This window comes from Chlorocebus sabaeus, chromosome 20, assembly GCF_047675955.1.
Source record: "Chlorocebus sabaeus isolate Y175 chromosome 20, mChlSab1.0.hap1, whole genome shotgun sequence".
Classification (NCBI taxonomy): Eukaryota; Metazoa; Chordata; class Mammalia; order Primates; family Cercopithecidae; genus Chlorocebus; species Chlorocebus sabaeus.
In genome coordinates this window covers 120,894,924-121,143,751 of record NC_132923.1, presented here as the reverse complement: position 1 = coordinate 121,143,751, position 248,828 = coordinate 120,894,924, and the positions used below count along the sequence as shown (strand labels likewise).

At 48.0% G+C, this 248,828-nt stretch overlaps 6 protein-coding genes and 1 non-coding gene across 21 annotated transcripts; 4 read left to right on the top strand and 3 right to left on the bottom strand.

Annotated features, from left to right (window-relative positions):
* Positions 1 to 46,021: 46,021 nt before the first annotated feature.
* SPEN (spen family transcriptional repressor) lies at positions 46,022 to 144,863 on the top strand. 3 transcript variants are annotated; one of them, XM_007980411.3, is made up of 15 exons: positions 46,022 to 46,438; positions 76,489 to 76,809; positions 79,877 to 80,353; positions 113,790 to 113,950; positions 115,394 to 115,594; positions 120,434 to 120,585; positions 123,517 to 123,642; positions 123,991 to 124,104; positions 125,457 to 125,570; positions 126,865 to 126,965; positions 132,456 to 140,622; positions 141,536 to 142,045; positions 142,212 to 142,406; positions 143,109 to 143,267; positions 143,706 to 144,863. In XM_007980411.3, exons 1-15 carry the CDS (start codon positions 46,356 to 46,358, stop codon positions 143,835 to 143,837), a joined length of 11,013 nt encoding a protein of 3,670 aa, XP_007978602.3. In that variant the 5' UTR covers positions 46,022 to 46,355; the 3' UTR covers positions 143,838 to 144,863. The 3 variants fall into 3 exon arrangements, with proteins under 3 accessions (XP_007978602.3, XP_007978606.3, XP_007978605.3); XM_007980415.3 differs by lacking the exon at positions 79,877 to 80,353 and having other exon boundaries at positions 46,039 to 46,438; XM_007980414.3 differs by lacking the exons at positions 46,022 to 46,438; positions 76,489 to 76,809 and adding an exon at positions 77,628 to 78,069.
* On the top strand, positions 115,190 to 115,290 carry LOC119619527 (small nucleolar RNA U13). The gene has a single exon (XR_005235992.1). It is a non-coding gene; the product is annotated as a small nucleolar RNA U13 (small nucleolar RNA).
* Positions 144,864 to 146,243: 1,380 nt separating the features above from the next.
* On the bottom strand, positions 146,244 to 181,019 carry ZBTB17 (zinc finger and BTB domain containing 17). Of its 6 annotated transcripts, none has more exons than XM_007980405.3 (16): positions 180,901 to 181,019; positions 177,984 to 178,070; positions 152,722 to 152,928; positions 151,374 to 151,562; positions 150,590 to 150,730; positions 150,151 to 150,276; positions 149,322 to 149,587; positions 149,082 to 149,224; positions 148,685 to 148,985; positions 148,193 to 148,280; positions 147,984 to 148,100; positions 147,784 to 147,904; positions 147,449 to 147,579; positions 146,907 to 147,116; positions 146,709 to 146,819; positions 146,244 to 146,630 (listed from the first exon to the last, which is right to left on the bottom strand). In XM_007980405.3, the coding sequence occupies exons 3-16, from the start codon at positions 152,924 to 152,926 to the stop codon at positions 146,347 to 146,349; spliced, it is 2,433 nt and encodes an 810-aa protein (XP_007978596.1). In that variant the 5' UTR covers positions 152,927 to 152,928; positions 177,984 to 178,070; positions 180,901 to 181,019; the 3' UTR covers positions 146,244 to 146,346. The 6 variants fall into 6 exon arrangements, with proteins under 6 accessions (XP_007978596.1, XP_007978599.1, XP_072863915.1 ...); XM_007980408.3 differs by having other exon boundaries at positions 146,709 to 146,798; XM_073007814.1 differs by lacking the exons at positions 177,984 to 178,070; positions 180,901 to 181,019 and adding an exon at positions 174,858 to 174,880.
* Positions 181,020 to 209,358: 28,339 nt separating this feature from the next.
* Positions 209,359 to 212,519, top strand: SRARP (steroid receptor associated and regulated protein). The gene is made up of 2 exons (XM_007980401.3): positions 209,359 to 209,571; positions 211,410 to 212,519. The coding sequence occupies exons 1-2, from the start codon at positions 209,490 to 209,492 to the stop codon at positions 211,835 to 211,837; spliced, it is 510 nt and encodes a 169-aa protein (XP_007978592.2). The 5' UTR covers positions 209,359 to 209,489; the 3' UTR covers positions 211,838 to 212,519.
* Positions 212,520 to 220,259: 7,740 nt separating this feature from the next.
* Positions 220,260 to 224,376, bottom strand: HSPB7 (heat shock protein family B (small) member 7). 3 transcript variants are annotated; one of them, XM_007980398.3, is made up of 3 exons: positions 224,066 to 224,376; positions 223,374 to 223,522; positions 220,260 to 222,070 (listed from the first exon to the last, which is right to left on the bottom strand). In XM_007980398.3, exons 1-3 carry the CDS (start codon positions 224,262 to 224,264, stop codon positions 221,891 to 221,893), a joined length of 528 nt encoding a protein of 175 aa, XP_007978589.1. In that variant the 5' UTR covers positions 224,265 to 224,376; the 3' UTR covers positions 220,260 to 221,890. The 3 variants fall into 3 exon arrangements, with proteins under 3 accessions (XP_007978589.1, XP_007978591.1, XP_007978590.1); XM_007980400.3 differs by having other exon boundaries at positions 223,374 to 223,507; positions 224,066 to 224,370; XM_007980399.3 differs by having other exon boundaries at positions 223,374 to 223,519; positions 224,066 to 224,361.
* A 34-nt stretch (positions 224,377 to 224,410) lies between these two features.
* On the top strand, positions 224,411 to 240,623 carry CLCNKA (chloride voltage-gated channel Ka). Of its 6 annotated transcripts, XM_073007808.1 has the most exons (22): positions 228,261 to 228,361; positions 228,469 to 228,647; positions 228,979 to 229,085; positions 230,003 to 230,131; positions 230,955 to 231,083; positions 232,315 to 232,454; positions 232,754 to 232,831; positions 232,915 to 232,993; positions 233,530 to 233,655; positions 234,025 to 234,109; positions 234,223 to 234,324; positions 234,940 to 235,024; positions 235,302 to 235,475; positions 235,902 to 235,971; positions 236,125 to 236,244; positions 236,650 to 236,863; positions 237,894 to 238,027; positions 238,385 to 238,473; positions 238,984 to 239,091; positions 239,754 to 239,840; positions 240,188 to 240,275; positions 240,378 to 240,623. In XM_073007808.1, exons 3-21 carry the CDS (start codon positions 228,986 to 228,988, stop codon positions 240,233 to 240,235), a joined length of 2,097 nt encoding a protein of 698 aa, XP_072863909.1. In that variant the 5' UTR covers positions 228,261 to 228,361; positions 228,469 to 228,647; positions 228,979 to 228,985; the 3' UTR covers positions 240,236 to 240,275; positions 240,378 to 240,623. The 6 variants fall into 6 exon arrangements, 5 of the variants coding, with proteins under 5 accessions (XP_072863912.1, XP_072863909.1, XP_072863910.1 ...); XM_073007811.1 differs by lacking the exon at positions 228,261 to 228,361 and adding an exon at positions 224,411 to 227,815 and having other exon boundaries at positions 236,134 to 236,244; positions 240,188 to 240,595; XR_012089776.1 differs by having other exon boundaries at positions 238,959 to 239,091; positions 240,188 to 240,623.
* LOC103225974 (protein FAM131C) lies at positions 240,619 to 246,554 on the bottom strand. Its single transcript, XM_073007812.1, has 5 exons — positions 246,493 to 246,554; positions 246,107 to 246,200; positions 243,188 to 243,370; positions 242,812 to 242,922; positions 240,619 to 242,030 (listed from the first exon to the last, which is right to left on the bottom strand). Exons 1-5 carry the CDS (start codon positions 246,517 to 246,519, stop codon positions 241,750 to 241,752), a joined length of 696 nt encoding a protein of 231 aa, XP_072863913.1. The 5' UTR covers positions 246,520 to 246,554; the 3' UTR covers positions 240,619 to 241,749.
* Between the last annotated feature and the right edge of the window lie 2,274 nt (positions 246,555 to 248,828).

Genomic DNA, 248,828 nt, shown 5'->3' with positions numbered 1-248,828 from the left:
CCTCAGCCTCCCGAGTGACTGGGACTACAGGCGCCCGCCACCAAGCCCGGCTAATTTTTTTTTTTTTTTTGTATTTTTAGTAGAGACGGGGTTTCACTGTGTTAGCCAGGATGGTTTCGATCTCCTGACCTCGTGATCCACCCACCTCGGCTTCCCAAAGTGCTGAGATTACAGGCTGAGCCACCGGGCCCGGCCTAATTTTTGTACTTTTAGTAGAGATGGGGTTTCACTATGTTGGCCAGGCTGTCTTGAACTCCTGACCTCAGGTGACCTGCCCGCCTCTCCTCCCCAAAGTGTGGGGATTACAGGCATGAGCCACTGAGCATGGGCCCTATTAACTTGTCTGTCACCTGTCATTTCCCTCTTGTCTTTCATTACTACTTGCTTGTTGTCTATCATCTGTCCCCTCCACTGCAGTGAAAATCCTTTGAAGGCAAGGACACTGCTGGGTCCCTAGCTTTTGAGCACACATTTAAGGGCTAACTAAATACTTGTTGGATGAATGAACCTCAACATTTTGAGGTAGTAGGTAAAAAAGCAAGTGACAGAATGGTATGCAGATTTTTTTATTTTTTATTTTATTTATTTATTTTTTTTTAGGAGTCTTGCTCTGTCATCCAGGCTGGAGTACAGTGGTGTGATCTCGGCTCGCTGCAACTTCCACCTCCCAGGTTCAAGTGATTCTCCTGCCTCAGCCTCCCGAGTAGCCAGGATTACAGGCGTGTGCCACCATGCCTGGCTAATTTTTGTATTTTTAGTAGAGATGGAGTTTTGCCATGTTGGCCAGGTTGGTCTCAAACTCCCAACCTCAAATGATCTGCCCACCTTGGCCTCCCAAATTGCTGGGATTACAGGCATGAGCCACTGCACCCAGCCCCATTTTTGTTTTAAAAAAAGTTTGAGGCCAGGTGTGGTGGCTCACACCACTAGTTCTTTGGGAGAACTGCTTGAGGCCAGGAGTTCGAGACCAGCCTAAGGAACACAGCGAGGTCCTGATTGAAAAAGTTTTTTTTCTTAATTAGAAAGGGCCAGGTGCAGTGGCAGCAGCTACCATTTTTTAGTATGTACATGCATTTGCTTTGTTTTGTTATGCACAGTGCCTGGTCATAATATACTTTTTAAAGAATAATGCCAGTGTGGATTGCTTCAGATCAGTAGTTTAACACCAGCCTGGGCAACATGGTGAAACCCTGTCTCTACAAAAAATACAAAAAGTTAGCTGAGTACAGGCGTGGTAGCTCACACCTGTAATCCTAGCACTTTGGGAGACCGAGGCAGGTGGATCACCTGAGGTCAAGAGTTTGAGACCAGCCTGACCAACATGGAGAAACCCCATCTCTACTTAAAAAAAATACAAAATTAGCTGGGCGTGGTGGTGCATGCCTATAATCCCAGCTACTTGGGAGGCTGACACAGGAGAATCGCTTGAACCTGGGAGGCGGAGGTTTTGGTGAGCCAAGATCGCACCATTACACACTCCAGCCTAGGCAACAAGCGCAAAACTCTGTCTCAAAAAAAAAAAAGAAAAAAAAGCTCCTCACATGATGCTCCTGCAGCCAGAGTTGAGAGCATCTTTTTTTTTTTTTTTTTTTTTTTTTTTTTACCCCGAGATGGAGTCTCTCTCTGTAGCCCAAGCTGGAGTGCAGTGGCGTGATCTCGGCTCACTGCAAGTTCCACCTCCCCGGTTCACGCCATTCTCCTGCCTCAGTCTCCCAAACAGCTGGGACTACAGGCACCTGTGACCACGCCCGGCTAATTTTTTGTATTTTTACTAGAGACAGGGTTTCACCGTGTTAGCCAGGATGGTCTTGATCTCCTGACCTCGTGATCCGCCGGCCTCAGTCTCCCAAAGTGCTGAGATTACAGGCATGAACCACCGTGCCCAGCCTGAGATTCTCTGTTTTAAGATGGCTTTTGATTTGTTTTGATGGAGCTAATGTATCAATTTTTTTTCTTTATGGTCTTTTTTATTTATTTATTTTTTGAGGCGGGGTCTCATTCTGTCACCCAGGTTGGAGTGCAGTGGTGAGATTTCTGCTCAAAAGATCTTCCCAGGATCAATTGATCCTCCCACCTCACCCTCCTGGGTAGCTGGGATCACAGGCACATGCCACCGTACCCAGTTAATTTTTTGTATTTCTGGTAGAGACAGGGTTTCATGTTACTCAGGCGATCCTCCTGCCTTAGACTCCCAAAGTGTTGGGATTACACGCATGAGCCATCAAGTCCGGCCTGCGTTTCCTTTTATCTTAAGAAACTTCTCTTCAGCTGGGCGCGGTGGCTCACGCCTGTAATCCCAGCACTTTGGGAGGTTGAGGCGGGAGGATCACCTGAGGTTAGGAGTTGGAGACCAACCTGGCCAACACGGTGAAACCCCGTCTCTACTAAAAATACAAAAATTAGCCGGGCAAAGTGAAGGGTGCTTGTAGTCTCAGCTACTCGGGAGGCTGAGGCAGGAGAATCTCTTGAACCCAGGAGGCAGAGGTTGCAGTGAGCCAAGAAGGCACCACTGCACTCCAGCCTGGGTGACAGAGCAAGACTCCATCTCAAAAAAAAAAAAAAAAAAGGAAACTTCTCTCGTCTGTGGCTCGTACCTGTAATCCCAACACTTTGAGAGGCTAAGGCAGGAGGATCATCAGAGCCCAGGAGTTTGAGACCAGCCTGGGCAACACAGCAAGACTTCATCTCAGAAAAAATTAAAAATAAATAAGTACATTGTTTAAAAAAAGAAAAAATTTTTTGAGACAGAGTCTTGCTGTGTCACCCAGGCTGGAGTGCAGTGGCACAATCTCAGCTCACTGCAACCTCTGCCTCCTGGTGTCAAGGGATTCTCCTGCCTCAGTCTCCCAAGTAGCTGTGATTACAGGTGTGTACCACCATGCCCGGCTAATTTTTGTATTTTTAGTAGAGATGGGGTTTCACCATGTTGGTCAGGTTGGTCTCAAACTCTTGACCACAGGCGCTCCGCCACTGAAAGTGCTGAGATTACAGTGTGAGCCACCATTCCCGGCCAGAAACTTCTCTTTATCCTGAGCTCTTAACAATCATCTCCTATAATTTCCGGAAAATATTAAAGTGTCACTTTCACTTGGGTGAGGTGGCTCACACCTGTAGCACCAGCACTTTGGGAGGCTGATGAGGGCGGATCGCTTGAATCCAGAAGTTCAAGATCAGGCTGGGCAACATGGTGAAACTGCATCTCTACCAAAAATACAAAAATTAGTCAGGTATGGTGGTGGGCCCCTGTAGTCCCAGCTACTCGGGAGGCTGATGTAGGAAAATAGCTTGAGCCTGGGAGGCACAGATTACAGTGAGCAGAGATCATGTCACTGTACTCCAGTCTGGGTAACAGAGAGAGACCCTGTCTTAAAATAAAAAATAAAGTGTTGCTTTCATATTTAATATCCTGACTTTTTTTTTTTTTTTTTTTTTTTGAGCCAGAGTCTTGTTCTGTTGCCAGGCTGGCGTGCAATGGCGTGATCTCGGCTCACTGCAACCTCTGCCTCCCAGGTTCAAGTGATTCTCCTGTCTCAGCCTCCCGAGTAGCTAGAACTACAGGTGCGTGCTGCCACAGAGACAGGGTTTCACCACGTTGGCCAGGATGGTCTTGATCTCTTGACCTCTTGATCCACCCGCCTCAGCCTCCCAAAGTGCTGGGATTACAGGCGTGAGCCATCACGGCCAGCTATCTTGACTTTTTTTTTCTGTGTAGTAAGATCAGATCCAAGTTCATTTCTTTCCAAAAGGATTACAGATTATCCCACCACTGTTTGCTCACTCGTTCATCCTTTGCCCCAGTCAGCAAAGTCATGTGTGTAGTGCCTCAAGTTTCCGTACTGGTGTAGATCTGCAGTGGGGCTGCTTTTCCTGTCCTATTGGCCAGGCTTACCTTTCTGTAATTAATACTTCGTTTGTTTTTTGAGACACAGTCTTGCTCTGTCATCCTGGCTGGAGTTGAGTGGCATGTTCTCAGCTCACTGCAACCTCCACCTCCCAGGCTTAAGAGATTCTCGTGCCTCACCCTTTCGAGTACCTGAGACTACAGGCATGCACCACCATGCCCAGCTAATTTTTTATATTTTTAGTAGATACGGGGTTTCACCATATTGACCAGGCTAGTCTCAAACTCCTAAGCTCAGGCAATCTGCCCGCCTTGGCCTCCCAAAGTGCTAGGATTATAGGCGTGAGCCACTGCACCTGGCCACTTTTCTGTAATTAATACTTATAGTTTGTGTAATACATTTTATTTTTCCGTGGAAAACACACACGCACGCACACTACTCTCAAGAAAAACTCTGAGGCTCATTCACCCAGATTTGTGATTGTTACTGGTGTTAAAATGATGTCACCTGGAGGCTTTTTAAAAAAAATTTACCAGGGCTCACACTTAATGCAAAAGGAAGAAAGTTATCTCAGGTGAGACAGCCACGGAGTGGGAGGGTGCGGAAGGAGGCCAACGTCATCAACAAGAGCCCCTGCAAACATGCCGCCCAGGAGGTAAGACCTGTTTGGCATGTAGGCCAGTCCTAGTCCACAGGTAAACATTCCACGCACTGGGGCAGAGGGGACTTGATGATTTATTTACTTCTTTATTGGATTGAGGAGGGTGGTGAGGGAAGAATGGGAAGTATTTGGTTTGCCCCTGCCATTTATCCTAGGATTCCTGGCATCTGAGGAATCTGCATCCGTACTGATTTGTTGACCCTGATTCTTTCTTTCTGTTTTTGTTTTGTTTTGTTTTGTTTCAGACAGATTCTCACTCTATTGCCCAGACTGGAGTGCAGTGGCATGATCTCAGCTCACTGCAACCTCCGCCTCCTGGATTCAAGCGATTCTCCTACCTTAGCCTCCCGAGTAGCTAGAATTACAGGCATGCACCCCCATGCTTGGCTAATTTTTGTAATTTTAGTAAAGACGGGGTTTTGCCATGTCCAGGCTGGTCTGGAATTCCTGACTTCAAGTGATCTGCATGCCTTGGCCTCCCAAAGTGCTGGGATTATAGGCGTGAGCCACCGCACCCGCTGACCCTGATTCTTTCTCGAGGGCCAAATTCGGCCTTTGTACAACAGAGGGAACTGTTTGCAAAACAGAGGGGTTTTTAAATTTTATTTATTTATTTTTGAGACAAGGTCTTGCTGTGTCACACAGGCTGGACTGCAATGGCACAATCATGGCTCAGGTGATCCTACCACTTCGGCCTCCCGAGTAGCTGGGACTACGGGCATATATCACCATACCTGGCTAATTTAAACACTATTATTATTATTTTTTTAGCAACGGGGATCTCACTATGTTGTCCAGGCTGGTCTCAAACTCCTGGGATCAAGTGAACCTCCTATTTCAGCCTCTCAAAGTGCTGGGATTACAGTCATGAGCCACCACACCCGGCTTGGTTTTCAGACACGTGACTGTTTAGTGAAAACAGAGCACTAGGCTTTTTGAAGCTAAATGTCCTGGGTTTGAGTGCTAGCTCTGCCAACCTTAACGACTTAGTTTAAATCTCAGTTTCCTCCCTAATGTGAGGATAATACTGCCTACATCAAAGAGTTCTAACAAGCTGAAGTATTGGAAAGGGCTTTGTTAGCTGCAAAGCTCCTGCCAGATGTTCTTCATAGCCTTTACTAAGAGGAGGAAAAAGAGAGATTTAAGTTTTGTAATTTGCTTGCCCTAAATAACAATGGGCAAGAGCTAAATCACAAGGCATAAGTGGCAGGCTGGACACAAGTTTGTTGGAAACATTCCCCAACATTTTTAGCCAAAAAGTTGTTCAGTTCTCTGTGTTCTCCCTCTTCTGCAACCTACACCCAGCCAAGGGGCTGACTCAGTCTTAAGGGAGAAGTAGCATGAATTCAACAACATTGCATTCAGCATCCTCTATCCCTGCACTGAGCCTCTATTCTGTAGGTAAGGAAAACCCCAGAATGACAGGTCTTCAAGAGACGAAATCAGAAGTTGTCAGAGGCTGGGTGTGGTGGCTAACACCTGTAATCCCACACTCTGGGAGGCCGAGGCAGGTGGGTCATTTGAGCTCGGGAGTTCAAGACCAGCCTGGGCAACATGGTGAAACCCTGTCTCTATGAAAAATACAAAAATTAGCTAGGTGTGGTGGTATGCACCTGTAGTCTCAGCTACTCAGGAGGCTGAGGAGGTGGAGAAGATCGCTTGAATAAGGGAGGCGGAGTTTGCAGTGAGCCACGAATGCGTCACTGCACTCCAGCCTGGGTGACATAACAAGACCCTGTTTCAAAAGAAAAAAAAAGTTGTCAGAGATTCATAAAGGGGATTCAGACATTAGGTGAGAAGTTTGAATGAGATAAACACTAAAATCTCTTTGAACTCCAAAGTTCTATACAAAAGAGTTCCTCTCAAAGTGTATCATCTAGTTGGGGAGATAAAACCTGAATAGGAGGCCAGGCAGGGTGGCTCACGCTTGTAATCCTAGCACTTTGGGAGGCCGAGGCGGGCGGATCACTTGAGGTCAGGAGTTCAAAGCCAGCTTGGCTGTCATGGTGAAACCCCATCTCTACTAAAAATACAAAAAAGGCTGGGTGCACAGTGGCTCACACCTGTAATCCCAGCACTTTGGGAGGCCGAGGCAGTGGATCACGAGGTCAGGAGATCGAGACCATCCTGGCTAACACGGTGAAACCCCGTCTCGACTAAAAAATAGAAAAAATTAGCCAGGCGTGATGGCGGACGCCTGTAGTCCCAGCTACTGGGGAGGCTGAGACAGGAGAATGGTGTGAACCCGGGAGGCAGAGCTTGCAGTGAGCCGAGATCGCGCCACCGCACTCCAGCATGGGCGACAGAGAGAGACTCCATCTCAAAAAAAAAAAAAAAAAAAAAAAAAAGATAGCTGAGCATGGTGGTACATGCCTGTAATCCCTGCTACTCAGGAGGCTGAGGCAGGAGACTCGCTTGAACCCAGGAGGCAGAGGTTGCAGTGAGCCAAGATCGTGCCACTGCACTCCAGCCTGGGTGACAGAGTGAGACTCTATCTCAGGAAAAAAAAAAAAAAAATCTGAACAGGCCGGGTGCGGTGGCGCATGCCTGTAATCCCAGCACTTTGGGAGGCCAAGGCGGGCGGATCACAAGGTCAGAAGATCAAGACCATCCTGGCTAACACAGTGAAACCCCGTCTCCAAGAAAAATACAAAAAATTAGCCAGGCGTGGTGGCAGGCGCCTATAGTGCCAGTTACTCGGGAGGCTGAGGCAGGAGAATGGCGTAGACCTGGGAGGCGGAGCTTGCAGTGAGCCGAGATCATGCCACTGCACTCCAGCCTGGGAGACAGAACCAGATTCCGTCTGGAAAAAAAAAAAAAAAAAACCTGAATAACATGAACATGTGTAGAAAAAAGGCCAACATGAGTGCCAGTGAAGAAAGTGCTCCTTCATATAGGACCTTGGAGACCAGTGGGGGCTAGAGGGGCACACATTCTGCAAGGTGAATCTGGAGGTAGAGCTGGAATTCCAGGGGTATAGAATTGGGAAGAGGAAAGGGAAGAGAAAGTACGTTCATGGGAAGTGCTAATGGACAATGTTAGCCAGGGCTAGAAGTTCAACCCAACAATTCACTGTGTGTCTCTGAGGTAGATGCAAAGCTAAGTCAAGACTTCAGTCCTCGGGAAGTTCTGACATATATCTTGGACATGTCAGTCAAGTGACTTCCTCTTGAAGCTGAAACTGGCCACAGGGCTGGGGTGACCTTTGTTCCAGCACAGCTCCCCACTGGAGTAAGGTGATCTCTGACCCAAGGACAGTCCCTCAGCATCCTGACTAGGGTGGGCTTCATGACTCCTTCCTCCTATGCTCCTCCAGCTCTACACAAAGTCCGCTTTTATCTGAACCACTTAGACTACTTTCTGTTTTCCTAACTGTTCTAATTGAGCAGCCAACAAATTGATAATTTTATTATTTATTTTTTTCAGACAGGGTCTTGCTCTACCACCCAGGTTGGAGTACACAGGTGCAATCACAGCTTACTGCAGCTTTGACCTCCTAAACTCAGGCGATCCTCCTCCCTCAGTCTCCTGAGTAGCTAGGACCACAGGTGCACACCACAATGCCCAGTTAATTTTATTATCTGTAGAGACAGGGGTTCCCTACGTTGCCCATGCTGGTCTTGAACTCCTGGGCTCAAGCGATCCTCCTGCCTTGGCCTCTCAAAGTGCTAGGATTACAGGCATAAGCCACTGCACCTGGGTCATAATTGTAAAAATGTTGTATAGTGATAGAAGTAGTCATAGGGTATCCAGAAGCAGCTCTGGCCATACCTAAGGCATGAACACTCATTGGGGCAAGCCAGTGTGGTCTGGCTGGAGGAGGGATGCTCTTGGGAGGTGACTAAGCTGAGAGTGGAGAAGCTGGGGAGATTAATTGTACTGAGTGTCTACTGCCAGATATTCTGGAGCTTTTATCCCAGTGGGAGATGCAGACAAAAACAGGTAAACAAGAGAATGCAGATAGAAATAAGAAAAATAAGGCAAGGGAAAGAATGGAGGGGAGGGACACGTGAAATGAGATGTAAGTGATATCAAGGAGTCTTCCGTGTGCAGAACGTGAGCATGGACCTTACAGGCAGAGGAAACAGCATAGATAAAGTCCTGAGGTGAGCGTAAGCATTGTATATTTGAATAACCATTGCAAGGAACAATGACTATTTTTCCATTAGATGAGATGTGTGGGTTTCTCCCACCTAGGCACTTCCATGGAGCTGACTAGAGAACAGATATGGCTTTTTTTTTTTTTTTTTTTTTTTTTTTTTGAGACAGAGTCTCGCTCTGTTGCCTAGGCTGGAATGCAATGGTGCAATCTCGACTCACTGCAACCTCCACTTCCCAGGTTCAAGTGATTCTCCTGTCTCAGCCTCTTGAGTAGCTGGGATTATAGGCGTGCACCACCAACCCGGCTAATTTTTGTATTTTTTCAGTAGAGATGGGGTTTCACCATGTTGATCAGGCTGGTCTCGAACTCCTGACCTCAGGTGATCTACCTGGCTCAGCCTCCCAAAGTGCTGGGATTACAGGCATGAGCCACCGCGCCTGGCCACAGATATGGCTTTTATAAGTCAGCCTATGTGACTTCGGACAACTGAAGTTGGAAGGCTTCAGTCAGCTGTCACTAAAGGAAGGGTGGGTCCTTGGTCTGCAACTGCCAATTAAAGACATTATAGGGTAACAGTGACAGCAACATTGCAACTGAAAGGGACAAGCAAAGCTTGCTAGTCAGTGTGAGCCTAGAGGTGGCTTAGAAGACAAAGGCGTCTCACATTATCCTCCCACTCACAGACACACACCTTAGTTTTGTAAGGTGTGCAGGATAGTTTTCATCTTCGTATTGCACCTGTGGAAACTGAAGTGAAATGACTTATTCAAGCCATATAGTAAGCAACCAGCTAGGCTAAGACCCAGTTTCCTCATCCCCAATCAACTGCTCTTCCCTTTATTTATTTATTTATTTATTTATTTATTTATTTATTTATTTTTGAGACGAAATCTCGCTCTGTCACCCAGGTTGGAGTGCAGTGGCACGATCTCGGCTCACTGCAAGTTCCACCTCCTGGGTCGACGCCATTCTCCTGCCTCAGCCTCCCGGGTAGACAGGCGCCCGCCACCATGCCCGGCTAATTTTTTTTGTATTTTTAGTAGAGACAGGGTTTCACCATGTTAGCCAGGATGGTCTCGATCTCCTGACCTCGTGATCCACCCGCCTCGGCCTCCCAAAGTGCTGGGATTACAGGCGTGAGCCACTGTGCCCGGACTATTTATTTATTTATTTAGAGACAGAGTCTCACTCTGTTGCCCAAGCTGGAGTACAATTCGAGGCTGCAATGAGCTATGATGGTGCCACTGCACTCCAGCCTAGGTGACACTCTACCCTGGGCAACAGATCGAGAACTCATCTCTTACTAAAACAAAAAAGAAAAAATAGTAGAAAAAAAGTATGTTTCTGCCTTAACTCCATTCCACTCAAAATCTATGCCCAACTGGTCCTATTTTCTTTCTTTCTTTCTTTCTTTTTTTTTTTTTTTTTTTTTTTGAGACAGCGTCTTCTCTGTCACCCAGGCTGGAGTACAGTGGCACAATCTCGGCTCACTGCAAACTGCCTCCTGGGCTCAAGTGATGCTCCCAACTCAGCCATCCAAGTAGCGGGGACTACACCACCACAACCAGTGGGCGCATTCTTGGCTCACTGCAACCTCTTGCTCTTGGGTTCAAGCGATACTCCTGCCAGCTAATTTTTGTATTTTTTTATAGGCGTGATCCACCGCACCTGGCCTGAGACTCCATCTCTACAAAAAAAAAAAAAAAAAAAAAAAAAAATTAGCCAGGCATGGAGTGGCGCACCTTCTCAGGAGGATGAGGTAGGAGGATAGCTTGAGACCAGGAGTTCAAGGCTGCGATGAACTATGGTGGTGTCACTGCACTCCCAGCCTGGGTGACAGAGTAAAATCTTGTCTCCAGAAATAAATAAATAAAAATAAAATCTCATAAGATTATATTCGAGCCGGGCGCAGTGGCTCACGCCTGTAATCCCAGCACTTTGGGAGGCCGAGGCGGGTGGATCACCTGAGTTCAGGAGTTTGAGACCAGCGTGACCAACATGGAGAAACCCCATCTCTACTAAAAATACAAAATTTGCTGGGCCTGGTGGCACATGCCTATAATCCCAGCTACTAGGGAGGCTGAGGCAGGAGAATTGCTTGAACCTAGGAGGCGGAGGTTGCGGTGAGCCGAGATCGTGCCACTGCACTCCAGCCTGGGCAACAAGAGTGAAACTCTGCCTCAAAAAAAAAAAAAAAAAAAAAAAAAAAAAAAGATTATATTCGAAGTAGGCCAGTCCCGGTGGCTCACACCAGTAATCCCAGCACTTTGGGAGGTTGAGGCGGGCAGATCACGAAGTCAGGAGATCAAGACCATCCTGGTTAACACAGTGAAATCCTGTCCCTACTAAAAATACAAAAAATTAGGTGGGCGTGGTGACTGCACCTGTAGTCCCAGCTGCTCAGGAGGCTGAAGCAGGAGAATTGCTTGAATCCGGGAGGAAGAGGTTGCAGTGAGCTGAGATTGCACCACTGCACTTCAGCCTGGGCAACAGAGCGAGACACCATCTAAAAAAAAAAAAAAAAGATAAAGAAATTATATTGGAAGTACTGCCTGAAACTATTCAGTCCAGAAGTCAGAAACTTTGGGCCTGAGCCAAATCTAGCATACTGCCTGTTTTCCTGATGTCCTGGGAACTAAGAATGGCTTTTATATCTTTTAAAAGGCCAAAAAAAAAAAAAAAAAAAAAAAAAAGATCGGCACAGTGGCTCACACCTGTAATCCCAACACTTTGGGAGTTCTAAGTGGGCGAATCACCTGAGGTCAGGAGTTCAAGACCAGCCTGATCTACATGATGAAACCCCATCTCTACCAAAAATACAAAAATTACCCAGGTATAGTGGCATGTGCCTGTAATCTTGGCTACTAGGGAGGCTGAGGCAGGAGAATCGCCTGAACCCGGGAGGCAGAGGTTGCAGTGAGCCGAGATCATGCCACTGTACTCTAGCCTGGGCAACAGAGTGACTCGGTCTCAAAAAAAATAAAAAATAAAAATAAAAATAATGTTGTGATTATCGTGAATAATTTGATTATGACGTGTGAAATTGTATGAAACTCAAAAATCAGTGTCCACAAAAAAAAGTTTTATTGGAATAATTTTTTAAAATTTTTCGGAGACAGAGTCTTGTTCTGTTTCCCAGGCTGGAGTGCAGTGGCGCAATCTCGGCTCACTGCTGCCTCCGCCTCCCAGGTCAAGTGATTCTCCTGCCTCAGCCTCCTGAGTAGCTGGGATTACAGGTTCCTGCCGCCATGCCCAGCTGATTTTTGTATTTTTAGTAGAGATGGGGTTTCACCATCTTGGCCAGGCTGGTCTTGAACTCCTGACCTCATGATCCACCCACCTCAGCCTCCCAAAGTGCTGGGATTACAGGTGTGAGCTACCACGCTCGGCTTTTTTTTTTTTTTTTTTTTGAGACAAGAATCTCACATTGTCACCCAGGCTGGAGTGCAATGGTGCGACCTTGGCTCACTGCAACCTCCACCTCCGAGGTTCATGTGCTTCTCCTGCCTCAGTCTCCTCAGTAGCTGTGATTACAGGTGCACATTACCATATCCAGCTTTTTTTTTTTTTTTTTTTTTTTAGTAGAGATGGGATTTCACTATGTTGGCCAGACTGGTCTCGAACACCTGACCTCGTGATCTGCCCGCCTCGGCCTCCCAAAGTGCTGAGATTACAGGGGTGAGCCACTGTGCTTGGCCTTTTTTTATTTTTTAAGACAGAGTCTCACTCTGTTTCCTAGGCTGGAGTGCAGTGGTGCGATCTCGGCTCACCGCAACCTCCACCTCCCAGGTTCAAGCGATTCTCCTGCTTCAGCCTCCCAAGTAGCTGGGATTACAGACGTGTGCCCCCACGCCTGGCTAATTTTTGTATTTTTAGTAGAGATAGGGTTTCACCATGTTGGTCAGGCTGGTCTTGAATTCCTGACCTCAGATGAGCCACTGGCCTCAGCCTCTCAAAATGGCAATAAAACTTTTTCTCATTTGTTTTTATATATATATATATTTTATGTCTGCACTGCACTGCAGCCTGGGCAACACAGCGAGGCTCCATCTCAAAATAAATAAAAAATAAAAAATAAAATAAAATAAAATAAAAAAGCTTGCTGGCCCCTGGGCTGGACCAGTAGCTCCCCTTCCATTGATGGGAAATTTGAAGCACAGAGAAAATGACTGGCCTAAGATCACACAGAGAGTCAATGGCAGAAATAACTCTGGCTCCCTGTTAGTGCTCTTTTCACTTCGTTACCATATAAAAGCGGATAAACAAAGGTTTCTCAGCTTCTCATGGCAATGACTACTTGGTCCTTTTATATGCCTCATCTCTGCTCATTCTCACCCTTGTCTAACCTAGATTCTAGCATGGGCAGCTGCATCTGTAACCTCGAGAGGGCAGCACTCATTAAAATGACTCCAAAATACAATCTCTTATCTGAGAACCAAAAATATAGTGAATATATCATCCTGTCCTAAACGAAAAACAAAAAAAAAAATGCATTAGAAAGTGTCTCAACTGCTTCTGATGATGATATATATGCATTCATACCAGTGTAAATGTAAGAGGTTTTCCTTTTTTTTTTTTTTGACAAATTGTCAATAAAGGTGAATTCAAGCACAAACAATCCCCACATTTAGCTAGACTGGAAAGCACTGAGGCCACATCAGTGGCAAAAGCAAGACAGGCATTTGAGAGAACCACCCAGAGAAACTTTTTTTTTTTTTTTTTTTGAGACAGTCTCGCTCTGTCGCCAAGTTGGAGTGCAGTGGCTCAATCTCTGCGCACTGCAACAAACCTCTGCCTCCCAGGTTCAAGCGATTCCCCTGCCTCAGCCTCCCAAGTAGCTGGGACTACAGATGCACGCCACCACGCCTGGCTAATTTTTTGTATTTTAGTAGAGACGGGTTTCACCATGTTGGCCAGGATGATCTCAATCTCCTGACCTTGTAATCTGCCTGCCTTGGCCTCCCAAAAGTGCTGGGATTACAGCCATTAAGCCACCGTGCCCGGCCCCCAGAGACACTTTTAAGTGTTTTCTGAGCACTGGGGGAACATGAAGAGGGAGAAAATTAGATCTCAGAGAGCCCAAGGGACAGTTTTAAGTAGACTCGTGACCCAGGATTGTCCTTTTCTGAGTAGACTAAAGAAGAGTTCCATCTCTTTATTCTGGGATGTCCACTCATAAAATGGGGCTAGTAGGGCTTGTAGGCAATGAGGTACTTATGAAGTACAATTAATGTATGCAAAGGGCTTTGAGATCCTTCAGATTAAAAAGTGTCCTGTGCAAGTGCAAGATGGACTGGTGTTGCTGTGAGGGCAGATATATTTTGTGGGTGTCACCACTGTTGTTGAACGAGGCAGTAGGGGAAAAAGTACGTTAAGATTATGTGGCACAATTGGCCGGGCGCGGTGGCTCACGCCTGTAACCCCAGCACTTTGGGAGGCCGAGGTGGGCGGATCACAAGGTCAGGAGATCAAGACCATCCTGGCTAACACGGTGAAACCCCGTCTCCACTAAAAATACAAAAAAAAAAAAAAAATTAGCCGGGCGTGGTGGCTGGCGGGCACCTGTAGTCACAGCTACTTGGGAGGCTGAGACAGGAGAATGGCAGGAACCCAGCGGGCGGAGCTTGCAGTGAGCCGAGATCTGGCCACTGCACTCCAGCCTGGGAGACAGAGCGAGACTCCGCCTCCAAAAAAAAAGATTATGTGGCACAGTCCTTCAACGTGACCCAGAACTGGGCGATAGGAAACTTGTACAGACTATCACATCAGATGGAGAGAAACATCACTGAGAATGCATAGATCCCCGGAGGCAGAATGGTTAGCTTCATGATGCACAGTTATGCCTAGAAAAATCTGGTGGGGCTATTTAGGAAAACAGATATGGTATTTCTGGCTTTACAAGGAAGGGGACCAAGTCACATTACTCAGCAAATATCTTTCCTTAGTCTGAACTTGGCTTCTAAGATTTTCTAAGAACTGAGCATTTGTTTTCTTTCTTTCTTTTTTTTTTGAGATGAAGTTTCGCTCTTTTTGTCCAGGCTGGAGTGCAATGACGTGATCTCGACTCACTGCAATCTCTGGCTCCCGGGTTCAAGCGATTCTCCTGCCCCAGGCACCCGAGTAGCTGGGATTACAGGCGCCCGCCACCACACCCAGCTAATCTTTTTAAAAATACATTTAGTAGAGACAGGGTTTCACCATGTTGGCCAGGCTGGTCTTGAACTTATGACCTCAGGTGATCCACCTGCCTTGGCCTCCCAGAGTGCTGAGATTACAAGTGTGAGCCACCATGCCTGGCCTGAGCATTTTTTTTCTAAATAATCTTGAAAGGCCTGGTGCTGTGTTAATAGCAGGTACTAGGCTAGTAGCGTAATTAAACATCCCCATATTGCAACACTTACACATATGGGAATCCCAATGAGTTCCTAATGTATAATTCCTAAATTTAATCCTAAATTGTTCCACTGAATCCTCTGATATGACCTTGACTAATTATGTAATATCTTAATCTCCAGTGGTATTGAAAAATGTGAGAATGATGGCATGAGTTGATTCATTTCTCCTTGCAGATATTCTATCAGGACCAATGATAAGGGCTTCTATAAATAAAACCTCAGCAGACAGGAAACTGCCTTCAAACTTCAGCAATCAAGAATATTACTTACTTTAGCCCCTGGAATGCATGAGAAAATGGAAATGCACTGAATTAGATTTTTACAAAATTTTTATCAGCTAGAACTTTGGTCCAGATCACTCCTATAATATTCAGGAAGACCATACAGATTTATCATGAAAATGAATAGTGCAGTTTACTTGGGGTATGATTAGTTAGGAAGGAATTAAGAAATCCTTAGCAGAAATATCCATACATTTAAAACTTAATTCTGGCCGGGCGCAGTGGCTCAAGCCTGTAATCCCAGCACTTTGGGAGGCCGAGACGGGTGGATCACGAGGTCAGGAGATCGAGACCATCCTGGATAACACAGTGAAACCCCGTCTCTACTAAAAAATACAAAAAACTAGCCGGGCGAGGTGGCGGGCGCCTGTAGTCCCAGCTACTGGGGAGGCTGAGGCAGGAGAATGGCATGAACCCGGGAGGCGGAGCTTGCAGTGAGCCGAGATCCGGTCACTGCACTCCAGCCCGGGCGACAGAGCAAGACTCCGCCTCAAAAAAAAAAAAAAATAAATAAAAAATAAAAAATAAAAAAATAAAACTTAATTCTGGCCAGGCGCAGTGGCTCATGCCTGTAACCCCAGGACTCTGGCAGGCTAAGGTGAGTAGATCACCAGAGGTCAGGAGTTCAAGAACAGCCTGGCCAACATACTGAAACCCGACTCTACCAAAAATACAAAAAAATTAGCCAGGCGTGGTGGCATGTGCCTGTAGTCCCAGCTACTCAAGGGGCTGAAGTGGTAGAATAGCTTGAACCTGGGAGGCGGAGGCTGTAATGAGCTGAGATCATGCCACTGCATTCCAGCCTGGGCAACAGAGCAAGACTCTGTCTCAAAAAAAACAACTTAATTCTGTTACACAGAAAGTTACAACTCTAATGCTGCATTTGCTTTGGAAATTATAATCTACCAAGAAGAAAAAAAGAAAAGAAAAAAAAGAGGGCTGGGTGAGTGCAGTGGCTCTGACCTCAGCACTTTGGGAGGCCAAGGTGGGTGGATCGCTTGAGCCCAGTAGTTTAAGACCAGTGTGGGCAACAGGGCAAAACCCCATCTCTACAAAAAGTACAAAAATTAGCACAGCAGGGTGGTGTGTGCCTCTAGTCCCAGCTGCTTAGGAGGCTGAGTGGGGAAGATGGCTTGAGCTCAGGAGGTGGAGAGGTTGCAGTGAGCTATGATCACACCACTGCACTCCAGCCTGGGTGAGAGAGTGAGATCCTGTCTTAAAAGAAAGGATAAAAGCAAAAAGAGATAATATAACACTCACATGTCCAGCATTACAAATGTAATTTGGGATTTAATTTACAACATAAAGCTAATCGACTTCACAGCTTGGTATGCTGTCTTTTTTGAACTCCTGGTCTCAAGCGATTCTCCTACTTTGGTCTCCTAAAGTGCTGGGGTGACAGGCATGAGCCACTGATCCTGGCCTTTTTAGTATGCTTTTGACAGTTCTATAGGGCCAGGTACAGTGGCTCACGCCTGTAATCCCAGCACTTTGGGAGGCCGAGAGGGGAGGATCATTTGAGGTCAGGAGTTTAAGACCAGCCTGGCCGGGCGCGGTGGCTCAAGCCTGTAATCCCAGCACTTTGGGAGGCCGAGACGGGTGGATCATGAGGTCAGGAGATCGAGATCATCCTGGCTAACATGGTGAAACCCCGTCTCTACTAAGAAATACAAAAAATTAGCCAGGCGCAGTGGCGGGCGCCTATAGTCCCAGCTACTCAGGAGGCTGAGGCCAGAGAATGGCGTGAACCCGGGAGGTGGAGCTTGCAGTGAGCTGAGATCTGGCCCCTGCACTCCAGCCTGGGAGACAGAGCGAGACTCCGTCTCAAAAAAAAAAAAAGACCAGCCTGACCGAAATGGTGAAACCCTGTCTCTACTAAAAAAAAAAAAAAAAAAAAATGAGCCGGGCGTGGTGGCACATGCCTGTAATCCCAACTACTCAGGAGGGCGAGGCACGAGAATCGCTTAAATCCAGGAGGTGGAGGTTGCAGTGAGCTGAGATCGCGTCACTGTGCTCCAGCCTGGGTGACGGAGTGAGATCCTGCCTCAAAAAACAAACAAAAAAACAAAACAGACAGTTCTGTAATACTATATGGTTTTATAGGGCAAAACTATTTTGTAAAATGTTATACTCCATCCATGAATTTCAAAGCAGTTGACAGCATCATTAGAGTCTTGGTGTATCCCTCTATGCTTTAAAAAAAATCCATGTAAGAAGTAAAAAAAAGCCGGGCATGGAGGCTCATGCCTGTAATCCCAGCACTTTGGGAGGCCAAGGTGGGTGGATCATGAGGTCAGGAGTTTGAGACCAGCCTGGCCAAGATAGTGAAACCCCGCCTCTACTAAAAATACAAAACATTAGCTGGGCGTGGTGGGGGGGGCACCTGTAATCCCAGCTACTTGGGAGGCTGAGGAAGGAGAATCGCTTGAATCCGGGAGGTGGAGGTTGCAGTGAGCCGAGATCACGCCACTGCACTCTAGCCCAGGCGACAGTGCGAGACTCCGTCTCAAAAAAAAAAAAAAAGAAGAAGTAAAAAAACTCAGTAGACTTTATTCTCATACTAACATACACAGTTTAAATAGTTTAAATAGTATTTCTCAGATTATAAAGCACTTTTACATCTATTATCTGATTTGATTGAATCTTCAAAACAACCCTGTGGGGTAGATGTGTTGTATATACTTAATAGATTTAATACACTTCTAAAATTAACCCAATGAATATTTATCGAGCAACTACTGTTTGCCAGGCACTAGTCTAGAAGATGACCACTCAGTCAAAAAGAAAACACACCAAGACCCCGCCAAAAATGTTTATGTAACTTGCCCAAGAACACAGAAAGTGAATCCAATCATTTTGACTGGTGTGCTCTATCATTTTTCCTATCTTAATATGGAAAAGTGAAGCATCATTTTTGTTTTTTTTGAGATGGAGTCTCGCTCTGTCGCCCAGGCTGGACTGCAAAGGTGTGATCTCGGTTCACTGCAACCTCCAACTCCAAGGTTCAAGCGATTCTCCTTCCTCAGCCTCCTGAGTAGCTGAGACTACAGGCATGCGCCACCACACCCTGCTAATTTTTGTATTTTTGTATTTTTAGTAGAGACGGGGTTTCACCATGTTGGTTAGGCTGGTCTTGAACTCCTGACCTCAGGTGATCCACCTGCCTTGGCCTCCCAAAGTGCTAGGATTACAGGCATGAACCACAGTGCCCAGCCAGCATAGATAATTATCTTGACTCTTGTCTCTTGGTAAATTAGTGGCATTTCTTGCATGGACTTGCTCAATCACATTTGCTTGCCAGCATCTGCCCCCATACATTCCATCTTCCAGTCCTCTACTAGCTGAACTATCAAAAGCCAGTTCCTTTGCTTATGCAGCCCTTCCCTCCTATTTCAGGGCTCAGGTCATGCTGTCAATTCTTTCCACTCTCCAACCCACATCAATTCCCTACTCCCCGACTGGGTAACACAGTGAGACCCTGTCTCTACAAAAAATTTAAAAATTAGCCAGGGGTGGCCACGCGCAGTGGCTCATGTCTATAATTCCAGCACTTTGGGAGGCCGAGGCAGGTGGATCACCTGAGATCGGGAGTTTGAGACCAGCCTGATCAACATGGAGAAACCCCGTCTCTACTAAAAATACAAAATTAGCTGGGCATGGTGGTGCATGCCTGTAATCCCAGCTACTTGGGAGGCTGAGACAGGAGAATCACTTGAACCCAGGAGGCAGAGGTTGCTGTGAGCCAAGATCGTGTCATTGCACTCCAGCGTGGGCAACAGTGCAAGACTCCATCTCAAAAAAAAAAAAAAAAAAAAAAAAATAGCTGGGGGTGGTGGCATGCTCTTGTATTCCCAGATACCTGGGAGGCTGAGGCAGAGAGAGGAGGATCTCTTGTGCCCAAGAGTTAAAAGCTGCAGTGAGCCATGATCACATCACTGCTGGGTGACAAAGCAAGACCCTGTCTGAAAAAATAAAAAAAACCCTGAAAACATCCAGCATATTTGTATACAGGGTTTCAATATCCCCAGTATAATGGATACTGTACTTACTTTTTTTAAATCTTCTTTTGAAAGGAGAGAGAAATCTTTCTTAAGGCCAGACACAGTGACTTATGCCTGTAATCCCAGCACTTTGGGAGGATGAGGTGGGTGGATCACTTGAGGCCAGGAATTCGAGACCAGTCTGGCCAACATGGCGAAAACATGTCTCTACTAAAAATACAAAAATTAGCCAGGCATCCTGGCATGTGCCTGTAGTCCCAGCTACTCAGGAGACTGAGGCAGGAGAATCACTTGAAACCAAGAGGCACCAGGCATGGTGGCTCATGCCTGTAATTCCAGCATTTTGGAAGGCGGAGGCAGGCAGATCAGGAGGTCAAGAGATTGAGACCATCCTGGACAACATGCTGAAACCCGTCTCTACTGAAATACAAAAATTAGCTGGGCGTAGTGGTGCGTGCCTGTAGCCCTAGCTACTGGGGAGGCTGAGGCAGGAGAGTCACTTGAACCCAGGAGGCGGAGGTTGCAGTGAGCCGAGATTGCGCCACTGCACTCCAACCTGGTGACAGAGGGAGACTCCATCTCAACAACAACAACAACAACAAAAAGAAACCAGGAGGCAGAGGTTGAAGTGAGCTGAGATTGTGTCACTGCACTCCAGACTGAGCAACAGAGCGAGACTCCATTTCAAAAAAAAAACCCAAACCTTTCTTAAAATTTAACACTCTCAGCCGGGCGCGGTGGCTCACGCCTGTAATCCCAGCACTTTGGGAGGCTGAGGCACGCGGATCATGAGGTCAGGAGATCAAGACCATCCTGCCTAACACGATGAAACCCTATCTCTACTAAAAATACAAAAAAATTAGCTGGGCGTGGTGGTGGACGCCTGTAGTCCCAGCTACTCGGGAGGCTGAGGCAGGAGAATGGTGTGAACCCAGGAGGTGGAGGTTGCAGCGAGCTGAGATTGTGCCACTGCACTCCAGCCTGGGCGACAGAGCAAGACTCCGTCTCAAAAAAAAAAAAACATCAACACTCTCCAGGAAGTTGAATTTTCATGACATATACTCTACACATAACTAATGCACTAATACCATCAGAAACACATCTCAACTGCTTTCTTAAAGAAATGATCTTTTCCTCAGCTGTATTTTAAGTTCCACATCAGTGATTCTTAGGAGAAGTGAGAAAAGTCCCACGAAGTAGATAATTCAAAGGATGTATCAGAATCCCTCAAAATCCTGATATTCCATTTTAGAAGACAACTTTCCTCAATGCCCCCAAGTTTTTTTTTTTTTTTTTTTTTTGAGACGGAGTCTCACTCTGTCCCCCAGGCTGGAGTGCAGTGGTATGATCTTAGCTCACTGCAACATCTGCCTCCCAATGCTTCCAAATTGAATCCAATCCCTAAATCTCTACCAGTATAAATCAGTGTAAATGACAGAAGTATAGTGTGTGCTATGACAAAAGAAAAACAGGTGAAGACCTTATTCTACTTAAGCTGGAGAGCAACATTTCATAAATAATTAGAAAATGTACACTTAACCATATACTACATCTAGGCTTCATCCAAACTGACAAACTGACAAATAAAAAAAAAAAAATTGTGGGCTGGGCACGGTGGCTCACGCCAGTAATTCCAGCACTTTAGGAGGCCAAGGCGGGCGGATCACCTGAGGTCAGGAGTTCCAGACCAGCCTGACCAACATGGTGAAACCCCGCCTCTACCAAAAATACAAAAATTAGCTGGGTGTGGTGGCACATGCTTGTAGTCCAAGCTACTTGGGAGGCTGAGGCAGGAGAATGGCTTGAACCCTAGAGGTGGAGGCTGCAGTGAGCCAAGATCATACCATCACCCTCTGGCCTGTGCGACAGAATGACAAGATTCCATCTCAAAAAAAAAAAAAACCCAAAATTGTTGGCTGGGTGCAGTGGCTCATGTCTGTAATCCCAGCACTTTGGGAGGCTGAGCCGGGGGGGATCACATGAGGTCAGGAGTTTGAGACCAGCCTGACCAACATGGAGAAACCCTATCTCTACTAAAAATATAAAATTAGCCCGGCGTGGTGGCGCATGCCTGTAATCCCAGCTACTCAGGAAGCTGAGGCAGGAGAAATGCTTGAATGCTGGAGGTGGAGGTTTCGGTGAGCTGAGATCCCGCCATTGGACTCCTGCCTGGTCAACAAGAGTGAAACTCCATCTCAAAAAAAAAAAAAAGTTTCAATAGCTACTAGGCATAAATGTTTCAGAATAAAATATACATGATACTTTATATCTGTATTTAATCACATGCTCCAATAAAGAACGATAAAGTAATACATTGAAAATACAAATTGGCCAAGTGCAGTGGCTCACGCCTGTAATCCTAGCACTCTGGGAGGCCTAGGTGAGTGGATCATCTGATCTCAAAAGTTGGAGACCAGCCTGGGCAACATGGCGAAGTCCCATCTCTATCAAAAATATGAAATATTAGCTGGGTATAGTGGCATCCACCTGTAGTCCCAGCTACTCAGCAGGCTGAGATGGATAATTAAAAAAAGCAAATACAAATTTTGACTTTTTTTTTTTTTTGGCAGTTTCGCTCTTGTCACCCAAGCTGGCGTGCAACAGTGCGGTCTCTGCTCATTGCAACCCCCGTCTCCTGGGCTCAAGCAATTCTCTGGCCTCAGCCTCCAGAGCAGCTGGGATTACAGGTATGTGCCACCATGCCCAGCACATTTTTGGGATTTTAGTAGAGACGGGGTTTCACGATGTTGGCCAGGCTGGTCTCGAACTCCTGACCTCAGATGATCCACCCGCCTTGGCCTCCCAAAGTGCTGGGATCAAGACTCCATCTCAAAAAAAAAAAAAAAAAAAATTCAAATTCTGAAGGTGGAGCTTGACCTCAGAGTGATATATCTGTTTTCCTTTCTTTTTGTTTTGTTTTTTTCGGAGACAGAGTCTCGCTCTGTCACTCGCGCTCTGTCACCCAGGCTAGAGTGCAGTGGAACGATCTCAGCTCACTGCAACCTCTACCTCCTGGGTTCAAGCGATTCTCCTGTCTTAGCCCTCTGAGTAGCTGGGATTACAGGCATGAGCCACCACCCCCAACTAATTTTGTATTTTTAGTAGAGATGGGGTTTCCCCATGTTGGTCAGGCTGGTTTTGAACTCCAGACCTCAGGTGATCTGCCCACCTCGGTCTCCCAAAGTGCTAGGATTACAGGCGTGAGCCACTGCGCCCAACCTTAATATTTGTATTTTTATTAGAGACGGGGTTTCACCGGGTTGGCCAAGCTAGTCTTGAACTCCTGACCTCAGGCAATCCATCCATCTCGGCCTCCCAAAGTGCTGGGATTACAGGTGTGAGCCACCATGCCCGGCCCATGTTTTCAAATTAAGCACGTAGACTATTTATTTATTTCACTGTTGTTCACTGGGATGTGGTGGAACTAGAGCAGGGTCCAATATAGGGGAAGAAAGTCTTTTAAAAAGAAAATTACGGCTGGGCGAGGTGGCTCACGCCTGTAATCCCAGCACTTTGGGAGGCCAAGGCAGGCGAGTCATGAGGTCAGGAGTTTGAGATCAGCCTGGACAACATGGTGAAACCCTGTCTCTACTAAAAATACAACAATTAGGGAGGTGTGGTGGTACATGCCTGTAATCCCAGCTGCTCAGGAGGCTGAGGCAGGGGAATCACTTGAACCCGGGAGGCAGAGGTTGCAGTGAGCAGAGATCAGGCCATTGCACTCCACCCTGGGTGACAGAGTGTGTGACTCTGTCTCAAAAAAAAAAAAAAAAAAGTAAAGAAAAATATAGCTGGGCACAGTGGCTCACGCCTGTAATCCCAGTACTTTGGGAGATGGAGGCGGGAAGATCTCTGAGTTGGAGTTCTCCCGGCCAAGAAATAATTTATTATTCACGTCATCATGGAGCAGATAGGAGGGTAGAAGGAGACCATATCCTGGGAGTGTAACAATTCCTCCAGAAGCCCTAAGGTTTTGAGTTCCCACTTGTGGCACTGACCCAGGAACTTTCTAAAACAGAAGGTACTTTCCAACATCACAGTCTCTGGCATCTTCCCCTCTAAGCCTCACTGTCAGACTTTTCCAAAGGTCATACTTATTATTTTTTTTTCTTCAATTCATTCCAATCAAACTTTTGCCTCCTACTCCACCCAGACAACTCCTGTCAAGGTCACGAATGACTTACACTTGCTCATACAATACTCCATTTTCATGCCTCAACTTAATCTCTCAGCAGCATTTCAGGGTTGACCATTCCCTCCACTTTTTTTTTTTTTTTTTTTGAGACCGAGGCTCACTCTGTCATCCAGGCTGGAGTGAAGTGGCGCGATCTCGGCTCACTGCAACCTCCGTCTCCCAGGTTCAAGCAATTCTCCTGCCTCAGCCTCTCGAGTAGAGCCACTATTCCTGTGCGCCACCATTCCGGGCTAATTTTTGTGTTTTTACTAGAAATGGGGTTTCACTATGTTAGCCAGGCTGGTCTCGAACTCCTGACCTCGTGATCCACCAGCCTCGGCCTCCCAAAGTGCTGGGATTACAGGCATTAACCACCGAGCCCCACCCAAGCCCAGCTAATTTTTTTTTTTTGAAACAGAATTTTGCTCTTGTTGCACAGCCTGGAATGCAATGGCGCAATCTCAGCTCACTGCAACCTCCGCCTCCAGGGTTCAAGTGATTCTCCTGCCTCAGCCTCTCAAGTAGCTGGGATTACAAGTATGCGCCACCACACCCAGCTAATTTTTTTTTTTTTTTTTTTTTTTTTTTTGAGACGGAGTCTCCCTCTGTCGCTCAGGCTGGAGTGCAGTGGCCAGATCTCAGCTCACTGCAAGTTCCACCTCCCGGGTTTACGCCATTCTCCTGCCTCAGCCTCCCGAGTAGCTGGGACTACAGGCGCCCGCCACCTCGCCCGGCTAGTTTTTTGTGTTTTTTTTAGTAGAGACGGGGTTTCACCGTGTTAGCCAGTATGGTCTCAATCTCCTGACCTCGTGATCCGCCCATCTCGGCCTCCCAAAGTGCTGGGATTACAGGCTTGAGCCACCCGCCCGGCCTCACACCCAGCTAATTTTGTATTTCCAGTAGAGAGGGGTTTCTCCATGTTGTTCAGGCTGGTCTTAAATTCCCAACCTCAGGCGATCCGCCCACCTTGGCCTCCAAAAGTGCTGGGATTACAGGCATGAGCCATCACACCCGGCCAATTTTTGTATTTTTTTAGTAGAGTTAGGGTTTCACCATGTTGGCCAGCTGGTCTTGAACTCCTGACCTCAAGTGATCTGCCTGCCTCGGCCTCCCACAGTGCTGGGACTACAGGTGTGAGCCACCCTGCTAGGCCACCTACTCCATTTTCTTGACTTCCTGGACACCACCCTTTCCTGGTTATCCTCCAACCTAACTGGTTGTTCCTTCTCATCCTGCTTTGCAAACCTTCTTCTCAGACCTTTTAACAGTGGAGTGCCTCAGGGCTTCCTTGATCCTATTTCCTTCTATATTTACATTGGTGATCTCATCCAGTTTGAGGTTTTTAAATGCTACCTGTAGGATAACTCTCTCACACACAAATACACATAATATACAAAAAGGGCATATATAAAAATATACATCTCCAGAGCTTCCTCCTAAATCAAGACCCACATGTCCAATAGCCCACCAGCATCTCCATATGATATCTAATAAACACCTCAAATTGATCATGCCCAAACTGAACTTCTGATCTTCTCCTGCAGAACTGCTCTATCCAGTCCTCCTTCATTACAACTCTTTTAGTTGCCCAGGTCAAAAAATGTTTTGGCTCATCCTTGACTCTTCTTTTTATCAATCCCAGGTTCAATCTACCAGAAAGTCTGCTTGGATTTACTGTTAAAATATATCCAGGGCCTTGTGGCTCCCACCTGTAATCCCAGCACTTTGGGAGTTCAGGAATTCAAGACCTGCTTGACCAACATGGTGAAACCCCGTCTCTACAAAAAAATACAAAAATTAGCTGGGTGTGGTGGCGCATGCCTGTAATCACAGCTACTCAGGAGGCTGAGACAGGAGAATCGCTTGAACCTGGGAGGCGGAGGTTGCAGTGAGCCAAGATCGCACCACTGCACTCCAGGCTGGGTGACAGAGGGAGACTCGATCTCAAAAACAAAAAATTAGCCAGGCAGTAGTAGCACATGCCAGCTGTCCCAGCTACTCAGCAGGCTGAAGCAGGAGAATCGCTTGAGCCTGGGAGGCAGAGGTTGCGGTGAGCTGAGATTGCACTACTGCACTCCAGTCTCAGTGACACAGACCCTGTTACAAAAAAAAAAAAAAAAAAAAGGCCAGGCGCAGTGACTCTCGCCTGTAATCCCTGCACTTTGGGAGGCTGAGGTGGGCAGATCACCTGAGGTCAGGAGTTCGAGACCAGCCTGGCTAATATGGTGAAACCCCATCTCTACTAAAAATACAAAAATTAGCTGGGCGTGGTGGCGGGTGCCTGTAGTCCCAGCTACTCGGGAGTCTGGGGCAGAATAGCTTGAACCCGGGAGGCAGAAGTTGCAGTGAGCGGAGATCATGATACTGCACTCCAGCCTGGGCGACAGAGTGAGACTCTGTCTCAAACAAAACAAAACAAAACACAACACAAAAATTAGCCCAGTGTGGTGGCATGTGCCTGTAACCCCAGTTCCCCAGGAGGCTGAGGCAGGAGAATTGCTGGAACCCGGGAGGGAGAGGCTGCAGTGAGCTGAGATCACACCACTGCATTCCACCTTGGGTGACAGAGCAAGACTCCATTTGAAGGAAACAATCAATCTCTCTCTCTCTCTCCAGGATACATTTTGGTCATTAAAGCCACCTTCACTTGGATTATTGATATGGCCAATTCATTCAGCTCCTGCTTCTACCCTGGGCCTTTTTTTTTTTTTTTTTTTTTTTAAGACAGACTCTTGCTCTGTTGCCCAGGCTAGAGTGCAGTGGTGCAATCTTAGCTCACTGCAAGCTCCGCCTCCAGGGTTCACCCATTCTCCCCAATCAGCCTCCGGAGTAGCTGGGACTACAGGCCCCCTCCACCACGCCTGGGTAATTTTATTTTTGTACTTTTAGTAGAGATGGGGCTTCACCGTGTTAGCCAGGATGGTCTTGATCTCCTGACCTCGTGATCTGCCTGCCTTGGCCTCCCAAAGTGTTGGGATTACAGGCGTGAGCCACTGCGCCCAGCCCAGGGCCTCTTATTTTCAATACTTTGGGCAATCCTTCTAAAACCTGTCATATCATTAAAAACCATAAAAACCTATTACAGTTTACTAGGTTCTATAGATCTGCCCCACACACTCCTCTGACTCTTTGACATTCATCCTATAGCCCCGTCTTGACCATTCTATTTTTCTTGAGATAGGGTCTTACTGTCACCCAGGCTGGAGTGCAGTGGCTCAATCAAGGCTCACTGCAGCCTCGAATCACTTTCCAGGCTCAAGCAATTCTCCCACCCAAGTAGCTGGGACCACAGGTACACGCCACCACACCTGGGTAACTTTTAAACATTTTTTGTAGAGACAGGGTTTCACCATGCTGCTCAGGTTGGAGTGCAGTGATGCAATCATAGCTCACTGTAACCTCAAACTCCCAGGCACAAGCAATCCTCCTGCTTCAGCATCCCAAGTAGCTGGGACTAAAGGCCCACACCACCACGCCCAGGTAATTGTAACATTTTGAAGAGACTAGTCTCCCTATGTTGCACAGGTTGACCTGGAACTCTTGGCCTCAAGCAGTCTTCTCACCTCTGCCTCCCAAAGTGCTGGGATCACAGGCATGAGCCATGAGCCACCACGCCCAGCTATGACCATTCTATTTCAACCCTACTGATTTCCTTCCTCTATTTCATATGTGCCAGTCACGCTTGCTCCTCCCTGAAGGTCTTTTCATTTACGATTCCCTCTGCAGTCTCTTCTCTAGATATCCACAATTTGCTCCCTTAGCGCCTGCAAATCTTCATTCATAAATTATCTCTTTGTTGGGGCACCATGTCACACCCCTGTAATCCTAGCACTCTGGGGAGCTGAAGCGGGAAGATCACTTGAGCCAAAGAGTTAGAGGCTGCAGTGAACTAGGATTACACCACTGCATTTCAGTTGGGGTAATAGCGAGACCCCCTTCTCTACAAAAGTACAAATAAAAGTAAAACCATCTCTTTCTTGAGGCCCATCCTAACCACCTCATTTAAAATTGCAAGACTTGCTTCATCTCTATTATTCTTCACTGTATTTTCACTGTAACACTTGCCACTTCTATTATTTAATTTCCTTATTGTCTGACTCCCTTCTCCTCCACCAGGGTAAGCTCCATGAGAACAGGGATCTTTGCTTTGTTTTTATTCAGTGATGTACCTAAACACCTGGGATAAGCTCTGGCACATTGATGCTCAAAAATTGTTAAACAAGTAAATTAAAATCCTGACTTTTCAGAATCTTTTTGATATATTGTCTAACTAGGCCACTTATACCATGATGACAACATGATAAATCTACAGGTTTCATATAATCTGCACACTTGTCAGGTCAGAATTTTGCTTTGGGGATGACCATTTTGTACTCTGGCAGGACAAACAAACGTTAGGTGTCCCCGGAGCATCGTTTGCTTCTATAGATGTGTTTCTATTTTTCTTCTTCTTTTTTTTTGAGATGAAGTCCCACTTTGTCGCTCAGGCTGGAGTACAGTGGCATGATCTTGGTTCACTGCAACCTCCGTCCTCCCTGGTTCAAGCGATTCTCCTGCCTCAGCCTCCCGAGTAGCTGGGACTATAGGCGTGTGCCAGCACACCTAATTTTTATGTTTTTTAGTAGAGACAGGGTTTCACCATGTTGGTCACATGGGTCTGGATCTCCTGACTTCGTGATCTGCCTGTCTCGGCCTCCCAAAGCGCTGGGATTACAGTTGTGAGCCACCGTGCCCGGCCATGTTTTTCTTTTTCTAAGAAACATACTGTTGCTGCAAGGATTTGTTCTTTGAACTCCAATACTTCTGAAGTACAGGGAAGCATTTTATAACCAACTTTCTGAATGTTTTGCCTCAAAGGAGAAAAAATTATTACACTATGTGGGAGTGCTAACTGCTGCCAAAAATATTTTGAAGGACTTCCCGTATTACTAAAGTCTCTAAAGAGCTTAATTTATCTTTACCAGGAACAAGTTATTGCTGTTTTAAATCCTCTCCTATTCCAGAATTTGCCATAAGAAGCTGTTCTTTCCTTGAACAATGGATCAAAAAAAAAAAAAAACAACAACAACAAATCCAAAGGTATGGGCAAAAGAGGCCTAGCCCACACCATTTACCTTTTTTTTTTTTCTTGGAGACAGAGTCTCACTGTGTCATCCAGGCTGGAGTGCAGTGGCGTGATCTTGGCTCACTGCAAGCTCCGGCTCCCAGGTTCACGCCATTCTCCTGCCTCAGCCTCCCAAGTAGCTGGGACTATAGGCGCCCGCCACCACACCCGGCTAATCTTTAGTATTTTTAGTAGAGACGGGGTTTCACCATGTTAGCCAGAATGGTCTCTATCTCCTGACCTTGTGATCCACCTGCCTTGGCCTCCCAAAGTGCTGGGATTACAGGCGTTGAGCCACCATGCCCGGCCCAGCCCACACCATTTCTATTCTGCATTGACTGTCTTAAGAATCTGGGTGTAATCAAAGTTTTGGTTAACATCTACCATCTTTTAGGGAACACAAATGTGGTACAAATTAATTCAGACACCTCAGTTTTAGAGTAAGAAAGAAAAACTACATGAACAATGAATTGGCAATTCTGGAATTCACTAGTCCGGATCTAGCTTGACAAACACAAATGAGATCCAGGACTACATAAACAAAGGCCTTTTCACCTCTGGGGTAGATCATGAGATTGCCGTGACTGAAAATCTGTTTATTTGAACATGCTTCTCTGTATACTTAAAGTTCACTAGTTTCAACAGTGTTTGGGGTTTTTCGGTTTAGGAAGCTAGTCTTGAGGTCGATATGAGGATGGGGGAGGTTAGCCCTGGATTTCTGTTCAACTGTTTTGCAAATGTACACCATTGGTCATAAGGGAGATGTCAACATTGCAAACACCACCCATTTTGTTTAAGAAAATACAAATCAACACCATTTTTCTGTACAACAAAAGGTTGTGTTTTCTGTGTTAAATGTAATGGTTAAAGGTATAAAGTATGTGTTTTTTTTGTTTGTTTTTTGAGAGAGTCTCGCTCTGTAGCCCAGGCTGGAGAGCAGTGGCATGATCTCGGCTCACTGCAAGCTCCGCCTCCCGGGTTCACGCCATTCTCCTGCCTCAGCCTCCTGAGCAGCTGGTACCACAGGCGCCCGCCACCACGCCAAGCCACTGTGCCCGGCCTAAAGTATGTGTTTTATAAAAATAAAAAAATGAACCCCAGGAATTAGGACTGCTTAAACAGATCCTTCTAGTCTGTTCAAGTGCTGGGCAATTATTCTTCGACCCTAAACTGCCCAGCTAATTAGAGCTATAATAATTTGCTTATCAGGCTACTGTAACAGATTCCAAATTTCCAATAAAACTAATAGCTTTATACTATTTCATTTTCGTTGTGCAGACAAAAAAGAAAAAAAATAACTATAGCATTAACAACAACAACAAAAAGTTCTGTAAGCTCTCACCACCAAAAGGAAGGACAGGCCAGGCGCGGTGCCTCACGCCTGTAATCTCAACACTTTGAGAGGATCTCTTGAGCCTAGACGCTCAAGACCAGCCGGGGCAACATGGTGACACCCCTTCTCTACAGAAAGTTAAAAATTAGCCGGGCGCGGTGGCTTATGTCTGTAATCCCAGCACTTTGGGAGGTCAAGGCGGACGGATCACTAGGTCAGGAGACTGAGACCATCCTGGCCAACATGGTGAAACCCCCTCTCTACTGAAAATACAAAAATTCGCCTGGCGTGGTGAGGCGTGCCTGTAATCCCAGGTACTCCGGAGGCTGAGGCAGGAGAATTGCTTGAAATGGGGAGGCGGAAGTTACAGTGAGCCTAGATCGTGCCACTGCACTCCAGCCTAGGGGCAGAGACTCCTTCTCAAAAAAACAAAAAACAAAAAACAAAAAAACCCAGCATGGTGGTTCGCATCTATTGTCTCAGCTATTCAGGAGGCTGAGGTAGGAGGATAACCTGAGCCCAGGGAGGTCGAGGCTGCAGTGAGCTGTGATTTCGCCATTCCACAAGACAGAGTGAGACCTTGTCTCAAAAAAAAAAAAAAAGAAAAAAAAAAAGAAAAAGACAGTTGATGTCAAAAGACACAGTATAAAAATTTAAAGCTCTATGCAGTGCTTTTGGTCATCATGAAACTAAATTATTTGGAATCCAAAAGCCTCTTCTCAGATGCTTATTTCATCTGGAAGCCACCAAATCCTGATCGATTCCGTCAACAACAGATGTTTTTTTACCTTTTCATGCCATCATTATAAGCTTTACCTCCTACTGCTGAAACAAATAACTTCCTATAATTACACATAGTAATAAAATAAAAAAACTATGGCAGCTGAGATGCCAATAGATTTGAGCCAAAAAGGGCTGGCTCTTTTATGAACTCACGCTGTGGTGAAGAAAAACAAACTTAAAACAACACACACACACACACAAAAACCTTGCAAAAAAGCAAACGGGGAAGACAAATTTAGCAGCAGTTCTCTTGCATTTCCTGGCTTTGTTGATTTCGACCCACAACGTTAGCAATAAAACACCAAGACTCACATTTAAATATTTCTTTTGAAATCAGAAAAACAATAGCTCTTTCAGGATTTGAAATGACGCTTGAAAGCACACAATAGATTCTATTGGGTCAATGTATTATTTACATACGCATCTGAGACTTCAAAAAGAAGTTAAATGGGAGATGTTCTCAACAGGCAGAAATAAGATATTCCAATCTATTGTTCAAGTTTATGGCTCAGATATAAATAATGGGCTATAAACCCGTATCTAGAAAACAGTTGCGCAGTGCGTGCTTCATGGCCAGCCAATGAAAAGCAACGTCTCATTCTACTCCGTCTTCCAGCACGTCAAAAGACATCCCACCCTTTTTTTTTTTCTTCCAAAGAAGCCAACCTCTGGCGACACCGGGTTTTAGCACCTTTGTGAGGCCTCCCGGCAGCACAGGAAGCTCTAAGGGGCACGCTCTGCAGTTGAGCTATTTGCAGAACGCCATGATCGCTCAAAGCCCAGCACGCGCACGGGTCTGCTACTGGCACCAGCACAAGGCTTTACACAGCCACTTCCCACGGCTGAGTTCTAGGCATCCCCACTTTAAAACGTTTTCCTGCAAGGGTGGGGTGAGAAATCTCACTTTCGAAGGGCTTGCAGGGCGGAAGAGTCCGCCTTGCGGACGCCCCGGCCGCGCTTCAAGGTTCACACGCCGCATGGCCACTCGAGCGCAGCCCGGTTTCGAGGCAGTTAGCGGTCGAGACTGGGGCCTCAAGCCAAGAAGGAAAGAACAAAGGGGCCGCGTTCGCCTGCCGCCCCGGGGGAAGGCCCGGGCGCGCCCGCCGTTCCGCCCATACCCCGCCCCTCGGCCGCGCGAAATGGCGGCGACCGCACCACAAAATGGCAGTCGCTCGGCCGCGGAGAGGCACCTGCTAGATGCCGTGGCTTCCTCCCCCAGCCCGGCCCCGCGAGCGCCAACGTCGTTCTACCCGCCCAGGCGCCCCGGTCTTCCCACGCCGCCCCGCCCAGGGCGCCCGGCGTCACCTGCGACCGCGTCCGGGGCCGCCAACAACGCGGCGCCTTTGTGCGGGCGCACGCTACCTTTACTCGGCCACACGGGCCCTTCTCGGTGGCTTTCCTTAAAAGGGGAAACGGCTGGAAGCGACGGAACACCGCTGCCCAGGGCGCCCCTCAGACTCGGGGTTACTACGGTTTCCCCACACTCGCAGCGTTAGCGTCAGGCCACCAAAGTGAAGACGGGCGGGGAAGGGACCACAGAGCCCGAGAGGAGGGAAAACCTAGAAAAATTTAGTGAAAGACGCCCCCAACCCAATGCTTCGGCGGCCACGTTGAGTCCTAACGTACTGAGCCCACTCGAGGGGGCCCGTGCGCGGAGGCGGCTCCAAAGGGTGGGTTTCGGCTTTCTTTCCACCTCGCAAACGTCCAGTGGGCGCTCTACGCTTCTCATGGCTACCCCCTGCCCTCTCCCCATGCTGAGGAATCTCGGGGGCTAAGCAGTGGCAGAGGGAGGAGCGGCTGCCGCGGTCCCTATGCTTTTTCCCAGGCGTGAGGGTCTCAGTGGACTTGGGCTCTGGGCCGTGGCTCGAAGGTTGGAGGTGTGGCGGTGTGCTTGGGGTTTTTCGTTTTCTTTCAAACGCTTGCTTCCTTGCGCTCCCCACCCCGCAGCGTCCCTTTGGCTCCGTCTTTCCAGAAACTTCTCACAGAAACTCGGCAAAAAGCCTCCGACTTCGCTACCGCTTTCCTCTCCGCGCATGCGCGAGACGCCGGGCGGAAAGCCCGGGGCGCGCCGGAGTGTGAGAGTGGTGCGTGAGCGCGCGCGCGCTCGCCGTGCGGGGGCGGTTCTCTCTCACAAAGAAGGGAAAGGGTTCCCCCTCCCCCAACATTCCGTCCCCGCGCAAGCGCGTCGGAGCCACTTCCTTGGCCTTTGAGGGAAGCGGGAGGGGTCGTCCCAAAGCGCGCTAGTCGTGGTTCCGCGCGCCTGCGCCCGGGGTCGTTGTCACCGAGTCTTTGATGTGAAGTGCGTCTGAACAGCTCGCTTGTTCCCGACCCACTTTTTCCTCAAGGCCCATTCGCGGCAACTAGCGTTATCGATTCTGTACTCCGAGTTTCCGGAAGATTAGTCTCCCCTTTGCGCCCCGGGAATGAGGCTGCCTTCCACTCCTGCCTGCGCCATGTTTGGAACGGCTCTTGAGTGGAGCCGTGTGGAGTGTGGTGGAGTCTTCTCGAAAGGGGAAAACAGTCTTGACCCAAGGCCTGGGTGGTGCCCCGGCCGGCTTACATTAGGCACTGCGTGGAATGTTTGCTCACTAAACCCAAAGAAAGGTGTCTTTTTTTTTTTCTTTCTTTTTTTTGACACGGAGTCTCACTCTTGTTACCCAGGCTGGAGTGCAGTGGTGCAGTCTCGGCTCGCTGCAACCTCCGCCTCTCGGGTTCAAGCTATTCTCTTGCCTCACCCTCCCATGTTGCTGGGACTACAGGCGGCGGCCAATAGGCTCGGGTAATTTTTGTATGTTTAGTAGAGACGGGGTTTCACCATGTTGGTCAGGCTTGTCTCGATCTCCTGACCTCAGTTGATCCGCCCACCTTGGCCTCCCAAAGTGCTGGGATTACAGGCTTGAGCCACCCCGCCCGGCTTTCCTCCCACCCGGCTCCCCGCCGGGAGTTGGGTTCTCGCTGTGTTGCCCAGGCTGCTTGGAACTCCTGACGTCAAGAGATCCTTCCGCCTGGGCCTGCCAAAGTGCTGAGATTACAGGTGTGAGCCGCCATGCCCGGCGTTTTTTTAAAAGAATAATTAAAATGGTCTTAAAAGGTGTCATTTTCATTGGAACGGGGTGGGGCTCCTAGTGCCCGCCACAGTCCTCCGCTCAGGCCGGCGGGGCGGGCCCTGGGCTCAGGCTAGGTGCGTGGGTGCAGAGGGCCTAGGCCGCAGCTGCTTCTCCCTCTGCCGAATTGAGCTGGGCGGTGGTAACCATAGTGACCGCACTTGCTCTTCGTTCAGTGCCTCCCCTCCCTCTTGTCCTTTAGGAGTGTGGTGGAAATTATTGCCGGGATTTTGGGTTCTTCAAAATACAAAAAGCCAAACCAAAACGAAAAAAACCCTCTTGTGTAATCAACTTCCCCTGTGTGCAAAGTTCGGGGAACCCGGGCGGCTTGCCTCTGCCTCGCGCCTGCGCGCTCTCCTTGCCAGGCTGCCCGGTCAAGGACCCTCGCGTCCCTGCTAGCATAGCCACTTCCCTAGGTGTATTGTCTTGTGACGCACCCCCAAGTCCCTGTAGGTGCAAGGCTTTAAAAAAGAGAGCTTGTTCGAGAAGAAAGCACATCGGGGGCTCTTAGAGGCCAGCGTGGACGCCACAATCGGGGGGCGAGCCGCGCGGCGACCCTACGGCTCTCGTGAGGTGCTGACTCGGGGCGGGTGCGCGTGCACCACTGACTGCGCCAGCCCGGGGTCGGGCAGAGGCAGTGCGCTGGGCGGAGCCGCTCCGTAGCCCCTAACAAAGGGCGAGCTCATTGCCCGGTGGGAACTGTGAGTTGGTGCCAGAGTCCTATGAACTCAGTATGTGAAACGTGTCTAGAGAGTGTTGAAGTACCAGCAAGCAATAGAATTCTGACAAGGCTGTAATTTGAGGCTTGGAAATGACCAGGTTAAGTGTCTCTTGAATTCGTAGAATTTCTGTTATAGATTCTATCTTAACATAATTTATGCTTAATAGAGTCTTTAAAATTGGCATTCCTACGGTAATTATACTACTGACTACTAAATAAGAGGAAGAAAATGTGTAGTGTGTATGTTTTATAATTTGAAATAGGCATCATATCAAAGTTCTTTTGTGCTGTATAATAGGATCCTGGAGATGGATTGATTTATTTATTTAGAGACAGAGTCTCTCTGTGTCGCCTAGGCTGGAGTACAGTGGCACGAACAGAACTCACTGCAGCCTCGACCTCCTGGGCTCAAGGGATTCACCCACCTGCAGGCGCACCACCACACCTGGCTAATTTTTAAATTTTTTGTAGAGACAGGGGTCTTGCCTTGTTGTCCAAGTTGGTCTGGAACTCCTGGGCTCAAGTGATCCTCCCACATCAGCCTCCCAAAATGTTGGGGTTACAGGCGTGACCCACCGGTTCGGGCCTGTTTGAATTATTTACTTCAAACTACAGCCAGGTGTCTGAGAGGAGCAGCAGGGGAGCCTCAAACAAATCTGCTGAAAATTTCCATCCATATGTAATAAGCTACTAAACACGATTTATTTGGTATTGTTTTTGAGATTTCATCAAATGCAGTTTGATAGCCTTCTCTGAATTAATCAGAAATTTTGGCCGGTTGTGGTGGTTCACGCCTGTAATCCCAGCACTTTGGGAGGCTGAGGCAGGGGATCACTTGAGATCAGGAGTTTGAGACCAGCCTGGCCAACAAGGTGAAATCCCGTCTCTGCTAAAAATACAAAAATTAGCCGGGCATGGTGACCGGCGCCTGTAATCCCAGCTACTGGGGAGGCTGAGGCACGAGAATGGGTTGAACCCAGGACGGGGAGGTTGCAGGGAGGTTGCAGGGAGCCGAGATTGTGAAGCTACACTCCAGACAGGGCGACGGGGAGACTCCGTCAAAAAAAGAAAACAGAAGTCTTGATTTGCGTTATTTACATTCTGCTTGTGTCTTGATGTTGTAGAAGTTACAATCTCCTAGACCTGGGTGTTTTGGCTAATGTGATGATCACTTATGGTGAAACAGTTAAGCTTTTTGATAATGATTACCAGTAGGGTCTTAAAAGGTTGAATGAGGGCCTGAGGGCCTGGCACCATGGCATTCGCCTGTAGTCCAGTGGTTGGAGCGGGAGGATCCCTTGAGCCCAGGAGTTTGACGTTGCAGTGAGCAATGATCCTACCCCTGCACTCTAGAGGGAATGACAGAACGATAACCTCTTAAAAAAACGTTAAATAAAATCTCTGAATTGACATAGAGAGTAATAACATTTTGTTCATGTGGGATTTGTTAATATAATAAATATGTTAATTTATGCAGTCAACTATCAACATTTCAGGGGAACGCTCAACTAAAGTGACCCAGATGCTAACTTCCAAAAGTTATTTATTTTATTTTTTATTTTTTTGAGACGCAATTTTGCTTTTCTTGCCTAGGCTAGAGTACAACGGGGTGATTTCGGCTCACTGCAACCTCCGCCTCTGAGGTTCAAGCAATTCTTCTGCCTCAGCCTACTGAGTAGCTGGGATTATAAGCATGCACCACTGGGCCTGGCTAATTTTGTATTTTTAGTAGAGATGGAGTTTCTCCATATTGGTCAGGCGGGTCTCGAACTCCCTACCTCAGGTGATCCACCTGCCTCGGCCTCCCAAAGTGATGGGATTACAGGCGTGGGCCACCAGGGTGGCCCAAGTCATTTTATTATAACGTTTTTGTTTCAGATTATAAAAGCAATACCTGACAGGGCTTGGTGGCTCACTTCTATAATCCCAGCACTTTGGGAGGCTGAGGCTGGAGGATCACTTGAGACCAGGAGTTTCAGACCACCCTGGGCAATATGGTCAGACACTGTCTCTTTTAAAAAAGATAAAAACTTAGGGTGCTGTGCCCACTGGCTCATGCCTGTAATCCTGGCACTTTGGGAGGCTGAGACGGGTGGATCACGAGGTCAGGAAATCAAGACCATCCTGGCCAACATGACGAAACCCCATCTCTACTAAAAATACAAAAATTAGCTGGGTGTGGTGGTGTGCCCCTGTAGTCCCAGCTACTCAGGAGGCTAAGGCAGGAGAATCCCTTGACCCCAGGAGGCGGAGATTGCAGTGAGCCAAGATTGTGCCACTGCACTCCAGTCTGGGTGACAGAGTGAGACATGGTCTCAAAAAAAAAAACCAAAAAAAAGCCAGGTGTGGTGGCATGGGCCTGTGGTCCCAGCTACTCAGGAGGCTAAGGCTAGAGGATTGCTTAAGCCCAGGAAGTTGAGGCTGCAGTAAGAGGTGATCACACCACTGCACTCCAGCCTGGGAAATAGAGCAACCCTATGTCAAAGAATAATAAAATACGGTAGGCGGGGCGCGGTGGCTCAAGCCTGTAATCCCAGCACTTTGGGACGCCGAGACGGGCGGATCACGAGGTTAGGAGATCGAGACCATCCTGGCTAACACAGTGAAACCCCGTCTCTACTAAAAAAATACAAAAAAACTAGCTGGGCGAGGTGGTTGGCGCCTGTAGTCCCAGCTACTTGGGAGGCTGAGGCAGGAGAATGGCGTGAACCCGGGAGGCGGAGCTTGCAGTGAGCTGAGATCCGGCCACTGCACTCCAGCCTGGGCGACAGAGCAAGACTCTGTCTCAAAATAAATAAATAAATAAATAAATAAAAATAAAATAAAATACGGTAAAAGTAATACCAGTTAACCAAAGAAAAATTTAGAAAATATAGAGGAGGCCGGACGCGGTGGCTCACGCCTGTAATCCCAGCACTTTGGGAGGCCAAGGCGGGCAGATCACGAGGTCAGGAGATAGAGACTATCCTGGGTAACACGGTGAAACCCCCGTCTCTACTAAAAATATAAAAAATCAGCTGGGCGTGGTGGTGGGCGCCTGTAGTCCCAGCTACTGGGGAGGCTGAGGCAAGAGAATGGCGTGAACCCAGGAGGCGGAGCTTGCAGTGAGCCGAGATCACGCCACTGTACTCCAGCCTGGGTGACAGAGCAAGACTCTGTCTCAAAAAAAAAAAAAAAAGAAAATATAGAGGAATACATTTTTTTTTTTTTTGACAGAGTCTTGCTCTTTTGCCCAGGCTGGAGTGCAGTAGCTCGAGCTCGTCTCACTGGAGCCATTGCCTCCCAGGTTCAAGTGATTCTCCTGCCTCAGCCTCCCGAGTAGCTGGGACTACAGGCATTCGCCACCAAGCCCGGCTAATTTTTTGTATTTTAAGTAGAGATGGGGTTTCACCGTTAGCCAGGATGGTCTTGATCTCCTGACCTCATGATCCGCTCATCTCGTGATCCGCCCAGCAGCCTGGGCAATATGGAGAAGCCACTACAAAAAACCTCGTGATCCGCCCAGCAGCCTGGGCAATATGGAGAAGCCACTACAAAAAAATACCAACAACAATTAACTGGGCCTGGTGGTGTGTGCCTGTAGACTCTGCTACTAAATGGGAGAATGGCCTGATCCTGGGAGGTGGAGGTTGCCGTGAGCTAAGATTGCACCACTGTACTCCACCTGGGCAATAGAGGGAGACCCTGTCTCAAAAACAACAAAAAAGAACTAGAGGACTAGCTAGCTAATACTGTTCACTTTTTTGGAGTTCTGATAATTTATTTACGTATTTATTTAGAGATGGAGTTTCGCTCTTGTTGCCCAGGCTGGAGTGCAATGGCACGATCTCGGCTCACTGCAACCTCCTCCTCCCCTGCCTCCTGGGTTCAGGCAATTCTCCTGCCTCAGCCTTCCAAGTAGCTGGGATTACAGGCATGCACCACCACACCCAGCTAATTTTGAATTTTAAGTAGAGGCGAGGTTTCTCCGTGTCGGTCAGGCTCGTCTCAAACTCCTGACCTCAGGTGATCCGCCCACCATGGCCTCCCAAAGTGCTGGGATTCCAGGCATGAGCCACTGCGTCTGGCGGAGTTCTGATAACTTATTGATAGTTTCACCACAGTGACCTTACTGTACCAACGTAAGTCTGTTAATAGACTGGTCTATCTCCATTTGAGCCTCAGAAATAGCAAGATGTTAGGCTGGGCGCTGTGGCTCACACCTGTAATCCCAGCACTTTGGGAGGCCAAGGTGGGTGGATCACCAGAGGTCAGGAGTTCGAGACCATCCTGACCAATATGGTGAAACCCCATCTCTACTAAAAATACAAAAAAATTAGCTGGGCATGGTGGCGTGCCCCGGTAGTCCCAGCTACTTCGGAGGCTGAGATCAGAGAATTGCTAGAATCCAGGAGGCGGAGGTTGCAATGAGCCGAGATTGCACCACTGCACTCCAGCCTAGGGGACACAGCGAGAGTCCATCTCAAAAAAAAAAAAAAAAAAAAAAAGCAAGGTGTCAAACACCCTTGGATAATATTACAGTGGTGGTGTGTTTTATTTTCTGTTATTTTGGGGAAAAAACTTGGCTCTAATAGTAAGGGTTTGTTGGTATTGTCAAATTCTCATGTGGTTGGGGCTTTGTTCATTTTATAGCTAGCTAATATAATTTTATTTTATTGTATTTACTTATTTTTTGAGACGCAGTCTCACTCTGTCGCCCAGACTAGAATGCAGTGGCATGATCTTGGCTCACTGCAACCTCCCCCTCCCGGCTTCAAGCAATTGTCTGTCTCAGCCTCCCGAGTAGCTGGGATTACAAGTGCCTGCTACCACACCTGGCTAATTTTTTTGTATGTTTAGTAGAGAGCGGGTTTCACCATCTTGGCCAAGCTGATCTTGAACTCCTGACCTCGTGATCCACCCACCTGGACCTCCCAAAGTGCTGGGATTACAGACATGAGTCACCGCGCCTGGCCAGTTAATATAATTTTATATGATGCCTTTAAGAAGAAATGTGCAGGTGGATCTCCTGAGGTCAGGAGTTCCAGACCAGCCTAGCCAACATGGTGAAATCCTGTCTGTACTAAAACTACAAAAATTAGCTGGGCATGGTGGTGTGCACCTTAGTCCCACCCACTAGGGAGTCGGAGGTGGGAGCATCAGGTGAACCTGGGAGGTGGAGGTTGCAGTGAGCTGAGATGGCACCATTGTACTCCAGCCTGGGCGACAGAGCAAGACTCCGTCTCAAAAGAAACAAAGAAGAAATACTTTTTATATATATTTTTATATATATGTTTTTTATATTTTGGGCTGGGTGCAGTGGCTCACATTTGTAATTCCAGCACTTTGGAAGGCCTAGGCAGGTGGATCACTTGAGGTCAGTGTTTCAGGATCAGCCTGGCCAACATGGGGAAACCCCATCTCTACTAAAAACACAAAAATTAGCCAGGCGTGGTAGCAGACACCTGTAGTCCCAGCTACTCAGGAGACTGAAACACAAGAATCTCTTGAACCTGGAAGGTGGAGGGTGAAGTGAGCTGAGATCGTGCCACTGCACTCCAGCCTGGGCAACACAGTAAGACTGTCTCAAAATAAAAAAAGAAATGCGCATATATATATATATATATAATTATTATTTTTTTTCTTCTTCTTTTTTTTTTTTGAGACGGAGTCTCGCTCTGTCACCCAGGCTGGAGTGCAGTGGCGCAATCTCGGCTCACTGCAACCTCTGCCTCCTGGGTTCACGCCATTCTCCTGCCTCAGCCTTCCGAGTAGCTGGGACTATAGGTGCTCGCCACTATGCCCGGCTAATTTTTTTTGTATTTTTTAGTAGAGACAGGGTTTCACTGTGTTAGCCAGGATGGTCTCGATCTCCTGACCTTGTAATCCGCCCGCCTCGGCCTCCCAAAGTGCTGGGATTACAGGCGTGAGCCACCATGTCCGGCCTTCTTCTTCTTTTTTTTTTTTTTTTTTGAGACAGAGTCTTGCTCTGTCGCACAGGCTGGAGTGCAGTGGCACGAGCTAGGCTCACTGCAACCTCCGCCTCCCGGGTTCAAGCGATTCTCCTGCCTCAGCCTCCTGAGTAGCTGGGACTACAGGCGCATACCACCATGTCCGGCTATTTTTTTGTATTTTTAGTAGAGATGGGTTTTCACAGTGTTAACCAGGATGGTCTGGATTTCTTGACCTTGTGATCGGCCTCCCAAAGTGCTGGGATTACAGGCGTGAGCCACTGGGCCTGGCCAAAATGCTTATATTTTAAGTGCATGTTTTCTCCTGAAACAGCTGAATTTTTTTTTCTTTTTCTTTTTTTGGAGACAGAGTTTTGCTCTTGTTGCCCAGCCTGGAGTGCAATGGCGTCATCTCGGCTTACCGCAACCTCCGCCTCCTGGGTTCAAGCTATTCTCCTTCCTGCCTCAGCCTCCTGAGTAGCTGGGGTTACAGGCATGCACCACCACCCCCGGCTAATTTTTGTATTTTTAGGAGAGACAGGGTTTCTCCATTTTGGTCAGGCTGGTCTTGAACTCCTGACCTCAGGTGATCCGCCCACCTCGGCCTCCCAAAGTGCTGGGATTACAGGTGTGAACCACTGCGCCTGGCCGAAACAGCTTAATTTTAATAGCTTGGGACCTGATTTGTAACCAAATTCTTGTTAAAATCTGATAACTATCGTGTCCTCCTGTTTAAATGGAGATATTATTTTACTACTCTACTGGCTGGGTTAGCATTCAAAGCCTGAGTTTGAGGCTCAGACGCTTTTTCCATCTGAGCTTTCATTACGCATGACTGAACTCTTTGAGCATGTCTAGCATGCTAAATACAGCAGCTCCTCACAGTGTGAAAAATAAAACCTGATTAAAAACAAATCTATTTTAATTCCGCTTTGCAAATGGCTCTGCTTTAATGTCAGCTTTCTGAATTATCTTTAATAATCAAATGAGGAAATTCGCTTCACCATCCATTTATCATAGATAAATCACAACTTACTTTTTGATCTTTTTCAATGAGCATCAATTATTGTTAAATTAAGAAAATCATCAGAGAATAACAGAGTGGGTTGCCTTTCTATTGAAAACATAACAAAGATACATGCTTTAACGAAGTTCTGCCCCTGTAAAGCTTTGTAACAGGAATACCAATGGAGAAAAGCTTTTCTGGTGTTTTTTGATGCATTGTCAGCAAAAATGAAAAGCACTGAGAAAATCAAAAACTTGATTTGGGGCTGAGCAAAGGGCATGTACTTACCAGTTTTGTTATTAAGAGCTTTTTTTTTTTTGAGACGCTGTCTGGCTCTGTCGCCCAGGCTGGAGTGCAGTGGCTGGATCTCAGCTCACTGCAAGCTCCGCCTCCCGGGTTTACGCCATTCTCCTGCCTCAGCCTCCCCGAGTAGCTGGGACTACAGGCGCCCGCCACCTCGCCTGGCTGGTTTTTTGTATTTTTTAGTAGAGACAGGGTTTTACAGTGTTAGCCAGGATGGTCTCCATCTCCTGACCTTATGATCTGCCCGTCTTGGCCTCCCAAAGTGCTGGCATTACAGGCTTGAGCCACCGCGCCCGGCCCCATTAAGAGCTTTTGCAATAGAAAAAGTCAACCAAAACAAAACAAAAAAGCAAGAAACTTCATACTTGACATGCAATCACTGTATCTTGATTTGACTACAGTACCTGGCTATAATGATGAAATATTTTTTTTTTTTTTTTTGAGACTGAGTCTCACTCTATCTCTAGGCTGAAGTGCAGTAGCATGATCTTGGCTCACTGTAACCTCTGCCTTCCAGGTTCAAGCGATTGTCCTGCCTTGGCCTCCTGAGTAACTGGGATTACAGGCGAGTACCACCACGCCACACTAATTTTTGTATTTTTAGTAGAGGCCGGGTTTCACCATGTTGACCAGGCTGGTCTTGATCCCCTGGTCTTAGGTGATCCACCCGCCTCGGCCTCCCAAAGTGCATGAGCCATTGTGCCCAGTCTGATAATGTGTTTTTTCAAAAATGCTTTTTTAGGCTGGGCACGGTGGTTCATGCCGTAATCATGCCTGTAATCCCAGCACTTTGGGAGGCCGAGGCGGGCGGATCACGAGGTCAGGAGATCAAAACCATCCTGGCTAACATGGTGAAACCCCATCTGTACTAAAAATAAAATAAAAATTTAGCCAGGCGTGGTGGTGGGTGCCTGTAGTCCCAGCTACTTGGGAGGCTGAGGCAGGAGAATGGCATGAACCCAGGAGGCGGAGCTTGCAGTGAACTGAGATGGTGCCACTGCACTCCAGCTTGGGTGACAGAGCAAGACTCTGTCTCAAAAAAAAAAAAAAAAAAAAAACTTTTTCAGTTTCGCTCTTGTTGCTCAGGCTGGAGTGAGATGGCTTGGTCTCAGCTCACTGCAACCTCCGCCTCCCGGGGTCAAGCGATTCTCCTGCCTCAGCCTCCCAAGTAGCTGGGATTACAGGCACGTGCCACCACGCCCGGCTAATTTTTTATTTTATTTTTATTAGAGATGGGGTTTTACCATGTTGGCTAGGCTGGTCTGGAACTCCTGACCTCAGGTGATCCGTCCATCTCAGTCTCCCAAAATGCTGGGATTACAGGTGTGAGCCACCTCACCTGGCTTTTTTTTTTTTTTAAATCATGATTTTAAGAGAAGCCTGCATTCATGGTGAGATATGCCCTTTATTTCTCTAATTGCAAGACACTTTCCTGAATCCTCTTGTCAGTTGCACCTTTTAATACAATTGAGGTGACACTGTTCTTCATGGTGACTGTGTTCTTTATGGTAACACTGGTCTTTCCCAAGTTTTAGGTAATTCAGGGTCTATCAGATTTTAAATGAGTAATTTACATCAGATTTTAAAATGTGCTTCAAACTTGGGTGCTTGTATTCAAATTCATGCTTTATAGAAAAATGCGTATCAGTTCAACACTTGACTAACTGCAGCCACATTCACACTACTGAATAGTTCATGAGTTTAGGTCGTAGGGTGCTAGCCTGACTTTCCTCATGTGATAATTGTGACACAGAAATGGCCAGATGTAAATAGTCAATTTTACTTTTTTTTTTCTTTTTTTAAGAGAGGGGTTTCTCCTGTGTAGCTGAGGCTGGAGTGTTGGGGCTTTTCTTTTTTTTTTTTGAGACGGAGTCTTGCTGTGTCACCCAGGCTGGAGTGCAGTGGCTGGATCTCAGCTCACTGCAAGCTCCTCCTCTCGGGTTCACACCATTCTCCTGCCTCAGCCTCCCGAGTAGCTGGGACTACAGGCACCCGCCACTTCGCCCGGCTAGTTTTTTGTATGTTTAGTAGAGACGGGGTTTCACCGTGTTAGCCAGGATGGTCTCGATCTCCTGACCTCATGATCTGCCCATCTCGGCCTCCCAAAGTGCTGGGATTACAGGCTTGAGCCACCGCGCCCAGCCAAAAAAAAAAAAAAAAAAAAAAAAGGGGGGCTTTTCAAGGCACTATCATAGTGCACTAGAGTTTGGAACTCCTGGACTCGGTGATGCTTCTGCCTTAGCCTCTCTAGTAGCTGAGACTACAAAGAAACAATTTAGTTATGCATAGGTGACCTGAGATATTAGTGCCATTGTTTATGGTGACAATATTTTCGAATTCAAATAGTGTCATTTGTAAGTTGGTTTGTATTTAAGGAGACAATCCATGAGACCAAGTATTTAAAATTGGCCGGGTTGGTGGCTCATGCCTGTAATACCAGCACTTTGGAAGGCTGAGGGGGGTAGATCATGAGGTCAACAGATCGAGACCATCCTGGACAGCATGGTGAAACCCCGCCTCTACTAAAAGTAAAAAAATTACCTGGGCATGATGGTTCGTGCCTGTGGTCCCAGCTACTCGGGAGGCTGAGGCAGGAGAATTGCTTGAACCTGGGAGGTGGAGGTTGCAGTGAGCCGAGATGGTACCACTTCACTCCAGCCTGGTGACAGAGCAAGACTGCATCTCAAAAAAAAAAAAAAAAAAAAAAAAAAAAATCTAGCTTGCACCTGAAGCAGCACACCTCTGGTATTTCTGTGGATATTTATTATAAACAATTTTATTTTTCTCTCAATATAGTTGCATTAATTTTATGGGTTTTCCTTTAATTTCTGTAAATTGGCCTTTATGTAAAAGTTCAACTGGCCGGGCATGGTGGCTCACGCCTGTAATCCCAGCACTTTGGGAGGCCAAGGTGGGTGGATCACCTGAAGTCAGGATTTCGAGACTAGCCTGGCCAACATGGTGAAGCCCCGTCTTTACTACAAGTACAAAAAACTAGCCTGGCGTGGTGGTGCGCGCTTGTAATTCCAACTACTCGGAAGGCTGGGACAGGAGAATCGCTTGAATCCGGGAGGCGGAGGTTGCAGCGAGCTGAGAGTGCCATTGCACTCCAGCTTGGGTAACAAGAGTTAAAGTCCATCTCAAAAAAAGAAGAAAAAAGAAAGTTCAACTGCAGGTTTCAAAAGCTCTTGGGCCTGGAAAGGCCAGAGGTCTAATTCCTTTATCTGTTTGAATATTAAATTATGGTAAACCCTCTGAGGAGAACAATATTGGATTCCTGTCTCATTTTCGTTTTATTCCTTGTATACCATAGCGATCAGCAAGGATATCTTGCAAACGGTTTCGCAAGATCCTATATAAAAAAGTTGCTTAGGCCGGGTGCAGTGGCTCACGCCTGTAATCCCAGCATTTTGGGAGGCTGAGGCGGGCGGATCACCTGAGGTCAGGAGTTCAAAACCAGTCTGGCCTACATGGTGAAACCCTGTTTCTAATAAAAATACAAAAATTAGCCAGTTGTGTTTGCGGGTGCCTGTAAACCCAGCTACTCGGGAGGCTGAGGCAGGAGAATAGCTTGAGCCTGGGAGGCGGAGGTTGCAGTGAGCCGAGACCGTGCCACTGCACTCCAGCAGCCTGGGCAACAAAGCAAGACTCCGTATTAAAAAAAAAAAAAAAAAAAAAGTTGCTTCATGTTACAAGCCAGTGACTCTTGGATGGGATGCGTTTCCGAAGCCGTCGCTGTTCAGCAGGGCAGTGAAAAGGGCACCCTTTTAATGATCGCTTTCCCAAGCAGGCAGGGATCCAAGTGCCCGGAAACGCCGGGAGCTGGCCGCCGGGTGAGCGGAGGACGAAGGGGTCTGGCTTCTAGGGGACAGGCCTTGGCAGCCGCTTTGACGCGTAGCCCTGTGGAAACCAATTGCATTTCTCTTAATATCTTCCACCAGGCCAGGGCCTGGGGTTACCGCTGGAGGAGCTAAAGACCGCCCCTGCCTCCCCAGCCGCCCCTTGCCCGGCGCGGGAACCCGACGTAGAGCCCGCCAGGCGGCGGGACTCCACTAGCAGCTGCGCGCCTGCGCATGGGGCCGAGGGCGCGAGCGTTTCTTCCCCGCCAGGCGTTCCTCACTTCGTCGCCCGGCCGGCGCGCCTGCGCGCCAGCTGGGAGGAACTCAGCGTCTCCGCCAAGGCGGGCGGGAGGACGCGCGCGCGCCCGCGGCGAGGGGGAGGCGGTGCGGCGGCGGGAGGCGGGCCGCGCGCGCCGGTGGGAAGCGTCCGGCTGCCACAGCGCCAGCTCCGTCGTAGTCGCTGCCGCCTGTGTCCCGCTCGCCCCTCCTCCCGCTCCCCCGCCCGCCGCTGCCCGGGCGCATGCGCCGCCGGAGCGCGAGGGTCGGCTTCGGGTGTGTGGTGGCGGCAGAGCGGAGCTGCGAGGCCCGAGAGTCAGAACCTGGGGGAGAGGGATGGTCTCTGCACGAGGGGGAGCCGGAGGAGCCGCCGCCGCTGCCGACGCCACCGCCGCAGCCGCCGCCGCCGCCGCCCCGGCACCCGCCTCCCGGCGCTGACGGTCTCGTACGAAGCCGGCGAGGGGGAGCCAGCAGCGGTGGTCGCCGGCACGCCGCCCAGCATGGTCCGGGAAACCAGGCACCTCTGGGTGGGCAACTTACCCGAGAACGTGCGGGAAGAGAAGATCATCGAGCATTTCAAACGGTGAGTGACACGAGGCCCGCGGCTGCGCTTGCTCCTCGGGCGCCGCTTCTCGGCCCGGCCCGTTGCCGGCCCCTCCCGGAGCGCGGAGCTGGTGAGGAGGACCCCGGCCCGGACCCACGGGCTGTGGGGACCTGGTCAGCGGCTCGACCCGCGTCGCGGCGTTGGGCCTCGGGTGTCTGCGGTGCGGGCGGTCGAGCCGCGCCGCCTTCCAAGAGCCCACGGGGCCCCGGCGGCCGCGTCCCTGGCGAGGGAGGTGGCCGAGGCTCGGCCTCCACGCAGCCGGCGCCCCGGGGCTGCCCTCGCGTCGGCCAGGGAGCCGGTGGGAGCTGCGCTGGGCGGCGGGGTCGCGTCCTTGCGCGCTATGCCCGGCCCGGAGCAGCCGGGACCCGAGCCCGCCCGACAGCCCGGTCCGGCGCCGCCACTCCGAGCCGCTCTGCGGGCGCTCGGCAATGTCTGACTTCGGGAGGGTTCCGTGCGAAGGGAAAGGCGGTGCGAAAACAGAAGTCGCAGTAGGTACTGTGGGCGCGTCACGGACCCGGAGAGACCACCTAGGACCTCTTCGGAGGATTTGCACCCTTGAAACTCACTGGGAATGGCAAACGTTTCTCGTTTTTGCGAGGCTGAGTGGAGAGTGGTGTGAAATAAGTTGGTGCGCCCGCTTGGGCTCCTTCGTCCCCGGTGGAGGAGACCGCGGACTCTGACAGGAGGTTGCCCGCCCCGGCGTCCGTAGCTTCGGGTCGCACTCCCCGGCCGCCCTAAGACCCTGGTGCCCCCCACCCCTGAATTCCCGAATCAAACGGTAAAACATTCCAAACCTTTTACGATGAGAAGATGTAGCTTAAAAAAAAAAAACAACAGAAAACCTCCCCTGAATATTTTTGTGAATTATAAGAATAAATGTTGTCCTTGATACATCTTATTGAGTAGTATGTAGCGCGTTTTCTTTGTGAAATGCTTGTGTACCGTAACGGATAGGCCTCCGCATAAAACACTGATTAAAATGACGATTGGCTTGTACTTGGTGCAAATTCAGAGGGACCGTAGCAAATCTGTGATTGTATTCGAAAATGACAGTTTATTCCGATATTTAAGACCCTGGAAGGTTTCAAGTTTGGCTTTTAATTTCCCCTACTATGTAGTGAGTGAAGGAAATTATGGAGCGTCCTCATTAATGAGTCACCATGGGAAAAATAGATTGCGTCGCTCGCCTTGAGCCGCTTGGATAAGGAAATGGAAGCAGCGGCGGCGGAGCCTCCTGTCTTTTAAATGGAGGATCATTGATTGTGTTGGTGGTTGCTGTTACTGGAGCATTAAACCCTCGCCGCTGGAGCGCGCGTCTGCGCGTGTCCGCGTGTGAAAAGGAGCCGGGAATCGTGGGGCCATTCATAACCTGCTGGAGCTGTCCTCCGCAGGCCGGGGGGAGGTGCGCGCTTCCAGGGACTCTCCCGGTGTTTACTACGTCGTGCCTGAGAAACCAGGCGGGGGCGGGGGGAGGCAGGGAGCAAAAATTCACCTCTGTGCCCTAGGATGAAGGGGAGACCACAGGCTGGATTGGGAAGCAGATGGGAACTTTCTCTTCCTGGCGCTGCTCCACCCCTTACCCGCCTCCCACCTCCTGCCTTCTCCCCCAGTATCGTCAGTGTTTTGATGGAAAAATCATTTAGGTGCAGATTATTGGAGTGGAAAAACCACTTAGATGTGCTCACTTTAATCCCCTGCGGACTTTCTCTGTAGTTCTCTGCCTGGGAAATTCGTATGCACCGATGTGCAAGCACGTGCATTGCAGCATTCGCTCGCTCCTCAGTGTTATGTGCCCAGACGTGTCATTTCTCATTATGCAGATTCCAGAGACATTGCATGCCTATGGTGGGGAGTTTGGCCCCTCTGCAAGATTAGGGGGCAGAGAAGAAGGAAGAAATCGTCCCAGGCAGCTTTGGAAGGGTTCTTAGTGGACGGTGCTGCGGTCTGGCTTGTGTGAATGACTTTCTAAAATGGCGGCCAGGACCCACTTTATGTGGGAATCAGCAGAGCCGATCTCAGAATGCACAGAGGGAGGAGGGGGCGGAGGATTCGAGCTGCCTTGGAAAGCGGCAGTCTGGAAGAACATTACTGTATTAAAAACGGCTTAGCTGGCACTTTGCTCACGACTGCATTCAAAGGAGTATCTTACCTATTGCAGAGTAAAAGCAGATGCTACTGATAAAAGCAGATTATTTTAAAACTAAGCAGATCATGTGTCCCTGGAATTCTTTTATTTTAAAGGTCTTTTTTTTTTTCATTTTTAAACAAATCTATTTAGTTCTTTAAATAGACAGTACATTTTTATGGGTTCAAAGCACGTGAAAGGTATACAGAGAAAAATCTCCACCTCTGACCCTGGGATTCCCAGTTCCCACACATCCTCCCCTCATCCCCCAACATCCAGGTAATGTCTATTTCTGGTTTCTTGTTTATCTTTCTGCATGTACAAGAAATGTTCCTGCTGATCCAGTCGTGGAGCTAAATGGACCTTGTTTGGAGGAACTCAAGGCTTTTTATCCCTATTGTGGGATATATTTTGTAAAATGTGTGATTGCTACTGAGAGTAAAAATGAAATCTGAATAAGTGAAAAGAATAAAAAGGTAGTTGTACCAGAATGATGTCTCTGCAAGAAAATGAAATAGTATTCACTTCCGGTGTCTTGTAGAAATCAGAATGAGAAAAACCATGCAATACCTATATTAAAACTGAACTTTAAGTGCCTACTGTTACCCTTTTCCCCAGCTGATTACATTAATAACCGTTTTACAGGATTAAGAGGTGTACACTGGGAATACATTATGTAAAACGTTTTCAAGATGAATGTTCTCTTAACAGTGATTAGGCTTTTGTAGTAAGTGTTTGGATTTTACAAAAAGATTAAACCAAACAGCTTTGGGGACAGCTTAGAGACGTTTTAACAGAAAAAAGAGGTCAGTCAATTCTTTAAAAAATTTTTTATTTTTAAATTTACATTCTGATTAGTTGTTTTGTTTGTTTTTAAATGAACGGTAGATTGAGAGGAGGATGGTGATTTGGCTCCCCCCCCCCCCAGTGCCAAAGAAAGACCAAATCCTTAAAACATAATCAGAACGTTTACAAAAATTGGCTTTTCTTTTCTTGCAATAATAATAAATCTGTTGTTATTTTTACAGTTTTCAGTTTGCTGATTTAAAAAAATTAAATGAGAACTATTTCTGAATCGGGTTTTAGTTAACAAAGATTCATTACAGGGGCACAATAGAGAAAGCCCTTTCCTTTGTACGTTAGCTGGGTTGAAGGGGGAAGGGAGGAGTTATACAACAATTGATTCCTGTCTTTTAGTTATGAGATGGAGAGGTGTGTGCAAAGGCGACTCCTTGAATTGGAATGAGCAAATGAATAAAACCCTTAAAATATTTAAAATCTTTATCTTTTCAGATTTTAAGTATGTTGCGAATTTATGATTTTCCCATCCATCTCCAGTTTCAGAGACTAGGTTAAAGATTATGCAGAGGTGAAGTGAGGTAGCCCCTCCTGTAAAAATACTGTTTTAGAGGCTGGGCGCGGTGGCTCACGCCTGTTATCCCAGCACTTTGGGAGGCCGAGGTGGGCGAATCATGGAAGTCGAGAGTTCAAGACCAGTCTGGTGAACATGGAAAACTCCGTCTCTACTAAAATACAAAAAATTAGCCCGGCATGGTAGTGTGCGCCTGTAGTCCTGGCTACTTCGGTGGCTGAGGCAGGGGAATCGCTTGAACCTGGGAGATGGAGGTTTCAGTGAGCTGAGATTGTGCCACTGCACTCTAACCTGGGTGATAGCGCAAGACTCCGTCTTGGGGGTTGGGGAGCGGAGAATGAGACCCATTTAAAAATGTAAATTTTTTTTTTTTTTTTTTTTTTTGAGACGGAGTCTTGCTCTGTAGCCCGGGCTGGAGTGCAGTGGCCGGATCTCAGCTCACTGCAAGCTCCGCCTCCCGGGTTCCCGCCATTCTCCTGCCTCAGCCTCCGGAGTAGCTGGGACTACAGGCGTCCGCCACCTCGCCCGGCTAGTTTTTTGTATTTTTTTTTTTCTAGTAGAGACGGGGTTTCACCGTGTTAGCCAGGATGGTCTCGATCTCCTGACCTCGTGATCCACCCGTCTCGGCCTCCCTAAGTGCTGGGATTACAGGCTTGAGCCACCGCGCCCGGCCTAAAAATGTAATTTGTTTTTGCTGATTTTAAATGTTTGATCACAGTGGCTTTCCTGAGTTAAATAGATGGAATAGTTACTACATTTTATGTATATTCAGATATCGTTACCTCTGGGACACAATATAAAATATTGAATTTCCTTGTCCTGATTACTAGGGATATTTTTAGGCTTAAACACATTTGACTCACTGTAACCTGTATCATTGTTACATCCCTTCTTCATTTGAGACCAGAAGGTTTCTATGAAACCACTTCTTGTCTATGGCCATACCACCCATACCACCCCCATCCCGTCTGTGAAACCACCTCTGGTTTTGAATATTCTGATTTTCAGTATCTATTTTCATGATAGGCTTTTGCACATTTTAAAAATGAAACAAAAAATTCAGTTATCTTGAAGCAACATTAAAAGTTACACAGAATAATTATATAAAGCAATACAGAATAATACAGAAAAATTATACAGATTATACAAAATAATAAAAAATAGCAAAATGGATTTTATTTTCCAAAAGGAATGCCCCTGGCAGATTGGAGGAAAATACAGGGCTCAGTGCCAGGAAGAATGATAGTGTTTCGCTTGTGTAGAGGGCACCTTTTTCTAACTACCTTTGTTGTAGACTCGTGATTGCTGGGATTGTATTGTGTGGTATGCTTATGAAGAGGTTTCAGGCTTGATTTATGGGACATTTTAAATCCTGTGAACGCTAATCCTTTGGGAAAATTTATGTAGGAGGTTTTTCCAAATAGTCTTTCAAGTTTCCCTTTCCCCCTAGTTTGAAGTTTTACTGAAATTAAAAAAAAATTTAAACTATTCCATGAGAACTAGCATATCCAATTGGAGACTATATATTTCTTTGCTTTTATTAATTGACTGACTGACTGACTGAGATAGAGTCACCCAAGATGGATCATGGCTCAGTGCAGCCTTGACCTCCCAGGCTCAAGCGATCCTCCCACCTCAGCCTCCAAAGTAGCTAGGACCACAGGCATGTGCCACCACACCTGACTAATACTTTGTAGGGATGGAAGGTCTCCCTATGTTGCCCAGCCCTGGTCTTGAACTCCTGGGCTCAAGTGATCCTCCCACCTTGACCTCCCAGAGTGCTGGGTAAATTACAGGCATGAGCCAGCTTGTCCAGCCTTTGCTTTTATTTTTATTTTCATTATTTTTTTATTTTTATTTTTTTCATTTTTTTGAGCTAGAATCTTGCTCTGTCGCCCAGGCTGGAGTTCAATGGCATGGTCTCAGCTCACTGCAACCTCTGCTCTCCCAGTTCAAGTGATTCTCCTGCCTTAGCTTCTCGAGTAGCTGAGATTACAGGTGCTTGCCACCACACCCGGCTAATTTTTGTATTTTTAGTAGAGACGGGGTTTTACTATGTTGGCCAGACTGTTCTCACTCCTGATCTCGTGATTTGCCCTCCTTGGCCTTCCAAAGTGCTGGTATTTCAAGCATGAGCCACTGCGCCTGGGCTAATTTTTGTGTTTTTATTAGAGTCGGGGTTTCACCATGTTGGCCAGGCTGGTCTCGACCTCCTGACCTCAAGTGATCTGCCTGCCTCTGCCTCCCAAAGTGCTGGGATTACAGGTGCGAACCACCATGCCCGGCCTGCTTGCTTTTATTTTTAAAACATTTTTAGTGTTAGTTTGAGCTGTAGTTAACCGTCCACAGTATTTAGAGTAAATAATGTAGGCTGAAAATACCTTGGTGTATATATTCATTAAATTGGGCTCCTGAATTGTGTTATTGGATGATTTGAAATAAGTGCTGTTCAGCCCGTTGAAACACATATATTAGCTTGCTGAACAAGGAGACTAAATAGAGTATGTTTATCTGTAGTTAAATCTTTACTATTTGATTTAAAATTTTTTTAAACTTATTATTTTTATGTGCCTTACAGCTACACATATTTTGAATGAAAATAGTGTACCTCTCTGTGGAAACCAATTAGAATGTTAATCATTTTATTATAAACCATGTAATTTTTGTGTGATATCTTGCTGGTTTTTAGTGTGTGGAAATATGCTTTTCAGTGAGTGAAGATTTTTTTGATACAATTTTAAAGTATCTCAATATTCAGATTGTTCTCCCTACATGTATCCCTGTCTGCCAAGTTGAAGATTATAAGCATCTAAAAAAACCATAGTGGAATGGCTCTGTAAAATCCTAACTTAAATTTAGTGAATTCTTGGATTTAATTATGATTTCATTTTGAGTATAGAAATGAAATGAACTCTAGCATATTTAAAGATTTGTATTATATAGTTTAAGGAACTGCTCCAATCCTTAGAATTAAGGAATATTTGTGGGAAAATTCAAATGAGAAACACTATTTCTTATCCTGTGTCCCTGGTGCTAGATTTTTAGTCCAGCCTTAAATGCACGGGTTGTATGTGGGTGTCTTTGTATTACGTGCTCTTTGGGTCACTAGGGAACATTTCCAAATGATATGAAGATTTTTCTAATTATACATTGTATTGACTTTGTTATATTCCCATTACGTTACACATAGCATATGTACTTTTACATATAATACATTCATAGTTTCTTTGATTCTTAAAACTGTTTGACTAAAAGTGATTTTTTTTTACACATATTTTTTCCTTTGATTTAAAAACTGGGGCTTATGAACTCAAAAAACATTTTGTAGTTTACAAAACTACATTTGACATGTAGCGATTTGTCTTTTACCAATCAAATTGGTGGGTAGTAGAAGTATTTTGTCTGAACCATTAATTTTTTAAAATTATGCTGTTTGCAGCCGGGCATGGTGGCTCCTGCCTGTAATCCCAGCGCTTTGGGAGGCTGAGGTGGGTGGATCACGAGGTCAGGAGTTCAAGACCAGCCTGACCAACATGGTGAAACCCTGTCTCTACTAAAAATACAAAAAATTAGCCTGGCATAGTGGCGAGCGCCTATAATCCCAGCTACTTGGGAGGCCGAGGCAGGAGAATTGCTTGAACCCAGGAGGTGGAGGTTGCGGTGAGCTGAGAGCATGCCATTGCACTCCAGCCTGGGTGACAGAGCAAGACTCTGTTTCAAGAAAAAAACAAAAAACATACATATATATATATATATATATATATATGTATTTGCTGTTTGCAGTGAAGGCTCATTTGCATTCAAGATTATTTAAAAGTCTCCTTGGATTAAAAGATAAAAGAACAATTTATTTATTATATGAAAAGGATGTTAGAATCTTTTTTTTTTTTTTTTTTTGAGATAGAGTCTCTCTCTGTTGCCCAGGCTGGAGTGCAGTGGCGCGATCTTGGCTCACTGCAAGCTCCACCTCCTGGGTTCACGCCATTCTCCTGCGTCAGCCTCCCGAGTAGCTGGGATTACAGGCACCCGCCATCATGCCCGGCTAATTTTTTTGTATTTTTAGTAGAGACGAGGTTTTACCATGTTAGCCAGGATGGTCTCGATCTCCTGACCTCATGATCCACCCGCCTCGGCCTCCCAAAGTGCTGGGATTACAGGTGTGAGCCACTGCGCCCGGCCGGATGTTAGAATCTTTAATGAAGACCACATCGATCAGAATTCAGGAGGAAGTACTAAACTTGGATGGGAAAATGCATCTTTATTTTTAGTAACTTTTTACTGGGATCTAATATTTCCTTCAACTATAATATAGGGAAAACTAATAGGTAGTAGTTGTGATTTTCGTCACCAATACAAATCATATGTATTTTCATATTTTGTATTACAGTTTTTGCAAATACTTCATTATAGTCGTCACAACTTGGAAATTACAGTAGCTGTTAGACCTGCTGCCAGATACTTTTTTTTTTCTTTGAGACAGAGTCTTGCTGTGTTGCCCAGGCTGGAGTGCTGTGGCATGATCTTGGCTCACTGCAGTCTCTGCCTCCCAGCCTTTTTGAGACGGAGTCTCGTTCTGTTGCCCAGGCTGAAGTGCAGTGGCGTGATCTCAGCTCACTGCAACCTCCACCTCCCGAGTTCAAGTGATCCTTCTACCTCAGCCTACCGAATAGCTGGGACTACAGGCCTACGCCACCACACCCAGCTAATTTTTGTAATTTTAGTAGAGATGGGGTTTCACCATGTTAGCCAGGCTGGTCTTGAACTCCTGACCTCAAGCGACTGCCCACCTCAGCTTCCCAAAGTGTTGGTATTACAGGCATGAGCCACCATGCCTGGCCCCTATTTTTTTTTTTTTTTTTCCATAAAAATTTTTTTTTCTACTAGGTTGGAGTGTAATGGCATAATTATGGTTCACTGCAGCCTCGACCTCCTGGGCTCAAGGTATCCTTTCACCTTAGCCTTCTCAGTATCTGGGACTATAGGCATGAGCCATAATGTCCAGCTAATTAAAAAAATTTGTTCTAGAGACAAGATCCGGTGGCTCACACCTGTAATCCCAGCACTTTGGGAGGCCAAGGTGGGTGGATCATGAGATCAGGAGATCAGGCCAACATAGTGAAATCCTGTGTCTACTAAAAATACAAAAATTAGCTGAGAGGCCAGGCGCAGTGGCTCATGCTTGTAATCCCAGCACTTTGGGAGGCCGAGGCGGGCGGATCACGAGGTCAGGAGATCGAGACCACAGTGAAACCACGTCTTTACTAAAAATACAAAAAATTAGCTGGGCGCGGTGGCAGGCATCTGTAGTCCCAGCTGCTTGGGAGGCTGAGGCAGGAGAATGGCGTGAACCCAGGAGGCGGAGCTTGCAGTGAGCCAAGATCGTGCCACTGCACTCCAGCCTGGGCGACAGAGCAAGACTCCGTCTCAAAAAAAAAAAAAAAAAAAAAAAAAAGTAGCTGGGCGTGGTGGCACGTGCCTGTAATCCCAGCTACGTGGGAGGCTGAAGCAGGAGAATCACTTGAACCTGGGAGTTGGAGGTTGCAGTGAGCCAAGATCGCGCCACTGTACTCCAGCCTGGCGACAGAGCAAGACTCTGTCTCAAAAAAAAGAGACAAGGTTTCACTATGTTGCCTAGACTGTTCTTGAACTCCTGGGTTCAAGTGATCCTCCTACCTTGTCCTACCAAAGTGCTGTGATTACAGGCATGAGTCATTGGGCCCAGCCAAAAAAAAAAAAAAAAAGTTCGGGATGAGACTAGAACTCCCACATCCCCGTCTCCCAAATTCCCCAGTTAACATTTTGTCACGTTTGCTCCATTACCCTCTGTTGTCTTTATGGTATGATGTCCTTCCACTCTAAATTCTCTAGTGTGTACCTCCCTGAAACAAGGACACTTTCCTGTATTGCCACCCTGTAGTCCTCCGAGTTAGGAAATCAGAATTGATACAACACTACCACCCAAACCATAGCTTAGGTATATAGTAGGCTCTACCATCGAGGTTTGCGTAAGTACGCCCTATGTTGTTTTCACAATGATGAAGTCACCTAAAGATGCATTTCTCAGAATGTATCCCTGTTCTTAAGTGATGCATGACTATATTTGGATGATCAGTTGAATTTTAAAAGAGCTTGGCCAGGTGCAGTGGCTCTCGCCTGTATTCCAGCACTTTGGAAGGCTGAGGCAGGTGGATCACTTGAGTTTAGGAGTTCCAGACCAGCCTGGGCAACATGGTGAAACCCAGGCTTTAAAAAAAAAAGGGCCGGTCATGGTGGTGTAGTAGTCCCAGCTGTTCAGGAGGCTGAGGTGGGAGGATCACTTGGGCCCATGAGGCAGAGGCTACAGTGAGCCGATATTATGCTGCTGTGCTCTTCCCTGGGCAATAGAGCAAAACCCTGTTTGAAAAAACAAACAAACAAAAAACTTAATGTTTCAAAATAGTGTATAGCTATTATATGTGACATTGGTGTATCAGTTACTTTGAAATGAATCCTTCTGCTAACCAGCTATGTTCTTCAATCAAACATATCTCTCCTTAATTAGTATTTGTGAAGTTTCAAATAGTTTTAAATTATATTGCAGTCAGTTTTCTTTTTTAGTTTTTTTTTTTTTTTTTTAAATTAAGAGATGGAGTCTGACAATGTCACCTGGGCTGCAGTGCAGTGGCTATACACAGGTGAGATCATAGCTCACTGCAGCCTCCCAACTTTTGGCTTCAAGCAATACTTCCACCTCAACCTCCCAAGTATATAGGATTACAGGTATGTGCCACTGCACTCTATTTATAGTTCTTTTTTTTTTTTGAGACAGGGTCTGTCTCTGTCACCGAGGCTGGAGTACAGTGGTGTGATCATGGCTTACTGCAGCCTTTACCTTCTGAGATGATCCGCCCATCTCAGCCTCCCAAGTAGCTGGGACTACAGGTGCACGCTACAATGCTCAACTAATGTTTGTATTTTTGGTAGGGATGAGATTTCACTATGTTGCCCAGGCTGATCTCAAACTTCTGAACTCAAGCAATGTACTTGGGATTATGAGTGTGCACCACAGTTAATTTTGAAAAAAATGACTGTGTGCTCTGTTATACTCTGTTATACTAATCTGTGCTTTATAAAGGTATAAGATATGCACTCTTTTTTCTTTTTTGGTCTCTTCTACCTCTATTTTTCTTAAGTAGTAACCCTTTTCCACAGTGGTTTTTTTTTTTTTTTTTTTGGACACAGGTATTCCCTTTCAGCCTGTTTGCTTTGTCATTCTAAAAGTAGATACAGAAAAGGAACTTTCATCACAGCTTTGTGTCTCAAAGAGTTGTGACATTTTATTTACTGTATATTGAATTGATTTGAAATTTGTTTTAAAAATGATTTTTAAGAGGACTCTTCCTAAAAATACTTCTTATTTCTGGAGAAAGCTTTTTGTTCTAGAGATACTATAATTCAGAAGATTAAAATGTTGACGTGACTGGAGAGGCTCAGGTATTTAATAAGTGTAAAGAATGATCAGTTAACATCTTTATTTTGTTGTTTTTTGAAGCAGAGTCTCGCTCTGTCCCCCAGGCTGGAGTGCAGTGGCGCGATCTTGGCTCACTGCAAGCGCCTCCTGGGTTCACTCCATTCTCCTGCCTCAGCCTCCTGAGTAGCTGGGACTACAGGCGCCCGCCAACACACTCGGCTAATTTTTTGTATCTTTAGTAGAGATGTGGTTTCACCATGTTAGCCAGGATGGTCTTGATCTCCTGACCTCATGATCCGCCAGCCTCAGCCTCCCAAAGTGCTGGGATTACAGGCGTGAGCCACTATGCCCGGCCTAGTTAACATCTTAAGGCATAGACTTCAGTGACTGTTTTTCTTTTTAAGACAGTCTTGTTCTGTTACCCAGGTTGGAGTGGAGTGGTATAATCCCAGCTCACTGCAGCCTTAACCTCCCAGGCTCATCAAATGACCCTCTCATCTCAGCCACCCAAGTAGCTTCAGCTAATTTTTTTTTTTGTAGAAATAAGGTCCCACTGTATTGCCCAGGATGGTCTCAAACTCCTGGGCTCAGGAGATCCTCCTGCCTCAGCCTCCCAAAGTGCTGGGATTACAAGTGTGACCATTACAGGTGTGTAAGTCCGGCCATTAGCGCCTTTTTTTTTTTTTTTTTTTTGGGATGGAGTCTTGCTCTGTCTCCAGGCTGGAGTGCGGTAGCAGGATCTCGGCTTACTGCAACCTCCACCTCCCGGGTTCAAGCGATTCCTCTGCCTCTTCCTCCTGAGTAGCTGGGACTACAGGCACTTACCACCACACCTGGCTAATTCTTTTGTATTTTAGTAGAAACGGGGTTTCACCATGTTGGCTAGGATGGTCTTGATCACCTGACCTTGTCATCTGCCTGCCTTGGCCTCCCAAAGTGCGAGGATTACAGGAGTGAGCCACCGCACCCGGACTTTTTTTTCTTTTTTTTTGAGACAGAGTCTTACTCTGTGGGCCAGGCTGGAGAGCAGTGGCATGATCTTGGCTCACTGCAACCTCTGCCTCCTGGTTCAATTGATTCTGCCACCTCAGCCTCCCAAGTAGCTTGAACTACAGTTGTGTGCCACCATGTCCAGCTAATTAAAAAAAAAATTTTTTTTTTGGTAGAGATGGGATTTCATCACATTGGTCAGGCTGAGTGATTTTTTTTTTTTTTTTTTTTTTTTTTGAGACGGAGTCTCGCTCTGTCACCCAGGCTGGAGTGCAGTGGCCGGATCTCAGCTCACTGCAAGCTCCGCCTCCCGGGTTTACGCCATTCTCCTGCCTCAGCCTCCCGAGTAGCTGGGACTACAGGCGCCCGCCATCTCGCCCGGCTAGTTTTTTGTATTTTTTTAGTAGAGACGGGGTTTCACTGGGTTAGCCAGGATGGTCTCGATCTCCTGACCTCGTGATCCGCCCGTCTCGGCCTCCCAAAGTGCTGGGATTACAGGCTTGAGCCACCGCGCCCGGCCTTTTTTTTTTTTTTTTGAGATGGCGTCTCACTCTGTCACCCAGGCTGGAGTGCAATGGTGTGGTCTTGGCTCACTGCATTCCACTTCCCGGGTTCAAGCGATTCTCCCACCTCAGCCTCCCAAGTAGCTGGGACTACAGGCACGTGCCACCACACCTGGCTAATTTTTGTATTTTTAGTAGAGACACGGTTTCAGTATGTTGGCCAGGCTGGTCTCAAACTCCTGACCTCATGATCCGCCTGCATCGGCCTCCCAAAGTGCTGGGATTACAGGCGTGAGCCAGTGCGCCTGGCCCAAATACTTTTTTATGGAGTAAGGATAAAAGTCACTAGTTAAGTCAAATATTAGAAATATTTGTATATTTCCCAAAGTTTTAAAAAATTATTATTGTACTAAAAAGTAAGTCATAAGGATAGAAGCTGATTTCCTTCTCAGCAGTTATACTGTAAATAACAGTATTAGTAAGCACCTTTTCAGAGTCCTTTCCATTCCCAGCAATTTTCTTGTAATTTTCCACTTCCAGAGTGCTGAAATTATAAGAGTGGGCTGGGCGCTGTGGCTCACGCCTGTAATCCTAGCACTCTGGGAAGCTGAGGTGGGTGGATCACAAGATCAGGAGTTCGAGACCAGCCTGGTCAATATGGTGAAACCCCGTCTCTACTAAAAATACGAAAAAATTAGCTGGGCGTGGTGGCACATGCCTGTAATCCCAGCTACTCAGGAGGCTGAGGCAGGAGAATCGTTTGAATCTGGGAGGTTGAGGTTTCAGTGAGCTGAGATCATGCTACTTCGCTCTAGCCCGGGTGATAGAGCGAGACTCCGTCTCAAAAAATAAAAACAACAACAACCAAAAACATTACAGGAGTTAGCCACAATTCCTGGCCTTTCGAGGGACCCTTAATGTAGATTTTTGCTAATTTATGATTTAGTCTCTTGGCTTCTGCTAACTTCAGCTTTGTGTTTTGTGGCCTTCCCATTTGTATCAGCTTACCTTGCACCTTTTTTCTTAATCTAAATGCTTTGTTTACTGTCATTACTTTAAGAAATATTTTATGTTGATTATTAGCAGTTCTATTTACAATTATACTTCAGTTCTTCCTAGAAAAGTACTATGTAAATCAGATAGATTTATGAAAGCTACTCATTAATTATTGTGAGAATAGTGCCTGAATGTTAGCTTGATGGTCATCATGACCATTAAGGAATATTTATATTCCTGCACGTTACTTTTTGATTTTTGCAGTATAGACTCCTGTCTGGTTCTCTGGGAAAGAAGCACATTGTGAGTTTTTTCCAAGATTGTCTGAAATATTCAGGCTTTTTATTTGCTCTAAGACCAGTAGAATCTAAAGATTACAGAAACTTTGGAACTTTTCTCCTCATAATTTGACAATCTTTTGAGAGGTTTGTCAGTTGAACACCATCCCTTTGTGAAAAGTTAATTTTACTTAATAAATAATTTCTCATTAGATTGAAGTAAAATATAATGTGAGTATGTATGTGCATAAATAGTTTTTTTGGGCAAAGTGCGGTAGCTCATGCCTGTAATCCCAGCACTTTTCCCATTCTCGATGGGGAATAAAAGGTAGTTGGGCATGGTGGTATGTACGTATAATCCAGCTACTTGGAAGGCTTAGGTGGGCAGATCACTTGAGCCTGGGAGGTTGAGGCTGCAGTGAGCCAAGATTGTGCCATTGGACTCCAGCCTGGGTGACAGTGACTCTGTCTCAAAAAAACAAAACAAAATAACGCACACGCACACACACACAGACACATATAATTTTTTTCCTCACTGGAGTAATGAAGCCTGCAGTAGTTCTGAAGAATGTCTACATTCAGAGCTTTACTGAAAACAGATGCCTTTTCCCGGAAGTTGTAATTATCAAGTTTTCTATGTTCAGGGATCTAAGCACTCACCCTGGATTCAGGAAACAGATAGGGATATAGTTTTATTGGTTGAATTAAGCTTATGCTTTTTCTTAAAATTTTCTTAGCCTTTCTAATTAGAACCAATAAATAGTTTCTAATATAAAAAAGTAATCTGGCCGGGTGCAGTGGCTCATACCTGTAATCCCAGCACTTTGGGAAACCGAGACTAGAGGATTGCTTGAGCTCAGTAATTGGAGACCAGCCTGGGCAACATATTGAGACCTCATCTCTATGGAAAACAAAAAAAATTAGCTGGGTGTGGTGGTGTCTGCCTGCAGTCCCAGCTGCTTAGGAGGCTGAGATAGGAGGATTGCCTCAGCCTGGGAGATTGAGGCTGCAGTGAGCCAAGATTGCATCACTGCACTCCAGCCTGGGCAACAGAGCAAAACCTTGTCTCAGAACAAAACAAACAATAAAACTAATCTATTATGTTTTCAGCAACACTATTCACAATAGCCAAAAGGTGAATGCATCTCTAATGTCAATGACGAATGAATAGATAAACAGAATGCATTTATCAGATGTGTAATAAACAGAATTCATACAGTGGAGTATTCAGCCTTAGAAAAGGAAGTTTTGACACATGCTACAACATTTGAAGACGCCACATAAGTGAAATAAGCCAGTTACAAAAGAAGGAAAAATGGGCTGTATGATATACATATGTGAGGTAACTAGCTGCAGTAGTCAGCTCCATAAAGACAGCAAGTAGAATAGTGGTTGCTGTTTTTTTTTTTTTTTTGAAACAGAGTCTCACTCTGTGGCCTAGGCTGGAATGCAGTGGCAGTGGCTCCATCTCACTGCAACCTCCTCCTCCTGGGTTCAAGTGATTCTCGTGTCTCAGCCTCCCAAGCAGCTGTGACTACAAGTACTTGCCACGCCTGGCTAATTTTTTGTACTTTTAGTAGAGATGGAGGTTTCGCTATGTTGGCGAGGCTGTTCTCAAAATCCTAGCCTCAAGTGATCTGCCCACCTTACCTTCCCAAAGTATTGGGATTATAGGCGTGAGCCTTTGTGCCTGGCTGCTTTTTTTCTTTTTTTCTTTTTTTAAATACTGTAAGCAGTGTTGTAGTAAGCAATTTTGTACACTTGCAGACAAGTGCAATTAGAGTTGTATGATAAATTTTTGTGAATGGAATTTCTAGGTTTGTGAACTTAGGTTTGTGTTTTTTTTTTTGTTTTTTTTTTTGAGACAAGGTCTTACTCTGTCACCCAGTCTGGAGTTCAGTGGTATGATCATCACCCACTGCAGCCTGGAACTACTGGGCTCAAGCTCCTGTCTCAGCCTACTGTGTAGCTAGGACTCAAACTCCATCTTAACCTCCCAAGTAGCTAGGACTACTAAGTGCCAACACATCTGGCTAATGTTTTTATTTTTAGTAGAGATGGGAGTGAGGTGGGGAGGTGGGGAGGGGTCTTGCTTTGTTGCCCAAGTTGGTCTTGATGTCCTGACCTCAAATCATCCTCGCGCCTCAGCTTCCCAAAGTGGTGGGATTACAGACGTTAGCCATCATTCCTGGCCATTTTTAAGATTTTGAGTGAAATTGAGCAGCTTTGAGTGTGTTTTTAATCTTAATTTTAGTATTTTTTTGAGATGGAGTCTCACTCTGTCACCCGGGCTGGAGTGCAGTGGCGAGATCTCAGCTCACTGCACCCTCCGCCTCCTGGGTTCAAGCAATTCTCCTGCCTTAGCCGCCCGAGTAGCTGGGACTACAGGTGCAGGCTGCCATGCCTGGTTATTTTTTTGTATTTTAGTAGAGACAGGGTTTCACTGTATTGCCCCCAGGCTGGTCTCAAACTCCTGACCTCAGGTGATCTGCTGGCCTCGGCCTCCCAGAGTGCTAGGATTATAGGCGTGAGCCACCACACCTGGCGAGTGTGCTTTAATTACCATTTGTGAGTAAGTGTGTTTTAGAAACTCTTCCTATGCAGGTATATGCCTGTTTTTTTTTTTTTTGTTTTTTTTTGTTTTTTTTTTTTTTTTTTGAGACGGTGCTGTGTTTGGATCTCAACTCACTGCAACTTCCACCTCCTAGGTTCAGACGATTCTCCTGCCTCAACCTCCGAGTAGCTGGAACTACAGGCACGCACTGCCATGCCCGGCTAATTTTTGTATTTCAGTAGAGATGGGGTTTCATCGTAGTGCCCCCAGGCTGGTCTCAAATTCCTGACCTCAGGTGGTCCGCCCGCCTTGACCTCCCAGAGTGCTGGAATTACAGGTGTGAGCCACTGTGCCCAGCCACATTTGCCTGTTTTTTGTTGGGGCATCTGTCTCGCTTGATTTGTAAGAACTCTGCATATTTAGGAAATCATTTATTTCTCAGGTGTTGCAAGTGTTTTTTTCTCCATTTGTCTTTTGATTTTATATCTTGCTATACAGGAGTTGTAATTTTTTTTTTTTTTTTTTTTTTTTTTGAGACGGAGTCTCACTCTTGCCCAGACTGGAGTGCAGTGGCATGATCTCACCTCACTGCAACCTCCACCTCCTGGGTTCAAGGATTCAGGAGTTGTAATTTTTATGTGGTTTGAATTATGTAGTCTTTTCCTTTATGGTTTAGGGATTTTATATCATGCCAGTTCTTTACTGGTTCCAAAAGTATACGACAGCTCAATTATTATTATTTTTGGCGTAGAGCTAATACATATCTTCAAACTATGAAAAACCTTCTTGCCTACCTCTTTTTCCTTTCCTCTTCCCATCCCTCCTAGTAGAGAAATACTTCAGGGTATGAGCTTTTCCTGAAAATGAAATTAGGGCTCTGTAGTTAACTTTCTTTTGCTGACTTTAGGGTTCTCAGTGTCTTTTGCCATCTTTAGTAATTATTTGTTCCTAAATACTTATTACTCAAAAGAGTGATTAAAGGAGGAATGCATTAGTTATTTAAGAACAGCTCATATATCCATTTTATATAATTTCATAATAAATTTCTTGAAAAAGTTCAATATTATCATGAAATGAAGCTAGCAGATTTTGACTATCATCAGCACCTCATCATATATAATGTTCCTAGTTAGGCATGCTTGAAATAGAAAAATGCCTTCCATGATTGCCTATTTATAGTAAATGTGGCATACAGTTGATTTATAGTGAGATAATGTAGAAGCTTGTGACTAAAGGAGATATAAAATCTTTTGTGTTGAAGGACAGGGACAGGTATTTTTTGTATTTTTAAAAGATAACAGTTTTATTAAGCTATAACTCATAAACCATAAAATTTACCCATTTAAATTATACAATTCAGTTGTTTTTAATATATTCACAGAGTTGTGCAACCATCAGCACTAATTGTAGAATATTTTCATCACCCCAGAATGAAACCAGTCACTCTCCATTCTCCTTTGTTCTCAGCCCCTGGCAGTCTGTAATTTACTTTCTGTTAGTATGGATTTGCCTGTTTTGGACTTTTTGTGTATTGTGGAATCATGCAGTATGTGACTGGCTTCTTTCATTTTGCATGTTGTCAAGGTTCATCCATATTTTAGCATATATCAGAACTTCATTCTTTTTTTTTTTTTTTTTTTGAGACAAAGTCTCGCCCTGTTGCCCAGGCTGGGGTGCGGTGGCCGGATCTAAGCTCACTGCAAGCTCCGCCTCCCGGGTTTACGCCATTCTCCTGCCTTAGCCTCCTGACTTCGTTCTTTTTTATTGCTGAACAGTAGTCCATTGAATGGGCATGCCCTCCCCCCTTTTATTTTTATTTTTGAGAGACAGGGTTTCACCATGTCGCCCAGGCTGGCCCCCAATTCCTGAGCTCAAGAGATCTGCCCACCTTGGCTTCCCAGAGTGCTGGGGTTATAGGCCTGAGCCACCACGCCTGGCTCATGCCACGTTTTTTATCCATTCATCAGTTGATGGACATTTAGATTGTTTCTCATTTTTGGCTATTTTGAAAAATGCTGCTATGAAAATATCTGTACATTCATTGTTTTTTGAGACAGGGTCTTGCTTTGTCACCCAGGCTGGGTGGCTATCTCACCAGCAATGTATGAGGGTTCAGATTTCTCCTAATCTTCATTATTAGTTATCATTGCCTTTTTTTTTTTTTTTTTTTTTTAGCTGCCCTAGTGGGTATGAAGTGGTATATAATTGTGATTTTGATTTTGATTTCCCCAGTGACTAATGAGGACTAAATTTGCCATCTTTTCATGTGTTTATTGGCCATTTATGCATCTCTCTGTGTATATGTATATGTGCTCTGTCACGCAGGCTGGTGTGCAGGGGCGTGATTTCAGCCCACAGCAACTTCTGCCTCCTGGGCTCAAGCAGTCCTCCTGCTTCAGCCTCCTGAGTAGCTGGGACTACAGGCGTATGCCACCATACTTAGCTAATTTTTGTATATTTTGTAGAGTCGGAATTTTGCCATGTTGCCCAGGCTGATCTCAAACTCCTAGGCTAAAATGATCCACCTGCCTTGGTCTCCCAAAGTGTTGGGATTACAGGAGTGAGCCACTGTGTCCGGCCCCAGCTAATTAAAAAATTTTTTTGTTTGTTTTTGTAGAGATGAGGTCTTGCTGTGTTGTATAGGTGGGTCTGGAACTCGTGGTTTCAGGTGATCCTCCCACCTGGCCTCCCAAAGCTTTGGGATTACAGACTTGAGCTACTGTGTCCAGTCTCAGTTTTAAAAATTGGATTGTGCTTTTCATTGAGTTAAGAGTTCCCTATCAGAGATGTAATTTGTAAATATTTTCTCCTCTTCCATAGGTTTATGTCTATTTTTGATATGTCTTTAGATAGAATAAAACTTTTTTTTTTTTTTTTTGAGACGGAGTCTCCCTCTGTTGCCCAGGCTGGAGTGCGGTGGCACGACCTTGGCTCACTGAAAGCTCCGCCTCCCGGGTTCACGCCATTCTCTTGCCTCAGCCTCCCTAGTAGCTGGAACTACAGGCACCCGCCACCACGCCCAGCTAATTTTTTGTATTTTTAGTAGAGACGGAGTTTCACCCTGTTAGCCAGTATGGTCTTGATCTTCTGACCTCGTGATCTGCCCGCCTCGGCCTCCCAAAGTGCTGGGATTACAAGCGTGAGCCATTGCGCCCGGCCAGAATAAAACTTTTAACTGTTTTAGTTTGCCATTGTCATTTAGCTACTTAGATTTATCATTGACTTGCTGGATAATTGTTAAATTTTACTTTTGGTTTTAATTTATTTTAACTGATATGAGGTATATGACATATTACAAATTTTACTGTCTTATTTGATTATGTTCAAATTGTAGGAGTCTTGTAATCTGAGTATATGATTTCAAGTTATATGCTACATTTAGTATGTTGAAATGTGGGGCTATCAGTAATTGTGAATGGAGTAGTCTTAATATCTACTTCAGTTATGTAGATGACAAGTAACAGCTTTTATTAAATTAATTAATTAATTACTTTTTTAAAATTTTTTTTTTTGAGACGGAGTCTCGCTCTGGAGTGCAGTGGCCGGATCTCAGCTCACTGCAAGCTCCGCCTCCCGGGTTTACGCCGTTCTCCTGCCTTAGCCTCCCGAGTAGCTGGGACTACAGGCGCCCGCCACCTCGCCTGGCTAGTTTTTTGTATTTTTTAGTAGAGACGGGGTTTCACTGGGTTAGCCAGGATGGTCTCGATCTCCTGACCTTGTGATCCGCCCGTCTCGGCCTTCCAAAGTGCTGGGATTACAGGTTTGAGCCACCTCGCCCAGCCAATTAATTTATTTTTGAAACAGAGATTTTGCTCTTGTTGCCCAGGCTGGAGTGCAGTGACGTGATCTCCGCTCACTGCAATCTGCCTCCTGGGTTCAAGCCATTCCCCTGCCTCAGCCTCCCGAGTAGCTGGGACTATAGGCAGGCACCACCACACTTGGCTAATTTTTCATATTTTTCATATTTTAGTAGAGATGGGGTGTTACCATGTTGGCCAGGATGGTCTTGATCTCCTGACCTGGTCATCTGCCCACCTCTGCCTCCCAAAGTGTTGGGATTATAGGTGTGAGCCACCGTGCCTGGCCCTTTTGGTCTAAATATAAACTCACGTGGGTTGAATTATAAATTAGTAATTCATTTATAAAATTGTGTTAAAAAAGGTAATATACGTATTAATGTTACTACATTAGTCCACATAATTTGGTGGTTGTAATGGATACATTTATGATTTAACTGAGTTCAAAAGAGGAATGATTTTAATCTTTTTATAATGTAAAAAACCAGCACAAACATTTATTGTCTCTACTGTTTTTATTTATTTATGAGATAGGGTCTTGCTCTATTAGCCCAGGCTGGAGGTGAGTGGCATGGCCATGACTCACTCATGGCCATTTTCACTGATGCTCCTGCCTCAGTCTCCCAAATTACTGGGATTACAAGTGTGTGCCACCACATTTGGCCCGTTACCTCTACCATTATAGGTAGCCTAGCCAAACTTGAATATATTCATCTCTTAAGACTTTTTCTTATCCTTTATGGTGTTTATTTGATCTTTGCTTTTTGTCTGTCTATAATGACTAAGTTTTTTTTTTTTTTTTTTTTTTTTTGAGACAGAACCTCACTCTTTTGCCCAGGCTGGAGTACAGGGGCGTGGTCTTGGCTCCCTGCAACCTCACTGCCTCCTGGGTTCAAGCGATTCTCCTGCCTTAGCCTCCTGAGTAGCTGGGATTACAGGCACGGGCCACCATGCCTGGCTAATTTTTGTATTTTTAGTAGAGACAGGGTTTCACCATGTTGGTCAGGCTGGGTCTCGAACTCCTGACTTCAGGTGATCCACCCGCCTTGGCCTCCCAAAGTGCTGGAATTACAGGTGTGAGCCACCATGCCTGGCCTATCATTTGCTTTTGAATAAGGCACAGCTGTGGTGATGATGGGGAAAGGTGGAAAAGTAGGCAATACACAAAGCCATGGGTAGTTTGATAAAAATGTGATCTTTCAAAAGTTATATATTGGGTTTTAGATGGATGGGTGGCTATATCATTTGCATGCATCTTCTAAAGGCTTGATGCTTGTCCTCATTTACAATTCTGTAATAACTTTTTCTCCCATTGCAGGATTTCAAAACTTTGAGAGCTAGTAAAGATGGGATCTCATTCCTTGGAAATGGAACAGTAATGTTAATGATCATAAAGAGACTCAGATGTGATTTTTTAGCTCTAGAAATTAACTAGGTCAAGAGGGATTAGATGCAAAATTGGGAAGTGTTGTTTTCATTGGTGTTCTGTTGTCTTGCTTCAAGAATGACTCAGAGAGGATTATTTTCTATAGTAGTATGACTTGTGTGAGAATGAAATATGTGGCAATTCTTTCCTATTGCTTATTAGGTCAGTTGCAAAAGCTGAGATTAAAATTAATAATTGTGTTCCTATTGATAGCCTAGCCAATAAAGGTTGAATGTAGTCCCTTCTAGAAAGGAGGAGTATTGAGAGAATTCCTTGGATTTTAGCATACTAAGGATTTTAAAGCTTTGTGTAATTGATGCTTTGGAAGTTATGGAGTGAGTTTCTTATGCAGTTGATGAAAACAATTTTAGAATGGGAGGGGTCTTCTTTTTACATACCAACCAACTGAAAATTGTAAATAAATGTCATGAGGCTAGGGATCTATGTTTTGTTCCCAGGATGTGTTAAGCTTCTCGAACAATGCCTTTTTTTCTTTTTTGAGATGGAGCCTGGCTCTGTCGCCCAGGCTGGATCTCGACCCACTGCATCCTCACTGCCTACCAGGTTCAAGTGATTCTCCTGCCTCAGCCTCCTGAGTAGCTGGGATTACAGGTGTGCGCCAACACACCTGGCTAAGTTTTGTATTTTTAGTAGAGATGGGATTTCACCATGTTGGTCAGGCTGGGTCTCAAAATCCTGACTTCGTGATCCGCCCGCCTCAGCCTCCCAAAGTGCTGGGATTACAGGCGTAAGCCACCATGCCTGGCCTGAACAGTGGCTTTTAAAACCATATAGTTAATAACAGAATCAGGATTAGAACCCTGGTCACTTTTCTCATGTATTTTCTATTCTTTTCTGTTTTCAGATCGAGTCTTGCTCTGTCGCCCAGGCTGGAGTGCAGTGACACGATCTTGGCTCACTGCAACCTCCACCTCCTGACCTCAAGCAATTCTCATGCCTCAGCCTCCTGAGTAGCTGTGATTACAGATGTGCACTACCACACCCAGCTAATTTTTTTGGATTTTTAGTAGAGATGAGGTTTCACCGTGTTGGCCAGGCTGATCTCAAACTGTTGTCCTCAAGTGATCCACCCACCACAGCCTCCCAAAGTGCTGGGATTAGAGGTGTGAACCATTGCACCCAGCCATGTGTTTTCTCCACTATATCACATTGTTCTCAAATGCGAAATCTGAGGTCATCAATATACTGAAATTGGCCAGGCGTGGTGGCTCAAGCCTATAATCTCAGCACTTTGGGAGGCCAAGACTGGCGGATCACCTGAGGTCAGGAGTTCACAACCAGCTTGGCCAACATGGTGAAACCCCGTCTCTACCAACAATACAAAAATTAGCCGGTCATGGTGACCCATTCCTGTAATCCCAGCTACTTGGGAAGCTGAGGCAGGAGAATCACTGAAACCCAGGAGGTGGAGGTTGCAGTGAGCTGAGATCGTGCCACTGCACTCCAGCCTAGGCAACAGAGCGAGACTCAGTCTTTAAAAAAAAAAAAAAAAAAAAAAAAAAATCTTTGTATGTATGTATCTCTTCAGGCACTTCTAAGGCTGTCAGTGCTTATTATATGGATTGCTAAATATTGAAAAGAGATCAAACATTCAGGACACCTGGCATTATTTTGGGTAACTTTTCATTCTTTCTTGAAAACTTAGAATAGTGTATATTGATCAAATTTTAGTGATAGGGAAGTTTTTTGTTTTGTTTTAAGATGGAGTCTCTCTCAGTTGCCAAGACCGGAGTGCAGTGGTGCGATCTCAGCTCACTGCAACCTCCGCCTCCCAGGTTCAAGTGATTCCCCTACCTCAGCCTCCCGAGTAGCTGGGATTACAGGTGCATGCCAACACACCCAGGTAATTTTTCTGTGTGTGTGTTTTAGTAGAGACGGGATTTCACCATGTTGGCCAGAATGGTCTCCATCTCCTGACCTGGTGGTCCGCCCGCCTCGGCCTCCCAAAGTGCCGAGATTACAGGCCTGAGCCACCGCGCCTGGCCTTTTTTTTTTTTTTTTTTTGTTTTTAAACACGAGGTCTTGGTCTATTGCCCAGACTGGAGTGCAGTGGCACAATAATGCCTCACTGCAGCTTGAAGTTCCTGGGCTCAAGCAATCCTCCTGCCTCAGCCTCCCAAGTAGCCGGGACTACACCACCACCCAGCTAATTTTTTTAAAAAATTATTTATTTATTTTGGGGTGTCACTGTTTGCCCAGCCTAGTCTCGAACTGTGGGGGCTCAAGAATTCCCTTACCTTGGCCTCCCAAATTACAGGGATTACAGGCATGAGCCCCATGCTTAGCTGTGAAGATTTTTTAAACATAACCAATTTAGTATTGTCTTTTTTTTTAAGACGAAGTCTTGCTCTGTTGCCTGGCTGGAGTGCAGTGGCGCTATCTCGGCTCACTGCAAGCTCCACCTTCTGGGTTCACGCCATTCTCCTGCCTCAGCCTCCAGAGTAGCTGGGACTGCAGGCGCCTGCCACCAAGCCCAGCTAATTTTTTGTAGTTTTAGTAGAGACGGAGTTTCACCGTGTTAGCCAGGATGGTCTCGATCTCCTGACCTCGTGATCCACGTAGTAGTGTCTTTAAAAATTGTTTAAGGCAAACTCATTGTTTTACACTGCACTGTGTAGCGTTCAAGTAGAATTTCTTAGCTTTATTTTCTCTCTGGTTTTGATTTTCTTTAAAAAATTGTTTTAAATAGATACGGGGTCTTGCTATGTTTCCCAGGCTGGTCTCAAACTCCTGAGTTGAAGTGATTCTCCCACCTCAGCCTCCCAAAGTGGTGCAATTACAGGCATGAACCATCATGCCTGGCCAATTTCAGTTTTCTTAATTCTTTAAAAGTTACAAATGAGGACAGGGTGCCTCTGCAGGTTGACACCTGTAACCGCAGTACTTTGGGAGGCCGAGATGGGAGGATCACTTGAGCTCAGGAGTTTGAGATCAGCCTAAGTAACGCAGCGAGATCCTGTCTGTATTAAAAATAAATTAGCTGGGTGTGGTGTCGTGCGTCTGTAGTCCCAGCTGATAGGGAGGCTGAGGTGGGATGGTCACTTGAGTCCAGGAGGTTGAGACTACAGTGAGCTGTGATCAGGCCACTGTACTCCAGCCTGGGCTCCCTGTTTCCAAATAAAAACTACAAATGAGTTAGCTTATTACCATAACCAGTGACCATGTTATTTTAGAAACTGATATATTTATTCTTATTACTGGAGAATATTGCATAGGCAGATTCTCTGGAAACTTATAGCTAAGGCTTGATATTGTTAATAAAAAAAAGGAAAATATATCTAACTGTGGTTTGATCATTCTTGTTCTTTTTTACTTAATAAATGTCAGGTAAATGATTTAGTTTGAATACTGGAGGGATGCTTGAATACTAAAGGAAATGTGTTGTTTTGGAAAGAGTAGACAAAGTCAGGAAATCATATTTACCAGCTAAGTTTTCACAGATATGAAGATTTAAGCAGCCCTTTTTGTTTATTTAAAATTTGGGAGTTTCCAGTCTTCTTAGTATAAAAGAGTAGTGTTGATTTGTTCTCTTTGTTAAATTTGGAGATAAATTTGTGGTTTGTTTTCAAAAGGTACTTATACAAAAATGATATGAGCAGTGAGCGCACCTTTGTAAGAAAGGATTATGCTTTGATTTTTGTTCTGTGTGCATTCATCTATGCTTTAATTTTAATTTAATTTTTATTTTTATTTATTTTTTTGAGACGGAGTCTCACTCTGTCGCCCAGGCTGGACAGTGTAGTGGTGGGATCTGGGCTCACTGCAAGCTCTGCCTCCTGATCTCAAGCCATTCTCCCACCTCAGCCTTCCAGGTGGCTAGGACTACAGGCACATGCCACCACGTCTGGCTAATGTTTGTATTTTTTGTAGAGACAAGGTTTCTCCACGTTGCCCATGCTGATCTCAAACTCCCGAGCTCAAGTGATCCTCCTGCTTCAGCCTCCCAAAGTGCTAGGATTACAGGTGTGAGCTACCATACCCTACCTGCGTTGAGTATTTAGTTCCTCATTCCATATATATTTCTTTTGCATTCAGCTCTTTAGGATTTAAACTTAGACATTTGTGTCCTTTGACTGAGTTATTTTTGCTTCCTTCTTTGTTGTTTCCTGTTCTTTTTATTTTTTAGGTAGGAGAAAAATCTATGTGAACTTGAGTTTAGTGATAAACTGTGTATATGTGTATGTTGGGGGAGTAAAAGATATGTAATATGAAATTTATTTTAATCACTTAAAATTTACAATTCAATGTCATTAAGTACATTCACAGTGTTGTGCAACCATCATCACTATAGTCAGAACTTTTTCATCATCCCATATAGAAACTTTACCTATTAAGCAATAACTTCCCATTCCTGTTTTCTCCCACGTCCTGGTAATCTGTTCTACTTTCTTTATGAATTTGACTGTTCTAAATACCTCATATAAGTGGGATCATGTACTATTTGTCCTTTTGTATGTAGCTTATTTCATTTAGCGTAATGTTTTCAAGGTTTTATTCATGTTGTAGTGTGTTATCAGAACCTCTTTCTTTTTAATATCTTATATTCCATTATATGTGTGTTCCACATTTTATCTCTTCATCCATTGCTGGCCATTTGTGGTGTTTACACCCTTTTGCCCATTGTGAATAGTGCTGCACTGAACATTGGTGGACCCATACTTGTTTGAGTCCCAATTTTCATTTCTTTGGACTGAAATTGCTGAGTCATATGGTAATTCTCTGGTTAACTTTTTGAGAAAATGCCAAACTTTTTCACAGGACTGTGCAGCATTTTACATGCCTACCAGCTATGCATAAGGATTTAAATTTCTCTCTCTCTTTTTCTGTTTTAGATGGAGTCTTGCTCTGTCGCCAGGCTGGAGTACAGTGGCGCGATCTTGGCTCACTGCAAGCTCCATCTCCTGGGTTCAAGCGATTCCCCTGCCTCAGCCTCCTGAGTAGCTGGGACTACAGGCACGCGCCACCATGCTCAGCCAAAAACAAAAAAATGAAAAACCAGAAAAGAAGTGTTTGCAAGGATGTACTTTTTTTTTATTTTTTAGAGTTTTAAAAATATAGCCATGGCTGGGCATGGTGGCTCAAACCTGTAATCCCAGCACTTTGGGAGGCTGAGGTGGGTGGATCACCTGAGGTCATGAGTTCGAGACCAGCCTGACCAACATGGTGATCCCCCCGCCGTCTCTACTAAATACCAAAAATTAGCTGGGCGTGGTGGCACATGCTTGTAATCCCAGCTACTTGGGAGGCTGAGGTAGGAGAATTGCTTGAACCTGGGAGGCAGAGGTTACAGTGTGCCGAGATTGCTCCATTGCACTTCAGCCTGGGCAACAAGAGCGAAACTCCGTCTCAAAAAAAAAAAAGCCATTCTTGGCCAGGCAAGGTGGCTCACACTTGTCATCCCAGCACTTTGGGAGGCGGAGGTGGGCGGATCACAACGTCAGGAGTTCAAGACCAGCCTGGCCAACATGGTGAAACCCGTCTCTACTAAAAATACAAAAATGAGCTGAGCGTGGTGGCAGGTGCCTGTAATCCCAGCTACTCAGGAGGCTGAGGTAGGAGAATGGCTTGAACCTGGGAGGCAGAGATTGCAGTGAGCCAAGATCGTGCCATTGCACTTTAGCCTGGGTGACAGAGCTAGGCTGCAACTCAAAAGAAAAGCCATTATCTTGGGTGTGAAGTAGTATGTCTTGTTTTTGTTTTTGTTTTGAGACAGAGTCTTACTCTGTCACCTAGGCTGGAGTGCTGTAGCACAATCTTGGCTCACTGCAGCCTTGAACTTATGGGCTCAGGTGATCTACCTGCTTCAGCCTCTTGAGCAGCTGCTTGGACCACAGGCGCACATGCCACCATGCCCAGCTACTTTTTTTTTGTTTATTCATAGAGTCAGGGTCTTGCTTTGTTGCCCAGGCGGGTCTCAAACTACTGGGCTCAAGTGTTCTTCATGCCTCAGCCTCCCAGAATGCTGGGATTATGGTGTGAGCCACTGTGCCCAGCTTGAAATAGTATCATATGGTGGTTATGATTTGTATTTCCTTAATTACTAAAGATTTTGAGCATCTTCTCATGTGCTTGTCTGCCATCTGTATATCTTTTTGGCTGAAATGTTTTGCCCATTTAAAGAAAAATGGATAGAGTTGTAAGGTTTCTTGTGTTCTAGATACAAGTCCTTTGTCAAATACATTGGACGGCATTTTTTTGTGTTTTTGTGGAAAGAACTATTTCAATTCCTATGGGTTTTTTTTTTTTTTTTCTAAATTGAAAAGGTCCTTTTTGGGGATCTCTCTGAAACTATTCTGGTGGTTTGGGGGCTGCTCAGCAAAGGGGGAAAAAGGACATTTTAATAAATTAATTTGTGCCAAATAGTTTTATTACTTCTATTTCAGTTTCCTGATGAAACTGGTTTTAGGATTATGTTTCCTTTGTATGAGGTGGTAACTTAAATCATGCTAGGGGATATAAAAAAGAAAAATTCTGGTTTGTGATAAAGTCAGCTTCTTCAGAGGAAGTGTAAACTTATGACTGTCGATTGTCAGCAAAATAAGTGTTATATTTAAAAGCGCTTGTGCCTGCCTTTCTAAAATGCCAAATTACGAGTACATAAAATTGTGTTAACTCCTAATGAAACTTATGGTATTTTCATGATTTTCTTTAGTGATTACAAATTTTATCTCTCATGTGCTTCAGAATGTAACAAGTATTTCAAAATTTTTCTTTACAGACATTGTACACTTTTTTTGGAATAAAAATTATAATGTATGGTCTATCAAAAGATTTTCTTAGATTTATTAATCTATATAAATTAAGATGGAGTCTTGCTCTGTCACTCAGACAGCAGTGCAGTGGTGCGATCTTGACTTACTGCAACCTCCACCTCCCAGGTTCCAGCGATCCTCCCCCACCTCAGCCTCCTGAGTAACTGGAATTACAGATGTGTGCCAACATGCCTGGCTAATTTTTGTATTTTTAGTAGAGACAGGTGTTTCACCATATTGGCCAGGTTGGTCCCGAACTCCTGACCTCAAATGATTCACCTGCATGGGCCTCCCAAGTGCTGGGATTACAGGTGTGAGTCACGGTACACTTTGGGAGGCTGAGGCAGGTGGATCACGAGGTCAAGAGATCGAGACCATCCTGGCCAACATGATGAAACCCTGTCTCTACTAAAAATACAAAAAATTAGCTGGGCGTGGTGGTGCGTGCCTGTAGTCCCAGCTACTCGGGAGGCTGAGGTAGGAAAATTGCTTGAACCTAGGAGGTGGAGGTTGCAGTGAGGTGAGATCGTGCCACTGCACTCCAGCCTGGCAACAGAGCAAGACTCCGTCTCAAAAAAAGAGAAAAATCAGACTATCACTTGCAAATGGACACAAAAATATTTGGATTTATTTTTGCCTTTAAGTAAGGAGTGTTTGAGTACTTCAGTTTTCCAGTATGATTGTCACTTAATGAATTAAGTTAAAATGAAAATGAAATCTGTAAAATAGCTATATATAGTTTTTATTTTAATAGGAAGTTTTACAGATTTTTAAATTACTTTGATTCTATCTTAGGTTTAGTAGTCCTTTTTAGACTATAAATATTTCTAAAAGCTTCTGAGAAGTGTGTTTCAAGGCCTGGTGCTGTGGCTCACACCTGTAATCCCAGTACTTTGGGAAGCCAAGGCAGGCGGATCACCTGAGGTCAGGAGTTCGAGACCAGCCTGGACAACATGGTAAAACCCCGTCTCTACTAAAAATACAAAAAAAATTAGTTGGGTGTGGCGGCACATGCCTTTAATCCCAGCTTCTTGGGAGGCTGAGGCACGAGAATTACTTGAACCTGGGAGTCGGAGGTTGTAGTAAGTGCACTCCAGTCTGGGTGACAGAGTGAGACTCTGTCTCAAAAGGAAAAAAAAAAAAAAAAAAAAAGAAGTGCATTTCAGCTAAGTGTTCTAGAAAAGTAAAAAGGTGAAGGGGAGTTTAGTAAATATTATATTTAAGAAATGAGAGTAGGCCGGGCGCGGTGGCTCATGCCTGTAATCCCAGCACTTTGAGAGGCCAAGACGGGCGGATCATGAGGTCAGGAGATCGAGACCATCCTGGCTAACATGGTGAAACCCCATCTCTACTAAAAAATACAAAAAAAAAAAAAGCCAGACATGGTGGCGGGTGCCTGTAGTCCCAGCTACTCGGGAGGCTGAGGCAGGAGAATGCGGTGAACCCGGGAGGCGGAGCTTGCAGTGAGCCGAGATCGTGCCACTGCACTCCAGCCTGGGCAACAGAGCGAGACTCCGTCTCAAAAAAAAAAAAAAAGAAAAAGAAAAAGAAATGAGAGTAATGTAATAATGTGGTGCAGATATTTTCCCCAGAGAGAAAAATGTAAGTGTAAAAGAGATCCATTTGAAAAGTCAAAATGACTTTTAGGTCGTCCCTCCTACATACATAACGCAAATTGTCCAAAAAAAAAAAAAAAAAAAAGTCTAAAAACTCATTTTGGAAAATTACTGATATGCAGCAATAACGTTGACTTTATTTTTTCCAGATATGGCCGCGTGGAAAGTGTCAAAATTCTCCCCAAGAGGGGATCTGAAGGAGGAGTGGCTGCCTTTGTGGATTTTGTGGACATCAAAAGTGCACAGAAAGCTCACAACTCGGTCAACAAAATGGGAGATAGAGACCTACGCACGGATTATAATGAACCAGGCACCATCCCGAGTGCTGCTCGGGGATTGGATGATACAGTTTCCATAGCATCTCGTAGTAGAGAGGTTTCTGGGTTCAGAGGAGGTGGTGGAGGGCCTGCTTATGGTCCCCCACCGTCACTTCATGCACGAGAAGGACGTTATGAGCGGAGACTTGATGGGTAAGTTCCAAGGTTTCTGTAGGCAGGTATTTTGTATTTGATATGGTGAGAAACAGAAACTCATATTTAGGGGCCCCAGACGGATTTAAAGTTTTGGGCATTCTCAAAGTTTCCTATTTTGGGTTGGAAACGGAAGTGATTTCTATCCCAATGGCTGGTATCTTATGGAATCATAGAGGATATTTCCTGCAGCTGATTGGATATCTGTTCCTGAGATATAATGTGATGGAAGATTTCCTATGGAAGCATCATTTTTGGAGTTACCTGTCTTCTAGAATTAATTATTCCTTCTCTTGGATAATGTTAAGTCCTTCCTTGGATATATCCCTTCTACCTGATGGAGCTATTTGGCTTTTGTGTTCATACTATATGGAATATTTCTGGAATATTAGAGCCTACAGATTCTTTTAGAAGTTGATATCTGCCTCTCCATTTTCACTACATAAAATGTACAAACAAATTGGATTGTCACAAAATAATCTAGCAGACCATAATGATTCAACCACTTGGATTCTACAAACAATACTTTAACATGGAAATGTGTACTTGGATGAAGAAGAGAGAAGGCAATGCTTGATTTTTCCATTTTGGATCTACACGATTTCTGTATTGTTGGAATTACACTCTTTGATGGAATGGGGAAAAATTAAAATGATGGACGTTTCCTAAATCCTGGAATATAGCCATTCTTTTCTAATTGCTGGGATATATGGGATGTCATGCTGTCAAGATTCCACTAGCCCAGGGAAAGAGGATTACTATATCATTTCTTAAGCAAGTTGCTGTCCAATTAAAGGTACTTTAGCTTTGAACACATGGTGATGATCAGTTGTGGATACAGCAATCAAAATTGACTGGGCTGGATGGCTACAAAAGTGAACTATTGGCGAGCAACTGTGCCTTCCTCATTTGTTGGAATTGTAGAGGATATTTCCTCTTCTGCCAGCTGCCTGATTCATACTTAGGGCTGGAAATATTTATGAATGTGGATAAATTTCTAATTGTCTACTATCTCAAGAAAGAAGTCTGGGGGTTTGAGAGTTACAGTTTGTCTGGGACTACTTGCTTCCAGTGGAATTATTTTGTCTGGTCACTAAGATTTTTTTTTTCTTGTGGTTCATCTAAATATCATTTGACACCCTTGCCCATTAAGAAGGTGGATTACCCCCATAAGAGGGGCCAAAATTGGGGAAGTTATGTTCACAATTCTCTCCCTAGATTTAATTGGGATTATAGGTCGTGTTTCCACACTTGGAAAAGGTTGGTATGTCCTGACCTGTGTATATTAGCCCCTCTCCTAACCCAAGTCAAACTCTCTTTTTTCCCCCACTAACTCTAGAAGTATATAGTACTAATAGTGAATCAGAGAATAGCCATTAGATTTCAGCTCTGCTAGCTCTTCTGCCTGCCTTCTGTATCTTCTTAATGGATAAAAACGTTGCATATTTATAAAATAGCAGCTGTAGCAGTAATTGTCCTGGAACTTTTTTGCCTATTGCTTCTGTTAAATCATTAATAATGGCTTTCACTGATTAACATTTGATAGGGTGCTAAATTAATTATTTATGGCATTTTCTCTTAAGTCTCAAAGGAAACTCTCTTATTTGTTAGACATTGAAATACAAAAATTTCGAAACTGTAGTAAATAAAAGAGAAACTCATTTAATACATTTAAGTAGGAAAGATATAGAATGTTTATCATGCCAGTTTTTCACGATAGCAGCAGAAAAGCTAAACTAAGCCTAGGAAGGTGGGGTTGCTACTAAGAGAAATGATGGGTGAAAATGAATATTAGTGGAGAGACCTGGAATCTAAGCATGTACTGGGGATCTAGTATTAATTGTTATAATATTTTGCCAGATACTCTTCATTGGAGAGATTCTAATTCTTTATGTTTCATGATTCCTTAATCCCTTTTGATAGAAGATAGAGTCAGAGATGGGTTGAAGAGAAACTCAAGTGAAATGGTCTTTTAGGAACTCAGGAGCTGAGTTCTAGTTCTCTACAAAAGTAGAGAACTTATGATTTCTTTTTAGGATTATAATTAGTTTTTAATATTAACAGAATTGCATGTGTGTAATTGCACATGCAACATGTTTTGTACTTTTTAGGTTGACAGATATTCACATCCTACTAAATGATTTTTTAAATTAAGTTATTTTGCTAATAGCGACCTTAGAATATCTTGTAGTTCCTAATGTTGCCTAATTTTATCACAGGCAATTTGAGTATAGCTAAAAGCTAAAAGAATGTATTTCCTGCAGCCATTAAGTGTATACATTAAGAAATTGAATCATGGAATAGTCATTTTTAAAGTCATTTGGAATTTGATGACACAGGTGTAATTTTTATTTTTAGTTAAATTTACATAGCATAGCATATGGTAACCTAATATTTTGATATTTGAAGTGGTTTTTCTTTTTTGAGATTCTATTTTTAGTATTAAATGTAATTGGGTACCGCTGTGCAGTCTGTGTAGTCTAGTTTATGTAGTCTAGTAATTTTTTATAATTATCCAAGCAGTCAAAACTTAATGAAACAGTTAAACTTAGAAAATTTTTTCTGGACTTCTTGAAAGTCCTTCCTACTGTTGAGACATGCGCTGCAGCAGGGCTTTCATGTCTTAAGTTAAAACATAGCATGGAAATGTGGCCTAAAAGAAATTTGTGAATAAATAAAATTTTGTATATACTTTAATCAGATGAAAGTGTAAAAACTTTCATATTATTAAAATAGTCTCCTCTTGTTCTGTTAACATGAAAAGGAGATTGTATATTTATGTATGCAAGTCAGAAAATCTCTAATAAAGTGAGCAACTGAGCTGCAGAACACTAGTCATGAAAGCCCAATATACAATGAAAACAATGATTCCTCAGCTGTGAAAATAATTTTTGGAGTCAAGTAAAATGTTAAGCTTGTTAGCGTTTGCTTACTAAGTAGGTTAATGCTGTTTAGAAAATGACCAGTTGCAAAAACAAAGACAATGCTGAAGTGAATGTTTGCATGACTTGCTTTTAGTTTTGCTTGCTCCTTTCTGATTAAATATTTTTCCCCCTCCTAAATGCAGGGCTTCAGATAACAGGGAGCGTGCTTATGAACATAGTGCCTATGGACACCATGAACGGGGGACGGGAGGATTTGATCGGACAAGACATTACGATCAGGATTACTATAGAGATCCTCGAGAGCGGACTTTACAACATGGGCTCTATTATGCTTCTCGGAGTCGAAGTCCAAATCGCTTTGATGCTCATGACCCCCGATATGAACCTAGGGCTCGCGAGCAGTTTACACTGCCGAGTGTGGTACACAGGGATATCTACAGGGATGATATTACCCGGGAGGTACGAGGCAGAAGGCCAGAGCGGAATTACCAGCACAGCAGGAGTCGGTCACCACATTCATCCCAGTCTAGAAATCAGTCTCCTCAGAGACTGGCTAGCCAAGCGTCTAGACCCACAAGGTCCCCTAGCGGCAGCGGCTCTAGAAGTAGATCCTCCAGTAGTGATTCAATCAGCAGCAGCAGTAGTACCAGCAGTGACAGGTAGGTTAACAGCCTTTTGTTATAACAGATGAGCTAGCTTTAAACAAATTCTCAACAATCAGTGGGAATGGTTTCAGCATAGTATTATTTTTTAAAGTAATCTTGGATCATATATGTATGTAATCAGTAAAGAAACTGGCATGTGGCTATTGAATTAACTGTTCTAAGTACTTGAAGTTAAGTGATGATTTGCAAAGTGCTATTTTATCCTCCAGATGCACAATATTAAAATTAAATGATCAAAGAGGAAGGGAGGTGGTGACTAGCCGTGCAAGGCAAATCTTGTGACACTGAAAATATGGTATCTCTTTAACATTTTTAATTTTGTAGGTGTATAATACCAATTTATTTCTATTATTTTGAAGGTTTGTAAAAGTTGATTAAATATGTATTGATGAAATATATTATTGACACATTTATTATCAATGACTAAATCAACTTATGAGCAAATTTTAGCTAATTTTAACATCAGGGTGGTAACCAATTTATAAACTCAAGTAGAAAAGCTTCCTTTGAATGCAGGTTGTAACTTCACTGTTCTCTAAACTGATCTCACTAGTTGAGAATTTCTTTCTACAAATAATAATAATTATTTTTTAAAGACAGAGTCTCGCCCTGTCACCAAGGCTGGAGTGCAGTGGTGCAGTCTCAGCTCATGGCAACCTCTGCCCCCTGGATTCCAGCAGTCCTCCTGCCTCAGCCTTCCAAGTAGCTGGGATTACAAACGTGTGCCACCACGCCTGGCAAATTTTGTATTTTTAGTAAAGATGAGGTTTTGCCATGTTGGCCAGGCTGTTCTTGAACTCCTGACCTCCAGTGATTTGCCCTCCTCCGTCTCTCAAATTGCGGGGATTACAGGCATGAGCCAGAGTGCCCAACCAAGGAGTTTTATTCGAAAAGCAAAAATAGCAAGTTAAAGGTAATCTTAATAAGAAACTTAGCTTCAAACCTAGTTATATGGATTTTGAAATCACAGATCTAGGTATATGGTATAGATTATCCTTTAAGTAATCTGGGATAAGTTATTTACATTCTTCAGGTCTCAGCTTTCCTTTTTTTTTGAGATGGAGTCTCACTTGTCACCTAGGCTGGAGTGCAATGGTGTGATTTTGGCTCACTGCATCCTCCACCTCCCGGGTTCAAGTGAGTCTCCTGCCTCAGCCTCCCAAGTAGCTGAGATTGCAGGCGCCCACCACCATGCCCAGCCAATTTTTGTATTTTTAGTAGAGACGGGGTTTCACCGTGTTGGCCAGGTTGGTCTCTAACTCCTGACCTCAGGTGATCCACCTGCCTTGGCCTCCCAGAGTGTTGGGATTACCGGCATGAGCTACCGTGCCTGGCTGAGCTTTCTCATTTTTAATAAGGACCTTAATAAAGTTATTGTGAAAATTAAAATGAAAACTTCATGTAAAATGCTTACTTTGATACCTAGTATATGTTTAAAAAAATGCTGCTATTCAGTTTGTTAAACCCATATGACCTACTTTTCAGTTTAGGTGGTATATATTTAAAATTTACAGTCAAATTCTTTGACCTGATCAAAAGGCTCAGATTACTTTTCTTTTGCCTGCTTAAAATTAAGCAAATGGTCATGTAGTTGAATGGCTATTTTTAGGCTTCCTAAATTTTCTTATTCAAAATAATACATGAAAACATTTTGTTTATCCGTCTAACTATCTAGATATAATTCAAACATTCTGGAAGATTTTGCATATTAAAATGAAACAAGCATATAGTTTAGGAAGTCAGGAAAGTTGCGTTCTGTGCTCAGCTCTCAAGCCCTGTGACATGGATAAAAACTCTTCTGCTTTTATTTGGTATGCTGTCTAGATAAATGATAGATGAAATTCATTTGAACCATATAAACTAATTATAAAATCTTGTTTTTCCACTTTTTTCCTGCATAGAATTGTCTAAAATACTCAAGTTTTTGTCATTTTCCACAAACCTACCTCATTAAAAAGCTGTGACTGCATTCCATTGGATCAAAACTTATTGAAAAGGTGTTGAGGCACTGGGCGTGATGGCTCACACCTGTAATCTCAGCACTTTGGGAGGCTAAGGCAGGTAGATCACCTGAGGTCAGGAGTTGGAGACCAGCCTGGCCAACATGGTGGAACCCTGCCTCTACTAAAAGTACAAAAATTAGCCAGGTGTGGTGGCCATACCTGTAATCCCAGTTACTCAGGAGGCCATACCTGTAATCCCAGTTACTCAGGGAATTGCTTGAATTTGGGAGGCAAGCCCCTGCACTCCAACCTGGGTGACAGAGATGAGACTCTGTCTCAAAAAAAAAAAAGAAAAGAGAAGGTGTTGAGCCTGGGCAAAGTGGCTCATGCCTGTAATTCCAGCACATTGGGAGGCTGAGGTGGGTAAATCACTTGAGGTCAGGAGTTCGAGACGAGTCTGGTCAATGGTAAAGCCCCGTCTCTACTAAAAATACAAAAATTAGCTGGAGGTGGTGGTGGATGCTTGTAATTCCTGCTACTCAGTAGGCTGAGGCAGGAGAATCGCTCGAGCCCAGGAGGCGGAGGTTGCAGTGAGCTGAGATCGCTAGAGGAGAATGATGCCTTCAGAGTAGCATTATACTTTGATGGGAGTATAATGGATCCGCCCTCAGACTTGTAGGCTCAGAAGCTTGAACCCAGAGGCGATCTGATGAATTTGATGGAGCTTAATCCTGTTCATGTAATTTAAAAAAAAAAAAAAAAAGCGGTTCTATGCTTCTAAATATTTGCACTCAGAAAGATAACTGCTAGAAGGGTAGATGCACTTAGAAAATCTGCCTGTGGACTAAATTACAATAAAAAAGTTAGTGAGAAAGGGGATTTTTGATGATTATTTTATCACGTTATGGTAGCTAGATGTATTCATTTATATACCAAAGGCTACAACCTAGAGGTTTGACATCTGACCAGCAGACAAAATTTCTTTTTTTTTTTTTTTTTTTTTTTTTGAGGAGGAGTCTTGCTCTGTTGCCCAGGCTGGAGTGCAGTGGCATGATCTCGGCTCACTGCAAGCTCTGCCTCGGAGGTTCATGCCATTCTCCCACCTCAGCCTCCTGAGTAGCTGGGACTACAGGCGCCTGCCACCACACCTGGCTAATTTTTTGTATTTTTAGTAGAGACGAGGTTTCACTGTGTTAGCCAGGATGGTCTCGATCTCCTGACCTCGCAATCCGCCTGCCTCTCCTCCCAAAGTCCTGGGATTACAGGTGTGAGCCGCTGCACCCGGCCCAGCAGACAAATGTAATTCATCTTGTATAGTGTTTTAAATTATTGCCAGTATTTAAAAAATTGGAATTTCCACCTAAAAGGCCAGATTTAGGCTCTTGTATGTTTTATTTCCCTCTGATTTGCACTATAGGACCCTACCTGACAAGGAAGTAAGGGATCCTGAAATCTGCTGGTTGAAGTCACCTTCTTACCATAGACTTGGGGAAGAATCATTGAGAGATTCTTGCTCTGTTCCTCCTTTCTTATGTCTGTATAGATTCTTCCTTTTTATAGATCACTATTTTTTTTTCCTTCTGAGAGATTATAGAGCATTTACTTAGGTTATTGGTTTCATTTCATATATAGTCATATTTTCTAGAGCTAACAGATTTCAGCCCTATATTTACACGTTGCTTTTAGTGAGTTACTTGAATCTCATTCATTAATTTATTGATTCCTTCTAATCTCACTGATGTGACAGATTTTATGTAATTACAGCCTTTTTTTTTTTTTTTTTAAAAAAAAGACAGGGTTTCAGTCTCACCCAGGCTGGAGTACAGTGGCGCGATCTTGGCTTACTTCAACCTCTGCCTCTCGGGTTCAAGCAATTCTCTTGACTCAGCCTCCTGAGGAGCTGGGATTACAGGCACTGCCACCATGCCTGGCTAGTATTTGTATTTTTTAGTAGAGACAGGGGTTTCACTATGTTGGCTAGGCTGGTCTCGAACTCCTGACCTCAAGTAATCGACCCACCTCAGCTTCCCAAAGTGCTGGGATTATAGGCATGAGCCACTGCGCCCGGCCAATGATAGCTTTTGTATCCATACATAAAAAGAACAGTGAGATAAATCTTTTGACTGCTGGGAGGACCTGATAGGTAGCATTTGGTTAAGCTATGAAGGATATGCAGTACTTCAACAAGAAGAGAGGAGGATTAGGCTAGACAGGTAACACTGTGGGCAGAAGAAACAACCTGAGATGGAAGAATGTTTTCAGCACAGCAGATAATTTAGAATGGTTTAACTGTGGTAATGATTTTTTTTTTTTTTTTTTTGAGAGACAGAATCCTGCTGTGTTGCCCAGGCTGCTGGAGTGCAGTGATACAGTCATAGCTCCTGGGCTCATACTATCCTCCTGCCTCAGTCTCCTGAGTAGCTGGGATTATAGGTGCACATCATTCACACCTTGATAATTTTTAAATTTTTCTTAGAGACGAAGTCTCACTTTGTTGTCCAGGGTGGTCTCGAGCTCCTGGACTCAAATGATCTTCCTCCTCTGCCTCCCAAGTGCTAGGATTATAGGTGTGAGCCACAATGCCTAACTTTCAGGTTTTATTCTGTATGCAGAGAGGGCCATTAAAATATTTAAGAAAGGAGATAGCTTGTTGAGATATCTGCTTTAGAAAGGCAACTGGTGACTTATTCATAATCTCTGTTTTTCCTACTCCTGGAACCTCAGAGAAGGAAAATTTGGAACAGGTGGGAGAGACATTGTATTAAGAATCAGATTATCCTGATGTGTAAAAAACAGAATGAACTTTCTGGTGATACGAAAGAACAAGACTGAGTGACCTTAATGCATATCACAGAACCTATTGCCTTTCTCAGAATACATATCCAATAAGTAGTTGAAATACTTAGATACAGTTCTTAGTTAACATTAAGGATAAAGCAAAATTGATGTAGATAGCTAAAAGTTTTTGCCATTTATTTATTTATTTATTTTTTGGTGAGACGGAGATTTACTCTTGTTGCCCAGGCTGGAGCACAGTGGCGCAATCTCGGCTCACCGCCTCCTCCACCTCCCAGGTTCAAGTGATTCTCCTGCCTCAGCTTCCCAAGCAGCTGGGATTGATTACAGGCATGTGCCACCATGCCTGGCTAATTTTTTATTTTTAGTAGAGACAGGGTTTCACCGTGTTGCCCAGGCTGATCTCGAACTCCTGACCTCAGGTGATCCGCCCGCCTTGGCCTCCCAGAGTGCTGGGATTACAGGCGTGAGCCACTGTGCCTGGAGTTTTTGTCATTTAAATTGTGATTGAAGCAAGTGTACAGAAATAATAATCCTCTGGTGTTCAGAGTTTACCCATTATTCCCTTTTATTAGATGTTCTCTTTTCCTCTATAATTATATTGAATTCAAAGTGTAATATTTTGAGATGTTATGAAATTCAGAATGTTCAGTTTTCCTTTTGGAAGAAATAAGTTACTTCTTGTGATTTTTAAAACTTGTGAAACTGTGACATTCCTAAAGGTCCTTTAAAGATGTTTAAAGTTAGCACTTGTATAGTGGGCAAAATATAGCTTGGTTTTACCTATGGAAACAAGTTTGTCTTCTGTCTTCATGACTGATAGGGAAATTAATCAGTCTCCATCCTTATTAATTGTTGCAGTTTTGATGAAATGAGTAAATATGGGATTAATGGCGGTCTAGTTGTGAAGTCCTTATAAATAACACACCGACTGTTTCTGCAAAACCATTTACAGTATTTAACTGGTGAGAACTGGGCCTTCATGGCTTCGTGTGCTGCTATGTACTGCTTGACGTCTTTTCGTTTCTCTGTCATGGCCATATATTGAGCCACATGTCTTTTCAACAGAAATTTTAAATGCATAAATTCCACAGAAGCATTTATTTTAAAATCCCTTTATTGAAGTTGAACATACTTTATTTCTATAGTTCCCTATTATTGGATCCCCCCCCTCCCATCAAGTCATAAGAATTTCCTTCAGATTGGGCGCGGTGACTCATACCTGTAATCCCAGCACGTTGGGAGGTTGAGGCGGGTAGATCATGAGGCCAGGAGTTCAAGATCAGCCTGGCCAAGATGGTGAAACCCCATCTCTACTAAAAATACAAAAATTAGCCAGGTGTAGTAGCGGGCACCTGTAATCCCAGCTACTCTGGTGGCTGAGTTGGGAGAATCGCTTGAACCTGGGAGATGGAGGTTGCAGTGAGCCAAGATCATACCACTGCACTCCAGCCTGGGCAACAGAACAAGACTCCGTCTCAAAAAAAAAAAAATTCTTATTTGCCATAAGCCAAGGAATGCACAGATACTAACTAGATTGGTGTGGACAGCTAGCACATGCTGGGCACATGCAATGGGACACACCTGTACTAGGATGAAAGGCACAGCCTAGAGGGCTGGCAGGTGTTGGGTAATGCTCAAGTTTTAGAGTGATGGCAGAAGAGTATGTAGGTAGGCTCTCATGACTCTGCTTGGCAGCATCACAGGCCACATTCCCCCTGGGGCTCTTGGTTCCCCCAGGGTCCAACCAAGTCTGAGTCATGGGGCTAGGATGAAGTTTCCCTTCCCTCCTCAGCAGGAAGAGGGGAAAGGAGGCAGTGGGTGACAGGGTCACTGTATCCACCAGAAATTGGAATTTTAGAGCAAGCTTTCTTAAATATATTTTAAAAATTAGAATGAGCTGATTTTTTAGAAATGTATTTCTCACATTTTCATTGTATAGTTGTTACATTATTAAAATTTATTTTGCATTGTTATAAGCTAGAAGGATACAAGGGAGAAGCTTGGGAACAGGAAAGGGGGAAAGACAGACACACACACAGTTCCTGGGCAGGGAAGCAGACATGTGAAAGCCTTTGTGATGTTTGCTTAAAGTAACAAGGAAAGCATATAGAACTTCAAGTAACCAGACTTTTCAGCTCTTATGCCATGTTAAGATATGGAAAGCCTTATGTCTCTCTCTTCTCCAGTATGTTAGCTTTGCATTAGAACGATTTACTTTTTTTCTTTTTTTTTGAAACAGAGTCTTGTGCTGTCGCCCAGGCTAGAGTGCAGTGCTATGATCTTACCTCACTGCAACCTCCGTCTCCTGGGTGGAGCAACTCTCACGCCTCAGCCTCCTGAGTAGCTGGGACTACAGGCGTGTGCTACCACATCTGGCTAATTTTTTGGCTAATAGGATTACAGGTGTGAGCCACTGTTCCTGGCCTACAACAATTTACTTTTTAATTGAAAGGGAAATGAAAGTATTTCTTATTACTGATGGTATTCTTTGCACAACCTACAACCTGTCTGTATATTTTTAAAAAAATTACGTATACTGAGTAAAGTATATCAAAAGTCGTCTATAACCCTATTACTTTTTTCCCTAATGTTAGACAATTTAAAATTCTTTTTTTTTTTTTTTTTTTTTGAGGCAGAATCTTGTTCTGTCACCCAGGCTGGAGTGCAGTGGTGCCATCTCGACTCACTGCAAGCTCCACCTCCCGGGTTCACGCCATTATCCTGCCTCAGCCTCCTGAGTAGCTGGGACTACAGGCGCCCACCACCCCGCCTGGCTAATTTTTTGTAATTTTAGTAGAGATGGGGGTTTCATCATGTTAGCCAGGATGGTCTTGATCTCCTGACCTTGTGATCTGCCCACCTTGGCCTCCTGAAGTGCTGAGATTACAGGTGTGAGCCACTACGCCCTGCCTAAGATTCTTGTATGGGTAAACAGTAATTAATTGAATGAATTCTGGATTTTAACAACAGATATAAGGTTATAGAAAGGAATATGACCCATTTAACTTAAAAAAGCATGAAAGTCTCTAGTCTAATAAGAAGGATTTTTTTCTGTAAAGACCAAATCTGCAAATCATAAACATTTTAGATATTATAGATTATAGTTTCTTTCCTAGAGGAGGAATTTTATTCACATATCCTTTTGTCTTTTCTTGAGGAGATTTTGCAGTTAACTTATTGTAGTTAGGAGAAATTATTTTCTTCCAAGTTCAAGTAGAAAATTTTTCAAAAATGCTGTCATTTTTGTAGTCTTGTGAAAGAATGTGGATGAGGCTATAAAGGCGAGGAAAACCATTAAGAATGGTGGCATTGGCCAGGCGCGGTGGCTCAAGCCTGTAATCCCAGCACTTTGGGAGGCCGAGACGGGCGGATCACGAGGTCAGGAGATCGAGACCATCCTGGCTAATACGGTGAAACCCCGTCTCTACTAAAAAATACAAAGAACTAGCCGGGCGAGGTGGCGGGCGCCTGTAGTCCCAGCTACTCGGGAGGCTGAGGCAGGAGAATGGCGTAAAACCCAGGAGGCGGAGCTTGCAGTGAGCCGGGATAGCGCCACCGCACTCCAGCCTGGGCGACAGAGCGAGACTCTGTCTCAAAAAAAAAAAAAAAAAAAAAAAAAAAAAAAAAAAAAAGAATTTAAAAAAAAAAAAAAAGAATGGTGGCATCGTATTTATCAAAGTTATAGTGTACCTTCCATTTGTCTCTCTCTTTTTTTTAAACAGGTATGCGCATTCAGGTGTTAATTGGGAGAAGGAATGCTGATTTTATTACCTGGCTGTACAGTTTGTTATGATAGGTGGGATATGTTGGGAACTGCCAGACCTAGCAGCAGTTTTAAAATATATATGAAGTAAAAGTCAGTTTCTTTCCTTTTCCTTTTCCTCCCCCCCTCCCCCCTCCCCCCTCCCCCCTCCCCCCTCCCCCCTTCTTTCTTTCTTTCTTTTTTTTTTTTTTTTGGGACGGAGTCTCGCTCTGTCCCCCAGGCTGGAGTGCAGTGGCCGGATCTCAGCTCACTGCAAGCTCCACCTCCTGGGTTCACGCCATTCTCCTGCCTCAGCCTCCTGAGTAGCTGAGACTACAGGCGCCCGGCACCGCTCCCGGCTAATTTTTGTATTTTTTTAGTAGAGATGGGGTTTCACGTGTTAGCCAGGATGGTCTCGATCTCCTGACCTCGTGATCCGCCCGTCTTGGCCTCCCAAAGTGCTGGGATTACAGGCTTGAGCCACCGCGCCCGGCCCTCTTTCTTTTTTTTAAAGGCAGTCTTACTTCGTCACCCAGACTGGAGTGCAGTGGTGTAATCTAAACTCACTGCAACCTCTGCCTCCCAGGTTCAAGCGATTCTCCTGCCTCAGCCTCCCTAGTAGCTGGATTACAGGTTGCGCCACCAGCTAATTTTTATATTTTTAGTAAAGATGGGGTTTTGCCCTGTTGACCAGGCTAGTTTCAAATTCCTGGCCTCAAGTGGTCCACCTACCTTGGCCTCCCAAAGTGCTGGGATTACAGGCATGAGCCACCGAGCCTGGCCTGAAAGTCAGTGTTTTAAAGTATTAAAGGAATTAATAATTAGCGATCATTTTTCGGTGATGGTCGTAGAAACAAATTTGTCTGATTTATTATCAAAAGTTATCTATAATAATGAATAGGCAAATAATTTCTGGATTCAGTGGTAGATATAAGTTTGTTTTGTAGCTTTGTGATTCTTTTTTTTTTTTTTTTGAGACGGAGTCTCGCTCAGTTGCCCAGGCGTGAGCCACCACGCCCAGCCCATTCTTTGATTTTAATTAGTTTGTTCTGCTTCATTATTACTTTTTTAGATTGTCCAGAGGTTTCAAAAGGGAGAATTTCTTGCTGAAAATTAGTGTTATGAATAAAACATATTCATTGCTGTGGACCTTTCCAGCTGTTACATGAAGTTTCTTTTTAAGCATACAAGAGCAAGTGTACTTGAAGTTTCTGTCTTGACGTTTATAATTATTCTTTGTGATGGAATCCTGTAAGAGACAAGTAATGGTTTTATTGACTGTGTATGATTAAGTATGCTCTTTCCTTAAAATACTTGTATCTATATTATTTAAAAGGTTACCTACTTGGAAGGATTAGGGAAGAAAAGAACAGCAGGCATATTAGTGTCTGTAATACTTGAGAAACATTAGGTCTTGCCTCATTTTGAGTGGCTCTCTTAAATACTTTACAAAATAATAAGCATTTGCTTGTTCCCTCCTTAATGCTATTTTGGTGCTGTTTAGCAGCATGGCATAAATGTTCAGCGGTGTGCGCTTTGGACGAGAAATACACCAAAAAAACCCTTTTTTTCCCCCCATCAGTGGCAGACAAACTGCAGAGGTCACTGAAGAGCCCACATTTTGGAAACACATTCTTTTTTTTGGCTGCTGTATTGCTTGCATAGCTTGTTATTGCGCAATAAGCAACCTTCTGTTTTAGGGGGTCATATTAGCCAGCCAAGCCTTTTTTGTGCTAAATATGGAACATGGAAGAGTACTTACTTAATTGCTCTGGTAGGCATAGCTCTCATAATGGATACCTGTAAATAGGTCTGTTTCCTTTCTGGATTTCCTTTTTTGGTCAAAAACAGCATTTTAATATAAGTTTGTTTTTTTTTTAAGATATATAGGTGTTGTCAGCTGCAAGGTCTTGTATGGAATAGGCATTCCATTTTGGAAACAAGTGCTGGGCTGACCCATATTGCTGAAGTGGGAACCTTGCATTTAATTAGGATGCTCTACTGCAGAGGAATGAGAACCAGATAGACTTAGCTCTGGAAGCAGATGAGAAGCGCTCACCCGGGCAGCCCCTGCGTCTGAATATTGTGGGGGAAACTAGGAACTGTTGTTTGTGACTCGAACCAGCCTAAACTGGAGCCATCCAGTTTGAGTTGGCTGCTTGCCACCTCCTGGAGGCTTCCTTGTTTTGCCAGTTTCTGCACAGCCCTCAGTCCAGGGGCGGGGCACAGGGACCTGGCTGCTGTGTGGTGACTGGGCCGGGTGGTGGGAGGGGCAGGACGGCTGTGCCTTAGTGTTCCTGGGGAGGAGGATTTAAAATCTAGCCAGGGTGAACGCCCGACTGCAAGCTGGTACAAACTCCATTTTTAATACCGCTTTCTGTTATTAACCCTTGCTTTAATGGTAACTTTTAGTCTTCTACCTTTCAGAAGCTACAGCTTCTGTAAAACTGCTTCTGCACTGCCAGTGCTTGGTCACATCACAACATGGTCCGCATTTGGTGACAAGGAGTTTATTACCAAAGTCCCCAGGAGTGTTGCTTTTAATTAGGTTAGTCCGTTTAAAATAAACTGTCCCTCTCACCCCTTCTCATTCTTACCAATTAGGTTGTACTGGGGTTTTTTATTTTGGTTTCTTAGGTGGAAGGAATTAAAATAGGTTTTGGTGGCAAAGTTGTGACATGACATGATGTCTTCTGGGTTTTAATTTATTCTGGATTATTTATTTGTTTATTTATTTATTTATTTATTTATTTTTGAGACAGGGTCTTGCTCTGACACCCAGGCTGGAGTGCAGTGGTGATCTCAGCTCATTGCAGTCTTGACTTCCTGGGCTCAAGCTGTCATTGCACCTGAGCCTCCTAAGTAGCTAGGATTACAGGCACACACCACCAAGCTGGGCTAATTTTTGTATTTTTTGTAGAGATGGGGTCTCACTGTGTTGTCCAAGCTGGTCTTGAACTCCTAGGCTCAAGCTATCTGCTCACCTTTGCCTCCCAGAGTGCTGGGATTACAGGTGTGAGCTGCGCCTGGCCTGAATTTTTTTTTTTTTTTTTTTTTTTTGAGATGGAGTCTCGCTCTGTTGCCAGGGCTGCAGTGCAGTGGCACGATCTCAGCTTACTACAAGGTCTGCCTCCTGGGTTCACACCATTCTCCTGCCTCAGCTTCCCGAGTAGCTGGGACCACAAGTAGCTAGGACCACAAGCACCCACCACCACGCCCGGCTAATTTTTTGTATTTTTAGTAGAGACGGGGTTTCACCGTGTTAGCCAAGATGGTCTTGATCTCCTGACCTCCTGATCCGCCCACCTCAGCCTCCCAAAGTGCTAGGATTATAGGCGTGAGCCACCGTGCTGGGATTACAGGCCTGAGCCACCTCGCCTGGCCGAAAAAAATTTTTAATGTTGCTAAAAATGAAAAAGTTGAGCCTGATGTGATGGTATGTGCCTGTAGCTACTCTGGAAGTTCATGTGGGAGGATTGCTGGAGGCCTGATGTTTGAGACATAGCAAGACCTCATCTCTTTTAAAAAAAACCAAATCCACCAGGTACGGTGGCTCACACCTGTAATCCCAGCACTTTGGGAGGCTGAGGCGGGCGGATCACTTGAGGTCAGGAGTTCGAGACCAACCTGGCCAACGTGGTGAAACCCTGTCTCTACTAAAAAAACACAAAAATTAACTGGGCATGGTAGTAAGGTGAGCGCCTATAATCCCAGCTGCTCGGGAGGCGGAGGCAGGAGAATCCCTTGAGCCCTGGAGGCAGAGGTTGCAGCGAGCCAAGATTGCCCCATTGTACTCTAGCTTGGGTGACTAAGGGACACTCCACCTCAATAAAAACCCCCAAATTAAAAATAATAAGTAATTAGGCAGATTAAAGTTCTAAACAACAAATTTTATTTTATTTGCTTATCTTTTTTTTTGAAATGGAGTCTGTCTCTGTCGCCCAGGCTGGAGTGCAGTGGTGCTGTCTCAGCTCAATGCAACCTCCACCTCCTGGGTTCAAGTGATTCTCCTGCCTCAGTGTCCTGAAAACAACAAATTTAAAAATAAAAAGTGCTGTGTCAAATTGTATTTGTTTGACTTGGAAACAAAGTATGGAAACTCTTTTTTTAAAATTTTTTTTTTTTATTAATTTTTTTGAGGCAAGAATCTTGCTTTGTTGCCCAGGCGAGAGTGTAGTAGCATGATCTCGGTTCACTGCAACCTCCACCTCCCAGGTTCAAGTGGTTCTTCTGCCTCAGCCTCTCTAGTAGCTGGGATTACAGGCACACGTCACCACGCCCGGCTAATTTTTGTATTTTTAGTAGAGATGGGGTTTCGCCATGTTGGTCGGGCTGGTCTTGAACTCCTGACTTCATGTGATCCACCCACTTTGGCCTCCCAAAGTGCTGGGATTATAGGCATGAGCTACCACGCCCAGCCAAAGTATGTAAACTTTTTTTTTTTTTTTTTCCTGAGGTTGTGTTTTGCTCTTGGTGCCCAGGCTGGAGTACAGTGGTGCAATCTTGGCTCACCGCGACATCCACCTCCCGGGTTCAAGTGATGCTCCTGCCTCAGTCTCCGGAGTAGCTGGGATTACAGACATGCACCACCATGCCCGGCTAATTTTGTATTTTTAGTAGAGACAGGGTTTCGCCATGTCGGTCAGGCTGGTCTCGAACTCCCGACCTTGGGTGATCCACCTGCCTCGGCCTCCTAAAGTGCTGGAATTACAGGCATGAGCCACTGCGCCTGGCCAATCATTTTTACTTATGGTAAAACTTAGTGCAGTTTTGGTGATCTTGTTCTTTTCTTGTGTCTCTTTTGGGGTGTTTGTACTTGGAAGTTCTCTATGGTCATTCTTAGAAGCCAAGGCACAAATTTACCTTGCCCCAAACAAGGAATCATGCATGTCCAAAATTAAGGAAAATGTAGCATTCTCATTTTAAACATTAGCATTTTCTTTCTTTCTTTTCTTTCTTTCTTTCTTTTTTTTTTTTTTTTTGAGGTAGAGTTTTTTGCTTGTGTCACCCAGGCTGGAGTGCAATGGCGTGATCTCGGCTCACTGCAACCTCCACCTCTCAGGTTCAAGCAATTCTCCTGCCTTGGCCTCCTGAGTAGCTGGGATTACAGGCGTGTGCCACCACGCCCAGCTAATTTTTGTATTTTTCAGTAGAGATAGGGTTTCACCATGCTGGCCAGGCTGGTCTTGAACTCCTGACCTCAGGTGATCCGCCTGCCTAGGCCTCCCAAAGTACTGGGATTACAGGCATGAGCCACTGCGCCTGGCCTATAGAACATCCTTCTAAATCCACTTTGTACTGTAAATAAACTTCCTACGTCCAGATAGACAAAACAGTAAGTGAAATAGCTTTAAAAATGTCTTTGTAGAGTTTGTTTCTAAGAATTTCAGTCATCCTCTAAAATCTTTCATTTGGTGTGGAAGAGAGATGTAGGGCAGTAAAACATTTTCTTACAAATAGTTGGGTTATATACAGTTCAATAAAATCAAGTTGACATTTTTATTTTTATTTTTTATGTGATCTCGGCTCACTGCAACCTCTGCCTCCTGGGTTCAAGCAGTTCTCCTGCCTCAGCCTCCCGAGTAAGCTGGGATTACAGGCACGCACCACCACGCCCAGCTAATTTTTATATTCTCTACTGAGATTTGAGTTTCACCATGTTGGCCAGGCTGGTCTCGAACTCTTGACCTTATGATCCACCCACCTCGGCCTCCCACAGTGTTGGGATTACACATGAGCCACTGTGCCCGGCCTGGTTGACATTTTTAGATTTTGACTCAGGTTTCTTTCTTTCTTTCTTTCTTTCTTTCTTTCTTTCTTTCTTTCTTTTCTTTCTTTTCTTTCTTTTCTTTCTTTTCTTTCTTTTCTTTCTTTTCTTTCTTTTCTTTCTTTTCTTTCTTTTCTTTCTTTCTTCTGGGTCTTGCTCTGCTTCCTAGGCTGGAGTGCAATCTCTGCACACTGCAACTTCCGCTATAAAATTCACCCATTTAAAAGTGGACAGTTAGTGCTTTTTAATACGTTTATGGAATTCTGCAACCATAATGAAATTAGTGCATTTTCACGATCCGGAAAAGAAACCTCATACCTGTGTTAGCAGTTGCTCCCCATTCTTTTTCTCCTCCAGCCCAGGGCAACTGCTAATCTGTCTCTATAGATTTACCTATTCTGGACATTTAATAGAAGGAAAATCATTACCATATTGCAGTCTTTTGTGACTGGCTTCTTTCATTTAGTATGTTTTTGCAGTTCATTCATGTTATACCACTGATCAGTACTGGTGCACCGAATAGCCACATTTCAAGTACTAGGTAGCCACATGTGACTAGTGGCTACGGTACTGGATATCCTATCTAGAAACAAAAACCTCCCTAATAAACCAGCACATCATCCTTCAGGAGAAAATGGTAGGCCTTTATAATGCTTAAGCATAGCCCAGAAATATATGTGTGTGGGTTTTAACAAAGAAATTCCATTTACAGGAGCTAACACTTAGAGGTTTAGCACATTTGGAAATAATTGCTATGAAAAAAAATTTTTTTAGAGGCAGTCTTGCTCTGTCACCCTGGCTGGAGTGGTGGTGCAATCATGGCTCACTGCAACCTTGAACTCCTGGGCTCAAGGGATCCCCTCACCTCAGCCTCCTAAGTAGCCGAGACTATAGACATGCCACCACACTTAGCTAAATTTTTTTTTTTTTTAAGAGATAGGGTCTCACTACGTTGCCCAGGCTGGTCTAGGACTCATGACCTCAAGTGATCCTCCTGCCTTGGACTCCCAAAGCACTGGGATTACAGGCATGAGTCACTGTACCTGGGCTAATATAAAAACCATTAAGAAAAACTAATGTCATGGTGTCATGTTGATAAATTCACATATATCTGTCTCAGTAGAACTGTTTAAAAACGCACACCATGTTCTGGAGACCTGGTTTTAAAAAAAGTTTGTTTATGTTGACTGCATGTTCAAATGATATTTTGAATATATTAGGTTAAATAAAGCATATTACTACATTAATTACATCTGTTTACTTTTTTCTTGTTTGTTTTTTGAGATGGAGTCTTGTTCTATTGCCCAGGCTAAAGTGCAGTGGTCAGGCTGGAGTGCAGTGGTGCAATTTTGGTTCACTGCAAGCTCCGCCTCCCAGGTTCACACCATTCTCCTGCCTCAGCCTCCCGAGTAGCTGGGACTATAGGTGCCTGCCACCACGCCTGGCTAATTTTGTTTTTGTATTTTTAGTAGAGATGGGGTTTCACCTTGTTAGCCAGGGTGGTCTCGATCTCCTGACCTCATGATCTGCCCGCCTCAGCCTCCCAGAGTGCTGGGATTATAGGCGTGAGCCACCACACCTGGCTCTTCTTTTTACTTTTTCTTTTTCTTTTTCTTTTTTTTTTTTTTTTTGAGACGGAGTCTTGCTTTGTCGCCCAGGCTGGAGTGCAGTGGCTGGATCTCAGCTCACTGCAAGCTCCGCCTCCCGGGTCTACGCCATTCTCCTGCCTCAGCCTCCCGAGTAGCTGGGACTACAGGCCCCCGCCACCTCGCCCGGCTAGTTTTTTGTATTTTTTTGGTAGAGACGGGGTTTCACCGTGTTAGCCAGGCTGGTCTCGATCTCCTGACCTCGTGATCCGCCCGTCTTGGCCTCCCAAAGTGCTGGGATTACAGGCTTGAGCCACCGCGCCCGGCCTCTTCTTTTTACTTTTTCAGATGTGACTGTTTGAAAATTAAAATTCTGTGGCTTATATTTCTACTGGACAGTGCTCTTCTAGAAGCAAGCTCTATCAGGCTGTAGTGTCACAAAGTAATTTGTGTATCAATTTAGTGCTTTTGAATTTGTTTAAAGACAAATAGAGTTTTGTTTTGTTTTGTTTTGTTTTGTTTTTTTAAATTCCCCAAACCCTTCTAGTCTCTTGGAAATGATGGGTTAATAGAAAAGGCTCTTGGGACTGTTACGCCTAAAATATAAACTGAACTACTTCCAGATTCCATCTTCAATACTTCAGGTGTTGGTCAGGCCAAAATGCATGTTTGTTTCCAGGGTGGCTGAGGGAATGGCTCAACCGAAATATTTATTTCAAAGTCCAGGTTCTAGGTGTAGAAATATGTTAATATCAAAGCCCCTAAATAAATTAATTTCCCAAGAAGGAAATCAAATAATCTTAACCAGAGTAAATTTATTTTTAAAATTTAAAAAACAACTTTCAGTGGGGCACAGTGGCTCACATCTGTAATGCCAGCACTTTATGAGGACAAGGCAGGCAGATCACCTGAGGTCAGGATTTCGAGACCAGGCTGGTCAACATGGCAAAACCCCGTCTCTATTAAAAATACAAAATTAGCTGGGCATGGTGGCATGCACCTGTAATCCCAGCTACTCAGGATGCTGAGGCAGGAGAATCGTTTGAACCAGGGAGGTGGAGGTTGCAGTGAGGCGAGATTGTGCCATTGCACTCCAGCCTGGGCAACAAGAGTGAAACTCTGTCTCAAAGCAAAACAAAACAAACAAAAAGAAAACACTTTCATCTGATCAATTTTAAGTGATGGCTAATACTTTTGATAGAGGTTTAAAATATGTCTGTTTACATACTGGTGCTAATAGGCTGGAATTAGAAGACATAAATAATACACATCTGTGTTGCTTCTAGGCATGATTTGTATAACCCAAACTGGAAGAAGTCTGATTCTTTATCTGTTATTTTCATTGGTGGTAGGGAGGGGCAGATTAACTTCCTGATTATGCTGTGTCATGGTGTATGGAGCCATCTTGGACTGTAGCTTTGTATCTGTCACTGGAAGAAACTGCAAAGAAGTAATTATATTTAAGCAGAACAACTTTAGCCTGAGGTTTCTTACTAATTTGTAGTCATTTATAAATAAACAAAAATGTATACCAAATAGTGGATGGCTTAGGCTTTCTGGTAGGGAGTTAGGTACCTTTCTTAACTCCTTGTCCCTGAAACTGCCCTAATGGAGAGTTCAGACGTGGGAAATAGCAAACTTCTTTTTCATTCTGGATAGAAAGGAGATGTAATTAGTATTAAAGTTAAATTGAAAAAAGGCCAGTATGCTGAAGCCTGGGTGACAGAGCGAGACCCTGTCTCTTAAAAAAGAAAAAAAAAAAGAAAAAAAAAAAATGCAAGGCAGGTGCAGTGGCTCCTGCCTGTAATCCCAGCACTTTGGGAGGCTAAGGCTTGAGGATCACTTGAGGCCAGGAGTTTCAGATCAGCCTGGTCGACATGGCAAAAACCCGTCTCTACTAAAAATACAAAAATTAGCAGGGTGTGGTGGCGTGTGCCTGTAATCCTAGCTACTTGTGGCTGAAGCTTGAGAATAGCTTGAACTCAGGAGATGGAGGTTGCAGTGAGCCAAGGTTGCACTACTGCACTCCAGCTTGGGCGACAGAAAAGGCAAAAACCTGAAAGTTCAAATTTGCTTGTGGGTTTGGTAATGCTACATCAGTTGTATGTGACCATTTGGAATTAAAACATGCACACCCTCACACACACATACTTGATCTGTGTGCTTTCTTGGCCTGTGCCTTCTGAAACGTTGTAGTTTTTTCATAACAAGAAGTATCAGATTTTATATACTATGTGACTAAGGGAATGAGAAAATTCCATTGTATTTGACAGTTTAAATTTTCTCATCTTTTTTGTCTCTTAAATAAAGACTGCTGCCAGCTTGGAAGGATTTCTTGTTCTTAGGCAGACATGTTACATCTGCTTACTACTTTCAGGGGAGTATGCATGTTTGATGCTTTTTGCTTTGAGTTACTTGAGTAGAAGGTTTTGTAAGTGTGAAGGGTCCAGTAAAGCCCACCAGAAAATAAGCCCACCAGAATCACATGATTCTTAATAATAGATTAACAAAAATGTAGCCTGTTTCCATTTTTGCTACTGTTATTAGGATAGTAGATCCAGAAGCTACCATATTATGTTTTGTTTTGTTTTGTTTTGAGATGGAGTCTCGCTCTGTCACCAGGCTGGAGTGCAGTGATGCGACCTTGGCTCACTCCAACCTCCGCCTCCCGGGTTCAAGCGATTCTCATGCCTCAGCCTTCCTAATAGCTGGGATTACAGACACGTGCCAATTTTTGTATTTTGAGTAGAGACAGGGTTTCACCATGTTGGCCAGATTGGGCTCGATCTGACCTCCTGATCTGCCTGCCTTGGCCTCCCAAATGCTGGATTACAGGTGTGAGCCACTGTGCCCGGCCCATGTTATATTTTTAATGCCAAAGCTTAGAAGGCTTCAAAAAAGGTTTTAAAAAATTGTAGTAAAATATGCACAGCATAATATATACCACTTTTTTTTTTTTTGAGACAGAGTTTCGCTCTTGCTGCCCAGACTGGAGTGCAGTGGTGCGATCTCGGCTCACCGCGACCTCTGCCTCCCGGGTTCAAACAATTCTCCTGCCTCAGCCTCCTGAGTAGCTGGGATTACAGCATGTGCCACCACGCTTGGCTAATTTTGTATTTTTAGTAGAGACAGGGTTTCTCCATGTTGGTCAGGCTGATCTCAAGCTCCCGACCTCAGGTGATCCGCCCGCCTCGGCCTCCCAAAGTGCTGGAATTACAAACGTGAGCCACCGTGCCCGGCCTAGTATTTACCACTTTAATCATTTTTTGTTTGTTTTACTTTCTGAGACAGGGTATTTCTCTGTTACCCAGGCTGGAGTGCAGTGGCGCAGTCACCCCTGACTGCACCTCTAACCTCACGGACTCAAGCTACCCTCCCACCTGGCTGAGACCATAGGCATGCACCACCATGCCCAGCTAATTTTTAATTTTTTTTTCTTTTGTAGAGATGGTGTCTCTCTCCGTTGCCCAGGCTGGTCTCAAACTCCTGGGCCCAAGTGATTCTTCTGCTTCGGCCTCCCAAAATGCTGGGATTATAGGTGTGAATCACCCATGCCTGGCCTCATTTTAACCACTTTTAAGTGTATAGTTCTGTGCCATTAAGTACATTCATATTGTGTGACCATCACCACTATCCATTACCGTTAAACAATAACTTCCACTGCTGACTACTGTTCTGCTTTCTGTCCCCATGAATTCTTGACAACTCTAGGTACCCATATAGGTGGAACCACACAGCATTTGTCCTTTTGTGTCTGGCTTATTTCAGCATTTGTTATTTTGTGTCAAGGCTCATCTGTCTTGTTACATGTATCATAATTTCATTCCTTTATAAGGGTGAATAATAATTCTTTCATTATTTTTGGATAAGCTTTAGTTATCTACCAGATACCCTGTGGATCAACTATTTTTTTTTTTTTTTTTGAGATGGAGTCTGGCTCTGTCACCCAGGCTGGAGTGCAGTGGCCCGGATCTCAGCTCACTGCAAGCTCCGCCTCCCGGGTTTACGCCATTCTCCTGCCTCAGCCTCCCGAGTAGCTGGGATCAACTATTAACATACTCCTTTTGCTTAACTCTACCAAAAGATAGTGGTAAACTTTAAAACATTAACTACAGCTGTAATTGGATCCGAAATAATTACTTATACTTAACCTTTTTTTTTTTTGGAGACAGAATATCACTCTGTTGCCTAGGGCAGAGTGCAGTGGCGTTGATCTCGGCTCACTGCAACCTCTGCCTCCCAGGTTCAAGCGATTCTCCCGCTCAGTCTCCTGAGTAGCTGGGACTACAGGCATGTGCCACCGTGCCCGGCTAGTTTTTTGTAATATTTTTAGTAGAGATGGCGTTTCACCATGTTGGCCAGCCTGGTCTCGAACTCCTGACCTCAGGCGATCCACTTGTCTTGGCCTCCCAAAGTGCGGGGATTACAGGCGTGAGCTACCACGCCTGGCCTATACTTAACCTTTTGTGAGCATGCTGACCACATAAAGCATATTTAAGCACAATTTTAAACAGCATTTTCTGCCAAAATAAGGCACTTTTATAAAATGCAGTCTTTTAATGATTTTATTTTTTTCCTCTCATTTATGTAAACTATTGGACTTGAGAATAGATGAGAAATAATAAAACTGATTAATTATCGCATTTGATTTTACCATCACTTTTTTTTTTTTTTTTGGAGACAGTCTCACTCTGTTGCCCAGGCTGGAGTGCAGTGGTGGGATCCTGGCTTACTGCAATCTCCGCCTCCCAGATTCAAGCAATTCTCCTGTCTCAGCTTCCCACGTCGCTGGGACTGCAGGTGCATGTCACCACTCCTGGCAAATTTTTGTATTTTTTGTAGAGACGTGGTTTCACTATATTGGTCAGGCTGGTCTCGAACTCCTGACCTCAGGTTATCCACCTGCCTCGGCCTCCCAAAGTGCTGAGATTACAGGAGTGAACCACTGTGCCCAGCCTTTACCATTACTTTAGTGACCATCAACACTAAATCTAGTTAAGCCTAAACCTTACCTATTAATTTATTAGTTAAGTGGAGCCAGTACCTGCCTAAGGTTTAGATTTATTTGATGTTTAGAAATATTCAGAGGTGAAGTCTAGATGGAAAATAGGAGAGCTTTAAGAAGTTAATTTCTGAGGTCCAGATTTTGTACTAAGTAATCTTTAGGAAATGTTATTAGTTGTTTACATCAGCAATAAAGGGTCATTGTAGTCAGCAGAAAAATTACTAGCTTGGGCAACATAGTGAAACCCTGTCTCTACAAGAAATTTTAAGTGTTAGCCTGGTGTGGTGGTGCATGCCTGTGGTCCTAGCTACTTAGGAGGCTGAGTTGGGAGGATCGCTTGAGCCCAGGAGGTTGAGGCTGCAGTGAGCCATGACTGCACCTCTGCACTCCAGCCTGGATGACAGAGCGAGACCTTGTCCCAAAAAGAAAAGAAAAGAAAAGTTAGTGTTGGTGGTGGGTTATGGTTCTTTTTCCACCTCCACCTATGTCTAGTAAGAGAAAACTTTCCTCCTTTGTCAGTTTCACTCTACTAATTCAGTTAATCATTATCATATCAGCTCTTTTCCCATTAGAAATCTTTGTAGTTTCTGGTGATGGGAGAAATCTGATAGACCAAACAAAGTTGAAGTTAAAATATTGATTACATAATAAAAACGCCTTTTTTTTTTTTTGAGGGGAGATGGAGTCTCGCTCTGTCACCAGGCTGGAGTGCAGTGGTGCGACCCTGGCTCATGGCAACCTCCACCTCCTGGATTCAAGTGATTCTTGTGCCTCAGCCTCCCGAATAGCTGGGATTACAGGCGCACGCCACCACACCCGGCTTTTTTTTTTGAGATGGAGTTTCGCTCTTGTTTCCCAGGCTGGAGTGCAGTGGCACAATCTCGGCTAACCGCAACCTCCACCTCCCGGGTTCAAGCGATTCTCCTGCTTGTAATCCCGAGTAGCTGGGATTACAGGCGCCAGCCACCACACCTGGCTAATTTTGTATTTTTAGTAGAGACAGAGTTTCTCCAAGTTGGTCAGGCTGGTCTTCAAACTTCTGACCTCAGGTGATCCGCCCACTTCGGCCTCTCAAAGTGCTGGGATTACAGGCGTGAGCCACCACGCCCGGCCTAATTTTTGTATTTTTTAGTAGAAACGGGGTTTCACCATATTGGTCAAGCTGGTCTCAAACTCCTGACCTTAGGTGATCCACCTGCCTCGGCCTCCCAAAGTGCTGGGATTACAGGCTTGGGCCACTGCGCCTGGCCGCATTTTTGCGTTTTAATGTATCAACACAGCATTTTCTTAATACATGTCCTAAATTTAAAGAGTTTGGATAACTTTTCATTAACTTTGGCTCTAAAGGGCTTCATTGATGATTTATACAGTTGAGTCCTGCAATGCTTTCCCCGTTTCTTTTGTAATAGTCGCACAGTCACCAGTTAGGTCTGACTCATTGCCCTGATGTCATCTCTGAGGAACTTTACCTGGGAAAGACAGGTTGTGAAACCCCTTGATTGAGCAGAGCATTGTAGACAAAAAGCAGTAGGTAGCTTACTTTGACTGGTTTGGAATTGCTCATCTTTTTCTAAGGAACATAGAGAGTGACCACTAACTTTGTATTTTACTTCTTAATTTATCGTGTGTGTGTGTATAAAATAAAATTTACCATTAACCATTTTTAAGTGTTCAGTTCAGTGGCACTTAAATACATTGACATTATTTTGCAACCATCACTACCATCTTATCTCCAGAACATTTTCATCTCCCCCAAGGGAAACTCTATACCCATTAAACAGTAACTCCCAATTCTCCCTTTCCCCTAGCCCCTGGCAACCACCATTCTATTTTCTGCCTTTATGAAGTTGACTGCTCTAGGTACGTCCTATAAATGGAATCATACAATATTTTTTGGGTATGGCTGTTTATCTCATTTAGCATAATATCAAGGTTCATTCATGATGTAGCATTTGTCAAAATTTCTTTTTTTTTTTTTTTTTTTTCAGACAGGGTCTCACTCTGTTGCCCAGGCTGGAGTGCAGTGGTGCAATCTTGGCTCACTGCCACCTCCACCTCCCAGGCTCAAGCGATTCTCCTGCCTCAGGCTCCTGAGTAGCTGGGATTACAGGCATGCGCCACTACTGCCCAGCTAATTTTTTTGTTATTTTTAGTAGAGATGGGGTTTCACCATGTTGGCCAGGCTGGTCTTGAATTCCTGATCTCAGGTGATCCGTCCACCTCGGCTTCCCAAAGTGCTGGGGTTACAGGCATGAGCCACTGCACCCGGCCAAAATTTGCTTTCTTTTAAAGGCTGAATAATATTCTATTTTATGTGTATACCATATTCTGTTTACTCATCTGTCGATGGACACTTGGGTTGCTTCCACCTTTTGGGTGTTGAACGTGCTGTGAATGTGAGTGTACAAATATCTATTTGAGTTCCTGTCTTCATTTCTCTTGGGTATATAACCATAGTGGAATCGCTGGTTCATGTGGTAAGTTAGCGCTTGGGGAACCCCATGGCTGTACCATTTTACTTTCCCACCAGTAATGCACAAGGGTTCCAATTTCTTCACATCCTTGCACTTGTTATTTTGTTTGCTTGTTTTTTTTTTGAGACAGGGTCTCACTTTGTCTTCTAGGCTGCAGTGTAGTAGTGCGATTTTGGTTCACTGTAACCTTGACCTCCCAGGTTCAAGCCATCCTCCTGCCTCAGCACCCCCGCCAAGTAGCTGGGATTATTGGCACATACCACCACGCCTGGCTAATAATTTTTGGTAATTTTTTGTAGAGACAGGGTTTCACCATGTTGGCCAGGCTGGTCTTGGAACTCCTGAGCTCAAGTGATCTGCCTGCTTCACCCTTCCAAAGTGCTAGGATTACAGGCATGAGCCACTGCACCCAGCAGTTTGTTTTTAATAGTAGCCATCCTAGTGGGTGTGAAGTGATGTATCATGTGGTGGAGTTTTTTGTTTTTGTTTTTTTGTTTTTTTTAAGATCCAGGGTTTCACTGTGTTGTTCATGCTGAACTCGAACTCCTGGGCTCATGCTATCCTTCTGCCTCAGGCTCCCAAATAGTGTCAACTGCAAGTGTGAGCCCAATTTCACATGGTTATGATTTGCATTTCCCTAATTATTAGATGTTGTGCATTTTTTCTTGTGCTTACCTGCCATTTATATATCTTTGGAAAAATGTCTTTGAAGTCTTTGACCAGTTTTGAATCAGGTTGATTTTTGTTGTTGAGTTGTAGTGTGGTTTCTATTGTTGTTGTTGTCGTTGTTTTTTGAGAGTGCCACTGTCACCCAGGCTGGAGTGTTATGGCGCTATCTCGGCTCACTGCAACCTCGGCCTCCTGGGTTCAAGCAGTTCTCTTGTCTCAGCCTCTTGAGTAGCTGGGATTACAGCCTCACGCCACCATGCCTGGCTAATTTTTGTATTGTTAGTAGAGACTGGGTTTCAGCATATTGGTCAGGGTGGTCTTGAACTCCTGATCTCAGGCGGTCCACCCTCCTCAGCCTACCAAAGTGCTGGGATTACAGGCATGAGCCACCACCCCTGGCCTGTAGTGTGCTTTTTAAAGGAAATTTAAAGTGTCTTAAAATTATAAAGCGAAATACCCCATTAACCTTATTGTGTGAAATAGACCTTTTTCTAATTTCTTCTGAGCATTGTACTTTGGTGAGGAAAAATCTAATTGTGATATTAAACTACCACCTTCAGGCCCTAGGTTGAAGGTAAGGAAAGCTGTTGTACTATAAAAACCATTTCAATATGAATGGAATTGTTTTCATTGATGTAAACCTTATACTAGAGTATGAGTAGCAATACTGTATACATTTTACTTAAAACTTGTTTAAAAATAAAAACGGTTTTGTCTATAAAGTACTGTGACCTTGGTATTGAATGGTAAAGTACATATTGTAAAAAAGTTGTTTATACTTAACCTTTTTATCATGTTTTCCAAAATCAAGTGACACCAGAGTGTTTTAGATCTCAGCTGCTTCTTGAGGAAGTCTGATTTTCAGAAGTTTACATTTTTTTCCTACAATTCAAAGATTTTTATGAAATGATGCATTAGTAATGAGGAAGAATAATCAACGATAAGGATACTGCGTTTGGCTCACAGCTTGAAATTAGCATGTTGGTTTTTCAAAAGACAGGAAAGCAGTCCAAGAAATAACATAGGCCAGGGCTTTTCAGCCTTGGCACTGTTCACGTTTGAGAGCAGAGAATTCTTTGTTGGGACTGTCCTGTGCACTGTAGGGTACTTAGCAGTTGCCGGTAACCCTACCCCACCCCACCCCTACTGTGACAACAAAAATGTTGTAGAACCCTGCTAAAACTAGTAGGGACGTTGAAAGATCATGAGGTCTGCTAACCGCTAGGGAAATTCAAGTTAAGAGGCAAAATGAAGTATCTTGGCAGGTCACCCAGTTGATTATTTCCCTGTTATTTTTTGGAGTAAAAAAAAAAAAATGGAGGCTTGAGTCAGGTGTGGTGGTGTATGCACGTAGTTCCAGCTTCTTCTAGGGTGACTGAGACAGGAGGATGTTGAGCCCAGGAGTTTGAGGCCAGCCTGGGCAACATAGTAATACCTCGTCCCTTTTTTAAAAAAAAAAAAAAAAAAAAAAAAGGTGTCAGGGTGGCCGAGGCAGCAGAATTGCTTGAACCTGGGAGGCAGGGGTTGTAGTGAGTCAAGATTGCGCTGCTGTACTCCAGCCTGAGGGAAAGAGTGAGACTCCGGGGGGGGGGAAAAAAAAGAGCTGGGTGTGGTGGCTCCTGCCTGTAATGAGCCAGGAGGCCGAGGTCAGCGGATTGCTTGAGCTCAGGAGTTGAAGACCACCCTGGACAACGTGGCAAGACCCTGTCTCTACTAAAAATGGAAAAAAAAAAAAAACACCAAAAAAACCCCAGCTGGGCGTGGTGGTCCCTACCTGTGGTTTGTGGTCCCAGCTACCCAGAAGGCTGAGGTGGGAGGATCATTTGAACCTGGGAATCGGAAGTTACAGTGAGCTGAGATCTTGCCACTGCACTCCAGCCTGGGTGACAGAGTGAGACTCCATCTCAAAAAACAAAACAAAACAAAACAAAACAACAACAACAAAAAAGGCTTAAATTCAGGTTACATCAGAAGTGGTAGGGTTGAAATGGTAGTGGTGTCACATCAGACTGCTGAACTGTTTTTAAAACTTTCTAGGCTTAAGACTTTACATTTTAAAATTATCAGGCTTTCGTTTATTGTGGATAGTATCTATTGAAATTTAAACTTTAAAATTTTTGCTTTAGTGAGAATAACATTTTATTTTTTGAAAATCTTTTATTTTTTACTTATTTAGTTTTTTTTTTTTTTTTTTTTTTTTTTTTTTGAGACAGTCTGGAGTGCAGTGGCATGATTTCAGCTCACTGCAACCTCCACCTCCCAGGTTCAAACCATTCTTGTGCCTCAGCCTCCCAAGTAGCTGGGACTGTGGCCATGTGCCACCACGCCCAGCTAATTTTTGTATTTTTAGCAGAGTTGGGGGTTTGCCATATTGGCCAGGCTGATCTCAAACTCCTGACCTCAAGTGATCTTCCTGCCTCACCCTCCCAAAGTGCTGGGATTACAGGCGTGAGCCACTGTGCCCCGCCTGAAAATCTTTTAAATGTCTGGTTTAGTAAGATAGTTAGATTCTCATAACCAATTCTGTATTCAAACTGTGATTATAAGGTTTTTTGGGTGAAGTATATGAAGAAAATCTGGCCTCACAGATACACAGTTGAAATAGGGAAGGTCTCACAGATCTGCTAAAAGGATTTTGGGTCCTCACAGGTCCTCTTATGCTTAGATAATTGCTGTGCTAGAAAGATATAATTTGGACTTATAAAAAAAATGAGATGTGGAAGTATTATTATTTGGTGTGGTGATGCATTCTGTTTAAGAGATTATGGGCCGGGAATGGTGGCTCACACCTATAATCTGTACTTTTAGAGGCTGAGGTGGGCAGGTCGTTTGAGCCCAGGAATTGGAGATCAGCTTGGGCAACAAAATAAGACCCTATCTCTACAAAAAATAAAATAAATAAAAGTTAAAATAGATGATTATTCTAATAGAAATTAGATAAGAACCAGTGGGCACCCAAACCTGATTGAAAATCTTTTGACCCCAATTATATATTGACCCAAATTATATATTGATCATATGGAGAGAAAAATTATTAGCTATCTGATGGGTAGGGAGATACCTGGTTATGACACATGGGCCCTTCTAACTGTCTTAGTTGCAATATTTTCTAATTGCCCTGATTGCTCCCTTCTAAAAATACTGGTTTATGCTAGAGTTTTGTTTCTCAACTTGATTTGGTTAAATGCTGTTTAATCTTCCAGCTTTAAAAAAGAACAGTATAGATGCATATTTGCCATAAGTAAATGTTTACAAATAATACAGGGATACAGAAGTCAGTAATTAGATGTCACTCTTGTATGTTAACAAATATAGCCTGAGTCACCTTATAAATAGCATACCCAGTGCCTTGGCATTTTCAGTGGTAAAAGTCAAATGCTCATGTAGTTCTGTGTGTAAAATGGCTGCAGGAATAGGGTTAGTAGATAATATGATATCATTATTTGGTTTATGAGAATCCTAGCATCCTATATTCTGTTTGTTTATCAAGAATTGTTATGTAACCAGTTGCCTACTCTTATATTTCTTCATAAGAAAATACTGGTCAGATCTACTTCTTTATTTTTTTCAATAATTACAAATTATAGGAAATAATTTGTCCTTAATTGTCTTTGGAAATGTGGTTAAGAGAAGTGTAACTAGATTTCTTTAAAATTGTGTTCCAGCCCAGGCTGGAGTGCAGTGGCACGATCACACCTCACTACAGCCTTGACCTCCTGGGCTTAGGTGATCCCTCCCACCTTAGACTCCTAGGTAGTTGGAACCACAGGCACATGCCACCGTGCCTAATTTTTTGTAGAGATGGGTTTTGTCCTGTTGCCCAGGCTGGTCTCAAACTCCTGGGCTCAAGTAATCTGCCTGCCTTGGCCTCCCAAAGTGTTGTGCCTGGTCTCAAATTGTTGTTGTTTTTGAAGAGACTGGGGTCTTGCTATGTCATGTGCATGCTGGTCTCAAACTCCTGAGCTCAAGGGATCCTCCTGCCTCAGCCTCCAGAGTAGCTGGGACTATGCACCATGCCTGGCTTCCAGTTCTTTAGAATGATAACTTTTAATTGATATTGAACATGTGATATTGTTGTGCTTGGGTAAATTCCACTTTCTTAAAACAATTAGTCAATACACCATTATTACTACTTCTTTAAGACAACTCAGATTAGCTTCTGATGAACTATTTTTGGCTTTTAAGAAACAGTTGAATACTATCTCATGCATTTTGATGAACTGTTGTGATTCTTTAGCTCTAACAAGTAAATTACGAACATAAAAATTAAAAATGGACAAGAATTCCAGGCATTTGGGCCTTCTGTCAATTTAGTAGGACCGAAAAGTATTTGGGGGCCTACATTCATGCCCTCATTTTAATTCAGGATCTTGAAATCCGTGGTACATTGCAGTTTGCAAGGCAGGTGGATCACTTGAGGTCAGGAGTTCGAGACCAGCCTCACCAACATGGTGAAACCCTGTCTCTACTAAAAATACAAAATTAGCTGGGCATGTTGACCAACGAACTACTTGGGAGGCTGAGGCAGGAGAATCACTTGAACCTGGGAGGCAGAGGTTGCAGTGAGCTGCACTCCAGCCTGGGCAATAAAAGCGAAACTCCATCTCAAAAAAAAAAAGGTGAACTAAAAACTTGTACCATTTTTATTGTTTCATAATTCGTTTTAAAACCAGTCTTCCCTTCTCGTTGCCACCTCACATTAATCAGCAGATGATTCTGAAAGTTAAATTCTACATTTTGTTTCAGAATTGGTGTGGCAGCAGGGGACTCACCCAAAGAGAGTGTGATAGTTTTTTTTTTTTTTTTTTTCTTTTTTGAGGTTTCAAACTTCTGACCTCAGGTAATTCACCTACCTCGGCCTCCCAATGTGCTGGGATTACAGGCATGAGCCACCGTGCCTGTAATAATGTTTATAATAATGGCCTGTGATAATGTTTATAATAAATCTGTTTAAATGTTTATAGTATAAACATGTATAAATGTTTATAATAAATCTGATTTCTACCATTATTTTTGTACTTCATTTTAAAGGCATCGTCACCACTGATTATCTTTTCTCTCTCTCTCTTTTTTTTCTGAGACGGAGTTTCACCCTTATTGCCCAGGCTGGAATGCAATGCCGCAACCTTGGCTCCCTGCAACCTCTGCCTCTTGGGTTCAAGTGAATCTCCTGCTTCAGCCTCCAGAGTAGCTGGGATTACACGCACACGCCACCACACCTGGCTAATTTTTGTATTTTTAGTAGAGATGGTGTTTCACCATGTTGGCCAGGCTGGTCTCAAACTCCTGACCTCAGGTGATCTCCCTGCCTCAGTCTCCCAAAGTGCTGGGATTACAGGTGTGAGCCACTGTACCCAGCCGCCTCCATTTTTATTTTTATTTTATTTTATTTATATTTCGAGATGGAGTTTCGCTGTTGTTGCCCAGGCTGGAGTGCAATGGCACGATCTCGGCTCACTGCAACCTCCACCTCCCAGGTTCAAGTGATTCTCCTGTCTCAACCTCCTGAGTAGCTGGGATTACAGGCATGGACCACCATGCCTGGCTAACTTTTGTATTTTTAGTAGAGATGGGATTTCACCATGTTGGCCAGGCTGGTCTCACACTCCTGACCTCAGGTGATCCATCTGCCTTGGCCTCCCAAAGTGCTTGGATTACAGGCGTTAGCTACCATGCCCGGCCTTCATTTTTATAATACAAGCTTGTGTAGAACTTTTTGTTGCCTTATTCATGATTTCTTTTTTTTTTTTTTTTTTAAGACACAGTCTTGCTCTGTCCCCAGGTTGGAGCGGAGTGGTGCAATCTTGACTTACTGCAACCTCCGCCTCCCGGGTTCAAGCAGTTGTCCTGCCTCAGCCTCCTGAGTAGCTGGGACTATAGGCGCGCACCACCATACCCAGCTAATTTTTTTGTATTTTTAGTTGAGATGGGGTTTCACCATGTTGGCCAGGATGGTCTCGATCTCTTGACCTCCTGATCTGCCTGCCTCGGCCTCCCAAAGTGCTGGGATTACAGGCATGAGCCACCGCACTTGGCCCTTATTAGTGATTTCAATAGCCATACATTTTGCTTTTGCTCGTGATTGTTTACCTCTGTAACCACTGTTGCTAAGGAAATTTGGTGTATATAATATTGGTAGTATTGTAATTAAAATATTTTCCTTAATGTTTATGATTGTTGCCATTGACTAAGTTGATAAGTCACATAACATTCTATACTGTCATCTGGTGGCCTTGTGAATAATCTTGTATTAATATTATTTGGAATATTTAACATGTATAACAAGTATCTTTTTCCTTCTGTGCTAAAAACAGAAGATAATTTCATTAAACCCTAATATCAATGACAATATCGTATTCAGGATAGTATTTACTTAATATTAGTAACACTGCTTTTGCTGGATGATCAGCAATCATTTTTTCTTCTTATAGATGGGAAAGCTAAACCTAAGTCATTCATAAGGGGCCTAGCAATGACAGCTTATGATTTTATCTCAAGGCCTTTATCCCTAGTAGTTTGAACTGACAGGTTTATTTTCCTGCATTTCAAACCACTATCAGAAAATGCTGATAACCTTATTAAGCTTTTTCTTTTCTTTTCTTTTCTTTTTTTTTTTGAGAGAGTCTCACTCTGTCGCCCAGGCTAGAGTGCAGTGGCGCAATCAGAGTTTAATGCAGCCTCTGCCTCCCTGGTTCAAGTGATTCTCATGCCTCAGCCTCCAGAGTAGCTTGGATTACAGGCATGTGCCATCAAGCCCGGCTAATTTTTGTATTTCTAGTAGAGATGAGGTTTCACCATGTTGGCCAGGCTAGCCTCGAACTCTTGGCCGCAAGTGATTCACCTGTCTTGGCCTCCCAGAGTGCTGGGATTACAGGCATGAGCCACTGTGCCTGGCATGTTTTCATCTTTTTTTTTTTTTTTTTTTTTTGAGACAGGGTCTCACTCTGTTGCCTAGGCTGGAGTGCAATGGTGTAACCATGGCTCACTGCAACCTCAAACTCCTAGGCTCATGTGATCCTCTGCCTCAGCCTCCCAAGTAGCTGGGATTACAGGTATGTGCCACCATGCCCATGCCCAGCTAATTTTTTAATTTTTCTTTTGTAGGGATGGGGTGTTGCTATGTTGACCAGGCTGGTTTTGAACTGCTGGCCTCAAGCAGTCCTCCTGCCTTGGCCTCTCAAAGTGGTAGGATTACAGGAACTAAGCCACTGCACCCAGTCAAGTTTTCGTCTATTGCTGTAACATGTGAGAGCTAAAAATGGTGTGTAAATTATTAGTTTTCTAGAAACATCTTTAGTTTTCTATAAGAAAACATAGAATTTATTTAGCTTTTAAAAAATGCTATAGCGGCTGGATGTGTTGGCTCATGCGTGTATTTCTCAGCACATTGGGAGTCTGAGGTGGGCGGATCACTTGAGGTCAGGAGTTCGAGACCAACTTGGGCAACATGGTGAAACCCCATCTCCACTAAAAATACAAAAAATAGCTGGGCACGGTGGTGCATGCCTGTAATTCCAGCTACTCAGGAGGTTGAGGTATGAGAATCACTTGAACCCGAGAGGTGGAGGTTGCAGTGAGCCACGATCACACCACTGCACTTCAGCCTTACTCTGTCTCAAAAGAAAAAAAAAGGGCTGTAGCAAATTTTTTTCAACCTAGATTTGGACTCATTTGTCTGGATGGATTAGTGATTGTCCTGAATATGAGAGCTGTAGTTCTAGTGCGAAGACAGAAACTACCCTGAGTCTTGTCCTATAGCTAGTGTGCTTAAGATGGATTCACCACTCAAAATGATTCGCTTGAAAGGTGAGGGCTTTATAACATGGAGGAGAATATGAAGCAAAATTTCAGAAAGATAATAAAATCTGTAAATAACTTTTTATTAACCTATTTGAGAATGCCATAAAAGCAAGCCACAAAAGTCTTGCGTGTCCAGTACTGAAAGGAGAATTTTATGTTTCTCACATAGTTCTTAGGCATAATAAACTTTTTTCTATGAACTTACATAGAGAAGTAAGGCATAATAAACTTATTTAAATATATTTTTTTCTTAATTTGACTGTGTAAGTAACATTTCCTTCTTGTCCTTCAGTTGACTATCTTTCTATTTGAGGATTTTATTAAACTGAAGAGATTAGTTTCATTAACTATCACTTTTCCATGTTATCCACAGTGAAGAAAGCCTAAAGTAACATGACTGTAGTAACTCACATAATATTTATTCATTAGTCCTTCAGTAATTTAAAAATTGCATCTATCTGGAAAATTATTTTGGGTATTGTTTTCCTAAAAATTACCCATGAGATAGTAGTGCTGCTGCTACTACTAATAGTAACTGAGAAGTACTGCTTCATTTATTTGTTTGTTTGTTTGTTTTAAAAACAAGGCCTGACTCTGTTACCCAGGCTGGTCTCAAACTCCTGGCTTTGAGCGATCCTCCCGCTTCTGCCTCCCAAAGTGCTGGGATCATAGATGTGAGCCACCACACCCAGCTCTGTTTTATTTATTGGATACCTGTCATATTCCAAACTCTGTAAACTCGTGTATTGTTTCATTTAATTCTTTTTTTTTTGAAGATGGAGTCTTGCTCTGTCACCCAGGCTGGAGTGCAGTGGCATGATCTTGGCTCACTGCAACCTCAGCCTCCCAGGTTCAAGTGATTCTCTTGCCTCAGCCTCCCGAGTGGCTGGGACTGCAGGTGCCCGCCACCACACCCACCTAATTTTTATATTTTTAGTAGAGACGGGTTTTCACCATGTTGGCAAGGATGATCTCAATTTCTTGACCTCACCTGCCTCGGCCTCCCAAAGTGCTGGGATTACAGGCGTGAGCCACTGCACCCCGATTGTTTTATTTCTTAACCCTGTGATATAGGTACTATTATGATTATTTTCATTTTACACATTTGATATTGGGGGAAATTGGGTATGATGAAATTTTAGAAATACTATTTTCATTTAGTTTTATTACGTTGGCTGAGAGTCCTGTGTTGCATGCAGTAACTTTGGGCATAAAATTATGATAGGAAACCCATTTCAAAGGTGTTATTTGTCCACTTACACGTGCTATATGTCTGATCCAAGATTTGAATCCAGACCTCTGAATCCCAAACCCATATACTTACTATTATTATTATTACACTAAGTGAATTGAATTCACTAGTCTTACTTCATTTGAAAAAATTTGTTCACGTTATTAATAGAATGCAACACTTGCATTGGTGGTACGTGGTGGTAAATGAAGATTATACTTTTGTGCTCCTGCATGTTTATAGTCTTCTGCCACCTCTAAAGGTAGAGTATGAGAGAGATGTGTAGAATGCAGGGCCTCCAGAAATTCCAGCCCGAAGTTTAGACCTGTTAGTTATTTTAAGAAGTTTTCTAATGCTACTCATTTTCTGTTTGTCTTTTCACTGAAGTTTGTTGTTGTTGTTGCCTTTTTGCAGCAGTGATTCCAGCAGTAGTTCAAGTGATGATTCTCCAGCTCGATCAGTTCAGTCTGCAGCAGTCCCAGCACCCACTTCGCAGTTGCTTTCATCTCTGGAAAAAGATGAGCCCCGTAAAAGTTTTGGGATCAAGGTCCAGAATCTTCCAGTACGCTCTACAGGTAAAATTTTGTGTGAATGTCCTTTCCTCTGTGCTACTACTGAGGAATGAGGTATGATACTGCATTACCTTGAAATAACTTTGGGCATAAAATTGTGATGGAAAACCCATTTCAAAATATTAACGTTTTAAATGAGGAAACCTATGAATAATGGAAAAGTCTGCTTAAGCTATTCTGTGGTCTCTCCTTTACTCGTAATATTTTTAATTGACAGCTGACCATAATATACTGTTACTCCTACATTAGTCATGTTGAGCATGTAAACAAGTTAAAACTGTTAGTATATAGTTATACCAACAAAGACCAAATTAAGTATTTCTTAGCTAAGTGTATTTCAGTGATTGCTTAAATTATTTATTAAAATAGCCTAAAAACTTATGTATCAGGTTTGTGAGTAGAGTTATTGAGACATCAATGTTGATGAGCTTTTGATTTAGAGTACTTGGTAATTTAGAAATGGACAAGGGAGTAAAATTGGCTTGCCTTTCTATACACCTTTTATATTTCTAATAAAGCAAATTAACACAAGACCCCCAGATGGTGATTCTAGGAGAGGTTAGACGTGAGACAGTCCGAAGAAACATCAAGCAGAACCCCAGGAATGAATCACAAAATGCTTAAAATTCCAAAAGAATCTGCAGGATTCATCAGGCCTGCTTAGACATTGTAGAAGTGACTTTTTCATCTGTAAAGGATATTAAAATTGTTTAGCATGCTACATGACACTTCTCCCACAATTTTATCATTGAGATGATCCTTGGAAAGATAGAAAGATGCCTTTCCATTTCAAGTCTTTAACACTTTATAAATATATATATAAAATTTTTATTATGAAACATACCCCTAAGTAGAAGGAATAGCAAAATGAACTCCCCTTATACCCAAGATTCAGAAATCATCATTTTGCCATTTTTGCTTTATCTGTTTCCTGTCTTCTGGCTTTCCTACTCTTTTTTTTTTTTTTTTTTTTTTTTTTTTAACCTTTAGGGTGAATCCTTGATTTTTTTTTTTTCACACCCACTTACAGATATATATTTATGTATATATCTATAATATATAAGGGCATTTTTCTGGATAACCACAGTATCATTCTTACCTAACAAATAACCAATACTGTCATCTAACACTTAGTTTATTTTCAGACTTGTACAATAATCTCCAAAATGTGTTTTTGGAGCTTTTTTGTTTGAAAAAGTAATGTTTTAATGACAATAAAACTTAAGTCACATCTCAGGCTAGATCCATTTGTGGTTCATAAGCATGATTATTGGGTTTTCACGCCGTGTGCGCTGTGCCTCCTTCAAACCTTGTTACGACATTGGCATATTACCTATCTGACATGAACAAAAAAATGAGAAAATCAGGCTAAAGATTTAGTAGGTTGCTTATTGAGTTATAATTAAATTAGAAGAATTAATAACTTGGTTCTGTTTGGGAATTTAGATACAAGCCTTAAAGATGGCCTTTTCCATGAATTTAAGAAATTTGGAAAAGTAACTTCAGTGCAGATACATGGAACTTCAGAAGAGAGGTATGGTCTGGTATTCTTTCGTCAGCAAGAGGACCAAGAAAAAGCCTTGACTGCATCAAAAGGAAAACTTTTCTTTGGCATGCAGATTGAAGTAACAGCATGGATAGGTCCAGGTAAGACACAAGCAGGGCGAGTTTGAGTTACACATCATACACACTGTTTGTGTTGCAGTATATGAGAAGGCAGCGTATGATCCTGAATGAGGACACTATTCTGGCTTTATTTATTGACATGTTTCCATTGTCTTCTGTTTTAAAAGATGGTTCTATTTATTGTTCAACTTAATAAGAAGCATTGTTTTGGTTAGGGAGGATAGATTTTTCTGTTGCTATAATGGAGACTTGGTAACTGTTAAGAGTCTGAAAGGCAGAACTGTAGACCCTTATTAAGTCCAGCCTTCCCAAAAGGATTGAATTTATCAAAACTAGGAGGTAGCTCCTAGGAGTATGACAACAGAATTACCTTGAATTAGAAAGGAAACTACTTCTGGCTGGGCGTGGTGGCTCATGCCTATAATCCCAGCACTTTGGAGACTGGATCATCTGAGGTCAGGAGTTCAAGACCAGCCTGGCCAACATGGTGACACCCTGTTTCTCACTAGAAATACAAAAATTAGCTGGGCGTGGTGGTGCACGCCTGTAATCCCAACTACTTGGGAGACTGAGGCAGGAGAATCGTGTGAACCTGGGAGGTGGAGGTTGTAGTGAGCTGAGATCGCATCACTGCACTCCAGCCTGGGCGACAGAGCAACACTGCATCTCAATAAATAAATAAAATAAAAAGAAAAAAGAAGGCAAACTACCTCTTAATATTGATGTGAGGGACTTGTTAGAACAATTTTATTTCTATTATGCCAAATACAAATTGCGTCTGTTTTTCCAGCTTGCATGACCTTGAAGACAGAGTAACAGGAATAAGCCTTATTGGTGCAACCCGCTGAGAATTTCCAGGGAATATTTTATTATCTTGAACCTACCTGTGAAACCTGTTGTAAGGCAGGAAATCTCACACATGGCTTGCATCGGCATTTCTCCTGTTTCAGGACCGCCTGCAGTACTTGTTTAAAAATGCAGACTCTTTAACTCTGCTCCAGCTTACTGATTCAGAATTTACACACTTAAGTTTGGGAACCCCTGATTTAAGAGAACTTGTGAGTAAATTTGTAAAGGAATCAATAGAAACATTAAAAATTTATGGTCACCTTATGAAGCTGAGACAATTGAACTTGTAAGACTTGTAAGTGGAATTTGTAGGTTAAACATGGCCTGTTATAGGATAAATATGAATATTCTCAGAATTCATTTATTAGACAATTACAAAGAAAAAAAATGTAGTTCCCCTGATGAGGATGCACAAATATGTTATTTGCATAGTAAAACTGGCATGGAATTTTTAGGGTGATCACTGCAAAATGGTCACTCTGATGTTACCATGAAACATAACAATTCAAAGGAGTATTATCTTTTCAAAGGATAATAGGTTAAGCCTTCACAGACCTTCTTCCATCAAGTTTGAGATGGACTGCCCTAAATTTTACTAAACTAAGAGCAACTCCAGGAGTTCTTTAAAATTTAACACATTTGGAACAGGTCAGAACTGCTTGAGAAACATTTAGAATGTCATATGATCTATATACATTTCTAGAGCCAATTATAATTATTAAGTAAGGAAGATCTCATCCAGGGCATTCAGTATGTAACTTTTATCTCTAGATGGTAGGGCTAGCTTGAGATTTTTACTGTAAAAAGCTTTTAACCTAGATATTTAGCACCTAGGAAGTAGGATTTACCTACTTGCCAGTGAAAATTTTGAGAAGTTTGGTTGGTTCAAACATAAGAAAAGCTAAATAATTTTCCCAGATAGGACAACATTAAATACCAGTTAAATGGGATATGTGAAAGCAGTTGAATTTTGAGTATGGAGACTTAGTTGGAATTTTGCTGTCAGATGGTTAAATCATGAATGTTATATTGAAATGTATTAAGCTGATTGCTTAGGTCAAGGATTATTTTCAAAGATCCAAATCCAAGAAACCTAACTTTTCATATGGACCGCTTGGTGGCCTCCAAGATTTCTTTTCCCATACATTGCATTACAATCCCCTAAACATGAAATTACAGGTTCAAGAAATTTTTTCCCAAATGTGTGTGGACATTAAGACTTGGACTGGTTGTGAAGGTTAAGTGGACTACACGTGAAAAACTTTTTTTTTTTTTCTTTTGCTAACTGAATTTCCGATCTTGAAAATTTACTGCTGAGCGTGGTGGCTCACACCTTGATTGATTGATTGATTGATTGATTGATTGATTGGAGACAGGGTCTCACTCTGTTGCCACCCAGGCTGGAGTGTAGTGTCATAATCATAGCTCACCAAAACCTCGGCCTCCTGGGCTCAAGCGATCCTCCTGTCTTGGCCTCCCAAAGTGCTAGGATTATAGGCATGAGCCACCATGCCTGACCAAGCTCATGCCTGTAAACACTGGGAGGCTGAGGCAGGAGGATCGCTTGAGCCCAGGAGTTTGAGATGAGCCTGGGCCACAAAGTGAGACCCCCATCTCTACAAAAAATAAAAAACCAGGCCCTGTAGTTCCAGATACTTGGGAGGCTGAGGTGGGAGGGTTGCTTAAGCCCAGGAGTTTGAGGCTGCAGTAAGCTATGATCCCACCACTGCACTCCAGCCTGGGCAGCAGAGCAAGACCTTGTCTCCAAGGGGGAGAAAGAAAGAAAGTAAATGTACCAGGCCATTTGGTGGGAATGAAGCCGTTACAGATTTTAATAGTTGCAAATCATGCTTTCCTCTTGTGATTCTGCCTTTCGGAGCACAAACCTCAATATTCTATCTGAATTTTTTGAAATATTCTCAAATGTCTGCCCACATTTAAATTAAGACCAAATTGAGCTTAAAATGAGATATATTCCTTTGACATATGCAGAATATATGGAGACAGCTATCATGAGCCCTGGGCAGTTTCTGGGTCCACCTGAGTTTGTGAAAGTACATCATAGTCCGATTGATGAAAGTGGTAAGATTAATTGAGCTACCATTGGAACCATCAGTCTGGACTCAGAAGTGAGATGTATTCTGACTTAAGGTCCCTGAAATTGAGTTTTAAAAATACCAGTGTCGTTGACATTATCAGTAATGTTCAATGGCTGACCCTAAATGCTTCATTTCAGTAAAGTTGATTAAATATTAATTTTTTGGATGGCTTTGTTTTACATTAAGAAAAAAGAACACACAGTAGTTTCCTATAATTGTTATCTACAAAACCTTGAGTGTTCCTGCCTTAGACCAAGTTTATAAATGGAGGTTCAGAGAAAGGCTATGATAAATTACATAAAAGACAGAGGCCGGATGTGGTGTCTCACACCTGTAATGCCAGCACTTTGGGAGGCTGAGGCGGGTGGATCACCTGAGATCAGGAGTTTGAGACTAGCGTGCCCAACATGGTGAAACCCTGTCTCTACTAAAAATACAAAAAATTAGCTAGGCGTGGTGGTGGGCGCCTGTAATCCCAGCTACTTGGAAGGCTGAGGCAGGAGAATTGCTTGAATCCAGGAGGCAGAGATTGCAGTGAGCTGAGGTCGCTCCACTGCACTCCAGCCTGGGCGACAAGAACGAAACTCCGTCTCAAAAAAAGAAAAGAAAAGAAAAGAAGTAACAATCACTTAACCTCTTTCCGTTTGTTATTGGGGACCATGCAATATCAAAAGATATTTAAAACATACTGCTTTAATCAGTTTTCATAGTTACTCTTATATCTAAAATTTCTGCATTTAGACAGTTGATTTATTGTGTTAGTATGAGGGGGCGAAATGCTAAATATCTTGTAAAATGTTGAAAAGTAAATGAAATTAAACAAACAATGAAGGTGGACTATTTTCAGCTGAGTTTTTGTGTCTATTTCAGAGTATAGTTTTATACTCCAAATTGAGAGCCTGCTACGTAATTTTGGAAATTAGGATTAGGCTCAAATAATTAATTACCATTTTTGCTGGGGTTTAAAATCTATTTCCGTGTCAGTGATTATTTTTAAAACAAATCAGGCCAAGTGCAGTGGCTCACGCCTGTAATCCCAGCACTTTGGGAGGCTGAGGCAGGAGGATTGCTTGAGACCAGCCTGGGCAACAAAGTGAGTCCTTATCTCTATGGCGTGGAGGGAAAAAAACTAGCGAGGCATGATGGCATACACCGGTGGTCCCAACTACTTAGGAGGCTGAGGTTGGAGGATTGCTTGAGCGTGGGAGGTTGAGGCTCCTGTGAGCCATGATCATTCCAGTACACTCCAGTCTGGGTGGCAGAGCGAGACTCTGCCCCAAAAACGACAGCAGATCACCTTAGCAAAGATATCTGCTTTATTTTTTCTATTTTATTTTTGAGACAGGTTCTCTCATCACCCAGGCTAGAGTGCAGTGGCATGATCACAGTTCACTGCAGCCTCAACTTCTCATGCTCATGCTATTCTCCCACCTCAGCCTCCCGAGTAGCTGAGAATACAGATGTGCGCCACCATACCTGGCTAATTTTTTTTTTTTTTTTGGTAGAGATAGGGTTTCAGCATGTTGCCCAGGCTAGTCTCAAACTTGGGGGCTTAAGCGATCCTCCCACCTTGGCATCTTAAAGTGCTGGAATTACAGGCGTGAGCAACCATTCCCAGCTAATTTTGCAGATTTAAATCAGTAATATTTTTTAATTTTAAAGGTTAAACAAAGTATTACTTTAGCCTTAATTTTTAAAAAAATGTTTCTTTAGCCTTTGTATTCCTTTTTTGCTTTAGAGTTAATAAGGGGTGGCTATTTCTGAAGGTGTTTATGGTATTTCAGTTTGTGTGAGTATTCAAGCCTATTATTTCAGACATTTTGTTTTTTAAATGTAGATTTTTTTCCATGATATATAAATATGCATTAAAATACTCTCTCTTCTTTTCACTCGGCCCCCATTCCACTTACAGAAACGGAAAGTGAAAATGAATTTCGCCCGTTGGATGAAAGGATAGATGAATTTCACCCCAAAGCAACAAGAACTCTCTTTATTGGCAACCTTGAAAAAACCACTACTTACCATGACCTTCGCAACATCTTCCAACGCTTTGGAGAAATTGTGGTATGTTGCTTTTACTATGAAAACAATTTTAGGTCTTTGTCATAACACATAAAGCATATAGTACAGATTATATTTGGAAAGGTGATGTTTAATGGTGTAATGAATATTGCTGTGTGCTTTTAGCTCTTGCTAAAAGATAATCCAGAGAAACCCATTGGGTATGGTTCTATATATGTGTGTAAAAATGTAATATATGTCCTTTGTTTACACATACATAATTTCTTGTTTTTTTTTTTTTTTTTGAGACAGTGTATCACTCTGTCTCCCAGCCTGGAGTGCAGTGTCATGATTATGACTCAAGGCAGCCTCAACTTCCTGGGCTCAAGTGATCCTCCCACCTCTCAGTCTCCTGAGTAGCTGGGACTTACAGACGTGTCCTACCATGCCCAGCTAATTTTCATGGTTTTTTCTAGAGGTGGTGTTTTGCCGTGTTGCCCAGACTGATTCTTACCCAATTTTTATCTTTGTTCTTTGGGTTCTGTTTTAATGCCATCTCTAGTCCTGTGGATTGAAAGGAAAATCTGGAAGAGAAAAATATTTGTAAAAATGAAGCAGCAGGCTGAGCATGGTGGCTCACGCCTATAATCCTAGCACTTTGGGAGGGTGAGGTAGGCAGATCACTTTGAGCTCAGAACTTTAAGACCAGCCTGGGCAACATGGCAAGACCCTGTCTCTACAAAAATACAAAAATTAGCTGGGCGTTGGTGGCTTGCTTCAGTAGTCCCAGCTACTCAGGAGGCTGAGGCTGGAGAACCACTTGCGCCCAGAAAGCAGAGGCTGTGGTGAGCCAAGATCACGCCACTGTACTCCAGCCTGGGTGACAGAGTGAGACCCTGTCTCCAAAAACAGAAGCAGCAAATTAGCGTATGATTGTTTTGTGATCACAGTGCACATCAGAAATGCCTTGGGGATTGCTAGAATATGGATGTCGTCTGTTAGCAGTTCAGTTCTATTAGGAAGTTTTAATTTGAATCATTTATTACATAAGTCATTGTTAGATTAAGGGGTACAAGAAGTTTTCTGTTCCTTCATGACTCAAAATTGGAGTCAGTTTAAAAATGCAAATATTTTGGTCACAGCTTTGTAATCTTAGGATATACTGTTATTATTTTTTTAGACAGAGTTTCACTCTTGTAACCCAGGCTGGAGTGCAGTGGCACGATCTTGGCTCACTGCAACCTCTGCCTCCTGGGTTCAAGCGATTCTCCTGCCTCAGTCTCCTGAGTAGCTGGGATTACAGGCGCCCACCACCATGCCCAGCTAATTTTTGCTTTTTTTTTTTTTGAGACAGAATTTGGCTTTTGTTGCCCAGGCTGAAGTGCAATAGCACAATTTTGATTCACTGCAAACTCCGCCTCCCGGGTTCAAGCAATTCTCCTGTCTCAGCCTCTGGAGTAGCTGGGATTACAGGCGCATGCCACCACACCCGGCTAATATTTTGTATTTTTTGTAGAGACGAGGTTTCACCATATTAGTCAGGCTGGTCTCGAATTCCTGACCTCAGGTGATCCCACTGCCTTGGCCTTCCAAAGTGCTGGGATTACAGGTATGAGCCACCACACCCGGCCTAATTTTTGTATTTTTCAGTAGAGACGGGGTTTCACCGTGTTGGCCAGACTGGTCTTGAACTCTTGACCTCAGGTGATCTGCCTGCCTTGGCCTCCTAAAGTGGTGGGATTACATGTGTGAGCCACCACGCCCGGGCTGGGATATATCATTTTGTAAGATATCAGCCTTTCTTATCTCCTCAAAATCTTTCATAGAATTGTAACTTCTGTAGAAATCTGCACATGCCTTCTTTCTTGGTTCAGCCACAGCAAACTTATAGAGAACCGCAACCCCCAATTAATGCTCCAACAATATGATATTACAGATTCTTGGCCAGAAACTCACACATCTGAGGTTTCATCAAAGCACTGGAAGCCCTGGTAGTTAGTTTTATTGTCCTTGATAGGTATGTCAGCCTCACCCCAACGTCCTTCTTGGCTGATGGAGAAATGAATGACCTCATTTTCAATTATTTTGATTTGCCAAATTCTTTTGGTTTTGTGGGAGTAGCATATACTCTTAATTGCAGTTCTACTGCCTACCTAGATGGGTGGTGTGGAATTCAGTAGCCTATGTGGGCTCCAGCTCCTTTTGTCTTTAGACAGTTATCTGTTATTTATTTATTTGTCTTTTAATTTTAAAGGTTAAAGAACAAAGATGTATTAATCTTCTCAGATATCATATTTTATTTATTTATTTTTGAGACAGAGTTTCACTTTTGTCACCTGTGCAATGGTGCGATCTTGGTTCACTGCAACCTCTGCCTCCTGGGTTCAAGCGATTCTCCTGCCTCAGCCTTCGGAATAGCTGGGATTACAGGCACGTGCCATCATGCCTGGCTAATTTTTTATTTTTAGTAGAGACAGGGTTTCACTGTGATGGCCAGGTGGGTGTCGAACTCCTGACCTCAAGTGATCTGCCCGCCTCCGCCTCCCAAAGTGCTGGGGTTACAGGCGTGAGCCACTATGCCCACCCAGATATCATATTTTAAATGGCCTGGCCCCTAATAACAATTTTAGATATTACAGAAGGGAATTATTTCTTAGGACTTCATTAAATAGCCTGCCTTTTCTTTATTATCATTAAGTTTCTCTTAATGCTGTTAATAGGGATTTTAAATTTTGAATTTTGAATTGCAATGCTGTTGTTCCTCTGCAGAGAGCTTCACATGGGAAGGATTTCATGGTTTGTGACAGCAAATGCTATGTGTTTTACAGCAGACTACTAACTTACTGTTGTATTAAGGTGTACAATTTTTTTAACTAAGTAAATGATGATTGAGAACATAACTTTTTTGAGAAATAAATACCCTACATGGACTTGATTCGTTCTAATTTATTTTCTTGGACATATTGGTAAGTCGTATTCATTGTTTTTTTTCAGGATATTGACATTAAGAAAGTAAATGGAGTTCCTCAGTATGCGTTTCTGCAATACTGTGATATTGCTAGCGTTTGTAAAGCTATTAAGAAGATGGATGGGGAATATCTTGGAAATAATCGCCTCAAGGTAAGTGAATTTGCATAAATTATTGTGCTGTTATGATTTGTTTTTTAAGATTTGAAGGGTTTTTTTTTTTTGCATATGCCTTAGTATTTAAGATCCCAGTAAGACAGATAACCATAAAAGTGATATACTTCTTTGCATTCCTATCCTATTATATACTATAATCTGATTAATACTTGATCAGCCAGGCAGGATTGCTTTTTTGTAAATTTCAATTTAATTTTAACCAGATGGTTCCCACTTGAGATGTTGATTTGATAAGATTCCTATAGAAAACCAGTTTTCTCAGAATTCTGTAGTTGAACAGTAATTGTGAACTTTACTAATAGAAATTTTGCTTTTTGTATTCAGCTGGGTTTTGGAAAGAGCATGCCTACAAACTGCGTGTGGCTAGATGGGCTTTCTTCAAACGTGTCAGATCAGTATTTAACACGACATTTCTGCCGATACGGGCCTGTGGTAAAGGTAGGCGGGAGGTTTTGGTGTGTGGTTCAGACTTCTGACTCCCTCGTCTTGGTGTTCTCTCCCTTCAGTCTCAATTGCTAGCGTTGCCTTTTTCTTTAATAACTAGCACATTGAAATTATGTTTGCTAAGATTTGGTCAGTAAGGGCATTTGCATCTGTTGCCTTAAGTTGTGAGTATTTTGAAAAACTATTTTGAACCAGCCAAGGTGATTAATTTTGAAACTATTCTCATAGTATAGTTAAATAGAATGAAATAGAAATGTTGCTTAGGGATTTTTATAATTTTATCTTACATTGAAATTAGATAGTCTGATTATATAGTTGTTCACATTTACACTAAATAGGTAATTAGACTTTTTTAAATGAGCAGAAGTTCACACAACAGAATATTCATCTAACCAATGTTTTTTATGTAATACATCCATAAGCAACAGGAAAAGGGTCTCTAGACCCAATTCAGTGTGTGAAGGTAAAGCCTTGGTTCCTTAAAACTGTGTTTACTCTGTGGTAGGTATATTGTATAGCCTTGACAATACTTTATTTTTTTTTAATTAATTTTTTTTTTTAATTGAGTCAGAGTCTCACTCTGTCACCCAGGCTAGAGTGCAGCAGCGGGATCTCAGCTCACTGCAACGTCCGCCTCCCAGGTTCAAGCGATTCTCTAGCCTCAGCCTCTTGAATAGCTGAGATTACAGGTGTGTGCCACCACGCCTGGCTAATTTTGTATTTTTAGTAGAGATGGGGTTTTGCCATGTTGGCCAGGCTGGTCTCAAACTCCTGACCTCAAGTGATCCATCTGCCTCGGCCTCTCAAAGTGCTGGGATTACAGCCACCGTTCCTGGCAGAAAATACTTTAAATGTAGGTTTTGTTGTTTAGAAAAATACACATCTTAAAGATTGCCTGTATAAAAAAATCCATAGCCTTAAGACAGTTGTGCTACTTGTAGCCAAAATTCACAGAAAATCTTTGTTACTCTTAATTTTTCCTTCCTTTCAAGGGTGTTTTTTGTTGTTGTTGGTTTTGCTTTTTTGTTTTCAGCCAAAACAAGACGAACGCTTACTGAAATACAATATAGTGGTTTGTAAACATAGAAAACAAAGTAAAATACAGAAAAACAAAATAAAGGCATAATATCTCAAGCCATAATGTCTATGATTCTAAACCGTCCCTGCACATTTTCATTTTGTATTCACTACAATGTGCATCACACTTTTTTTTAAAGTAGAATAAAATATACAAAAAAATATATTTTCTCATCAGTGTCCTTGTGACTTAGGATTTTGTTGGGACTGACACTAAGTCCAGTGGATGAGGCTCTTATTTCTTTTTTGTTTGTTTGTTTGTTTTACAGGTGGTGTTTGACCGCTTAAAAGGCATGGCCCTGGTTCTCTACAATGAAATTGAATATGCACAAGCAGCTGTAAAAGAGACCAAAGGGAGAAAAATCGGTGGTAATAAAATTAAGGTGTGCAGAATGACTTTAAACAGAAGCAAAACAAAGTCCTATTTAAATCTCACCCTCTTGGGCCTGGCATGGTGGCTCATGCCTGTAATCCCAGCATTTTGGGAGGCCAAGGTGGGTGGATCACCTGAGGTCAGGAGTTCGAGACCAGCCTGATGAACATGTTGAAACCCTATCTCTACTAAAAATACAAAAAAAATTAGCCGGGCGTGGTGGTGCATGCTTGTTAATCCCAGTTTCTTGGGAGGCTGAGGCAGGAGAATTGCTTGAACCCAGGAGGCGGAGGTTGCAGTGAGCCAAGATCATGCCATTGCACTCCAGCCTGGGTGACAGAGTGAGACTCCATCTCCCAAAAAAAAAAAAAAAAAAAAAAAAATCTCATGCCGTTAGTAACTAGCATTTTGTAGACTGCCAGCCTGCCAGCCAGGGGAGTGGTTTACAGGACATGTATGCTGTATCATTAGTGTTTAAGGGGAATATTACAATTTTATGCTCAGCTACTTGTGGGCACAGCATCTTTAAACCATTAGCCACAGATCCTTCCCTAAAAATCCTCTCATTCAAAGAAGTGCGCCTCTCAGTGTCTGGGTGCTGATACTCACACAGACACTCTCAACGCAGGCTCAACCACAGTCACCCATGGGTGTCTGACACCCAGGGCCTCATAGTATCAGTCCGGCATCCTGAACATCTTTCTTTCCTTTCCTACTCCCCTGAAGAGTGGGGTAGCCACTGAAAGCATAATTTTATGTCCAGTGTATGTATTTAAAAACTTGTGTTCATGGTAGTTTGAAGGAATTTATGCACTTAATAACTATGGTTGTTAGGTTGAAAGTAGTATTTTAAAAATAAGATGATAAGATAATTGATAGCTGATGGACATCATGTGCTTGAATAACTTTGAGGCCCAGCTGTGAGTAAAGTTTAAAATGTTCATCCATATTTTGTTTTATATTCTAACTGTAGTTTTGGCAACAGAGATTGCTGGATTTAGTTGATCTGATTACTTAATTGCCATTTCAGTTTTCCATTTTGCTTTTTTCACTCCACGATTGGATTTGAAACTTTATAAATTTCATTCCTTTATCACGATTTATACAGAATTTGAGAGATTTCAGGTTAATAAAATATAGTTTCAGTGATGAGGACTGTTTTATCTGAGATGCATTGCTGTTTCCTGACATTTTCTCAGAAGGGCTATGTTGTGAAGAATTTTCAAATTTGGTAACATTTTTCCATCATTAAAATTCGAAACTTGCATCAAACACCTCTTTTTTTTTTTTTTTTTTTTTTAAAGGTGGATTTTGCAAATCGGGAAAGTCAGCTGGCTTTTTATCACTGCATGGAGAAATCTGGTCAAGACATCAGAGACTTTTATGAAATGTTAGCCGAAAGAAGGTATGTATTTTAAACTTATCAGTGTAGCTTGAGTTTTAATACAGAAACTTAAGATGGCATTAAATTTTATTTTTCACTCTTTACCCTCCTTTTATATTCTAGAATAGAGAACGCTTCTCTTTTATCACTTCATATGGAAACACAGGTTTATTTTTGTGAATTCAGTTTTCAGGTGATTCCTATGGGTTTGGAGCAACCTGTCTGGATTTCTCACTGAATGCTCCTAGAGCTTGAGTTACTGTTTTGCCAGGTGATAATGTACTTTTTTTTTTTTTTTTTTTTGAGACAGGGTCTCACTCTGTCACCAGACTGGAGTGCAGTGACATGATCATGGCTCACTGCAGTCTCTGCCTCATAGGCTCAAGTGATCCTCCCACGTCATCTTCTTGAGTAGCTGGGACTACAGACACTTGCCACCACGCTGGAGTAATTTTTGTAGAGACGGGGTTTCTCCATGTTGTCCAGGCTGGTCTTAAACTCCTGGGCTCAAGTGATCTGCCTGCCTTGGCCTCCCAAAGCGCTGGGATTACAGGTGTGAGCCACCGCACCTGGTCTGCTTTATGTGCCATTAATCATAAATACAAATCATCTCGCTTACAGTTACTTCTTAAAGTAAATGTATTAATATATGTTAGAGTGCATTATAAACTGTTAAATGGCTACATATTTAGTAATGACAACATCCAGGTTGTCACCACACATGTGCTCATACATTTAACTAAAACAAACAAAAACTTCCAAAAGAAGATCAAGAGCTTTATTTTAAAGTTGAATCTCTTAAATATTCAAAGTGAATCAATAAGCCAAACCACACGTCAACTGGCAACTGTGGCAATGTGCAGAGCAAACCTGATTTCCCCTTGTTAATACTTTCAGTTATGGTTATGTAGTATTTAATACCTTTTTCTGCTGAAATATAGTAAAGAATATAGTAAAGACTGAAATATAGTAAAACATCTTAAGATAATGTCACCAGATCTTCAATAGCTGATTACTTCTGAAAATGGAAATTTGGTCCATATGATCAAGCTGTTTTTCCAGACATGCCTCTGATTAAGTTTTCTGGAATGTTCCCACTAGGTCTCCACCCCTGTACATACATGTTAGACAAAAAGTTTGTGTGAAAAACGCCTTTAGACACTTGAGTTCAAAGTATGAAAAGGGCTCCATGGCAAGATGAGCCAAGTCAGGGTTGCGCTACCATAAGCCCTGTTGAATGCATTCCCTTTCTACTACCTCTTCTTGCCATTTCATTTTTGTTTAAGTGATAGCAAGTATTAATATATATTAATTCATTTCTTAGTGGAATATTGTACAATAGTCATTGAATACTTGGTGCCTTTTTTTTTTTTTTTTTTTTGCGATGGAGTCTTGCTCTGTTGCCCAGGCTAGAGTACAGTGGTGCCATCTTGGCTCACTGCAACCTCTGGCTTCCAGGTTCAAGCAATTCTCCTGCCTCAGCCTCCCGAGTAGCTGGGACTACAGGCGCATGCCACCACGCATGGCTAATTTTTGTATTTTTAGTAGAGATGGGGTTTCACCATATTGGTCAGGCTGGTCTTGAACTCCTGACCTCGTGATCCGCCTTCCTTGGCCTCCCAAAGTGCTGGGATTACAGGTGTGAGCCACAGTACCCAGCCTACTTGGTGCTTTTTAAATGAAAAATGCTCCCTATGGCCAAATTCTCAAAAGCTCAAACTTGTCAGGTTTTGATGGTTTCTCACCAGATCAGAATCCAAATTACAAAGCTTCAGAGATCAACACTCCTTTAGCTAGAAAGTCAGGCTTGATAGGCTGTTTTCTCAGTTGTGTGAGTGTAAGAGAGAGCGAGAGTGAGTGTAAAATTGTGTGGCCACATGCAAGAGAATGTGTGTGTCTTATGTCAGGAAAGGAAAAACTTCTCCATCCTGGCTTCCCAAGTAGCACTTTGAAGTAATTGTTAATACAGTAAATGCTTACAAGAAATTATCTATATGTGAGTAGAAAGCATCCTGGAGGCCTACTTGCACTTAAAAACATAGAAAATCCATTAAAATCCTCTGTGTACATTAAATATTTTAAAACAGCAGTTTTGTAAGGGTTGAATAATGTAATGTGGATGTTACTTTTTGTATATTACTACTTAAAACCTATTTTTTTTTTTTTTTTTTTTGAGATGGAGTTTTGCTCTTGTTGCCCAGGCTGGAGTGCAGTGGCGCGATCTTGGCTCACCACAACCTCCGCCTCCCGGGTGCAAATGATTCTCCTGCCTCAGGCTCCCGAGTAGCTGGAATTACAGGCATGCGCCACCACGCCTGGCTAATTTTGCATTTTTAGTAGAGACGGGGTTTCTTCATGTTGGTCAGACTGGTCTCAAACTCCCAACCTCAGGTGATCTGCCCGCCTCAGCCTCCCAGAGTGCTAGGATTACAGACGTGAGCCACTGCGCTCAGCCAAAACTCATTGTTTTTTTTTTTTTTTTTAGTGATGAACTAACTGACTTTGGGTTTGTTCTGTGGTTTTTCTCATGGTTATTTATCCTTCTCAAATGGCGGTTATCTCCTCATGAGGAAGCAGGAGGGTGTGGGACTTCACTGTGACCCAGGTTTGTCCCGTGTGGTTTCAGTCGGCAGTGCTTATGGAATGCATTTCTTGCGTAGACCTTGAGGATCTTTGCCTCTTCTATAGAATGGAAGTTATCTCACTAAATAGTTGATGCATGAATGAAAAAAATGCTTTAATGCTAATGATAATTCAGCTCAGGAATGCAAATAACAGCTGTATTTGCACAGGGCTTTCCCATTTTCTGAGTAGTACTTCATTTGATCCGTCACATACTCTGTCATGTAACCCTTTTTATGGAAAGAACTTTTGCTAATAAGGTCACAGGCCACTAAGGGCCTAGGCTGGGGATAAACCTAGGGTTCCTACCTGCTAGTGTATTGAGCTTACCCTTTACCATAGTGGTTCTCGAGATGAATTTACAGGGTCACATTGTGATTCAGATGACATCTACTTATGGTACTTTGGATACTGTTTGGTTTTGTGAACCGAGTTCTCTCTGAACCTTTCTGCAGTTCCTCAGTGTCCCCGTACATGGTCCAAGTGCCAGTTGTGTTGTCCCTACTTAAACTGTTGAATTCTTTGAGGGCAGGACTGCTTATTTCTTTTGTTGTCATGGGGCCCAGCAAAATAAATATTTGTTAAGCTGAACAGTGCTCCAGCATGAATGTTTATACATATATTTCTGCCCTCCAAAACTTTTTTTCATGTTACTGTGTTTTAAATTTTTATTAATTATTATTATTATTATTATTATTTTGTAGAGATGGGGTCTCGCTGTGTTGATCCTGTCAGTCTTGAACTCCTGGCCTCAAGCAGGCTTCCCAAAGTGCTGGGATTACAAGCCTAAGCTACCATGCCTGGCCCATATTTTTAGATGTAGTTTTAGTTTGCTTAATTAAAAAGATACCTGGATACTGTGTTTTTAAAATATGACTCAAGCCTACCATTAATATGGGCAGTAAACTAATGACCATTCTAGGTGTCTTATTCACTTTATAATATTAGAAGGTATATAATGTGTTCACCTTCATGTGGAAAATACATCCCCAAAGTATGTATTTATGGTGGTAATGAGTTAAATTAGCCTGATTCCATGCCTAGTAACAGTTATTTATGAGCTGGCTGGTCAGTATTTAGACAAGGAATCTGATTCCCATGGAGCTATGGAAGGATCATCTTGAATCCAGTTAAACCAAATGTCATAGATACACAATAAAGTATTTTCTTTGAACGGAGAAAGTTCAATATAAGTACATACAATAGGCCAGACATGGTGGCTCATGTCTGTAATCCTAGAACTTTGGGAGAGGCGGGCAGATCACCAGAGGTCAGAAGTTTGAGATCAGCCTGGCCAACACAGTGAACCTGTCTCTGCCAAAAATGCAAAAAATTAGCCAAGCGTGGTGGCGCATGCCTGTATTCCCAGCTACTCGTGGTGGTGGGGTAGGGTGGGGTGGTGGTGAGGCAGGAGAATCCCTTACACCCCAGAGGTGGAAGTTGCAGTGAGCCGAGATTGTGCCACTGCACTCCAGCCTGAGCTACAGAGTGAGACTCTGTCTCAAAAAAAAAAAAAAAAATATATATATATATATATACACACACACACACACATATATAGATATAGATAAAATAATGTGTTATCGATGTTTCCGGTGTTGGAATGTTCTGTCTAGATGCTTTGTTTGCTGTTCAAAGGAGTTGGAACATTATTTAGTAGCAGCTTTGATACATTTTTCTAAAGTTCATTCTCTCAACAAATAGTTGAGTCCTTTGAGCCAAGTGCTGTTGTAAGAGCTAGAGAAATTTTGGCCAAGAAGACAAAGCCTGTAACTTCATGGGGATTGAGTTCTAGTGTTCTTTCAGTGAGCTGCTAATGGTAATAGTGTCTAGAATGAGCCAGGTGTATCTACGTGAGAGAACAAACATTGCTGAGAATGAACAAGTGAAGGAAGTAATTGGCCTCTGTTACAGGTGTATTTAATTTCATATAATATATGTTCTTGTGTGTAAATTTAATCCTATTTTGAATGCACCAGACAGGTCCCTGTGGGAGAAAACCTGTGGTGAGTTCCTTAAAACTGGAGGAGTTCTCTCACGGTGCTTGCAGTCACCCTGGTTTGTTAGTTGGCAGCCTAGGGGAAAGTGACATTTACTGAGGCCAAGTGCCTGCCTAGGATTATGCTAGGAAAGTTTTTACAGATATTATCTTAATCTTTTTAAGAGCTTTATGAGGAAAAGCTACCATCATTTTATGAGTGAGGAGACTGAGTTCAGAGAGTTTAACCAGGTTCCAGTGTATTTTTTAAAAATTGTGAATTAGAAGTATTACCAGTATCATACAAGTCACATAGATGGTAAGATTTTAGTTAAAATTTTTATCTGTTTTTCTAAACAGTGGATTTATTTCCCAAGTTGTGGTAAGAATATCTTTTTATTATTCTATATAGTAATTTTGTGGGAGACTTAGGAGTGTGGGGATATTGTCCAGTAACTAGTGTCTGCTTTGTCACACGCCGGAGTTACCAGAAACATTAAAAAAGGGTTGAATCACCACTGTCCAATAGAAGCATAATGTAAGTTATATAAGTTCTGTGTATGTAATTTTAAATTTTCTAGTAGCCACATTAAAAAGACAAAGTGAAATTAATTTTCTTTAATATATCTAAAATGTTGTTTCAACATATAATCGGTCTAAATTGTTGTTTTTCTATAAACTATGTCTACAGAATTGAGTGTGTATTTTACACATCTCAATTTAGCTAGATTTCAAGTGCCTACTAGCTACTTGAACCTATAGTGGATAACCACTACAAATTAATCGTTTCACAAATGATTAAATAATGTCAAAGATTTTTTAGAAGTGGGAATTTCTGATTTCATGTGTATGATTTCATGCATAAGTGATGAGGAAACAAAAGAACTAATATCTTTGTTATTTTTTGGCAGAGAGGAACGAAGGGCATCCTACGACTATAACCAAGATCGTACATATTATGAGAGTGTTCGAACTCCAGGCACTTACCCTGAGGATTCCAGGCGGGACTATCCAGCTCGAGGGAGAGAGTTTTATTCAGAATGGGAAACTTACCAAGGAGACTACTATGAATCACGATACTACGATGATCCTCGGGAATACAGGGATTACAGGAATGATCCTTATGAACAAGATATTAGGGAATATAGTTACAGGCAAAGGGAACGAGAAAGAGAACGTGAAAGATTTGAGTCCGACCGGGACAGAGACCATGAGAGGAGGCCAATTGAACGAAGTCAAAGTCCAGTTCACTTGCGACGTCCACAGAGTCCTGGAGCGTCTCCCTCTCAGGCAGAGAGGTTGCCGAGTGATTCTGAGAGGAGGCTTTACAGCCGATCCTCAGACCGGAGTGGAAGCTGTAGCTCACTTTCCCCTCCAAGATATGAGAAACTTGACAAATCTCGTTTGGAGCGCTATACAAAAAATGAAAAGACAGATAAAGAACGAACTTTTGATCCCGAGAGAGTGGAGAGAGAGAGACGCTTAATACGGAAGGAAAAAGTGGAAAAGGACAAAACTGACAAGCAAAAACGCAAAGGAAAGGTTCACTCCCCTAGTTCTCAGTCTTCAGAAACCGACCAAGAAAATGAGCGAGAACAAAGCCCTGAAAAGCCAAGGAGTTCTAATAAACTGAGCAGAGAGAAAGCTGACAAAGAAGGAATAGCAAAAAACCGCCTAGAACTCATGCCTTGCGTGGTTTTGACTCGAGTGAAAGAGAAAGAGGGAAAGGTCATTGACCACACTCCTGTGGAAAAGTTGAAAGCCAAGCTTGATAATGACACTATTAAATCTTCAGCCCTGGACCAGAAACTTCAGGTCTCTCAGACGGAGCCTGCAAAGTCTGACTTGTCTAAACTGGAATCTGTTAGAATGAAAGTACCAAAGGAAAAGGGGCTTTCAAGCCATGTTGAAGTGGTGGAGAAAGAGGGCAGGCTTAAAGCCAGGAAGCACCTCAAGCCTGAGCAGGCTGCAGACGGGGTAAGTGCTGTGGATCTGGAGAAGCTGGAAGCAAGGAAAAGGCGCTTTGCAGATTCCAATTTAAAAGCAGAAAAGCAAAAACCAGAGGTCAAGAAAAGCAGTCCCGAGATGGAGGATGCTCGCATGCTTTCAAAAAAGCAGCCTGACGTATCCTCTAGAGAGGTCATTCTGCTGAGGGAAGGAGAGGCCGAAAGAAAGCCTGTGAGGAAAGAAATTCTTAAAAGAGAATCTAAAAAAGTCAAACTGGACAGACTTAATACTGTTGCCAGCCCCAAAGACTGTCAGGAGCTTGCCAGTATTTCTGTTGGGTCTGGCTCAAGGCCCAGCTCAGACCTACAAGCAAGACTGGGAGAACCAACAGGTGAATCTGTGGAAAATCAAGAAATCCAATCAAAAAAACCCATTCCCTCAAAACCACAGCTCAAACAGCTACAGGTATTAGATGATCAAGGACCAGAGAGAGAAGATGTTAGGAAAAACTACTGCAGTCTTCGTGATGAAACACCTGAACGTAAATCAGGCCAAGAGAAATCACATTCAGTAAATACTGAAGAAAAAATTGGCATTGACATCGATCACACACAGAGTTACCGAAAACAAATGGAGCAGAGTCGTAGGAAACAGCAGATGGAAATGGAAATAGCCAAGTCTGAGAAGTTTGGCAGTCCTAAAAAAGATGTAGATGAATATGAAAGACGTAGCCTCGTTCATGAGGTAGGCAAACCCCCTCAAGATGTCACCGATGACTCTCCTCCCAGCAAAAAGAAAAGGATGGATCATGTTGATTTTGATATCTGCACCAAGAGAGAACGGAATTACAGAAGTTCACGCCAAATCAGCGAAGATTCTGAAAGGACTGGTGGTTCTCCCAGTATCCGACATGGTTCCTTCCATGAAGACGAGGATCCCATAGGCTCCCCTAGGCTAATGTCAGTAAAGGGGTCTCCTAAAGTAGATGAAAAAGTCCTCCCCTATTCTAACATAACAGTCAGGGAAGAGTCTTTAAAATTTAATCCTTATGATTCTAGCAGGAGAGAACAGATGGCAGATATGGCCAAAATAAAACTATCTGTCTTGAATTCTGAAGATGAACTAAATCGTTGGGACTCTCAAATGAAACAAGATGCCAGCAGATTTGATGTGAGTTTCCCAAACAGCATAATTAAGAGAGATAGCCTTCGAAAAAGGTCTGTACGAGATCTGGAACCTGGTGAGGTGCCTTCTGATTCTGATGAAGATGGTGAACACAAATCCCACTCACCCAGAGCCTCTGCATTATATGAAAGTTCTCGATTGTCTTTTTTATTGAGGGACAGAGAAGACAAGCTACGTGAGCGAGATGAAAGACTCTCTAGTTCTTTAGAAAGGAACAAATTTTACTCTTTTGCATTGGATAAGACAATCACACCAGACACTAAAGCTTTGCTTGAAAGAGCTAAATCCCTCTCTTCATCTCGTGAAGAAAATTGGTCTTTTCTTGATTGGGACTCCCGATTTGCAAATTTTCGAAACAACAAAGATAAAGAAAAGGTTGACTCTGCTCCAAGACCTATTCCATCCTGGTACATGAAAAAGAAGAAAATTAGGACTGATTCAGAAGGGAAAATGGATGATAAGAAAGAGGACCATAAAGAAGAAGAGCAAGAGAGGCAGGAATTGTTTGCTTCTCGTTTTTTACACAGCTCAATCTTTGAACAAGATTCCAAGCGATTGCAGCATCTAGAGAGAAAAGAGGAAGACTCTGACTTCATTTCTGGTAGGATCTATGGTAAGCAGACATCTGAGGGAGCAAACAGCACAACTGATTCCATTCAAGAACCAGTAGTTCTGTTCCATAGCAGATTTATGGAGCTCACACGAATGCAACAGAAAGAAAAAGAAAAAGACCAGAAACCCAAAGAGGTTGAGAAACAGGAAGATATAGAGAATCATCCCAAGACCCCAGAATCTGCTCCTGAGAGTAAAGATGCAGAACTAAAAACTCCACCTTCCGTTGGGCCTCCAAGTGTCACAGTTGCAACTCTAGAGTCAGCCCCATCAGCACTAGAGAAGACCGCTGGTGACAAAATGGTAGAGGCGCCTTTGGTAACAGAAGATAAGACTGTGGAGCCAGCCACCGTCTCAGAAGAAGCAAAGCCTGTGTCTGAACCTGCTCCTGCCCCTGTGGAACAGCCGGAACAAGTGGACCTGCCCCCAGGAGCAGACCCCAATAAAGAAGCTGCTGTGATTCCTGCAGGTGTTGAGGAAGGTTCATCAGGTGACCAGCTGCCTTATCTGGATGCCAAGCCTCCAACTCCCGGGGCCTCGTTTTCCCAGGCAGAGAGCAATGTAGATCCAGAGCCTGACAGTACCCAGCCACTTTCAAAACCAGCTCAGAAGTCTGAGGAGGCCAGTGAGCCAAAGGCCGAAAAGCCAGACACCACTGCAGATGCTGAGCCTGATGCAAACCAGAAAACTGAAGTTGTTCCTGAGGCTCAGCCCCCAGCTTCTGAAGATTTAGAGGTTGATCCTCCAGTTGCTACAAAGGATAAAAAGCCAAACAAAAGCAAGCGTTCAAAGACCCCTGTTCAGGCACCTGCAGTGAGTATCGTGGAGAAGCCCGTCACAAGGAAGAGTGAGAGGATAGACCGGGAAAAACTCAAGCGGTCCAGTTCTCCTCGGGGAGAAGCACAGAAGCTTTTGGAATTGAAGATGGAGGCAGAGAAGATTACAAGGACTGCTTCTAAAAACTCTGCTGCAGACCTTGAACATCCCGAACCAAGTTTGCCTCTTAGCCGAACAAGGCGCCGTAATGTAAGGAGCGTCTATGCAACCATGGGTGACCATGAAAACCGCTCTCCTGTCAAAGAGCCCATTGAGCAACCAAGAGTGACCAGAAAGAGATTGGAGCGAGAGCTTCAGGAGGCCGCGGCGGTTCCCACGACCCCTCGGAGGGGAAGGCCTCCAAAGACACGCCGGCGAGCCGATGAAGAGGAGGAGAACGAGACCAAGGAACCTGCAGAAACACTCAAGCCACCTGAGGGATGGCGGTCCCCACGGTCCCAGAAAACTGCAGCCGGTGGTGGCCCCCAAGGGAAAAAGGGAAGAAATGAACCGAAGGTGGATGCTGCACGTCCTGAGGCCACCACTGAGGTGGGCCCCCAAATAAGTGTGAAAGAGAGCCCCACGGAACCCAAGGCTGCTGAGGAAGAGGCAGGGAGGGAACAGAAATGTGACAGAAAAGATGCTGGCACAGACAAAAATCCCCCTGAAGCCGCCCCTGTTGAAGTTGTAGAGAAAAAACCGGCCCCTGAAAAAAACTCCAAATCAAAGAGAGGAAGATCGCGAAACTCCAGATTAGCAGTGGACAAATCTGCAAGTCTGAAAAATGTGGATGCTGCTGTCAGTCCCAGGGGGGCTGCAGCACAGGCAGGGGAGAGGGAACCCGGGGTGGTGGCAGTCTCCCCTGAGAAAAGTGAGAGTCCCCAAAAGGAGGATGGTTTATCGTCCCAATTGAAAAGTGATCCAGTTGATCCAGACAAGGAATCAGAGAAAGAAGACGCGTCTGCCTCTGGACCGTCCCCAGAAGCCACCCAGTTAGCCAAGCAGATGGAGCTGGAGCAGGCCGTGGAACACATCGCAAAGCTTGCTGAGGCCTCTGCCTCTGCTGCCTATAAGGCAGATGCACCAGAGGGCCTTGCCCCAGAAGACAGGGACAAGCCTGCACACCAAGCAAGTGAAACAGAGCTGGCTGCGGCCATTGGCTCCATCATCAATGACATTTCTGGGGAGCCAGAAAACTTCCCAGCACCTCCACCTTTTCCTGGAGAATCCCAGACAGATCTGCAGCCCCACGCAGGTGCACAGGCGCTGCAGCCTTCTGAGGAAGGAATGGAGACGGATGAGGCTGTATCTGGCATCCTGGAAACTGAGGCTGCTACAGAATCTTCGAGGCCGCCAGTCAATGCTCCTGACCCCTCCGCAGGCCCAACAGATACCAAGGAAGCCAGAGGAAATAGCAGTGAAACCTCACACTCCGCGCCAGAAGCCAAAGGGTGTAAAGAAGTGGAAGTCACTCTTGTTCGGAAAGACAAAGGGCGCCAGAAGACAACCCGATCACGCCGCAAACGGAACACAAACAAGAAAGTGGTGGTGCCTGTAGAGAGCCATGTCCCTGAATCTGACCAAGCTCAAGGCGAGAGTCCTGCTGCAAATGAGGGGACAACACTACAGCACCCCGAAGCCCCACCGGAAGAAAAGCAGAGTGAGAAACCCCATTCCACTCCTCCTCGGTCATGTACTTCTGACCCAAGCAAGACTCCCTCCACAGAGAATTCGTCCCAAGAAATCAGTGTTGAGGAAAGGACTCCAACCAAAGCATCTGTGCCCCCAGACCTTCCCCAGCCCCCCCAGCCAGTGCCGGTGGATGAGGAACCTCAAGCCAGGTTCAGGGTGCATTCCATCATTGAGAGTGACCCTGTGACCCCACCCAGCGATCCAAGCATCCCCATACCCACACTGCCTTCTGTAACTGCAGCAAAGCTTTCATCTCCTGTCTCCTCTGGGGGGATCCCACATCAGAGCCCCCCTACTAAGGTGACAGAGTGGATCACAAGGCAGGAGGAGTCACGGGCTCAGTCTACTCCATCTCCAGCTCTTCCCCCAGACACAAAGGCCTCTGACGTTGACACCAGCTCCAGCACCCTGAGGAAGATTCTCATGGACCCCAAGTATGTGTCTGCAACAGGTGTCACTTCCACAAGTGTCACTACGGCCATTGCAGAGCCTGTCAGTGCTGCCCCTTGCCTACATGAGGCCCCGCCCCCTCCAGTTGAATCTAAAAAGCCTTTAGAAGAAAAAACAACAGCTCCAGTGACAAACAACTCTGAGACACAAGCCTCGGAGGTGCCGGTAGCTGCTGACAAGGAAAAGGTGGCTCCAGTCATTGCTCCCAAAATTACCTCTGTTATTAGCCGGATGCCTGTCAGCATTGACTTGGAAAATTCACAGAAGATAACCTTGGCAAAACCAGCTCCTCAAACCCTCACTGGCCTGGTGAGTGCGCTCACTGGCCTGGTGAATGTCTCCCTGGTCCCAGTGAATGCCCTGAAAGGTCCCGTGAAGGGCTCTGTGACCACACTGAAAAGTTTGGTGAGCACCCCTGCTGGACCCGTGAACGTCCTGAAGGGGCCTGTGAATGTTCTTACGGGGCCAGTGAATGTTCTCACCACTCCAGTGAACGCCACGGTGGGCACAGTGAATGCCGCCCCAGGCACGGTTAATGCCGCGAGTGCAGTGAATGCCACAGCAAGTGCAGTGACCGTCACAGCGGGTGCGGTTACTGCTGCATCTGGTGGCATGACGGCCACAACAGGCACGGTGACAATGGCAGGGGCAGTGATTGCGCCGTCAGCAAAGTGCAAACAGAGAGCGAGTGCTAATGAAAACAGTCGGTTTCACCCAGGGTCCATGCCTGTGATCGACGATCGTCCAGCAGACGCAGGCTCAGGGGCGGGACTGCGTGTGAACACTTCCGAAGGGGTTGTGCTCCTGAGTTATTCAGGGCAGAAGACTGAAGGCCCACAGCGGATCAGTGCCAAGATCAGCCAGATCCCCCCGGCCAGTGCAATGGACATTGAATTTCAGCAGTCGGTGTCCAAGTCCCAGGTCAAACCGGATTCTGTCACAGCATCGCAGCCTCCATCCAAAGGTCCTCAAGCTCCTGCAGGCTATGCAAACGTGGCCACCCATTCCACGTTGGTACTGACCGCCCAGACATATAACGCCTCTCCTGTGATTTCGTCTGTGAAGGCTGATAGGCCATCATTGGAGAAGCCCGAGCCTATTCACCTCTCAGTGTCCACGCCTGTCACCCAGGGAGGCACGGTGAAGGTTCTCACCCAGGGGATCAACACGCCCCCTGTGCTGGTTCACAACCAGCTGGTCCTCACCCCAAGCATTGTCACCACAAACAAAAAGCTTGCTGACCCCGTCACCCTTAAAATTGAGACCAAGGTCCTTCAGCCGGCCAACCTGGGGTCCACGCTCACGCCCCACCACCCTCCTGCTCTGCCCAGCAAACTGCCTACAGAAGTAAACCATGTCCCCTCGGGGCCCAGCATCCCAGCAGATCGAACTGTCTCCCATTTGGCAGCTGCAAAGCTAGACGCTCATTCTCCTCGACCCAGTGGACCCGGGCCGTCCTCATTCCCAAGGGCAAGCCACCCTAGCAGCACTGCCTCCACGGCGCTCTCCACCAATGCCACAGTCATGCTGGCTGCAGGCATTCCAGTGCCCCAGTTCATCTCCAGCATCCACCCAGAGCAGTCTGTCATCATGCCACCCCACAGCATCACCCAGACTGTGTCCCTGAGCCACCTCTCGCAGGGCGAGGTGAGAATGAACACTCCCACGCTGCCCAGTATCACCTACAGCATCCGGCCAGAAGCGCTTCACTCTCCTCGGGCTCCGCTGCAGCCCCAGCAAATAGAGGTCAGGGCCCCACAGCGTGCCAGCACCCCGCAGCCAGCCCCAGCTGGCGTGCCTGCGCTGGCCTCCCAGCACCCTCCCGAGGAGGAAGTGCATTATCACCTTCCCGTCGCTCGAGCCACAGCCCCTGTGCAGTCAGAGGTACTAGTCATGCAGTCTGAGTACCGACTGCACCCCTATACCGTGCCGCGGGATGTGAGGATCATGGTGCATCCACATGTGACAGCAGTCAGCGAGCAGCCCAGGGCCGCGGATGGGGTCGTGAAGGTGCCACCAGCCAGCAAGGCCCCTCAGCAGCCAGGGAAGGAAGCTGCCAAGACACCAGATGCCAAAGCCACCCCCGCCCCTGCCCCCGTCCCTGTCCCTGTCCCCCTCCCTGCTCCTGCCCCTGCCCCTCACAGTGAGGCCCGTATCCTCACAGTTACCCCCAGTAACCAACTCCAGGGGCTGCCTCTGACCCCTCCTGTGGTGGTGACCCATGGGGTGCAGATTGTGCACTCCAGCGGGGAGCTGTTTCAAGAGTACCGGTACGGCGACATCCGCACCTACCACCCCCCAGCCCAGCTCACACACACTCAGTTTCCTGCTGCTTCCTCTGTTGGCCTGCCTTCCCGGACCAAGACAGCTGCTCAGGTGAGCCAGCCAGGTATCTCCCCACTGTCTTTTGGGCATGTGCTTGTGGGGCTCAGCAGGCTTTTAAGCAAAGATGTGTTAAGGAAATCAGGGGCCAGGTGTGGTGACTTATGCCTGTAATCCCAGCACTGTGGGAGGCCCCGACAGGATGACTGCTTAAGCCCAGGAGTTCGAGACCAGCCTGGGCAACATGGCAAAACCCCATCTCTACAAAAATACATATATATATGTAAAAATTAGCCAGGTGTGGTGGCACACACCTGTGGTTTCAGCTACTTGGGAGGCTGAGGTGGGAAAATCGCTTGAGCCCTGGGGGCAGAGGTTGCATTGAACCAAGATTGTGCCACTACGCTCCAATGACAGAGTGAGACACAGTCTCAAAAACAAAACAAAACAAAAAACACCAGCCGGGCGTAGTGGCTCACGCCTGTAATCCCAACACTTCGGGAGGCCAAGGGTGGCAGATCACTTGAGGTCAGGAGTTTAAGACCAGCTTGGCCAACATGGTGAGACCCTGTCCCTACTTAAAGAAAAAGAAATCCGCCTTTTGGTAAAGATAGTGGTTGAGTACAAGTGAACTGGTCAGCTAGTTCCTAAAGATGTTGATCTTTTCATGAGTTTAAAGAGCTTTCTTAGTCCTGAGATGAAAGAATTAGATTATATCATGGGGAGCTCTGCATGTGGGGAGGGAGCTCTTGCTGGGTGGTGTCAGTGGGAGGCAGGTAATCAGGGATCTCTCCTTACCTGGAACCCTGAGAGCAGCTCCGTTGATTCAGGCTCCTTCTGTGGGCCTGACTTAATGGGAGATGCCATATCTTACCTTTTCGCTATGGCCCTTTGAGTCATTTGTTGGGCCCAGTGTCTTGTGCACAACAGACTGACTCTGTCCCTTTGCCTTCCTTCCCAACCCCAGGGCCCTCCTCCTGAAGGTGAGCCCCTGCAGCCCCCTCAGCCTGTGCAGTCCACACAGCCAGCCCAGCCTGTGCAGTCCACACAGCCTGCCCAGACAGCACCACCCTGCCCGCCCTCCCAACTCAGCCAGCCCGGCCAGCCACCAAGCGGCAAGATGCCTCAAGTGTCCCAGGAGGCAAAGGGGACTCAGACGGGATTAGAGCAGCCTCGCCTCCCAGCTGGACCTGCAAACAGGCCGCCTGAGCCTCATACCCAGGTTCAGAGGGCACAAGTGGAAACAGGCCCGACTTCCTTCCCCTCCCCTGTGTCTGTCTCCATGAAGCCTGACCTTCCAGTCCCTCTTCCCACTCAGACTGCCCCAAAACAGCCGTTGTTTGTCCCAACAACCTCTGGCCCCAGCACCCCACCAGGACTGGTTCTGCCACACACTGAATTCCAGCCAACCCCCAAACAAGATTCCTCTCCACACCTGACTTCACAGAGACCTGTGGATATGGTTCAGCTTCTGAAGGTAAGCATGAGCAGGGGCTGCCCTTCCTGGCCCCTAGATTTTATGCCATGTCAAATGTACTAAGATTCCCTAGTTAACAGACCCGCAAGCTACAGCCTCTGGCTGTGTCCAGCGTGGTTCAGCCCTCCGGCCATGAGCTTACTTCTGTTTGTTTCCCTGTGAGCAGAAGTACCCCATCGTGTGGCAGGGCCTGCTGGCCCTGAAGAATGACACAGCTGCTGTGCAGCTCCACTTCGTCTCTGGCAACAATGTCCTGGCCCATCGGTCCCTGCCCCTTTCTGAAGGAGGGCCCCCACTAAGGATCGCCCAGAGGATGCGACTGGAGGCATCGCAGCTGGAAGGGGTTGCCCGAAGGATGACGGTAAGACTCTCAGGCCCAGGTGAGCAACTGCCCCACCTACAGGGAGGGAAGACGCAGGTAGTCCCTGCCAGCCCATCTCCCTGATCTGTCATGGAAGCGTTAACTTCGTTGTTGTTGGAACAGAGTCTCACTCTGTCTCCCAAGCTGGAGTGCAGCAGCATAATCTCTGTTCACTGTAGCCTCTGCCTCCCGGGTTGAAGCCATTCTTGTGCCTCAGCCTCCTGAGTAGGTGGGATTATAGGCATGCACCACCACGGCGCCACCATGCTCAGCTAATTTTTGTATTTTTAGTAGAGATGGGGATTCACCATGTTGGCCAGGCCAGTCTTGAACTCCTGACCTCAAGTGATCTGACTGCCTCGGCCTCCCAAAGTGCTGGGATTACAGGCCTGAGCCACTGTGCCCGGCTGGTATTACTGAAGTGAGCAATGAAGGGTCCACTATGCTTCTACTTGGGGCGGGGGGTGTAAAGTACCTCTAGACCCAGAAACAAGGCTTTACAGTTTTTAAAAATTATTTTTTAAATCAGCTTTCTCAGGTTGAAAAAGCTTTTTTTTTTTTTTTTCTTTCATTCAAATATCAGGGTAGACTTTAAAGTCACCTCAGAGGTGGGGGTTTTTGTGGACCTGATACCGTGGGTTGGATGTGGGCTGCTGTTTGACTAAGAGGCCCCTGCTCACTGGCGGCTGGCCTCTGCCTCAGGTGGAGACAGATTACTGTCTGCTGCTGGCTCTGCCCTGTGGCCGCGACCAAGAGGATGTTGTGAGCCAGACCGAGTCCCTCAAGGCTGCCTTCATCACTTACCTGCAGGCTAAGCAGGCGGCAGGGATCATCAACGTTCCCAACCCTGGCTCCAATCAGGTTGGTTGTCCTGTGTCCTTCCTTCACATATACACCCACAGGTGGGGCTGGTCAGGGTTGGTAGGTGGACTGACTCTTCTGGTACCCACTAGATCTGGCTGCAGAGCTTCCCAGAGGTGGGTAAAGGGGCATTTTGGACAGAAGTCAATAGAGCACATGGGGCGGGGCGCCATCACCCATCCTGAAGAGAACCCAGGGAACCACTGAGAACACAGGTTTTCCATGAGTTTAAAGATAGGGAAGAGGGCCCCAGGGGGTTCCTGTGTATAGTTTTCTGACACCTGCTAGGTCTTCCAGTGGACATAGTCCTGGGACATTTGCTGGTTGGGGACTGACTTGGCCTGGCTCTTAGCATTGGGCCTCTTCAAGGCCCCCCAGTGGAAATGGAGTTGTGGGGGTCAAGAGAGGGTCCCACTTTGCTCTCTATCCTGTCTCCAGCCTGCCTACGTGCTGCAGATCTTCCCGCCTTGTGAGTTCTCTGAGAGTCACCTGTCCCGCCTGGCCCCTGACCTCCTTGCCAGCATCTCCAACATCTCTCCCCACCTCATGATTGTCATTGCCTCCGTGTGAGCCACTGAGTGGTTATCACCTCAGTGAATCTTCCCAGGGCTCTGCAGTAAAAACAAAGGACAACCCAGCCAAGCAGAGGAAGAAGCTGCCGAAGGGGACAGACTCCACTGCCAGACGGCCAGCCTCTCGCTGTCCTGCCGCCCGGCTCAGTCGGACAGACTTCCTCTGGGAGTGGTGCTGCTACCTTGTATGTTTACATGATGCTTTAGCCCAAGGATACATCACCAACCGATGGACTCGCAGACACCCTGGGGCTGGGTTTCTCTCTCCTCTTTTTGGAGAAAAGGAACAGGGCAGTGGAATGAAAAAATTTTTTTTTTGTTTTTAAGAAACAAGAAAACAGAACTGCCTTTGCACTAAATTAGTGACTTGGACTTTTGCCCAGTGAAGACAGGCTGTGACACTCTGGATGTCTCGGTGTGTGTAGACACACATCGTGGACTTCTAACGCAGGAGGGACTTCAAACTTCTGCTGAGACCTTGGGGTCAAGGAACATTTCATTGGGTTTTTTGTCCGCCCCATCTCCCTTGCTCATTCGGATGCGTCACCTTAATTCTCCTGCTGCCACCGGCTTTGATTCACCGGGATGTACAGTTTACAGTTGAAGAGCAAACAGAAAGGTTTTCTCTTGGTGGGATATGCAGAACTTGGGATGTGTGTATATATAAATATATAATATATATAAATATATATAATACTGACTTAAAAAATCAAATCCCCCGACATACATTTTTTTTAATCTGTGCCAAAAATGTGTTTTCAGAGGAAATCTTATTTTCATATTCAGACTTTGTATTGCCCACTCATTTGTATAAGTGCGCTTCGGTACAGCACGGGTCCTGCTCCCGCGATGTGGAAGTGTCACATGGCACCTGTACAAAAAGACTGGCTAACCCCTCTTCCTGTTACCTTGACCTCTTCCCCAACTTCCTAACACTTATTAATTTATGAAACTGTTTTTCTCAGCGCAGTTTTGTTTTGTGTGTCCATTGGATTACAAACTTTATTAAAAAATATAAAACACACCAAGTGTGAATGTGATTGTCACTTGGGTGGGAGGACGAACCATGGGTCCTTGGCTTATGGGAACAGTCAGCCCTCATCCCGCTTTTGCTCCCCATGCCAAGTCTGTACATGGGAACTATCTCCCTTCTGCCTCCTAGTCACTCCTCCCCAAGGATAATGTTATCTTGTACAAAGGAGATTTTTGTCACGGACACTGAACCATTTCTCACAGGTCCTAACTGGTTCTTAGGTAATGTGGAAGGCACTTCCAATTTTGATACAGGATATAACCACACCCCATGCCGTCTCAGAAACATCTTAGCAAGCTTTGGTTTCTTGTCTCTTGCCTCCTCTTCCCTTCTCCCAGTGTGAAACAGGCTGGCTCCTGCAGAGGCAGTGGCCTGCTGGGGCCCCTTGGGACTCATGATCCTGTATCTGCCTCTAGACAGGAAGATGGGAGTTGGGGACAGGCTTCCCTTGCAACTGGATCCTCTACAAGCTGTGGAGTTGGGGCAGGGACATGGGGACTACAAAGTTGGTGGTCTCACTTGCAATACCAATGGGCTCCTACAAATGGGCCTGTCCTGGTGTTGAGAAGATGGTATCCCCCTCTGAACGGTGGACCAGAGGTGCCAGGGCCAACTGTAGGAAGGGAGTCGAGATGGTACCTCCTGACTCCTTGCTGACAGGAGTGAGAAAGCTGCTCCACCAGCTCCCTACCTCCCCATCAAAGCCCCTGGCTGCTCCTTCCTGTCCCTGTGGGCCCCCAGCCTGGTGGCAGAGATGCCATCTTTTGAACCTTCCCAAAAGATGATGGCACTGGCTTGCCCTTAGTCCTCAGGCCAGGTAACCCTGAAGCAAGTGTAGCATCCATCTGCTCCCCTAGGCCCATCAGAGCCAGGGCAGTGGCCTGGGCCTGGCACTCTCCTTGGCCTACCTGGCCACTCTGGCTGGAAGGACTCCTGAGCCAAGCCTGGCAGCAGTGGCCTGTAAGCCAGGCTTGCTCTGGGTTGCCTGTGCCCTGGTAAGCAGTTGGTGGCCACCCCTACTGGTCCCTTCCCCAACTTCCCAACCTCTCCCTAACCTGGGCAGAAGGGGAGCAGGGTCATAGCTGTGGGGCGAGGGGAGGCCAGGCTGTAAAGATGAGCAGGTGAGAAGTCTCCAAACAAGATGGGATGAGGGCATGGGGCACGTGGTGCCGAGGTCTCTCCAGCCCGAGTGCACTGCCCACTCCTCAACTTGGGGCAAAGCAGCCAGCCTGGCTCTGGCTCTAGTCGCATTCAGCAAGAGGGACGGGCTGACTTTCCCAGGAAGGCTGGTCCCTGGGTGGTACAGCCTTTCTGTGGCATCAGTTCTAGCTGCCAGCTCCCCACCCACCCCACAGGGACCTATAGGCAGCATTAGAAAATAATCCAATTTATTCTCTCTAGGGAAGAGGCCACCCTTCCCAGTTCCAGGGTGCCATCCATCCTTAAATAAACAGTCAGGAGAAGGGCCGCCAGCTCACTCGGCAGGCGGCGGACATTCAGGAGCTGTAGGGGAGGTCTCTGCCAGTGCGGGCTGGCCCTCGGCCCCATCCCGAGGGCGGAAGACCAGCTCCCCAGCCTGCAGCACCTGCCCAGCAGGCCACGTGCCACCTGGCCCATACTGCTGGTAGAAGTCCGCGTCTGTCTGGAACATGACCAGTGCCTGGGCTGTGTGGATTCGCACGTGCTGAGCCAGGCTGTTGGCATCCAGAAACTTGTCCCCACAGGAGTCACAGGCGTAGAGGATGTGAGTGTTGGGGTCTGTGGAGGTGGGGCAGCAGTCAGAGTGGGAAGAACCCCGGGTTCTGCCCACATTCACACCCGGGTGGCCCCCCTCACCTTCCTCCTGCACTTGCTTCACAGCTTTGCTGATCTCGGCCTTCAGGACTTCCGTCTCATCGGCTGTCACTGCAGCTCCCACCGGCACCACTGCGGGCAGAGTCGCAGGGCCTAAGGTGAAGGCACGGGCACTGCCCCATCATCGCCACCCTGGCAGCAAGCTGCCTGTGACTTCCCTCTGCTGCCCACAGCCCGCACCTGTGAGCTGAGTGACGGCTGTCGCTGCCAGTGCCTCAGTGGCCAGCGTGACCATGTCATCCACAGTGACCACACTGACTTCACTGCCCTCCTCGGGCTCCAGGATCTTGATGCCTGCCTTGCCCTGGTGCACCGTCTTCACGTGGGAGCGCAGGTTGTCTACCCGGTTGAAGCCACGCCCACACTTATCACACAGGTAAGGCTTCTCTCCTGGGGGAGCAAGGTTCTCTCTGGCGTTTGGGGAAGGGGCCACAGGGGTGGGGTGGGAGGCCCTCAATAACTCATTTGCTCAGCTAGCCTGTCTTTTACAGCAGGAGGTGCTCTGGGGCGTCCACCAGAGCTGCACAGGTACCTCTAGTGACACTGGCACCTCTGGAACCTCTAGGAAAATGGGGTCCTCGTTTGAACAGAACTGCCTTCAAGGCCACCTGCAACAAGAGCTAGCACCCAAGGCTGGGGTCTGGGGGTCCCTTCCTTCTCCCTGCTCCCCACCTGGCAGCAGGGGCTGGGAAGGAACAGGCATGGCGGGGGCCACAGCTCACCAGTGTGGATGATGATGTGCTTGGACAGGTCCCCCACGTTCACGAAGGCCTTGCTGCACACGCTGCACTTGTGTGGACGGATGTTGTCGTGGTGGCGAATATGATTGGCCAACTGGCTGGACTGGACAAATCTGTGGAGCCACAGGGAGGGACTCGCATGGAACTGCCCCAACCTGGGCCTCCTGCCTCACCCTCTAGACTGAAAAGGACCCCTGGGACCAGAGCCTGGGGCGTGGGCAGCAGTCAGCCCAAGTCCCCAGCCAAGCCCCCAGTTTGTCTTCTGAGCCCCTCACTGTGGGGTGCCTGGGCAACGGGTGTGGGGGAGGGGGCAGGACCTCTTGCCGCAGCGCTCGCAGACGTAGGGCTTCTCCCCGGTGTGCTGGCGTACGTGGGCGATGAGGGAGCTGGCCTGGGTGAAGGCCTTACCGCACATCACACACTGGCATGGCTTCTCACCTGGGGACCGGGCAGAAGGTGTTGGTGCCTGCTCCTCCCCGTGACCTCCCAGCCCTGGGCATGGCTGCTCACCACCCACCTGTGTGAATGCGGACGTGCCGCTGCAGAGCGCCAGGGTCTGCAAACTGTCGCTGGCAGTGGATACACACGTAGGGCTTCTCCCCGCTGTGGATCCGAAGGTGCCGCTTCAGGTTCCCTGTGGCGAGACCGAGGGCGAACCTGGCGTGGGGCACCACCGGTGGCCGAGGAGCAGGGGTGTGAGGGCAGCCAGGGCAGCCCTGGCCCTACCTGAGGTGGTGAACTGCTTCCCACACTCTCGGCACTTGAGGGGCCCGTCAGCGATGTGGATCTTCAGGTGGGCCTTCAGGTTCCCTACCTGTGCCCAGGGAGGGGTCAGGGGGGCCACCCCACAGAGCTCGGCCCCGGGCCCCCTCACCTGCCCCTCCCACAAAGGAGCAATCGACTCTCAGGCTTGCCAGGGTCCGTGGAGAGCTCCATCTCTCCTGGGTTAGGAGAGGTCCCCGGTCCCAGCAGTGAGAGGTAAGCCTCCCCACCCCATTTTTTCAGAACCAAACCCCGCCCTGACTCGACCTGCCCTCCGCAGAGCAGCCAGGAGCTCCCCCGCGGGAGTGGCTCTCGCTGGGCCTGTTTCCTGGGTGAACAGGCTGATGAGCTCCTGGAGGCGGGACTGTGCTCCCCACCACCAACCCACCACGTGGCATGCATGCGGCTGCGACCACCGGGGCTCCCAGGCGCTGGTTCCGGGAGAGGTCCACACACCTGGTTGAACTTCTTGTCGCAGTGTGGGCACTTGTGCTCCTTGTCCGTGTCGTGGGTCTCCAGGTGGCGCATCTTGGAAGTGGGGTCGGAGAAGGAGCGGCCGCAGTAGTCGCACTGGTAGGGCTTCTCGCCGCTGTGCACCAGCTGGTGGCGCTTGAGGTTGCCCGAGGTGGTGAAGAGCTTGCCGCAGTCCTCGCAGCGGTAGCGCGCCTCGCCCGAGTGCCGCTTCTTGTGCAGGTTGAGCAGGCTGATGAGGCGGTAGCTCTTCCCGCACTCCTCGCAGCCGTAGGGCTTCAGAGGGCTGCAGGGCCAGAAGGCGACAGGAGGCAGGGCTCGCTGGGGCGTGAAAGGCCGGGCCTGGCAGGGGCCTGGTCAGGAGGCCGGCCTGGGGCAGTACCTGTGCGTCTTCTCATGGGCCTTGCAGGCCGCCGGGTCGGAAAAGGCCTTGCTGCACTCACGGCACGAGAAGGGCTTCTCCCCCGTGTGGATGCGGATGTGCCGCTTGAAGTTCCCCGTGTGCGTGAACTCCTTCCCACAGTCCTGCGGGTGCAGCAGGGAAACGGGGTGTGAGGGGCAGCTGGTGGGAGGCCGGAGGGGAGGGAGGCTGGCGGGGAGGGCTGGCCACACTCTCCCGCACCTCGCACTTGTGGATGACGGAGCCGTAGGCCTTGGACTCCGTGCGATCACCGTAGGTGCCTGAGCGCAGGCCCCGGGCCTCGGCGCCGAGCTCCTGCCCCGAGTCTGTGCCCGCTGACTCCTCGTTCTCGTTCTCCTCGGGGGCCTCTCCGTTCTCCAGCTGGGGACCCTCCTCCTTGACCTCAGCTGGCCCTGCGCCCTCCTCCTCTTGCTCCTCTTGCTCCTCTTGCTCCTCTTCCCCTTTCCGGGCGGGCTCCACCTCCATTTCTGCAGAGAGAAGGGCAAGCACGGAGGTGCCTCAGAGGGCGCGGGGGCCTCGCAGCCAGGCCTGGGTCTGGACCCCACACGCAGCCCTCTCTGCCTGAGCGCCTGTCAGGGGCACCAGCAACATATGGAAGGGACAGTAAATGGCCCCAGCACTGGCCAAGGAACGCCCCCCGGTGGCCTGTGAACTGGGTATTTGCTGCCTGGCGGATGCAGGTAGGCGGCTCAGCCAGCTGGGGTGGTGCTGTCGGCCAGCAGGCACTGGAGGGTTGCTGTGGGGGGGAAGGCACCCCTGTACGGTGCTCAAAGCTGGGAAGGAGCAGAAGCTCCAGGCCTTTGAAGGACGTGCCTGTGCTCACAGACATACGGCTAGCATGGTCAGCCAAGGAACGACCTCGAGACTCAAGAACATGCGAAGACCAAGGTGTCCCAAAGCTGAAGTGCATGGTGACTCCAAGTGGGACTGGCTAGAGGCAGGAGGAGAGAGGGAGGCCCCAGTGGGCAGTGGAGGCAGGGCCCTGGGAGGATGCACCAGGGAGGGCCTGGTCCTGGCTGGGCGGGGCTACCTTGCTCCGAGCTCTCGGACAAAGCAGCCTCAGCTTCTGCGGCAGCCATGCCACTAGTGGGGTCTGGCTTGAGCTCCACAGGCGGCGGCTCCCGGGGCGCATCGGCTTTCTCTGTCTGCTCTGCACCTGGGTGGGGGAAGCACCGGAGACTGGATTGCTACCCTCTCCCCAGGGGTCGGACACCTCTCCTGGACTAGCAAGCTGGTGGTGGCTGTGTATGGCCCAGGAGGGGAGGCCCCAGCACACCCCTAGCTGAGGCTGTTGTGTCTGCTCTGGCTGAAACAGACCCCCTGGGACATACAATAGGTCATTCTGGGTAACACAAGCTCAAGAGGTGCAGATGCCCGTGCCACCTGCCCCAAGGCAGCCCTCACTACCCTGTGCCCAGGCCGCTGGGAGGTGACAGGGCAGCCAGCTGGGTCCTCAGCATCTGACTCACCGCTGGCTGCGCTCTGGGCCTGACCGCCACGCTCCTCCTTGAGGTCCCTGCTGGGGCCTGTGGGTGCACTGCATCCCGCCTGCTCCAGCCTGCTCAGCGTGCTGGTGGCCGCCTTCTCCTCTTTAGCTCTCTTGTCCCCTCCTGGAGATGGTACAGGGCAGACCTGCCGTTTCCCATCAAGTGCCCGCCATTTGGAGGTGTGAGGTGGCCCAGAACTTGCTAGGTCTTCCTCGTCCTCCCTAGGGTACCTCTAAGTAGTGGTTTGCTGATTTGTTCATTCACCAAATTATTCACAGGGCACCCACTCCATGCCAGCTGATGGCTGGGCAGTGGGAATACAACAGTGATGGTTCCTGCTTGTGTGGGACATGCAGACCTCATGTGTGCACTAATGGAGCTGATCAGAGGTCAGCACTAGGAAAGGGAGGAACATGGCCTCTGGAAGTCTACAGCAAGGCACCTGGCCCAGAGTGGGCATCCGAGGTCTTTATCTTAGCAGCTAAGGGGAGTGGAAGGAGGGGCTCAGGAGAATAGACCCACAGGAGGGTTTAGGAGCAAACCCTGCCCATGTGCAAAGGCACTGAACCAGGCACGGCTCCCAGGTGCTCTGTAGGGGAAAGGCAGGCAGAGAGGCCACCCTCAGACCTGAGGCAAACCCTCGCCAGCACCCAAAACCGAGTCAGGGCCAGATGAGGAAACTGAGACCCAGAAAGTCAGACGCAGAGCCCACGTCAAAAGCCAAGGTCTCTGGCCATCTGCTTGGGAGCAGCTGCCAATAACCTACCTTCTGTGGCCAAGGCCTCCGCATTTCCCCCAGGGCTGGTAGCTGGCTCGGCAAGTGACTTGAGGGCATGGCAGGCCGTGATGATGTCCTGCATTTGGAGGAAGGTGGCCACGGCCAGCACATCATCCACGTTCTCAGGGCTCAGGCTCAGCTTGGCCGTGTACATAAACTCCAGCACCTGCCCCAGGCCTGCCGAGGACAGGACAGCTGTCAGAGACCCACCTCAAGATCCGGCACCGGCAGCCTGCCCCACCACTCCACCCAGCAGCAGGACGCAGGGGTTTAGGAACAGCTGAGTGGCAAGCCTGCATCGCCCCATCTCCTGTGTGGGGAGGAGGCAGGTAACGTGGAGGATCTCAGCACTGCCAACAGCCTTGAAAAGAAGTGCTCACTGAGGGTCTCAATGCCTGCCCTGCACAGAGAACAGGTGTGAACGCCTGCCCTGCACAGAGGACAGGAGGTGTGAATGCCTGCACTGCACAGGGAACAGAAGGTGCGACTGTCCACCCTGCATGGAGGAGGATGGGCGGTGAATGCCACCCACGCGTGGAGAAAAAGGTGTGAATATGCACCCTGCACAGAGGACGGGGTATAAACGCCCACCCTGCACAGAGGACAGAGTGTGAACGCCTGCCCCGGACGAGGACAGAGGTGTGAATGCCCACCCCGCATTGAGGAGAGATGGTGTGAACACCTGCCCTCCACACCCTCTACTTGGCTGCTACACTTTGCCAGCAGAGGACACTCCAACCTGACTTTCATCAGGGCTCTGCTACCAACTCTGTATCTGACTGACCTCCAGGCCAGTCACTGACCTCTTTGGATCTCAGTTTCCACATCTATAAAATGGGAGAATAATACCTTCTCATGGCATGTCATGCCAGTCTGGGTTGGAAGTCCGAATCCAGGACCAGTTCCTTCCACAACCCCAAGGTCTTCCTGACACTGCTCCCAGCCCCTAGGCCTTCCCCATCACCTCTCCGCAAACTTCTAGTTAGCACTGGGGTAGATGCTTCAGGACTGACTCTCTCATGGAAAGGGGCCAGAGGGCATAGAGTCTGCCTGCTCTCTGCCCTTCCCTATGAGGCTTTTCCTGTGTTCACTGCAGCCTAGACCTCATCATGAGCCTTTCCTGCCAGTTCCCCCCTTACCACTCCACTCCCAATCAAGACACATCCCCGAAAGGTGGGAGGAACTTAGTACTGACATGCTCATGGCCTGAAGCCTGTGCGGGAGGCCTGTTGCATCCCACAGCCTGCAGGTGCTGCCCCTGGAGGGTCTAGCATGGCACAGGGCCAGCCATAGCTTCTGGCCCTCAGCAAGCTCAGCCCCAGCCCTGACGGGGTACCTGCCGCGTTACTGATGTCCAGGTGCACCACGTCCTTCTGGTCCACAAAGAGCATCTTGAAGTACTCGCTGCAGGCCGCCAGCACTGCTTTATGAGCCTTAAAGTGAACACCGTCCACCACAAAGGTGCAGTCACAGAGAAGCCCCAGCTGCCGCTGCTGGTTCAGCTGTTCCAAGACGTGCTGGCTGTGCTGGGGAAAGTCCATGGCTGCAGAAAGCCAAAGGGTGTTGGGGTTAGCATGGAGAAAGGACCTCAGACACACTCAGTCATTCCCAAACTCCCAGGCAAGTACCATGGAGAAGACAGAATTAAAACAAGTGAGGGCATTTCTGCCACAAAAGGGCAATTCACTCCAGATACCCCCTGCAAACCCAACTCAACCAACTGGTGGTTCCTGGATTCCTGGGTTTACTGGCCAGGAAAAGTGGCCCAAACCAAAAAGCACTGGGGCACCAACACGAGGCAGCTGCCTCCGTATCCAGCCTGGTAATGACATGAAAAAGTCAAAAAAGGGAACAAACACAGAACACTGAAATGTGTCATCATTTCAAAAATGAAGACATGGTCACTTTAACATTTGTTACTAAAAGAATGCATGACAATCTCAGAATAAAGGACAGATGTTTCCATTGATTTCTTTAAGAAAACTTTCCTATCTTGTTATTTTTCTCATTCTCTCATGGACAGGTGAAGACAAGACGGTGTTTCATCAGCCAGCGTTGCAGAACTTGGCCCCTCTCAAGCTCTGCGCATACCCCATCCCCCGCCAAAGCCTAGCTCTCCCTCTCTTTCCGACTCTTGGGAACTACCTGGAGTTGCAGTCTTCTGACTCTAGAAACCTGTGTCCTGGTGGCCATCCCAGGAGAAACAACTTTGATCCTGACACCAAGAGCTGCTGACCTGGCCACAACTTCTCTGTCAAGGGCCTCACTTAATGCCTGGAAATCCCACAAGTGAAAATGCTCAGGAAAATTCCATGGCCTGGTGCCGAGCAGCCTTGAACTGCACAAGCCGTGACTAAGTAACTATCTAAAACAGCTCTCCCTCCCGCCTCACCACCACCCAGAGTCGGCGTCAACATCAGCAATTGTCTAGGGAAAATAAGCAGGCCCTCTTTTCTAGAAAGAACCCATTTCAGAATGTTTGAACAGAAAAATCAACACCCACTGTCTGGGGCCACATTAGACATATTCAACTGGGCACGGCTGTCACGCCCTGGCCCAGGATCTGCTAAGGGGCAGTGAGTTCTCTGCCTACTCCTCCTCTTCTCTGAGGCCTGAGTTGGCACAGGGCTGGACCCCTGCTTCTGGGCAGCTGAGAGGGACACTTTGAGGCTCTCTGCCCCCGGTTTTGGCAGCTCTGCCCCAGCTTGGGCACTCCCCAGACATCAGCATCTTGGGGGTGAATCACCGCGGCAGCTCTGAAGCTGCCGTGGCCATGCATGGCTGTCGGGCTGTGATGAGTCGCAGAGGAAGCCACACCCCTCACACCAGCACAGGTCGGCCTTGAAGGGCGCCAAGGCCCTCTAGCATGTGATGTCTGGAAACTTTTCACAAGTGGGGGTATCTGCTGAGGGGGGGAAGTGATGCAACAAATAACGGGGAGCATGGCAGTGGCAACAGGCATGAGCCACAGCGAACCAGCCTTCGAGCCACAAGTTCAGCACTGCGGCTGCTGCCGGAGACCCAGAAACGGCCGTTCCCTCCCCCTACACATCTCCGCCCCGGCTTCGGCTCTCTCTGACATTCCTAAATGGCTGCAGCTAGAGCCCTAAATGTAAGCACTGGAGAGTCAGGGCCAGCCCCGAAATCAGGAGGTAAGGTCCTGGGGCAGCTGGCCCCGCACCAAAGCCAAGTGGCTGGCAGCAGCACACGGCCACCTAGAGCATAGCATAGAGGCCTTTCTTTCCTGTCCTCAGTCCCTGGAAGCAGCAGGTTCCCATCTGTGACCTGAAGGAACACAAGGGAGAATCGTGGCTGCGCTGCTCCTATGCACTGGACGTGGGGAGGCACCAATGTCCAGCTTGTGGATCAAGACCTCAAGGGCACAAAGGGCAATGTGGGTGCAGAAGGAACCAAAGGTAGGGGCGAGGTGGGCCCAGGCCACATCAACCCTAGAGCTGTCTTCTCCTGGCTGTGGAAAAGGTCATACAAGCACACAGGTGTGTGGGTGGCAAGCCCGGGGCCTCAATTGCTAGTCACCCCCTACATACCCAGGAGCCCCAAGTGCAGAAGAGGGGAATACCAGGGCCCACACAGGGCAAAATCCTCAACTGGCTTCAGAAGCAGCCCATCTGGAACTTGCAAGTGAGGCCCAACCCTTCTCTCCTGGCTGTGTGCCCGGCTTCCTCACCTTCCCCAGGAGCCAACCTGAAACTTAAGCCATCCAGGTGCTAAAACAACCTGGGGAGCATCAGCTGAACCCCCAGAGGTACAGACAACCCTCTAGCAGGAAAACCATCTGACCTGCCAGGAAGAGACAAGTGAGAAGACTCCTGGCCAAGGGGAGGGACAGGATCAATCCGCCTGTCTGGGCCAGAGTCTGGGATGAGCCTCCCTGTGGCCAGGTGCCCTGGGGCTTCCTGGCAAGCACAGCCCCGCCCAGCCATACAGCTATCCTGGGACTGGATGGAGGGATGGAAGGATGGATAAGCTCAACAGATTAGATAAGACACATTCGCTAGATAATAAAATAGTAAAGGCCCTGAGGACATACCACCACCCGTGAAGAGAGCAGCTGTGTGCCCATGAGCAACGTTGACTTCTCCAATGCAAGCTGCCCACCCAGAAGTGGGCTCCTCCCACACATGGTGTTAGGAGGAGAAACAGAGGCGTCTGTAATCCTCTGAAGCTGCTCCAACAGAGACATGCACCAAAAGGGAAGAAAACAGGAGAAATGATAAGAGGTAGGGAGGAAGAAGTGAAGATGGGCAAAGTAAGGGAAGGAAAGGAGAGGGGAAAGAAGGAAGGGAGAGAGGGAGGGAGGGAGGGGCCATGTACCCACAGAGAGATCAGCGGCAGCTGAAATGCACTTACCAGTACGATCTGGGACTGGCCTCCCAGGGGTGCAAGAGCAGCTCCAGGGGGCCAGGAGGGGGCGGACCAAGTGCTAAATGGTGTCACCCGCAGAACTGTGTCACCGTGGACTTTACAACCCGAGCCCCACCCTCATGGGGCAAGTGGAGCTCAGGGTCCCCCAGGCTGTTCCCCAGCCAGGAAGCTTGAACAGCCCCTCTCTCAAGGCCTGTGGTGAGATGGGAGGTATGGCCAGCTGGGTCCTTCCCTCAGAGGGGCTGAGCTAGAACTAGGCAGTCCTCCACCTCCAACCCACTCGAACTGCTCTAGAGGGATCACCAGCCTGTGTCCTAGTTCCTCCCTTATCTGTTCCTCAGCCACAGGAACCCAGCAGGATGGCCAAGCTTGGACGGACACAGGAAAAGGGTCTGGGAGCGAAGGGGCGTGCAGGTCCTAGGAGCATATCGCCTCCTAAGCACATGCTAGGAGGTGCTGTCTGAGGAGACGTTAACCACAGTAATCAGATCAACAGCCAGCTGCTCCCCATCACCTGTGTGGGCACAGACGGTGAAGAAATACTGTTCCCAGCAGGCAGCCTGCCCCCACCCCACCGTTGGAATACGGTGACCATCGCTCAAGCACAAGTGTCAAGGTCTGTGGTCTCTACTTCATCTTGCGTGATGGGCGATAAATACGAGCACTAGTTAAAGCGACTTCTAAGGAAGATCCGAAAACCTCAGACCCACAGAAAACGCCAACAGAACAAGACCACAGAGCCCAGCAGCCCAGAGTCCTCACTTTAGATGCAGACTGACCTGACCACCCCCTCACAACGTCTTGGCTGCAATCGGGCACCTTTTCTGAACACCTCCAGTCACTCAGTTTTTCTCCCTGACCTCGGGTGTCAGACAACATCAGGATGCTGTCCTGATGACCCAAAGCTTAGCTGGACACAGAGCCCTGGGTTCCCTCACAAGGAATTCACTGAGGAACAAAAAAGTGAGGCACTGAGGACACCTGCAGTGTGAGTCTGGACAAGCACACTGACACAGCGGAACGGACGTGGACCATGTAGGGCCCCTCTCAGGATGGCCAGCAATTCTTCCCCTGCCAGGGCCACCAAGCCTCCCATGGAGAGACGGTGTCTCTTTCCCTTCCATTGGAATCTGGATGGCCCAATGACGACTCTGACTATCAGGATGCAGGGACTGTGCCAATTCCAGATCTAAACCTAAAGAAGCCTGGAAGATCCTGCTCTGGCTTCTGGGAACCTAGTCACCAAGCTGGAGGAAAGTCCAGGCTCCCGTGTGAGTGGGAAACACATGGAGGGGCTCTGGGGAGAGGGCACGCGGAGAAAAGCAGAGAGGCCTCTGACAGCACCAACACTCTGTGGCGAGGGACACACTTTCCTGGACCTCCCAGCCCAGCTGCTCGCTGCTGCACGCACGGCCTCAACCAACCCCTCGGAGCAAACGACTGCCCGTTCATCCATAAAACTGTAAGAAACACTGACTCACTGATGACTTATGCCACTGGGTTTTGGGGTGGTGTGCTGTGCAGCAAGAGATAGGAGACAGACGGTAAAACTATAAAGAAAAGGAAGTGATTAAGCCAAAGGTTCAGGATGACGGTTCTCCCTGGACGGGGGAGGGTAAGCAGGGGACTTCTGAGATCCTGGAAAAGTTTTCTTTCTTTACTTGGAGGCCCCTGGATTTATTACTTAAACTAAACGTGTATATTTTGTGTACATTTACATGAAAACTATTTCAATTTTTTTAAAAAAATCATTACTTTTTTGTAAAGGCAGGATTTTACCATGTTGCCCAGGCTGGTCTCAAACTCCTGAGCTCAAGCAATCTGCCTACCTTGGCCTTCTAAAGTGCTGGGATTACAGGTGTGAGCCACTGCACCCAGTCATTTTTCAAAAATTTTAGTAAGAAAAAGTGAGATTCAGTTGCCAGATTTGATCCAGTCATGGCACGGAGTGTGCAGGCCAAGGCTGAGGTGCTCCCAACCACACTCCCGGCCATGCTCACCAGGGCTGCCTTGAGACCCAGCATGGCAGCGAGGGTCAGAGGAGCTAAGAGAGCCACCAAGGCTCCTGTGGGTGGGATTCAGAAGGGCTGGCCCCAGAAAGCACAACCCATTGCATCTGTCTTGCAATTCCAAAGCACCATAGGCTGCTGAGTAAGAAAGGTTTCTGTTTGGGCCATGAAATCCACTCTGGTGCCAAGTTCAACATTGCTGCCTCCACGACGCAGGGATTCCAGTGGCAGCTGAGCCCCGTGGAAGCAGCAGAGCCTCCTGGGACAGGCCAAGCAGGATCTGGATCCGGGTTCCACCAGCCACTCGCAGGTGATCTCCAGCAAAGCTTCTCCAATGGCCAATGGGGCTAATGGTATGACTTCCTTTGTGACAGGATTAAATTAAGTAACATATGTCAAGGTCCCGTACAGTGCCCGGCACATCGTGAGCATGCAGCAAACTACTGTGACCAGGAAGCACAGATGCACATGATAGTTCTGTTTTTTTAGGCCAAAGACTATATCAGATGGTTTCTATATACCCCTTTACGCTGGGCATACTGGGTGTGTTTGAAAACTATGTGGTGACTTGACCTTGTTAAAAGGTTGTAATCATAACCCATTACTCCTAAATGCAATCTGGAAAAATCCCAGAGTACAATTAGCATGAAGAGAGGGAGGAAGTGACGGGAGGGGCACTGAGTGGAGAGATATCTAGAGCTATTGTCTCTGCCAGGAGGCACTTTATATTGAACAACTGTTCTGTTAAACCCCAAGGGTGCTCCCAGGTGAAGGCTGGAGTGCAGGCCCAGAGCGCTAAGTGGCCCCAGAGAGCACAGCTCCATCTCAGAGTCAAATGGACACCTGTCAAACATGAAATGTTACCCAGGTTATTAGTGTGCACTAAACTACCTGCAGGGTTTCCACACTGCCACAGAGGGAAGCCATTCAGCCAGGAAGCAACTGGCCTACCACAGGGAGACACTGATCTTCACAAACAAGAGTCCCCAGCTCCCAGAATAAGCTGCACCCAGCTATGAGCCTTGTCATGAGCCATCTCGTGTCCAGGTGCTTGAGGAACCTACGGGCACGTGAGAGGATCACCATTTGGCTTCCAGTTGCTCAGCATTCTTGATTTTCTAGAAATACAGGTGGATCAACATAAACTTCCAAAGGAGCCAGGTACAATGGCCCATGCCTGTAATCCCAGCACTTTAGGAGGCCAAGGCAGGAGGACTGTGGGAGGTTTGAGACCAGCCTAGGCAACATGGTACAACCCTGTCTCTACAAAAGAAATTTTAAAACTACCTGAGTATGGTGGCACACACCTGTGGTACCAGCTACTCAGGAGGCTGAGACAGGAGGATAGATTAAGCCTAGGAGGTCGAGGCTGCAGTGAGCTGTGATTGTGCCACTGCACTCCAGCCTGGGCGATGGAGCAAGACCCTGTCTCAAAGAAACAAATAAAAAACTTCTCACCAGGCGCAGTGGCTCATGCCTATAATCCCAGCACTTTGGGAGGCCGAGGCTGGTGGATCACTTGAGGTCAGGAGTTTGAGGCCAGCCTGGCCAACATGGCAAAACCCCATTTCTACTAAAAATACAAAAATTAGCCAGGTGTGGTGATGCGCGTCTATAGTCCCAGCTACTCAAAAGGCTGAGGCAGGAGAATCACTTGAACCCGGGAAGCGGAGGTAACAGTGAGCCAAGATCGCACCACTGCACTCCAGCCTGGGTGACAGAGTGAGACTCTGTCTCCAAAAACAAACAAACAAACAAACAAACAAATGAAAACTTTCAAGAAAATGGAAGTTCATACCAGGCCAGGCTTGTGAGCATGAAACCTACCTGTCCAACCCCACCAACCACCCCAGTTTGACAACACATTCCTTTGAGTGCAAGGGATGGCAGAAAAGCAAAGATGAACAAAACCAACCCTGCTGGCACTTTCCTCCTCACCCAGCAAACACTCTTCTTGTATTAAGATTGGATTTCTCAAACTTCTAAAATCACTTTCTCCTTTAGATAAACATACAAATCTTGGCCCCTCTCGACAACCCAATTCTGATATTTCCGCTGGAGAGTGCCCATTCCGAGCTTAAGAATCACTGCTATCGGCCGGGCGCGGTGGCTCACGCCTGTAATCCCAGCACTTTGGGAGGCCGAGGCGGGCGGATCACAAGGTCAGGAGATCGAGACCATGGTGAAACCCCGTCTCTACTAAAAAATAGAAAAAAAAATTAGCCGGGCGCAGTGGCGGGCGCCTGTAGTCCCAGCTACTCGGGAGGCTGAGGTAGGAGAATGGCGTGAACCCGGGAGGCGGAGCTTGCAGTGAGCCGAGATTGCGCCACTGCACTCCAGCCTGGGCGACAGAGCGAGACTCCGTCTCAAAAAAAAAAAAAAAAAAAAAAAAAAAAGAATCACTGCTATCTCTACACACTCCCAACAGCCAAGGTTCAGTAGTATTTTCAGAAGTTTGTACGTATGACTAAAAAAAAAAAAAAACAGATTTTTAAAAATCTTAAAAATGTGTAAATATAAAATGAAATTACAATGCTGACTTTGCTTTTCAAACTATACAACTACTGCTACCTTTCAGATTTAGGCCAGGTTCAATGGCTCACACCTGTAATTCTAGTACTTGGGGAAGCCGAGGCTGGAGGATCACTTGAGGCCAGAAACTTGAGACCAGCCTGGGCAACATAGTGAGACCCCATCTCTACAAAATAAAAATTAAAATATTAGCTGGACGTGAGCTATGACTGCACCACGGCACTCCAGCCTAGGTGACAGAGGGAGACCCTATCAACATCAACAACAAAAGTTTAGCCACACTTTTGGGGGGGCAGACACCCCCCTGCCTGATCCCTGATGGACCCCAGTGCTCTAGGGCTATGCATGAAAGGGAAGGCTGGCAGGCCCTGAAAAAGAGCTGTCCAGGATTCCAGCAGCCCAGGCCAGCTTAGAATCCACTACGCTGGTATGCGCTCCAGGGACTTGTAAAGCTCAACACAGGGTAAATTAAGGGGCCTTCCTGCCAAAAAGACAAAATCACGACATGTGGGACTTGGGCAGCACCTGATCATTCCCCGAGGCACACACACCCATTAGCCACAAACACTTTGAGTGTCAAGCAAGGGCACTGACACTGCCTTAAATGACACAATGTGTCACCCCCTCTCTCCTACCAGTTTAATAAACTCACTGCAAGGTGGGGCTCCTTATTTCTTCCTTACAGCTGTTTATAGCACGTTACCCAGAACCCTGCTCTCAAGTAGTTACAGATCAAATGGGGAATAGGCCTGCTGAGAGCAGAGATCCCTGGCCTTTTTGAGAATGACTAACTCAATGTCAGAGTATTTCCTAGACCCTTATGAAATGACAGCTGTACTTCTGGTACAACTTGTTAACTGAGAAAATAGACAGAAGCCACTATGAAAAAGTGAATGCCCATTCTATCAATCACAAAGGCATTTGAGCAACAATTCTATGTACATAGATAAGAAATTTCCCCAATATAGAGAAAATCAGTGGGTGATACAGCTGCTCATCGGCTCATCATTATTAATTGCCCTTTAGGGGTGCTCAGCCTATAAATTAGGAAACAGACACATATAGGGAGAAGACTAATGAATTTCACAAACGTCTAATGAGTCTACCTTGTGTTTGTCCTAGGTACTATGTTAGAGCTTCGAACCGAGTGGGGAAGACAGGTAATAAATGGGTATAATATACAATGGCAGCTACCAAGTGCTGTGGAGAAACTAAAGCAAGCTGAGCAGATCGAGAGGCAGGGGCTGTTTACTATTTAAGAAAGGAGGCGGCCGGGTGCAGTGGCTCACGCCTGTAATCCCAGCACTTTGGGAGGCTGAGGCGGGTGGATCATGAGGTCAGGAGTTCAAGACCAGCCTGGCCAACGTAGTGAAACCCCATCTCTACTAAAAATACAAAAAATTAGCTAGGCATGGTGGTGGGTGCCTGTGATCCCAGCTACTCAAGAGGCTGAGGCAGGAGAATTGCTTGAACCTGGGAGGCTGAGGTTGCAGTGAGCTGAGATCGCGCCACTGTATTCCAGCCTGGGTGACAGTGAGAGACTCCTTCTCAAAAAAAAAAAAAAGGAAACAAAGAGAAAGGAGGCAAGGGGGACCTCAGAGGAGGTGGCATTTAAGCAAAGACCTGAATGAGGTGTAAGAGTGAGCCAGGCCACGTATGCCAGGGACCATCACAGACATGAGGAAGAGCAGATGCAAAATCCCTGAGGCGGCCATGACCTTGGCACAGGGGCCGGTGTGTGTGGAGAGGAGGAAGTGTGTGGCACAGCGGCCGGTGTGTGTGGAGAGGAGGAGGTGTGTGGCACAGCGGCCGGTGTGTCTGGCCAGTGTATGTGCACAAGAATGAGAGCAGCGGGGGCTGAGCTCCCCCAGGCTCACAGGGACACAGCGGACTCTGGATTTCTTCTGAGTGCACTGGGATGCCTTGGGAGTGACGAAGAGTGACAGAAAAGAGCAGAAGAGTGAGGTTCCTAAAAGGCCCCTCTGACTGCAGCGCACAGACAGACGGCAAGAAGGCTTAGTGGGGGCCCCAGTTAGGCTACTACAGTAGAGAAGAGATAGCAGTGGCCTCATCAAGGAGGTAGGAAACAGGCGAGAAGCGGTTAGATTAGGAATATGTTTTGGCAGAGCTGATCAAGCAGATGTGTGTTGTGACAGAAGGAAAGGAGTCAAGGATGATACTAAGATCTGTGCCCGGAGACACTGGCCCAGTGGCGGTGCCGCTTCCAGACAGGAGGAGGGGTGGCAGGAGGAGATTCTGTGGGGGGAATCGGAGTTCTGTTCTGGCCAGTTACAGCTGAGATGTCTTGTAGAGACGTCTCAAGACATCTTGTAGAGACGGTAATTAAAGCCACAAGGTGGAACAAGATATCCATGGAAGCAGGTATTGGATAAACAAGAGAAGAAACCACTGGACTCAGAATCCCAGCTCCAAACTTAACACAGTGACCTCAGGCAAGCATCTCTGAGTTTTAAACTGCTCACCTGTAAAACAGGAAAACCACCATAAATACGAGTGTTCAATGAGACAACAAGCAGATAGGAAGTGTTGCCCAAATATTGGCAAAAGTGGAATTAGATATTACTTCTCTAACACAGCTCTGTGACTGATACACAGTTAAAACAAAAGGGAAATGATGAACTAATAAAACAAAAACAAACCAGATGATCCCAAGTGGCCTCTCCGTACCAGGGCAGCACAGGGCTCCTGCCAAAGAGGACAGCAGCTGGCCAAAGCCTTGGGAGGGCAGCTGACGGAAGCCAACAGAGCCGCAGCCTGGTCCAGTACGACAAAAAAAAGTGCACAGGTGTTGCTTCTCTCTGGCTGCAGGCTTCTACCGTCAGGCCTTTGTTATGGTGCAGCTTAGGGCAGAAGGCCTGGGAACTCAAGTTCAATATAGAAGGATTCGGGGGTCCAATCTCCATAATTGGTGGGCTGAGGGGATGGTGGAGTAGACGTTTACTTCAAAGTCCACTGCGAAGTGCCAGGGGCCCTTGGATAAGGCTGGCTCTGAGCCCCAGCCCCTCGACCTTCACTGGGGAAGAAGGACAGTGTGATGAGTGCTGAATGGGTGCTGCCGAGTGCCAGCCTGGGAGGATGTGACCACACCTAAAGACAGACAAAGGCAAGAAAGACGTTTGGGCAGGGGACAGCATAAGCAATGACAGCTGAGGGGCCAGGGGGAGAAGGGGGATCATGCCCCAGCACACAAGAGGAAGGTGGGGACAAAGTGATGGGAAACACAGCTGGAGGGCCAGCCCGGGACTAGGCACTTGGGCTGGGACCACCACACCAGGACTCAGTGACAACTTTGGCAGTCAGGAGCCACACTGCAACTTCAAAAGGGGAGATGAAGTCTCACTGGGCTGGATCCTTGGGATGGGAAAAATGGGATGATATCACCCCCAGGTGGCCCTAGAAGGGTTTAGCTGGTGCCAAGAATCCGACACACACTTATACATGATTCTTTCTGGCAGCCTGCACAAATGACCCTCCCACTAAATACTGTTAAATCCTCTAAAAGTTTTAAGCACCTCTTCTTGGAGTAGCTCAAAGTCTCTTAAAATTTAGTATGTGACCCTTCCCAGTGGAAGGTGGGCCATGCCATTTGTCCAAAACTATAAGCCCAGGCTAAGAATGTATACATCTTACTTATTTTTAAAAGACAACATCCACATTTCTGTAGGGTATACATGAAACTGGTAATGAGAAGCCCCTCAGGGGAGCAGGGGAAGTGGGGAAGGAGCTGAACTTTTCACTATATATCCTTTCTGTATTGTTCACCACTTGTAAACACTATCTATTAAAAAATTAAAACTGAGAAAGCTGAAGAAGAATGGAGAGAAAAAGAGGAGGGGAGGAAGGAAAGAAGGAAGGAAGCGGGAAGGGAAGGAGGGAGGAGAGGGAGAGAGGAGATGGAGGGAAGGAGAGAGGAGATGGAGGGAAGGAGGGAGGAGAGGGAGGGAGGGAAGGAGGGAGGTTCCAGCTATCTGGGAGGCTGAGGTAGGCAGATCACCTGAGCCCAGGAGTTTTGAGGGTACAGCGAGCTATGATCATACCACTGCACTCCAGCATAGGCAACAGAGCAAAACTCTGTCAAAAAGTAAAAATAAAAAAGACAGGAAAGAAAGAAAATAAAAGGCTGCAAAGTCAGAGACCTAAGTCCTTTATTTCTATCTACCATAAAATCTTTAAGACATTTTCTACAAGACCTGGTGACTGAAAACTTCTCAAAGGAAAAAATTTCTCATGAGGGAAATGGAAAATTATGGTAATGTGCACAGAGAATCAATGTATTACTCAGGAAAACAATATGAGCAAAAATTCCTTGAGGGGACGCCCCTAGCACAGCAGCTGGTGCTCTCGTGTTCAAATACAGAGGAAGCCCCTGACAGTGCGATGAAACTGAAGTCCTTCTCCCTGAGACACACCCACACACAGTTCAGCATGCAACTGTGGGGGGCGTGCTACTCCCAGGACCCAGTTAAAACACTCCTACCCCGGAACCCAGCCAAAGCTAGTTAAGTGCCTCAGGCAGGAGTACTTGAATCTCTGTACCTCAATTCCTCTTCTGTAAAATAGAGATGATGGCAAAAGTTTCTTCTTCATAAAGCTACTGCTGGCCACCATCATTCTATCGTTACACATAAACCCATGCCAGCAAGGCTGATAAATTATAGAAAACATTTGGCTTGAAATTGTTTTTAATTTTTTAAAAAAGAAAAAAAATATATAGAAAAAACACAGCCCAATGCTGTCATCCTTGTCCTGTCTTCCAAAAATGGATGTACAAATCTCATCAGTAATCCAGGCACCCATGAAGTTTCAACCTGAAAAAAGGAAAAGGCCCCACACACTGCAATGCTTACTCCACTTGACAGGAATCAGAATAAAAGGCATAAATGCTTCATACTTGATGGTAACCGCCACCTTCTTTCTACAAAGGACACAAGGACTGCAGAAGCAAAGAGGCTTTCATTGAGGCAGAAGAACATGACAATCACAAGGGAAGGGCTAGATGGCCCATGATACTCTTTAAGATCAAGAATTCAAGCCAAAAGAAAAAAGCAGGTTAAGTATGAACTGGAAATGGATATAGCTGGACTTCCATGTAGTACAGGCTCTTCAAGTGTGACTGACTTTTCCTGGGTTTGTATCCTCACTAGGATTAGTTAACTGCCAAGGTCCCTTGTAGTGATAAGATGTAATACATGCTTCAGCCTGGGCAACATAGCGAGACCCCATCTCCACAAAAAAATACAAAAACTAGCCAGGTGTGCTGGTGCGTGCCTGTGGTCCCAGCTACTCAGGAGGCTGAGGCAGGAGGATCACCTAAGCCCACAAGGTTGAGGCTGCAGTGAGCGGTGATTGCACCACTGCACTCCAGCCTGGGCAACAGAGTGAGACCCCCCATCTCGAAAAAAGAAAAAAGACTTAAGAAACGCTGCATAAATGAATGAATGATATCATTAATGAGACTGCCATGCATTCAAAGTATAACAGATGCAGTGTGACAATTAAAATGAGGCATTTACCTAGCAGTTAGCAGATTTTTTCCACTTAAAACTTTCCCTACAGTATTATCTTTAAGATTTCCAACTATGACCATGAACTGTATAGGACATGAACACCAACTATGAAATACATATGGCAGAAGCCAACATCAGATTTTATATTTCCTATTCCAAATAGGATTAAGCTAAGATTCTATAAAACTTCACTGGGAAAAAACTCAATGAGTAAGAGAATATTTTAGTGGAATATTTTGGGGATCCCGAAGCCTTAAGTTGGGGCTCGATAATCAGTGATCAAGACTCAATGTCTCAGTTTCCAGTGATGTTTGAAAACTGCTGGGCTTCTCGATCCGGATGCAGAAGTGCTGTCCTACAGCAGAGTTTTCAGAAGCAGCCCAGTGAGGATTAGGAGAGACTCAGGGGCACAGGGCTCCCCTTCAACAAACAGCGCGGCTGACCTCCAGCCCCTGAAATCCCTACCGCCTGCGGCTGCGATGAATCAGCAAAGCTGCTCCCAGGCCAAGCCTTGAAACAGAAGGCTTGCAACCCTGGCTGGTTTCCCACCAGCCGCTTTGAAGTGCAAACTTCTGAGAGAAACTTGGAGACCACCCCTACGTGTGGCCTGGCTCCTGGTCCTAATAAGACCAGGGAGGTGGGCGGAATGGGATGGAGAGGGAGGCACAGCTAGTGATGACAGGGGGTGGGGTCCCAGTGGAGAAGTATATTTTACGATGTTAATATATATGCTTTATCAGTAAACCGGGAGAGGTGGCTCATGACTCTAATCTCAGCACTTTGGGAGACGGAGGCAGGAGGATTGCCTGAGCTCAGGAGTTGAAGACCAGCCTGGGCAACATGGTGAGATCCCATCTCTACAAAAAATCCAAAATAATTTAGCCAGGCGTGGTGGCACGTGTCTATGGTCCCAGCTACTTGGGAGGCTGAGGTGGAAGGATCACTTGAGCCTGGGAGGTTGAGGCTGCAGTAAGCTGAGATTGTGGCACTGCCGCTCCAGCTTGGGTGACAGTGCAAGACCTTATCTTGAATAAAATAAAAAATAAAATCAAATGAAATAAAAATTGTGAGTCCTGGTAAGAGACTGCGGGTGGAACTGTGCCCTGTGTGCAGAGAGGAAACTCAGCCTCGCTAATAACAGCTGCATCTGCTGAGACTCCAGGGGAGGTTACTGGCAAGAGAAACTCACGGGCTGGTTGTTTCCCGTGCAAACAGACCCTAACCCACAGCAGCCATGAAGGGAGTAAGGGCCAGAGCTGCCGTGGTGCCCCACCCACAGTGTTTCACACTTGCATGCGCCTCACCAGTACTCACAGCGATCCTGGGAGGAGCGACTAACACAGCCACCCGCATTGAGCAGATGAGCAAATCACAGTTTAAGAGCTTGTTGCTGACCTAGGTTGCACTGCCCTGCCCACATTCAAGGCCAAGTCCATCATACTGTAAAAACTGTGCCCTTTCCACTACAGAAAAGGACAAAACTTCTGTGGACAAACACAGAATAGCAGGTTCATCAGATTCTGAGCCTGTACCAAACGGGCCAATTCTCTGTCATCACAGGCACATAACATAATCTCTCTTCCTTATACTAATGAGTGCTATAAAACATCGTATAAAACCCAGAAGTAGTTGGCTATGGTGGCACATGCCTGTAGTCCCAGGCACTCGAAAGGCTGAAGCAGGAGAATCACTTGCGGCCGGGAGTTCAAGGCTGTAGTGAGCTTTGACTGCACCGATGAATAACCACTGCACTCCAGTCTGAGCAACATAGTGAGACCCTGTTTCTAAAAAAAATTTTAAAAAATTTAAAAAATCCAAGGCTGGGCACAGTGGCTCACACTTGTAATCCCAACACTTTGGGAGGCCAAGGCAGACAGATTGCTTGAGCCCCGGAATTTGAGACTACCCTGGGCAAGATAGTGAGAACCCATTTCTAAAAAATATATAAATTAATTAATTTTAAAAAGCTCACACAATCCAGAAGTGAACATTACTAAGCAGTAATATATTCAGAGTTTGCTGCTGCCAGATGAAATGCAAAATTAAAACTATGAAACAACTCCATTTCTGGCAAAGGTACCCTGGCCAATTCTCCCACTGCCAACAGCCACAAATGCTGAATAAAAAGTATAAGACATCTTTTAAAATGCATCAAAGATTGGGAATGATAGTAAGAGGAATTAAAAATAAATTAAAATATATCAAAGAACTGACAGGTCAGTAAGTAATACGGAGAGGTCAAAACATATCTAAACAAGGGCTGAAGTCCAGAGAGCAAGTGGAACTTTGAGACCAGGTTTCAAGGAAAGACATTTGCAGAACTGGGCAAGATCGAGCCCCACCCTCCACCCCATCCCCAGGGGGAGGTCCCACAGGACCTTGGTGGAAAGAAGACAATATGGAAACGGCCTATATCAAATCTTGGTGCCCAACAGGGGAGGGAAAAATCTTCCCTGAGAATGTATAATGATTCGTCGTCCCCCAAAAGGACTACAGCCCACATTTACGCCTTATAAAACACATATTTCAGACAGATGCAAGTGATCCCAGAAAGAAAGTATTAAATGCAAGAAGGAAGGAAGAACAATGAAAATAGTAAATATAAGTGAGCAAACCTAAACAAATGCTGAATAATGATGCTCATAAAAGTTGTAAAAGGACTGGCACAGTGGCTCACACCTCTAATCCTAGCACTTTGGGAGGCCAAGGCAGGAGGTTTGCTTGAGTCCAGGAGTTCAAGACCAGCATGTCTTTACCAAAAGAGACCCTGTTATTTACCAAAAAAAAAAAAAAAAAAAAGTGAAAATTAGCAGGGTGTGGTGGCGAGTGCCTGTGGTCCCAGCTACTCGAGAAGCTGAGGCAGGAGGATTGCATAAGCCTAGAAGGTCAAGGCTGCAGTAAGCTGTGATTGTGCCACTGCACTGCAGCCTGGACAACACAGTGAGACACTGTCTCTAGAGAGAGAGAGAGAAAAAAAAAATGTTTAAAAAGAACTAAAATACACACCTACCGAATAAAAGTGGAAGAGGAAGTGACGGGAATTAAAGTGTTCGCAGATCCTCACTGTTTGAGAGTAAGGTATAAAGACACTGACCAAATTTAGACTTTGATAAGTTATATAAATTGAAAGCTATACCACATTTATGGATCAGATGACTCAACATCACAAAAATGTCAACTCTACCCAATTTTAAATATTATAAACTCAATGCAATTCTAATAAAACATACCAACAATTGTTATGGCATTTGACAAGCATAATCTAACATGACAATGGGGCCAGGCAAGATGGCTCATGCCTGTAATCCCAACATTTTGGGAGGCTGAGGAGGGAGGACTGCTTGAGCCCAGGAATTCAAGACTAGCTTGGGCAACATGGTGAAACCCTGTCTCTACAAAAAAGACAAAAATAGCTGAGCGTGGTGGCATATGCCTCTAGTCTCAGCTACTTGGGAGGCTGAGGTGAAAGGATAGCTTAAGCCTGGGAGGTCAAGGCTGTAGTGAGCCAAGATCATACCACTGCACTACAGCCTGGGTGATAGAGCGAGACCCTGTCTCAGAAAAAAATAAAATGAAAATGGAAGAGCAATGGGCCAAGGATTTACTAGACACCAGGTCACCAGTTTTCTAAAATGATGTATTTTACAAGTCAGTGTGGTATTTAAAGAGACAGAGAACAGGCCGGGCATGGTGGCTCACACCTGTAATCCCAGCACTTTGGGAGGTTCAGACGGGTGGATCATGAGGTCAGGAGTTCAAGACCAGCCTGGCCAAGATGCTGAAACCCCGTCTACTAAAAATAAAAAAAAATTAGCTAGGCATGGTGGCACGCATCTATAATCCCAGCTACTCAGGAAGCTGAGGCAGGAGAATCGCTTGAACCTGGGAGGTGGAACTTGCAGTAAGCCGAGATCGCGCCACTGCATTCCAGCCTGGACAACAGAGTGAGACTCCGTCTCAAAAAAAAAAAAAAAAAAAAAAAATTCCATTCATCAAAAACAGAAAATAAAATCCTACAGTGAAAAGACAAGCCACAAACTGGAAGTGAGTAGTTATAACACATATAACTGACAAAGAATTAGTATCCAAAATAAGAAATAAAAAACAAAAAACTAACAAAATGTCTACAAACCACCCAATAGAAAAATGAGCAAGACGATGTTTCCGAGAAGGTGAAATCTGAACGATCAGTAAGCAATGAAAAGATGCCCAACTCAGAACCAGGAAAATGCAAATCAAAACCACATGAGATGTCATTGTACGCCCACCAGATAAGTAAAAATGTTGAAGTCTGAAAATACCATTGTTGAGAGGATATGAGGCAAACGGAATTGTTGAAGGGTAAACTGGGGAAACCGTTTTGGAAACAACTTGGCATTATTTGGTTAAGTTGAAGACGCACATACCCCGTGACTCAACTCCACTCCCAGCTGCAGCCCCTGGAGAGGCTGTGCATACATGTCCCGGGAATGTGAACAGTGGCGCTGTTTGTCTCAGCAAAATACTGGACACAACCCAAATGTCCCCCAACAATAGAAAGGATAAATAAATTCTCATACAATGGAACATTATTCATCTGTGAAAATGAAATACCACTCTCTGCAACCTGGATTAATGTCAAGGCACTGAAGAAAACAATATGATTATATTAAGTTCAAAAACCTGCAAAATTAAACGGTACATTGTTTAGCAATACAAACACATGGTAAGACTATAAAGAAAAGTAAGAGTGATGAAAGCAAAACTCAGGGATGACTTGGGCCGGGTGAGATCAGGGAAGGGACATAGGGAACTCCAAAGGTAACAGTAAGTTCTTTTTGAAAACTGGGTAATGGGTACATGGAAGATGTTTCTTGTATCCTTATTCTTTACATTGAATGCATTCTTTTGTATGGAGTCAACATTTAACAAAAATGATTTACAAAGTTAAACAACTTCTTTCTTACTTTAAACAATGTTGCCAAGCATTAGTTTGGGCTGCTGACTGAGTCACAGTAACTGGGGAAAATCCCCGAGGGGCCCACATGGCCCTGAGACTACAGAAATGAGAAGTGCTTTGCTGTCTGAGCTCTGGTGATACAGCTTCCCATGGGGCAGGTTGGCAAAATTCAAGTGGAGCCTGCCATTCAGGACAGGAAAGTGACTGCTTAGGTTAATAAGTTCCAGTATAGGAAGTGGTGCGGCTGGGGTGGGGAGAACAGATTTTACTGCCAGACCTTTCAAGACCAGAAGCTGAGTAGATTTTTGATGTTACAATGAACCCACCAAGCCTGCTTTCTGGCCTGCTCTCCACTCGCAGCGGGAATTCCCACCTGTGAGCCTCTGTCCACACTGCTGTTTAGATATGAGTGAACAACTCTCAATTCTAACCATGCCCTTTGCTTCCTTCCTTTGAAGCCCAGCCCTAAGAACTATCTCTCTCTTCAATTCATAACAAGCATGTTTGAATCCAAGAGCCTAAGCCCCAGTTTTCTACACGTATTTGTGCTGACTGTGTTACTGAGGTCAACCTTAATCACCCAGGGACTGTCAAGCTATTGATGTCCATAAGGAGTCCCTGTGCTGGCATTCCACACACGCTTGCAGCAAAGCTCAATCACTCTGAGCCACAGTACTTATTCTCTGACCTCTATTATTTCAACCAGTTAAAAATTGTGGCCACGGGAGGCTGAGGTGGGAGGATCACTTGAGCCCTGGAGGTTGAGGCTGCAGTGAGCTACAATCCCAGCACTGCACTCCAACCTGGGCGACAGAGTAAGACCCTGTCCCAAAAATAAAAAATAAAAAATAAATTAAAAAATTTGAAAAAAACCCGCAGCCAGCAAAAGAAGTAGATTATGATCTCCAGGACAATATGTTTTGAACACAAAATGTATTTGGAGTTTTTTGTTTTCATTAAAGCTGAGGTCCCTCCCTACTGTGATGTCAAATGTCAAACCCAACAATGGGTCAACCCGCAGGACACCACCCCTGCTCGTACCTGTAATCCCAGTCCTTTGGGATGGCGTGGGTAGGTGGATTACTTGAGCCCAGGAGTTCAAGACAAGCCTGGGCAACATGACGAAACCCCATCTCTAGAAAAAACAGAAAAATCAGCTAGGTGTGGTGGTGTGTGCTAGTAGTCCCAGCTACTGGGGAGCTGAGTCAGGAAGATCGCTTGAGCCAGGGAGGTCGAGGCTGCAGTGAGCTATGACAGCTCCACTGCTCTCTAGCCTTGGCCACAGAGCAAGGTCCTAACTTAAAAAAAAAAAAAGTTATATGAGGCTGGGTTTGGTGGTTCAAGTCTATAATACCACACTTTGGAAGGCTGAGGGCAGGAGCATTGCTTGCACCCAGGAGTTTGGGACCAGCCTGGGTAACACAGTGAGATTCTGTCTCTACCAAAAAAATAAAGTTTCCTGGGAGGAGAGGGCGGTAACTTACTTTCCACAGGTACACCCTTGAGAACCTTCTGATTTTTTTCCCTTGTGCATGCATTCCCATACCAAATGTTGTTTTCTTCCTAAACTCTGCATATTTTCTGCTTTGACCCTCAAGAGTCTTCTTCTATCAAATAACAGTAATTATGGAGCCAGGGACTCCACTAAGCACTTTACATGCATGACCTTAGTAATAATTCCACCCAGTAAAGTTATATTCAAGGTAACTATCATCCCCATTTTACAACTGAGGAAACTGAGGGTTAGAAAGTTCAAGTACTTTGCCCAAGGGCATACAGCTAGTAATTGTAAGGAGCAAACATGAGCCCAGATATGCCTGGCTTAGGAGTTTGTGTTCCTAACTGCAACCCTATACTGCAGGGGTTTCTTAACTGGGGGGGATTTTGTGCCAGGCAATATCAGGAGACACTCTGGGGTGTCACCACTGGAGAAGAGTTACTACTGGCACCTATGGGTGGAGGCCAGAGATGCTACAGGAACCCACTCCCCACAGCAAAGACTTATCTGGCCCCAAATGTCAGAAGTGTCAAGGTTGAGAAACCCTGCTATACTAGAACACGACAAAAAGACAGAGAAACCGTCTTCTGACCAAAACTCTCACAGTTAAGGTCAGAGTTCACCATGTCTATTTCCCACATGACAGCCAAATGCCCAATAAACAAGCGGCATGCCCAGCCCTCAATCACATGGCGTTTTCTCCAGCCCCAAATGCCATTTCCTCCTCAGCCAATCAAGACTGATCACCCACTCATCCAGCGTTTGCTGAGCACCAGCTGTGTGCCAGGAAACAAGCTACACAGAGGCAGTCCCAGGATAAATAAGACCCTGTCCCTGCATCCAAGATGCTGGCAGTCTCATGGAAAGACAGGCAAGGAAACCTAGGATCATAATTAAGGTGAAAATGTGTCAATAGAGATCAAAAACAGGATGCTAAGAAATCGCAGGGGAGGGGCTCCAAACTGACTTGGGTTGGGGGAAGTGGGAATGGCTCAGAAAAGGCTTCCCAGAAGCATCTGAACTTGAAGGAATTAAACAGGTAGAAAGAATCCTCAAAACACTCCTTACCAGATCTCTCAGGATATGGTCTGTGAGTATCCAAGGTTTGATTACTTTAATTAGAAAGCTTGGGGGAACTCTCCCGGAAAACAGGGGGGAGCACAGAGCAGTCCTCGACCCTCCATGCACAACCTGGATAGCCCCTGCCACAAAGCAGGATGGCAACCTGGCTTCCCCACAGGTTTGGGCCTTCCTCAACTTCAATCCTGACTGGTCTCCAGCTTCCAACCAGCCTGTACCTTGCAGCAGGAGGTAAGTCACATTTCATAAATGTCCACTATACCAGGGGTCCCCAACCCGTGGGCCATAGACCACTACTGGTCTGTGGCCTGTTAGGAAGTGGGCTGCATGGCAGGCGAGCGGCGGGCGAGTGAGCGAAGCTTCATCTGTATTTACAGCCGCTCCCCATAGCTCGCCATTACCGCCTGAGCTCCGCTTCCTGTCAGATTAGCAGCAGCATTAGATACTCACAGGAGCTCAACCCCTATTGTGAACTGCACATGTGAAGGGTCTAGGTTGTGTGCTTCTCAAGAGAATCTAATGCCTGATGATCTGTCACTGTCTTCCATCAACCCCAGATGGGATCGTCTAGCTGCAGGAAAAGCAGCTCCGGGCTCCCACTGATTCTACATGATGGTGAATTGTACAATTCTTTCATTATATATTATAATGTAATAATAATAGAAATAAAGTGCACAGTAAATGTAACGTATTTAAGTCAACCTGAAACCACCTCCCACCCCTACCCCTCAGCCCCATGTCCATGCAAAAACTGTCTCCTACAAAACCGGTCCCTGGTGCCAAAAACGTTGGAGGTTACGGGCCGTGCCACAGCTGGCAGTCCCGGGTACATGGGGGTTGAGGGGCACGAGGCAGCAGTGTGGGGACTCCGGGTCCCAGAGGCTGCCCATGGGGTGGGAGGTGTGAGGCCACTGCCTGCCCGGGGCTTGGAGAGTAAGTGGAGCAGGGCGGGGAGATGATAAATTGACCATTATCTCAGGATGTCTCTTTCTGGCTGCCAATATCTTTGCCATCACCAGCATCACCAACCCAGACTGGCTCAACACCAGGGAGTCTGTGGGAGCACTCACTGTGGGCCTCGTGGGACAGTGTCAAACCATCCATGGATGATAGGGGATGTGCACCCCTCCCCAGCTTCCCCTGGCGTGGGTCGCCATGCTGTTTTTTCTCATGGGAATCATTTGACTGTCACATGCGGTTTGCTGGTGGCTTCCCCCGGGGAAGAGAAGCTACAATATATGTTCAACGGATAGCATTCACTGGAATGATGCTTTTCTGTATGGCTGCCCTCATATTTCCAATAGGATTTTACATCAGTGAAGTTGGGGGTCAATCTTATAAATTATCCAACAACACAGTAATTGGGTTATCCTATGTACTTTTTGTCTTATCAATTTTCTTTCTTTATCAATTTTCTTTCTAACCCAAGTGAGTTTGGTTGAGCCCCTCCCCTGCAATTTCTTAGCATCCTGTTTTTAATCTCTGTTGACACATTTTCACCTTAATTATGATCCTAGGTCTCCTTGCCTGTCTTTCCATGAGACTGCCAGCATCTTGGATGCAGGGACAGGGTCTTATTTATCCTGGGACTGCCGCTGTGTAGCTTGTTTCCTGTAAAGAAATTTGTCTTATCAAATTTCTTTTCTTTACAAAAGTCCTATCAATAGTAGGACTTCTATTTGCTGCAGACTTTATTTGCCAGGCTGATGAAAGTCTAAAGTGCTTGACTCTCTTATTATTTTTTACTTTTGGAGGGTGAGGAGGACAAAGACGAGACATCTGAGCATGCTCTCATGGGAGGGTGCTCAGATAAAACTGATGCTCAGGGCCGGGCGCGGTGGCTCACGCCTGTAATCCCAGCACTTTGGGAGGCCGAGGCGGGCGGATCACAAGGTCAGGAGATCGAGACCATGGTGAAACCCCGTCTCTACTAAAAAATAGAAAAAAATTAGCCGGGCGCAGTGGCGGGCGCCTGTAGTCCCAGCTACTGGGGAGGCTGAGGTAGGAGAATGGCGTGAACCCGGGAGGCGGAGCTTGCAGTGAGCCGAGATTGCGCCACTGCACTCCAGCCAGGGCGACAGAGCGAGACTCCGTCTCAAAAAAAAAAAAAAAAAAAAAAAAAAAAAAACTGATGCTCAGAAGAAAAAACAATGCTTTGATTTGCTCTCACTATGGACTTAAAAAAAGAAAAAAAAAAAAAAAAAAAGAAGAGCCTTTTTATTTATTTATTTTTCTTTTTTTGAGACAGACTCTCAATCTATCGCCCAGGCTAGAGTGCAGTGGTGTGATCTCAGCTCACTGCAACCTCCACCTCCTGGGTTCAAGCATTCTCCTGCCTCAGCCTCCCAAGTAGCTGGGACTACAGGCACCTGCCACCACACCCAGCTAAATTTTTTTTTTTTTTTTTTGAGACGGAGTCTCGCTCTGTCGCCCAGACTGGAGTGCAGTGGCATGATCTTGGCTCACTGCAACCTCCACTTCCCAGGTTCAAGTGATTCTCCTGCCTCAGCCTCCCGAGTAGCTGGGATTACAGGCGCCTGCCACCGCGCCCAGCTAATTTTTGTATTTTTAGTGGAGACGGGGTTTCACCATGTTAGTCAGGATGGTCTCGATCTCCTGACCTCGTGATCCACCCGCCTTGGTCTCCCAAAGTGCTGGGATTACAGGAGTGAGCCACCGTGCTCAGCCAGGAGAGCCTTTTCCATAACCAAATACAGACAATACTCACTAAATCTCCTGAGCATATTCAGGCAGTCAAGTCTGCACTGTGATAGCAACCTAGAGAAGGAGAATGCTTTCTACTGAAAAGCATGTGGCCCTTTGTGACTCTGTTGTTCCATTTTTAATGTCTAATGATTCATGAGAGGAACAAAAAGAAGTCGAAGTAGTTATGTATCATGTGGACCAGAGGGATGTAAGAGAAGTTCATGTGAAGCTGGCCTCACCTCCTGAGAAATCAGTGTTCACAAATTCCTTGTAATAGTATGAGCCTTTGGCACCATTACTGCACCAAGAAGCCAATAGATCAAAATTTGTTTGCTAAAATATATGTACAAATTCTGAAATTCCCTATTCTCTGTGTATGAAAAAAAAAAAAATCAAACACTAAGACACATGTTTTGGGTAAGTGGGTGGGTGGGGGAAACCTTCTATCTGTCTCTCTCTATATATACATATACACATATCTCTCTCTCTCTCTATATATATATACTCTATATATAAAATATATATTTTGCTGACAGAAAAAAAAAAAAAACGAAAAGGTTGGGGAGCGCTGCACTACGCAGCAAACCCTGTGAATTACCTGCCTGACCTCACGTAATTCTCCAAACAATTCTGTGAGGTAGATGTTGTCATCCCTATTTTACAGATGAGGAAACTGAGGCTCAGCGATGAAACCGAGTAAAAGGGCTTGCTGTCTGATGTGTCAGAAGACAATCTTGTGATTAGGAAAATTAATAGTCATTAAGTTTTGTTTTGTTTTTTTTAACTCTTTGGGACACAGTTTCAGAAGGAACTGACTGTCAGGACACAGAGCCACTCAACGGGAGGGCAGATTCACACCTGACTCCAGAGTCCTAGCTGCCTCTATCTGTCCAAGGGGAATTTTAGTGATCAGTCCAAAATGTGCCATTCACAACATCTTCACTCCCCCAAGGAAAGCCTTCCAGCGCCAGTGCAACCTCCCTCTGTGTGCAACACCCTCTACCAGCCCTCCAAAGCATTTCCTGCATTGCATTGTGAGGATACACATGGCTGGGAGCACCTGCTCCCGGGATTCAGTCTTACTCGTGCCAGCATGCCTAGCACCCAGCACAATGCCTGACACATGTTGGGCACAGAAACAATGAATGGATAAACAAGCCTGGCCTCCCCGGGCCCAAGCCCTGTAAACCTACCCAAAGCCAGAGCAGCCTGCCTTGGGGACTCAGTACACCTCCCCTCAGGCGGGGATCACACCCCAAGACAGTAATCCAGACAGACTGAAGACAGAGAAGGTTCTCTCAGCCAGCTTTTTCTCCAGCACTGAAACAGTCACAATCTGTTCTTTAGCTATGCACCAGATGCAGGAACTGGCTTATGTCTGGGAACCATGTTGTACAAAAATGCCTCCTTAAACATTAGAACCTTAAAAGGAATGAGTGTGTGCTCGCTGCTCTGTTTCCCTTTTTGCCCTAAGGAGATCATACATGATGGCAGGAGTTACAGCAGCCAGCTTGGACCATGAGATGGAAGCCTAAGTTTGAGTAAGAAAAGTCACATTATCAAAGGAATCCTGCTCCCAGATGATCTCACAGAATACAGCAAGCTGCTCTACCAGCTCTGGACTGCGTACTTCCAGAATGTTAAGGAGCAAGGAATAAACTTCTGTTTCCGCCACTGTAGATTTCACCTAACTAAAGATGTGAGCATTGCCCGGTGATCATCCACTCTGGCCTCTCTCTGTAGGTAAAACAATAATAGTAATATCAACAATTTCCCAACCAAACTGTAACTGGAATTTTGTCATTACTGTATAATTTTGAAGAAAAGGCTATCAGGAAAGAATCATTTGAATCATGTTGAACCTAGAGAAAAAGGACAAACTGATCTGATTTGTTTCATCCTTGAGTATTACAGACATACCTCAGATTTCCAGATAGCCCAGGCTACTCTTTTCTGACAGTTTGCCTGTGTAAACTCCAGCTTGGCTCCCCTCCTCCGGCTCATTACCTGAATCAATGACATACAAGTGGAAAATCTGATGAGAACCTAAAGGGTACCTGCTCCCTCAGAGCTGCCCTTTCATGCATCCATCAAACATAGACAAATACAGAGTGCTGAGCACAGAGCCTGGCCCAAGGAAGTGCTGAATAAATAGCCTGGTCTGTGTCAGACAACATGCTGACACTGGGACACAAAGATGCACAGACTCAGTCTCAGGCCCTGCTCTCAAGATCTGCTGCTCAGTGAGAGACACCACACAATGTTGAGAAGCAAAAAACGATGAGGTTTGTACCCAAGCATTATTGCAGCATTGGCACTGCTCTGGGATATCTTGGACACTTTGTTTCTCATTGCATACTCTACCCTAGGCGAGCTCATCCCCTCCCATGACTTCAGTGACCTTTGATGGTGACAACTGTTAGATCACCACTGAACAGGTTCACTTGAATGCTTTACAGGCATTCAACTCCAACATGTTCAAAACTAAACATATCTGCCCTCCCCCAAATCTGCTCCCCGTACTGCTCCCTATCACATGGAGCAGCATCCAACACCCATCAGTCAAAAACTGGGGTGATCCTGACTCCTTCCTGCCCCTAACTCTCATCAAACTAATCACCAAATTTTGTCAATTCTATCTCCAAAACCATCTCTCCTCACTCTCTGCCTCTAACTCACACCTTTATTTCTCACTTGGATTATTCTAGCAGGCTCTTAATTAGCCTACAGGCCCACTCCCTTTGATACATTCTTCACTTAACCAGAGTGAGCTTCCTAATCCACAAATCTGATTCGTGGTTGCACGAAATCAGGTGTGGTTGCACATGCCTATAATCCCGGTACTTTGGGAGGCTGAGGCATGTGGATCATTTGAGGCCAAGAGTTCGAGACCAGTCTGGGCAACACAGTGAGAACCCATCTCTACTAAAAATTTAAAAAATTAGCCAGGTGTTGTGGTGCACGCCTGTAGTCCCAGCTAGTTGGGAGGCTGAGGCAGGAGGATCGCTTGAGTTCAGGTCGAGGCTGCAGTGAACTATGATTACGCTGCCACTGCACTCCAGCCTGGGTGACAGAGCAAGTCTTAGTCTCAAAAAACAAACAAACAAACAATCTGATTCTTTTATTTCAGGCTGGAAATAAAAGAATCCTCCCACCTCAGCTTTCCGAGAAGCTGGGACCACCAGAGGTGTGCTCCACTATGCCCAGCTTTTTTTTTTTTTTTTTTTTTTAAATAAGGATGGGGTCTTGCCATGTTGCCCAGGCTTGTCTCAAACTCCTGGGCTCAAGCGATCATCCCACATTGGCCTCCCAAAGTGCCAGAATTACAGAGTAAGCCACCACACCGGGCCACAGATCTGATTCTTAAATGGCTTCCCATTAACCTAAAATGTAAAGTCCTTAACTAGGTTTACAACGTCCCCTAAGACCAGACCACGGCTTGCTGCTGCTTCTTTTTTTTCTTTTTTTTTTTTGAGACGGAATCTCGCTCTGTCGCCCAGGCTGGAGTACAACGGCGCCATCTGGGCTCACTGCAACCTCCGCCTCCCGAGTTCAAGCGATTCTCATACCTCAGCTTCCCCAGTAGCTGGGACTACAGGCGCTCGCAAGCACGACCGGCTAATTTTTGTATTTTTAGTAGAGACGGGGGTTTCACCATATTAGCTAGGGTGGTCTCGAACTCCTGACCCCCTGCCCGCCTGGGTCTCCCAAAGTGCTGAGATTACAAGCGTGAGCCACTGCGTCCGGCCCAGTCTGCTTCTTTATTGAGCCTGATCTCTCTCTCGCCTCTCTCTCTGCAAAGATGAGTTTTCTCGCAAACTACACCCTCATCTGAGAATACTCGTTTTTCTGCCTCACTCCCCTGAGCTTCCCTTAGATCTTAGTTTTCTGGCGGACAGAAGCCTCCCGGGAGTCCCCCTTGGCTGAGTGATGTGTCTCTGTGCTCCAGAGGAAGGAGGGCTTTCTGCCCTCGCAGCAGTATCAGAATTGCTGATTTACCTGTATGTCTCCCACATGGGTCTCTGAGCTCTGGGTGACGATGGGGATACAATTAATAACAGCAACAAACACACAGCATTTACTTTGTGCCCATAAGTGTTCTAGGAACCTCATTTCCCCTTTATTACAATCTTAGGAGACAGATTTTATTACCATCTCTGCTTAAAAGCTGAGTAAACCTAGGCAGAGAGAAAAAGCCAAAAGTGCTTAAGGTCACAGCAGGGAGTGGGGATTCAAACCCCGCTGCTGGGCTCCACGGTTCACACCTCTAACCGCTACTCCAGGATCGAGTCTGCCCGCGTCACTCGCTCTAGCTTCAGCATCTATCAGGTGCTGAACCACCGTCCGTAGGACGAATGAATGAATGAAATGATTTTATACAGGGACAGCGTCGGCCTCCTCTCTTGTCAGCTCCTCCTAGGCCCGGGCAGCCCCGCTCCCTCCCGCCCCGGCCGCCAGACGGGAGCTGCGCTCCCTCGCGGCCGCAGAACGCCCACCCTCTACAGCGCGCGGGGTCAAGGGGCGGTGACAGCCGGGCGGCGGGGGCGGAGATGCTACCAGCTGGGGTGTCATCCAGCCCGGGAGGTGACACGCGCCCCTTCGCCCGGGCGGTCGCTCTGGCCGCCCACTCCCCGCCAGCACGCCCAGCGACGCCCCCCGCCCCGCCACCCCACAACCTCCCGCCCGGCGGTGTCCCCTCAGCCCCGGTTCGGATCCCATTCCACTTCCCTCCCCTCCCCCACACAACCGTCACCGGCGTCCCACCGCGCCCCATCCTCTGCCGCCTCCACCCCGGCTCCCGGGACTTCCCCGGCCCCGGGCGATTGTTGACCCTCACCTGCCATGTCCTGGACCCCACCGCAGAGGGAGGTGCATCACGGCCGCGAGAAGGCCGGGGACAGCACTACAGAGCAGACAAAGGGCGCCGCCATGTTAGAGTCGGGCGGAACCGACCTCGCAGGCTTCCCGGCTGCAACTTCCGGCGCATGCGCAGCGTCCTCGCTAGGCGAGCGCCCATAGACAGACGCATGCGCCTAGCTATCCAAAAGTTCCACCTTACAGTACTTGTGCGCTGAGACTTGTCCTCATTGTACCCCTGCGTTGGTTTCTCTTCCAAATGTAACAGTAACATCATGTGTTGAGCTCTTACTGTGTGCCAGGCACTGTGTTAAGCGCTTTACATGCATTATCTCTTTAAATCCTCTCACCAATTATAAGATAGTATTATTCTTCTAATTTTAAAAAAGGGGAAACAGACTCAAAAAGTGTAAATGAATTGTCCAGGGTCACATACTCTTGTAAGTGGTGGACCGGAGATGTGAATCTACTTGCGGCTTCAAAGCTGCAGATCCCAATTGTTTTTCTACCTTCTAAGCCGAACATTATCCCCTTCCCTGATTATCTTGGACGTGAATAAAGGTGTCTGAAAACAAAAGTGTCTGCAGATTTGCACGGGCCCTCTGTGGTCCCTCTTCTACCTTTTTGGTAGCTCTAGGCCACTGGCTTCTCCACTTTCTCACAGTCTGAGGGCTTTCTTCTTTGTTTACTTCTAGGCCTGATTATTTTCCATAATCTATAATTTTAACAACACTCTTGCCACAACTGTAAGCTCTTTGCTCCCTTGTCTTTTTGTCACATGGATTGGGTAAGAATACCAACGCTGTGTGAATCCAACTGCACCTTTTCTCTTTGTTTGCTCCCAAACAGCCAAGCACAGCTGAAGAAAGAAGGCAGTGGCGAGACTGTTCCCTAGAGATTCATGTCCACTAGCCTTCAGTGGGACTGCAACATATGCCAATCTGGCAACTCACTCCTGTTTTCCCAATGGCTAGAGAAACAAAAAAGCCGAGCAGTTGATCCCTTCTTGTCTTTTTTTTTTTCTCCTTTTTGAGACGGAGTCTCGCTCTGTCGCCCAGGCTGGAGTGCAGTAGCGTGATCTCGGCTCACTGCAAGCTCCGCCTCCCAGGTTCACGCCATTCTCCTGCCTCAGCCTCTGGAGTAGCTGGGACTACAGGCGCCCGCCACCACGCCCGGCTAATTTTTTGTATTTTTAGTAGAGACGGGGTTTCACGGTGTTAGCCAGGATGGTCTCGATCTTCTGACCTCGTGATCTGCCTGCCTCGGCCTCCCAAGGTACTGGGATTACAGGCATGAGCCAGCACACCCGGCCGTCTTTCTTTTCTTTTTTTTTCTTTTTAGATGGGGAATCGCTATGCTGCCCAGGCTGGACTGAAACCCCTAGGTCTAAGCATCCCATTTCAGCCTCCCCAGTAGCTGAGACTACAGGCATGTGCACCCACAACTGGCTAACTTCACTCATTCTTTTTAATCACATTTTAAATTTTTATTTCGTAGTTTTTGGGGAACAGGTGGTGTTTAGTTGGGTGGATAAGTTCTTTAGTCGTGGTTTCTGTGAATTTGGGGGACCCATCACCCAAACAGTGTACATTGTACCCAAGGTGTAGTCCTTTATCCCTCACCCCTCCCACCCTTCCCCCTGAGTTCCCAAAGTCCATTGTATCATTCTTATGCCTTTGCATCCTCATAGCTTAGCTCCCACTTAAAAGTGAGAACATACGATATTTGGTTTTCCATTCCTGAGTTACTTCATTTTGAATAATGGTCTCTAGCTCCATCCAGGTTGCTGCAAATGCCATTATTTCATTCCTTTTTATGGCTGAGTATTATTCCATATTACATATATACCACATTTTCTTTATCCACTCATGCACTGATGGGCATTTGAGCTGGTTCTATATTTTTGCAATTATGAACTGTGCTGCTACAAACATGTGTGTGGAAGTGTCTTTTTCATATAATGACTTATTTTCCTCTGGGTAGATACCCGCTAGTGGGATTGCTGGAGCTAATGGCAGATTTACTTTTAGTTCTTTAAGGAATCTCCATACTGTTTTCCATAGTGATTGTACTAGTTTACATTCCCACCAGCAGTGTAAAAGTGTTCCCTTTTCACCACATCCATGTCAACATCTATTATTTTTTTATTTTTGATTATGGCCATTCATGAAGGAGTAGGTATCGCTTTATGGTTTTGATTTGTATTTCCCTGATAATTAGTGATATTGAGCATTTTTTCACATGTTTGTTGGCCATTTGTGTATTTTCTTTTAAGAATTGTCGGGCAGGGCACGGTGGCTCACGCCTGTAATCCCAGCACTTTGGGAGGTCAAGGAGGGCAGATCACCTGAGGTCAGGAGTTCGAGACCAGCCTGGTCAACATGGCGAAACTCCATCTCTAAATATACTAAAAAATACAAAAAAAACAAAAGCCAGCATCGTGGCGGGCACCTGTAGTCCCAACTACTCAGGAGGCTGAGGCAGGGAGAATTGCTTGAGCCCGAGGTTGCAGTGAGCCAAGATTACACCACTGCACACTAGCCTGGGCGACAGTGCGAGACTCCATCTCAAAAAAAAAAAAGAATTGTCTATTCATGTCCTTAGCATGTGACTTTTTGATAGGATTATTTGGTTTTTTCTTGCGGATTTGTTTGAGTTCCTTGTAGATTCTGGGTATTAGTTCTTTGCTGGATGCATAGTTTGTGGAAATTTTCTCCCACACTGTGGGTTGTCTGTTTACTCTGCTGATTATTTATTTTGCTGTGCAGAACCTTTTTAGTTTAATTAGGTCCCATTTATTTATTTTCATTTTTGTTGCATTTGCTTTTGGGTTCTTAGTCATAAAGTCTTTGCCTAAGCCAATGTCCATAAGAGTTTTTCCAATGTTGTCTTCTAGAATTTTTATGGTTTCAGGTCTTAGATTTCAGTCTTTGATCTATCTTGAGTTGATTTTTGTGTAAGGCGAGAGATGAGGATCCAGTTTAATTCTTCTACATGTGGTTTGCCAATTATCCCAGTACCATTTATTGAATAGGGTGTCCTTTCCCCACTTTACGTTTTTGTTTGCTTTGTTGAAGATCCATTGGATGTAAGTATTTGGCTTTATTTCTGGGTTCTCTATTCTGTTCCATTGGTCTATGTACCTACTTTATTCCAGTACCATGCTGTTTTGGTGACTATAGCCTTGTAGTATAGTTTGAAGTTGGGTAATGTGATGCTTCCAGATTTGTTCTTTTTGCTTAGTCTTGCTTTGGCTATGCAGGCCCCTTTTTGGTTCCATACTTCCCCACTTCTTAAAAAAAATTTTTTTTCAAATCATAGTAGGAAAACATGAGATCTGTCCTCTTAAGAATTTGTTCTTTCTCTTCAACTTTTATTGTAAGTTCAAGGGTACATGTGCAGGATGTGCAGGTTTGTTACATAGGTGGTAATATATGACCCATGTTTACTTTAGGTTGAATAATGTTTGGACTTAGCATTTAAATATATTACAGGCCAGGTGTGGTGGATCGTGCCTGTAATCCCAGCACTTTGGGATGCCAATGCAGGAGGATCACTTGAGACTAGGAATTGGAGACAAGCCTGGGCAACATAGTGAGACTCCCCCCGATCTCTACTAAAAATAAAAGCTTAGCTGGGCATGATAATGCATGCCTGTAATCCCAGCTACTTGGGAGGCTGAGAGGAGGATCACTTCAGCCCAGGAGTTCGAGGCTGCAGTGAGCTATGATTGTGCCACTGCATTCCAGCCTGGGTGACAAACCAAAACCCTGTCTCTAAAAAAAATTTTAATAAATGTATTATAATTACGCCCTATATGTCAAAGGCCTTTTTCAGAGCACAAAAACTTTCAAGTGCACAGCCTCTGTAAACTGGCCAGAACCAGTCAATGAGTGGTGGTCTTCTTAGCTGAAGAAAGTTACTGAAATCAACTTCTTTGTCCCAACCTGTAGTTATGGCTGGTGGAACAGGGGTTCCAGTCAGCGTCTGTGAGCTGAATGAGTCATAGTTGTTTTAATACCGTTTATCTTGAGGCAAGTACTCATTTAGCTGCGACAGAAAACGAAAAACCTTGTGGCAACTGAACATAGTTTATTCTTTAAGGTAGGGGTGCATGGCTTAACCCTTGCCTAGCACAGCCTTGGGTCCTGTCTATAATTTGGGATTTTATTGCCACAGTCTGTTCTGTCAGTCTTATTATCTCTATTTTAACTTTAATGCTCATCAGTTGTTATGTCTAAAACACAAATAGAGCCAGGTGTGGTGGCTCACACCTGTAATCCCAGCACTTCGGGAGGCTGAGGCAGATGGATCACTTGAGGTCAGGAGTTCGAGACCAGCCTGGCCAACATGGTGAAACCTGTCTCTACTAAAAATACAAAAATTAGCTGGGCATGGTGGCGTGCACATGTAATCCCAGCTACTTGGGAGGCTGAGGCAGGAGAATCTCTTAAACCCGGGAGGCGAAGGTCGCAGTGAGCCAAGATTGCGGCACTGTACTTCAACCTGGGGGACAGAGCAAGACTGTCTCAAAAAATAAATAAATAAATAAATAAATAAATAACACTAATAGGTATATCAAGGTGTGTTGTATTATCCATTTTCACGCTACTAATAAAGACATACCCAAGACCGTGTAATCTGTAAAGGAAAGAGGTTTAGTTGACTCACAATTCAGCATGACTGGGGAGGCCTCAGGCAACTTCTAATCATGGTAGAAGGGGAAGCAAACACATCCTTCTTCACAAGGCAGTAGCAAGAAGGAGAATTAGCAAAAGGAGGAAAAGCCCTTTATAAAATCATCAGAAAGGCCGGGTGTGGTGGCTCATACCTGTAATCCCAGAAGTTTGGGAGGCCAAAGCGGGTGGATCACTTGAGGTCAAGGGTTCCAGGCCAACATGTTGAAACTCCATCTCTGCTAAAAATAGTGAGTCTCCATCTAAAACAAAAACAAAAACAAAACAAAACATCGGATGTACTGAGAACTCACTCTCACTCACTATCCTGAGAACAGCAGCATGGGGGTAATCACCCCCATGATTCAATTACCTCCCACCAGGTCCCTCCCACAACACGTGGGGTTTATGGAAACTACAATTCAAGATGAGATTTGGGTGGGGATACAGCCAAACCATATCATGTGTCTAATGTCCCACCCTGTTGTAGCTGGGAACTCAGCCTCTAAGGTTTTTCTGGGGTCTCCTTAGCCAAAAGGAGGTCCATTCAGTCGGTGGGGGACTTGGGATTTTATTTTTAGTTTACAGTGGAATCATGCTGGATTTGTCCTTCTGTGACTGGCTTATTTCACGTAGCACAATGCCCTTACGGTTTATCACTATTGTCAAATGTTGCAGAATTTCTTTTTTAAAGGCTGAATAATATTCTATTTTAGGTATATGCCATATTTTGTTTAACCATTCATCTGTCGATGGACCCTCGGTTGGGTTGCTTCCACATTTTGGCTATTGTGAATAAATGCTACAGTGAACAGTGGAGCACGAATATCTTTTCAAGTTCCTGATTTCAGTTCTTTTAGATAAAGACCCATAAGCGGGGTTTCTGGATCCTGTGGTGGTTCTATTTTTTTTTTTTTTTTTTTTTGAGGAATCCCCATATACCGTTCTTCATAGTGGCTGCACCATTTTGTGTTCCCACCAACAGTACACAAAGGTTCCAATTTTTCGACATCCTTACCAACACTTGTATTTCACCTCTTCTTTTACAGGGAGAATAATAGCAAATCTGTTAGGAACCTTCTTGTCTTCCCAATATTAAGCATACAAATCTATCCCTGGGTCTATCTGTGTTAGATGTGATCAACCAGGACTCAGCATCCATTCTTTCCAGAATCTAAAAAGCTAAAAAATTGTATTTCCACTGGGCGTGGTGGTTCACATCTGTAATCCCAGCACTTTGGGAGGCCAAGGCAGGTGGATCATCTGAGGTCGGGAGTTTGAGACCAGCCTGACCAACATGGAGAAACACTATCTTTACTAAAAATACAAAATTAGCCAAGTGTGGTGGTGCATGCCTGTAATCCTAGCTTCTCAGGAGGCTGAGGAAGGAGAATCGCTTGAACCCGGAAGGTAGAAGTTGCAGTGAGCCAAGATTGCGTCATTGCACTCCAGCCTGGGTAACAAGAGTGAAACTCTGTCTCAAAAGAAAAAAAAAAATGTATTTCCCAGACTCAGTTGCAATTAGAATCCCAGACAGATATGGATGGGTTCTGCCAGTTAGTGGGATTTGGAAGAAGGAAGTGAGGCCGTAGCCATAGTCCTGCTGCTTTTGGCTGATATCTGCTGGCAAGCAAGGTCATGGCTGTTTATAATTGCACCACAGAGCTTCAAATAAGAAAAGATTTGGGGTTTAAATTCTTGGCTCAAGGCAGGGTCAGATAACCTGGTGTCATTCCTGACTACTGCAATAGATGTATCATCTCTTATAGCCACAGGGCTCATGTAGCCAAAAATTGAAGAGAGCTGATCCCATGGGTTGCTGATTTGTAATATAATTGTTATGTATGCTGTATTCACAGCCTGACCAGGTGCATAGAACAGGAAAAAGTGGCTCTCAGGAACTGAAATAGGGATGTTTGGGTGGATGCTGATGATTTTGTGTTCCCTGACTAACCATATCCAAAGTCCAGTGAGATTCCTTTGCTGGTAGAAGCAGCCCCTCCTTCCATCGGACCAGGCTGATTCTGCTTTCTCTGGGAAGTGTGTAATGACCTCACCCAGAGAAGTTATTTTGCAAGAGGATTCTAATTCTCGTGACCACTCCACTGCCCATTGTTCATTTCCAGATCTATAATGAAAGTCAGATTCCAGGATGCTCCAGGAGGCAGGCACAGAGTCTGACCAAGGAGGATATGGCTTCCACAACAAAATAAAACAATCAAACAAACAAGTCTTAGCTAATTGAGTGAGCTGAAGCCTAGGGAATATGGGTGCTAGGTCAGAGAGGAAAAAAGGTAACATTTGGCTGAATTTGTCAATATAATATATTACAGAGATTTGGGGTTTTAAAGTTCCAGCTGGAAATGGTTCTAACAGGTCAACTGGTTGATTAAAATCTGGATCGACAATGGCTTTTATAAAACAAAGTTGAGTTGAGATGCCAGAAACTGCTTAGAATATCATGGAGGAAGGAATCCAAGAATTTTCACTTGATGACTGAGACAGGACAGGAGTTAAGTATACATGTGTTGATTGAGTGAGTGAATGATTACAACTTGCCTGGTTTCTCATTAGGTGCAATTGATTCAGTTATATAACTAACCAGGTCCCTCAGCCCCAAGCTTCTCCCCTCCAATATTCTTGCCCCACCTCACCCTCAGTCAGCCGCCAAAGTGACACACAGCACCCCTCACCATCTCCAGAGTCTCCAGCCTAAACCTCATCCACTTTCTACTCTAACGCCCTGCCAAAGTTCAGTTATTATTCACATGTGGGAAACCCTGCATTTTCCCTATAAGGATAACTTTTTAAGCAGTTGGTCACACTGTAGACATAAACTTGAAGAAGTGTGATAAACCTTGTAGACATAAACTTGAAGAGCTATAGATAGATGAATAGTTGTTTATACAATTTGTCAACTTGATTGCACAAATCTTAAAAATCGCAAATTATGTAGCACAGCCGTGTATTAATTTACAAATATTGCTTTTCTTCCTGTTTACTTGTCGTGAAATGGTTTTCTTAACTCTTCCCAGAAATCCTTGGCATATATTTTTTAGTTCCCGTCCATTTTTGAAAATGTTATAAATTACACAAAAGTGAAAGTAATAAGACATTTTCTGTATTTCCATCATCCAGATTCAATAGTTAGGTTTTGCTACATATTCTTAATATATTCTTCCTTTCTTTTTTTTTTTTTGAGATGGAGTCTCACTCTGTTGCTCAGGCTGGAGTGCTGTGGTGTGATCTTGGCTCACTGTAATCTCCACCTCCCAGGGTCAAGTGATTCTCCTGCCTCAGCCTCCTGAGTACCTGGGACCTCAGGCATCTGCCACCACACCTGGTTAATTTTTGTATTTTTAGTAGAGATGGGATTTTGCCATGTTGGCCAGGCTGGTCTCGAACTCTTGACCTCAGGTGATTTGCCCGCTTCAGCCTTCCAAAGTGCTGGGATTATAGGCGTGAGCCACTGCGCCCAACCTGAAGAAGTATTTTAAAGCAAATCCCAGATCATGTCATTGCGGCGTGCATGAAGATGATATTTCAGTGTGCATCTGTAAATATTCCACAATGCCCTGATCATGCCTAACAACATTCAGAATTATTCTTTGGAATAATTTAATATTCAGTCATAATCAAATTTTGCTAATTGTCTCCAAGTATCTTTTTATGATTGCTTTGTTCAAATCAGGATCCATACAAAGTCCTCCCACCACAGTCACAATTGTGTGGTGGTGTTTTTAAAATTGTCTTTTGAGTCACTTTTATTCCAAAGTCTTTCCTTTCCTTGTTTTTCGTTTGTTCCCTCTTGTTGCCTTGAACCAAAAATAGAGCCTGTTGTCCCATAGCATTCCCACATTCTGGAATTCTACTATAATTATACTGGAATTATGCTTCCTTATACTGTCATTTAACTAGCTTCTCTGTCTCTCTCTTTCCTGTAAATAAGCCCTCAAGGTCTCAGTAGATTCAGGTCTAACATTTTATTATTTATTTGAGACAGAGTGTCACTCTGTTACCCAGGCTGGGGTGCAGTGGTGCAATCTTCTCTCACTGCAACCTCTGCCTCCCAGGTGCAAGTGATTCTCATGCCCCAGCCTCCCGAGTAGCTGGATTACAGGCACGCGCCACCACGCCCAACTTATTTTTGTATTTTTAGTAGAGGTGGCGCTTCACCATGTTGGCCAGGCTAATCTTGAACTTCTGACCTCAAGTGATCCACCTGCCTCGGCCTCCCAAAGTGCTGGGATTATGGGCATGAACCATCACACCCAGGCCTGGGTCTAATTTTTAAAAATTTATTATTGTTATTATTATGTTTTAGAGGCAGGATCTCATTCTGTCACCCAGGCTGGAGTGTGGTGGTGTGATCATGGCTCACTGCAGCCTGAAACTCCTGGGCTCAAGCAATCCTCCGGCCTCAGGCTTCCAAGTAGTTGGAACTACAGGTATGCACCACCGTGCCTGGCTAACTTTTTAATTATTATTTTTTTTTATATAGAGACAGTGTCTTTCTATGTTGCCCAGGCTGAGCACGAACTCCTGGGCTCAAGCAGTCCTTGAACTTTGGTCTCCCAAAGTGCTGGGATTCCAGGCATGAGCCACGAGGCCCGGCCCAGATTCAGCTTTTTTTGGGAGGAGCATTTCACAGGTTTTGCTGAGTGCTTCTGGGAAGTCACATCATGGGCTCCCTTGGTGGGGGTGCGTGGCAGCAATTAGACTTCGCCTTTGGGAATTTCCCCATCAACCTTCCAAGCAATGGGTTTTTCTTTTGAAGATCTCTGAGTCATTGATTTCATTAGGGGTTGTAATATAATGCATTTATATCATTCTTTCCACATCTATGAGCTGGAATTCTTCTGTAAACAGGAATTCCCCGCATCAACCAGGGTAACGCAGTTACCTGAAAATATGGTTCATTGAGGAAAGGCAGGATAGAGTTTCCTTTCTTAAAATACAACAACTTTATTGAGATATAATTCACATACATACAATTCATCCTTGTAGAATGTACAGATCAGTGGTTTTTGGTATATTCACAAAGGTGTGCAACCATCACCACTAATTTCAGAACAGTGTCATTATCCCCAGAGGACTCTTCATGCCCATTAACAGACACTTCCCATTCCTTCCTCCCCTCCCAGCTCTTGACAACCACTAATCTGCTTTATCTCTATGGATTTGCCTATTCTGGGCACTTCATATATACGGAATCATACAACAGGTGGTCTTCTGTGACTCTCCTCCCCTTCCCTCCTCTTCCCTCCCTTCCTTTCCCTTCCCTTCTCTTTTGAGACAGGGTCTCACTCTGTCACCCAGGCAGGAGTGCCACTGGCATGATCTCAGCTCATTGCCACCTCTGCCCCCTGGGTTCCAGTAATTCTTGTGCTTCAGCCTCCTGAGTAGCTGAGATCACAGGCGCCCACCACCACAGCCCAGCTAACATTTTTATTTTTAGTAGAGAGGGTTTCTCCATGTTGGTCAGGCTGGTCTGGAATTCCTGACCTCAGGTGATCCACCCGCCTAGGCCTCCCAAAGTGCTGGGATTACAGGCGTGAACCACTGTGCCCAGCCAGGAAATACATTTTTACATATACAAGTTTATCTATTACTTCGTTCACTTTGCCAGATAAATCATACTATACATTCTGATGTGCACCCTGCTTTTTGTAGTTCATAAAGTATCAAGCAATCTTTCCATATTAGTAAATAGAAATCTACATCGTTCCTTTTAATAGCTGAATAGAATATTAGCTTATAACTATCACAATTTAATAAATTCCCTACTGATAAACACTTTAGTTGTTTTCTTTTTTGCTATGAAAAATATTGCAATAAGCATTAATATATACAGGCACCTGCCACTACACCAGGATAATTTTTCTATTTTTAGTAGAGACAGGGATTTGCCATGTTGGCCAGGCTGGTCTCAAACTCCTGACCTCAAGTGATCCACCCACCTCGGCCTCCCAAAGTACTGGGATTACAGGTGTGAGCCACCGCGCCCTGCCACCCATATACCCTGATGGGAGACAAGTGAATTCAAATCCCAGGAGACATGCGAGTATCCACTACAAGAACTTTCTTTTGAAGTCATTTACTTACTCTTAAAAACCTAGGCCGAGCACAGTGGCTCACCCATATAATCCCAGCACTTTGGGAGGCTGAGGCGGGTCCATCACTTGAGGTCAGGAGTTCGAGACCAGCCTGGCCAACATGGTAAAATCCCGTCTCTATTAAAAATACAATAATTAGCTAGCTGTGGTGGTGCACGCCTGTAATCCCAGGTACTCGGGAGGCTGAGGCAGGAGAATCACTTGAACCCAGGAGGCGAAGGTTGCAGTGAGCTGAGATCACACCACTGCACTCCAGCCTGGTCAATGGGGGGAGACTCCATCTCAAAAAGAAAAAAATATTTTAAAAAAACCTGTTCATATTTTGTAGTATATCCATGTCTGTTCTTTATTAATCAATGTGTTAAAAAATAATAAGTTACTCAACATTAAAATTTCATCTCTTTAGGAAGAGGCACCACATTTATCTGAAGGATCCACACGTTCTGTGCATACCTGTTTCCCCAGGGCTTGGGTACCCCAGCTAAAGGAGTGTGGTTCTGATCTATCTCCTTTATTATAGGTATAATCCAGTTACCGAGAATGTGACTGTCAGGAGTGAAGGCACTATGCAGTTGAACTTCACACTTGCTCAGTCCTCAAAAGATTCAAACAATGAATCAAAGAAAGGAAAGGGAGGCCAGGTGCAGTGGCTCATGCTTGTAATTCTAGCACTTTGGGAGGCCGAGCCGGGTGGATCACGAGGTCAGGAGATAGAGACCATCCTTGTTAACACGGTGAAACCCCGTCTCTACTAAAAATACAAAAAATTAGCTGGGCGTGGTGGCGGGCATCTGTAGTCCCAGCTACTTGGGAGGCTGAGGCAGGAGAATGGCGTGAACCCGGGAGGTGGAGCTTGCAGTGAGCCGAGATCACGCCACTGCACTCCAGCCTGGGCTGACAGAGCAAGACTCCATCTCACACACACACACAAAAAAAAAAACAAAAGAAAAAAAAAGATTTTATTCTCCAGGAGAAGGGGTTCTTGGGGGCTATAAGCAGCAGGCAGAAGACTTTACTGCATGTGTGGACAGGTGATAGCAACCGAAGTTTGCACTGGGAACTGGCATCAAGAGTGACCTGAACTCCTACTCATGCACCTCTCTCTCCCTGTCTCTCTTTTTGCCTTTTATGTCTCTCTCCCTATCTCTCTCCCTCTTCCTCTCAGCCTCCTCTGTCTCTCTCCCCATCGCTCTTCTTCTCTCGCGATCTCACTCCCTTCTCCCCCTCTCTCTTTCTCTCTCCTTCTTCTCCACTTCTCTCTCCCTCCTCGTCTCCCTCCCTGCCAATGGGGCTTCTGGGCCCCCCTGGACGGGTGCACACAGGATTCCTAGGCCACCTTTCAGGACACATGCACAGGGCTGCAGAACCTCGGTCCCCCACCTCCCCATGCCCTCAAGGTCAGTGGTGTGGGGCGTGCCTGGGCTTTCCTGGGAGGGTGCCCCACACTCCATGAAGCAGAAGCTGTAGGTCACCATTGGCTCGAGTGGTGCACCCACCGGGCTGCCGGCTTCCTCCTTGTGATCTGCTGAGGCCAAAGCAGAGGACACCCGCCCAGGCCCGACCCTGCACCTGGGTAGGGTAGGGGTGGGTTTGGAGGTGGGGGTGGGGATGGGAGCAGTCACTGCAAATGGGTCCCTGGCTCGCTTCCTGCCCTGAACTCTACCATGCAAGGCCTCCTCTCCCGCCCTTTTCCCTGCCCTACCACCTCCACCCCTAGAAAGCCCCAGGCACAGGCTCCAGAAGTCTCCCTGGATCCAGGAACCAAAGGCAACCACTGGGCTCCAAAGCTCGGCAGTGTCGCACACAGAACAGTGCTCTCCGGAGCTCGGCAGTGTCGCGCGCGGAACAGTGCTCTCCGGAGCTCGGCAGTGTCGCGCGCGGAACAGTGCTCTCCGGAGCTCGGCAGTGTCGCGCGCGGAACAGTGCTCTCCGGAGCTCGGCAGTGTCGCGCGCGGAACAGTGCTCTCCGGAGCTCGGCAGTGTCGCGCGCGGAACAGTGCTCTCCGGAGCTCGGCAGTGTCGCGCGCGGAACAGTGCTCTCCGGAGCTCGGCAGTGTCGCGCGCGGAACAGTGCTCTCCGGAGCTCGGCAGTGTCGCGCGCGGAACAGTGCTCTCCGGAGCTCGGCAGTGTCGCGCACACGGAACAGTGCTCTCCGGAGCTCGGCAGTGTCGCGCGCGGAACAGTGCTCTCCGGAGCTCGGCAGTGTCGCACACAGAACAGTGCTCTCTGGAGACATTTTGGACACGTTGCTGAACTGCCTGATGGACATGGCTCTTGTCACAAAATGAATTTGCATCCTGAGGAAGCCTCTTCTTCAGAGGAAGCTTCCCCAGTCACCTCTGCTCTCTCCGATGACATGAGTCCTCCCAGGTGACCTCAGCCTTCCCAGGTGACATCTTTCCACCATAACTCTGGCTCTCTCAGGAGGTGGGCTACTGCAGGGACCTGAGCCACGTCACCACCTTGTTCCTCCTTTATCTGCCTGAGGAGGACATATTCTGGGCACTGGCCCAGCTGCTGGCTGCTGAGAGGCACTCCCCACAGGGTAGGTGGACAGCTGCCCTCAGGGCCTCACATAGCCAGACCTAGGGGCGGCCACCCTGGGCAGGTGATCTCAACTTTCAGCGAAGGCACCTTCTTTGTGTTGCCAGCTTGTTTGGAGCCTTTAGGATGTCTCTGTTGAGGGTCCCACAGGGGCTCGGAGCTGAATGGGGACCCCCAGATCCTGAGTCAGATGCCTTTCACCCCTATCAGCAGAGGGCATCTCATCGTCCCCGTGGCCACCCTCTGCATCCTGGAGCCATGCCCTCTGGCTCTGATTCTGTGAACTGACTCTCCCCTCCCTGAGAGTCCTGCCCTCCAGCTGGCCGGGCTCCAGCTGCCCTTGGTACCCAAAGATGGGCTGATAAAACCCTGATGGCAGCATCTCCCCATCCCGTCTCCCCTGGCCTGAGCCCACTTCCAGGAGAGCATCACAAAGTCCAGCACCCGCCCTTTGTCATGGCCTCAAAGTCAGGCTTGCCCTCCAAGCACCGTGGTCGGGGAGGCCTCCAGGAGCACCTCCAGCCAGGCACCAGGGGATATTCCCACCCCTCGTCCCCAGGGCCAAGGCCACATGGCGGGTTCACCAGATGGGAGGGTGGGAGGCCTCGGGGTTCAGGGGCCTCTGCAGCTGTCCAGCTCTTCCAGCTGATGGTTCCACATCTTGGGAGCGGGCGGATTTCATGATGGGCTGGGGGCTTCTCGGGATTCCACAGCCCAAATATCACAAGGGTCCAGGGACTCCAAGACCACTAGGAATATGTGGCACCCACGTCATACCGCAAGACCATGAGGCACGCAGTGAGTTTATGGTCCCCCTAGCTCTTCCCCAGAGGCTCTGCATCCTGTGGGGCCGGAGGAGCCAGGGGCTGGAGACCCTGGTGGGGCTGGTGAGAGGCTGAGTTCCAGCCACGGCCTGACCTGGGACGTGGGGTTCTCCATGGATCTGGAGTTGGGTTTCCTTTCCTGCCCTGGAGGAGACAGAGGCACAGGGACTGGGGCTAGTTCCCGTAGAGCAGGGCTAAGGACAGTGTGTCCGCCAGGAGTGTGGGAAGGGGGAGGTGTAAGGAGCCCTGGACACCGCCCAGTGTTCTGCACTTGGGGAAGGATCTTCAGAGGGCCCTGGAAGAGGGAGGTTTTTAGGGCAACCCAGAGGGACCTGAGCACCTCTGTTCCTCCCATCAGGACAAGGAAGGGCTATGCGTTCAGGGTTCCTCATTAGGTTGGTTTCTTTGGAGCTTGATCGAGGGGATAAGGGGGCACAGGGAAACTCTGGCTCAGGGACCCTCCTTGCCCTGCAGGGCCCTGCTCCCCCAGCCCAGGGGTCTGGCTCACCCCCAGCCCACAGGAGTCTCAGGTAGATATCTGCAGTACACACAAGCAAAGCCCTCTGCCGAAGAGGGGTCATCCCACGGCAGAGGTTGGGGCTCAGGACCAGCCTCATGGGCAAACTGGGCCAGGACCCACTTGGGAGGGCTCAAGGAAGCCTCAAGTCCTGGGGAAGCCCCTCTCTCCAGAAGCCACATCCCCATTGAAATGAGTGCTCCCCCACAAGGAGCTGCAAGACCTTGTCTGACCCAGCCTCCTGAAGGGGTCTGATGACCCTCAAGAGAAGGGTCAGTGACTGGGGGACTGAAGCCTCAGTGGGCCCAGCTTGAGCCACCAGCCCCAGCTTGGAAGGGCGAGGTCCTCCCACACCTGGTGTCCCCACAGATCTCTCTCGGGCTCACCCTGAGCCTTTGGGACGTGTATTTGTTAGAAGAGGAATAGGTGTTGATGCCAAAGGCACTCACTGTCTTTAAGGTTCAGAGGAGTAAGTCCACGTGTGCCCAGTGGGGTCTGGGGAGCACAGGGGTCAGACACCGACTGGCCCAGTGGCAGCTTCCTCACACTGTCCCCACGATCCTCTGCCCTGGCCCAGAGGGAGGTCTGGCTGGGTGGGCTGGGCAGGGAACAGTGACATACCCCCTCCTGTAGGAGCCCATCCCCCACATGACCCAGATGAAAGTCAGGAGTGTGGTGAGCACTTCTCTGGGCAGGCTGCCCCCCAGCCACAGCCTCCTGTGCACATCTGGAACCCTGGGGTGGCCACAAAGGGATCCGGCACTCCCCAGTGGGAGGTGGCTGAGGTAGCAACGGGGTATGGGCTCTGACCCCTCCCAGGGAACTCTCCTGGCCTGATGCCCACCCTGTCCCTAAAGCACCTCATGAAGATGTCCAGGGGTGGCCGTGGGCGTGTTTTCAGGACCAGTTCTCCCATACCTCGGCGCTGGATGACGATGCAGTTCTCAGACACCCTCGGACCTCTATGAGGAAACTAACAAGGAAGCGTGGGGACCTGCCACCTCCAGATGGGCTGCAGTACCAGGTCCCCTCCCGAGTCACCCTCTGGGGCAGTCAGTAGTCGGGGAGTGCCCGGGACCCCCAACACTGCTACCTGGGCCTTTCTCTTCACCTGTTCTCCCTCCTCTTCCTCCGGGACTCTAAGAAAGTACAATAGGCCCCCTGGTCCTCAGGCCAGGCGCTCAGTGCGTGTGTACTGGACATGCTGCACAAGCAGGAGTGGGATGTGGGCAAGACTCTCCAACAAGCCCCCTCCCACTTTCCACCATGTCCCACTCTCCCCCTCAAAGGGCCCTCAAGGGCACTGGAGGGGCCAGATCCATTTGTGGGATCCCCCACCCCTCCCTGCGAGCACTGACAGCCTCAGAGAGCAGCAGAGGGCCCTCACTCCTGAACACCCCTCCAAGGGTGCCAGGACAACAAGCCTTGAGCCAGGGAGACAAGGGAATCTGTGTCCCGAACCCTCCCAGAGCGTTTAGGGGGTGGGCACACGGGGGACCCCTGGACCAGAGCCGGAGCCAAGAGTTTAGCCAGGTGTGGAAACAGTCAGTCCTGGCATGGACTGGGCAGCCCAGGAGGGCAGAGGGGGCTCTGTATCTGGGCTCTCTCACCCACCATGGAGATAGGTCCCCATGTGAGGTGGCAAGGGGGCTGGGTGACATCCAAAGCCCCTCCCACCTGAGTGCTGACTGGAGGCTGTATCCCAGGCCCAGCAGTCTTGGGATGAGGGCGTGGAGCAGGAAGCCCCCAGTCAGACTGAACCCTGGGGGAGGGCAGTCCCAGAAACCACCTGCTGTACCCCGACAGCTTCCCACCACAGGAGGCACAGACCCCTCCCTCTGGGATCAGCACCCTGCAGGTGTGTCCTCAGTGTCAGACCACAAGGGCCACACAGAGACCCTGAGGACTCCAAAGACCCAGGCAGGTGGAGCCCGGCCCAGAAAGGACTGCATAGGCTCACTGGAGATGCCGACCACGTCTGTTTTTCTTTCAGCCAGACCCGAGCAAGGGTCCTTGACACCCAGGCCTGTGCTGGCTTCACCTGGCAGGAAGACCCTCTGGCAGGGGGATAGGCAGGCCCCTCCTGGCCACCAACCTGGTTCCAGTGGCCCATTTGGTCAGCTTCCCTGCCATGGGTGCCTCATCCTTTCACACCCCATCCTGATGGGACTGTCCATGAGGCCAAGGCCCAGTGGCATGAGGAGGCTTCCATGGAACCCAGGGCAGCAGGCCATTCTCTGGGGGCACTGGGGACTCAGGGTGTGCCCAGTCTGGCCCTGGCTCATGGGGGACCTTGGGTTTCCTGGAGGTTCCTCCAGTGGAACTCCATGCCACAGCTTCCTATGAATTTGGATGTGGGGGGCCCTTGTTGCCCCCGTTATGATTTTGAACGGAGTTGCTGGGTCCAAGTCCCTTCCAAATGTGTCCTGGACACATGGGATAGCCTAGCCCAGGAAGTCCATGGCGACCCCAACACCGGGCCCTGCCCAGGCTCATCAGGACTAAAAGGGAGGTCGGGAGATACCCCCACTGCAGCATGGCACCTGTATCTGGCCCTCTTGGTGGCCAGTGACTGACATGTCTGGAAGGAGTCAGTGTGGCACCCCGCAAGCTGCACCACAGCCCCAGACACCTTGGAAAATCCTGTTCAATGGGGAAGCCGGTCCCATCAAGGCCACGAGAGAGAAATGTGAGCATGACGTCCTCGCAGTCCCGGCCAGCCAGCAGCATGCCTGGGGCCTCTGTCCCCACCTGTGGGACAGTGTCCGCCTCCCAGGGCACAATTCCCAAGCCAAGAGGGGTCTGGCCTAGACCCCAGCCCTGGGAAGAGAGGGGCACCAGGGGTGTGGTGGGCTCCCAGCTGCAGTCAGCATGACCTTGCAGGGGACCCTGGCACTGCAGAGCTCTGCACTGTCACAATTCACCTCGCAGAAGCCGGACGACATCCTGAAGCCTCACAGTCACTGCCGCAGCTGCAGCAGGTGCCCCCACCACATGCCTTCCAGCTGCCAGGGCAGGCTTTCCTGACAGCCCGGTGCCCTGCGGCCCTCGCCTCAGCAGTTCAGACTCGGAAGGTATCTGTGGCTCATGTTCCCAGTGCTCCCACCAAAGAGAATTACTATGGAGGATGCTCTGGGTCCTGAGTTGAGCAAAACGGCACGCCCTGTGGATGGAGCCTGCTTCTTTCCCGTCCACCACGCCTGCTGGATATGCCCACTAAGCAAGTGGCCTTCAGACGGTCATGGGGACGGGAGAGGCTCAGCATCCTGCACGTGCCCTTACCAAGGCTCACCAGGCTGACACCACTGCTGAGTGCCCTGTCTGTGGACAAGAGACTCGCACCCAGTCCCTGGGTGGCACAGTTTCCCAGGAGGACCAGCTGGCCACCTGCTGGCAGGCTGATCACACTGCGGAGGGGGCTGAGATTGGCTTTCACTGCACTGAGTCACAATGTGGACACGGACTTGCCGGCCCTGCAGGGCACACAGCACTGCTTCCGACCAGGGCACCTCATTCACAGCGAGAGACGTGCAGCAGTGTGTTCCCACCTCAGGGCCTTGGCTCTGCCACCTCTACTTGGAATGTTCTCGGTTCCCTCCAGGCTTCTAGAGGCATCTAGGCCAGGGCTCATGGCTGGATAAGCACCCAAATCCCCACAACTCGAACGAGCTTCTCATCCTCATTTTATTTGGTGTTAAACTTAAGAAAATTTATTAAGGCCGGGCGCAGTGGCTCACGCCTGTAATCCCAGCACTTTGGGAAGCCGAGGCGGGTGGATCACGAGGTCAGGAGATCGAGACCATCCTGGCTAACATGGTGAAAACCCGTCTCTACTAAAAATACAAACAAATTAGCCACGCGTGGTGACGGGTGCCTGTGGTCCCAGCTACTCAGGAGGCTGAGGCAGGAGAATGGCATGAACCTGGGAGGCGGAGCTTGTAGTGAGCTGAGATTGCGCCACTGCACTCCAGCCTGGGCGACAGAGCGAAACTCCATCTCAAAACAAAAAAAAAAGAAAGAAAATTTATTAAGACATGACTTATCTCCTGGTAAGTGTGCAGCTCAAAAGACATTCACAGATGGAACACACCAACCCCCAGATCACAAAGCCAACCATGGCCAGCCGCTCCAGCGCACCCGGGTCCACAACCAGTGTTCTGACTTCTGATGACACCGTGAGCCTGTGTTTTGTACTTTACACTCATGGAAGGATAACCACCTTCATGTTTTAAAATAAATGTTTACTTTTTTTTTTTTTTTTTTTGAGACGGAGTCTCGCTTTGTCGCCCAGGCTGGAGTGCAGTGGCGCAATCTCGGCTCACTGCAAGCTCCGCCTCCCGGGTTCACGCCATTCTCCTGCCTCAGCCTCCCGAGTAGCTGGGACTACAGGCGCCTGCCACTGCGCCCGGCTAATTTTTTTTTTCTATTTTTAGTAGAGACGGGGTTTCACCATGGTCTCGATCTCCTGACCTTGTGATCCGCCCGCCTCGGCCTCCCAAAGTGCTGGGATTACAGGCGTGAGCCACCGCGCCCGGCCAAATGTTTACTTTTGAAATGATTTTAGATACATAGAAAAATTGAAAAGACACTATAGTGTACTCTACACCTTATACCCAGTTGCCCCTAGTAATAACACTTTGCATTACCATGGCACATTTGTCCAAACTAAGACATTTAGGCTGGCTGTGGTGGCTCACACCTGTAATCCCAGCAATTTGAGAGGTTGAGGCAGGATGTTCAGGTTCACTTGAGCCCAGGAGTTTGAGACCAGCCTGGGCAACATAGGTAGACCCTGTCTCTAGAGAAAAGTGAAAAAGATTAGCCAGGCATGGTGGTGGGTGCCTATAGTCCCACCTAATCAGGAGATTGAGGCCGGAGGATTGCTTGAGCCCAAGAGTTCCAGGAAGCAGTGAGCTATGATCGCACCACTGCACTCCAGCCTAGGTGACAGAGTGAGAATTCACCTCTTTAAAAAAATTAATTTAACATAGATGTACTCCTGTTAACTAAATAATAACATTAGCTATTATCTAAGGTTATTAATGCAGTAATTATATTAACACAGTGAAATTTATTCAGATTTCATCCACTTTTGCCTAACTTCTTGTACCTGTCCTGGGATCCCACCTCAGACTCACCCTCTGCCTTTAGGTCACTGCTCCTGAGCTTCCTCCAGAGGCTACAGCCAAACACACACCTGGACTGAATAGCAGAAGCGATTGCTGCTGGGCTCCAAACCTCTACAACATGTTACCATACTGAGTACCATAGGCAGTGGTAACACAATGGCGGCTATTTGTGGGCTGGGCGTGGTGGCTCAAGCCTGTAATCCCAGCACTTTGTGAGGCCAAGGCGGCTGGATCACCTGAGGTCAGGAATTTGAGACCAGCCTGGCCAGCACGGTGAAACCCCAACAAAAAATTAGCCCGGCATGGTGGTGGGCACCTGTAATCCCAAATACTTGGGAGGCTGAGGCAGGAGAATCTCTTGAACCTGGGAGGTGGAGCTTGCAGTGAACCAAGGTCGCACCATTGCACCCCAACCTGGGCAACAAGAGTGCAACTCTGTCTCAAACAACAAACAAACAAAAACAATGGTGGCTATTTGTGTATTTACACACAGAAAAGGATCATAAAAATACAGTATAAATGATAAAAAATTGTACACCTGGCCAGGTGTAGTGGTTCATACCGACAATCCCAGCACTTTAGGAGGCCGTGCTGGGAGGATCACTTGAACCCAGGACTTCTAGACTAGTCTGGGAAACATAAAAAGACTCTATCTCTTTTGAGATATCAATTTTTAGTGATGTGCACCTGTATAGGGCAGTTCCATTATAATCTTATGGGACCACCATCCTATATGCATTCTGGCATGGACTGAAATATCGTTACCTGACACGTGATTGCATAAGTCATCTAGAGATGATTTAAAGTCTACGGGAAGATGTACTTAGGCTGTATGCAAATCCTGCACCATTTTATATCAGGACTTGAGCATCTGTGGATTTTGGTATTTGTGGGAAGTGGTGAAACTGATTCCCCTACACACACCAAGGGACAACTATAAATCTTTCAGGCCCCATACAAGGCTCAATTCCCTACACCCCCACCCCCAAAGCATTCTAAAGTGTTTGTTTCACTTTACCTGCTCATCTGTTAGCCAGAGGGTTCCATCAACAGCTTGGGCTGTTTCAGAAAGACTTGGGTTCAGACTGGGCGCGGTGGCTTACGCCTGTAATCCCAGCACTTTGGGAGGCCGAGATGGGCGGATCACCAGGTCAAGAGATCGAGACTATCCTGGCTAACATGGTGAAACCCCATCTCTACTAAAAATACAAAAATTAGCCAGGCATGGTGGCACACACCTGTAGTCCCAGCTACTCGGGAGCCTGAGGCAGGAGAATTGCTTGAATCCAGGAGGCGGATGTTGCAGTGAGCCGAGATCATGCCACTGCACTCCAGCCTGCCAATAGAGCGAGACTCCGTCTCAAAAAAAAAAAAAAGACCTGGGTTCAATCCCATTCAGCCACTTAGTGTGTCACTTTGGGCAAACCATGTAACTTCTCTGAGCCTCAGTGTAAATTGGGCTAATCGTGGTCCTTACCTCGCAGGGCGACTGTGAGGACTAAGTGAGATGAAAGCTGACACCCCGAGTGACACCACTTCTATCTCCCTCAGACTCAACAGGAAGACGCCTTCACTGCCCAATGCGAAGGTTATGGGGAGGACGTGAGGCCCCAGGGTTCCCCTGTCCCAAGAACATAAACCCTGGATTTTTGCTTCCAGAAACAACCACCTCTAGGATGAGGATGCCTCTCAACTCCCCAAAGCCTGTGCTCCCACCCCACAAAGGTGGCATCTTCAGCAGTGGGGAAGGGGTTGCACTGTGCCAGCCTCACCCTGGCCACTGTCTGTCCTAGTGACTTAGAGCCCAGGTAGGTCCCCAAGCAAAGCAGTTCAGAGTCCGGCCCTAGTCCTGGGCTCCAGGCATCCCGGCCACCCCCACCTGCCCCCACCAGCTGCCTCCATCCCTCAGCCCCTGCTTCCCTCCTTCCCAGCTCAGGATATTTTAGCTCCTTACATGACCCCATCATCTGTCTCCTCGAGGGGAGTGCAGCACAAGGGCAGGGAACTCGGTCAGTCTCTGGATGTATCTCCAGTGTCTGTATGCATTTCACCACACAGAAGACAGCTTTGGAAATGAGAAGAGACCCTCCTGAGGCAGCAGTTCTTAGCTGCCATTTCCCAAGTATTCTTGGCGTGCCAGGCACTAAGCTGGATCATGGACATGCGAGCTCTGGAACCCGTGGGGTGCTGTCACTCATGCACAGGTGGGTTGGCCCAGCCCTGGTGCAGTCATGTAGCTCCCTGCTAGCGGAGCTGAAATTGGAACCCATTCAGTTTGGCTCTTGCACTGCTCAATGGCTCCCCAGCTCCTCTGAGCAAGAGCTAAAGCTTTGCAATGCCCTCAGGTCATTGAACCTGGGACTTTTCTCCCTGAGCTGCCTGTCATTCTCCCCTGCTCACACCAGGTCAGATGCAGACCTCCCCTCTGGGCCTGAAGCATACCAATCACGCTTCTGCCTCAGGGCCTTTGCACGAGCCATTCCCACTGCTCGGAATGCTCTCTGCCCAGATATCTGCTTGGCTGACCCATCACCTCCTACAAACCTTGCTCAGATCTTGCCTCGTCAATGAGGACAACATGGCCATGCATCTAGAAGGCGTCCAGCACAGAGTATGTGCTCAATACACAGATGAAGAAGGAAGAAGGAAGGGATGGAGAAGAGAGAGGTGAAGGAGGGGCAGAACGCCCATGGCCATTTTTCTTCCAGTGATAACAGGTAGCAATGAATACCTAAGGGCAATGCACACAGGGCAGAAACAAAGTTCATAAAAGGCTGACATGAGCAGGGTGGGAAAAATGCAGCTCTACTCATCTGTCCTGGTACAGATTTGGAGACTCCAGATGTGTCACATCTGGGCGGTCCCTTCTCTGCCCCCTCGCCACTGAGCTCTCCTTCCACCTCCAAGCCTGGCCCCTCCTCCAGGGATCCAGGACCACACAGGAGACAGCTGTGCATCTCCCTGGACGTTGGGAAAGGCTGCCAGTGGGGAAGATGCTCAGTGGCCCTTAAAACTCATCTCGGTTTTGCTCTATCTGTGCAGCCCATCCACTCCTGTGAACAGGAAGAGCACTCAAATGACAGCCCAGACACTAGACCCTCTTCCTCTTGACATCTGAACATGTTCCCCATCCCCACCATTTCCCAGGGTCCTGGGAGAGGGACAGCTGTCTCGTGGATTGTCCTTCTTCATCTGTGTATTGAGCACATACTCTGTGCTGGACGCCCTCTAGATGCATGGCCAAGTGACAAGAGCGACAAGAGCAAAACTCCGTCTCAAACAAAAAACAAAAATTGTGGGCCAGGCACAGTGGCTCGCGCCTATAATCTCAGCACTTTGAGAGGTCGAGACAGGAGGATCACTTGAAGCCAAGAGTTCAAGGCAAGGTCTGAACAAGGTTTGTAGGAGGTGATTGGTCAGCCAAGCAGCTATCTGACCAGAGAGCATTCCGGGCAGTGGGAATGGCTCATGCAAAGGCCCTGAGGCAGGAGCGTGATCCGTATGCTTGAGACCCAGAGGAGAAGTTTGCATCCAGCCTGGTGTGAGCAGGGGAGAGCAGCAGGCAGCTCAGGGAGAGAAGTCCCAGCTTCAAAGGCCTGCAGCTGGTGCAAAGCTCTAGCTGTTACTCGGAGCAGCTGGGGAGCCAGCAGAGGGTCCTGGGCAGAGGAGGGCTCAGCTGTGGCTCGGGCATTAACAGGCCACATCGCACTGTCGGGAAGGAGAGGGGGACCAGCTGGCTAGTCCGGATAAGTGATGAAGGTGCTCAAACTAGGTAGGAGAAGGCAGGTGGTGAGCAGTGTCACCTCAGCATCATTGTGAAGGTGCCATCTGCATGATTTACCAGAGGACTGAATGCAGATGGGGTGTGGAGGGAAAAGGAGAGTCCAGTCCACAGGCCCCATGAGCCATATAGGAACCAGACTGAATGGGTTCTATTTATTTATTTTTGAGACAGAGTTTCACTCTTGTTGCCCAGGCTGGAGTGCAATTGTTCGATCTCAGCTCACCGCAACCTCCGCCTCCCGGGTTCAAGTGATTCTCCTGCCTCAGCCTCCGGATTAGCCGGGATTACAGGCATATGCCACCACGCCCGGCTAATTTTGTATTTTTAGTAGAGATGGGGCTTCTGCATGTTGGTCAGGCTAGTCTCGAACTCCTGACCTCAGGTGATCCACCTGGCTTGGCCTCCCAAAGTGTTGGGATTACAGGCATGAGCCACTGTGCCTGGCTCTGAGTGGGTTTTAATTTCAGCTCAGTTAGCAGGGAGTTATGTGACTGCACCAGGGCCGAACCACCCAGTCTTTGTAGAGACTGGGTCTTGCCACGTTGCCCAGGCTGGCAAGGAACTTCTGACTTCAAGTGATCCTCCTGCCTCGGCCTCCCAATGTGCTGGGATTGCAGGCATGAGCCACCATGCGCAGTTTAAAACATAATTTTTGACTGGGTGTGGTGGCTTATGCCTGTAATCCCAGCACTTTGGGAGGCCAAGGTAGACTGATCACAAGGTCAGGAGTTCGAGACCAGTCTGACCAACATGGTGAAACTCCCGTCTCTACCAAAAATAAGCAAAAATTAGGAGTAGTGGCGTGTGCCTGTAATCCCAGTTACTGAGGAGGCTGAGGCAGGAGAATCACTTGACCCTGAAGGCAGAGGTTGCAGTGAGCCGAGATTGCACCACTGCACTCCAGCCTGGGTGACAGAGTGTGACTCCATCTAAAAAATAATAATAATAATAATAATAATTTTTAAGCAGGGGCAACATAGCGAGACCCTATCTCTACAAAAACTTTTAAAATTAGCTGGACATAGTTGTGTGCACCTGTATTCTTAGCTACTTGGGAGGTTGAGGCGGGAGGATGACTTGAGCTCAGGAGTTTGAGGCTCCAGTGAGCTATGGTTGTGCACTGTGCATTGTGGCATGCACCACCAAGCCTGGCTAATTTTTGTATGTTTAATAGAGATAGAGTTTCACCATGTTGCCCAGGCTGATCTAGAACTCCTGGGCTCAAGTGATCCACCTGCCTCGGCCTCCCAAAGTGCTGGGATTACAGGCATGAACTACGGTGCCTGACCAATAATAATTTTTAAATTTTAGAATAATTTCCAATGTACTGAAAAAGTGCAAAGGTTATACAGAGCTGTACACACCACATCCAATTTCCCCTATTGCCAACATGTTACATGACCATGGAATGTTTGTCGAAACTAAGAAAGCAACATCAGTACATTATTAGCGTCTAAACTCCAGGCTTTATTCACATTTCACCAGTATTTCTGCAACGTCCTTTTCAAGATGCATTCCAGGATACCTCCATTGTAGCAAGTTTTCATGTCTCTTTAGTCCCCTCTGGCCTGGGACAGTTTTTGTCTCCCCTTGTTTTTCATGATCTTGAGAGTTTGGGGATTGTACGTGGATTTTACGGAATGTTCCTCAGTTTGGATTTGTCCAACGTTTTTCTCATATTTAGACTGGGGTTAGGAGTTTTGGGGTCGGAGACCACAGACATGAAGTACCCTTCTTGTCCCATGGTATCAGAGGTGTCTGCTATCACGCGTGTCCAGTTACTTCTTTAAAAAAATTGTGGGGCCAGGCGCAGCAGCTTACACCTATAATTCCAGCACTTTGGGAGGTCAAGGCAGGCATATTTCCTGAGATCAGGAGTTGGAGACCAGCCTGGCCAACATGGTGAAACCCCATCTCTACTAAACATACAAAATTTAGCTGGGCGTGGTGGCAGGCACCTGTAATCCCAGCTGCTCGGGAAGCTGAGTCAGGAGAATCACTTGAACCCAGGAGGCGGAGGTTGCAGGTTGGAGTGAGCTGAGATCGTGCCATTGCACTCCAGCCTGAGTGACAAAAGCAAAACTCCGTCTCAAAGAAAAAACAACAACAACAACAACAAAACAAAAAAACTGTGGGCCAGGCACGATGGTTCACACCTATAATCTCAGCACTTTGAGAGGCTGAGACAGGAGGATCACTTGAAGCCAAGAGTTCGAGACCCACCTGGGCAACATAGTGAGACCCTCCATTTCTACAAAAGGTTTTTTTAAAAAAATTAACCCGGTAAGGTGGCATGAGCCTGTAGTCCCAGCTAATCAGGAGGCTGAGGGGGGAGGGTTTGCTGAGGCTGGGAGGTCGAGGCTGCAATGAGCCATGATTGTGTCACTGTACTCCAGCCTGGACAACAGAGTGAGACCCTGAAGAAAGCAAGACATTGTAGTAAGATATAAATTACCCAGTTACTTTTTAAGTCATATAACACAGGCAACAACATTTAGCTAAAATTTAATTTTTAAAATTTTTCTTTGTTATTTGCACAGTGTATTAGTTTTTTATTGATACTAAATAAATTATCAGAATTTAGTAGTTTAAAGCAACACAAATTTTTTCTCTGTAGGTCAGAAGTTCAATGTGGGTCTCACTGGGTTAAAATCAAGGTGTTGGCAGGAAGTTTCCTCATGGAGTTTCCAGGGAAGGATCACTTTCCTTGCCTTTCCTAGCTTCTAGAGGCTACTGGCATACCTTGGCTCAGGACCCCATCCTCCCCCTCCAAAGCCAGCAAGGGAGGGTTGAATCCTCACTTCATATCTCTCTGGACTTCTTCTGTTATCACATCTCTCTAATCCAGCCAGAAGAGGTTCTCCAATTTTTTTTTTTTTTTTTTGAGATGGAGTCTCATTCCTGTCACGCAGGCTGGAGTGCAGTGGTGCAGTCTCAGCTCATTGCAACCTCCATCTCCCAGGTTCAAGCGATTCTCCTTCCTCAGCCTCCTCAGTAGCTGGGATTACAGGCATGCTCCACCACGCCCAGCTAATTTTTGTATTTGTAGTAGAGATGGGATTTTGCCTTGTTAGCCAGGCTGGTCTCGAACTCCTGACCTCAGGTGATCCACCCGCCTCGGTCTCCCAAAGTGCTGGGATTACAGGTGTGAGCCACTGCGCCTGGTGAGGTTCTCCAATTTTAAGGACTCATGTGATTAGATTGAGCTCACTCACGTACTCCAGAATAATCTCCTTTTCTCAAAATTCATACTCTTGATCACATCGGCAAAGTCCCTTTCGCCCAGTAAGGTGATACATTCACAAGCTTTGGGGATTAGGGTGTGGATATGTTTGGTGGCTAACTTGGCTACCAGGCATAGGTACCTCTTATTTCTGGAAGTGATACTGTTTCTATTTAGTATAGCAATACCAAATTTCCTTTCAAAGTGCATTTCTTTCATCTGGGCCAGCAGCAGAAATAAAATACGATAGGCTAGGTGCAGAGGCTCACCCCTGTAATCCCAGCACTTTGAGAGGCTGAGGCAAGTGGATCACTTGAGGTCAGGAGTTTGAGACCAGCCTGGCCAACATGATGAAACCTTATCTCTACTAAAAAAAAAAATATATATATATATATATACACACACACACACACACACACACACACACACACACACAAATACAAAAATTAGCCAGGTGTGGTGGCACACGCCTGTAGTCCTGGCTACTTGGGAGGTTGACACAGAAGAATCACTGGAATCCAGGAGGCAGAGGTTGCAGTGAGCTGAGATCACACCATTGCACTCCAGTCTGGGCAACAGAGCAAGACTCTACCTAAAATAATATAAGAATAATAAAATTAAAATAAAGTACACTTCCGGCCAGGCACAGTGGCTCACACCTGTAATCCCAGCACTTTGGGAAGCCGAGGCAGGCAGATCACCTGAAGTCAGGAGTTCGAGACCAGCCTGACCAACATGGAGAAACCCTGTCTCTATTGAAAATACAAAATTAGCCGGGTGTGGTGGTGCATGCCTGTAATCCCAGCTACTAGGGAGGTTGAGGCAGGAGAATGACTCGAACCTGGGAGGTGGAGGTGTTGGTGAACTGAGATCGTGTCACTGCACTCCAGTCTGGGCAAGAAGAGCGAAACTCTGTCTCAAAATAAATAAATACATACATACATACATACATAAAATAAAGTGCACTTCTTTTTCTTTTTCTTTCTTTCTTTTTTTTTCTTTTTTCTTTTTTTTTTTTTGAGACGGAGTCTCGCTCTGTCGCCCAGGCTGGAGTGCAGTAGTGCAAACTCGGCTCACTGCAAGCTCCACCTCCCAGGTTCACGCCATTCTCCTGCCTCAGCCTCCAAAGTACCTGGGACGACAGGTGCCCGTCACCTTGCCCGGCTAATTTTTTGTAGTGGAGATGGGGTTTCACCGTGTTAGCAAAGATGGTCTTGATCTCCTGACCTTGTGATCGACCCACCTTGGCCTCCCAAAGTGCTGAGATTACAGGTGTGAGCCACCGTGCCCAGCCAAGTGCACTTCTTTTTCAGTAAAAACAGTTGGCTGACTTTAAGGACATGTGAAGTAAGTAGTATTACATATAGCTCCTAGACAGGGGAAAAAAATAAATTGGTGGAACCACTGGATAATGACTGAGGTTTGGGAAACTGAGGCTGGATGAGACGGTTCCAGAGGCCTAACATAAATCAGGAAGCAGCTGCAGTTGGTAGAAATCGTGTCTGTTTGGTCTGCTTGGTAGGAGGCCTGCCTCCCATTGACCCAACAATAATCCTGTTGACATAACCCTGTTGATCAAAGCGATCCCCTGACTGCTCTGGGCTGGTTCCTTTGGCTCCTGGTGGAACGCACTCAGAGAATCCGGATCCGGCCAGTATAAAAGGTCTAGTCCCACAGTGGGGGAGCCACATCCTGTACGAGTGGCCGAGGACAGCTCCCCTCCTGCCAGAGCTTAGCAGACGCCGAAGTAGCCACATGGCCCCCTCAGAAGACTGCAGGGACTGGAGAGCCAACCTCAAAGGCACCATCCGTGAGACGGGCCTGGAGACCAGCTCTGGTAAGAGGTGGCAAAGGGACCCCAGCCCCACAGAAACACCAGCTGGGGGCCAGGTGTGGTGCCTCATGCCTGTAATCCCAGCACTTTGGGAGGCTGAAGTGGGCGGATCATGAGGTCAGGAGTTCAAGACCAGCTTGGCCAACATAGTGAAACTCAGTCTCTACTAAAAATACAAAAAATGTATAGTGTGGTGGCGGGCTCCTGTAATCCCAGCTACACGGGAGGCTGAGGCAGGAGAATCACTTGAACTCGGGAGGCGGAGGTTGCAGTGAGCTGAGATTGCGCCGCTGCACTCCAGCCTGAGCAACCGTGTGAGACTCCATCTCAAAAAAAAATAATAAGAAGAAAGAAAGACCAGCTGGGGGTGGGGGTCCAATGGCAAACATGCTACCTCCCTTGGGTTGCTGGGATTCTCAAGCCAAGGGCGGGCTTGTTTTATTTCCTGTGCTAGCCAACCTACTAGAACATAAGCTTCCTTCTCAGCCCACGTCATGGTTCACAGCACGTAGCTAAAAGAATGGATGTGTATGTTATTTGGGTAAATCAAAAAGTTCCCTTTTTAAGAGCACAGGCTTTAGATTCAGATGCACTTGCTCAGACACCTGCTTCGTTGATAAATCTATTGGCTGGTTTGTCCATCCCTTTCCCCTGTGCTGGGATCTGAGCTGGGGGATTGCCAGGGCAGATGCCACCAGGTACCGATGGGATTCTCTGAGGCTGTGGACAAGATTATGTGGGGAGGGGGAGAGTAGCAAGTTGCTCCCTAAGACCCACCAACACTTGTGCAGGCTGAGCCTCAGTTTTCTCACCTAGAAAGATGGCCAGGGCTCTCCTCTCTTGGGTTGAGGACTGTGCTTTTCATAATGTGGTCCATGGACCAGGAGAATCGGCATCCTCTGGGGGCTTGTTAGAAATGCGAGTCTCAGGCCCCAGCCCAGCCCCACTGCACTAGACTCTGCATTTTAACAAGCTCCCCAGGCAACTCATGGGAACAGCAAAGTTGAAAGGCACTGACATGTTGGACTCTGTGCTCCTGGAAGGCAGATGGATGGATGGTAAGCAAAGACTTGAACTCAGGTCTCTCTGATGCTGAAATCCATACACCTAAACCCTGACTGTCCTCCTCTATTGGTGTATCAACCAACTCAGTTAAACCCATCGAATGAATAAACAAATGGGCCGGGCGCGGTGGCTCAAGCCTGTAATCCCAGCACTTTGGGAGGTCGAGACAGGTGGATCGTGCGGTCAGGAGATCGAGACCATCCTGGCTAACACGGTGAAACCCTGTCTTTACTAAAAAATACAAAAAACTAGCTGGGCGAGGTGGCGGGCGCCTGTAGTCCCAGCTACTTGGGAGGCTGAGGCAGGAGAGTGGCATAAACCTGGGAGGCGGAGCTTGCAGTGAGCTGAGATCTGGCCACTGCACTCCAGCCTGGGTGACAGGGCGAGACTCTGTCTCAAAAAAAAAAAAAAAAAAAAAAAAAAAAGAATAAACAAATGAATTCAGGAAACCGTGTCCCGGTCGGATGCCTGTAATCCCAGTGCTGACTGAGCAGAGGCAGGATTTCTTGAGTCCAGGAGTTTGAGACCAGCCTGGGCAACATAGGGAAATCTCATCTCTACAAAAAATTTTAAAATTCACCAGGTGTGGTGGCATGAGCCTGTAGTCCCAGCCACTTAGGGGGCTAAGATGGGAGGATGGGTTGAGCCCCCTGAGGCTGAGGCTGCAGTGAGCCACGATCATGCCACTGCACTCCAGCCTGGGCGACAGAGTGAGACCCTGTCTCGGGGGAAAATCCCTTGCTTGTGCTCACTTTCGGTGTCTTCCTCCCTTCTAGGTGGGAAGCTGGCCGGGCATCAGAAGACCGTCCCCACGGCTCATCTGACTTTTGTTATTGACTGCACCCAGGGAAGGCAGCTCTCCCTGGCAGCAACCGCATCACCACCCCAAGCCCCCAGTCCCAGTCAAGGGCTTGTCACCCCACCAATGAAGACCTACCTTGTGTTCTGTGGGGAAAACTGGCCCCATCTGACTCGGGTGGCCCCCATGGGTGGGGGATGCCTTGCCCAGGCCAGGGCCACCCTGCCGCTCTGCAGAGGGGCTGCCACCGCAGCTTCCTTCCCGGTCAGCCCGCTCTGCCCCCAGGAGGTTCCTGAGGCTAAGGAGAAACCTGTGAAGGCGGTGCCTGTGAGGTCTTCGCCTTGGGGAACAGTCAAGGATTCGCTGAAAGCCCTGTCCTCTTGTGTCTGTGGGCAGGCAGATTAGCTGGAAGGACCAGGCTCTGATGCCCAGAGGCTGCAATTCCCAGGGCCTGGCCCTGCTTCCCCAGATAAGCAGGAGTCTTTTGTGCTTGAGCCAAGGAAAGATCATTAGATCCGCTAAGTGGCATCTGAAACATCCATCGAGTGGCAGAGGCAGGATAAGGCACCCGCACATGAAGAGATTCATTCATTCATAGAGCAAATATTACTGGCACATCTTCTACATGCCAGGCCCTGCAAAGTGCTGGGGAGATACCATGGGTTTCTTGGAGCTGGTATTTTTGGGGTGGAGGGAACCCAAACCAAATAAATAAAGTAACCCAATAAATAAAGATGATTTTGAACAGTGGCGAATGCTCTGCAGGAACTGAAACAGGATGCTAGATGGAGAGTGATTGGGGTGAAGACCTTCCCTGATGCAGTGCTTGGGAAGGGCCTCTCTGCACAGGGAAAAAAGTGTGATCTAAAAGATGAGAAGGGGCCAGCCCTGAGAAAATCCACCCTCCCCAGGGTCACCTGCTGTCATCTTACCCCAGGGCAGGCCAGAGAGGAGGTCAGAATGCCCCAGCATGACGGGGAGGGGCAGCGGGTTTCTTACTGCCATCTTGGCTCAGAGGCGAACGTGTAGGTTACTGCAAAGGCATGCCAGTGGAGGCTGGGAGGCTCAGGGAAGTTGGCTCCCAGGAGACTCCATCCCAGAAGGCCGCCCAGGTGGGACCTGGGGATCTGAGATGGGAAATAAGGGGACCTGGCTTCTCAAAAGGGAAGGAGATGCTCAGAAATAGAGTATCATATTTGAACGAATGAAAATAAGACATATTATTTATTGAGCATCTACTGCATACCAGGCTCATGCTGCCTTCTAAGGATAAAAAAAAAAAGGTTAGGGGAGGAGGTTCACCCCTCAGGGTAACTGTGTTCCCTGAGTAGGAGGTGGGGTTACTGGTGTGGCGGGAGGGTGTCTGTAAGTCTAAGAGATGCACAGGACTGTAAAAAACCCTAAATCAACCTATTTAAGGAAGTCAGTCTCAAGGCTCCCAGATAAAAATCACTGAGTTTTTATGTATTTATTTATTTTAGAGACAGAGTCTCACTCTATCACCCAGGCTGGAGTGCAATGGAACAATCACAGCTCACTGCAGCCTCAAACTCCTGGGCTCAAGTGATCCTCCTGCCTCAGCCTCCCGAGTAGCTGAGACTATAGGCGCACCACTCTGTCCAGCTTGACTTCTTTGAGTTTTAGTAGAGAAGAGGTCTCGCTGTACTGCCCAGACTGGTCTTGAACTCCTGGTCTCAAGCTATTCTCCTGCTTCAGCTTCCCAAAGTGCTTGGATTACAGGTGTGAGCCACCATACCCGGTCATTAATTTATTCAATGACTATTTTACTAGGTTCCTACAAATAATAGCCACTAACATTTAACATGTATTGACCATATACTCTGTGTCACATAAACAACATGGGCACTATATTTGCGACCATTTTATAGGTTAGAGAGCTGAGGCACAGAGAGGTTGAAGAATGGACTCAAAGTTCCATAGACTGGTACCATTGAGATTAGAACTCAGGCAAGCCTGGTGCCCATATTCTTGCTCGTAACTGTGAGGTATATACCCTCTCATCCTGGTAGCATCTCTTCTAGGCAGAGAGGGTACACAGAGAATAAGTGTAACCCTGGCCTCAAGGAGCTCACAGCCAGGTGGGGGAGGCCAGAAAGAAGGCAGACAATTGCCATAACTTCTGAGAAGTGCAACAGTAAGGGCAACACAGAACGATGCTGGAGGGCAACCACTCCACTCTGGAAAGAGGAGATCAGGGAGGGCTTTCTGTAGGAAGTGGTGCCTAAAATGAGATCTGACCAGTGGCTAAGCTATACGAAAGGGTGGGGTGGGGGAGCAAGTGGGGAGTGCTCTGGGCAGAAGGAGCAGTCATTCAGTCTGGCTAGGGTAATCATCATTCATTTATTTATTCACCAAGTATTTATTGGGCACCCACTGAATGCCAGGCTTTGGACTAGACCATGCGATGGAGCAATGCATAAGACAATGAGGCCCAGCCATGAAAGAGTTTATCCTCTAGTTGGGGGAGACAGGCAATGCACACACACAAAACAAACAGATCAGAAAAGTGGCAGGAGGTCAGGCGCGGTGGCTCATGCCTGTAATCCCAGCACTTTGGGAGGCCGAGGCGGGGGAGGTGGGGGGAGATCACCTGAGGTCAGGAGTTTGAGATCAGTCTGGCCAACTTGGTGAAAATCCATCTCTACTAAAAATACAAAATTTAGCCAGGCGTGGTGGCGGGCACCTATAATCCCAGCTACTTGGGAAGCTGAGGCGAGAGAATTGCTTGAACCTAGAAGGCAGAGGTTGCAGTGAGCCGAGATCTCGCCACTGCACTCCAGCCTGGGTGACAGCAAGAGCAAGGCTGTCTCAAAAAAAAAAAAAAAAAAAGAAAAAAAGAAAAAAGAAAAAAAAAGTGGCAGGAGCTGCATCAGGTGAGGCCTGGCAGGCTGCAACAAGACCTTTAGATCTTAGATCTTATTCCCAAATGGCAGCACTGGAAATTGTGAGCAGACAGTGTCATGGCCAGACGTACCTTTGAAAAGGATCCCTCCCGGCCTTCTGCCTGCAGGGGAGGAGGCACAGGAGGCTGAGTCTTAATCCTGACAAAGGAGAGCAATGGTTTGGACCAGAGAAGAGGATACAGTACAATCTGGGCGACATATGCCCATTCCACTCTCCTGAAGGCCCCAAGGACAAGGCTGCAGAGGGAGTTTGAGACCTTCAAGGAGAAAGGCGGCCTGTGGCTGCACATCCAGCTTTTCACCAGCAGGTGTCACCCTCTCATCAGACTGGAGGACACTGGGTCCAGGCCTGGACAGGGAAGGTCCGTGGACCTGCCGGGTCTGGGGCCAAAGCCTTGGGGCCAGCCAACCAGTGGGTCTGTTTTTCAGAAGCTAAACTCATTCTAACCAATACTCCTTTCATCCGGAATAATGAATGTTTATTTTATGCCAGGCACCCAGCAAAGTGACATTTCAGAATTGAACCCTGCGGGTCTTGGTGAGGATTCAGAGGAACCAGGCACTTATACCACTTATCCCTGCTCTGGAAAGGGAGCTGTCATCATTATTATTGATGTCGTCAGTTACTATAGCTGTCGTCATTACAGGGCAATTGAATATGCACCCCACACCTCATCAGTTCACCTAACCCCAATCGTGAGGTTGGCATGATTTCTCTTGCCATTTTACAGAGGAAACTGAGGCACAGAGAGGTTGAATACTTTGCCCAAGATCACTAACTGGAAACCAGTAGAGCCCAATTCCAAACCTCAGGCAGCGTGACTGCACACTGTGCCTGCAGTCCCATCCTGTGCTGTAAACACACTAGTCACAGCTATTCAATAAGTGAGTGAAAAATGACCCAGCCCGGGACCTGGCAGCGTGTGGGGAGTGTCTGGGGACTGAATGGGTGGTGGGGCCCTCGCTGAGACGGAGCACACAGGTGGAGGAGCCAGTGGGGACATGGGGAGATGACAGGTTCAGGAGGCGGATGTCGCATGAGGGACTGTGGGACATGCCGGGGGTGGGGGATGCAGGCAGGTGGTGGCCCATTCCCCATTGGAGCTCTGGTCAGAAGCTGAGGCTGGCAATGGGGCTGCATTGGTATAGAGGTTGGTGATGAAGTTGCTCTGGGAAGGTAAGGTGTAAAACCAGTCATCAGCCCCGTGAGAAACCAACTTACCTGTCCAAACCCAAAGAATGGACTCAGAGGCACGGACAACAGTGGAAGAGAGACTTTTAATGAAGGTCTTACAAGATCAGGTGTCTGGTGGGCAGGCACAGCCAGCACAGTTACAAGCAATTTACCCCCTAGTGCGCAGGTCCCTCCCCTGGTTCCTCATAGGCTGAGTACTGTAGGATCACAATCTTCCTGGATGTCGCTTATTGGTTGTTGGGTAGGAGTTTTAGGTGTTTTCTTTAGGATTTTCTTGTTGCATTTTGTTGCAGCCTACAATACATTGCAATCATAGTCAGCTTAGGGCTTTCTCAAGTATTTGACTTAATGACCTAGGTAGTCAGGCCAGCTGTTAAGAATAGACAAAGCGAGCTATTTTGCAGGCTAGTAAACTTTCATTTTAGACTCAACTTTTTTAGTTTGGGTGAGGGCAACTAAGGGGGCCCCCGACAAGCAGGCACCGGCTATCAAAGCAGGCGCCTAGTATATTCTGTTCTTCTGTAGTTTGCGGGCTCAAACCTATTCAAGTCACTTTGTTTTGGAAATGGACCACTGTATACATTATTTCCTTTAGGCCCAAGGTGACAGAGGTGTGAAAAATTTGGAATAAGCAAAAAAATCACAAAAAATATCCAATACCATCTATGCATTGTCTGATTCTCAAGGGGGTGAGCATTTTTCTTTGCCTTTGAGCTATTTTACAACTCTTGTCTATTGTAAGTAGCCCATAGAAATGCAACATACTTCTTGTCTACAGACAAGCAGATTCTATCCTGTCCTGTTCAAGTCCAGTAGACTCTCCTTCCCCACTGTGGAAGAGGTCAGTGTTACCTCTGTGCACATTCATTTCAATATTCCCTGACCTACAGATATCATCTGTTCTTTGCCTTCTTCTTTGAACTGGTTGTAACATCTTACTGGTTCCTTCATTAACCATGAATTAAGTAAAATCATCAGCGAGAACGTAAAATGGTACAACCACTTTGGGAAACAGTCTGGCAGTTCCTCAAACAAACATGGAGCTTTCAGAGGACCCAGCAATTCCGCTCCTGGATATATACTCAAGAGAAGTGAAAACATTCGTCCACGTGAAAATCTGCACAAATGGCCAGGCGTGGTGGCCGGTGTAATCCCAGCACTTTGGGATGCCAAGGCGGGTCAATCACCTGAGGTCAGGAGTTCGAGACCAGCCTTGTCAACATGGTGAAATGCCATTTCTACTAAAAATATAAAATTAGCCAGCCGTGGTGGTGCATGCCTGTAATCCCAGCTACTCAGGAGGTTGAGGCAGGAGAATCGTTCGAACCTGGGAGGCAGAGGTTGTAGAAAGCTGAGATTGCACTACTGCACTGCAGTCTGGGTGACAACAGCGAAACTCCATCTCAAAAAGAAAAAAAACAAAATCTGCACGAGTGCACAGAGCAACATTAATCACCAAAACCAAAGGGTGTTCCACCCAAGCATCCATCAGCTGATGAAAAGGTAAGCAAATTGTGGCCTAGCCATACAGCAGAGTATGTTTCAGCCTTAAAGAGAGACAGATTATTGGACCATGCTACAATATAGGTGAATCTCGAAAACATTATGCCAGGTGAAAGATGTCAAATACAAATTTTTTTTTTTTTTTTTTTTTTTTTTTTTTTTTTTGAGACAGGTTCTCACTCTTACCGCCCAGGTTGGAGTATAGTGGTGTGTCCAGAATTCGTGGGTTCTTGGTCTTGCTGACTTCAGGAATGAAGCTGCAGACCCTTGTGGTGAGTATTACAGTTCTTAAAGATGGTGTGTCCGGAGTTTGTTCGTTCAGATGTTCACATGTGTCCGCAGTTTCTTCCTTCTGGTGGGTTCAAGGGGTCTCGCTGATTCCAGGAGTGAAGCTGCAGACCTTCGCAGTGAGTGTTACAGCTCTTAAAAGCAGCGTGGACTCATACAATGAGCAACAACAAGACTTACTATAAAGAGTGAAAGAACAAACCTGCCATAGTGCACAAGGGGACCTAATCTGATTGCCACTGCTGGCTCCTGCAGCCTGCATTTATTCCCTTATCTGACCCCACCCACATCCTGCTGATTGGTCCATTTTACAGAGAGCTGATTGGTCCGTTTTGATAGAGTGCTGATTGGTGCGTTTACAATCCCCGAGCTAGACACAGAGTGCTGATTGGTGCGTTTACAATCCTGTAGCTAGACACAGAGTGCTGATTGGTGTGTTTACAATCCTGTAGCTAGACACAGAGTGCTAGGCAGAAAAGTTCTCCAAGTCCCCACTAGATTAGCTAGATACAGAGCACTGATTGGTGCATTTACAAACCTTGAGCTACACACAGAGTACTGATTGGTTTATTTACAAACCTTGAGCTAGATACAGAGTACTGATTGGTGTATTTACAATCCCTTAGCTAGACATAAAGGTTCTCCCAGTTCCCACTAGACTAAGGAGCCCAGCTGGCATCACCCGGTGGATCTCGCACTGGGGCTGAAGGCACAGCTGCCTGCCAGGCGCGCGCCCTGGGTCCGCACTCCTCAGCCCTTGGGCGGTCGATGGGACCAGGTGCCGCAACACAGGGGGCGGCGCTCGTGGAGGAGGCTCAGGCCGCACAGGTGCGGGTACGGGGAGGCTTTGTATTTATCGAGTACGAGCTCAGGCAATCCACCCTCCTCAGCACCCTCCCCGCAAAGTGCTGGGAATGCAGGAGTGAGCCACTGCACCCGGCCATTTTTTATTTTATTTTATGTGAGTTGGGGTCTCACTGTGTCACCCAAGATGGAGTGCAGTGGTGTGATCAAGGCTCGCTGAAGCCTCCATCTCCTGGGCTCCAGCGATCCTCCCACTTCAGCCTCCCAAGTAGCTGGGGCCACAGGTGCATGTCACCATACCAGCTAATTTTCGTATTTTGTGTAGAGACGGGTTCTTGTCATGTTGCCCAGGCTGGTCTCTAAACCTTGGGCTCAAGCAATCCTCTCACCTCAGCCTCCTGAGCATGTGCTACTTCCATCTGAGTTTGAAGACAGGGTTTAGGAAGGGGCTTTGAACATCTGCCTGGACTCTTTGTGCTCTGGCTTTGGAGGGCTTCCTGGAGGAGGAGGCCTTTGGCCTGGGCTAGGCCTTCAGAGTGAGGAAACCTTCTAGGTCCTCTCTGCCCGTCCCAGTCTCTGGTATTACCTGACCTGGACTTTCTCACAGGTCTCCAGCCCCAGAGAGCTGCGTCTTTTCAATTTCCCCTACCTCCTGCCCGGGGCCACCCCCAAAGCTACAAGATGCAAGAATCACCTTTCCATGTGGGGGCTGCCAGGGTGGGAGGAGGGGAGCTGCCTCAGCCCATTGGTGGTGGCGACTGATCCAGGTTGACCCAGCAGAGGGCTTTCCAGAGCCATAGCAAGGATTCACATCCCAACCGTGCCACCTCCAGGCTGGGTGACCTTGGGCCAGTTTCCTGACCTGGCTGATCCTTCGTGTCCTCGGCACACCATTAATCATAGTAACCTGCTTTGCAGGACTCTTGTGGGAATCAGCAGCGCGCCTGGCACACACTAGTTGCTCAATGAATGGGACGGCTATAATTACTCTTCCGGGTGGGGGGCGGGGCGCAGCGCCTGCAGCCAGGCCTATATTTAGCCTGGAAGGAGGTTGGGGGCGCTGGGAGACAAAGCGCGGCTGCCAGTCTGGGCGCCCAGGGGGCGGCGCCGGCGAAAGCCCCGCGGCCGACCCGCCCTCCCCTACCGCAGGGTCACCTTGGCCGGGCTGGCGGCCAAGAGCTCCTTCCCACCCGACGTGCCCCAGCGGCCCAGCGGCCGCTTGGTCCCCTGAGCTGTCCTCATCCTCGCAAACTGCTGTCTCGTGGGGGGGCTGCTGGGGGCTGGCGGGGGGTTTCGGCCCCATTGACCACTTGGGAAGCTGCCTCCTTTCCCAGAACGGGCCGGCCAAGGGAGGGCTCACTGGGATCGATACGCCAAGGTGAGCCTGACCCCGGGTGGGGGGCGCGGGAGGGGGAACCAGGGTGGCTCCTCCCCCAACATCGCGCCAGTGAGTGTCGGGGCTGCAAATAGCCCAGTGGAATCAGTGAGTCATGGAGGCTGGAAATACCGCGCTCCCTCTGATCCCCTCCCTCCTCCTGACCGCAGCCGGTGGAGCTGCGCTGGGGAGCACGCCTGGGGATGTGAGGGGTGGGGGACCCTCCGGAGTGCTCCCCTCCCCAGGCTCCCTGAACCAGCCAGAACACCACCCCTCAAGTTCCAGCTGGCTTTGCCTCTGGGGCTGTGTGACCCTGAGCCAGTCACTCAGCCTCTCTGGGCCGCAGAATCCCCATTAGGTACTGGAAGGGCTTCAAGATTCGTCTGCCCACCTTTGTGACCCTGCGCCTGGGACTGAGACAGTGCTCGGCACAGTGCCCGCCACATAGCAAGACAGTAAATATCTCTGGAAGGAAAGAAATAATGAAAAGGGAAGGGCAGGCAGTTGGAAGAGAGGCTGTTGCTAGGGTTTTCCAGAAACAATCCTGGAGTTCCTGCCCAGGGATGTCTGGGGAGTCCACGGAAGAGGCTGAGGAACATCCATATTTTGTGAGGTCTTCAGTTTTAACTTGAGCTACAACCGCCACCCCCAAATCTCAAAGAAGGTGTGTCTGTTTCTCTCTCGAGGTTTCCAGCCCTGTCCTAAGTTAGAGAACTCCAGGCAGGCAGCCTCCAGAAGTCTGTGAGATTGTCCTTTATTGTGTATAGGTTCCAGCGTCAGGGCTCTCCCACAGACCCCTCCCCAGTCCTCCCCCAAGGGGCCCAGAATGGTGGGAGTGAGAGGCCACCCTAAGGCACACTGACCACAGACCCCTCCCCAGTCCTCCCCCAAGGGGCCCAGAATGGTGGGAGTGAGAGGCCACCCTAAGGCACACTGACCAGAGAGGCACGGAGGGAGGAGGCTGACTTGCCACTTGCCCTGGGGACCGCTGCTAACTGGGATCCACCCCTCCCCTCCACCCTACTTCTGTATGTGGGAGATGAAGCCAAGAGTCACTGGAGGCAGCAGGCATTCCCCAGGGTTAAGGCTGATGGAATATCCCTATACCAGATGGGAGATGGGGGCTTTTCCTATGACTCCCCCTATCCTCCAGCTGGAAGACGTGGGGAGGGGTGCATAGCCCTAGAGAGGTAGAATGAGGGGAAATACTCCTCAGTGCCCAGAGATGGGGAATTGAGAGTAGCTGTTGACACCCTGGGTTCAGATCTAACCTTCAGCGACGAAGCCGGGCAGTCAGTGGCTCGGAGTTGTTTCCCCATTGATGAAAATGGAGATTGTAAATCTGATTTGAGAAAGCTCTGAATTTGGCCTCAACCAATGGTAATGCTGAGTATTCGAAGGACAACGATAGGGGTGTGTGTGTGTGTGTGTGTGTGACACACACCGAGCCTATAGAGTCATAGATTAAAGAGGGGGATGGATGGGGAGGCGACTACCCGGAGGGGAAGGTGGCAAGAAGCTGGGGTCCAACCTTGAGGACCCAAAACTCCATCCACACCCTGGCTTCCATCTCTGTTAGGTGACCCTGTCTGCATGGGAGCAGCCGCAGGAACACAGGCCTGTGGGAGGGAGAAGGACCAGCCCCGCCCCCAACCCCACGTGGCCTTGCCTGGAGGCCCCAGCAGACGTGAGACGGCAGGAGTTTCATGCAGTTTATCACGAACCAGCTGTATTGGAAAAACCCCATCCATCTACAGATGTGGCGTGGCTCTGCCCTGGCACAGCCAGCTGGCTGGGGGCACAGGGTGGGCAGGCAGCCTGCTCGCTGGCATGGGGCTTGGAGGCCGGCAGAGGGGAAGTTTACCAGCACCACTGTCTCCTCTTGGCCTTGCTAAGCTCTCGGGCATTAGTTCCACTTAGATAGGCACCCCTGCCTGTGACCTTCCCTCTGTCTCTCCCACTTCCCTTGGCCAAGGGGGTTCCAGGTCCCTGGTCCCCTTGCCCTGCAGAGACTTCATAGATCAGAGGGTTTTTCTGTCTGTCTGTCCTGCAGAGCTTGCCCAGGTGTCCTGCTGGTCCCATTCCCCTTACCCACCACGGGTTCTTTAGATCTTCCTTCCCTGACCCCAGCCCCTGTTCTCTGGATTAAGTGGGGGAGGCCATATCTGAAATCTGGGCAGGCCAGGGAGTCCCTGGCCTGCTCTGGATAGAGTGGAGGGCCCTAGTTTGGGAGGATGGTCCACCTGGGGTCTGGGGAGCGTGGGGGCTGGAACCTGGGCTGAGATGTCCTGGGGCTGTTGTAATGGGGTTAGGAAGGCTTTGCTGGCAGGCGTGGGGCAGGGGGACAGGGAAAGGGAAGGGAGAGGCCCTCAGATTTTGATCTCCGTCCGGAAGGTCTGCTGGACGTGTTCTGTATGCGGGTGACGCCGTGCCCGGATGGTGAGGCTGCCGTCCTCCCGCAGAGCTGAGGTCACCGACGTCGGGTCCACGTCCTCTGGCAGCTGGCATTTGTGAGCGAAGGTGTTCATGACAGTGCCGTCAGCCGCCAGCTGGGGAAGGGGTGACCCGTCAGGCAGGCTGCCCCGATCCCTGTCCTGCTTGTGACAAGCTACAGCCCTCTTCTCCCTATTCTAACCACAGCCAGGCCCCACATGCCGAGGGGCTCTGCCCTCAGGTGCAGAGGGGCTGCCCAGGGGGGTGATGGTCACAGGCCGAGGGCTCTGCAGGGACAGCACAGGGGTGCTCCGTGGCGCTTCAGTAGCTCTAACGGACAGGCAAGGGGCATGGGGAAGAGGTGGGGCTTGGAGAGAGAGGCGGCTCCATGGCAGTGGCTCAGCATCTGGGGCTCATGGGGAACGCAGAGATGACAGACAAGAGCCGTGCCTTCCTGGAGCCCCAGACACATTGGGCATCTGCCCGCCGGGGCTGAGCGTGGCCCCTCCCCTGCAACTCAGCCAGCACATAGTGTCCAGGGGAGTTAGGGGCGGCTGAGTCACTGTTGGGGGTGGCAGGGCTGGCACGTGCTGCCCGCGGGTCCTGGTGCCCCCAGTCCATAGCATCCCTGGCAGGGATGCCCAGGAGTCCACCCTTGAATGTGGAGGGAGGAAGCCAGCCCTTGGGGGCTCAGGAGGCGGCCTGGGGCAGGTCCTCTCCTCTCTCCTGGCAGCCGTGGCTGTTCCTGGGCAACGCCCCTCTTCAGGCCTAGCCATGCCCTCCCCAGGGTGGAGGCCCCAGTGCCTCTTCCAAGTTCGGACTCAGACACCCTAGAGACCCAGTGACCCTGAGACCTGTGGGCAGACGGTGTGTGTGGTTTGGAGTGTGTGTGACCCTAAACTGCAGCGTCCCTGCCCAGCCTTGGGCCTAATTTAGGAGTCCCAAGATGGGGGATGGAGCTCTGGCTGTGGGAGGGAAGAGGGCTTGAGGTGTGTCACATGGAGAAACCCCTCCCCCACAGACCAGGTGAGTTCCCCAGCTACTGGCATCCACCCTCTACAGCTACCAGAGGAGCTGTCCTCACTCTGCCATCACCATCTCACACCCGTCATCTCCCACCCTCAAGCCCCCCCACCTCAGGCTCCCTCTGCCCACATCCCTCCATCCCTCTCCCATTCCCCGGAGGCTCCCTCAGCTGCCCAGGGCCCTGGAAGAAAGGATCTGGGAACCCTGGTGCAAAGAGAGGCCGTGAGGGGCCCCATGGCCGTGGGCTAAAGGGACAAGGCCTTCAATTAGCCCTGGGGGTGTTTGGGTGGGGAAGGGACACTGGCCAGGGTCTGGAGTCCCAGGATGGGAAGGGGGAGTAGGAGGCATTGGAGCTAGGAGCGAATTTGGGCTGCGATGAGTGGGGGGGCTCACCTTCTCAGCCCGCACCTCGATGTGGTTGTTGGAGGTGGTGACAATGATGTCTTCAGGTGAGAAGTCCCTCACATCCACTGCAAACTCATAGGCGTCTCCAAGGGTCTTGATGTTGCCTGGCGCCCCGGGGCAGGCTGTGGGGTGGGCTGCTGTGAGTGAGGCATGGAGCAGGCCTTGCGTGCAGATCCGGGAGTTCTGGCTCCTTCTCTTGGAGCAAGGGGCGGCTCCCCCAGGCTCTACCTCCCCCTGAGCTGTTTCTCCCTAAGTTTCTCCTCATTCCTACAGCCCACCTTTTCTGGGGTGGGGATGGGGCCTCACCCAACACAGTGTGTGTGTATATGAGGCTAGATCTGTAACAACCCCACCCCAGGCCTGGAGCCTGGGGGCCGCCTCCCACCCCTCACCCCGTCCGGCCCTCCAGGGCTCCAGCTGGGATTGGCTGCGGTTCCAGAGCATGGGTGGCCATGGAACCATGTCCAATCCCCAGGGCCACGACTGTTCCTTAGAGGCCCACCTGTTTTCATGGCCACATCTGTCCCTGTGGCCACATCTGTCTTGGTGGCCACACATGGCTGCAGGCTGTGCAGCACCTGTTCCAGGCGGACCGGCAGCCACAGCCTGTTCGGTGGCGCCCTGGAGCAGATGTCCCCTCCCTGTGCGCCTCCCCTCCCCTCAGGGCCCGGATCACTTGCCTGGGAAGGCCAGGGGCTCCGAGTGTGGCCGCATGAAGCTGCCAAAGTCATCGGAAAACATGCTCAGGGCCTTCTCCATGGGTGGGTCCTGGGCCGGGAGGGCACGGGAGGCCGAGGAAGAGGTGGAAGAGGAGGAGGAAGAGGAGGAGGAATGGAAACTTCTCTCCGCTCGGAAGGTGGAAGAGGTCCTGTGGCTCATCCACGGGCGGCGCCGGGCCCTGCCCAGGCGGGCAAGGGCTGGACAGGAGAGGGTGTGGGCACAGGCCTCTGGGGGAGCGTGCCGGGCCCCGACTGCGGCCGCTTTATAAGGCCGACTGTCCCTGGGCTTGGGGCCAGCCCCTTGTCTACTAGCTAAATTTAGGCCTCTCCATGGCCCAGAGGGGGCTGGAAATCTTCTCCCGTGCGCCGGCCCTGCTGACAGCCCGACACACGCGGGCCGAGAGGGCTGAGCTCACAGCCTGACATTCCAGGCCGACCACAGCAGCCCCAGGGGCCTCCTCACCACTGCACAGGGCTGGATCCTGTCTCCTTGCCACTTGGACCTCGGTGCCTGCCCCAGGACCTTGCAAGTTTGGGGTTTCTTGTGTGTTTTGTTTCCCCCATCAGCCTGGGGGCTCCTGAGGACTGTGCCTCCCCACGAGACTCTGGTGCTCCTCCATGGCTGTGCCTCCCCCATCAGTGTGCAGGCTCCTTGGGGACAGGGTAGGTGGAAGCACCACTGCTGCGTGATGTCAGGAGTTCCTTCCCTCAAGGCAGACAAGCTTCACAGCCCATCTCTAAGGAAAGGTTGAGCCCTGCCAGGAGGTGTAGAATGTGCAGCTGTCCCCTGCCAGCCCCCACGGGGACCTGGATTCTATACCTGCACTCCCTCTGACTCTCAGAACATGTAGAGGCCCCAAGAGGACAAAGCCGGCAGCTTTCTCCTTAAAGGTCTAGAAGGTCATGTTCCTGACAGCTGTCTGCTCCACCCTGTGTCAGAGGTGATGCCTGCGACTGCCTTAGGTGGGATTTCAGTCAGAGGTAAAAGAGAATTCCGGAAGACAATTATTCTAGCCCTGACTTCTAGAGTGCCTTCTGGGCACAGGCTCCTGGCTGCAAGCTGTCTAAGTGTGGCCCCGTTTGATCCCCGCACAGCTGGGAGGGTGGAGGCGCTCTTCCCATGTTATGGAGGGGGAAGTGAAGCCTCTTGGAAAGGGCGGAGCTCGCACTTGCATAAGTGGCAGAGCTGGGATTCGAACCCAGGTGTGTTGGACCCAAAGCCCTTCAGAGTCTGAGGTGGTTTGAACATACGCCTATGGAGACAGGCTGGCCCGGAAGAGCCAGAGAAGCCCCTCCCTACCCACCTGCTTGCTCAGCAAAGCCAGGACTGACCTTGCACTGGGCCAGGGTGGAGGCCATTCTGAGAGGCAGCCAGGCCCTCTGCTCTGCCCAGGTTGCAGTTCAGGGCCTCTGCTGTCCTCTCCCGTCCGGCCCTACCGTCCCAGATCAGCTCCAATGCCTCCTCCCACAGGGAGGCCTCTCTGACTGCTCCTGCTCACATGGGCCCACACCCAGTCCAGATGCCCCCAGCACTGACTGTCTTAGTCCTCCCACAGCACCTGGCAGTGTGACATGGTCTTCCTGTGTGCTGTGACTCTCTGATGTGTCCCTTCTTCCCTATCCAACTGGCAGTTCCCACGGGGGCAAGGGTTCACCTGTCTCCCCATTAGATTGAAGGTTCCTGAAGATGGGCAGTTTCTGTTTTATCAGAGTCCCCTACAACCCAGTCTGGAGCTTCATCCTGGAGGGCTCCTTCTACAGGGGTCTTAGCGGTGCTAGTGGTATGTGGAGTGGAAGCAGAGCAGGGCACAGGGCACAGGGCACAATGGTGGGCCAGGCTGGTGCTTGGAGCAACAGGGCCTGTCACCCCTGGCAGAGTTTCCTGCCCGTGTCAGGGCCTGTGACACCCAGCCTGGCTCAGGGGTTTCTAGGGCCACTGGGAAGCCACCAGCACTGAGGTGAGATGGAGAGAGGGTGGGGCGGGGTGGGGGGCCCAGAGCCTGCCGCTCGCCAGGGAAACAGGAGCCGGTGGCTAAATGCAGACACACTGTCATGGTGCTGAGGGCCTGAGTCACTGCCCCTGGATGTCAGATCCCGTTACCCACCCCGCCCACCATCCCTCCTCCCCTTTTCCCCACTTCCCGAGGCATCATCCACACAAATACTTGGTCCTCTGGCTTCACTGGCCCAGAGGGACCTCAAAAGGTCATCAAGGCCATTCCCCTGCCTCTACCTTCAGATCACAGGGACAGAAGGAGAGACAAAGATGATGTAGTCCTTTGAATCCCAGTCACCCAGGAGAGCTTTTCACAAACACGGACCCTTTCCTTGGACCTCAGGATTTTGATTTGGGACCTGGGGAAGGGACCTTGCATCTCTTCCCATCAGCTCCCCACACAGCCAGCTCATAGGCCAGTGATGAAGCCCTCATCACTCAGCAGGTATTCATTGAAACCTTGCTATAAATAGGTGCTGGGCACGGTTCTAGGCTTTGAAGGACTCAGAGATGAATAAGGCAGAGACAGGCCCCTGTTTCCAGGCTCACCTCATCGGACAGAAGAGGAGACCGAGGCTCTAGCTGATGAAGGAGTTAGGGTCAGCAGAGCTGTGCTGGCCTCAAACACGTCATCCTGCTGTGCACCCTGGCTGCCCTCTTCTCAGCCTCCTGGTGCTCACAGGGCTGGGGGTGAGGTCGGATGTGGATATGCAGTGCCGGCTGTGGGACCGTGGCCAGCAGCTGCCCCACACCAGACACTGGGGATCGGGATGTTGACAGGGCAGCCAGTTCTGGTGCTGTGCAGAGTCAACAGGTTGGGGTGGCCAAGGTGAGGCGGGCTCGAGTCCATACAGAGCAGCAACCCCCATCCCACCTCCCACAACACACATCTTCGATTTTGATTTGACTTGCCTGGCATCTAGGGGCAGAGGGTAGGTAGTCCATGGTCCCAGATTTTAACAATCATTCAAGGGCCATCATAAGCTTCAGAGAGTGGCTTTCTCTGGTGGGAGTGGAGGCAATTGTCCCCAACCTCTTGCCCAAAGTGGCATCAGACTCAACTCTTCTGTTCTGTGCCCAAACCATTGCCCTGGTTCAGCCTCAGGAGCTGGAGGAGCTTTGGGCAGGGAAAGAGTTGCACAGTGGAAGGCTGGGTTCAGCCTCTGCTGTGTGACCTTGGGTGAGTGACTCAACTCTCTGATCATCTACAAAATGGTGATGCTCTCCCCATTCACAGGGTGCAGGGAGAAAGATTTAAGTTGCAGATCAGAAGCTCCTGACACGTAACATGTGCTTGTTCCTTGTCGTGTCCCCTCACACCTGTGCTCCCATCCTCTGTTGGAGTGGGACAAACTCTGTGCAATTACCCAGAAGTCCCCAGACTTGGACATGTGCTGGCTCTTGGACATGTGCTTTGAGAGGCATTTCCTGAGCCTGGAGGGTCTGGACACAAGGATCAAGTCCAAGTTCCTGACCCCAATTCACTGCCTTGCCCCAAGTGTCGGCCTCCTCGCCAGCCCTGGACAAGATGGCTCATCAGGATGGGACCGTGCGGCACAACCTGCAGGCTTTGGAGCCAGGCAAACCTGGGCTGGGAATCCCAGTTCTGCCTCGGCCTCTGTGATCTTGGACAGGCAGCCTCGCCTCCCTGAGACGCCATTTCTCTACAATGGGATCACACTGCCTGCCTCGTGGGATTTTCGTGGGCACTCAGGGTAATTAATCTGGGGAAGGCTGACTCTCTACCTGGCACACAGGGAGGCTGTGGTCATGCTGACCCCACTCACCTTTGCCGGCCTGCCTTCTCCTTCCCTGCCCAGCCTCCTCCCCTCTCCCTCTGTGCTTTTCCAAACCTTCCATGTCCAGTTCTGAGACTCCTGGGCCCTGAGCCTCAGCCCTGGCAGATGGCCCCTTGCTGTCCTGCTGTGTGAGTGAGCTCCCCCTCCCCAGCCCCTGTCCAGTAGCACCCAGGAGCCTGAGGACAGCCGGGCACCACCCTCTGTGCCGCTGTGGTGGGTGGAGAGGCTCCTGCTCCCCTCCCTCTTGGCAGCTCTGCCCTGCATGGCTCTGGCCTCCACAGTTCTGGTTGATTTGTCAAGGACATTTTTAATCTCCACTGTAAACCCCGGGCCGGGGTGGATGGGGGTGGCGGGGGGAGAATGATGCTTGGTACAGCACATACCTGTCCAGGTGCACTGGAGCTGGGAGCAAAGGAGGCTCTGAGAGGAGGGCCTGTTCAGCCACAGCAGAAGGACTGACAGGTGAGGGGTCTCTGGGCATGGACTGGGGTATGAACCTGGCAGGGCCAGGCAGGCAGGGCAGAGGGGATGGTAGGGGCAGAAGCCAGCACCTCACTTTGACTTTGCAGACGCCTCCTTCTGGTCCTGGGGTTTTCCTGTCTCTGTGGCCTGAGCGGTTGGGGAGAGAGGAGGGTGCTCCGAGATGGGGAGGGAGAGTCAGAGCCATCCATGGGACTCTGCAGTGAGAGAGTCACAGCCCTGGGCAGAGACTGATTCCAGCAGCAGAAGTGCCAAGCGACCCAGAAGGGTAGGAGCAGCGGCCACAGAAGGGGAAGGGGCTCTGAGCAGGGCTTAGGCTCCAGCCTGTGCCCAGTCTGCTGCTAGACACGGGGGGACACCGAGGAATCCCACCCCCTTCCCACAAAATGACACACACAGGTACACACCCTCAGTGACGGAACCTCAGGGATGAGGGCACACACAGACCTAGTGTGGTAACTTCACACACACACACACACACACACACACAAGCACAATCCTTCCTCTTGATTTGGTGGGAAGAGCACTGGAAGGGCCTAGAGGCAGCTCGAGGACGTGCAGCAGCTCACCCAGGTCCCTCCCTCTATCTGCTTCCCCAGGGGCCTGATGGAGGAGTTGGTGGGGCTGCGTGAGGGCTCCTCAGGGGACCCTGTGACTCTGCAGGAGCTGTGGGGCCCATGTCCCCGCATCCGCCGAGGCGTCCGAGGTGAGAGCCAGGTCCTCTTCCCTTCCCCTTGGAGGACCACTCAGGACATCACTCCTACCCGGCTCCCGCCGCACCTCCCTGCCCAGAAGCCACCCTCCTCCTGGCATTTGTCCAGGACATCACTGCCCAAAGTCTCCTGGGAGGCAGGGAGAGAAGGGGTCTGTCTGTCCCACTGTCTGTGGGTCAGATGGGCCCGGCATCTGCCCTCTGCCTTTCAGGAGATATAGCCCAAGGCCTGGTCACTGTGTCCATCCTCCACCCAGGCCTCTCCCTCACCTACCTGTGCCAGTGAGGGGACGTGGGGGGTTGCTGGGACAGCTGGGGCCACAGCAAGGGACTGGGGCAATCTGCACTTGGCACCTTTCCTTGGAACCCCATGTGCCTTGTTCACTTTGAAACCTGACTGTCCCCTCAGCTACAGGGCAGAGCAAGTAGGGACTGCAGAAGGAGACTAAGTGCAGCCCCAGGGGCTGGTGCCCACAGCCAGTCAGGGCCAGCTCCCAGGCTGGGCTGGTAGCCAGCTGGCCAGGGGCATTGCTGTGGACCCAGAGGATGCCTGTGCCACAGGCCCTGGGACACACAGGAGTCTGCTAGACCCTGGTGCTCTCTCAGCTACGGACTCTGTGGGGATACAGGTGAAAGCTGTAGCTGCCAGCCTCCTCCACACTCCCTGTCCCCCAGGAACCTCCCAGTACAGGCAGGGATGCAGAGGGTGGACAGGTCAAAGGCCTTCCGGCAGGAGCAGCAGGTCTGGCACCCACTGTGCCACCACTGTCACCCACTGCAAATTCTGCCCAGCCCCCAGTGTGAGGCAGGGTCCTTCAGGACTACCCCAGATTCTACTACCAGGGTCCTCCTTGCCTGGAGCCAAGCAGACCTCCAGGAAAGGGACTGTCTGTGCCCCTGCCCCACTCCAGGTGGCCTGGAGTGGCTGAAGCAGAAGCTGTTCCACCTGGGCGAGGACTGGTACTTCCTGATGACCCTCGGGGTGCTTATGGCCCTGGTCAGCTTTGCCATGAACTTTGCCATCGGGCGTGTGGTCCGAGGTAACTCTTCCCTGGCAGGTGCTGCTCTGGGCCAAGGGATTCTAAGCACGCTCTGGGGATGCCAGATGGGCCGCCAGGTGCAGTGGTGCAGGGAGAGATCTGGGTGCGGGGAGGGCTCTGGCTCCACTCCTGACTTGTTGCGTGATCCTGGGCAGGCTCCTGCCCCTCTCTGGGCCTCAGCCATCTCATTTGAACAAGGGAGAGAGGCCTGAATGTTCCCAAGAGCCCTTCTTCCTCTGACCTCTCTGCCTCCTCTTCCAGCCACTCCGTTCCTTCTCCTTCCCTCCTCCATGCCTGGGGCAGGAATGGGGACACGTGCCTAGATCACCAAACTTGGAGCCTTCCCCCTGCTCCCTCAACAGCCTGCCTCCACCCTGAGGCCTCCCTGAAAGAGGGGGTGTGAGGCAGGAAGGGTCTAAGGCACTTTCTCTGGAGACCCTCAGCTGCCAGAAGCAGGACCTGCTACACCTACAAGCAGGTGTTTGGCGCTCCACACCTGTGTCATTTAGTTCTCAGTGGCCCTCTGTAGTCTTCAATGAGCCTGTGAGGGACAGCCCATCACTAGCCCACTTGACAGATGGGGAAACTGAGGCTCAGAGAGGCTGAGTGACTTGCCCAAGGTCACTCAGCTAGGCAATGGTAAACCTGGGATATGGACCCAGGGTCATACTCCTGCCTCTTCTTGGGGTTCTTCGCCTCACCGGGTGGCCTAGTCCTACCCTCTTCATGACTCCATTGACTGGTCAGTAAGTGGGCACCACAGTATCTGGCCCCGAGGGCTGCAGAGGCTGTGGGTGCCTCCCTGATATCTGGCTGTCCCCAGCGCACCAGTGGCTGTACCGGGAGATTGGGGACAGCCACCTGCTCCGGTATCTCTCCTGGACTGTGTACCCTGTGGCCCTCATCTCTTTCTCCTCGGGCTTCTCCCAAAGCATCACGCCCTCCTCTGGAGGTGAGTCCACGGACGCCACACCAGTCCCCACTGGCCAAAACCTTCTCAGATCCCAGGGGGCTTCTGATAGGGGGAATCGGGAAGTGGCAGCCTCATTTCACGGACGAAAGCCCAGAAGAGTTAAGTGGCTTGCCTGAAGGCACACAGCAAGAAGGCCAGATCTTGACTCTTAGGTCACTGCTGGCCCTACTGGCTTTCCAAGGGCTTCTTGGAAAGAGATTCCACTGTGGGACCTGCGCTGGTGCCAGGAAGGGGCCCATGGAGGAGGCACAGCTCCCCCAGGCACTCAGCCCTGCCTCCAGCTCCGGGCCAGCAGAGGGGAACTCCAGACTCACTCAGTGGTGGCCTGAGGTTCTGTTTGGGGCTCCCCCACCCTGACACGGCCATCTGCCAGGCCCGGTGGGAGGAACATGGACAACTCGCATTCTCTCTCTGACTTTAGCATCCAAATCTGCAAAATGAGTTTATGCATCCTAACCTCTGAGGGTTCTGTGTGATCAAAATAGGGCCAGGTGCAGTAACAGTCTATAATCCCAGCACTTCGGGAGGTGGGTGGATCACTTGATCCCAGGTGTTTAAGACCAAGCTGGACAACATGGTGAAACCCCATCTCTAAAAAAAATGAAAAAAAAAAAAAAACCCCACCACAACAAAAAGTTAGCCAGGTGTGGTGGTGCCTGCCTCTAGTCCCAGCTACTTGGGAGGCTAAGGTGGGAGGATCACTTTTGAGCCGGAGGAGGTCAGGGCTATAATGAGCCAAGTCAAACCACTGCATTCCAGCCTGGACAACAGAGTGATACCCTGTCTCAAAGGAAAAAAAAAAAACCTAATGTGAAAACACCGTGCGGGTAGAGTGTTGAGAGTTTTTTGTTTGTTTGTTTGTTTGTTCGTTTTTGAGATGGAGTTTTGCTCTTGTTGCCCAGGCTGGAGTGCAATGGCACGATCTCGACTCACTGCAACCTCCGCCTCCCAAGTTCAAGTGATTGTCCTGCCTCAGCCTCCCGAGTAGCTGGGATTACAGGCACCCGCCACCATGCCTGGCTAATTTTTTGTATCTTTAGTAGAGATGGGGTTTCACCACGTTGGCAAGACTGGTCTCAAACTCCTGACCTCATGATCTGCCCGCCTTGGCTTCCCAAAGTGCTGGGATTACAGGTGTGAGCCACTGCGCCCGGCTGAGAGTTTTAATCTAGAGATTGTCCCCTTCTTGTTCCTGTCCTCTCTGGCTAAGGTTCTGGAATCCCAGAGCTGAAGACCATGTTGGCGGGTGTGATCTTGGAGGACTACCTGGATATCAAGAACTTTGGGGCCAAGGTGGTGGGCCTCTCCTGCACACTGGCCACCGGAAGCACCCTCTTCCTGGGCAAAGTGGTATGGGCAGGGGTGAGGGCACCCCAGCCACCCCACCCATCCAACCCTGCCCCAGCCTGTCCCCCATCACCCTACCAAAGCTGAATCAGAGCAGACTCAGGCCAGTGCCTGCCTTCAGGGAGCTTAGTCTTAGGGGAAGAGCCAGGACAGGTCCCCAGAGTGTGACAAAAGCCATCTGAGGACAGCCCTGGGGGTTGGAGAGAGGGAGGAGGGGGTGTGGTGGGGAAGCCGTGCTGCCTCTGGGGGAGGCTGTCTGTGCTGCCCTGACCTGGGCCCTGGGCCCACCCTTCCCTCTGCAGGGCCCTTTCGTGCACCTGTCTGTGATGATGGCTGCCTACCTGGGCCGTGTGCGCACCACGACCGTCGGGGAGCCTGAGGTTAGGGACTCGGGGGCTTCCTTGGAGGACTGGGAGTGGGGAAGGAGGGGGCTAACGCTGAGCCCCGGACTCGGATCCCCCAGAACAAGAACAAGCAAAACGAAATGCTGGTGGCGGCGGCGGCAGTGGGCGTGGCCACAGTCTTTGGAGCTCCATTCAGCGGTGAGACCCCCTCATGCCCCGCCCCCTGGCTCCCTCAAGCTCCTCCCCTCACTCCCTGGGTTCCCTCGGCCCCTCTGAGAGCCTGGAGGAGGGGGTGGGTCTCATTCTAGTTCTTACTTCGGCCCCGCCTTGGGTATAGCCACCCCCGGAGGCGGCGGGGCGGGGGGGGCGGGTGGTGGGGGGCGTGGTTGGGCGGTGCTGAGAGGCTTCAGGTTAACATTACATAGTCTTGGGTTTGAAATCCACTGGCCCCTTGGCCTCTCTGAGCCCAGCTTCTTCCTCTGTAAAATGGGGATCAAACCGTTCCCACCCGATAGTGAGAGGATGCACACCCGCATTCCAGGTTGGACGGGTCTCTGGGCAGTGGGCTCCTCCCTGCCCAGGGTGCATGCCCTGCCCTCCCCTCCTGTCTGTCCCTGTCCGGGCTGTAGCAGAGCAGGACAGACGGGTCAGGGAGGAGGTGACATGGGGAGGGGGCCCTACAGCCACAGGTGGGTGGGGGTGGGGGGCCCACCTGAGATCAGCGTCGCCCCCAGGCGTCCTGTTCAGCATCGAGGTCATGTCTTCCCACTTCTCTGTCTGGGATTACTGGAGGGGCTTCTTTGCGGCCACCTGCGGGGCCTTCATGTTCCGGCTCCTGGCGGTCTTCAATAGCGAGCAGGGTGAGCCCCCTGGGCTGCCTGACCCTGGCCCTGCCTGGGGGCTGGGGCGAGGGGCCCTCCCTTCTCCCCTGTGTACACCCTTTGCTCGCCTCTTTCCTCTCTCTCCCTCTTTTTCCTCCTCCCTGTTCCCACCTCTTTGGGAGGATGGAAGGGGCTGACCTGTGCTGAACATGAAGGGCAGGAGCCCTGAGGGTAGAAGGGATGAGGCTGGGCAGGGAGGCAGGAGCTTGGTTGTGGGGGCCTGGAATGCCAGGACACACATTCCGGGTCAGGACCTGGCACCCCCTCCACCCTCGGCTGTTAGTCTGGGACTTGTGTTCGGGTGGGGTGGGAGCGCCATCTCGACTCCCCACTGCTCTTCTTCCCCAGAGACCATCACCTCCCTCTACAAGACCAGTTTCCGGGTGGACGTTCCCTTCGACCTGCCAGAGATCTTCTTTTTTGTGGCACTGGGGTGAGTGGGTGCCTTGGGCCCCTGAGAGTCCAGTATGGCATTCCACCCAGGCCTGGACTGTGGCCCCTGGCACTGGGCTCAGGCTCTGGTCTTACCTCCCTCCACCCCCGCAGTGGCATCTGTGGCGTCCTGAGCTGTGCTTACCTCTTCTGTCAGCGAACCTTCCTCAGCTTCATCAAGACCAATCGGTTCAGCTCCAAACTGCTGGCCACCAGGTAGGCTCCGGGCCTAGGGGCTGGGGACATCTCAGCGAGCCCCTTGTGGGCTCCAAACCTCATGTAGAAAGCCCCACCCCCATCCTCCAACTGAGCCCCTAAATCCTTCCCTAGCCCATGGAGCACCTAACACCCCTCTCCAAGTCCCCATAGTCACTGTCCCCCCTTCCTTACTGGGCTACGAACCCCCCATTGAACTCCCATCCCTCCTTCAGTCTACACTCTCTCAGCGAACTCCCATCCCCTCACTGAGCCTTAAACCCTTGCCCCTTCAAATCTTGTGTGGCCCCTGGCGTTGGCCTTAGCATTGGCCAGCCCTCCTGCCCCGAGATGCACATGGCCTGCCCCGGCGCAGCCCACTCTCTCCTCCCTCCCAGCCTGCCTCTGCCTCAATTCTCCTCTTAATCTCCTGTGTGATTCCTCTGCCCTCAGTCATACCCAGTAGTGAGGGGCTCACCTCACGGGCTCCACCCCCTGGAGGGGGCCATGTTCCCTGCTCCCGCCCTTCCTCCTCCCCAGTCCTTGCTCTGCTGCTGCCTGGGCCAGGCCCTGCTTCCCTCTCCTCGGGATGTGGGAAAGGGAGGGCCAGCTCTAGAGCTCACCCAACCCCCACAGCAAGCCTGTGTACTCGGCCCTGGCCACCTTGGTTCTCGCCTCCATCACCTACCCGCCCGGTGTGGGCCGCTTCCTAGCTTCTCGGGTAAGGGGCCCTGAGTGGGGGTGGCAGGAGTGGGAACGCCCATTTGTTTTCCCCTTTATGTGTGTCTCACATAATCTCCTCGGCACCCCACAAGGGCAACACCTGGGCATCATTCTACAGATAAGGAGACCATAGTTCCCGGAGGTCAGAGCCCTGCCCAAGGCCCCCTGCTGGGACGTGGCAGAGGAGGATTCCAGGCAGGGTCAGGCGGTGCGGGGACGGCTGGGGTCTGCCACTCGGGGCCCCTCAAGTCCAGTTCCCACCTGCCCCACCACAGCTGTCCATGAAGCAGCATCTGGACTCGCTGTTCGACAACCATTCCTGGGGGCTGATGACCCGGAACTCCAGCCCACCCTGGCCCGAGGAGCTCGACCCCCAGCACCTGTGGTGGGAATGGTACCACCCGCAGTTCACCATCTTTGGGACCCTTGCCTTCTTCCTGGTTATGAAGGTGGGCCCCCTGGTCCCCAGATGTGCACAGAGCCAGGACCAGCTCTGGTGGGTCAGGGGGTGCCTCCCTGCACCTGGTGGCATGGAGCCCAGGCCTTCCACCACACTTCCTGATGTGCCCCCTGCCCACTGCATGGTCCTGGGCAAGTGACTTCAGCTCTCTGGGCCTCACTCTTCCCATCTTTAAAATGGGGTGGTTACTGGGAAGACTGAGGAGGAACAAAGGAATGTACCTGGCACAGTGCCAGGCACACAGTGGGCATTTCTCAGGGTGAGGACCCTCCCCTAATGCCAGACTCTGGCAGTGGGTGCATGGCCGGGCACCCTCTTTCTCTCTAGGACACTCCCCTGTCCCCTGTCCTGTCTTCTCTTGTCCATGCCTTGCTCAGGGGCCTCTAACCTCTACCCTGGGCTCCCACTCCCACAGTTCTGGATGCTGATTCTGGCCTCCACCATCCCCATGCCTGCCGGGTACTTCATGCCCATCTTCATCCTTGGTGAGTCTGGGGTCCTGAGGTTCTGAGAGTTTCGGGGTTCTTGGGGCAGGGCCATGCATCCTGGTTCACCTTCTTCTCGGGTGGTACTGAGGATGGTCCTCAGGGATGGAGGGCTGTGGGGGCTGGGTCAGCCTGGCTTTCCCTCACCCTAAGTCTGGCCAGGAGCTGCCATCGGGCGCCTCTTTGGGGAGACTCTCTCTTTCATCTTCCCTGAGGGCATCGTGGCTGGAGGGGTTACCAATCCCATCATGCCCGGGGGCTACGCCCTGGCAGGTGAGTGGGTCAGGGCCCTGCTGGGTGGGCGATGTCATGGGGCTGGGCTGGACCTGGAGAATTGGCCGGTGGCTCCACAGGGCACTGAGTCCTCCAGTGAACCCCCCACCCATCATGGGGATCTGTCCCTCCTGAGCCCCACCATTCCCGGGGGCCCATCACTCCCTCATGGCTCCTGTCCTGTCCCCAACCCCGTGGCCTCCCTTATCCCTCTCTTCTCACAAGCCCAGGCCTTGTGGCGCGTCCCACAGTGCCCAGGCTATGGCCTCTTACAATTCCCACCTCAGGCCCTGGCCGCAGCCAGGGTAGTTATGCCCTCACATGAGGCTGGCCCTGGCCCCTGGCCCCTGGCCCCTGGCCCCTGGCTCCTGGCCTGAGCCGAACTGTGTGGCTCTGCCCCTGCAGGGGCTGCGGCCTTCTCAGGGGCTGTGACCCACACCATCTCCACGGCGCTGCTGGCCTTTGAGCTGACCGGCCAGATAGTGCATGCACTGCCCGTGCTGATGGCGGTGTTGGCAGCCAACGCCATTGCACAGAGCTGCCAGCCCTCCTTCTACGATGGCACCATCATTGTCAAGAAGCTGCCATACCTGCCAAGGATTCTGGGCCGCAACATCGGGTGAGTGGCGCGCACCTCAGGCTGGCTGAAGGGGGTCACAGTGTTTGGGCTTGGCTGGGGGTGGAGGGCACCTCCAAAAAGAAATGCCACCGCAGTTGACCTTGGACATGGGGGCTGGGAGGGGCTGACACACAGCCGTGCTCTGGTCTCCATTCTCCCCAGTGCCCTGGGTGACCTTGGACAAGTCGTTGGCCTTGAGGCCTCAGTGTCTGTCTAGGGGCCAGCAGGGGTCCACAGCAGGAGGATGAGTATTGCCCCGTGTACAGGTTGAGGAAACCGGGGCTCAGAGAGGTGCCGTGTCTTGCTCCAGGTGACATGGAGAGTCAGCACCAGATTCGAGAGGTCTCCTCCCCTCTCCCCACTTCTGCTGTCCTTGCTGGGACTTTGGGAGTAGGAGGTGGAATGAGAATGGAAATGAGCTTTGAGGTCCTCACTCAGGACCAGAGCAGCTTCTGGCCCCAGAGAAGCAGACCAAAGAGGCTCTGAGAGTCCCTGAGCTGGAGGCCCCGCTCTAAACACAAGCAAGCTGCTGCCTTGCTCTGAACCTGTTTCCCCATCTGGAAAACGGGGCTGTTTATACCAGTGGTTTTCAAACTTCCAAGTTTTTCCTCGGGGGTGACATACCCTTTTATCATCAAATGGAGCTATGCAGGGAAGGCTGCTGGGTCTGTACTCCAATCTCGTTATCTGTTAATGTGATGGCCACTCACTGAGCACCTGGCAGATACTGGTTTTCCGTCATCTCACACTCAGCTCTGTCCAAGCTGGGACAAGACCCAAGTGGAGCTGGTCTGGGGGACATGGGGATCCAGGGGGCTGGGGATTAAGAACTGGGTCATCGGTGACGTGGTCCCCAGGTTTCCTCCCACCGTGGATTCCAGGAGTCCCTCATTCCACGAACCTCTCCGGCCCTGTCCACACTCCAGAGCTGTGGGTCCCCGGTTCTAGCAAAGCTCCCCCCAGATCCTCCTGCCAGCCTGGGTCTCACATCCCCGACTCTGGGACCTGATGGGAGCCCCTCTGCCTGCAGCTCCCACCGCGTGAGGGTGGAGCACTTCATGAACCACAGCATCACCACACTGGCCAAGGACGCGCCACTGGAGGAGGTGGTCAAGGTCGTGACCTCCACAGACGTGGCCGAGTATCCCCTGGTGGAGAGCACAGGTGCCAGCCGGAAGGGAGGAGGAAGAAGGGGGTGGGGGATGCCCTCTGCCTCCTTCGTGGACCTGTCAGGCAGACAGGATCTGCATCCAGGCTCTGTGACTTAGCAACCAACCGTGTGACCTTGGGCAAGTCACTTCACGTGAGCCTGAGTTTCCTCATCAGTAAAATGGAAATCATGGCCACCCTCCCTTGGGATGGTTGACGTGTCTAAAGAGAGTCAGCCGAGTGCTTGTAAGGCATCCCCTGGGCAGCTGCTGGGGTAGGAGCATGGCGACACCACCAGGGTCTTCTGGAAGCTTGGCCTCAGGCCTGTTTCTTCATAATGTGCCTTCCTCCCTCTCCCTCTCCACTTGCCAGAGTCCCAGATCCTGGTGGGTGTCGTGCAGAGGGCACAGCTGGTGCAGGCCCTCCAGGCTGAGCCAGCTTCCTGGGCTCCAGGACACCAGGTAGGTACTCCTGAGGGGCGTGGGGATGGGGCAGGGATTGGTCAGCAGGGATGGGAGGGGAGGGACCCGCTGATCTCCTGAGGGAGAGGAGGTCTGAGAGAGGCATCCTGGGGAGGCCGGCCCTGCACCTGTAACCCTAGCCCAGAGGGAGTTTCCCGTGGTCACACGGACACTGCAGGCTGGGGCCCCGGGGCTCCTCCTCATGCTCCACTTCTTGGCAGGGAGATGATAGAGAGAGAGGGTCTCCCACCAGGTCTATGATGCTTGTCCTCATGAATAAGTGGGACGCTGTGTCACTCAAGCCCTAGTCTCCTGCTTGGCTGAGCCACAGCTTATAAAGCCAGGACCCAAGTGTGGCTTCTTGGGGAGTCCACCGAGCCTTGGGCATCCTCCATGAGTCTTCTACGCCTGGATGGCCCAGGTTGCCTGCTTGTGTATGTGTTGGGGTTAAGGGTCCTCCCTGACTCCCTCTGGACACTGTCCAGGGGCCCAAGGTCACATCTTCTCCAGCAGAGGCCAGGCCAAGAGAGCCAGCAGTGTCTCCAGGACATCTTGGCTGGGGGCTGCCCCATGGAACCAGTGACCCTGACGCTATTCTCAGAGACCACCATGCACCAGGTAACAAATATTGGGGAGTGTGACGCACGAGGCCCCTGGGGCAGGGCAAGAGCTGATGAGGAGCTCAGGCTCCAGCCTCCCCTCCCAACCTGCCCTGCCCACTTTATGCTGCTTCCTGCCCCTCCTGGGCCTGTGTCTTCATCAGCAGTCTGGGCAGGGAGGCTCCCGCCCTGTCACCCCTCACTGCCAGGGTTGCAGGGATGATGCAGAGAGACAAGGGAAGTGGGGGGCTTGGCAAATGGAAGTCTCTGGGTGGAGAAAGACAGTGGAGTTGAACCACGGCACACGTGCATTTCAATTTCAGGTCCACCACATTCTCCCTGTGTGATCTTGGACAAATTATGTAGCCAGTTGAGACAGAGCCTGTCACATGGGCGGGGAAGGGGCAGAGGCCCACAGGGAACCTGGAGATGGCCCTGCCACCTCTGTGCTGCTGGAGGGTGCTGGATATTGGGTCCTGTTCACCTGCGGCCTCGCCCAGACCCTTGCATGGACTCTGGCATCTCCCAGTGGCCACACTGGACATTGCAGGCCTGGATCTCTTGCCTCCCACACACATCAGGCCCGGCCCCTCTTCCTGGCTCAGAGGCGTGGCAGAGTGGGCCAGAGGGTGGGCTGGGCGCCTTCTACCCTCCAGTGTTTCCTAACAATCCCCCATCCAGGCACACAACCTCTTTGAGCTGTTGAACCTTCAGTCCCTCTTCGTGACATCGCGGGGCAGAGTTGTGGGCTGCGTGTCCTGGGTGGAGGTACCAGGGTCCCGGGGCAGAGCAAAGCAGGGAACCCATGCCTGAGAAGCCTGGGGAGGTGGGGGGGACACCGGCATGCTCCCATCCAAACCTGGGGGGATTCAGAGGATACTGATGAGTCCCTCTTCCTGGCCCAGATTGGCCACTGGGCCTGGCTCCCCTATCTTCTTTCCTGGCCAGTGGCCAGCCTGCCCTTCTCTGCCTCAGTGATCCCATCTGTGCAATGGGGTGGCATGGGCTCTACTATTCACCCAGAAACCACCCTTAGGGGACTAAAAATGCTGGTGCTGTCCTGTCAACCTCCTCTACATCCCCCCTCCAGCCCCCTCCCCCTTTCTCTGTTCTAGATGAAGAAAGCAATTTCCAGCCTGACAAATCCACCAGCCCCAAAGTGAGCCAGTCCAGCAAGATGAAACAGGGCACCCCAGCTGCCTGGTACTGAGGTTGGGCTGAGACCCTGCCTCTCTTCCCCCGTCACCCCTTACCCCCACTCCAACCCAGCTCCATTCCTTGGCATAACAGACAACTCTAACCTAGCTCAGAAGAAGATGGCTCATCCTGGGTGTGACGATGGCTCCTGCCTTGAAAGACAAATCCCACCTTGGACAGAGCTAAGTGTGAGATGATGGAAAACCAGTATCTGCCAGGAGCTCAGTGACTGGCCATCACATTAATGAATAACAAGATTGGAGTATGCTGTCACCAAGGGCAGGCACAGATGCCCTCTGGGGTTGTCTGATTCCCAATGAGAAGCTCCAGAGAAAAATAAAGCTGGTTCCCAGAGCCGCTGTCCATCCCTCATCTCAGCTGCAAGGTTACTGGCCTGGGACTGGAGCTCCTCACCTGCGCTGGCCCAGAGTGAGTTTCCCGTGGTCATGTGGACACTGCAGGCTCGGGCCCCTGGGCTCCCCTCCTCATGCTCTACTTCTTGGCAGGGAGAAGGTAGGGAGAGAGGGTCTCCACCAGGTCTATGATGCTTGTCCTCATGAATAAGTGGGATGCTGTGTCATTCAAGCCCTAGTCTCCTGCTTGGTTGAGCCACATCTCATAAAGCCAGGACCCAAGTGTGGTTCCTTGGGGAGTCCACCGAGCCTTGGGCATCCTCCATGAGTCTTCTACACCTGGGTGGCTCAGGTTGACTGGCTGTTTATGTGTTGGGGTTAAGGGTCCTCCCTGACTCCCTCTGAACTCTCCCCAGGGGCCCAAGGTCACATCTTCCCCAGCAGAGACCAGGCCAAGATCACCAGGGTGAACCCACCACTTTAAATGTCCTCAGAGAACCTTGAGTGAGATGGGAGGGAGCTGCAAGGAGCGAGAGTGGGCTCCCAGGGGTGAGGAGCAGGGGACACCGAGGAAGTAGGTTCAGAGAGGGAAGGACAGACAGACAAACACTCCAGAGAGACAGATGTCCTGGTGAGGACAGCTGGGGAGCAGGTGCTTAGCTACCAGAAGTGGCCACCCCACCTTTGCTGGGGGGCAGACACACAGAGAGAGTGGGGAGGGACTGAGCCCCAGGTACAGGCAGGGTTCCCAGACCCCACTCTAAGTGGGTCTCAGTTATCTCCATGGCTGCCCTCCTGGGGGCCTGGCTGTTGCTCCTCTGGGCCAGGCTGCCCTGGTTTCTCTGAGAGTCCTTGAGTTCCCTGAGGGCAGACACCCTGCAGGGGAAGGTGCCCACCTGAGTGAAGTAATGAAGGGGGAGGGGTTATGGCTGCCACTGCTGGGGCAGGTCCGCTGAGGCACAGAGAGACCATGATGAGCGCAGGCCCCATCCCTGCCACACCTACCCTGTGCCTACCCGAGGGGTCAAGAGATGCCCTGCCCTGGACCCCGGGATCCAGATACGCCTGGACTGCCCACTAGGTGAGGTCATGGTGTGAGCAGGTGCTGGACCAGCACAGCCCCCACCTCAGTTATAGAACACCTCATCCTCCTCCCAGAGGGAACCGCTGTCCACGGAGGGGAGGGAGCCCGGTAGGTGCGTCCCACCCTTGGGTCCTTGGTGCCCGGGCCGCCGCCGCCGATGCTGCAGCTCTGGGCTGGGGGGCTGCAGGATGCCAGCGGTGCTGGGGGTCTCCTCCAGTGAGGGACAGCTGTCAGGGGTGAGGCTGGGCGAGGAGAAGGCCTGAAGGCTGTCATCCTGCGAGGGGCCACTGGGAAGGCTGTCCTGAAGGTAGATGCTCTCCAGATCTGGAAAAGCAACGGGCTGACAGGGGAATGGCGTCCCGAATCCGGCTCTTCGCCCTCTCTGGGGGTGTGAGAAAGGTCAAGGGGCAGAAGACCTGCCTCCAAATCCAGCTGTGTGACTGGTGAGCGTTGTGACCTTGGTCAAATCACCAAAACCCTCTGAGCCCCAGGTTCCTCCTCGAGGCAGTAAACGGAGGAGTCAAGAGTGGGCTTGGAACCAGCCTGTGCTCTCAGAACTGGGACAACCAGTGCTCCCCTGGGCCTCTGTCCCCTCCCCGTCCCTCTCCATCTGTCAGGGAGGATTAAGCGCAGGCTTCCCCCAGGGCCAAGGCTCCTTGAAGCCCTCAATAGTAACCTGGGCTTCTAGAAAGGCGGTTGCTTGTGTCTGGTGCTAAGTTTCAGATCCGGCTCTGACGCTTCTAACTGTGTCATTTGGAGTAAGTTTCTGAACCTCTGAGTGCCTCTGTTTCCTTATTTGTAAAATGGGGACAACAGGATCCCCTCCCTAGGGCTGCTGTGAGGATTCCGTGAGATGCCTCGTGTACAGCCCTCAGTGCGGTAAGCACTCGATTCCCGCCCCCACTGTGCTCATTCTCTCCTTCCTGCTCCTGGCACTGCTGGGCAATGGGCAGGGCAAGGATCACTGCTGCATTTTACAGATGAAGAAACTTAGGCTGAGAAAAGGAAGGGGCTTGGCCGAGGCCACACTGCATTTGGTGGTGGGCAGGCATCCACCCTCAGCTCCGCTCTGCCCACCCCCGCCCCCGGACCTCCTGGGCTGTACCTTGGAGCTGGACGATGCCCTGGGGGCTGTTCTCGGGGTGCAGTTCCTCGTCGTCCAGCGAGGACCAAGCGCTCAGTGTGGCCTCTGTGATGGCAAACTGCTCAGCGACCCCTGGGAGGACAGCGAGATCTGGCTCAGTGGGGGATGGGTGGGGACAGCCTCAGTGCCCGATAGAGCTGCTCCAGAACAGGCCGGAGGGTGGCCGCCTCTCAGCGCTGCCCATCCACGCCCCAGTGGTCAAGAATGCTCACTTAATAGCCCCCCACTCTATGCCATTATTTTTTCCTGCCCAGACGATGCCCATGCAGTGATCTGGGCCCCTCAATGTCCCAGCTTCATCCCCACAGAGCCCTGGCCAGTCCCCCTCCTCACTGACCTGCAGCAAAGCGGGCCTCACGCAGCTCGTCCGGGAGACAGCAGTAATGCTCGTCCTCAGCTGGGGACAGCTCCCAGCCTGCCCGCTGGGCACTCCAGCCCTTCCACTCGATGAGGTGGGCCACGCGGCCTCGGGCCATGGCCGTGGGCTTTGTGATGTGGTCCTTGATGCTCTGCACCACCCCTGGGGCATGGAGGGCATCTGAGCGACTGTCCTGACACAAGACCCAGCCCAGGGCCTGGCCTCCATGCCTCAGGCCCACCTGGTGGCCTGTACCCCACATTCCCTCAGTGTGCCACGGTCTCCATCAGTGCCCCACACCTCCCAAAGGGCCTATACCCATCTAATTCCTCATGCCCTCCAAAGCCTCCTTCTCCTGCCCTGAGCCCTCTGAGCTCTGCGGCCCCCTCTCCTCAATGCCCCCACCCACTGGCGTCCACATTTCCTCCCAGCATCCTACTCCTAGTCCATGTTCCCACCCACTGGGTGCTTCTTCCCCAGATCGCCCACACCCTCACTCCCTTTCTGACTAAGTTCAGACCCTTCCGCCCAAGGAGATCCACCCGAGGACCACTCATGAGTCCCCAGCTTTCTCCATGATCCATTAAATACATTCTGAGAGAGCATCTCTGTGGCCTGCCAGCTCTGCTGGAGGTGAGACCTGGGTGGATGGAGCAGGCAGGGAAGGCTTCCTGGAAGAGGGGACCTTGGATTGGAATTTGAAGGTGTGTTGGGTTTGGACAGATAGAGGCAAGACTGGAGGTTTCATTTCAGAGATGAGAAGAGGATGAAGGCATGGAAGAGTCTGGCATGAGTCCAGGACTAGCTGGGGTGAGACATGGGGTCCACATTAGGACTGGGCGACAGGAGAAGCTGGGAGCTGATCAGGGCCAGAACAGGGTTGGAGAGAACCAGGTGGAGGGCTCAGATATTCTCCTTGTGCAGTGGGGAGCCCCAGCAGAGTAATGAGCAAGAGAGTGAGCAGTTAGCACAGCTGTTTAGAAAGACACCCCAGTTGGAAGATTAGGGGTTACTGCAAGGACCCAGCAACAGACATGGCAAGGGCTGGGCAGACAGAGAGGAGGGGTCGGGGGCTTTGGGAGGAGAGGAGTTGTGTGTGGAAGACGGAGAGGGGCTGTCAGCAAAGGTTCAGGATTGTCATTAACCAAGGCTGACAACGCAGATCTGGGAGTCACCGGGGTCTCTGAAGCCGTGATGTGAGGAATGGTGATATTTAAGAAAGACGAGGTTTGGTGCGGTGGCTCACGCCTGTAATCCCAGTGCTTTGGGAGGCCAAGGCCGGAAGATCACTTGAGGTCAGGAGTTTGAGACCAGCCTGGCCAACATGGTAAAATCCTGTCATCCTGTCTCCATTAAAAATACACACACAGACACACACACACACAGTAGCTGGGCATGGTGGCATGTGCCTGTAATCTCAGCTGCTTGGGAGGCTGAGGCAGGAGAATCTCTTGAACCTGGGAGGTAAAGGTTGCAGTGAGCCGAGATCGCACCACGGCACTCCAGCCTGGGTGACAGACTGAGAAGAACGACGAGGTATCCACAAAGGAAATTAGAGAGCTGGGAAAATGGGAAAGATGGATGTGTGGAAGAAAGGGGAGAATCTCGCTCCCAATCACTAAAGTGGGGGGTGTTGAGTATCTAAGAAAGTGCTTTGGAGAAGGCGGGAGTTCAAGTGGCTCTTGAAAGGTAGGTGCAGCGGTGTAAGGTGCTGCGGGTGGAAGAGAAAGGCACAGGCCAATGTGGGGAGGGAGGGCCCCAGGAGTCCCGGGGGAGCTGGGCGGGCTTTACTGAAGCAGAGCCTGCAGGGCATGGAGCAGAGCTGGGTATGCACAGACAGGTGAAGGCCACGCTGGTGCCACCTGATGCCATGGTGATCACCGACACCTCCTTTACTGTGCCAGGAGTCCATCCCCATCTGCTTCAGGTGCTGCTGCTGTGAGCTCACACCTGCATCCATATCTGCAGAACCTCCCTGAGCCAATGGGAGCTGCCTCACCCAGATATGCCCAGGAGACTGCAAATTCCTCCCCAGGGGCAGCCAGTGAGGCAGCAGTGGGAGAGTATAAAGTCCAGCCCCTGGCCGGGCGCAGTGGCTCAGGCCTATAATCCCAGCCCTTTGGGAGCCTGAGGCAGGCAGATCACTGAGGTCAGGAGTTCAAGACCAGTCTGGTCAACATGGTGAAACCCTGTCTCTACTAAGAATACAAAAATTAGCTGGGTGTAGTGGCGCATACCTGTAATCCCAGCTACTTGGGCAGCTGAGGCAGGAGAATTGCTTGATCCCGGGAGTCGGAGGTTGCGGTAAGCCAAGATCACACCACTGCACTCCAGCCTGGGTGATGGAGTGACACTCTGTCTCTCAAAAATAAATAAAATAAAATAAAATAAAATAAAAAGAGTCCAGCCTCTTGCCATAGCGTGCCATCAATTTTGGGGTGCTATTCATGCTCCCAAGCTGCGGTGGGACCAGGTGGGCAGGGCTAGACTCCTGCTGAGCCCCTTCCCAGCCCGCTCTGCCTCCCCCGCTGACTGCTGGTTTCTCTTGAAGGCCAGTCTCCAGGGAATCACCTGCACAGTCATGCCTATGTCAGGCTCTGCCTCCAGGGAACCTGAATTAAGGTGATGTGACTGGCAGAGAGGCAGGGAGACCATGCCAGACAGACATCTGGAAAACTCTGCCCCACCCCTGCAGAGCTTATTAAAAACCCAGCAGTTTAACTCGTGGAAACAGAACCCTGAGCCACTGGTCCCCCCGTGACCATGGCATTTAGAAATGGAGAATCCAGCAGGGCTGCCGTCTTCCCACCTGCAACTCAGCTGTGCCCCTCCCACAGCCAGGGTCTAGGGTGGGACCGTGCATTCTCCAAGGGCAGTAGAGTTGCAGCCAGAACCTACCCACAAGGGACGAGGTGGCCAGGGCTGCCACGTTGTAGTTGCTGGGGCAGGACCTGGAGTCGGACAGGTAGCCGTTGGTGGTCTGGAAGCACCTCTGGAGGAAGGGGCAGGAGGAGTGAGCAGGGTGGGCCAGGCTGCTGGCCGACATCCCTCCAGCACCACCACCCATCCCGTCTCCCAGCCCACCAGGTCCTCTGGCCAGTGGGCAAGGACAGGGCAACTAAAGCCAGAAAGATTCTACCAACTCCCACGGGACCATCCCTACCCACTGTTGCATCAGATTCTTGTCTTAGGGCTGACTGTGTGCCTGGGCTGGGCACAGGGGATAGAGGGGCGATGGTGTCAACTGGGGCTGGCTAGACTGGGGGACACACAAGTGCACTGACCTGCCAAGGATCCCAACAGAAATCCATCTGTTTGTCCTAAAACAAGAGGAGAGAGAGGATCAGGCAGGGCCTGGCACGCTGTGCTGGCAGATGGCCCGAGTCCTGCAGCCCTGGGCGGGGATGGGGGTCAGCCTTCTGGTGCCCTGTGAGGTCGGGGTCTGCCCTCTCATGGGTCATGCTCTGGCGTCCCCTGGCATGCAGAGTAAGAAGGAGGGGGCAACAGTGGTGCAGGGAGGAGAGGCAGCGGGTGCAGCTTATAGAGCGGGCTTGGGTGTGGGCTCTGACTTTGCCATTTCCCAGCTGGAATCCCTAGCCTATCCCTGACAGCTCTGAACATGTATCCTCCTCTGCAAAATGGCGACAATGTCATTCACCTCACGAGTTGTGGTGAGGTCTAAATAACGTAACGGAGGCTAAGAGCTGAGTGCGGTGCTTAGCAGGAAGTGAGGGCCGCTGGGGAGAAGGTAATTATATCATCCAGTGGGTTCACACCACAGACCCTGGAGAAAGGGTGGAAATTATGCACCAGGACGTGGGGCCTCTAGTGACCCTGAGCGACATCTTCCAAATATATCTAGACTGAGAATTCCTTTTTTTAAAAAAATTCTTTCTACCCCAAATCACCACCCTGCCTGCGTCTTCACTCACATCACCTCCTTTCCATTCTGCAACAAAGGAAGAGCTGTTCCTGCTGCACCCAAGACCTTCTCGCCCATCCATCCCGGACTGGCTCCCATCCCTGCCCTCCCCTCCGGGGCCTTGCTTTCTCTGCTGCGGCATCACCGTGCCCTCTCTGCTCCATCAGCCTGGAAGCATCTCGCCAGCATCACACTTGCCGCCACATCTCCTGGGCTCGGGACTTTCTCCTGCAATCTTTCCCCTCTGTCCCCTTACCACTGGGTTGGGCTGTCAGCACCCCAGCGGCCCAAGCATCTTCTGTTTTTTTTGTTTTGTTTTGTTTTGTTATTTTTTTTGAGACAGAATCGCACCCAGGCTGGAGTGCAGTGGCACGATCTCAGCTCACTGCAAACTCTGCCTCCCGGGTTCAAGCGATTCTCCTGCCACAGTCTCCCAAGTAGCTGGGATTACAGGTGTGCACCACCCTGCCCAGCTAATTTTTGTATTTATGGTAGAGACGGGGCTTTGCCAAGTTGGCCAGGCTGGTCTCAAGCTCCTGGTCTCAGGTGATCTGCTGGCCTCAGCCTCCCAAAGTGCTGGGATTACAGGCATGAGTCACTGTGCCCGGCCCCGCATCTCCTGTCTTTTCAGAACCTTGTCATGACCACTGTTTCCCTCCAGCATCCCTTCTCATTGGATGTGCAGAGGGCCGTGTCGGCCCCAGCCTCTCCGGATGACCTTAGCAGGCATCTCTTCCTCTCCGGCCTCTGGCCCGTGCTTGGTGGGTCCTCAGCTCACAGGCCAGTCCACCTGGGCTGGGACCCCAAGGCGCCTGGCATGGGGTGGCCAAGCGAAGGGGAAGGGACGTGGTCACTGAGGAAACACTCAGATCCCCTCCACCTGGAGCTGGTCCCAGTCAGAGACTGCCTGGAATCTTTGGGGTTTCTGGAGCCACCTTCAGACTCTGGGAGCCTGGCGTTCCTAAAGAACCCCCAGCACTCCTCACGCTTCCAACTCCCTTCCCCTCTCACTGAAGACAGCGGGACCAGGTAAGGCATGGGAAGGGGCTGTGGGGGGGAGCTGGTAAGGCCTGTGTCTTGGGGAGTGGTGGGAGGTGGGGGTTCTGCTAGCTCTCCAGCTGTCCCCACAGTTCCTCTGGGAAGTCAGGAATAACCAGAGCCTCCCTCCCGTCCTAGGCACCTGACAGTAGGGGTGTAACTGTTGGAATAAAAGCAGGGCAGGGGACCCTGCTTCATGTCACCTGCCGGGCTGCAAAGTAGTGTGGGGACTCAGTGACCTCTGCATGTGGGTTCTCTGCACCGCCCCGCTCCCACCAATACCCGCCCTGTCTCTTTCAGGGTGCCCTGTCCCCCATCCCCTGTCCTCAGCTGCTCTAAGGCGAGGTGGCTGTGCGGGTCCTGGGCACCCGACTCCCACCCTTATCCTGTCATCAGACAGAGACCTAGGTGTCAGGCTCAGCTCATTTGACAGAGGAGGAAACAGAGGTGCTGGCGTTAGGGTCCCAGAGCCACACTGGGTTCCCTCCTGCTGTCGCTCTACTGAGCCCCCGCTACTGCTGCCAGGCGACTGATGTGTAAGGGGAGAAATTAGGGCTGATGTGGAGGCAGTGAGTTTGGGAGGGACCTGCACTGGGTCCCGCGCCCCCTGGCTGCGCTCTTCACGGCCTCCTGGTGCTCACAGGGCTGGGGGGTGAGGGT

Bases quoted from the DNA above. Each gene is read 5' to 3' on its own strand.
- SPEN (XM_007980411.3), top strand. From the start codon at position 46,356: ATGGTCCGGGAAACCAGGCACCTCTGGGTGGGCAACTTACCCGAGAAC. The intron at 115,595-120,433 runs GTAAGACACAAG...TTCCACTTACAG, and splicing joins AACAGCATGGATAGGTCCAG to AAACGGAAAGTGAAAATGAA. The intron at 120,586-123,516 runs GTATGTTGCTTT...GTTTTTTTTCAG, and splicing joins AACGCTTTGGAGAAATTGTG to GATATTGACATTAAGAAAGT.
- ZBTB17 (XM_007980405.3), bottom strand. From the start codon at position 152,926: ATGGACTTTCCCCAGCACAGCCAGCACGTCTTGGAACAGCTGAACCAG. The intron at 150,731-151,373 runs GTAGGTTATTGG...TACCATCTCCAG, and splicing joins GGAGGCCTTGGCCACAGAAG to GAGGGGACAAGAGAGCTAAA. The intron at 150,277-150,589 runs GTGAGTCAGATG...TCCCCCACCCAG, and splicing joins GGCCCAGAGCGCAGCCAGCG to GTGCAGAGCAGACAGAGAAA.
- SRARP (XM_007980401.3), top strand. From the start codon at position 209,490: ATGGCCCCCTCAGAAGACTGCAGGGACTGGAGAGCCAACCTCAAAGGC. The intron at 209,572-211,409 runs GTAAGAGGTGGC...CCTCCCTTCTAG, and splicing joins GGGCCTGGAGACCAGCTCTG to GTGGGAAGCTGGCCGGGCAT.
- HSPB7 (XM_007980398.3), bottom strand. From the start codon at position 224,264: ATGAGCCACAGGACCTCTTCCACCTTCCGAGCGGAGAGAAGTTTCCAT. The intron at 223,523-224,065 runs GCAAGTGATCCG...CCTCACTCACAG, and splicing joins GGAGCCCCTGGCCTTCCCAG to CAGCCCACCCCACAGCCTGC. The intron at 222,071-223,373 runs GTGAGCCCCCCC...CCCCTTCCCCAG, and splicing joins TCGAGGTGCGGGCTGAGAAG to CTGGCGGCTGACGGCACTGT.
- CLCNKA (XM_073007808.1), top strand. From the start codon at position 228,986: ATGGAGGAGTTGGTGGGGCTGCGTGAGGGCTCCTCAGGGGACCCTGTG. The intron at 232,994-233,529 runs GTGAGACCCCCT...CGTCGCCCCCAG, and splicing joins CTTTGGAGCTCCATTCAGCG to GCGTCCTGTTCAGCATCGAG. The intron at 239,841-240,187 runs GTACCAGGGTCC...TCTCTGTTCTAG, and splicing joins GCTGCGTGTCCTGGGTGGAG to ATGAAGAAAGCAATTTCCAG.
- LOC103225974 (XM_073007812.1), bottom strand. From the start codon at position 246,519: ATGGATTTCTGTTGGGATCCTTGGCAG. The intron at 243,371-246,106 runs GTAGGTTCTGGC...TCCATGCCCCAG, and splicing joins GGCCACCTCGTCCCTTGTGG to GGGTGGTGCAGAGCATCAAG. The intron at 242,923-243,187 runs GTCAGTGAGGAG...CTGTCCTCCCAG, and splicing joins TGAGGCCCGCTTTGCTGCAG to GGGTCGCTGAGCAGTTTGCC.